This window comes from Asterias rubens, chromosome 2 (assembly GCF_902459465.1).
Source record: "Asterias rubens chromosome 2, eAstRub1.3, whole genome shotgun sequence".
Taxonomy (NCBI): domain Eukaryota; kingdom Metazoa; phylum Echinodermata; class Asteroidea; order Forcipulatida; family Asteriidae; genus Asterias; species Asterias rubens.
Window position 1 is genome coordinate 17,424,761 of NC_047063.1, and position 272,312 is coordinate 17,697,072.

The 272,312-nt window shown below is 39.0% G+C and overlaps 7 protein-coding genes across 12 annotated transcripts; 3 read left to right on the plus strand and 4 right to left on the minus strand.

Moving 5' to 3' along the window:
- Window positions 1-5,642: 5,642 nt before the first annotated feature.
- LOC117306011 (protein LLP homolog) lies at window positions 5,643-10,495 on the minus strand. 2 transcript variants are annotated; one of them, XM_033790872.1, is made up of 4 exons: window positions 10,376-10,495; window positions 9,250-9,413; window positions 7,216-7,383; window positions 5,643-6,470 (listed from the first exon to the last, which is right to left on the minus strand). In XM_033790872.1, the coding sequence occupies exons 2-4, from the start codon at window positions 9,395-9,397 to the stop codon at window positions 6,289-6,291; spliced, it is 498 nt and encodes a 165-aa protein (XP_033646763.1). In that variant the 5' UTR covers window positions 9,398-9,413; window positions 10,376-10,495; the 3' UTR covers window positions 5,643-6,288. The 2 variants fall into 2 exon arrangements, with proteins under 2 accessions (XP_033646763.1, XP_033646758.1); XM_033790867.1 differs by having other exon boundaries at window positions 9,250-9,419; window positions 10,376-10,493.
- Window positions 10,496-10,581: 86 nt separating this feature from the next.
- On the plus strand, window positions 10,582-17,479 carry LOC117306000 (mitochondrial mRNA pseudouridine synthase Rpusd3-like). Its single transcript, XM_033790855.1, has 8 exons — window positions 10,582-11,086; window positions 11,540-11,681; window positions 11,812-11,919; window positions 12,738-12,772; window positions 13,740-13,789; window positions 14,281-14,413; window positions 15,457-15,596; window positions 17,064-17,479. Exons 1-8 carry the CDS (start codon window positions 10,792-10,794, stop codon window positions 17,268-17,270), a joined length of 1,110 nt encoding a protein of 369 aa, XP_033646746.1. The 5' UTR covers window positions 10,582-10,791; the 3' UTR covers window positions 17,271-17,479.
- A 3,323-nt stretch (window positions 17,480-20,802) lies between these two features.
- LOC117306030 (guanine nucleotide-binding protein G(i) subunit alpha) lies at window positions 20,803-68,222 on the minus strand. The gene is made up of 9 exons (XM_033790875.1): window positions 67,785-68,222; window positions 55,662-55,704; window positions 38,232-38,373; window positions 33,779-33,936; window positions 29,664-29,792; window positions 28,974-29,103; window positions 28,365-28,518; window positions 26,350-26,578; window positions 20,803-24,350 (listed from the first exon to the last, which is right to left on the minus strand). Exons 1-8 carry the CDS (start codon window positions 67,900-67,902, stop codon window positions 26,388-26,390), a joined length of 1,065 nt encoding a protein of 354 aa, XP_033646766.1. The 5' UTR covers window positions 67,903-68,222; the 3' UTR covers window positions 20,803-24,350; window positions 26,350-26,387.
- A 1,794-nt stretch (window positions 68,223-70,016) lies between these two features.
- LOC117306587 (E3 ubiquitin-protein ligase HUWE1-like) lies at window positions 70,017-162,417 on the minus strand. Of its 4 annotated transcripts, none has more exons than XM_033791071.1 (78): window positions 162,330-162,417; window positions 153,803-153,895; window positions 148,258-148,464; window positions 147,161-147,234; window positions 141,174-141,315; window positions 140,133-140,213; window positions 139,685-139,732; window positions 138,714-138,782; window positions 137,684-137,783; window positions 136,826-136,926; window positions 136,400-136,461; window positions 135,596-135,684; window positions 135,195-135,275; window positions 134,234-134,322; window positions 133,668-133,769; window positions 131,795-131,996; window positions 130,133-130,234; window positions 129,122-129,202; window positions 128,778-128,884; window positions 127,459-127,636; window positions 126,483-126,574; window positions 125,753-125,967; window positions 125,261-125,318; window positions 124,614-124,790; window positions 123,783-124,028; window positions 122,620-123,275; window positions 121,146-121,268; window positions 120,553-120,626; window positions 119,990-120,150; window positions 119,108-119,455; window positions 118,622-118,732; window positions 117,364-117,456; window positions 116,376-116,569; window positions 115,531-115,612; window positions 114,748-114,927; window positions 114,015-114,133; window positions 113,072-113,150; window positions 112,444-112,611; window positions 111,331-111,472; window positions 110,455-110,563; window positions 109,725-109,965; window positions 108,763-108,949; window positions 107,716-107,880; window positions 106,842-107,053; window positions 106,061-106,288; window positions 105,596-105,824; window positions 104,499-104,837; window positions 103,715-103,789; window positions 99,709-99,791; window positions 98,925-99,066; window positions 98,059-98,175; window positions 97,259-97,341; window positions 95,288-95,468; window positions 94,047-94,139; window positions 93,531-93,753; window positions 92,270-92,550; window positions 91,313-91,542; window positions 90,907-90,991; window positions 90,022-90,238; window positions 89,179-89,426; window positions 87,970-88,042; window positions 87,122-87,171; window positions 86,459-86,739; window positions 85,982-86,270; window positions 82,960-84,095; window positions 82,541-82,688; window positions 81,953-82,065; window positions 81,299-81,447; window positions 80,038-80,375; window positions 79,528-79,646; window positions 78,700-78,987; window positions 77,744-78,113; window positions 76,739-77,072; window positions 75,594-75,806; window positions 75,328-75,433; window positions 74,608-74,907; window positions 73,847-74,037; window positions 70,017-73,293 (listed from the first exon to the last, which is right to left on the minus strand). In XM_033791071.1, the coding sequence occupies exons 1-78, from the start codon at window positions 162,372-162,374 to the stop codon at window positions 73,191-73,193; spliced, it is 13,740 nt and encodes a 4,579-aa protein (XP_033646962.1). In that variant the 5' UTR covers window positions 162,375-162,417; the 3' UTR covers window positions 70,017-73,190. The 4 variants fall into 4 exon arrangements, with proteins under 4 accessions (XP_033646962.1, XP_033646969.1, XP_033646983.1 ...); XM_033791078.1 differs by having other exon boundaries at window positions 99,709-99,776; window positions 122,620-123,278; XM_033791092.1 differs by lacking the exon at window positions 103,715-103,789 and having other exon boundaries at window positions 99,709-99,776; window positions 122,620-123,278.
- A 4,182-nt stretch (window positions 162,418-166,599) lies between these two features.
- On the plus strand, window positions 166,600-197,956 carry LOC117307002. Its single transcript, XM_033791620.1, has 17 exons — window positions 166,600-166,872; window positions 176,845-176,881; window positions 177,318-177,500; window positions 178,983-179,125; window positions 183,562-183,700; window positions 185,229-185,294; window positions 186,584-186,759; window positions 188,105-188,200; window positions 188,955-189,048; window positions 190,690-190,815; window positions 191,295-191,438; window positions 192,007-192,138; window positions 193,666-193,821; window positions 194,275-194,412; window positions 195,633-195,716; window positions 196,265-196,432; window positions 197,321-197,956. The coding sequence occupies exons 1-17, from the start codon at window positions 166,705-166,707 to the stop codon at window positions 197,908-197,910; spliced, it is 2,640 nt and encodes an 879-aa protein (XP_033647511.1). The 5' UTR covers window positions 166,600-166,704; the 3' UTR covers window positions 197,911-197,956.
- Window positions 197,957-201,358: 3,402 nt separating this feature from the next.
- LOC117307390 (ankyrin repeat and SOCS box protein 13-like) lies at window positions 201,359-208,953 on the minus strand. Of its 2 annotated transcripts, XM_033792130.1 has the most exons (7): window positions 208,778-208,953; window positions 206,962-207,014; window positions 206,134-206,327; window positions 204,807-204,957; window positions 204,054-204,188; window positions 203,300-203,491; window positions 201,359-202,329 (listed from the first exon to the last, which is right to left on the minus strand). In XM_033792130.1, the coding sequence occupies exons 2-7, from the start codon at window positions 206,981-206,983 to the stop codon at window positions 202,196-202,198; spliced, it is 828 nt and encodes a 275-aa protein (XP_033648021.1). In that variant the 5' UTR covers window positions 206,984-207,014; window positions 208,778-208,953; the 3' UTR covers window positions 201,359-202,195. The 2 variants fall into 2 exon arrangements, with proteins under 2 accessions (XP_033648021.1, XP_033648022.1); XM_033792131.1 differs by lacking the exons at window positions 206,134-206,327; window positions 208,778-208,953 and adding an exon at window positions 208,659-208,769.
- A 2,207-nt stretch (window positions 208,954-211,160) lies between these two features.
- LOC117305233 lies at window positions 211,161-271,488 on the plus strand. Its single transcript, XM_033790057.1, has 27 exons — window positions 211,161-213,259; window positions 215,119-215,267; window positions 215,537-215,632; window positions 219,096-219,168; window positions 228,297-228,388; window positions 229,114-229,257; window positions 230,638-230,783; window positions 231,655-231,797; window positions 232,902-233,028; window positions 233,837-233,946; window positions 234,693-234,796; window positions 235,804-235,954; window positions 236,612-237,751; window positions 238,120-238,574; window positions 238,966-240,124; window positions 240,914-241,418; window positions 242,029-242,143; window positions 242,991-243,450; window positions 247,104-247,963; window positions 249,186-249,276; window positions 251,478-251,856; window positions 253,293-253,465; window positions 253,905-261,319; window positions 268,615-268,993; window positions 269,602-269,713; window positions 270,549-270,760; window positions 271,238-271,488. Exons 1-27 carry the CDS (start codon window positions 212,263-212,265, stop codon window positions 271,486-271,488), a joined length of 16,038 nt encoding a protein of 5,345 aa, XP_033645948.1. The 5' UTR covers window positions 211,161-212,262.
- Window positions 271,489-272,312: the final 824 nt, after the last annotated feature.

A 272,312-nucleotide genomic window follows, 5' to 3' on the forward strand; every position in this document is an offset into this window, starting at 1 on the left:
TTAAACCAATGATGTGCTATCTCTTGTACAATTAACCAAATATGTGTCTGGGTTTTTGGTCATCTCTTCTGAACTCGTTGTAACCTCCTTACATGAAAATCAGATGTACAGCCGCTTTCAAAATCAGGTTTCTCATTATTTATAATAATGAGACATCAACATTCTACCTATGGCCATGGCCTATGTTGCCCCTGCAAAAGTTCCTACTATTCTGTAAGATTTTCCATTGGAAGTGCCCTTTGAAAAAATGGAATTGGTCTTGTCCGCTCATAGATTAAATTCTAGACCTGATATTCCAGGAGTGGACGAAGGCACACATGATGTGTAAGCTTTTTGCGAACAAGATAGATGAACATCAAATAAAATTCTATCACTAAAAAATTTTGTCGTCCTACAAAACAAAACAGCCAAAATATGTTTCTGTGTAGATAAACTGTTTTATTTATAACAAATAATTTCTTTTTTTATTTGTTAAGCGACACATTGCCTTGGGATTGGGTGCTTTGTGCTATAAAAGCATTTATCATGAAATGAATATGATTGGAAAGATGTTTTAAAAATAGAATATAATGCGTCACAAAAACATGTCTCAAAATTATGTGGTTTTCATTTTACTTTGTGAACTAAAGCTGTGTTCGCATTGGACTTCAAATGGTTAAATGACCGCCTTTGCTAACTTACCGATATTAAGTCCAAGTGCGAACAGTCAATAACTTACCACGCTGATAAGTTACCGCCATGGCTCTGTTAACTTAACAGGCCGATTTGAGCCGTGGTAAACTTAACAATGTTAACTACGGTCCAATGCAAACGCGCCATTCCGGTTACTTAACAATACTGTCACGTGACTTATTTCAAGTCTGCTGATGTTCAAACCACTGTGTGCAATATGCGCTGCTCCAAAAAAATTCATGTTAAAAGCATAGCTGCTTTTCCACTGCGTACACATCGCAGGGAGCCCAAGCCTGAACCGGAGCCACAGCAAGGGTTTGAGAAAGGCCCCCTGTTAAGTAACTGGACACAAATTAATCCATGTGCAAACAGCTGTTATGTTATGGACTGTTATGTTAAATTACTGGGGCCGGTGAGTTACCAGGGGTTGATTTCGCAAAGAGTTAGGACTCGTCTTATCTCGAGTAAGGACAAGTAACTAGTCCTAACGTAAGATTAATCTTAAGGTCTGCATGCTTCAGTGCAGGGCTGGGACTCGCCCTAAGTCCTAAGATTAGTCTTAAGTTAGGAAGAGTTTTGTGAAATCGACGGCAGACCCCAAATTCCAATGCGAACGTGGCTTTACACACTCGGCCATTGTGTAGAACCAAATTTTTGACTCCAGAAAATTTGGGACCAGGTTCACGAAGTAAAGGGAAAGCCACACAGTTTTATTCTACTTTTAAAACATCATTCCAACCATAGTCATTTGATAACTAATGCTTTTTATAGCTCAATTAAGCACCAAATCTAAAAGCAATTGTGTCCATTTATTGAGTGAAATATCAGGCTCGCTAATGCGGGCCAATCTTTGTAATACTGAATCAGGAAGCTTAATGAAATTTAAAATTGCAATTTTGATAACGTCTTTCGATATTGAGTGTTTGTAACTGTACATTTTCCGAACTTTCTTCTTTCTCGAAATAACATGATGATATATGTGAAATAATGTGTATATAATTTGTATAAAATGGATCAATTTTGTGCTGCTGCTTAGTGGAAATATTACACAAATATTGGATGCATATAAGTACAATATTGCTAAATATAATCACTGGTTGAAATCCTGACTGTTCCATTTCACGATTTAATTTCTTAATATAGGACAGTCCAGATTTTTTAAAGTGATTAATTCTGCAAGATTACCTAATATGCATCCTTTATATGTTTCACACCTCACACATAGATTCTTGTTTTTATATTTTGCATATAATTGATAATTTATTTCAACCATATTTCAACAACGTTTTGAACTACTTATAAATTATAGGACACTATTAGTATTTATTGAAAATAATTGTTGGCATAAAAACTTACTCAGTAACAAGCAATGGAGAGCTGTTGATAGTATAAAACATTGCGAGAAACGGCTCCTTTCTGAAGTAACGTAGTTTTCGAGAAAGAAGTAATTTTCCACGAATTTGATTTCAAGACCTCGAAATTTTGAGGTCTCGAAATCAAACATCAGAAAGGACACAACTTCGTGTGACATGGGTGTTTTTTCTTTCATAGTTATCTCGCAACTTTTTCGTGTTTGGCATTTTATGCATATGTTGAGATACACCAAGTGAGAAGACTGGTCTTTGACGATTACCAATAGTGTCCAGTGTCTAGAGCAAGGAATCCTCCTCTTTGCTGAGTCATTGCATCACACATACGCATTTGCTGCGTGCCCTTAATTTTCGCAACTTTAGCTAGCTTATGTGTCTGTGTTTTTTTTCTTAGAACCAAAACCCTTAGAGCAAGGAATCCTCCTCTTTGCTGAGTCATTGCATCACACATACGCATTTGCTGCGTGCCCTTAATTTTCGCAACTTTAGCTAGCTTATGTGTCTGTGTTTTTTTTCTTAGAACCAAAACCCTCCTTTTCCTTGTTCCAAAGCTTTTTTATGCCCGTTCCTAATACACTATTGGTCTGTAAAATTAGAGAACATTGCACAGTTTTGTGTGGGGCTGATTGGATGTGACGCGTAGGCATTTATGCGTCTGACGAGTGCACAACTCTTTAAGCCTTTTTGAGGTATGGCGGACGTAATAGAAGTGTACTGATTGGTTTGGGTGTATAGACACAAATTTACCCAGAACTTCTTTCATGATAAACCATAGCATTGTGTCCGCCATATCTCATAGCCTATTGTATTTGCCGATCAATAGTGTGTTCCATGCATTAATGTGCACGACGTCAGCATTATTCCTTGGGAAACGTTAACTCCTATGGGTTTCTTGACCAGTTTCTTGACCAGCCAATTGTGTGAATTGGGTGTGGCTTACAACGGAATGACATAACTGGATACTAAACAGTTAGCAATATCATTTGTATCATATTTATGTGGATAATATTTGTATAAACAGACAGTTTACACAGTGTGTGTGTGTGTTTTATGTTGAAAGGGGAAGTGGAAAAGTATGAAAAAAACATCTGTATAATATTGTTGCCGTCACATGTTTTTTTCTATTAAACTATTTTTATTTGAATGGATATTTGTTACTTCTAGTCTGGGCTCAATCTCATGGAGCTGACGACAGTGTGGAATCTCTTTAAAAACACGTTTTACATACTAAAATAATTTGTGTGACTTGTTTTACTAATTTCTCAAAAACCACAGCACCTCAGCAGGTAATATTTTAAGGAAAGCTTAATGTAAATCTGTGAACATTGTGTTTTGTATCCAACAAAAAGTACCCAAAACCATTTAAGGGGGATGGAGGGGGGGGGGAGTGGGGTTGCTTTGCCCAAAACGTTCAAAGATATGAGTTGCTTAAGCGGAAAATATTGCTGAACAGTTGTCTACTAAGAAATTAGCAGGACACCAGTTACTTATTGTACACATGACATGACATGACAGTTATAGTTTTGTTGTGCTAAGCTACGTTTTGTGCTTAAGCAGCTCTATGAAACGGAGCCCTGGTTGTGTTAGTTCACAAAGTAAAAAAGAAAGCCACACAAGTTCGAGGGATATTTGTGTGAATCTTTGTATTCTACTTCAAAACATCTTTCCAACCATACTAATTTCATAACATACACTTTTATAGCCCAAAGCGTCCAATTGTCAAACAATGTGTCTCTTTGATAATTTGAGGGTTTTTACATAAATTCATTCTTACTTATAAAGAAAAACAAATATTTAGTTCCGACCAAAAGATAGTGATTTACCCTTTGGTTGTTATTTTCTGCCAATCATTAACAATTATTTATTAAGTTATGTTTATAAAGTGTTTTATACAATGAATAAACAAAATTGCCTGTGTTACTTTTCTTTCCTGAATTGTTGTACTTGTTCATTGTCATGAGTCTGAATGCTTACTGATAATGAAGTTCATACAAGAACCATATGAAGGCATTGAAAAAATAGATTTCTGATACATATGGACAGTGGTAAATCTTTCTGTTCCTTACAATAGCTCTGCTTATTTCACAAGGTTTTTTTAAAACTTCTTTTCATTACATTTTATCAATTCTGGTTGAAAAGCCAGCGATTCTCAGATAAGCGAAAAAGCCAAACATAATCACTGTACTAACCAAGAACCCAATATATGGAGAAGACAAGGAAGGAAGTTTCAGCCTTAAGCTGTGAAAGAAAAAACCCTAGAGAAGTATTCCATGGAAAACCAATGCCATCAGGTAGAGATCGAAACCCCAATCCACATAGTGCCCTGTCAGGTTTGGAACCAGGATCCACAGGTGGAAGGTGAAGAAAGATACTACTACGCCAACCTGGGTTCCAGTTAGGTAGGACTATCCCTAGGGACTAGTCCTAGGAGATATAAGAAACATGGTTGTCCTAAGGTAGGACGAAGTTAGGACGAGGGACGAAGTTAGGACGAGTAACTCGTCCTAACTCACATAAGACTAGTCTTAACTTTGTGAAATCCACCCCATACCCCCTAAAATTTATTGGTTGAAGGGACACATTGCCTTGGCTTGGATCGGTCGAGTTGGTCCATGAAAAGCGTTTGAAATGGCTATGAAACTTATATGGTTAGAAAGATGTTGTTAAAGTAGAATATAATGATCCACACAAATATGCCTCCAAATTGCGTGGTTTTCCTTTTACTTTGCGAACTTACACGGTCGGCCATTTTTTTATGGAGTAAAAAATTTGTCTCCACAAAATGGCGTGTCGTGTTAGTTCACTTCGTACAAGAAAAACCATGCAACTTTGAATCAGTATATTCTACTTTTAAAACGTCTTCCTAACCATAATATGGGAAATTCCATGGTCAGTCGCATTACACTGTTTAGTGTCTTTTCTTGATCTTGGTGATGTTACGTCTATGTGACATATTCTTTCCACCAAGTTTATAGACTGATTTGTACTTGACACCCAAGGCTTTGAAGTGATGTTAGATATGTTGTGGGGTTTGTGCTCTGGATGTTATAACATAAAAAGCGGTCAGTCGCATTACACAAAAAGGACATGGAAAAAGTACACGTCACAATTCAAAGGTTTCCTATAATTAAAAATCTTGCGAAAGTTTTACTACATGTAATAAACAACTCTTATACTGTACATAAGAATCCAACAGGATACTTATAAACGGTCAGCAACTTTAACTTTTAGGTATACATGGCAAAACTATGGTCAGTCGCATAAGTCTATACGGTCAGTAACATTACAGTTGTTCACGTCAATTTAGCCAAGCCTACATGGAGCCCAAGCTGAGTTCTTAGTTGGCAAAATTGGGTTCATACCTTGTCAACAACTTAAATAAATTGATTTTATATGTAAGCTATAACTTCGTGGAACGAAAGTTGTGACACAAATTTAATTTGTTGGTGTCATGTCCATGTCTGCATGGAATTGCCCATAATTATGCATTCTATAACAAATGGTTTCAAACGTTTTCCTAGCCAGCCCAACTCGCCTGATCCAAGGCAATGTGTGCTTTTAAGATGAGTGAGACAAATGAAATCAAAACACAAGACAAACTAATTTTCCATCCTGTTTAGTTTATTGCGCTTCTACAGAGCATAAACAATCAATTATCTGTACAATAAAGATATTAAAGAATGACGTAATCACATTGACTCCAGACCTAGTCTTGATTGGCTCCGAGGGACTATAGGAGGCAACTCTACAAATTTGGTTCACTTTGATCCAGATGATTGTTTGATACTGTTATCTCTTCTTCAATAATTTGTGCTATTGGCAACTATGTAACAAAACTAACATCTGTAATGAAGACCATCCTAAACCATGAACTAGAGTGAAGACCCTTAAATCATTCCATCAACAGTAGTTCTGATCCGACTCCTTTACGAAACTCTGTCTTTTGTTTCACTAAAAGCTGAACAATTGTAATTCATGATATTGAATATTTGCGCAACAATTTACACGTTTTGTTGTGGATCAAGATTGAACCATTTTTCATTTCATTTTATTCGAAAATTGAAACATTCCTCTTCGTATTCCCTTCAGAGGTCTTTAAAACTTTGAGCCACGGTGAGTCGAATGGATCCAAAGGTTTCATCATTTACCAGTGAGTCACATAGAAATGAGCCGCTGGTATTCAATGAGTTAAACAAAAAAATACTCAACAAAAAATGTTTAAATAAAAAAAAAAACATAAAAGTACTCAAAACGTTTTGCCAGATCCGGCTCGTTTGAGTTTGTGCTTGTTCAGTCTTCCTTTCCGTTTGATTTTCTTGATTTTCCGATGGCTCATCCAGATGGGGTAGTTGCCGTGCTCATTCTTGAGACCCTTTCCCTTCTTCTTGTCCTCGCCGTCTGTCTCCATGGATTCTAGCTGCTCAGCATCTGTTGGAGAGAGAGAGTACATCAGTGCACAATTTCATAGCATTGCTTTACGGAAAGCAAATTTTCATGCCAACTGTAGCAGAAAGATTAAATTAAGCATAAGTTTACTTCACAGGTCAGCAAGAAAACTAGGTGGCCATCTTAAGCATTCACCATGGATTTGTATTCTTACGTCATTTGTTTTCACACAGTAAGCCCCAGAAGGTTAGCATGCCCTTTCCTGTGCTTATGGTTAACAGCGCTATGAAATAGAAACAGGGGCATTTCAAACCAAACTCTGTGCAGGTTTTCATTTCAAAGTGCTCCTAACAGTAACTGAAGGCACACAAAAAAGACAGGCAAACCTGCATAAAAATGAATGACTTAACAATGCAAATCCATGGTGAACTGGATGTTTGTCTAAAGCGCAGTGGTCTAAATGAAATGGCGCAATATAAAAACCCATTGTATATTGTATTGTGAACGGGTAAGCTTAGCTGGCTAAATTTCTTGCTAACCAGTAAAATACGCTTACACTGGTCCCCATAATAATAATAATAGTAATAATAATAATAATAATAATAACAATAATTTATTGAACTTATATTGCACTCTCTCCAGGACCAGCCTATTTGAGACCGCATAACAAAAACACAATTCCAGTTAAAAAAAATTAAAATTATGAAAGTTAATCCATCCACAAAACAAATGCGTAAATTACAGCAAAAAATAAAAGGGTAAAAAACAAAATCCAAGGTGAATTTACCCAATTTGTTTTCCTCTTCGTTCTCATTGTTCTCATCAACCATAGCATCTTCGGCTGCTTCACCGGTTCCCTTGATCTTGTCTCTGTCCGGTACGTATCTCAAGTCGTATTTCGTTCCTGATGCTTGATTGACACCTGGTTTGGTGATCAGCTCTCTGAGATCCTCAACTACCATGAAAATAACAGACCAAAGGTGTCATGCTTGTGCTACAATAAAAGTCACTGTTTATTCAATATACAGGGTTCGAATTTAGGAGGAAAACCTACAAGGCCACTGGGCTTGTTGCTAAAAATGTTTACTGTACCAGAATTTCTTTTACAATCTTGTAAAAGAAATTCTGGTCTTGACCAGAATCAAAATGAGAAACAAATTCCAGGACAACCCAGGAGAGTTTAACATGCATTGAACAGTTTCTATTTGAACAAGCACAAAGATAAACAAAGAGAACATTAGTCAGTATTAATATCAATAAAGGGTCTGGGTACTTTTTACACAATGTCCACAGATTTACATTCAACTTAAACAGTTTGAAGGTAACGATAGTACCCTTAAAATATTACTTGCTGAGGTGCTGACAGTTTTTGAGAAAGAGTAAAACAATGTCACAAACATTATTTTAGTCTCAGTTTTAGCATGTAAGAACGTTTTAACCAGTTATGGTATTTCACCATAGCATACCGCAACTGGTTAATTTGTTTTTATATGCAAAATAATTTCCGTCTCACTGACAGACTGAGACTAAAATATCAGACTCAAAAGTCAACATTTGAACATAATTTTACTGGCCCAACACTTTAATCACTGGCCTTGGGCCTACGGTCCTGAATTTACATTAATATCATTATTGTTATTATTATTTCGGCCAAGATTTAAACAGTTAGTACAAGATACAATATTACCGAAAAAATATAACTGTATAAGAAACAACGAATGTAAACTTTAAATACATGTGACATCTAGAACAATTGTAAACCAATGATGGAATTGAAACATAACACTGACAAATCAAAGCAAGACAACTATTCTCTATTTTGTTAGCAAAAGCCAATTCTGTAATGTTCCTTTAAGAAAAACCTATTTGAGTTTAAAAATCGACCTAAAAATAATGTACAAATGAGGAAATGGGTGGCTAATGCATACAGCCCACGGCCTCTCTCTCTCACCACACTCACGACACTGTGGCCCCAGGTTTGATTCCCAGCCAAAGGCCATATGTGAGTAGGGTAATTGTGTGCCTTCGTTCTCTAATGTGCCACACCGACAATGTTTTTTTTCTGCAGGCTCTCTGGGTTTCTTCACTTCAGAATTATCAAACACTTTGATCTCTGGCTGAGCTCCGTTAAAGGCAGTGGACACTATTGGTAATTACTCAAAATAATTATTAGCATTAAAATAGCGAGTAATGGGGAGAGGTTGTTAGTATAAAACATTGTGAGAAATGGCTCTCTCTGATGTAATGAAGTTTTCGAGAAAGAAGTAATTTTCCACGAATTTTATTTTGAGACGTCAGATTTAGAATTTGAAGTTGCGAAATCAAATTTTCACAGGTTTGTTATTTTATGCATACGTTGAGATACTAGCCCTGTGGGCTACCTTGAAAATGTAGTTAATTTTGACCCCTGCACCAACTGGGAAGGCTAGTCTTTGACAATTACCAAAAGTGTCCAGTGTCTTTAATGACCCAAACTGTCAAAGAAACCCTCCAAGGCATGATATTTGTTTCTTGGAAAAAAATAGGAACACTTCATAGAGTACAAGGACTCCTTACATGTACATATTTTTCAGGCTATTTATTCCAAGGGCAAACAAAATCAGGGAAGTCAGATTAAAGTAGGAAGAATGCCATGTCTGGCATGCCTGGGGCTAAAATGCATTGTAGCCGTGTCCTTCGTAGTTCAGCTTCTTAGCTGCGAGTAAGGACGATTAGCCTCCCTAAGAATCATCAATTATATATCATTTTGTATGCAGGAAAAAGATAATATTTGAGAAAAAAAGAAATTGTAGGAAGTCTCCAAATCATAGCAATAACTTACATTTATAGACTTTCTTAATTACGTCTTCTTCCTCTGGTTTTAGGAGACCAAGAATCTTCTTCAAGCGTTTTGTTTCCCTCGGTCCGTTCCTGGCCCTCTTGATGGCCCGGAGCTTCTTCATGCGTTTACTGCGGATACTCTTCGCCATCTTGGTTTAGGTTTTACTGTTCCTTTAAAAAAATTATAAAATTAAGCAATTTGTCACACTGTCTTGTAACACCCCTTTCACAGAATGGTTTAGTCAAACTCGGCCTCGGCAATTCGTCAATCCATTAGGCTGGTACCTGTGGTTCAGCGCTTCGTGACCCAAAAATAGTGTTGAACATATCGAGAAGTCAAAAAACATACTGTGACAGGTTCAAAGATCCACCTGGGAAATTTGTGACTGTTTCGCTCCTGGATCTGGTAAGTTTTTGTCCTTTTTCTTCAAAATATTTTCTCAATGGTGTTATGAAAGGATTTATTAGACATTGAGGATTAAGTTTGTGTTCCTAGAATTTGTGTCATGATTTTAGAAAGTGGTAAAAATGGAGCAAATCTGTTGACTAGCTGTCGAAATTGTACGTGTTGGACCAAATTTGCCGTTCAAGCATGACTCGTAACCCTCCAGCCTTGCGGCCGTCGGGAGGAGGGTTATGTTATCGCAACTACATAATATTAGAAAGTTACATTATTTTAGGCACAACCAGCAGTATAGCCACAAAAGCACAATCTAGACTTGAGGGAGGGGGGGGGGGGCAGGGGGGCATTGTTGTGAATGTTGAAAAGTAAATTACATAATTTTTATTTCTACCTCAATGATCATTTCATAACAGTTGAAAAAGTGATGGCGCCATACGGAAAATGTTCAAACTAATTTACACTGTGTATAAGCAAAAAGAGCAATTCATAAAAACACATACAAAATTTGCAAAACGTATTTACGTTGTGCATGCAAATTGCAATACAAAACCCTTGTCCGGAAATTGGACAACAACACTAAAACTAATTAATAGTTTAAAGTATTTTTATTGAAGTCAATAATACCGTCATTTAAATACACGGTCTGGTTCATGGTAATATTAAGTGCATAAATTCATACCAAATAAAGAAAACTACGGTAATAAAGCTTATTAAAATCACTTACCAAAAACAAAGTCTTGAAAACGGCAAATCTTTACACGTGCAAACCGTACCGTGTGTAAACCCATAGAGTAAGGAAAGCTGAGGTAGAAGCTGAGGTAGAAACCTCGTCCCCGTGATTTACTTTATTTCCAACTCTCCGACCGGCAACCCTCGTACTACTCGACTCACCCTGCAGACGAGGTTGATAAATGGGTACACGTGCACCGATGTTGTTCTCTGGTACCCTGTGTTCTAATACGCAACTAGTATAATAAATAGTGCAATTATTTGCGGTGCCAGACTAAAGTTCAGTAGTTAAATGCCTATATCACTCACTGATTGCATGACAAAGTTCATCTCGCCACAACTTATTAGAAAGTTACATTCTTTTACATAACAATTATATTTTTTGTGCAGTGACTCAAATAGTTGAATAATATGCAAACTTTACGACGCGTTATTTGTAAACTTTGTGCCTCCTCTTCTGTTTCTACACAAAGAATACGTCAGTTGAGCTCTGTGCAAGAAATTACAGAACATTCTTTGGCTGAGGTCGAGGATGAGGAGGAGACAGGCAACCATGGCAACAAGAAGAAGAAGAAAATGCAAAGAAACCGGTTACTGCAGCGACCTGATGAAAGCATCTTTGCCTCTCATGGGTTCCCGCAGTTTGAGAATATGACAAAAGATGAATTTGCAAAACACATTGCAGACAGCCGGGTGTACAATCATGGTAATTTATTTATGGATCTCCCATCCCAGTTTTGATTGGTATTGAATTTTGAAAAAAAGGAATCTAGCGCCTCAGTCACTGGGTCTACATGTACACTAATGTCCAAGTTTTATGTTTATAACTTTATACTGCGCCGTGTGTACTGACAATACTACACGGTTTGTTGTGTTAATCGTGCCGGGATCTGTGATCGTGCATTTTTAAATTGTTTGTCTGGCAGTGACAGCCGTCAGCCAGGTGTTTTGAGCAAAAGTTATGTCATTAGTGTGGGAGTGCTATTTCAACTCGGACATTTTCATAGGGCTATAGACATCAGTAAGACCGTAAAATCTCACCGCAGAACTGTGTGAGCTACATTCTACTTGTATTTTTACAGATAATTTGTACAAAAAAAGGTGACATTTACTTTCAATGTTAATAACCTTGTTCAATATTTCCCTGATTTACAAACAGATGGGGTCATCGGATTAAACAAACCAGCTGGTATCCATGTGACGGGAACCAGTGAGAATCAAATGAACATCGTTGGGGTAATTCCGGAGGTCATGGAAGCTGTTGGTAAACCAGCAGGAGAGATTGCCAAAGCAGCTGACAGGTAGTAAACAAAACAAATATATTTTTGACCTAAATCTTTGTTAAACTCTAAAATGGGATTGATTACTTGTTTCCTTTGAAAATTTCTTGACAACATTGAACTTCTTTTCTTCTTTTTCTCAACTCTGCAGAGAATCTTCAGGTTTGATTCTGCTCGGCGAGACTAAAGAGGTTGCAAGAAAAATCAACGATGCATTCATCAATGCTAGGAAGAGAAACCAGATGGTCAGAAAATATTGGTGAGTAAGGGGAGAAAATATCAATCCTAACCCTCCTACTCTTGGTACCATTTTCAGCGAAGTGACCAAGCGTTTGAAACTATTTAACTATAAATGGGTTATGTAATATGCATTCACCACATTCAAAACCAAAGGGATCATATTGAATGGCCTGACAGTAGGAGGGTTAACTGTGTTCTGTGTTGTTGCAGAAGCCACAGTGGATTTTGCTGAATGATTAAGTAGTAGGAGGGTTGACTGTGTATTAATATGCATTGATATAGCATGTAATACTTTCATTGCTTATTGGTTGATTTTTGTACAGCAGTGTCATGAGCGTCGCTTGCGGCGGATACATGTACCAGCGCTTTAAAAGTTTCCATTTGATAAAGAATCTACCATTCACACCACAGTGGATGAGATTGATTGGTCAGACGGTAGGAGGGTTAATATTTTGTGATGGCCTTGAGGATGGCTGAGACAAAGAGCTTTTATGTAAAATGATGCACAAACATGTACCAAGTTAATAGCAAACACTTTGGACATAAACAACAACTTGGCTCAGTGGTATTCCCTGCCATTCAACGCTGTAGTCCCCGGTTGCAATCCCACCACAGACCAGGGCCTTATATCTGGATTAGGTTTTCAGTCCCTACCTGACTGTTTTCCTTATTAGGTTTTTTTGTACCACTAAAACTGAGCATTTCTTCTTGTTTCCTTTTCGTCCTGTTATTAAACTAATTGTTGGATGTGTACTAAAATAATCAAAAAATTACTTTACCAATCAGAATTAACAAGATGTTTGTAAATAGTATTTACCTTATTGTTTTTCCCCTCAGGACTGTAGCTCTCGGCATACCAACACCTGCAGAAGGTATGTCAGCCTTTATTGTTTGGGTTTCTATATTGAGTACTTGTTTCACCCCGTTCTTTACAGGGCCCTGCACACGAGGCAAATTTTAAAGGAAACTTGGAGGCAACCAACAACAGTGCATACTACAAGACCACTTTTGTAGCACATGAGTAACTTTCAAACAATGTCTTACAATTCCCAAGAAAACTATGTGAACATTCAAACGTGAATGGATTCTCTTCTTTGAGATTGCCTGGAACTGGTTGCCTGTAAATTGCATTGTGTGACTTGGCCCTTGTGGGAAAGCCGTTAGATGTTTGTCGTGCTGACTCTCTCCATACATCTTCCCACACTGGTGACAATTCTGCAAGACTGGGGCTCCTGTGAGACTACTCCTTTGGCCCCATTAAATGTGGCAGTATTTGGGAGCCTCTTGCAATAGCAGTCTCCCCAGACAGTATCGCGATAATTGCAGGATAGCTGTTACCGTATGTCCACATTGTCCAAGTTCCATATGCGGTTGTGTATCCTGGGGTGAGTTTGACTTCATTACCAAAATGGTAACCGAGCTCACAACTCAGTTATCGTTCAGTCTGAACAGCAGAACCGACGACCAGCAACCGAAACAGTTTGTTGGTTACCGCCACCAAAACGCACCCCTGTTGCAGGAGAGGAATTTAATTCCTACCATTAGGCCTTTTCTGAATTGAAAATATGCCTGGTTCGACCACCCTCAATTTCACTCATTATGACCACAGAGGCCATGGCCTTGGCATTGGTGCCCCTTCAAATGTTTTCCATTGAGGTTTGCCGATGGAGGTGCCCCTTGCAAAATGAAAATGGCCTTGCCCTTTTAAAGTTTAAATTCTAGGCCTGGGAAAAGTTATATGGGATAAAAATATTTTCTGTCGAGTGAAGGTTTTTTGAGGTTGGGAACTTTTTTGTTGTTTCACCACACTACATTGTTGTCCCTTTTATCCCATCATAGGAACTATCAATATTCCAATTGGTCCGGAGCAAATTGGCAATCAGACATTGGTGAGTGTGAACCTTTTTTATTTTTTTTGGATCAAATTCCAGAGTCCTATTTCCTAGAGCTGCTTTAGCAGAAAAATATTGCTTAAAAATGTCCTTAAAGGAACATCACAGAATTGGTTTTTGCTAACAAAACAGTTGCTGGCAGTGTAAGCACTTTTTTTGACGTAATCCACCATATACATAAACGGACAAACCTATAGAAAGTTTGAGATCGATCGACCATCTGGGTCACGAGAAAATAGTTTTAAAAAACGATGAAACATCTTGCATGACATCAAAAGAATAAAACGCTCACTGAGCGATTAACTCCAAACGGGAAATAAGTTTTATTTATTTCTCATCAAATGACATTTCAGGCAAAAATATTTCAAGGGATGAGTTGTATGTACTATCATCATCATTAGACCGTGTTAGTTTTATGTAAATCTGTGGTCTTAGACAAGTTTTTTTCTTCAATTCTGTAATAATAAGAGAAACCTTTCCTTTCTCAGATGGTGCCCAAAATGGACCCATCAATGGGTAGCTTTGATCGGAAGGAGACGCTTCGATGTAAGACAGACTATAAAGTGCTATCAGCCAATCATCATCTCAACTGCTCCCTCATTGAACTTCAACCTCTTAAATGTGAGTTTTTTGTTCTTAAAGGCAGTGGACACTATTGGTAATTACTCCAAATAATTATTAGCATAAAAACTTACTTGGTAACAAGCAATGAAGAGCTGTTGATAGTATAAAACATTGTGAGAAATGGCTCCCTCTGAAGTACCGTAGTTTTCCACGAATTTGATTTCGAGACCTCATAATTAGATTTTTAGGTCTTGAAATCAAGCATCAGAAAGCACACAACTTTATGTGACAAGGGTGTATTTTCTTTCATTATTATCTCGCAACTCGACGACCAATTTAGTTCAAATTTTTCAAGCTCGTTATTTTATGCTTATGTTGGGAAACACCAAGTGAGAAGACTGGTCTTTGACAATTACCTACAGTGTCCGGTGTCTTTAAAGCATGCAGACAACACGTGTAACTGTCCAGTATGGACTGAGCAAGTCTTGTGCGAATTGAAAACTAGAAAACTACTCGAATTAAGACTATATTTTCTTTCGAAATCAATATTCGTTTTAAACTCTATTTATACAAAGTTCTTGAAGATAAACATACACAAAGCAAATTGTTTTATAAATACAATGTAAATTTTGTGTACGTTCAATGAGATCTTTTAGTTAACAATGAAATATAGTTCAAACGTGGGATGAAGAAGTTAAATTTGTATAACCTTTTGCCAATCATGCCCGAATATATGAAAGGAGTTTGCCTCAGGTTTTTTGCGCAAGAGCACCTTGTAACCTGTTCATTTAGCTTTATGCATAGGTCTCATTATTCAAAATTAGCTCTTTCTTGTCATGGAAAAATTAGCCCTTTGAAATGCTCCTTGAAGAAGTGCTGTGCAGGGAATTAATTCAGACTAAGCATGGTTTGCCATCAATGAATGCCAATATTGAGTAGCAAATGAAGATTTTTGAGTAGCAAGCGGTACACTTTGTGTGGTATTTTGCAATGATATACAAAGGGAAATTTTTCACCGCTCTGTAAGTGTTATTTGTTGTTACTGCTAAACCATTCATTCAATTGAACAATTCTTTCTGGCTATGTTTCTCTGAGTTTAGTGCAGAAACATCAGTTGCAAGTCCACCTCATCAGCAAACTTTGCAGCATTCTTGGTGATCGGACCTACTCCAATCATATTCAACACGTCCTTGGTGTGCGTCTGCTTGTCGATCCCCATCATGTTACCATGGGAACACAGGTGAGTTGATGGCAACAATCGCAGGCTTATTTAATAGAGCCACTTAACAGCATACACGTTTGTTTTTATACTTGAGCGAAAAATATTACTTAAAGGCAGTGGACACTATTGATAAATAACCAAAATAATTATTAGCATAAAACCTTACTTGGTAACGAGTAATGGGGAGTGGTTGATAGTATAAAACATAGTGAGTAACGGCTCCCTCTGAAGTGACGTAGTTTTCAAGAAAGAAGTAATTTTCCTGGAATTTGATTTTGAGACCTCAGAATTAGATTTTGGGGTCTCGCAATCAAGCATCTGAAAGCACACTACTTCGTGTGACAAGGGTGTTCTTTCTTTCATAGTTATCTGGCAACTTCGACAACCAATTGAGCTCAAATTTTCACAGGTTTGTTGTTTTATGCATATGTTGAGATACATCAAGTGAGAAGACTGGTCTTTGACAATTACCAATAGTGTCCAGTGTCTTTAAAGGGAAGGTAATCTTTCATAAACATTCCACTTCAAAGGAATGTAGTTATGTGAAAAGATATCAGTTTTTATGGCCCAAAATTTAAAACCTAGAGGCGTAACGATCTCTGATTGTGTTTTCCTATTAGGGATTATTCTTTCTGCGTGGACGGACACATTCACTCTAGATTTTGGGTGATATCTCAAAAACCAGAAATCAATGTTTCAATTAGTTTTATTGTATACATCTACATTTCTATAGGATTAAAACAATCAAACGGTTCTAAAAACCTAGGGTATACTTTGCCTTTAAAGGCAGTGGACACTATTGGTAATTACTCAAAACAGTTATTAGCATAACATCTTTTTTTGTACCGGGTAATGGGGTGAGGTTAATAGTATAAAACATTGTGAGAAACGGCTCCCTCTGAAGTGATGTAGTTTTCGAGAAAGAGGACATTTTTCGAGACCTCAGAATTAGATTTTGAGGTCGTGAAATCAAGCATCTGAAAGCACACAACTTCAAGTGACAAGGGTATTTTTTCTTTCATTATTATCTCGCAACTTCGACGACCGATCGAGCTCAGATTTTCACAGGTTTGTTATTTTATGCATATGCTGAGATACACAAAGTGAGAAGACTGGTCTTTGACAGTTACCAATAGTGTACAGTGTCTTTGAGGCCTAAGCCAATTAATACTATGTCATTTGTCTGTTGCTGGGTGTGGCTGGCTCCCAGCTATTTTTTGCTTAGCTGGTAAATTGTTAAGCAACTCTTAATGAAAGTTGATTTGCTAAAATAGCTCTCTGTCATGATACTTCAAGGTCTTCAAGGTCTGTACATGTAAGTGCAGAATTTCGCAGTGAGCAGGATGAGGCACTTTTTTTCACTCATACAAGATTTAGTCTATAGAATTGCGATTATGTCAGTTCAGTTAAATTTTTGTGTGCTTGTTTGGTAAAAAAAAAAATGTTTTCTGTTTTGTTATAAGATAAAATTTTAATTGTTTGCAGGATATACCTGACCCCATCAAGACTGTGCTCCACTTGAGAACGTGGCACATGTCACGGTTACCATTGTTTCTCCACTGGTACCAGGCAACCCTTCCAAAGTGGACTCAAACAAAAGACTTGATCATTACCGCTCCGCCCCCGCCTTATTTCATGGAAGCTTTACAACGTCTGGACTTGTGCAACCAAACATTGGAGGACGGATGTTGATACCTCCGGCGGACGAAACAAAGGAAAACAACCTCAACCTAGGGCCAAGTTCAGGCAAGAACTATCGCTGACTGAAGTTCAACTAAGCTAGCCCAAACTCTGTTTAGTGGACAGTAGTTGGACTTTGCTAGCAGACGATTTTGATTCAGGGGTTCGATTCCCACCCGAGTAATATGCCTGTGATGTTTTTTCACCGGATTCGGGGAAGTACTGAGTATACAGTGCCAACAAAATCGGTGTATAAGTAAAAACCAAAATTAATATTCTTTATCCCTGATGCTAATTTAACATCTATTATAATTGTTGTGGTACCCGCTGCCAAAACATAGGATTCGAACCGCCTCTAGCTGCCGGGCAATCTCGATAGTCTGTAGTTGGTATGACACTGCTCTGGAGTTGCAGAGGTCGTGGGTTCAAATTCCACCCGAGTAATATGCCTGTGATATTTTTTCACAGGATTCCTAGAAAGTACCGAGTATAAACAGTGCAAACACATCAGTGTATGGGTAAAAAATAAAAAAAAGAATATTTTGAACCAGCCTTCATGTACTATGGCCATGGCACCATCGGTGGTTATCAATAGCTGTTTTCATAGCACAGTGCAGAGTGGACCAGTTATCAGAAAATGATAACATACGTTGAGTCGCCGGTTTGCGTTGACATGACATGAGCATGCTCTATGTATGACGCTAAACAACCATTGGTTAACCATCGGTCTCACAAACTTAACTCTAGCCTGTGATTTGTTCTGCGCTTACGATCACCATTCTCCGCTTACTGTGCACGCTTGGAATTTATGCGCTAGCTGTGTTAGTTAACAACGGATGCCTAGTAATGAGGTGTACGCATGAGCACAAGCAAAAATTCCCTGCTAAACCCTTAAATACCCTTGACGAAAGTGCAGAGTTCCCTGCTTCTGTAAGCACCGAATCTACGCAGAGCCATGAAATTGGGCTTAGTTTGTTGCAATTTAGAGGACCTGTATTTCTTCTTAAAGGCAGTGGACACTATTGGCGATTACTCAAAATAATTATTAGCATTAAACCTTACTTGGTAACGAGTAATGGGGAGAGGTTGATAGTATAACACATTGTGAGAAACGGCTCCCTCTGAAGTGCCATAGTTTTCGAGAAAGAAGTAATTTTCCACGAATTTGAGTTCAAGACCTCAAGTTTAGAACTTGAGGTCTCGAAATCAACCATTTAAACGCACACAACTTCGTGTGACAAGGGGGTTTTCTTCTTTCATTGTTATCTCGCAACTTTGATGACTCAAATTTTCACAGGTTAGTTATTTTATGCATATGTTGAGATACACCCACTGTGAAGGCTAGTCTTTGACAATTACCAATAGTGTCCACTGCCTTTAAATGATATCATTCAGAAAGTAAAGGGTTTTATCCAAGATCCCTTCCCGACGGAATACCAGTCACAAATTATACATGTGTCCTTGTTCTGGTGAGCATCATTTTGTTTTGGTTAGAAGCTTAAGAAGCTATACGAAATTTGGCCCTGGTCTGGTTATGAGAGGGGGGGGGGCTGTTATATTATGGTACCAAACTCTAATACATATGTTTAGACTCTGTGTGTCTGAACAGTACTAAAGTTAGACCGAGTTCAACCCACAACAGATAGACCGTCCAGCGAGGGGGTTTATCTTTAGACCGTTTCGGGTTTATCTTTTAACACCGTGTGTGGACAGAATAAAAAAAAGACCACATCCGGTTTAACTCACAACAGACGACCCATTGACCTCCGTAATCATTATGTGAACACACGGTGACCAATGAACAGGACAATAAACGGGATATTAGAGTAATGGGGTCGCGTTTGCTTTGACCTCTTAAAACCAAAGATAAACCGTATCGGGTGTAACTCAACTTTTTACGAACACCTCGAAAGTTGAACCGGTTCGTGTCTAACTTAGTACGCTGTCTGAACATACACTTTAAAGACAACATTAACACACCAAGGTAATAAAAAGACACGGAGAGAGAGAGCAAATGTTTGTATGTGGTACAATTGTATTTTGAAATTGTACTACGGCTACACTGGTTTTGTTCACAAAATTGACAACAATACACTCCCTAAACAGACTATAAAACGGACATTGTATAATGATCATCATCGTATACTATTAAGGTAAGGGTTTCTTTATACAGCGACAATCTTTATAAAGAGATTTTGTTTGTATATAAAGAGGTCTTTTTGTTATAACGAGAGCCACTGTAAAAAAATGATCAAGTACACATGTATGAAGAAGTTAGACAAGCAATAAATCTGGGCTACAAATCCATTGTGTGAGTCTCTAAATCTTAATCAGGACAGCTGATTCAGCCAATGAAAACCTGTCATTTGAGTAACAGGATTAGTCATATGTGTTAACCCTCCTACTATTTGACTCTTTAATATCATCCGACTGGTTTTTGAATGAAGACGGTTGGCCTGTAGTATGATATCATGTGGCGAGTGCTTTGAAAATCCTACCGTCTGACCATCCAATATCACCAATCGCAGTTTAGAATGATAAACTACGCTAGCTTGCATCAACACAACACACAAACAGCTCTGTTTATCTGGGCCCAATTTCATGGCTCCCCTTACCGTAAGCCCAGAATCGGCGCTTTTGGAAGCAGGGAATTCTGTGCTTACAGCAAGTGTATTTCACGCGTTGGCAGAATTTTGGCATGTGCGCGTGCGTACTCCACATTACTAGGTATTCTAAGGTTACAAGGCTAGCGCAGAAATTCGGCGCTGGCATGTCAAGCGGGGAATTGTGATCGTAAGCGCAGAATTCGGCGGTAAGCAGAGCCATGAAATTGGGCCCTGTTCTGTGCACTTCCGGGGGGAGAGTTCTAGGGATAGTTGTGCAGCTCGTAGTTAGTAGGAGGGTTGAACAGTTCTCAGAAATCCACATAGATCAATTTTATACAGTGCTCATTGGAGTACTACAGTTGGACGAATTACTCAGTAGAACGAGTTAACAGCAGTGAGTGGTTTATACACAGGAGTGTCCTAATCAGAAATGCCCAACTTAATGCTAACAAAGCACCACAGTCCTCTTTTATAGGGTGGGGTTTGGTTTTGACTTTTTTTTTGGTCAATGGTTTACTTGTCGGAACAAGGAAAAACTCTCACAAACTTGTTCCCCAGCTTTTTCATTAACTCTTAAAATTAATTTAGTTACGACAAATCTATTTTACTTTTTTTCATGTACTGGAGCTCTTTTACATTTAAAGTCAGAACACAGTTATCGCCTTACACATAAAAACATCTGAAATAAAATGTTAAATTAGCTATAATTATATGTTCTCTTTCGTTTGTGTATCTGTGTGTGTGAATTTCTAAATCTATAATTTATACACTGTAATGATTCAAGCAATGGTGAAAGGTCACAGCTACACAGTGCTCTAGCCCTAAAAAGCTCTGTATCATCATGAACTGTAGAGGGCGCCCTTGAAACACATGGACCAGAACTGTGTATTGAGAGAGTTGCAACATAGAGGGACCAGTTATCTTTGGTCACGTGGTGCTGGATGCCATTTTGTCTCCAAATGCAGCACAAACCAATGGGCAGACTAGTCTGGCACCCTGTGTTAGCCCATGCATTTCTTGGGAACAAAATTGCTTCTAATCGCAAATAGTTGTAACTCCCAATATACAGCTCATGGACCACACACATCCTTCCTTAAAATGACACTCTGTACTGGAGTGTGCATATATTCATTTTTCCCGAAGAATTCAAATTCTTCCTTTTTCAATAAAAGCAAGGGCTGTAATTTCTAACTACCTCTTCTTCGTTAGCCAGTGATGTACACAGAGCAAGTTATGGGGCAGACTTCAACCAGACTTTAGCCAGAAATTGTGCTGAAGAACGAGTGAATATAGCAAAACATACAAGCTAACCAGCAAGGTTCTACTTCTAGGCGCATTGTTTCTTCTTCATCTTCAACAAACCAAAATTCAAAACTGTAGTCTGTTTATACTGACATTTGTAACAACATCAGCTGCCTATTAGAATCGGATATATTCAAGTTCTTACACACAACAACCAACCTGTGCTAAGAACCAAAAATATACGATACACACTCTACTTTGTTTTCTAGCCGTGTCAAATATGGATATATTTTATACACGATACCTTGCATAATACTTTTTTAAGCATGAATTTTTCCTTTTAAAAACAGTTTTTAGCTTGATAATAATATTACAAGTCCTGAATTCTCATCCTATAAAAGAGTAAATTGAGACCACATTTATTTTTAAAAGTCTTATTTGATATTTCACATCGATAGAATGTCATTTAAACGGTGTAATCCTGCAATAAGAGATCAGTGCTGCTGCTTTTCTTTTTATCTTTTTTTTAATCTACTAATTCTTGCACATACATAACGGGTAATAGATTAATAACAACGCTAAGACATAAAGAGAATTGTCTTCAATTATCAATATAAATGACAAAACATTTACATATGAGTGGGATAATTTTTGAATGTACATCTTATTTTTTCTTTAATATTATCTATATTAAAAAAAATTATTTGTTAACCGTCATCTTTTCAACCAGACAGTTCTGGGCCCAATTTCATAAAGCTGCTTAAGCACAAGAAAGATGCTAAGCACAACAAAATTATGCTTACCAAAATGAGATTACCGGAAATGTCACATGTACAAATTATTACTGGTATCCTGCTCATTTCTGCCGAGTAGAAAATTGTTAGGCTACATTTCCTGTTTAAATGTATTCTGTTTTTAGTAAGCTCAATGAAATTGGGCCCCCTTAGGGATCAGACATTATGCAGTAAACGATACACACACAATTTTTTTTTAATACAACGGTTACCGCACACAAATCAAGAGGGGAGTACAATCTATCCATACCATTATGTCAAATAAAGTGTTGCGTTTATAAGAGTGATTGTTGTTTGTTTTCTTATTGTAAACATATTGAATCCACTTTTTGTTTAGCTGTACTCTGTCAATACGACTTGGCAAATTTATGATGAAAAACCCAAAACAAATAATAAGAATAATAATATACAATAATTTTGAAGATGAAATTTCAGCAAGATTTTCCAACCTGAACTACAGTAACAGCTAAATACATTACATTGAAATTGAAGTTCCCTGGTAATATTTTTTTTCAATTTTTGATTTTTTTTTTCCTTCTTTCTTTTCAAAATATTGACATCATCTACTGAGAAATTGGTTCTTGAGTTGGGGTTTCTGTTCCTATGAAGTAAGTGGATATATACATATAGTATACATATATACCTACTATCTCAAAATAGTTTGTTTTGTTTTATTAGTGTGTTTGGGGGGGGGGGGGGATATTTGCTTATCGATACATATACATCGGTACCAGTAAGGGGAGACGATAGGCACTCATACTTAACATTTAATACTTTATATAATAATACACAAATTTCAGGATTTTTTTTTTCTTTTTTTTTTCGTACACAGTGCAAATTTTTTAATATATATATTTTTTCTTTTTAGTCAAAGAAATAATATGTAGGATTAATTTTTGTTCACGATATGCACACACACATTGTGGCTGTCAGTAAAAAAGACTATTGAGAGGGGGGGGGGGTTGCTAAAACACGAGTGTCACGAGCTGTTTGGGACAAAGAATCATCCGAAACAATGTCTATACAAAGCACTGTTCAGAAGAAAAAAAATATATCATAATAATATTAATCATAATTATTTACCAGAAACCACCATTGGAGATTTCCGCAGTCACGGTCACCAGACAAATGCCGGGAGATTTTTAAATGTTTATCCACTATACACTGAAATTTATTTAAAGCAAGAAGTTGCAAAACAGGTAAAACTTTTTTTCTTGGGTATCAATGTGCCTTCAATTCATTTCTTACAACATTTTGTCTCCTTTAGAGTGATTTTTATTTTTTTATTTTTAATCTAAAAGGTGTAGTTTATATTAATAACATAACTTTGTATACATGTTTAGCAAAAAAACCCATATTATTATCCAAATGTCATTGTCTTGTTCCGCTACACAAATAACCCAAACATTTTTGACAAATTCTTTCATAATTTTGACTGCAACAACTGGCCAAAATTTCTATCATACTTGAGATTCAGTTTGTAAAAACTATTGTTCCATTTCGCATATTTCCGACAAACAACCCTCATAGACAAATTGCTCTAAATTGTTTTTGAATTTGGCTCTTACAAACTGCTTCTATAGACGGAAAAAGGCAACAAGATATGGTAACAATTGAATTCTTTTTAATTTAAGAAACTAAAACCAATTCTGGCTTTTTAACCTCGCACTTTCTCTCTCGCACTCGACGATTCTGCCACAGAATCAACAATTTTTAACAATTCAGAAACAACCTTCTTAATTTTTGTTTTAATACCAGCTGACTTAAAAATGCTTAATATACTCTGCTTCTACGACAATATTTTTTTTTTTTTTTTTTTTAATAGGCTAAACATTTTCAACCAAACTAAGAGATCTTCATCACATGTGTCACTTTCTTTTACAATATACAAGAGTAGAAATGCAATTTCCTTTTTTTTTTTTCAAGATGGCATCAGACTTCAGGAATGAAAAAAAAACACCTCTCCGTTATGATTTTGTACATAATTCGTGCAATACAATAGCAATGAGTGAGAGAAGGTAACACCACTTTAAATGCAGTAAAACGGAAATAAAGTCCACAGATACATTATCCACTTTCAGAACTAAGATTGTGCAGTTTGTTTGTTACCATTAATTTACCCCCTTTTAATTTACTTAAAGTAATTACCTCCTTTTTTTTTCCCCTTTTTTTTTGGAGATACAAAAACCGCCAGTCCATAACTTCTCCAAAGGTTGTTCAGGTACAAGTCTACAATCAACACATGTTTTTTTTTACGCATGACAATTAGACTGGTGCCGTGGATATCCTGCAGTGAGTTTGGCTTGATCCAAGGTGGCATACTCGCTACGGCAACCGTCAGTGGCGGATGCTCGACCAAATCCACTGACCATTGAACCCGACGTTTACTTTTCCTGCTATCCAAGTAGTAGTATCTTTCTCTGGCAAGCTAGCCCCAAATGAGTTTCAATCTGGAGATGAAATAATGTAAGAAATCATTACCGAGACTGCTTGGAAAATCACAAGAGACTACCTTCCATGAACCACTGCGTTAAGGCACAAGGCCAACAACATTGGTAATTGCCAAAGACCAGCAACCCCCCTTTGTGTCAGACCAAACATTTGACTGATACAACAAACCTGTGAAATAAGAGATGTTAAATTTGCATCGAGGATAAATAATATTAAACATGTGAAACTATAGTTCAATCGTTCCCCAGAGTCATGGGTCATTCACTGTGTTTTCAAATATCTGATTTTAGACTAATATTGGTCGGCTCATTTCTCAAAAACTAGAGCATTTCAGGCAAAACTATTTCAATGGAAGTTTTCCACCATGACCATCTTTACACCATGTAAACTATGTCTAAATCTGTGAAAATTTGTACTGTCAATCTTACCAATGTGAAGTACTGGGTTGGGGACTATCGGAAAAAACAATCCCCCCCCCCCCCCACACACATGTAAATTTTCAATCTGAAAGCATACAGATTATAAACTTGGAATTTTCCATCCAATCAAATGTTTCTTTCTCTCTTTGAAAAAAACTGAGGATTTTTTAAATTTTTATTTTAAAGTTTTAATTCTGGTCTTTTACACTCATTTCTGGTCCCATAAACATTTGAGTTACAAGCCATGCCGTGTTGTGGATTTTTTTTTTCCCTGCCAAATTTGATCCCTGATAATGTGTAAAGGGATGTACAACTTTAATGGAGTACATTTAGGCCCAATACTTCACGGAGGCAACAGAGGCAATTTCCTGCATGCCCCCTGGTCATTGCCTTGGTGCCCTTGAAATGCTCCAGTAGAATTTTACAATTTCCTAATAGGGGTGCCCTTTACCAAGGAGAATATACCTTGGTGCCCTTGCCCTTTTTAAAAATGAAGCATTCAGGCCTGAGTTTATTGCTATCATCAGGCTGGTTTTAGCACTAAGCCAGTTTCAATTATTCACACCTCAACCCTCTGCATAATAAATTCATCTGTATATTTTAACGAGCAAACTCCCAGGGATAATAGTCGGGACCATTGTTTCCTTGTCTCCATTGAACAATGGATCTCAGGGTCGTCCATTGTTCGGCTAGGGACTTAATCACTCCCAAATCCACCTCGTTTAGAACTCCCGAGGCCTGCGCCCTTAATGAGTGTTGTTTGATTCAGCTTGCCTTATTATACATTCATGGTTGACGTCAAACTGACTAATGAGTCTACGTAAAGGGCAGTTGATGCAGCATCATTGTGGCAACACCCACAGAAAGAGAGAGTCTTTAAGCTTCCTCAGCTTTGGTTTTAAAATAAAATAATTGGGACCTTCTTTAATTTATTACCAGTTTGTTATTATATATACTTTCAAAGAGATTAAAGCAAAACCACTCAGCTTCTGAAATAAGCTTATTTTCAAAGTACTGGCAAAAAAGGAGAATCTCAACCCATGAAAAACTATATTGAACAAACAAAGTGCTGTGTTTTGTTAATTCCGCAGCTGTAAATGTACGTTGGCAGGATTTGTCAACCCACCACCGTTCACTACATTGACTTGGAATTGCTGCGTTAACAATGTCATGAGTTACTCTAACTATTGAAATTCAACCCCAATTATAGGAAACCTCTTACACAGCATGCAATAAGAGCACTGGAGTAGTACTGGAGAAACTTTCTTGCAATCCCAGGCCTGGAATTTCCTGCATGATTTTCCCAATTTGCAAAATAAAAATTGCTTGTCTATTTCAAAAATGAAGCTGCAGATCTAAGAGATTTGTTTCTTTTGGAGATTGCCAAGAACGAGATGACTGTAAACAACCTCTTAAAAGGCCAAGTCACACAAGGCAATTTACAGGCAACTAGTTCAAGGCAGTCCCCAAGAAGAAAATTCTGCCGGTTTTTGTCATTATTTTGTGAGGGGGATACAGAAACCAGCTAGACAAATGGCATAAAAATATTTTTTTTTAAAGGCAAAGGGACGCTACTCACAAGCTTTCATAATTCCAAGTTGAGTTTTGGCGTGATGTTTAGAAGAGACCGCAATCCTTGAGGTTGTTCTTGATGATGACATCAGTGACAGCGTCAAACACAAACTGGATGTTGTTGGTGTCTGTGGCACATGTGAAGTGGGTGTAGATCTCCTTCTGATCCTTGCGTTTGTTCAGATCCTCAAACTGCATCTGGATGTAGGCTGCTGCCTCCTCATATGTGTTGGAGCCTGGTTGGGAGGAGGGGGAGGTGGAGTAAGGGGAACAAAGAAGACAGATTTAAGCATGGCTGTTCATACTTCCTGCGAATGCGAATGCACTAGTAGCACTTGCTATAGACCTTTATCTGAAATTAAATTTGTTGATTACTTACTCAGATTTTTGGTCTTTGCTTTTTTAATTGTTTCTCTGTAAAGTGCCTTGACTGTCTTTTAGGCGGACTTTGGCGCCATATAAGTTTTTATAATTAAAATTATTTACTATTATCACGGTGTGGCCATCTTGATTTTACTCAATTCCAACTCATTGTAACCAAACAGAGGCTGGACGAAATAATAGTCTGGTTCCAGGTTTGTGCAATGAATATTAGCATTCATTACTGTTATTGGAAACAGGGAACATGACCAAGATGATGACGGCGTGATAAAGGTGTATTACGGCTAACTGAATATACATCACCATAGTGATTTCTATTGCGACATCACGTTCTTCTTAGCATTCAAGATTGACCTTAGTTCTTTGAGAAATCAAACCCTTGAGTCTTAAACACAAACGGACAAAATGTCAATATGCTAACAAAAAAATGAACATTTGTACTTATAACATGCAAGATATATAATACCAAACTCAAATAATAACATTGTACATTAAAGAGGTGCACAAGTTGAAACTATGAACAAATCAGACTAAATAGTCCTAGTACATGATTACTAAGTTACAAAAATATCCTATAGTAAATAATGCATTTTAAAAGCAACCCAAATTATCACAGATAAACAGTCGGACTATGAACCCCACATACAAGAATCAGTCCAAAGGTCAGAGTTCACAAGAGACAATACACGGATACAGAATATTGCAGTCAGATTACTGCAGGATCTTTAAAGAAGGGTGTTTGAAACGATTAATCTACAAATGTCAGGGAAATCGAAGTTTTGAATATCGAGTAACAAGTTATTCATTCCAATTACTAAGATAGCAGGTTACATCTGATTGTCAGTACAGTAGAAAATGCAAATAGCAATACAGTGGTGACACCATTCCGACGGGTAAAGTCTTGCAGTCAAGTACGTTTCAAGTGAGGAGTGCATCACTCAAGGGCCAACTCATTTGCACAAATTAAAATTTAACAACTTCATTAAAATTCATTCTCACTCTTCATATACAGTATGCAAATTGTTCCATATGAATGATGTTATAACGTGCACGCGCAACTTCCAGCCAATGAGAGAGCTAACTTTGACCTCAGTGAGGGCGCTATTTAAGCCCTAGATGTCATGTGTAAGGAGTCTTATTTTAAAGAAAACTCGGGCCTGGAATTACACAGAGGCCTTCGATCTCCGTTTCCCCTGGTCTTGCCATTGTTGCCCCTTCAGAAGTTCCTCATAGACTTTAAGATTTTCAAATGGGTGTGCCCTAGGCAAAATTTAAAAAAAGGTCTTGCCCTCTCAAAGATTAAATTTCAGGCCTGAAAACTGACTTGGTAAATAGAAATAAAGCCTTAGATGAACAAAGAGATTTTCTTTTACTCTTTCTTTTCTTTAATGCAAGTTGCCAGACACACGAGGCCTGATAAGTGTGGGTTACAATCAACTATTTTTTTCCAGGCGCCGTTGCCACCTACTCCCGGGGCTGAAACAGGGTTACCCCCTTACGGATGTAGGCTTGGGTATCATCCATCAGAAGCCTGGCAAGTAGAGCAGAAAGCACTACCTCCCAAACTTCCCAGTTGATAAAGAGAGAGAGAGAGATGGGACTTGAACTAGGGGGGGGGGGTTAGGGTGGGGAACAACTTACCAGTGTACTCTGGGAAACAGATGGTGAGTGGTGACTTGGTGATCTTCTCCTCGAAGAGATCTTTCTTGTTCAGAAAAAGGATTATGGAGGTCTCCGTGAACCACTTGTTGTTGCAGATGGAGTCAAATAGCTTCATCGATTCATGCATGCGGTTCTGAAATTATGAGAAACACAAGCAGTGAACACATGGCAGAGAGTCTGTATATGGGTCATAAACCTCAGAAGGACTGGTGTCATTTCCAGTCCCCAACTCACCCAATCACTTCCAGTGGTTTGGTTGTCAATTAAGTTAACCCCGGTTCAGACAGGTGCACCAGAGTCGCGCCAAAACCAAATAAACCAGAAGCGACTCTAGGTGAACCCAAATAAATGTTGGTTACATACAGGCGAACTTAACATACCATTAACATTGGCTCAGCTCATAACAAGATCATCCTCTGAAACCAAGTTGCTCCAGAGTCATTCCAAACGATTTGCAACAGTTGATCTTACGCCTTCAAGCGGGTCCAGTCGCTCCTAACTGTTTCAGACGTACTTAATTCAAAATTTGGTTTGGCGAGACTTTGGAGGGCTGTATGAGACAAATGTTAGCTACCAAAGAACTCTTACCATTTCCTCATCTTCAGCTAGTACCAAGTCGTATGCGCTGAGGGCCACACAGAAGATGATTGCCGTCACACCCTCAAAGCAATGGATCCACTTCTTCCTCTCAGAGCGCTGGCCTCCTACGTCAAACATTCTGTACACAAAACAACCCACATGTATTAATAATATTAACAATAATGTTCTAGTTGTTATCATTTTACAACAACCCTATCAATGCACGTCACATTAGTGCCCTGGTCACTGGGCCAATAACTTTCCTTTAATCTTTTTTTCAGCTCTCTGGGTATACAGCCCTGAGCTGCCGTGGCGCTCTGAAGGCTCTTTTATATACAATATCAATCTCTACCCTCGCAGGTACCCATTTATACCCCTGAGTGAAGAGAAGCAACTATAGGAAAGCATCGTGCTCAAGGACACAGGTTTCATGACCGGGATTCGAACCCACACTCTGATGACTAAACCACCAGAACTTAAATGCTCTAGACCACACTAACCACTTTTCCTCTTTACTTTATTTCCTGTATACCCTGGATATAGACTGCAACTCTGAAGATCAAAACTTTCTTGAAAATTGACATTGGGGAAGTCACCTAGGTCTTATTCTCTTTCATCTCATGCCTCAGTCTGTTTCAAATGATTGAAATTGGTCAGAGGGGGGAAAGTGGCTGACCAATGAAGAGAACCCAGACTTACTTAAAGTGAAGATCTTTAAAAGTGAAGTGAGTTTCCACAATACCAGTGGTCTTGACTCTCGTTCGGAGCACATCTTGTTGTGTTGGGATGTAGCCGGGTGCGGCCAATCGATCAAGCGCATTAAGGTAACTTTGACACACAAAAAGAAAAAAGAAACACAAATAGTTAGCGCTAAAACTGTTAACAGAAAGCGACAGGATGACGAACCATTGATAACCATGAAAGAATATCATTGACCCCTGACCCCGGCAGGAAGGAAGTCCTTGGCTCAGATGACATAAGCCTGTAAGGTTCACTCAGTGATACATCATAGAGCAAGGACGTTGGAGCAATGACCTTGCTCTATGGTTTACACCTTGTTAATTTATAATCAATTACGACAAGATTGAACAGTTATGCACTACCCAAACTAGTGTTTGTTTGACAGAGAGCAATAATATATTGTCTTTATGAAGCAACTCTGTGAAGTTGGGCATCTTGTGAGCATTATAAGTAAGGACCTTGCTCTATGGTTTACACCTTGTTAATTTATAATCAACTACGACAAGATTGAACAATTATGCACTACCCAATCAGTATTTGTTTGACAGAGAGCAATAATATATTGTCTTTATAAAGCAACTCTGTGTCGTTGGGCATCTTGTGAGTATTTTAAGTAGATGAACTTGTGTACGCAAATAGTGCACAGGTACATAAATGTAAATACACTTACATGAAAACATGAAGAACACTGTACTCCTATTAAATCCAATACTTGGGCAAGAATGTTCTTATAAATGTACATGTTTCACCAGTTAGCAGCCAAAGTTTCAAACAGCTTTGTATACTGTGGCTCATCAAGTTTTGGCGCTCACCATGGAATAGCAGCAAATCAGCCTGTCATTGAATTCTCAGGATATATGTACATGTACATTGTACAGGAAAATACACTTGATCTGCATAAAGTACATTCCCCCACACTTCATCCTATTGACTAACCGCTTCAATATAATGTACACAGTGCTATTTTGATTGTTTTGTTTCACATTTTTTTCAAAAATCATCCTTAAGATTAATTGCTACTGACTTTTCCCAATTAATCCATTTGATGATATTCACATTTGTACTTTGCCAATCAGATAAGCATTTAGACAAGACATGTTAAAATGGACGGATTCTGTGAACATGTACACAGTGAACACAACCTGAATCCATGCCCATAAATGTCTCTTCAAATGAATTTTCTCCTTTTATTTAAATTTGTCTTCTCCCTTTCCTCCCCTTCCAAAGGGAGACCTCCGTGTGTAGGCCTCGACACAAAGCAAGTTTCCCCAAAATGACCATAAACAAAATAACTTTTAGAGAATGTACTCAAAATAAATGCCAGAAAGTAATTAAAGGCCTGGCGTTTTGACCCTACATGTAGCAGAGTCTTTCTTGAATTTAAGAAAGAGAAAAACTCTGCTTGGGTCGAAAGGTTTGACCTCTTATTATTAACCTAACATTTGGACCCTAGCAGATTCGAGATAAGTCCTTTTGGTTGATAAGCAAATTGCAACAGCTAATTATTTTTTCTCAAAATAAATGCACACAGCACAGTGGGTGAGACCCAAACAACACACGTCATGTGTACATCCAAAGGACGGAACACACCTTCTGACCATGAACCTTTCTTTATACCCTCACACCTCTAGTCCAAATTTTCATTTTGTTTTTGTAAACTTCATCTATAAAGAAAAAGAGCAGCATGTTTACTCAACGGCTGTCGAGGCCGAATACATTGAGGATTAGAGCAACCTTGCCCGTAGACTTGTTTGCACCTTTTTGCATTTTGGCGAGAGAATTAGCTTAATATGGCCTTGCAATGACTCAAAAAACATGATTGGCTTTTAGAAATAAAATCCAATTTGCATCAAAATTTAGAAATAAAATCCAATTTGCATCAAAATTTACATCGTGTGATGGTATAATTGACCCTTGGAAAATAAATGAGGAAGTTTTTGTTAAGCACGAGGGCTGACCAACATTATGTTATGAGCAGCGAAAATCATAGATTTTGAACTTGTTCTCGAGACCAAACAGTTTCGATGGATCGTGTGTTAAAGGCAGTGGACACTATTGGTAATTATTAAAAATAATTGTTAGCATAAAAACTAACTTGGTAACAAGCAATGGAGAGCTGTTGATAGTATAAAACATTGTGAGAAACGGCTCCGAATTTGATTTCGAGACCTCAGAATTAGATTTTGAGGTTCAGAAATCAAGCATCTGAAAGCAAACAACTTCGTGTGACACTTGAGGGTGTTTTGTCTTCCATTATTATCTCGCAACTTTGACGACCAATTGAGTTAAAATTTTCACAGGTTTGTTATTTTGTGCATATTATGTTGAGATACACCAAGTGAAAAGACTGGTCTTTGACAATTTGAAATACCAATAGTGTCCAGTGTCTTTAAAATGTGCCAAATTGTTTTCAAGATGTTTTTTGTTTCTTCAACACTTAAACATGTTCCAAACTGTGTACATTTAAAATACTGCAAGGAAAGCAAAGGGTCCAAACAAATTACCGAAGTTCAACACCCAATTCATCATCATCCTCCGATTTACAACAGTTGTGAGGATTGGGCCCTGACTGATTACAACTCATTATTCCTCTGTGTTGTACAACACATGTGAGTCACACTGCAAATACGCCACCATTTGTGTCTGCGTTGTGCAACATATTTCACAAACAGATTTGCATAATGCATACTGATTACATACTTCTTGTTTAAAAAAGATTACCTCCATGTATGCCACCTTATTAAAAAGTATGATTTTCACTGAAAAACTTGCCACATTAAAAAAAAGTGATCAAAACAAAACTGATAACACAAATGAACCCTGCACTACAGGGGACCATTCTGCTCGAGTCCATGACGCACAGCACCACAGCCCAACGTTCATCATGGTTACCGGGCAACAAAAAGGACATTTCGCATATTATGCACTCAAGGCAACCTTCCGTTTCGGATACTAGCAAACAACACAATTAATACCATGGAGCAATATTAATACACATACACTTTAGTGTGTAATAGCACCTCATTCAGAGTTGACATAACTCCATTTGGTTTCCAGTAATCTAGGGTGCCATTTCCTGTTTCCACTGGATGGAATCAAGGTGTCAACCACTTTACAAAAATAAAGAATAATGTCTCTTCCTGCTTTTCATTTCAGACAAAGACCATTTCACTTTCCCAGTAGTAGCCAAGATCCACATTCGTTTCTACAAATGATTTCCTTTCCTACATGTGTGCTTCCAATGTTTATTGTATGGACTATGAGTTTTATTTCTGTAGCCAATGCTAAATGCAGTCAATAGCCCACTATGAGGTATTTCAGCTTTTACTCCACAAACCTGCTTAAAGAAACACCCTTACCTAGCCCTATATAGGACTCTTCCTCTGTACACAGATACAGAGTCCTAACTATTAAGGCCCGTTTCTGGGGCAGAAAATTTTCAAAGCTTCATAACTCAAATCTTACCTGCAACAAGCCACTAATTTCAACAGATTCACATTCTATGGCGGCATACATTTTTCTGCGGTGGGTTTTGGTCATCATATATTCTTCACAAATCCATCATTTTCGTGAAATAATGCAGCTCACAACAGATTTTTTTTTTTTTTTTGATTGTTTTCTCACAGTGTTGTCTGCTGCCGTGCGTAGGCGTATATACATTCAACGGAAATGACGTGAGATGCAAGACGCATGAATTATTGGTCACCGACCGTATCTTGACTGCATAGCGTCAACGCAAGATTTGCGCGTCTTGCGTACACACGGCAGACTGTGAGAGTACAACACCCAGCAGGGTGGATATGTGCGCATTACAAGTCTTATTATTATTATTATTTGTTATTTAACAAAAATGGGAATTCCTTAACGTGAGGCACAGTCGTTCAGCTGGTTCTCTCTAGACCTGCTGAACCCCTACCCCAACCTGCCCCTCCCAATCACCGTCCCATCTTGATAAACTAAACTCACTATGAGGCAGAGTCGTTCAGCTGGTACTCCCTAGACCTGCTGAACCCCTACCCCCACCCCACCCCACCCCTCCCAATCACCGTCCCATCTTGATAAACTAAACTCACTATGAGGCAGAGTCGTTCAGCTGGTACTCCCTAGACCTGCTGAAGCATCCTTGGACTCCTCCATCGGCCCATAACCGCTTCATGACGGAGGCCAGCTCTGGGCTCAATTCACCTTCCTCTGCCTGGCCAGCCAGGGCGAACAACTGTCGGGCGTCGTCCTAATAAAGTAAACGGTAAGTAAGTCAAATAGTTAATGAATTTTGCATGGAGTTTGAACAAAGAAGAAATTTACTAAAAAGCGGGATTTAAATTAACAACCTACGGATTAATGTGCTGGCACTCTACCAACTGAGGTATCTAGACTTGTGTCTTAGTCTGTAGACCTTTTTCGAATTGTTACACAAGCATTGCCTTCTTTAGTCTCATTAGACCATAGAGTTATATATAAGAACTAGAGGGCGCACTGGCCTATATACGCGCTCCGGCAAGCGCGCAGGCGGCCATTTTCAAGTTGACAAAACTGGCATCTCACAGCGTGTGTTTGTGCGGCCATTTTGTAAGTTGAACAAACAGCATCGCCTGAGCGTTCAATAAAAAAAAACTCAAACGTGTATTTCATATTCAACGCACGTGCAGAATGACGCGCTTGTCATCTTGCGGTCCCGTGGCGTTTGTGCACGAAGCGCTCGTGCGCACTCTAGTTCTTATATATAACTCTATATATGCACTAGACAGTACAGTCTACTGCATAATAAGGGGATGTTACATGAAGTTGTTGTTAACATCCCGCCTGACAAGTCTGAAGAAGGTACTTTATAATGCATCAACTGCAAGGCCACCTACATGTACATATATTTTTCGCAATGCAGGAATTCTATTCGTAGATTAAAAAGGTGTCAAATTTGATAATAATAATAAAAATGAATACAAGATGTTTGTATGGCATAATGCAGGAGACTCTATGCTCAACACAAAACGTCAGTGAAAAGCAATTGTTACAAAAGAAAGATTCAAACACATGAGGCTTTAAAAGTCCCTTGAAAATCTGAAGAGTCAGCTTACACAGGCATTTAGTCTGGTAAACTGCAGTCTACTGCGTAATAAGGGGACATGTAACTACAGAAGGCACATTATGCATAAGGCAGCAAGGCCACTTATTTTAGGCAGTGCGGGAATAATTTGGACTCGTCAATTATTTTGAGTATTCAAGGTGTAATAGATGCTAAGCTACAGCAATAAAAAGCCATGCATTAATTACAGGCCGTTAACACTGAGAGCCAACCTTGGAATACAAGCAAATAAACAAGTGTCTCATCTCCCACATCGTTCTAGTGTTGTTTTTTTAAGGCAACATTGCGATAGATTGCACATCTGGCTAAGGGTTTCAATTGATGCACAAGTACGTCAACTCCCAAAACTTATGTATGTACATATGGGTGTCTCTCAATGTACGCATAATATTATTTATAAATTCAGCCATTTCTAAGTATATTTAAAAAACAAAAACAAAACTTAAAAATTAAAAAATTAAACAAACATATAGTACATGTATACAGAGAGACTGTTTATTAAGATTGTTTTCATCTTGCATCATGTACACCCACAAAACCATCTCTTTGAATAACGATCCCAGTTTGTTTAATCCATTGTTTGAAGTGAACTCACTGTCCGATATGTTTGTGTCTCTCAATGTACATCTGATGTACATGGATGCAGATGACATCTCGTCGACTTTAATCCAAATTTATTTCAACGTGCATCCAATGTACAGTGTACGCTCCACAGAACACTCTCTTTGTAAAACTATCACTGTTGACTGTTTGTTGTTTGTTTGTTTGTTTGTTTGTTTGTTTGTTTGTTTGTTTGTTTGTTTGGGTTTATAGAAACTTCCAGAAGGCAAACAAACAAACTGAAAGTGTCTGTTCAAAAACCAAACTGACATGGGCTACAGGATAACCTCAATATTTTAACTATTAACTTTTTGGGCCAAATAGACATATGTAGAGAGTCAAAGACTGCTTATAATCTATGATAATGATGCAATGACCCCTTGACATCATAGGCATAGTTTCCCACTAGGGTTTGTGCACAGTTTTCCAGCTTTGGCCAGCTATTTTCCATATCAAATACCCTCCGATGACTTCACGAGTGTTTCGAAGAAAAACAATTTTAACCATGTTTGAATGTGAGGTAAGAGACTTGTTATAATTTTTGTCTGTTTCCTTTGGACTCTATTAGAAAAATGTAATAACTATATATTTACTAACCGTATTTATAACGCGCCTTTTGCCAAAGGATACAAAGCGCCAGGTATTATTACTGCAAGGAGTGGGGCGAATTTTGAGATATAAGACCTAATCCTTAAGCACCATGTAATGGTTTACAAGTGGCTGTGGCGCAATATGCTGCCAATCCAGCCAGGAACACCGGGGCGAACCCCTTCTCTTTTCGATAAGTGCACTGGGTTCTTTTACATGCGTTTACACAACACATGGGACCAACGGCACCAAAGGACGAAGCAATGGTTATGTGTCTTGCTTAAGGACACAAGTGACTCACGGCTGGGGAATCAAACCCACACTCTGCTGATCAGAAACACCAGAGTTTGAATTCGGTGCTCTTAACCGCTCGGCCACGACACTTCCACGACATTTCAGAGCATCCTGTATCCCCTCTCTAATGAGTAACAGTACATGTAGGCTTGTATCCCAAACCCTTCGTGTGTACTTGTTGTCATATAGATGGTACAATGTAATTGTAGTAAGTATCCTACAAATTTATTTCATCTGAAGTGCCCCAGTTCATTATAAATTAGTACCCCGTTGATTACAAATCAGTGCCCAAGTTGAGTAGAAATCAAGAAAAGTATGTCAAAAAAAATACTAATTCGCTAAAGAAAATTTGCCAGCAGGCAATTTTGGGAAATTTCTGTGAGTGTCCATTTGAATCAAGCCTTTGGTAATTGTCAAAGACCAGTCTTCTCACTTGGTGTATCTCAACATATATGCATACAAAAAGATAATAATGGAAGAAAAAACACCCGCATTCACACATAGTTGTGTGCTTTCAAATGCTTGATTTAGGGACTTCAGAATCTAATTCTGAGGTCTTGAAATCAAATTTGTGGAAAATTACTTCTTTCTCGAAAACTACGTTACTTCAGAGGGAGCCGTTTCTCACAATGTTTTATACTATCAACAGCTCTCCAATGCTTGTTACCAAGTAAGTTTATTATTTTGAGTAATTACCATTAGTGTCCAGTGCCTTTAATACATGTACATGTTGTAGTAAGGTTGGTACCCGCTAGTTAACGCGCATGGAATCAACATTCTTGGTGAAAATACAGTGACAGCGCTATGCTTTTTTTTATCAAGTAGACACTGTATTCAACTGACATTTTCACAGGTGACTTTCATTGTCTGTCTTGATAATTTGGACAAAAAAACAGCATTACATTGACAAAAAACAACAATGACCCTACCTAAAAACAATCGCCTGCTTTTTTTAAAGGATTTGGGTACTTTTTCAAAATGTCCATAGATTTACATTAAACTTACAGGGTTTGAAGATAATGATAGTGGAAAGCTTCCCTTCAAATATTACTTACTGAGGTACTGTAGTTTTTGAGAAACGAGTAAAACAATGTAATGAAAATACGTTTGTAATGCTTAAAATAATGAGAACAAAATTATTTTCATGACATTGTTTTACTCATTACCCAAAAACTATAGCACCTCAGCACATAATATTTTCAGGGAAGCTTTCTACTACCATTATCTTCAAACTGTGTAAGTTTAGTGTAAATCTGTGGACATTGTGTTTTTTGTCCTACAAAAAGTACAAACACCCTTTAATTAAGCAGCAAGTTTGAGCAACCTATTCAAAACTCTGGCTCAAGCCCTTGTGCATTGCCACTTTTATTTTTGCTTAAAAAAATAACAAACAAATGGTTTATTTAGAGTTTTGCGGTAACATCAAGTAATGACTATCTCTAAATGAGTTGGGGTGGTTCTGAAAAGAACCACCTGTACCAGGGGTGTGTTTCACAGCTGTAACCAATAACTGTTGCGGACATTGTCCAGTGATCAACCAAATGGCAAGTTTAACCAAGACTGGACCAGTTTCCCTCCAGGTTAACGTTGCCCAGTGACCACTTCAGGTCTTGGATTTCATCTTTCGACATGTGGAAAGGGCAAGGCCATTTCATTTTGCAAAGGGCACTTCAATGGGAGGCTTTTAAAACGCTGGTGGCAGCAGACATGACTGTACTTTTTTGCAGCTCTGAGCATGAACGTACATGCTCAGTATTGCTTGTGTAGGTCTGAGCACGCACACTACTGGCAAAAACTGTGAAAAGGGATCGCTCAAAAGTCTCCCATTAGAAACCTTAAAGTCAAAGGGAGACTTTTGAAGGGCACCAAGGCCAAGATCAGGGGCACCTGAGGCCATGGGCCTCCGTTAGCTGCGTGTAATCCCAGGCCTGGACCATGGGAGGAAGAGGGTTTGAACCTACCGTTCTCTCGCCCTCTCCAAAGTCCACTTTGAGGGATCCCATAGCCCTGATGATAGCGATCATACTCTGTATGGTGTTACTGTACACGACTGGTTTATACTGCTTACAGTCCTCTTCAGAGTAACCTTCTTCATGGATAATCCTATCAAGAGAAGAAACAAAAAAACAAAGAATGTAATTTTACTCGGGGTTAAGGGATGAGATTGGACAAATGCGGACATTTCTGAAAAATTTCCCTAACTTTAAAAATGTTCAAACACGTGTTGAATCCATAGAAATATATCCGGAGAACGCTGAGCTCGGCCGCCCTCTGTGCCGACTGTGGACGCAATGTAGCGATACAAAGCGATACATGCATATGGCAAAATGATCATCGCAGGACACATGTGTATGGCAAAATGGCATCGCCCATAGACCGGATCTACATGTTTTTATTGGTCATAGTCCATGACGTCTACTGTATGGCAAATTTGCCATATACGCGAACAAAGATGGTATACGCACATCCATAAAAATGGTCTCACAGCGAAATCGCACGCAAAGTGACGCACTCGGCCCTCTCTGAGTTTTATTCCTATGGTTGAATCACACTACTAGCAACAGCCATAACTGCAGACAGCTTTTCCATTACGCGTATAAAAGAGCTTATTTCTTTAAAATGTCAATTCTCGATCACAAGGACAGTCTAAGGGATACTTAATATTAAGTAATTTATTTATCTCTAATTTATTTATGATTTTTTCGGTGAGGGGTGGTGATCCCGACCAATTCGAAGGATGCCAGCTATTGGTCAAATAGGACACATTAATGTGATCCTGATGATTCATCCGCCATGATGAATCATTCATGTCTAGAGCTGCTACATCTGCAATGTGACTAACACATTCATGTCAGTGCACAATATTCAACATTCAGCGAAAACAAAAAGTAAAATAACTGTGATTGGAAACCCGAACATGGCTGAAAAAAAAGCAAGTCTACGGGTTATCTTTAGTCTAGTATCCCTGGATGCTAAATACGTCTACAACGGGGGAAGGCATGGCATTACCCTTGCTTGGTAACCCAAGCCTGACAATTTATGCAGATGTTTCAGTGAAAAACACACCCTTTTCACTGCTCAAAGTGTGGGTATGTGCGTGGGCATGACATGCATGTTCTCTACATGCAGTTATTAAGTGAGTAAAATCTACAGAAATGTCACTCATTTCAAGCTCTGACACAAAAAAGGTCAACTTCAAAGACGTTTTAGGCAAAAGATTTTATCATCAGAAGTTGTTTTCAATCAAGGAGGGACAAAAGCTTTGGTCCAAGATTCTGGAAACTTCAGTCCAGAATCTTATTTTAAACAAGTCTCGGCTCACAGCATTACTTGATAATCTTATTTCATTATTTTTTTATTTTTTTAGATCCACCGTTCTGGGGTAGCATACAAAATAAGCACATAAACCAGTTTGAATGAGTCTCTTTACATTTACAAAAGGTCACCTATAAGGATTAGGGCTGTAAGGAATATGGACATTTGTACTAGAACAATTCAAAGGGCACAAAGGCAATGACCAGGGGCTTGTTGCCTCCAATGCCTCTGTGAAACAAGCTTCAAGTCTTCATTAATAAATTCCAACTTTGCATTCAGATAACTACAGTATACATGCATGGTACATGTATATATCTGGTCAGAAACAAAACATAATTTTTGATGGGATGATTCATAAGTTTTCTACCCTATTTCTGGTAGACATCATTCATAAAACTATGAGTTTGTTATAAGTTTTTACTATTTTCGTAACAAAAAAAAAGAGAAAAGGAAAAAGTTCAAAGCCACATTATGGTCCCTGCTATACATAAAGGGAATAGTTTAGCTATTGGTGTTTTTGTTGGTGTTTTTGTTTCATGTAGAACCATTATACTTGGTAATTACTCAAAATAATTATCAGCATAAAAAAACCTCACTTGGTGACGAGTAATGGGGAGAGGTTGATAGTATAAACATTATGAGAAATGAATCCCTCTGAAGTGACGTAGTTTTCAAGAAAGAACTAATTTTCAAGGAATTTGATTTCGAGACCTCAGATTTAGAATTTGACATCCCGAAATCAAGCATCTGAAAGCACACAACTTCCTATAACAAGGGTGTTTTTCTCTTTCATAGTTACTCGCAACTTTGTTGACTGATTTCGCTCAAATTTTCACAGGTTTGTTATTTTATGCATCTGTTCTTGAAAAGATTCGTCTTTGACAATTACCAATAGTGTCCAGTGTCTTTAAGTGGCAACAATGTAGGTAGGTAGGTGGAATGAGCCGATATTTATAACAAGAACACTTACCATTGCTCAGCAGTGCAAGGTTAATAAGGCACAGCAAATTATAAATGCAAGCATTGTACATACACCTGTACATGTAATGTGCCCTCCAAAATATCAAGGTAAGAACTCCATGTACAATTAGTACCTGTCCTCGCCTTTTATAAGGTTAATTATAATTTGAAAGATCCTCTAAATCCAGTTTCGTATTCAATCAATGACAATAGATTCTAGGGCGCTCATGACAAGCGGGCTTCATTCTATTGTGAAAGCAGACCTTGTGACTGCTTTAGAATTCTGCATCGACTGTCTTATAACAGGGGATCGTTGAATTTTTGCGATTGAACCATGAAACCGAAAATGTTCATGGCATGGAGAAAAAAAAAGACAGGGATCATTGATTCAAAGGAAGTGAAGAATATCCTGGTTCAGTTATAGTTTAACACGACCTTCGATGGACCTGGCAATGGTCATGGGTTCGAATCCCAACTGAAGAATATGACTACAGTCGAGTTTTTTCAAATGACTCAGGAAAGCACAGAGCATACAGTGAATTACAAAAATCAAAGTAAAATGGGTAAAATCAAACAGTATAATGTTGGTAATAGTTTTCTAAAAATGAAAGATGATGCTCATTGTAAAATATTATTGGTGGTTTGTGGGAGACAATTAATATTGAAGTACTTTATTGGTGCCATTATATATTTACAAAAAAGAAAAAGGGGGGGGGGCAATTCGCGACATTTCTGTGTGTGCCATTTTTATTTTAAAAATGTGATTTGTTCAGAATCATGCATGGCAAACAAAACCAAAGAAAACCACTAAAATATAACAGAAAATTCCTCTGATTGAACAAATAAAGAGAAACAAATCAAACTACAGTTGGCAAGGCCATTTTCATTTTGCAATTGTCCTAAATTGTATGGGTAACTTTGGAAGGGGCATCAAGGCCAATACTAGGGGCAACAAAGGCCATGGCCTTCGTTGCTTCCATAATTCCACATTGAAATTACATCATGGAAATTTCCTGATGTGTGGCCGGATCGCCGGGGCGACTGCTTCAAGTTGATTCAGCTCTGTGACCTGTCTATGTTATGATAAAAAGGTCTTCAATCCAGGCAAATCATTCACCCTCATCCCTCTCTACTTTACGGCCCTCTAAAAAATAACAGGAAGGGATAAAATGGCTGTTCATAATCAATCATTTTGTAATTGCATTCCCACCATCCAAGAAAAAGAAGAAGGAAAAAAAAACCTCACAGTGGCAGACTTCAGAGTTATTGACAGTGAAAACAGAATAAATATCAAAAGAGATGAGATGAAATCACATCAGTGTCTGAAGGCAGTCCAGGAATTAAGACAAATGGTGTTCAGACTGTTGTCTGGTTGCCACCAAAAGCCAACCATTGAAATATTGTTATGTTTTGTTTCTTCTTTACATCTTTTTAATAAACTCTTTTGAAAAAGGACGTCCAAATTGCCGAGTAAATTGGGATTTGGAATTCACACTCGACCGCAGGCCAGAGTCCAGTTATTTTAGCGTCGGGCTAGTTAACTTATGACCGGACAAGCCTGGTTGATTTCTGTTTTTCACTTGCATTTTAACATGCCAATGTCTTATAGTACCTTCTTGGAAAAATTTGACATAGATGAATCTGGTGAATATTTTTCAATCTGGAGTGTCAAATTATATTCACACTTCCCATTAATAAATGTACAAGCAAGCCAAATGAGGTGCATCTCCTAGTGCTTGTTCAACTCATTTTGCTTCTGGTCTTGTATAATAAATTTTGGTCCAGTAAATATTTTTTTAAGCAAATGAACCCTGCGGTCTTGTGGATTTTCTCATAAAATTTGAGCCATGTAAAATAAGTCCTTCAGAGAGAGATAAACTTAACATAAAGTACATTGTAGGGTGACCAGATTTATACTTCAGTATGTTTTTGATCAATGAACACCTATACACCCCTCTGAAAAAAATAAACCGAGCAAAATAAAATCATTTCTGTTTTAAAGGCAGTGGACACTATTGATAATTACTCAAAATAATTATCATCATAAAACCTTTCTTGATTACAAGTAATGGGGTGAGGTTGATGGTATAAAACATTGTGAGAAACAGCTTTCTCTGAAGTGACGTAGTTTTCGAGAAAGAAGTAATTTTCCACGAATTTGACTTCGAGACCTCAAGTTTAGAATTTGAGGTCAGAAAGCACACAACTTCGTGTGACAAGGGTGTTTTTTCTTTCACTATTATCTCGCAAATTCGACGACCGATTGAGCTCAAATTTCCACAGGTTTGTTATTTTATGCATATGTTGAGATACATCAACTGTGAAGACTAGTTTTTGACAAAGATTATGTGTGCCTTGTAAGTATGATCTGCAGTATCAAAACAATGTCAATGGAGATCTGGTGGCCAGTAATCATACATTACATCCATGTACAACATGATGCATCTAACAATACAATTTCTTACGGTACTCTAAATACCAATGTCACGCGAGGAAATAATTCGGAGGGAAACCAGTATTTCCAGAGCCCCACCGGTAAAACTAAAACTGTCCTTACGTACTCATTCATGTAATGTACACTGTGCACAAATTTATTGATTTTGCTTATTGTCAACAATAAACTAAAAAATTATTGTAAAAACATTTGATGCTTTCCTCTGTCATGTCTGTCCAGCTGTCAGGAAAACAAAATCATGTTACATTTTGATAAAAATCTAGCCTTCCGTTCCTATTCTCCATCACAACTTTTAGTGGTTAAAAAGGACATACAACCCGATTGCGAGATTCACAACAGAAAGGTTCCGCATCTAGTCTTCCTTGTTTGGCAGCGAGCCAGTTACTCCCAACAAAACTTTACCGACAGTTATTTGTATATGATACATAGAAATCTTTGATCACCATTTACACATGTTTGTGACTTGTACAAATTGGGAACAGGTCAAAATAGCAAGTTTTGTAGTTACTTTCTACTTAACACTCCTGATTGAAAATACATGTTTTCTACACCACAAGATGCATTCTATTTAACCTCTGTCAAATTTTCAGTCCCCAAAAATTAGTCATTGTTCTTTGTACTACAATGTTAAAATAGAGGGGGGGGGGGGGGGAATATGCGTGCGTTCTCCAGACTGATGCTTCAATGGGAGACTTTGGGACGCTAGGTGGCAGCAGACTTACCAGGTAAGTTTCCATTGTTTACGTAGTTCTGAGCATGCGCACATGACCGAGAACAATGGATTTTACCTGGTAAGTCTGCTGCCACCAAGCGTCCCAAAGTCTCCCATTGCCTCAGTCTCCCCTGGTCATTGCCATGTTCCCCCTTGCAATGTTCCAATATAAGTTGACAATTTCTTCACACAGATGCCCTTTACTGAGGAAAAAACTCCTTTGTGCGCCCTTGCCCTTTCTAAAGCTGGTCCTAGATCTGGGCCTAATTTGCGGCTGAACGAACAATCACCCCAATCAATGAATACCTCAAACCTAAAAATGCTTTGGATCTATCAAGTTCTTTTTCAAAACAAGGTTGTTCGTATGGATTGGCCGACAAGAATGTACCAACAGAAATGTATGTTTTTTGGAAGGGGGGGGCGAGAACATTGACAACAATATCGCTTTATTTCTATGATTCAGTTGTAGATCGCCAGAGCTGTTTACCATAAATCTAGGGCTTACCCTTCCCTTGAAAAGAAGACAAAGAAAAAATCAAACAGAAAACAGAAAAAGCATAACATCGCCAGAAAAAAAAACTTCAAACACCTGCATATAACACCCAAGCAAGGTCATGAATACACATCCAATCAGTTTCACTATGCTACATGTACAGAGACCTCGTTTCATCTGCATGAAAATCAAAAGTGTGAAGAAAAAAACATGGGCAAGAAATTTTCCATGATTACTAAAATGTCTACTTCCTGTGTAGCTTTTGAGTCTATACTACGTACTTGAACTTTATGCTATACCTGGGGTCGATTTCACAAAGAGTTAGCCTAGGAGATATTAAAAACGTATGTACAGTCCTAAGTTAGAAAGAGTAACTCGTCCTAACCCGAGATAAGACTAGTCTTAACTCTTTGTGAAATCCACCGCAGGTCTCAAATTTAACACTGGACTGCAGTACTTTTAGCATTGGGCCAGAAAACTCACTACTGGACAAGCCCAGTGGTCAGTTAACGGAAAAACAGTAAACCTTCATTGTGTAGTATCTTTGGTCCAGTAAAAATGTTGAGCTACGTGTACAAGCCGCTGCAGTATTGTGGTTAACCCCCTGTAATTCGAGCCCTGTATACCTTCCACTAAATAATTCGGAGGGGAACAGTTCATATTTCCCAAACACAGTTTAATTTGTTGGGTTTTTGGGGGTTTTTTTTAAGGGAAGTTCAACTTCAACTGACGAAGAGTGTACAGGAAATATTCCCAGCTGAAGAATCTGGACCTAAATTTCTACTCAGCCGGATACCAGTCATAGATAGTACAATATGACATGGTTGTATTTTGGCTTGTGGGAACTTTATTCTGGTAAACCTAATTTTATTGAGCCTAGCTACTTTTGGGACTAAGTAGCTCTATCAAATTGGGCCCTGGGTTGTTTGGCAGGGCAACAAAACCTACCGATCAAATTGTTCTGGTGAGGAAAACAATGTGCTCAGTCGATTTTTTTACTCAGCTGGGGCCCAATCTCATAGCACTGCTTACCACTGAATTATACGCTTACGGTGTCCTGTAATAAAGGGCATGATTCTGTTTGCCAAGTGCAGACTGCAGAATTTTATGCTAAGCAGAGTCACAAAATTGGGCCCAGATAGGTCTACTTAACAGAAGAAGGGAGAAGGATAACAGCTTTACAAATTTGCCTAATTAGGAAAAAACATTCACCTGGAACCAGTGGCAAACCACACCCAATTACATTCCATGTTTAGCTGGCAACCTATTTATGCCAAGCAAAAAAATGTGTACCTAGTATTGATCTATGAAATGAACCTCTGCTCTGAAGTGGAATTTCCATTTAAAGCTCCCCCCCCCCACCCAGCAGTGAAGGAGACACGCATGACTACACAGTCAATTAGTATCAAGAGCCAACCTGTGAAGTATGAACATTAAAGAGATTATTGAGCACCACCTGAAACATACATTGCTATTTAAGTATCCTAGAATGTCAGTCATCTCACCACTAAAGCAATGTCGCCCCCTAGAAATTTCCCACCCAGCAAAGTCGCCCCGTGACACAGGGGTTCTCCAACCCTTTTTTGATACAGTACGGGGACCAATTTTGTTTAACAGTTCTGCATAGCACTGAATGCTAATATTGAGTAGCAAATCGTGAATTTAGAGCAGCAACCGACACAATTTATGTAGCATTTTGCTTTGCTATACAAGGGAAATCAATCGCTGTACACAACATAAATGAGTACATAACAAATTGGAGAAAGACAATTGAAACCTCAGCAAATATCAGTATTTTGGTAAACAGAGACACATCCAATGAAAGTACCCTTTGCAACATGAAAATGGCACTGCCCATTCAAAGATGAGCTTCCAGGCCAGGACCACAAAAATCAACAATCCACTTTAACCAAGATACATGTAGTAAACAGCATGTTTTTCAAGTAGAACTGGACTTTCTCCTCAGCAAACACAGAGCCATTAACTTGTACAGCATACATTGTGCATATTTATTCTTTGCATTAACACTCCCTGCATCCCAACTCGGGAGATATAGATCTCAGTGAACTGGAAAGAATTTCTATTTCAGGATTTTGGGTTTTTTTTTTTTTTTATTGCTAGAATGGACACTCGTTTTAGAACGATACATGAGAAACAGGGCCCAATTTCATGACTCTGCTTACCGTAAGCACAAAATCTGCGCTACGGAATTCTGCGCTTACGGCAAGCGTATTTCACAGGTTAGCGGCGAATTTTGGCTTCTGCGCGTGCGTACTCCACACGTTACTAGCCATTAGTAAGCGCAGAATTTGACGGTAAACAGAGCCATGAAATTGGGCCCAGGCTTGATAGTTCATTCTCAAAAGGGCAATTCAGCTTTATTCCCATGGTACGGGGCACCTCTATGTGAAAGTCTGAATTTCTAGTTGGGTGCTTTAAGGGGCACCGCAACATTGCCTCTGTTGCCCAGGTCTTGGCCCGAAAGAATTATGTTCTCAGGCCGATTTAAAATAGGGAGATAATTCCATTACTAGGGACAAATTGCGTCGAGACAAGTTGAAGTTGAGAATTAAATCAATTAAGTTGGTTAAACTGTTTTTCAGGAAACTTGTAATGATGCAGCTACAAAATGTAGGATTGATGAAGCGTAACTCAATATTGATGGCTATTAATGATACAAACTTCCTAGATTTTTTTATACTGCATGCAAAATTTTAATTTTAATTTCTCCCACAAATGAAGTGCAAGGCTCTCCCGAAACCTAGTGAATTGCAGGCTGATATTATGCATGAATTGTAGCCAATATGGAATTGTTTTTAAAATAATAATATAGAATACATTGTGGAAGTGTCGTGGCCGAGCGGTTAAGAGCACCGAATTCAAACTCTGGTGTTTCTGATCAGCAGAGTGTGGGTTCGAATCCCCAGCCGTGACACTGTGTCCTTGAGCAAGACACTTAACCATTGCTTCGTCCTTCGGATGGGACGTAAAGCCGTTGGTCCCATGTGTTGTGTAACGCATGTAAAAGAACCCAGTGCACTTATCGAAAAGAGAAGGGGTTCGCCCCGGTGTTCCTGGTTATGGCTGCTTAATGCGCCTTAGCACCTTGTAAACCCTTATAAGGTGCTAAATAATTGGGTCTCAGAATTCATCACTGCAATTACCTATCTTTCTGAAAGTTTGTATATACTCAGCGCCTTGAGTACCTTGTTTGGTAGATACGTGCGCTATATAAGACTTTGATATAATACATAATATTTTGGTTGTTGACTTGAGATTAAATTCACCAAAATCATGAATATAAAACCATTAAGAATACCCTTGATTAGATAAAAATAAAGTAAAACCAAAATCATTTCGAAGGACCGTGTTTTAATTTTAGCTTCCAAAACTTTGGTCCAGAATTTCTGAAACAAAAATCCTGCAAAAAGCCCTGTTTAGTGACACAATTTGTATTATTTTGTTTTAATACTATAAAAAAATACTATACTATAAATGAAAAAGGTGTGACGATTGAACCCCATTTCAAGAAGTGGACACAAACATCACAACATGTAATACTCATAAACATAAAGACATCATCATGCCAACTACATCCACACGAGCCGGCCATTTATATCCACACACAAACAGTGCGCCATCATTCCTTCTAATTCCCATTACGTTTGCTTGTACGATCATGGCACAGCAATCACTAATGATAATAATAATAATAACCCATCCTCCATGTCTACCCTCCTCTCCTTTGCTACTGATATTACATTATCCACTCCAGGGCTGCAGGCGAGCTTCGAGCTCACAGACGGCCACAGAAATGGCTGAATCTCACCCCCCTTACCTTACCCGCACACACACACAAAAACACGCGTCGCTTATTACATGCAAATTAAGGCATTAAATATTCCCCCTATCAGTGTGTGCAGGTGGCATACTGCACCACAGTGGCAGTGTCTCTCTGCAGGTTTTCTATTTGCACAAATATCCTCTCTGCCCACTGCATGAGGGCTTCATGTACGATGTACAGTATGCTGGGGTATGGCGTGGTGCAGTCAGGCCGTACAAACGATCATGATAACAAGTGATGGTGACGAACCACCCGGAAACAGCGGCATATTATCAAGGGTTACTGTTCATATAGGAACAGGCTTCTGTGTTCACACACACACAGTCACACACAATGTCATGGAATTACATGGAAAAAAAGGAGTAAACTCATTACACATTCGTACTGTTCTTGTGAACAAAAACTAAACATCAAAAATTTTAACAAATGTAAAGATTAAAAAATTACAAAATTACAAAATAATGGTAAACAAATCAATAAAACTAAGTCAATGTTTTCAATAAAACAAATTTTTCATTGTACAATCCAAAATAAGTTTTCCCTGTGGTTTAATACATGTACTTCATAAATTATACAATCCTGTTCTAGCCAAGTTTTTCTTTGTTCTTTGTTAAAAAAAAAAAAACACTATTAAATAAACACTTAACCCACAACAATACAATATGTCTAAATGGAAAAGATAAAAAATGTAACTTTTATATCTTTAGAAAAGTACAGTGCACGTATTGTCTATATAACGTGTAAAGCTTTATGTTTTTTCCATAGATTTACATTCAGTTTTTCACCCCATTCTTTTTCTGAATGTAATTTCCGATAAATATTGACATCGCCTTAGCAACCTACTCCAGGGCAATACTAATGATTTGTTTTAACGGTTAATTTGGAGCTCGCAACAACCTTTGCAGCTCGGCTACGCACAGCCGATCTACCTAATTGAAATTCAAAAGGGTCGTTAACACTTTACCTTTCAGAATATCAATCACTTGGAATCGGTAACAACTCTTTTCTGCCTCAGTAGTGAAATCAAGAAAGTACGTGTAAAGCATCGGCTATGTTGGCAGATTTGATAATGAGCGAGACGTGCCAAGAATCAACACAATTTAGAAACTAAATTAACTGTTTTCTCTTTCAAAAGTTTTCCTTTCTTGCGTGTTCACTTATTATGTCCATTAAAACCAAGAAATGGGAGACAGTAACATGTAATATATTTTTTATTTCAATATGTGAAATTTAACATGTGAGCTCATTTCTAAATTATTTTACTTAGAAAGTTAGCGGTTGAAAATTGCTTTCCAAGCAAAATATTTTACATGTATGAGATTCAAAACATTTTAATGGCCTGACGTTTTTTACTCGAGCAGAGACTTTCTGTGGTGCTTATAATTATTTTTGTCAAATTTGCCCAAAATCTGATTTGACTAAATATTTAGACCTGGTTTTGGGTTCTTCTTTTCTTTAACATTTACATTAACTCAAAGTGTTATCTAAACAAAAACATTGAAAAACAAAAATGCAAGTGATATTGTCATTTTCCATAATACAATAATTTTGGGAGAAACCCTAAGCATGTTTAATGTACATAGTACATGTAATACGTGTACATGTAACATCAAAGTGCAACATTTATTAGGCATAATAATGTGCAAATCTCAGTAAAAATACACTCAACGTTCGTGCAACATAAACATGACTAGAATACATCATCACAGGAACAGCATCTGCTAATAAAATTTGTTTGAATTTTGAGCTATTTTTAGCGCATCTGGCGAATGGCGGCGAGTACAATTCACGAGAAGTCCAAACATCCAAAAATAATCATCATGTTTCCAAAAATACATTCCAAGTGTCAAACTCACTGAGGGTCTGATCAGTGCGCATGGCTAAGTACCTAGCCACGCTCCAATTTAACGAAGCTGCGCAAGCATAGAAAATAGACAAGACGCTAAGCACAAGACAGTTGTGATGCGATCAAGCTAACTGAGTTGTTTGTCGGAAATATCATTATGGAGAAACAGGAGGGGGTGATAACTTCATAAATATTTTGTTTTAATTTTTATTTTAATCCCAAAATATATCTAACTTCATGTTGCCTGGTTTCCTCAGCAGAAATTTATCAAGCCATATTTTCTGCTTAAACAGCTCTAATACAACACAAATTTCTGCTATGCATAATGAGCAGGGTACCAATCACAAGTAATACACATTACATTACTTTGCCTGGAACCACACTGCCTGGAACCCTCTTCTTCCTAGCAAGACTTTTCTGTGCTTAGCAAATTTTAATGCTTTATACTGCTTCATGAAATTTAGCAATGTTTTATTATCTTAGATAGAGGGTTTCTCTAGAACAGACGCAGAGATATCGATTGAGTAACCATAATGTGCGCACCCCCGCCTCTCCGTAACGAGTGCCACGTCTGTGCATGGAGGAAGGTCTCTGCTGTATGTGTGACCCGGCCCAAATTATGAGCAGTGCCTCGCCTTCTGTCGCAGCTAAAAAATTATAAATATCAGCATTACATTCGATATGCACGAAGGTGCATGTACATGCCAAAATGCGTTGTGGGCCCACACCAAAGAAGGGAGAGGGAGGCAAGGGGATTCTTTATTAGCATACTTGACGGCTGGCAAGTCTTGTAGCAATCAATGGCCATGGTATTGGTTCAGAAAGATAGGCATTGAACGCACAGGGAGGCGGGTGAGAGTGGCGTAACCAAAGGCGACAGCTCTCATGCTTAATTTAATCCTAACCTAGGCTGTTGTTCACTGAGTACTGCATGCACCTCGAAGTACCCCCCCCCCCCTTACCACAATGAGTAATGGGAGGAAAATTATAATTTTTTAAACGGCCCCCAGTCTCCAAAGTTCATGCCCATCAATTTTATTTAATATGTGGTTGTTTATTTGTTTTAATTTCATCGTGTGAAGGGGGTTACATGGCGCATTAGGGACAGACACTTCAAATTGATTTAAGTGGACGATGGTCGTTTATAATGCATGGTGTGTAGACCCTATCTCATTGGTTGTCAAATCAACTTCAGTATAATTACATGGAGAGTCCAGTGCGATGAAACAGAACAGCGTTACGGTATGCTGTGCGGGGTTACTGTTTATACCGGATGTATGCAGTCAGCCTAATTAAAAGCAATAGGCATAAAAAGCAATTCACAATGCGTGCGTCATGGGAAGTTATTGACATGCTGAATAGAAGGGGAGATGAGTATAATTAACGCTAAAACCTCACATTCTGTTTGTTTTGGGAAATGTTTTCTTAAAACTTCTTCGCCTTTTATAGGATTCCATTCATGTCCAACACTATTATTTTAAAGTAAAAAGACATTCAATTCAAATAGTCCCAGTCCCTCTCTTGACAAAGTGTAATTAGATTTGTTTGTAATGTTTATTCGAATCTATGGGGGGAATGTTTATTGGCATTCTTGATTTCATGTAAACAGGCTTTTAAAATAATGTAACTGTTTTAACATTTGAGAGAGATTCTGCTCGAGTCGAAGCATAAGAGAAAATAAAATAAAAAACAAACAAATATCATAATCAAATAAACACACTAATAACAACAAACTAATCGAATAAAATAGAACAAATTAATTTAACTTATTTCAATGCAACATAAATTTTCTGATAAATTATTCCCCACCCCAACAAGCTATAATAGTCAAAATTGTCGGAGAAAAAGCCTACATAATCCACAAAACAGGTAACTATGACCAAAACAGAAGCAACAAAATTATAAAATAATAAACCCTAGCTGTAATGAAAAAAAGAGTCTGCTTAAAAATAGACTATGTACATGGATACAAAAATCATAGCTTTGGTATCAGTGAAATTTAACTCTCTCCTGTAAAAGCTATTTAAGTAACAGTGAGACAAGGATTTGATGACTCTGATCAGCTTACAATGTACGTGTGGGCTGCATTTAAGCGAGGTTACAGATAAAAATATGGATGAAGTTGTGTAACTTGCTAACAAAATATCAAAAAATGTTTTTAGGTTAGAACTTTTCTGATGGATAGTCTAAAAGCTTTGTGTCACTAGTCATTAGAATTTAATCCGTCAGAACTACTGTCCTATTTTAGATTTGTTTTTTTGCGATCAGATCTATTTTTTCTTGCCAAGTTGAACAAATAGACAGTATTGGTAAGGCATAAAAAACAAATGTTATGTTGGCATATAACGGGCCCAAAAGTATAGGGTAGGTAGGTAGGGATTTTGTTCCCCCTTCCAGCAACGAAAATGACATATTTTCTAATCGTTTCAGGCGGTAGTATACATGACAACAAATATTTTTAAACTCTTGATGACATTTATTTTATTTTTATATCTTTAATAGATGTTAATCATTAAATTTCTTCCCTTTGAAAAGATAAAAATATCCAGGGTCGGCTGTATTTTTAGGGTAGGTCGGGTTACGCCAACGTAACATGTTTTTTTTTTTTTATGCCTTACAGGTAAAATAGATTCTTGATATTCATAAATAGTCCTGTCACTGTATGTACAAACTGTATTGTCACCTTTTAGAGATGCACATGTCTACATGTTTATTGCAAAGTTCTTGTCATGGAGGCAGCAAAATAATACAGAGGGGAAAAAATCTTCTTCTTCGCAGGCTTTCATTCATGTGTTTTTCAAGCCAGGCAGTCCACATTTATTTGCCCTTTTTTTGGTAGACTCAACACACAGACACACACAAAATACACAAATAAATCAAGGCTAAAAAAGGGGATCGTGTAACATTACGCGTACACATTTTCCTTTTTGTTTTTTATTTTTTAAATGCCAAATGTCATTAGGAAAAGTGACGTGACTGCTGTAGATTATTGCAGCTAAAGTATCAACATCGGATCCAAAATAATACCTATTTTTAAAGACTAGAAACACTTCCTGCTAAAATTCACACAAAGTTTGTACAAAATGTGTGCGTGGAGTGGAATAAAAAGTACAAACTGCTCTTTCCTGTTTGCTTGTTTTTGTTTTGTTTTCTGAAGGAAAAATTACCATTTAATGAGATGAAGCTTTCAGACTGATTTGGATTGATCGACTGGTGTATTTGTTGCCAACGAGACGATTGGAATAAATTATTGTCCAAAAATATCTTCTTCTTTTTTTTAGATTTCAAAAGCTGTAAAGATACCGGTACAATTACATGCACAGTGTAATTATAAAACGGTATCTTATTATGATTTGATGAGAAAATTAATTGATAACCCTTTTAGAAAAAATTGTTTCGGGTTCGTGCTGAGATCCATCTGTAAACAATGCTAACAGCAATTTAATTGATGACCCCCCCAACTGAATTGTGTTTCGGAAGACCCATGATTCGGCTAGTTGGTCAAAAGCTTCTCCATTTCAGCATTGACTCAGCACGCACAAACGTGCATTTCTATTGATTCAAGACCATTATGTTGCCATGACAACTACATCAGGGTTAAACCTTTGGGCTTTGAGGGACTCTGCTCACAATAGACCGACAAAATATTCCTCATATTAATCTGCAGTTAAAACTTCCTTGAATCACAGCGTGGCCGTGATGTAACAAACAAGACAATATTCTGTTTTTCTATGAAATTGGTTTACGTTTCCGTCCCATTCTGCGTCCTCCATTATTTTTTTTATATATTTTTTAAATCACCTTGATTGAAAAATTAATCGTTAATATGCCAACCCTTTTCAAATCTGTGTTATGCCTACGTGTAATTATAAGAGCAGAATTGCGTCCCCATATGATCACATTTCGGAAAAATAGCCAAGCCATTTTTTTTTTCAATGATCGTCAGATCAAATTCACAAAATATCTAAATTATTTAGAATGCTTTGCATTGGTAGGGATTTTAATACCAAGATAAACATCAAGCAGTTTTATATTCAGTGTGCTTTATCCAAACTAAAAATTTGGTTCAAGAACGCCCCATAGTTTCGAAACTACATGGGAAGACACCCTGCAAGGTGTCATGAAAATGCACTTTGGCCGAATGTTGTTGAATGAAGCTCTGCAATCCCACAGAGTTTTCAATGTGCCTTTGGAAGAGCAAAGAATCCAGTTGTGTCTCAACGTTCACTGCATCATAAACATGTACATGTCCATTGCCTCGTGAAATGCCAGGCTTCAATCAAATGTTAATTGTGCACTGAACAATGCAGTTGGTTAGCTAAAAAAGAAATCGGGGCGAGTGCTATCCATGGTTAAATGTCAAAGACCTGAAAAGATGACGTCCGTGGGCGTTCTCAAGTCAGAAGCAGGGTTCATTATAAGCAAATAGGGAGGTTAAGATGCAGAGAACACTAGACAGCTATTTCCTGTCATCCACAGATTTTAAGATTTTTTTTTTTAAAAGGTTATTTATCATCCAACAGAAATTGAAATTTACACTGAAATATTTCCTCTTCTGTGGCTTTGTTTTTTAAGTCCTAAACCAAAAGTGTAAATTTGTTAAATTTAACTGAAGTCAAAGCCATGGTTCATAAAGAACTATAAAGGGACCGAGGTGTTTTCATATTGTTTATGCCATCACTGTTCCAGTTAGAGCTTTAAAAATAATATTCATTTGTTCCAAGGGGATCTGATTTCTGAATAATTATCGCAAATTTCAAAAATCCTTACCCCAAATTTTCAAAATCCATATCCCAATTTTCCTGGTTTTGATCATTGGATCCAGTGCAATAAACAAAAGTTTAGAAAGTTGAACCAGCTAAAGTACGCTCAGCATGAGACCAGGCAATCGTTTTTGTGTAACCAGTTATCCATGGAAATTTCCATCATCACATTTAGTCAGACACCAAGCTCTTTCGAAACATTTTGCACTCACTCTGCAAGGTCCCCATGTTTCTGTCATCGCGTCTTAATCGCTCGAACTTCTTGAACCCCTATGAAGGCCCTACATAACACTGTCTCTTGCCCTCACACTATAATTTCCCCATTGTTTCTTCAACCAAATCGCTATCATATTACCCTTAGGAGAATGTCACTCTAATTCAGAGGCTATTACAGCAACTTTCAAAATCAGTCCATGATTCCATGAGCTTATCTTTTCTGATAGAATCCAGTCAATGTCCGACACTTCAAACCTCTACTTGTCACTTTCCTACATTTTAACTGTAATTGTCATTTGTCAAGTCATGATTGTCATTTTGATTATAAGCATTTTATCAAACATGTCCATACATGAATTTCATGAAAACAGGTCTGGATAATCTTTGAGAGGGCAAGGCCATTTTCATAATGCAAAGGGCACTTCCACTTAATACTAAGGAAACTTTTAAATGGTCCCCCAGGCCAAGACAAGGGCACACAGGCAATGGCCTCTGTGACATCCCTGTAATTCCTTTATTGAAAGAGAACAATTCTTTTCATTGTAAAACATTTTAGAATCTAGCTTCGGTCGCTCGTGCTTTTCAATTCAGTACTTGTTATGCCGTAGTCAATTTAACAAAAACATCTTACATTATGGGGTCGCAAAGTACAAATTAAATGAATTAATCTCCCCAGAGTTTAAATTAACACCACACAATTGATCAAGTTACAACCATTCAGTGACAGAATAATAAAACCTAATCAATATTTAATTTCTTGTTTGATTCATGCTGGAGCCATACTTACTTCATCTGTTTGACAATTGTGCTTTTTCCTGACTCTCCAGCCCCTACAAACAAAGGAAAGAAAACAAAATTATTGTTAGGAATGATACAAAGTAAGGTGCATAAAAACAATTTTCCTAAAATGCTACAGAGCCCCCGCGTGATTCCAGGCCTGGAATTTAATTTATAACTACTGATTAATATCAGTAACAGGTGACAAAAACTGTGTACAGGTTTAAATGAATGCATTTAACTTATTTATTCATTTATTTATTATAAACTAAGTGTGAATCAGTAACAATTTCTGTGTCAATATTTCGGACGCCATGGACATTTTGAAGGACGATGGCAAGCCATCAACAAACAATATAAATTGTATCAGCTCAAAGTTCAGTCAAACCTTAATCTAAATTATATTTTTTTTGTCAATTAGGCAACCATTGGTGAATTACACATCATGTAACCTTTCCATAAAACTGGAACCGGAACTTGGCAAATACTGGGCCCATAGAATTTACAGTGAATGCATGAATTGTCCTTATCTAAGAGCTCTTTCATTCCAACTAGTTTTGTTTTCTAGTGTCTTTTAATATTTATTCTCTCTGTGCTGATGTCCACACTTTTAGAGTAGGTGTTTAAAAACTATCTTCTTATTTCTGAGTGCATACCAATTTTTAATGCATTTTTAAAGTTGTGAATAGGTTTTTAAAAACTGTCTTCTTAGTTCCTGACAGGAATTAAACAAGATTTGTAAAGATAAACAAATCATTGTTTAATTTTAGTCTGAAAGCTTACTTATTATGGAACTATTTTTCTGTGAAGTATTTTAAAATGAAGTCATATTCAAGAACACTATCTCAAAACATTTTTTATCTATTTATATTAAAAAAACAGCTGATTTTTTTAAGGACAGTAAATTTACATGCTGAAAATTGTACTTAGTTTTTCACTATTTCTTCTGACTCCCCCATCAGATTCTCAAGTTTATTTCATTTGTACAATACGTGTATATGGTTGATCACTCAAAACATGCACATTTTCTGTGAATATTTTGTCAGCTCTACCAACCCCTGAATTTATACTTTAAAATTGGGCAAATTCAACCCGCGTTGTTGCCAATAAATTGCCTTATTACCAAAAAGTAAGAGAGCACATTGCATGTATACAATATCCAACTACACAGTCAAGTACAAGTAGGAACTCAAGAGTGTCTCGATCACATACATTAACATGAAGCGCATGTAAATCAATTCTTTTGTTGTCAACAATGCTCTTGATCTGTTGCACACGACGACGACAACAAAACATGCAAAAAGGGTCTCCGGTTGCTAGGCGACCGTCTAGTTACCAAGATATTTGGCCATTGAAGTTGTGCTGATGTATTGCGTTCACTCAGACATACAGTAAACGTCAATTTTTTAGGGTTGTTATTGGATTTCAATGGGTGTTCAAGGCAGTTTTTACTGGCTGCGATAACTAACGCAGCTACACGCTGAACAATGAGCCACTCTTACATGGGTCCACATGGCATTGTGCATTATTGACATTGTTAAATGTTTCACCAAAATTTCCTCCCAAATGTTTGAAGAATTATGAGACAAAATACCATTACATACTTGAGCACATGACGCTGAAACAAATGTCATTTAACTTGAAGCTCTGTACTGATTAACATTGTCAAGTATCTACTCAGTTTCATTACATTAATAGCCATGAATAACATGAGAGGAGGATGTTAGATACATTAATTCACTGGCAATGAGGTAATAAAGACGCTTGAACAAACATAAACATTTTTAAGACAGTTTGAAATATGTATTGATGTATGTAGCACCAAATAACCATGATCACTTGTGTACATGTGTAGTACATATTCCAAGAAGAAAAAAACCGCCATAATCACTTTGTAATTGTACATACATGTAACTCGCAGATATACATAATACTTATAATTTATTTTAAAAACAATACTATACAGTGTACCACACATATATACATGCACATAAACATACATACATGTATTAATATAAGGGTTTCAGGAATAAAATATAAGAATGTGTTTCCAAAATAAACTGACAGAAAAAAAAAATATGATGGTAGGGTGGGTAAATTTTTGTCAATTTTGCTTTTACAATTTGTAGCCAAAATTACTATTACTATAAGCAATTTTATTTGCTCACTCACTTGTAATAGTTAACTACAGATTACCATCCTATGACCGTACCTTTAAAGACACTGGACACTAATTGTCAAAGACAAGTCTTCTCGTTTAGTGTATCTCAACATGCATAAAATAACAAACAGGTCAGTGAGAATTTGAGCTCATTTGGTCGTCGAATTAGCAAGATAACTACATGTAAGAAAGAAAAAACACTCTTTGTCACACGATTTTGTGTGCTTTCAGATGCTTGACTTCGAGACCTCAAAAATCTAACTTTGAAGTCTCGAAATCAAATTTGTGGAAAATTACTTCTTTCTCGAAAACTATGTCACTTCAGAGGGAGCCATTTCTAACAATGTTTTATACTATCAACCTCTCCCTTTTACCCGTTACCAAGTAAGGTTTTATGCTAATAATTGTTTTGAGTAATAGCCAATAGTGTCCACTGCCTTTAGAGAATCGGTTTCACAACTATTAACATTTTTTTAAGTAATAGTTCTATTTCAGTGTAGGTTCTGCATGATTTTCTAAGTTGGGTGGGGTAACAGGAAACACAACTTTTGTTTGGTTAGGCCTTAATTTAAGACAAACTATTATCATTTCCTCTTTCCTCTTTCAAGGTGACATACATGTAATGTGCAAACTAGTCAAGTTACAACTTTCTAAATGTATTATAGTGCATTGTCTCCTAGGGGCTAATCTACATGCAATTACAGCCACACATCAATTATGCATGCAGGCCTTTTCCTTTTCCTTTCGGCTAATAAAAGGGACACGGTCAGCCTGTTCCTAAGGGTTTTGCCAATTGAAAAGTTTTTGCCATGGGTATCCAAAGGTGACTATTTATAAGCAGACAACAATTTGTCATCAGCCTGAACAGTAAACATGTACGTGTGTCTCCACAAGCTGCTAATTTTGTTTTTATCAATACATGTAGTAAAATTGTTCACAGAAAAAGCTCAATGACATCTGTGCCAATTTCATAGAGCTGCTTTAACGCAGTAGACATTTTCTGCTATGCAAAAAGTGAGCAGGATAACAGTCATAGATGATGTATATAAATAGGAATTAATTGTTTCTAAGATTTCCGAGGGTTGGTGTCTATTCACAAACTCTGTGGCCAGTGATGTGGTTGGTACCCACTACTGTAACCTTGCTAAACACGGTTCCGGTGGATTCCACATTTGTGTAAAATACTGTAACAGCATTTTTAGCGGTTTTTATAAAACAAGTAGACAATGATTCAGCTGAATTTTTTACAGGTGACTTTTCTTATCTTTTATTATAATCTTGTCTATAAATAAGCATTAATATGTTGACAAAAACAAAGACCTAACCTTTGAATGATTATGAAGGCCCTATTTAAAACAGCTCAACAATTAATACAACATGTAGTATCATAATTTACATAATTATGTGCTCGTAATGGTACATGGTTTGATAACACGTCCAAAGTATATGTACCTTGCGATACCATAAAATACATATAGCACAGAAGACTCTTGGTTTTATTGTCAAACTCTTTTTGTGATGGGAAGTGAATAACAACTTTCACAGCATCTTTACGATACACAGTACAATCTGATATTATAACCTTCATCCATGATGTATTGTGAGGATGTGCTTGTAAACAATGCCAATTTTGATCAGCTGGTTGCGACTAATTTTAAATTCCCAAGATGCATTGCAACATAATGTTTGCCAGAGACGCAATAGTAAAGTTCACGTTGAAAAGATTGAAGGATTGAGTCACTGATGTCCGATTGTGTTTTTCGTAAGTAAATTATGTTGTCTTTTAAAGTTGTTAGCAACACAATTGGTTCTATTTTTGCAGTAGTCGCGACTATTTTTGCAGTAGTTGTGGCGGCACCATTGACCGAGTAGATGCGACTTGACTAAGCAATCAATGGTCGCAACTACGACACTAGTCGCCCAGGCCTAATTTCAACAAAATATAAACCTGCTGGAACAATGAGTTGCAAACAAATGAGCTCATTAAATTTGTTGAATAACAATAAAAACTTTATGCATAATCCTTTTTGCAAGGCTTTAACTAATCACATCGGCGATTCTGTACTTTCAGAAACACTGATCATTAATTTGACAAAACCCAGCAGTTGGCCGCGGCTTGGTGGGAGCCATCTGTGAAATGCATTACCCATTGAAATTAGCACCACCCAAATTATAAAATGGTTTCACTGAACAGACTCTAATTGTAAAAAAAAGGCAGGGGAAATTCCCCCTGGAAAAAAAATCCTGCGCAAAGTTCACATGAAATGAATGGGGAGGTTTACACGTACATGTAGCTAAGAATAGATCCTTGCATGTCATTCTGACGTCATTAATAATGGATGCATTTTTAACATACACAATGCAAATTCACTGTGGGTGGAGAGTGAGGAGGGCTGTGTATTTAAGGTTGGTTGACAATGTGCTACGGGGCTTTTTTTTTGCATGCTAACTGACTCGTCGAGTACACCAAACCATTTCTAACAAAACAGCTGGCCGCACAATTTGTTATTAATATTTTCACACAAGGATTTTCATTTTAAGCCAGATCAGTCTGAGCCAGATGCACGGATAAGAATAGTTTTCTGAAGCAACATTATGAACATCCATTTGAACTTTTCTACAAGCAAAATTCAACCACAAACTCAGTTGATAACTGTATACATTTTGTAAGGGAAGGAAATATACATGTACCCTCAATCCACAATGCATTTTAGACTTTCTAAATCACTGGCAATTGTACTGTAGCTATGCATACTGTATCTTAATTTTTTTCTTTAGCAAAATTCCATACTCAGAAAAATGTTCATACTCTTCAGTAAATTGGTTCCTACTACCATAAACGCATCTTTACACAAAATTTGTTCGTTCAGCTTTCGGGAAAAAACTTTGTATTAATGTACATATGTTATGTATGGTCGGTGTACACTGTACACCTGTACGTTGAAAAACCTCATGAATTACTTGAAATATTATGTTTTAATCTGCGTGCAGTTTTAAAGACTACATACATGTATAAATTGAAAAGCCGCTTTTTAAGTCGTCACTGTCTGATATAAAACAGTTTTTATCTAACACAAACATGTACTGTACAACCTTCTAAAGGACTTATCAATCTATATCAGAGTTCAATCTTGAAACGTTCATGGTGCCAAAATTTTACAAGATAAAAAGAATCCTTATTTTGCATAAGCTGAGCTGGATTTTTCTAACTCCATGGTAGAACATGCAGTAAAGTGTCAAAGTCTGGTGTGCGGATTGCGCTGTGCATAAGACAGGGCTTTTCCACTTAAACAGGACAAGCACTTGTCTGTGCGATCCAATTAACATGAGGCAGATGCCAGATAGAGGATTAGAGTAAAGCCAACACTGGAACCTGCGCTGTGCAATGGGACAGGTCGGGAGGAATGTTGTCAACATTAGAGATAATTACATCTGGATTATTACAATACAGATGCACTACACTGATACAGAGAGATGATCTATCCTCACTGTGCATTATTCATGACTTTCAGAAAGATTAATGTCCAGTATAACACTGACATCAAACCCTGCAAGGTTTTTACATTTTGTGAGTGAATGAAGCACATGTGAATGATTTCCCTTGCGTAGCAGATCAAAGGCTGCATAATATTGTAGATTGCACTACTCAAAAATCACTATTTGCAACTCAATATTGGCATTCAGCATGTGCAAAGTAATATCAACCTTAACATTTTGCTGTGCAATATATGCTTGACAAAATCGTTCCCTGCATAACATGTGATTCATGTGACTCTCATTTAGAGTCTAACTGGATATTCACGCAAGCTGATTATATGTAGGCCTATGTGTATCTGCCAAGTGCAGCTCAGTAGCTGCCCACATGTACAATGGCACGTTATACTACCGTCTTAACAACTTCAAAGCACCCTCAATTTTTTGCTGGTACTGGCACCTGAGTTGAATATTCACCCGGATATTCCATTTTGTAGCATAGTGCACAGGCATGGATGCACAAACGGTAATAGGCGCTGGTTCGCCCATACAAAGAGGGCAGAAGGCTAGCAATCATGCTCAATACAGTATATCGTAATTTTTTATTCTCTAATTTTTTTTTTTAGGGAGTGGGTGTGTGTAATCCAAGATTTCAGGCCTCTGTCCTATTGTAGCACAACCATGGCAGTTTATGAGAAAACCTATGATGTTTTTCCCTTTTCTTTTCTTGCAAAAAATATACGTAGCACTTCTAGTTAATATCTGTAAGTGTTGTATACTATGCTACTTTTACAAGTACTGCAATAAATTCCAATACCAAAACAGTCCATATGCTTTGAAACGTTCCAGTGACCTGCAATAGTTACTATATATCTGTCCGTGCAGCAGGTGATGAATGAAGACACCAGATTAAACCCACAAACCTACAGGCTCCATTACAGCATTTAGAGGGACCTTGCTATATTACTGTCCATAAAACTTACAAAATCAAAATTGGTAAGAAGCGCTGCAGCTGTTGATAATGTATATTGAAAACATTGGAACAATTCCTTCCTCAGGAATGTTGTTTTAGAGAAAGGGTCTCAAATAAACTGTCAATCTGAGAAACATTTCTGCATGAAAAATTTCTTAATTACTGATATATATTAAATGAAGTGTTAAATGAGTAGTACAACAATGCCTGTACAATTTGACTACTGTGTAGCAATTTTTTTAATTAAAACAAATTGCATTGTGTACTTGCGCATGTAAAACTCCAATATTGGATTGCTCTGAACATATTTTGGTTCACACCCCGAATTCACAGTGTAACAGACAGTACGAGATCCAATACCTACAGTGTACACATAGGTGTGTTTATATGCCAATAAACTGCAGGCAAAAATATAGGCCCCCATCTGTCTGCAGGCATTTACATGGCTCAATAATTGGTCCTGACAGCATCATACTGTCTATTAATAGACACCATAGAGAGTGAAGTGATGAGGAATATAAGCAGAGGTGATGGCATGGAGGGTGTGCATACAAAGTATGCATTATAACTGACATCTACCAGTGGGCATGTTTGGAGGTGGAAGACTCAATACCAATAAATAAATACCAAGATCATGTATAGTATTGGTAGTGGACTGGAATCTATACATACATATACCAGTATCAGTAATTAAAATCCACAGAGCTTAAAGGCAGTGGACACTATTGGTAATTATTCAAAATAATTATCAGCATAAAACCTTACTTGGTGATGAGTAATGGGAAGAGGTTGATAGTATAAAATATTGTGAGAAACGGCTCCCTCTGGAGTGACATAGTTTTCGAAAAAGAAGTAATTTTCCACGATTTTGATTTCCCGAGGTCTCGAAATCAAGCATCTAAAAGCACACAAATTTGTGTGACAAGGGAGTTTTTTCTTTCATAGTTATCTTGCAACTCAGATGACCAATCAAGCTCAAATTTACACAGGTTTGTTATTTTATGATTTACACCAAGTGAGAAGACTGGTCTTTGACAATTACCAATAGTGTCCACTGTCTTTAACATAAATCCAGACATTTAGGGGAAAAAAGAAAGAAAAAAATACGATTTGCAATAAAACATGTCAGATTGTCAGCAACAACAACGAGTTACATGTATTAATCTTTAAAGATGAACTGTTTTATAATAATAATAACATTAAAGTCTTATATAGCACACGTATCTACCAAACAAGGTACTTAAGGCGCTGAGTATAACTATATAATACAAACTTTCCGAAAGATAGGTAATTGCAGTGATGAATTTTGAGACCCAATTATTTATAAAGACACTGGACACTTTTGATACTTTTCGAAGACCAGTCTGCTCACTTGGTGTATCTCAACATATGCACAAAATAACAAACCTGTGAAAATTTGAGCTCAATTGGTCTTCGAAGTTGCAAGATAAGAATGGAAGAAAAAACACCATTGTCACACAAAGTTGTGTGCTTTCAGATGCTTGATTTCTGAGGCCTCGAAATATAATTCGTGGAAAATTACTTCTTTCTTGAAAACTACGTTTTATTCAGAGGGAGTCGTTTTATACTGTCAACAGCTCACCATTGCTCGTTAGTTTTTATGCTACACACATAACAATTATTTTGAGTAATTACCAATATCAACTGATTATGTGTCTGTAGTCATCCAAACAAAACGGCGTACTCCTTTCCTTTTACAGTCCACCGTCTACCTATCCAATGTTCAGGGTTTGCCATTTCCGGTGACTGGCTAACAGGACCAGTTTAGAGAAGTTTTTAATAGTTCTTATGGATTTTAACAAGATAATTTCAATATGTTCCCCTGGCAACAAAAAGGGAGAATGCTGGTTTTGAGGACTAAATTTTGACTGAATATTTTCCCTTGTTTTCAATCAAAAGGTAGTTTAGATAAAATCTTTAAGGAAAAGTCAGAAACAATATGTTAGATTTTTGAATTGTGAATTAAAAAGAAACAAAAAACATACAAATTTAGTAGTACATTTAGTAGTACATTTAGTTACCTATTTAATTATTTGCACATCAATACTACTGCTTCATGTCTCTTAGTCTTAGAGGTACCAGCAAAATTTGTAAAACTAAGAAGAAGTAAAACAACAAACAAGGATTGACAATAAAATTGCCTACAAGATTTGACAGGCCTTAATTGCTCAACAAGTGTATTGTGTGCGCAGAATCATTAAAATTTCAAGTGCTGCATATATTCAGAGATACTGGTAGGTAGACATAAAACAAAGAATATTTCATTTACCTGTCTGTTATGTATACTTGACCGTTCAAATAGAACATGTGTTAAGTAAAGTTGCCAATACAGAATGCAAAACACACACAATCTTTTAAAGGAAACCTTGTTTGAAAATCTAAATATAACATGCATATATTGTTGATGGTTGAGAACATCCAACATTTGAACAATACATTTTTATTAGATTCCAACTCTGTCTAAATAACAAACATTAACGGTTTCAATATTGTACGTATACCACTACTTTTTACATTACAAATAAAAAACAGATAATACTGAGTGTCACAATATTTAAAGTCTTTAAATTACACAATTTCTTACATGATTATTTGAAAAGCATCCTTACTGCAACTGTATTGAGTCTTGTATTGTAATTGTAAGTTGAAGGCCTAATGTAAAACTAGCCCAGGTTGGACTCCTCCGTTGCATACAGAATACAATTGTTGCACGCTGAGACTGGGGTCCATGGCGTTTTGTACACTCGAGGGGGTAAATGGAACCCAAGGCAAAGCCGAAGGTGCCATTTCCCCTCGAGGGTGTACAAAACCCATGGACCCAGTCACAGCATGCAACAATTGTTTTGTTATACCTTTGTATATAATTGTTATTCCTCTTCTCAAAGTTCTGTTGTCATCTACAAACAATATTACGACGGACTATTCATTGTTTAATTAGCAGACGAGCAGGAAACAATTCCCTCGTACCCGCGGTTGTTTCGTACACAGCGCTGGAAACCGACCAACGCTGGGAACGATCAAGGTAATAGTGTACACCGGTGTACATCACTTTTCATGTTACCCGGCCTGTCGCGCCATGTAACATGCGTTTTTGTTGCGCGTCACATGATTGGTTCTCGACCAATCAAACTTCACAGTTTGTTACCGAGGTATAACAATGCAATATGGTCAATGGTATCAGCAATGGCCAAAAAAGGTTTTTTGTTTTATATTCATACCTGAGGGACAAGGGTTTTAGCAAGGTGCCAGTTGCTAGGTGTTCATCTACAAATTACAACATGTAAATGACAGATAATGCAGAGTGTCCAAATTTAAAACAGTAGGGTGCTCAAATTTAACGACACCCAGACACCACTCATGGCCAACACTATGTATGGAGAAAGCTAGAGAATTCCTATACTGCTGGGTTCAGAAATTGTTTTATTAGTCCTTAGACTAGAGTAGAGGACACTAGTTTTGGTAGAAAATATAACAGACATTTACGTCTCCTGTGTAGCTTTTTGTACTTGACTGTGTGTGAAAACATGTTCGCACATCCCAAAAGAATATTCCTAACCACAAGAGCGGGTGTGATGAATATCGCAGTTGTTTAAGCCCTATGTTTTAGCTCATATTATATAACACCCAAGCAGATCCTTGCCATTTGATTGGAGGATTGTCCGTCACGTGATAGCAAATAAAAGTACCATTGCACACTGAGTCACTCACCGTGCTTTTACGTTCCATCCGAAAAGTACCATTGCACGCTGGCAGCGTGCAATGGTACTTTTCGGATGGAACGAAAAAGCTGAGTAAAAACATCACTGCGTGCGCGTGTCTTTGGTAACGCAGCAGGTGTTACTGCAAGAAGGCATAGTAAAATTACTAGCATTCAGCTTCTACAGTTGAAATTGTTTGTTTTGAAAGTTGTATCTTTCAATCAAAATGACAAAGATCTACTTGGATGTTATATAAAACAAATAATGAATGTTTATGAGTGCAATGGTGCGAATATGTTGAAAGCTGGAATGTTCCATTCAACTCGGCTCCGCCTCGTTGAATAGAACATTCCATCTTTCAACTCATGAACATATTCGCACCATTGCACTCATAAACATTCATTATGTGTATATTATTTGAATTCAAGGAAAAGTTTCCGTATGGCGCCACCACTTTTTCATTTGATATGAAATAATATAGTAATGTACCTGATTTACCACAATAATGATATATCCCTTTTGGTAAAAATTAGTGAAAAAGTGGTGGCGCCATACGGAAAGATATCCAAATTCAAAATCACCCAGTACAGGATCGACATTCGACAACCTCACTTCAAGTTCACATAAAATAATATAGTACCAATATCGTACTATTAATCAAATGTTTTGCTTACATACAGTTAACATCCGACAAATCGACATTGCTGCACATTTGTGCGCATCTGTATGTACACATGGTACATGATGTTCACATGCATGAATCTACAATTTGTTTTCTAGATAATTGATTTTCTAGAGGCCCAAAAAAATCAATTAAAAACTATGATATGAACAAACGTTACACTTTTCTCTCGCATTTGGGAAGCTTAGAACTAGAAGTTCTACCCAGCCAGCATTGCAGTTGCCGCCATTGCAGAGCAACAGAGACTAGTGTCAAACCAGTTCTTCAAAGTCATTGTTGTAATTACTGGTGTGTACACTATACATATTTTAGCCTCATATAATTTGGTCCAATCATGTGGATTGGAGTTGGACCAATTTAAGTGGCTCACCTTCATTAAATATTTGGATTATAAACGTATTCAACGTCATAATTGGAATAGTGCGTTTTGGATATAGGAAAAGTTTCCGTATGGCGCCACCACTTTTTCATTCGATATGAAATAATATAGTATCTAATTTACCTCAATGAGATATCCCTTTTTGTAAAAATGAGTGAAAAAGTGGTGGCGCCATACGGAAGTTATCCTGGATATATGATGATTGCCATTTCTTTCCGAAAATTACTTTCAACATGTACTTACTAATACTAGCTACTACTATACTTAATTACTAGTAGTACGTATAATACTAACATTAAAATTATTTTCTGTACAAAATATGTGACACATAATTTGCAAACACGATTTATTTTATTTTAATTTTAAACTACAATTTACAATCTAAAAACGATGGTGGTGGTAGAGGAGAATTATTATTTTTTGTATAAATTGCTGTCCGTCATAATTAATTAACTGACATGACAAAATGGTTTTCAACTTATTGCTTCAGACAATTCTCATCCCGTTTGTAGTGTAATAATACCGCCAGAGAACAAGGTCATGTTCATGTTGGATTCGTTTTGTATGCAATAATCTACTGCCTACCGCTGGAAAAATGACTACTTAATCCAAACATGAAAGAACACCCGACAAGCCAGCATGAAAATGGGGCAACCCACTTCCGCATTAGGGGTTTTCCATTGTTATAATATTCCAACATGGCCACCCCTGGTTGCAAATAAACACTTGAATTATGACAACTCACCTAAAAGTAGCAATTTGACTTCTCTTGCAGCCTTTTCGCCATCCAACCGGAGATTTCTGTCGATTTGTTTTGACCGCTCAGCGGCTGCTTTATCTTCCGCGCTCGTTGCGCACCCCATTTTGAAATGGTACAACCGTTCGTTTCGGCCTCAATCCGTAGCCGCTTTATGTACGGCCAGTCCTCTGAAAAAATATCAACGTGGAAATATAAACACTCCTTCCAGTCTGTCTCGTATCCTGTACCCTGAGATATGTCCAAGAGTCTAATAAAAGAGATGTCCTCGGTTTGGGTAAAAATTTCCAGTGGAAAATTGCAGAAATTTCAAGTTGAATCTAGGCACCACACCCCAACGGAACAACAGAATATCGGCACATATCATATAGGATGGGGATCGCACTTCACACAAAAAATGAATACGCTGGCACCCTTCCAAACTACTGTATTCAACTGCTTATTGTGTCGCGTGTCTGCGGAGCACCAGGCATTTCATTTCGCATTGCATTATGGTCTGAAACCCGGATGCGCAAAAAACACTATCATGAAAAATTAAGATAGAACTCGACTTGACTTGAAGAAGACACAAACAGTTCTGTCGTTGTGTCCCTTCCCTTGCATCAGCAAGAAATGATAAAACACTGGGGCTTTGCATAAAAGATGACGCGCAAACACAGTTCATTGGACCCCTGCACATAATGCAAGGAAAGCATGTATTTTCTCCTAGTAAATTATATGAGAGTTATGTGGTTAGTCCACTGGTTTAGCTGGAGGGCCGCTGGGGGTTGTGATGGGAGGGGCTTCAAAATTTTAGGGAGGAGAAGGCTGGGCCGCATTTTGGGAGATAACATCTGTTTTGACAGTTCTTTTTACATGACAATGAATGTAAATCTACATACTTCGAAGTTCGATCTGCCTCCTTTATCCAGCTGCCGCATGGGGCTTTTTTGGAAGGAGGTGGGCCGGGCGGGGGAACAACGGACAACCAATTTCATGAATTGCTCTATTTGTTTTTCTTTTAGGCCTACTTGCTAAGAACCTGTTTCAAGGGGGCATACGCCACACAGTTACATTCTATCACTCCACAGTTTTCTTTTGTTCATTGACCCTCCCTCGACTCTACACTAGATTTGAATAGCGCCCTCTTGTGACGTGAAACAACGCAATTCTTATCCAATTATAGACTTGTGGACAAGTCGTTAAATCTTCGACTCCTCATTATTATCGGGGAGCCATCAGTTCGCGCGAGAGCAGTGATCTCGCGAGATCTCAGCGCGTGGGGCCGATTTAACGACTTGTCCACAAGTCTAATCCATTTATGAAAAAAAAATTGCACTTTGCTTCTTGGCAGATGGCCACCACTCAAAATATGTGGTATTTCCACTTGTATTATTTTATATTTTTGCTGTGGTGACTTAAGTTATTACATCACAATTGAATAAAACACAGATAATAACATCTATAAAAATAATTGATATTGTAGACCTATCAGCTAAGCTTTTAAACTGTATTGACTAGACTTGCATAATTTGTACATTTTATTTGTTTGTGGCTTCAAAGGGTTCCTTTTGTTAATAATGTTCTTCGGTTTCGTTTATTTACATGAATAGGCCTATATAATTTTGTACAAACTTTTTTTAAATGTCTTGGATATAGCTTAAACTAGCAATAGCCGCAGTGCAAAGTTCTCACCAAGCAAGTTTTTATTATAATTAATTGTTGGAGTATTTACAAATCTATAACCCAACAACGGCCCCAAGCTCCATAAAAAAACTTTTTCTACGCCACTGCTCTAACAAATCTTGTACAATAATGCAAATTACATTAAAGGATTTGGGTACTTTTTGTAACACAAAACACAATGTCCACAGATTTACATTAAACTTACACCGTTTGAAGATAATGATAGTAGAAAGCTTCCCTGAAAATATTAGTTGCTGAGGTGCTGTAGTTTTTGAGAAACGAGTAAAACAATGTAATGAAAATACGTTTTTACAAGCTAAAATAATTTTCGTCTCATGATATGATCACTAAGACAAAAATTATTTTCATGACATTTTTTACTCATTTTTTCAAAAACTACAGCACCTCAGCATTCAGCAAGTAATATTTGCAGGGAAACTTTCTACTATCATTATCTTCAAACTGTGTAAGTTATCTGTGGACAGTGTTTTTTTTTGTCCTACAAAAAGTACATATACCCTTTAAAAACAAATAAACAAACAAGACAAAATGAACTTCCAGAACTTGTTTTGTTTTATTCACAGGTTCCATAGTTAATACAGATAGGATTTTAATTAAGTTCAAACAAATTCTTGGAACTTAAGAGAACATACAATTTACACTTTCCAGCAGTTATCAATTTAGTTGGTTTTAAAAGTCAATGTCACCTTTTTTACTTGTGTACCACTTCAGAAAGGTAAACACAGTATTCTGAAAATTTGACTGAACTTTGTTTATTTTGTTGTTCTTGTTTGTTTGCCTGGGGGCCAGTTTACCATCTTTAGGACATTGAATAGGAAAGTTCCTTACAACCGTAGCAAAAACAAAAACACAGTCACAGCTCACTCAGCCCAAATTTTCCGGAAGAGATTTAAAGCACTAAAGCTAAAGTTGCAACCAAGTTCCCATTATGGAAAATCTGATATAAGTCATCCAATCTGAAAGTCATCCATTATCAAATTCTTGCAACTGTTTTAATTAGTGTTTATTGTTCTTCTTATTTTTAGACTAGGCTGGGAGCATTTATGAAATCCACATTAAGAAAGTATGATGCTCCAATCCACCACATCGTTAAATTTGATGGTTTGCCTGCAATTGCTATAATAATAATTGCTAAAACACCCATCAACATCTGCTTATTTCCAGCACTCAGAAAGTAATAATTGTTTGTTTTTGTTGTTTATAATTTAAAAGTTGAAGCAACTAATGAAAACCCTTTTCAGGTTTATCTCACAAAGCTGGATCAATATGTCGAAAGAATAGCATAACGTATTTTACAAAGAACAAGTTGTAATTCACAAAGTAGCTTTATCACAAAGTGCTATTTATAAGCATCCCATCTTAACATATAACGATATAATTTCTACAGTTGTATTACAATACTCTACGACACTCCAGACAAGTGACCTACTCTTTTAATACCCAAACTCTGATTTAAACAAACCAACAAATGCCATTGTACAATATTTTCTTTACTTCCCACAAGTAACATTATTTTTTTTTTTTTAAGATGCACCTTTTTTTTCCTCTTTTAATTTAATCGTTTTTCCCCTTTACGCAAATTTCATGGGGAAGTATAAAACAAATATTTGCAACTAGCAAAAAACGTAATGGAACATAACATACTTCAGTTCCTCATACATGCACACTTAAGCTTCCTCTTCCAATTTGAATATCTCCTACACTGTAAACTACTCTATCACTTTAAGGCATTCAATGTTATTTGGTACAGATAGAAAAATCATTATAAAGACATTTTTCTTATCTATTTACGCAAATATGAAATACAGAAATGAATCGTTTTTTTTGCAACAATCCGTTGTTTAAATGTTTCAGAGGAATATTAATTTGAAGCGGATCTATATGGATCTTTATAAAACACTATTGAAGATACCTATTTTCCTCTATAAACAAAACAAACAAATAAACATAAAAAAGTTTAAATATAGCAAAGACATTTTTTGGTATTTGCTTTCCGACCTTTGGGCTGGTATACAGGGCTGCAAATCTGCACAGCCCGAACGCCCAATTAACTAAATTTCAAAATACGAAATAAACAAATGAAAACAAAGAAGCACAATTTGATTGAGTTGGAACCTTGACGCACTCTCTCCAGTTTGTACTTGATAAAGTTTCCAAGTCGATCAAAACCTTCTCCATCCAAAGTCATGTGTTCTGAACCAAAAACCATCAGAATTCCCAAGGTCACTATAATAATAATAATAATAAACTCTCCCCTCACACAACCACCTTCCAACCAAGTTAGAAAAAGGCCTGAAATAACACGCAGGCCACAGTCTCCGTTGCCCTCAGTCTTGGCCTCGGTGCCCTTTCAAAAGTTCCCACAAACACTTTAAGATTTTCCAATGGAAGTGCCCTTAAGAAAATGGCCTTGCCCTCTCAAAGATGAAATTCCAGGCCTGACTGCCACTATGCACCCATTCATGCAGGCAGTGCTTAAGAAGCAACTACATGATAACTTAACACTTGTAGAGACCTTTTGTTTCTGTAAAATCATCACCACACACCCAGACATGGCTAAACATTGTTTAGTTTTGACACAATATATTCTTGTAAAAGTGTCTGAAAATAATATGAAACAAAAATTTGGTGTTGTTTTAGAAAGGTAGATACTAAGTTAACATGGAAAACATAGTCTGATATCTTTTATGCCTCTGAGCTTTTAATCATTCACACGCACAGGGTAGGGCCTACCAGTCAAAGATGGTTCATCGAGTGATACAAAGGTCTCTATTGAAACTTCACTACATGCTCAGATTAAAACTATCTGCCATGCGAGGGCGCTCTTGACACAAAATGCTACTCAAGGTCAAAGCAACACCTTCAGCTTGAGTGTCCACGGTTGGGACCATTTCCTGTGCCTGTTTTCTTAAAAGCGATAAGACTGTAGACAACTAGAATGTCTGTATTGGCGGCTATAGCAACTAGTAAGTACTGCTATATTGATGATCAAGCCATCTTTAAATGTCCCATCAGTATCAGACAGACCGGGGCCCACTTTCATAAAGCCTGTCAGCACAAAAAAACTTGCTAAGCACACACAAGTATTGCTTAGCAGAAACAAGTTACCAGCCAAAAACCTCCAGAAAGTTTATATTGTAGTGACTGGTGCTCCGCTCAATTTATGCTTGGCAAAGATTCTGCCGAGCACTATTTTCTGCCGAACAGTTTTATGAAATTGGGCCCCGGTCACAATAAAAATCACTGCAACATTTCACTCATGTTGTATCATAGGGGAATACTTGAACCAAGTGGGCAACCATGTTAGCATAAGGCCATGACATATCAAACTCATATCCTAACATGACACTCTGACCTTATCCATCGATGGGACAAAGTCAACATTCTCTTTAATTTTTTGTCATTAACTTTTACACAGGGTTGTCGATGAGTGTCTTTGGTGTGTTGCAAACAGGGCCCAATTTCAAGTCTCTGCTTACCGCCAAATTCTGCTCTGCTTACCGCCAAATTCTGCACTTGCAACAACCATACTTTGCTTACAGGGCAGGCTCTGTATTTCTAGCTAGCTGTGTAAGCAGACAATGCCTTGTAACGTGGACTACGCACCAAACAAGCAAACTTTCCCAGCAGACCTGTATAGGCTTGACATAAGCATGGAATTCTTTGCTTATGGTAAGCAGAGCCATCGGGCCCAGGTGGTTGGCTAGATCAAGCCAAGCCAAATCCTTCGGTACATTCTTCGATGGCCAGTAGTAGCATCTTTCGCAGCTTGTCGTATGTCTCATACGCCGGTAAATCCAGCTGGTTGAAGCTGAAACGATGAAGAAAAAGGAATTAGTGACGGGTTGGGTTGTTTAAGCACAGAGTGTGTATGATAACGTAAATCCTGCTCCCTGAAAAAAAAAAACAATGGTGGCCACAAACTAGCTTTTGCCAAAAAATCTCTTGGTGGTCACCGGTGTACCCAAAATACACTGGATCTGGTGGTTCCCACACACAGTGAGAGAGTTCTGGATCCCAGCCAACTATAACACTCAAGTTGGGACCCAGTTCAAACTACAGTCCAGCCAATTATTAAGTTTGGCCAGAACAGTTACACAGAAACACACAGACTCCTGAGGGTATTACCATAAATAATAACACAAGATGTTTATATAGCACATAATCAGGCCTCAAAATAACCCACGGCACCCACAGCAATTGCAGTGGTGCCCTGTGCTTTTGCTGTGGTGCACTTTGCAAAGTACCAATTTAAATTGGAATACTAGAGTGAAGTTCAAGGCCTGCATAGCGCAGGAGCCTCTTTGCGCAACACAAAACATAAAACAATGATATGAAATACATAAAACCATAAAGGGACTTACCAGGTATGAGCGGTTGGAAGTCTGTCTGTGGACCGATCATCCCTGTGAATCTGGAACTTCTGGGGTCCATTCATTCCCTCCAACGAGGCAAAGCCCTGGAGGGGAACCTTTGATGTGCCCGTCACAAACTGCAAGAACTTGGCTCGGATGGCCTGGTCAAAGGAACGCAGACCACGCCAAAACCACTGGATCTAAAGAACGGGAGTGAGCACAGAGATTGAAAACTTTATGAATTCCGGTGTACTCTCCTGCCCAACTGGCTCTTGCGATCAAATTCTACAGGAGACTGTAGAGATTAAGTCCACAGTACATAAACCATAGGTTTAAACATAATACCAGCCACAAACAGAAGAAACCCCATACACCCAATGCTAGCCTAGAAGGTAGAGTACTCTGTGGCAGTCTGTGGTACCTCTGTATAGAGAAGGTACAATGGAAAGCTCATTCATAGCATAAACATTTTAACTTGGAGCATGATTTGCCTTGTCTTTAGTCTTGCTTTCTGGCATCCCAAACTGAATTGAAAGTGTTATTTAAAACAGGGAACAACAGTGGGCTGATCAAACAGGCGCAAAAAGGTTTGTGCGTTAAAACAACTGGATGTGCTTTTAAATTTGCAAAAATGTTCTTACTCTTTTGACACACTTTAAAAACACTGACACAAATTTTTGACTAACTTTTCCATTTAGGGTAAAGAGATTCCATTGTGGGAGAGGGAGGTGCTATTGAAGGAGGAGGTAGGTTCCACATAATTCATTTACCTGTAGTGAGTTGGCCTGGTATTTATGGTACTCTGTGTTGGCCTTGAGGTCGTCCACATCGATGGTCGGCAACCCAGAGATGAGCAACTCCAGCTCCTGCTCGTTGAAGATGGAGATAAGCCTCTTGGGGATGATGTCATAGAAGCCTTCCAAGAAGCTGTCCAGCTGCTTACGGATGGCCCCGGTCATCTTCATCTGGCATACCAGGTGGACGTACTCCAACTTGTTCTCCGCTGTGACGGGGATGTTGCGACCGTTGGGTTTCAGGTCTCGCACTTCGGTCACCCCAAACTCCTCAATCTAAGAAAACAAAAAGACAAACAAGTAAGAGATAGATCATGATAATGACATTGGACATTGTTCGTGTTGGGACCCAATTTTTTTTTAGTAGCTTTAAAAGGGGGGTCATAGATTGGTTTAAGTCAATGCTATGCTGAGTTATTGGTAAAATTATATAAAAAAATATACAACAAAATTCACATGTGAAATACAATGCTACTTGCTGAGAAACAGCCATCAAACTGTAAAAAAAAAAAGAGGTATTTTCACATGGAAATCAACTCTAAAACATCAGAGAAATTATTTAATACAAGAATTGTTCTTAGATTCAAATGTTTTTGTGTAAAAGGTTAACCAAACAATGCAACTTAAAATTTCTCATCCGTGTAGATTCAGAGAGTATCCTTGTAGTTTAATGTTGAGAATAATTGAAGAAATTACCTCTGTGCTGAACATGAGCTCATAGCCCAGCTCTGAGACGGCGTGCTCTAACAAGAAGACGAGACCTTGGTAGAATGAATAGTCCTCACTCTCCATGTCTGTATACCTGAAGAAAGTAATGTTATAAACCACAAGATGAAATGAAAGTCTGGATGCCGCAAACTGTGATAAATAGAGTGGGGAGTGTTCAACAGATGATTGGTAAGGATAACAAAACATCATCGTTTAGTTTTAGACAGAGGAACTCAATTTAATACATGACTTACTTGACTGGCTTGCCCAAGATGTGCTTGTAGTAGCTACGAGAGAAGTAACAATCCAGGAGTTTGTTGTCGTAGATGGCCTTAGCGATGATCCGACCGACAAACTTGAAATAGCTGAGATGGTTGGAGTTGCAGTGGGAGGCGGGGTTAGGGAGGTAGGTCACACGGTCCCCGGGGGACACCTTGAACAGGGCGTACATGGGGTTGAAAATCTCCCTGAAAGTCAGACGCAACAAAAACAAAATAAGTTCCGGGGAAAAAAATTCAGTTTTTAAATAGTAGGTTAAAGGTATGAGCACTATTGTTAGTTACTCAAAATAATTGTCAGCATAAAATCTTACTTGGTAACGAGCAATGGAGAGCAGTTGATAGTCTAAAACATTGTGAGAAACGGCTCTCTCTGAGGTAACATAGTTTTCGAGAAAGAAGTAATTTTCCACTAAAATATTTGAATTTGATTTTAAGCATCTGTAACCACACAACTTTGTATGACAAGGGTATTCTTTCTTCCATTATTATCTCGCAACTTTGACGACCAATTGAGTTCAAATTTTGACAGGTTTGTTAATTTGTGCATATGTTGAGATACATGTACACCAAGTGAGGATAATTGTCGAAATTATCAAGTGTCTTTAACCCACTTACAGTCGGACGATGTCTGTAGACACAAATTGGTAAACACGTACAGAGAGCGAAAACAAGTTCTTGAAAACCTTGCCCTTTCTAAAGGTTATTTTCTAACACCCCCCCTGGATTCTAAACCTTTGTCATGTTGTTACAAAAGTATGGCATACAAGATTGGACAGGCTGACACGATTACTCATTATTTGGCTTAATGGCAGTTTGAGAATTCTAAGATAGAACTGAGCATACCATGATAGATTTTCGGCCAAGGCTATGCGAATCCTAATCTTTAAGTTCCTACTAAATGTTCTCACATTACATCAAATCCCGGAACTAATAATGAGATTCGTTGTTCTTTTTCATTTGTCAAGCCAGAGTTTCATTGTTGCAACAATATCTTCTGAGAAAAATTATAAAAAAATATTCCCCCCAAAATAAAACCGCAGTTAGGCACAGATTTTAAACAAAACAAAACACCAATGCGAAGTGGTTAAAGCTCGCCCTTGACAGATGTCTTGACTTACTTTGAGATGATGAGATACCACTCTCTAAGGAGACCTCCTGCATCTTGCCCTTCCTCTCCTTCAAACACCACGTAGAAGCGATTCTTCCACTCCTCCGGTGACCTCCGATGGAGCTCCCTGTACGAGTCCTCAAAGACGTGCTCTCGTCGTACATGGATGGCCATGTCCTCACGCCGCGTCCCCTCGTCCATTCGCTCCAGCTCCTGGCGGAAGTAGCGACGCTTCACGTCAAAGTCCAGGATGCGGACGTGGTTGACCAAGACGGAAAAGGGTCCCTCGGAGAGGTGGACTGTGGACTGACGGAGGATCTGGTTCAACACATTGCGATGCATCTCTGGAAGAATAAAGAGGTTTGAAAACATTCATAAATACCCAGGACAGTTTAGCCCTTACAATCAGCTGAGAGGAGATCACGTGGCCATGCGATGTAAACACGGTGATAAGTGTATTAACATTACCCATGATGCACATGTTTAAGCATGGTGCTAATCTCAATGAAAAATCTGTTAGTATGCATATTTGCACTTAAGCACTCGCAGCAGTCAATATCTGTGTATAGTACAAAAGTTTCAAAGCACTCTCAATTGTCTTCAACTGTCTTCAACTGAGTCTTGAATAAGTTGAAGGGCGAGTCATAGACAAGCAGAAAGACCATTAACATGAGTGCTTGTGCAGTTACTGCAAATGCTCCTTGACAAAGGGGATGGTTGTGCGTGGACCAAGTAAGGTATCTAGCTGTACAAACGTTGTATCTGTCTAACAGTTTCCACTTTCCCTCTACTATTTGATGCTTTAAATGTGACATGGTGTAACCCCGCCCCCCCCCCCCCTCACATTTTGTGTCCTCATTGTGTTCTGGGAAACTCAGGAATTCTAAAGAGGATTTAAGGAGGGGGTACTTCTGTGCAGTGGAAAATAGTGTGTTAAAGTAGAGGAACATCTGAGAGGGGCGGGGCACCCTCTGCCACATATCAGGCATGTCTTCTACTTGTACATGCTTCCCACCTGCAAAACTGAGGAATTTCTGTGTGTCCAGAGGCATGGCGGCCGTAACGATGGACGTGACGGAGCTTTCCCTCGCGAAGAATCCTCCAGAGAGGTTTCCGGTGGCCGTCACAGGCATCGGTGACAATGGAGCCATCTCAGTCACATGAGAGATGCTGCTGTCTCGCGTCAGGGAGGGCTTGGATTCGGTCGCTTTGGTGACTTCCTTCTCCGATGCGTGGACAAGGAAGAAGGCCTCTACGGCAGGCTGTAGGACCAGGACTGAGTGGTGATCTGGGGTCTGGGAGAGATCTGTTAGGCAACCGCTCAGGGTATCCCAGAGCTCTTCTAGAGAGAGCTGGAGACTTAGACGAGGCTCATCATCCTCAACCTGTAAATGCAACATTCAAATCAAAACTATACTTATCAAATATACTCATAAAATATAGGATTCTCACTGTCAGCCCAAATCACACATTGGCTAGCTCGATGGTCTAAAACGCACAAAAACAATAGTAAATCACACATACATCATCAACGCTTATGATTCACAAACATATTACTTACTGCAATTTGAAAATGAAGAATTACAAGCATTATTAACAAGTAGGTTGCACAGTTTTTAGTTGCCCATTGGCAAACTTAAAGGTTGTGTTTATTAGTCCATAGCAGTTTGTATAAAATGATGTACACCAGGCTTGTGTTTACTGTGAAGCCAGTTTATACAACTGAAACATCTTCTGAAAACAATTTAATACCCCCTTTATAATGGTGCGCCCATTTTTATTTTCTCACATTCAAATCAATGCAACCAAATCAGGCTGGGAAGAGAAACAGTCTGGTTACTTTTTGTACAACAAATATTAGCCTTCAGCACTGCTATTGAATACAGGAATTATGACCAAGATGGTGGCAGCAAAGGTCTATTAGAACCCATTTGAAATGATAAAGATTTTGTGATTTGTGTTTTGTCTGACCTCATCAGCCTTGCTGGTGCTAGCCCCTTGGGCGTCCAGAGATGCCTGCTTGAGCAGTGCAGCTCCCTGCCCGGCCGGTAGATCCACCTCCATGGGGGTCTCTGATGACGACCCACTGCTTGGAGTCACCGTGGTGCTGGTTGTTGAGCTACTAGACCTTGCCATTAGGCTGGTCGGCACCTCGGGCTGGGTAGGGTGCTCGGTGCTGGGGGTAGTGGTGGCTGTGACTGGAGGTGTAGCTGGGGTTGTGGCTGGGGTCGTTGAGGAGCTGGGAGCACCCACTGAGGTCTGGGGGAAAAGTGGGGTAGAATAACAAACAAAGTTGTAATTTCTTTCACCGTATTTATAGCCAATACACTGTTTCCATGCCACATGCTAAAAAAATCAAAACAATATATACAAATTGTTTTCCTTCTTCTTTTCTTTTTGATTGTTTGACCTTTTTGTTTAACCTTTTTGTTTACTTTTAATGTTTTTAAAATTGTAAATTCAAAATGCAGTTCGGTCGTTGGACTGAAATTTGGGAATGTATTGGAATACACCATAAACCTGCTTGGTTGATTATGCTCTTTTGAGAAGTTGTCTTGAAGATGTATGATACAGCGACGAAGTGGATTTTGTTTAATTCAAGAGACTTCTCTACTACCACAGAGTAGATTTTTGGACATTCGGAAGACTTCTCAATTCTGAAAAGAACTGTCGAAAGGTAGAAAATCAGCCGGGACTACTTCTTTTGCTTAGTGGATAGAGGGAACTCCTAATTATTAACTTCACTGCCGCAGAGTGAGTTTTTAATACCCTACACATGTACATCGGGCACATACTTACCCCTCTGCCTATAAGTGCTCTGTGCGCATCGAGTGAAGAAGGCTGCCCTCGTCTGTGCATAATTTCCATGAGTTCACTTGCATCCGCTTCCAGAGCTGCTACAGCTGCTGCCAAGTTGGCTGAGAGAAGAACCAAAAAAAGTACACGGCCATTTGTTAAATGATAAAATAAAAAGAATACTGTAAAAAACAAATAGTAATAACCATTTATAAATAGACTGTGCAGGTCTCCCATATATTATTGGTAAGTTGGTAGAGCACCGGCACATTAAACCGGCGGTCGTTGGTTCAAATCTCGCTCAACTAAATTTGTCTTTGTTCGAAATCATTTAAAGATGTAACCAGTCAGTGTCCCTTGTGGTTTATTATTTGATATCTTATTATTATTTGTTAGTGGGCTTAAATTGGGAAATATACTCCAAGTGTTTGTTATCTTAACGCTGTTCATTTTGCTGTGAAGCGCTTTTGAGGAATGTTTTATTCAAAGGGAAGAAGTACAAGTACAACTCACAATTCCTGCTGAGAGTGGATGCTTTCTTCGCTGCCTTCTTAGCTGCCTCCTTCAGCTGGACCACCACCTTCAGCATCCTTAGGAACAGATTCTGATTGGACATCTTGCTTGTAAACAGCGCCATCGACGGCAGTCGCAGCTCAAAACCGCTCCGCTTGGTGTTGTTGGAGCGGGCATTGACGACCACATTGAGACCCATGTTAAAGCGGTCTCGGATGGTCCCTCCTAGCCCGGATGGACCGGCCACTGAGACTGTCGATGAAGATGGGTCATCTTCTTGGATGTAGTCTGCCATTTCTTTGTATTGTCTGACTTCTGACAGAAGTTTCTGAATATCACTGCAAAATAAGAACATACCAGAATTTACAAAGCCACTGCTCTAGAATTGCAAAGGTTGGAGTTCGAATCCCACCCGATAATATGCCTGTGATTTTTTTCCACAGAATTCAGGAAAGTACCGAGTATACAGTGGTAACACACATTGGTGTATAGGGTTGGTTAAACCCATAATTAATAAACATACCACACATAGAGATTGTCAGTTAACCCCCAAATGTTGGCAAAACTTCCAGGAGTGTAACACTTGGTACAGTGACCAATTTCTATGTAAACCAAAATGGAAATTACAAAAACTTCAAAAGGAAGCAAGAAGACAATAAGAAACAACTGTGGACTCTATGGGGGTTTGAGGCATTGCATGGTGAGATACCAATGTATATTTGGTTTGCAGTAACACCATGTGTATATCTACTTGCTGGGTAGATTATGATCTTTTGAAAACTTGTCTCGCTAAATATTCTACTACGGCGGACTACCAAATGTAGACTACTGGAATAAATGGATTATCAGCAAGAATTTGAGCTGATCTTCATATCTTTAAAGTTTTTAGGTGATATGGCAGAGAGTTCCAGAGTACAGGTGATGAGTGTGAGAAAGAGCGATGACCTTTCCTTGGAGATGTGTTTGTAGTTGTGATGAAGAGGCAGAGGGAAGATTGCTAGATGGTTCATGTGAGTGAATAATTCTTGAAAGCCAGCTCTCTATTTCCAACAAGTGCCTAATTTGGGCATGGGGTGTCACATATGGAAATATACATATACATAAATATCAAATTTGTAGGGTAGCTTTTGATCCAAACCGGACCTTCTTCCCATAGTATGCTTGTTGCTGCTTGCGTTAATTTTTACACATTACACACAATGCATTGATCTTCCTGCACAACACAAGGTTTCCTTGCTGAACGGTAAAGGTGATGTTTTACCTGCATAGTGCTAGGCCTATCTCCTTGGCTCCATCTAATAATAGTGCTAAGACGGTCTGTCTTGTGAAGGCATGACCTCTCGATAGCTGCATAAGTAATGTAGTGGCGTCTTCAAGTCCATCTTCTGAACAACTGTGAGCCGTTAGAACCTGCAAAGAAAATCGTAACCTCGGTAAGAATAAATTGTTTACCACTTCAAGTTTGTATCGCAGAGCTGCCAACAGTTGCACCCTGCAATCAGGGAGATTTTGTAAAACAACCAGGGAGATATTTAGAATTACTTTCAACATAGTAGGGAAAACATTGGTTTATTTTCAGAGAACTTTCCGCAGAATCAGGGAGAGTCGGCAGCTCTGGTATTCTGTTTTTTTTTTTGAGCCAACCTGTGGAACTGTTATCAGAAATTTCTAAAAGCTTTTAAAGTCATAAAGTTCCTTTAAAAAAAAATCATTGCCAGAAAAACTTTGACTTGATAATATTATATTTAAAAAGTCACAGTGCATACAGGTTTTTTTCTTCAGAACTTTAAATTGTTCCTAAAAACACATTTCTTCAATTAGTTTCAAGAAACAGCCACTTCCAAGGAAAAATAATTTTACTGAATCTGGGTCGACGATATCCCGCTAAGAGTTTTGAAGAAGTTGTGTTACTTACCTCCACTGCTAGTTTGAGTAAGCATTCCTCGACAATCGTCTTCTCTGTACGTGTCTCAGCTTGCTTCTCTTCAGATGTCTTGTCTCCCTCCGACTCTTGAGTCTCATTTACATCTATCAAGGACAATCAATAAAGTCTCTTAAACTTCTTACTACATTAAAAGATTTAGAAATCTCAAGAGGTATGTTTGTTTGTTAAGAGGATCTCGGCAAACTCCCACAAGGGGATATAAACGATGGCAACGGCAAATCTCTCTCAGACAAACATTGGTCCAACGTCTATGATTATGAATCGATTAGGGGAAAAAAAAAAAAATCGACAGACAAAAGAAACGACGCCACCAGGGAAATAGACAGATCCATTAAGCTCCGCCCCATTGCGTATTGACCAATCACAACGCAACGAAGGTCCGACAAATAAGGTCCGACAAATAAGGTCCGACATGCGTGCGCGTATCTTGGCGCGCGCGGTAGAGTTGTGCAGAAAGGCATTGGAGAACCCCGAGTGTTCTTGCTCACACGTGCGTCGAGGGCGGAGCCTACTGGATCGGTCTAATCTAATCTAACCTAATACTTCCACGATACTTACCAGGTATAGATGCAGTCTCCATTGGACTGCCAGCACTGCTAGTTGTGGACAATGTATGTTGTCTTTCTCCAGATGCCGAATCCGTTGTCCCTGGGGTCGATGTCATTTCACCAGGAAGCTCCCGGCTCGGTTGAGTAGGAGTGCATGACTGCAAAAGAAGAAACAACAAAACAGTCTTAGGGCCTTGTCACATAAAGCAAATTGTACGACAAATTTGAGGCACTGCCAACTGCAGTGCATGCTACAGTACCACTTTGGTAGCACATGGGTCATTTTGTTAACATCGTTGTTTGATCTACAAGAAAAATAGGCGAACATTGAAATGTGAAAGGCTTTCCTTTTTGGAGATCTTCAATCTAGTGCCGACAACTTCATAGAAATAGGGATGGACGGTTTCAATTAATGAGCTTTTTTCTCACCTGCGCAGGTTCGGCCATTCTCCGTCCCAATCTCGCTAAGCTCTTGACAGTTGCTAGGTCATGTTTATCTTTCTTGTCCGTCTCCGGTAACGAGGCGGACACCAGGGAGAGCAAGTGGAGCATCTTGTCCGTTAGCGCCGTGCTGCGTCGTATCACAGGGTGGGCCAACATGCCCATCAGCAAGGCCATCGGAGACGGTGCCGTGTCCGACCTCTTCCCATCACGGTCCAGTGACGAACTGGACGATTTGGAAATCATCTTACCCTTCCTGCCTAGTGTCGTATTGTCCAGCCTCACCAGCAGGTCCCAGAACTCTGCGTCCTGCTTTGAGGCGGTAGAGGGCTTGCCGCTTCCCGTGGAGCCCTGACTGAGGTTGGACGTCATGCTCTCAGATGAGGTTAGCGGTCCCCCGTCCATGAGTTTTAAACTACTACTACTGCTGCTGCTGTCCGCAGCATTCTTAGCAGAGTCTTTGGGTCTCTGCGGGACAAACTGGTGGGGAAACACCTTGGCTAGTGATACTAGTGTTTCAAGAACGTGTCTACAGACAAGGGGCGCAGCCTGAGGGTGGATACAGACCAGAGCACCTTGCCGATCGCTGCTCTTCTTGGTCCCACTTCGTTGTACCTGGAAGACACTTGCTCTACACCCTAAGGCAGCGTCCATACTGATCGACAGCCACGACGGCTGCTGGCTGCTTTTACTACTCTGAACCACCGTCACCGTCTCCATATCGCACTGAGAGTTCGCACCGCCGACTTTACCGTCGTGAACGGTACTCGGAGCACCACCCTTGAGGAGCCCACTGGTCCTCTCCAAGATGCTGAGAAGCGCCTGAAGGATCCACTGCCTGGTGGACGGGTGGTAACTCAGGTTGCGTAGCACACGGTGTAGCCTCGCTGTGTTCAGCTTCGGCTCGTTAACAAACAATAGCACCAGAAGACATGTCAGTGCTTCCAGGTCCACCAGCTGCCGACCCTGGAACTGAGTCAGTGCACTGGTGGTCGTGGTGGTGGCCGCTCTCGCCGTGTTCAAGCCACGTGAGCCTCCGCCCCAACTCCATGAATACCCGCTGGTTGATCGAGGCACGGAGAGCCGATAGTAGTTTACCCCTTGGCCCAACCTGCTCGAAAGACCTGGATGATCATCGGAGGGAAGACACGATTCAATACAGTACATTAGGTTGAAAATATTTGGTAAAAAAATAAACTCGAGAAAAACTCTATAATCTTCTCATTCAAACCTTTCCCATGGTGCAACAGATCTTCCATTCAATTCAACGCAACCTCAAGAAAAGAAATAAATGTTGAGTCCCTTTTAAAAAGGACACATTGAATAATCAATGTTATTTGAAACACAGGAAACCAGACCAAGATGCCCATGGCATGAAAAGGTCTATAAGGGGGGTTAGAAATTCTGAGAGAAATAGCATCTTATGATCAAAGCTTCAGAAGAAATAAAACAGGAAGTTTTCAATAAAATTAAAAAAAGATTAACCAGAAACGTTGCAAAAGGTGCAAGGGTGCAAAAAGAGTGGTGGTTGAGATACATTTAAGGACATCTACATTATTGACTCTAACCAGCCATACAAAAAAAGATTGATTGTAATTCAAAGAAATGTTAATGTGATTTGACCAAAATGAAATATTCCAGAAAATTGGAGACTTGGACATTCCTTGATCCAGGGAGGGAAACTTGTGAGCTCAAAGAAAAATTAGGAAAGAACCAGCAAACAAAATCTACTGTAATAAAAAAACATGGCTTCAGCTGGGAAATGAACCAGGGCCTTATTAGGATTTGAAACTTTGCATGGTGGAAGTTGGATATGGAAAGGTTTGCGGTAACCCCATGCAATGACTATCTCTAAATGAGTTGGGGTGGTTCTGAAAAGAACTGTTGGTTTCAACTCAACGTTTCAATCAGTATGCTCTGATCGTCTTCTGGAGAAAGCAGAAGACGATCAGAGCATACTGATCGAAATGTCGAGTTGAAACCAACGGTTCTTTTCAGAACCACCCCAACTCATTTAGAGATAGTCATTGCATGGGGTTACCGCAAACCTTTCCATATCAGGGCCATATTGGTAAGAGGATATTGCTTGACGTACTCGCCACCCTGATGCTTGTGTCAGAGGTCTTAAGACTTCACTGGTCTTTTGTCCGATCTTGAAACACATTTCACCCCCCCCCCCCCCCCCCGTCTTGGATTTGGTCTCTGTCAAACAACTTCAGGGCCCAATTTCCCAGAACTGGTTGAGCACAAAAAGTAGCTTAGCATAACAAAACTTTGCTTACCAGAACAAGGTTACCAGCCAATTTATCATGTCACATGTACAACTTGTAACTGGTATCTTGCTAATTTCGGCTTAGCAGACAATTTTTAAGTAGCAATGTTCTTCTAAACCTACTTTATAGATATAGCCCAATAAAACCTCCCGAATCTCCCCATTTGGTCTTGGAGATGAAGCCCCCTCGATCTCTAAGATCACTCACTTGGTCTGTGGATCAAATCCTCTCGCTCATTCTCTCTCTAATACTTAATCTAAGTCAAAGACCCAAGTTGAAATCTGATCAATGCAGAAACTCAAAGGGGATTAGGTTTAATCTAAGAAGAGTGTCAAACAGTTTTTATCCCAACCCCGAATAAAAAAAAAAAAAACCTCAAAGCAAACTCAAAGGGAAGGATAAAAAACAAGAAAGAAGAAACTTAAAAAGAAGAAAATAGAAGTTTAGAATAGTCTACTGCACTATTTCAGGGCTGCACTCAACAGTAACGTCAAGATATTGTCACACCCACAGTAAGTAGTTAAGGCACTTTTAAAAACCTTAACTACTTCTCACTGTCTTGGCTTTCATCTGTTATTTTCTCTGGCCTCTTGTTATTTTATTTATTTTATTTATTTCAAAAATTGTTTTATGTCACTTTATCGTGGATTCTGAAGACTTTTTTCTTCTCCCGTTTTTTTGGTTTTTTTTGGGCAGCCACGGATAACTGTGGAGAGACATCCCTTCTTAGAATGCACCTGAATTCTGAAGTATAGCACCCAGCATACCCGTCTCCCTCAGCAAGCGTTCCTGCATCAGCTGCCGGTGTCGAAGCACCCGATCAATCCGCAGCGCCTGGGCCTCCGCGGCGATCTCGTTGGGCAGGAGGGCCAGCACAGAGTCGTCCATGTCGGCCAGGACAGTCTGACGGAGCCCTGGGGGTAGGTTTTGAATGAAGGCGGCCGGGTCAACGGGCTCTGCTGTGGTGGTTGTTGGCTGCTGGCTGGCTAAGAGACGCTGCTGTTCGGCTCGCTCTTGTGCTAGGACCTGGTGAAAAAAATGAGGTCAATATTATTAGAAAGGACGTAGGAGAATTTATGATTGTTTGCGTTAATCGTCCTAACTTGGGACTAGCCTTAAGTTTTAAATATCTCCTAGGACTAGTCTTAAGCTAACTCTTTGTCAAATATACCCCATGAGGTAGTTCTTATCTACACACACACACACACACTCACCTCATCCTGTATATGTAGGGGTAGAGCAGCCAGGAACTCTGGGTTAACCTGGCTGATGGAGCTGTTAGGATCCAAGGCGCTGGTGGACGGTGTGCTGCTCCCAACCACCAGGGGGGCTGCTGTCGTTACTGGGGCAGACGGTCCAGCGGTGGTGACCCCAGAGGGAGGAGGAGGGTGTCGAGAGTGTCGGATACCGAGATGCTCCCTCAGGACTTCTTGCCGGATGCCTTCGGGAAGAGCAGCTAAGAAGGAAGGATCCACTCCTTCAGGAAGTTGAATACCTGAGCATGAAAGTATGTAAGAAGTGATTGGAATTGACTCCATCGGCAGCTTCTCATGGGTTTAAGAAACTGAAGCCGTATTTTGATTGTTTTAAATATCAAGTATTATACCACAAGGGGAACCGACAGTGTAAGTTTTAAATAGCCTTTGGGTTTGAACGAGACAAATTGACCGCAATGGGACTTGTTGACACAACCTCCTGATTAACGTACCAGCACTCTACCAACTGACTATTTTAAGTCCAGTGCAAACAGCCCAGGAAAAGTTCACCAAGATTAAGCCATCGGCATGCTACTTATGGTCTCGGTAAAAATCTTTTATCCAATTCAAACTTGGCTTCATAGGATAAACAAAATTCCTGATCAAATTATTGCTACTTACCACCGAGGGTGATTCCAGTTCCTGATGGACCAGGGGGTTCACTTGCAGCACTACAAAGGAGAGAAATATTACAACGGGAATTTCATCAAAGACTTCTTACAAAAACTTTCTCTCTCTCTCTCCATGTATTTCCACTTCGCTGCTTACACTTAGTAACCTGTTCATGGTTGCTGTGTTGTCGTTTAGCCTTTGAGAAAGACGCTGCTCGGGTCAAAACGTCAGACCATCAACTATTCTTTGCATTTATACCATTGGTCATTTGGGTTGGTAAGCAGTTGGCAACAGCTAATTCTATTTTCTTAAAAACTGTATTTATCCACTTTCAATGGAAAATTTTCAACAGGGTGAAATATTACAAGAATTTCAACTATTTCAATAAAACTGGCCTCTTGCACCGGGCATGGTTGGTGGTCTAGTGTTTACGAAATCTGCTCTAGAATGCAGGGGTTGTGGGTTAGAATTCCTACAGGAGTAGTATGCATGTGGATAGTTTGTTCTCGTAAAGCAAAGAGTTTATGACCCCTGCCACAACGCACAGTGCACTTAAAGGTGCCTATTGTTTCCGCCATTTTGGTGGTCAAAATTTGCAGAAAGGAATTGACTCCCCAAAAAGATGGAAATGGTGCAATCTTAGGATGTGCGTTCCTCGTTGTGAAAGGGGTCTTTACAAAGATTATCAGACATCAGTGCACGCTGTTGAGTAATGTTATAGCTTCATTTGTTTTCCCTCTGTTGGATTTTGATTCAAATAGACTGTCATATTCATTCCTGTTTTCTTTGGGGCATTTGAAGCATAGTCACTATACATTTATACATATTTATTTGGAGAATAAAGCAAGTTGACTGACCTCACACTGGTAGTGCTCTGTATAGGTGTTGAGGTGGATGAAGACGAAACTGGATTTGCTGTGGTTGGAGAACCTGTAGGATTACAAAATGAAAAATTATTCAGCATAGATGAGAACAAAATTAATTATGAAGATATAAAACAGCAAATACAAAACAAATGCAGAAGTCTTTACAAGAAGGACAACAAATCAGGTAGTCTTGAACACACGAAAGAGGAAGTTGTGGATCGAAGCGCCTAATAATCAAAACAACACTGTGATGTAACATTATGGCTCGATCCCAAAAAAAACAATGGGAAAATGCATAGCAGTGAAGATAAACAACCTTCATCCAGTCAGTGTTGTATGTCGCAACAAGGACTGGCTTTATGCTGTTTTTTTTTTTGTTTTTTTTTTTGAGGTACTAGTATTGATTTCACTTTTCATTTGTGTGGGTCAATGCTGGGAATCAAAAAGGGTGCCACCAACAACGGGGAAAAACGCAAGATCAAAAATCGTTTTCCCTGTCAAGTTTTGACAATATTAAAACGGGAAAACTTTACACTTAGGACCAAATAATAACTAGGACAAAAAAAAGAGTTTTTTGTTATTGTTTTTTTAAAGTCACCTGGAAGTGGTATTTTTTCCAAATAAAGCTTTTGTCACTAATATATGTGTTTTGATGAGTGGAATGTGAATAAACAGTTAACTAAGGTTTTAAAAAATTAAGTTCTTATATTATTTACAAATTTAAGAGTAGACCCCGACCCGAGAGGGCGCTGTTCGTGACGTCAATCGAGGCAGACTTTGCCTGTAATATGAGAGTAAACACAATTGCAAAGTACATGTACGGACCAAGTCGTGAGTTTGTACGTTTCAAAAAAAAAAAAAAAATTGTTCTTTTCCGGCAATGCCGACAAGGTGTATTGCTGCTGAATGCAGAAAAACACTTTTTGAAATGTACCAACTCACGACTTGGATGTACATGTACTTTGCACGTGTGTTTACTATACGCATTGCAGGCAAAGTCTGCCTCGATTGACGTCACAAAAGGGGTAGGCGGAGTCAGCCCCCCAAACAACTTTATATATTTTTTAAACATATAAATCGTGACAAACAATTACTAAAAAAAATTGTTTTATTGTTCGTAAGCATATACTCTTATGTTTGAAAGAAAAAAAAATTATATTTCCAGGTGACTTTAAAGACCAAAAAGCCCCTTTTTCCAACCTGCTAGGGTGGTGGAGATTCCAGGCACTGGGTAATCCTGTGCCAAGAGGGAAGCAAACGTTGGCTCAGCCGATAGAATAGTGGATGGCGTTGGCACTCCTCCTTCAGCCTGGGATGAGATGCTGCTAGAGATTGGAAGAGTAGAAGAGGTAGACACCGAGGTGCTTGGGGTGGTGGAGGCAATGACGGTCACCAACTGAGGGTTGGCGACGGAGGGAATGGTGCAGGTTACTACCTCACCGGTGGACCTGGAGAGAGAATGTGATATAGGATTGGAACTCGGTCATGAGGGTGTCCGTCAGTTCTACAATCTGTCTCAAACTAACAGGAGCAAGCATGAACTGTTAACATGAATTTGGAAATGGGAAACTAAACTTCATCTGGACTGTGTCCTACAGTTCTGTAATATGTGTCAAACAAACAGGAGCAAGCATGAAATGTAAACATGAACTTGTCTCCTTTTGACCTCTTTTTTCCCGCCTAATGTTTATTGTCTTTATTCCACCTCTTTCAAATGTAAATTGCTAATGTTTGTAAAATATTACTTTTTTGTTATTTAGCTGTCTAGCCTAATTAAGAAAATGCAGAGCTGCATTTTGTTATGAGGGGGATTTTGTAACAACAATCAGTGAGATAATAGGGACAAAGGTTCCCTAATCAGGGAGATTTTCAAAGTTGCTCATCAGAACATGGGAAGATTGGTTTTATTTTCAGGGTACTTTCTGCAGAAGCGGGGATGCCAGTTTAACCATTTACTTTTAAGACTGGTAAGCATTGACAACGGTAAGCAGTGTAAACCAGCCGATTACTCAACAAAATCAACCTAGAAGTTGGTTAACGTACCGGTCAGTTGTGGCGACCGGTGCAGACGGCAGATTCCCCAAGACCCCTAGAGATGGATTGATCGTCAATGGCGAGTTGAGAGATGCTGCTGCGACCGACGGGAAAGCCGACACCAAGGGGGCAGTAGTGGAGGGGTTCTGACTGTTTGATACCAGCGAGTAGGATCGAAGGCCAACTGCGGCTGCCGCTATGGAGGACGCTAACTCGTTGATACCGACTGGAGATGGGGAGGCAAGTAAAATACAAATTAATGCTCAGGCCTTAAACTTTACTCTTGAAGGGGCTCAGCAGTGTTGCTCTGGTAAGAGGATTCTCTATCATGTCAATTTGCATTAGATCTTTTCAAAGTGCACTACACAGCAACAGCACAGGGCACCACAACAATGAGCCATATTGTTGACCGTGTGATGGCGCTCTCAAACATATTAATATCACTTCCGCCAGGATTTCCATTCATACCCGATACAGTTATTTAAGACTGGAACACATTAGAACCACAGACATCATATCCAACACAGACAAAAAGACTTTTAAAGGAGCCGTTATAATCTACCTCTCAAAGGTGACAGAACGCCTAATAAAACTTTGCAGAACGAAACGCGTATATCCCGAAAGTGATAGCAACACTACTGAGAGCGCCTTCATTTGGTCAAAAATACCACGGATTGCCGTGAGTTAAATCCAGGCATGTTTACTATAAAAGGGAAAGAATTTATCCACCTTATGTTACACCACATACACATTTAAAAAAAAAAAAACAAGACTGCGAAAGTATCAACTCAAACAATCATCAGAATCACAAGAAAATAATGGGGGAAAAACATTACACGTGTGTTTTAATCATCAAAGTGTAAACTGGAATAAATCAGGGTGCAATGTCAATACCTGTCAACTCAGAGGGTATAGGTGTACTTGATGTAGCAGCTCGGCCTGAGGCTGTTTCTTCACTTCTTGCTCCCCCCTCTGTAACCTAATCAAAGGGCAAAAAAGGAAAACATTAAAAACATAAAAACAAAAAAAAACACACACAATGCATAGACACTGGATGAAGCATTTCAGAAAAAAATGCAAGTTATCTTCTTTCGTTCCTCCGCATTTGCCTCTAGCCAATGGGCTAGCCCGGTGGTCTAGTGGTAAGACATCTGCTCTAGCGATGCATGGGTATTGAGTTCCAATCCCACCCAAGTGATTTGCCTGTGGAATTTTTTTTCTCACAAAAATTGAGAAAGCTCCGAATATAAAGTGCTCAATACACATCGGTGTAAGGGTTAAAACAAATAAATTCACCTACCTCCATTTTTTCTTCCTTCTCTTTGTCCGTTTCCGTTGACGCTTTGGCGTCCCCGTTTCCTTTCTTCTTCTCTAGCTCAGCCTTCTTGGCAGCCTCAGCTTTCTTCTTGGCATCTTCTTCTGCCTTCTTGACCGCTTCCTCCTCAGCCTGTTTGCGTCGTTTCTCTCTCCTCTCAGCGAGCTCCTCGTCGCGGTGTTTCTCAAGTAGCTCGATCAGACTCGGCTTCAGGGCTGGTCAAAATAAAAATCAATTTAGAAACAGAGTTAAAGACTGGTTTCTGTCAACGAAATGACTTATAGGCACAATTATAAACACAGATTCAATAAGAGTCACAAGTAAAGGTACATTTACAGCTAAATGCATTCTCCTTGTTTTGAAAAAAAAAATGTTTTTATTACAAGAACATTGAAACAATCCATGTTTAGCAAATAGCAATCAAGGTGTTTTCACAAGATTGTTGGATCCATCCGAGAGGACAGTGGGTACCAACCCCATCTCTGGCTGCTGCATTTGCAAACGGACACCAACCCTCAGATATCTGAGAATCGATTAATGTATATATCGTTTCACAGATTCAAATGTTTTGGGTGAACATTTTCCCAAACCATATCACTTTGAAGGAAAATCCTTTCTAAAAGCTTTTATGGTCAAAACATTTTGGAGAATTTACCAATATAGGACCCTACTTTTAAATAATGTGATAACAAATCTTAGTGTTATTACAGTGATATCTGTTACAGACCACTTTTAAAACAAAACTGTAGAATGATACTTTATTTTTGTTACAAAATAAAAACCAAAAGATTTTGCCCCTTTTGGCCATGCCTAAATAAAAACTTTTATAGACCCATACTTTGGCACTCGCTACTGTGAATCGCTAAAAGACCCACCGACGCTAAGCTGCTTCCGTAAGCGACTGCATGACGTCAGTAGTCCCGTATGACATTGGTCACTCACCTTGTATACAATCATGCATGCTGGCACCATCCAACAACCTTGCCTCTTCATCCCACCTCTGGTAGGTTGTAGGGACGCTGGAGATGGGATCCGAACTGGACAAGTACCCGTCGTTGTAGTTATCTTGGTACAGGTCTTCGTAGATTCCGTCGTAGTTATGACCGATCATCTGTTCGTCGGCCGAGTCAGCGAGGTATATTCTGGTCTGGTTGCTGGCGTTGGATGTGGTCGCCCCGGACGTGAGTTGGACGATATCGGCCGCTGAGGATAGGCCTAGTAGCCTGTGTAATACAGATAGGTGAAACATTGGTATTTTCAAAAGTTTTTTTATACAAATTCCAGTTGGTGCCGAGTTCCTTTTGTCCATACAACGTTGTGTGGCCAGCCGTCGATTTCACAAAACTCTTCCTAATCCTTAAGACAACCCTGCACTGTAGCATGCGGACCTTAAGATTAATCCTAAGTTAAGACGAGTTACTTGTCTTAACGATAAGACGAGTCCTAACTCTTTGTGAAATCGACCCCAGGTGCTTTTGCCAACATTAGGTCTACATAGCTCAGTTGGTACAGTGCCGGCACGTTAATCCAGAGGTAATTGGTTCAAGTCCTGCTCTACTAAATGTTTCTTTGTTCGACCAAAATTAATTTAAAAAATTACTTCCCCTTGTGGTTTTGTACTTCATAAAGGAAAATATTCTGAAATTGGTTGATTGGTCAAAACAATTTGTTGTACCAGCACTCTCTCTTCTTTCACAAACAGTCTTTATGCTGCACTTCTTTATCATGCCATTGTTTCCTCTCTAACAGATCACGTTGTTATTATTGTTTTTTTTTTTAAGTATTTCGGGAGAAGAAAAAGTAACAATATTGTACAAATATTGAATGCATTTGCGTGCATTGTTACAGAATATATTTATGGGGTGAAAGCTGGACTATTCCATTTCATGAGGCCAGAGGCAGCAACTGATAATCGATGAAGAAATGATGACTGGTCACAACATGCTTGTTTCTACTTGCAAGGTAGAGATTGTTCTTTAAAGAACTTTGGATGTTTATTATCAACTCTTTTTTCTCTATTCTCTCTAATGGCTTTTTTTAATAGAGTGGCTTTTTCTATGTACTTGTAACAATTTTTATCATATATTAATTCATGATTTATCAGCCTTCAAGCAGTTTTCATCAGGTGTTTCAAAATAAACCATTTCAGTCCAGAACAAATTCTTGCAATTTATATTCTAGTACCATGAAGTAGATGACTTACCTAAGAATAGTAGGTACACTTGGTGGCCTAGCGTTGCCCGAGTGGTAAATGTGCACAGTCTGCGTTGGGTTGGTACCGTGTCGTTGAATACGCTGCCCTCTGTGGCGATGACTGCGGCTGGTAGTGTTCCCGAAGCCGTGGGTCAGGTTGGTGTGGTCAGCATGACGGATCAACAGGGGGTGGTTGGTGGTCACCGCACTTGGGGCCGCCGGTATGCTCGGACCTGTCCAAACAAAAATTGTGAAATTTCATTAAGAAAGAGAATAGAAATGTTTGCCAGAAGTGGAGATGCTTTTCTTTTAAGAGGTTTCCAGTGTAGAACAAGCCAAACTTTCAAGCTCGTTTTCCAGTTCAGTGCTCAAAGGTTATAAACAGTTTTTTTACACACACAAAAAAATCATATAATGCAACATAGAAGCCCCTGGCCATTGGGGAAAAATAAACAAGAACAGAAAAAAAAGGGGGAAGCCGTGACTTTTGAGATTGCTTAAACGATGAACTTCGACTGAAACTAACCGTTTGCATTGTCATCATGGACGGCTACAGGTAGCTGGTAAGTACGGATGGAAGCAGGGACGCCTAGAATAGACCCATGGTGGTAAGACTCTCCTGAGGTACAAATATGGACAGAAAACCCAAAACAAATCTTTTTAAGAATGTCTTCTTCCACACGTACAAAAGGGTACTGCTAAAAATGGTTACTTAATCTCTTTCTTAATTAAACAGATATGAACTTCAGTGCATGAAGTGCCAATAGACAATTTGTGAACCCAAACTCTTTAAATTATTCTGGCCAGGAGCTGTCCAAACACTTACCTCTCAATTTTTGTTTTTCATCAGGAGTTGTCCCAAAACACTAACACCTTAAAATTGTTCACTCAAATGCCTGTACTCTTATGAAATGATATAGTCCCCCCCCCTTTTTTTCATGAGGTCTCTCTCTATTGGAAATGAGTGAACTGCAGCACTAAGTTTGCTCATCTTCAACACAATACTTTACAGGTTGCAATTAAATCGAGGGGGGCAAGAAAGGTAGTGGTAGCACTTGAAGGAAAGGTACACGTTTGGTAATTACTCAAAACAAATATTACCTTATAAACTGACTTGGTAACGAGAGCTGTTGATAGTATAAAACATTGTGAGAAACGGCTACCTCTGAAGTAGCATAGATTTTGAGAAAGAGGTTATTTCTCACTAAAATAATAAAAGACTTCTAGCCAGAAGTCTTTTATTCCGATCTGAAAGCACACAAATTCGTCCAACAAGGGTGTTTTTTTTCCCCCATAATTTTCTCGCAACTTTGATGACCGATTGAGATCACATTTTCACAGGTTTGTTATTTAATGCATATGTTGAGATACACTGGTCTTTGACAATTACCAATAGTGTCCAGCGTCAAATTACATAAAAACCTGCATGAGCTTTTGTAGCAACAACTACTTCATCAGATGCAACCAACAAAAGCTCATGTATTTTTTCTATATATAATCAGTCAGTCTATACGTGCTACCACTACCCTCCTTGTTTTATCTATCAAACACTTTCCATCTCTGGCTGGGCTCCATGGTCATAATGGGTTGATGTGGCTGCCTGCCAAAGGTCGCCCTTGCATGCTTGCTTCTAAAAAAACGTTGTAGCAGCATCCTTCGCAATTCAGCTCTAAGCTGCGAGTAAGGATGATCAGCCCTCCCAAATTATTATAATTATTAATATTACACTAACACAGCGATTTTTTAGTATATGAGGTCAAGACATACCTGGGAAGACGTCTTCCAGTTGTATGAATAGATCTTCATCTCTATCAGCGACACCAAAGTAAGATTCCTCTAGATCGTCGTAGTAATCATACTCCATATCCATGTCGGATCCTTCATGCTCCTCTTCCTCTTCCTCCTCCTCTTCTTCCTCTTCGCAATCCTCGTCTTCATCTTCACCCTCCTGAAACCACAACCCACAAATAACATTGTTTATCCCTAATGCAAATTTGACATCTATTAACCCTCAAGCACGCACGCAACATTAAACATAATGTCACACGCTCCTTAGTGACTAGGAAAATTCAATCGATTTCCGGCCCTATCCAAAAAAACGTTGGGAATAACTGTCGGTGTGATTATTTTCTTGTGTTACAAGTTGAGTTTATTTTGTAGATGATGAAATTATCTTTTGGATGATTGTCACAGTTCCTTTGTTTGACTCACCAAATTCAAGCTTTCAGGTTGGAAACATAAGAGAGAGCAACAAAAAAATGAAAACATTGTTTGCGTATCAAGTGAAGGTTTGTTTACGTGGAAAGTTGTGCACACAAGTTTTCAAAACTTTTGTTGTCCTACAGGAAAACAAAGCTACGAAAAGTGGTTGAAAATAATCACAACATACCTTGAGAAATGAAAAAGAATGCCTCTATTATCAACAGATACCTTCTGTACCTAAAATCTTTTGTAAAATCCTTTCAAATCGAGGTATTCCGTGTGTAAAAACACCAGAAAGTTTGACGCGAAACAAGCTGGAGACTGTCATTACTGTGTACATGCGCGCGTAGTACGTGGTACATCCCCTATACGGTCCGGCTACACAGAGAAAACGTACGGCTCCACACAGAGAAAAAGCACCCACTAATACCTGCGTTGTTTGATTGTGAAATGACTTTCGACCTTTGAACCTTACGTCATTTTATCTTATGTGGACCATGTGCTATTTTTAGACTGTTGTCATCTTGAGATCATGCTCTATCTACGGCTGTTTGCTGCGTTATAATCGCATGTGTATAACTCAAATTACACCATGTCAAACTGAGTGGGCGCGTGCGGGCGGTATGCGTGCTCATACACAGGGCGCCTCCGGGCGTTATGCGGGCTAAAGGGTTAAAGACACTGGACATTATTGGTAATTGTCAAAGACCAATCTTCTCACTTGGTGTATCTCAACATATGCACAAAATAACAAACCTGTGAAAATTTGAGCTCAATTTGTCATCGAAGTGGTGAGATAATAAGGAAAGAAAAAACACCCTTGTCACACGAAGTTGTGTGCTTTCAGATGTTTGATTTCGAGACCTCATAATCTAATTCTGAGGTCTCGAAATCAAATTTGTGGAAAAATACGTCACTTCAAAACAGCCGTTTCTCACAATGTTTTATACTATCAACCTCTCCCCATTACTCGTTACCAAGTAAGGTTATATACTAATAATTATTTTTAGTAATTACCAATAGTGTCCACTGCCATCTTGCGGTACGTGCTGCTAAAATATAGCATTCGAACAGCCTATACATGTAGCTACCAGGCAATCTCAGTGGTCTAGTTGGTAACATACCTGGGGTTTTTTCCACAGAGCTCAGGAAAGTCTTGAAAATGTATTTATTACACTCATCAGTGAAAAGGTAAGTCTTAAAAAAAAAAAAAATGGTTATCCTGATGCAAATTTTTAATCTATTTAATTGTTGTGGTACCTGCTGCTAAAATGCAGGATTCAAACTGCCTCCAACTACCGGGCAATCTCGGTAATATTCCTGTGATTTTTTTTCCACAGAACTCAGAAAGTATACAGTGCTGACACACATCGGTGTAAGGGTAACACCAAATAAGAAATGCATGATACCCCACGTGTGAGAGCTGTACCTAGGAAGTTACTTGTGTGTTTAGGCGTTTAAGAGGTGGGTGGGGAAGTATTGATCTAACAGAGACACTAATTCATGAATATTCATGATATTATTATGACATCATACCCGTTGATCTTCACTGTCATCATCTGAATCACTCTCAGCGGCCGAGTCCCCGTCATGGACGCTATCATCGTCCCCATCAATATCTGCAGGCAATAATAACATAAGTATTAAGAAACAAAATACTAGACCCCTTGCAGGCACGTCACACACGGCGACTGTGCCACGTTCACTCTTTTGGTGGGCAGTAGGTTTACGTGTAAACGCCACGTCGCCTAAAATGCGCACTTTACTGAATAATGCACAGAATATGACGCATCCAAGATTATCATGATGATGTTGAAAGGTGAATTGGGTCAATTGATATGTCCTAAGCTGGTGTTTTTCTGTCGTTGCAAAGACACTTTAAAGCTTGTGTACTCATTGGGCACATTCTTTACTCTGGTACTTCGTATGTTTGAATCGTTAACCGTGGTCTAATAACAGTAAGCAGAGCCATGAAATGGGCCTTGTTTTGATTGTTTTGAAATCATACAAATTTGGCACATGAAATGCCGTTTCTTGTGAAAAAAAGACAGAATCTAGACAGAAAAGAATCGCTCACACTAAAAGCTAACTTTCCCATGTACATGTACATATTCAAAAGATTTTTTATTATATTCACAAGTCACTTTTATCTAGTCCTAGTCCTATATTCTAAAAGAACTTAGTAGAGATACTGTGTCATAGCAGTTTGAGAACTAAATCAAATAACTCTCTTTACTCCTTTCGGAATTGCTAGGTAGAAAAACAAGTGAACCTAGATGAGACGAAAAGAAAAAACATAAATTGGAACTACAAAGGTAATTCTTATTGATACTGACCAGCTGTGCCTTCTTGGTTGCTATGGTGATTATTCAAGTCGGCATCTTCCATAGCTTGGTCCATCTCCTCTCCTTCATCGGTCATCGTTATCACCATCTCATCTTGCGAAGCATCACCTACGAGAAGATAAGACCAATAAAGCTTGCACTCAACCATTTTTATTTTATTTTGTTGTTTTGTTTCAATCAACATACATTTTAAATATATGAATACATACAAGGCTAAATGGAAACATCTATGGAAACAACAGAGGCCGGCTACAGACCTACGCTGGGAAAGAGACTGTAACAAAACAACAACTGCCTGTTGAAAAAAAAGAGGAAATTTTTTGAAGGCACAACGTAAGTGCAGAGCGAAGGCAGTCGAAATGCCACGGGACATGAGACCCACAATGTTACCCTAGAAAATGTTGAGGTTTATTATGCGTTAAGGTGCATTGTTAGCATGTACTAGGCTCATTTTACATTATTGTAGTTGCACATTGTTGTTGCCAGGCATATACTAGGCTATTATTTTAGCACCGATCATTTTTTCTAAAACGCGGAATTCGGCAAAAGAGTTGCATGCCTGTGTAACGTTGATCCCAACCCTTCATCAACAATAACAAACAAAAGGCCTCGAATTACATGGAGGCCACAGCATCTGCTGCCTTGGTGCCCCTCCAAAACTTTCCCATTGACTTTAAGATTTTCCAATCAAAGTGCCCTTTGAAAAATTTAAAGGCGAAATTCCAGGCCTGTAAATATAAAGCCCGTGACATTTGTATTATTGTCGTGTTCTGTATTGTACGATTGTCATGTGTGGATGCTGAAAAAGTAATAATAATAAGAAGAAGAAGAAGAGGACGAAGAAGAAGATGTTTTACCAGCTTGGTCTAGGAATCCAGAGCCGAGGGATCCAAGCCTCTCAGGGCCAGTAGCTATGAGGGTCTCTCCTAGGAGTGAGTGTGAATCATTGTTCCTTCTCTCCATCAGCTCATCCATAATGTCATCAAGCTCCGTACGACTCTAATAAAATACGAGATGCAAGAATGAAGAGGATTTGAGTCTCCCGTATTCCGAGAAAATCTACTCTGTGGTAGTAGAATATATATCACGTTCTCAAAGACTTGAAATTGTTTTGTCCATTTTCAAAAGGCCTTTTGAGAATGAGTGGATCACTAAACTGAAAACAATGTTTATTTGTTTGCGGTAACACCATGTTCATATCTAATTGCTTGATAGATTATGTTATTTTAAGAGATTGTCTCGCTATACACTCAAGCCTGCTCTCCTAATGATGACTACAGAAAACTAGTCGTAACATTGAGACAGTTAAGAATTCACTTCTTGGCAGTGAAGATAATAATAAGATAAGAAGTCCCCTTGATTCACCAAGCAAAATAAGTAGTCTCGGCCAAAGTCCTACCTTCCGCCAAGGTAGTAGTTAATAAGTGGGACAGTTCTTTTCAGAACTGAGAAGTCTCCCGAATTCCAATAAAAAATCTACTCTGTGGTGTATAACATAGCACGTTCTCAGAGACTTGAAATGTTTTTTTCCATTTTCATAAGGCCTTTTGAGAATGAGTGGATCACAAAACTGAATTTGACCTTCAACCTCAGAATGATCTTAGAAATTTCTTTTGGAACAGATTAAAAAATAATACTAACTTCCATGGCAGCTGCGGATCTAGCTGACGCTTCACCGGCAAGCGCATCTGACGAATGTCCAAGAATATCTGCCAACGACAATACTAGAATATTTATAATAATTGAAAAAAAGATAAATTTCTTTTCAAAACAATGCAAATCAAAACATACATATTGATGGAAACTTTATTTGACACGCCATGCAATAACCAGGCACAAAATCTCAAAACTGGGATTATTTTCAAGTCAAAGAGATGAGAATAAGAGCTTTCAAAAAGCATCTTTAGCTAAGTATTTCTCAACATGTATGACATTTAAAGGTAGGGTCATAGATTTTTTTTTTTTTTTCAACGTAAATTATCAAAATAGGTACGATCGAAAACACATGTGAAAGTTTTAGCTAAAAACAGTGTCAACCTGTTAAGGAAACAGCAACAAAACTAACTGCCATGATATTTTCAGGAAGAACGTTGAATGCATCCACATTTAGAGAGGTACCAACAGCATCCCCGAATAAACAAAAATTTGGCTTTCAGTCAACCCTCAAAAATCCGAGAAACTTTCATGCATGAATTGTTTCTCAGATTCGAACATTAATGGGTGAAAAATTATTCAAACTGTAACACTTCGAAGGGAATCTTTTCTGAAAATGATTTCTCCTTTCAAAAGCTGCAGTGCTCTTTTACCAAGTATTTACCAATCTTTCCGAGTATTTACCAATCTCTGACCGTATCTTTAAAACATCACAACGATATCATGTCAAAGTTTCTGGTCAAGTCAAGTCGATCACTACAACTTGCTCATTGCTCAAGATTAAGTGATCTCCACTTTAAATGCCATTTTACTATCCCCTTCCAATAAGTGCCTGGCTTTAGCATGGGGCGTCAAACTGAATTTACTCGTACACAAAATAAAATCTACAAAATACTATCTGAATTCTTTCTAACCGAAAGGCGTAAAACACAGGATACAAATAAATTCAAAGAGGATTAAAGCAATGCCATGCAATAGAAATACTAGTCTACTATTCTAGGGCTTAATGTTCAATCCAAAGGAAAAAGCAATTATGGTTAAGTATCTTGCTCGAATGACTCAAGTGCAATTCAAACCCAAACTCTGCTGATCAGAAACAGCACAGCTCGAGTCAGATACTCTTAAAGGAACATGTTGCCTTGGATCGGTCGAGTTGGTCTTTGAAAAGCGTATGTAACCGTTTGTTATAAAATGCAGATGGTTAGAAAGATGTTTCAAAAGTAGAACACAATGATCCACACACATTTGCCTTGAAATTGCGTGGTTTTCCTTTTACTTTGCGAACTAACCCAGTCGGTCATTTATGGGAGTTAAAAATTTGACTCCCATAAATGGCCGACCGTGTTTGTCGACGATGTAAAAGGAAAACCACGCAATTTCGAGTGATACTTGTGTGGATCATTATATTCTACTTTTAAAATATCTTTCTAATCATATGCATTTTATAACAAACGGTTACAAACGTTTTTCAAAGACCAACTCGACCGATCCAAGGCAACGTGTTCCTTTAAAAGCTTGGCCATGGTGAGCCACACTTAGATTTACCTGAATTTTTATGCAATTCGCATGCCGTAATAGAGCACACCATATCTTTATATGCAATTTGACCCCCAGAAGGTCAGACAATGGACAGACATTTGCTGCATGTGTGCCAGTGCAAGAAGTCAATCCAGGCTCATTTCGTATGGCAAATCATAAATTAAAAAAAAAAAAAAATTAAGCATTTTTCCAAACGGCACTTTCTTCTCAAAAGGGAAATTATAAAAGTAAAACTTCTGTTCATGACTTTACATAAATAAATACATATGCATGGCCCCACTTTTTCTGTCTAGAAAATATATATATAATAATTGTTTTTCCCAGAACAAATTTTGACAGATGCTGATTTTTCAAACTGAAACATCATAACATACTTTTGCTTACGCCACGCACAACACCAGTCAAAATCAAACTCGCGTAAGAAACATGTTGTAAGCAATGTGCAAAAGAATGACAAAGCTATTCAACCAGTTTATTTTTTTCCCCTTAAAGAAATCTTTTCATAGAGAGTTTAGCAGCAGAATATCTTTCTTGATCAAGTAAAACAAACAATTAAAGGCAGTGGACACTTCTTGTAATTACTCAAAATACTTATTAGCATAAAACCTTACTTGGTAACAAGTAATGGGGAGAGGTTGGTAGTATATAAAATATTGTGAGAAACGGCTCCCTCTGAAATGGAGTAGTTTTTCGAGAAAAGAAAAGAAGTAATTTTCGTGTGACAAGGGTGTTTTTCTTTCATTATTATCTCGAAACTTCGACAACTGATTGAGCTCAAATTTTCCACAAATTTGATTTTAAGACCTCAGATTTAGAATTTAAGGTCTGGAAATCAAGCATCTGAACGCACACAACTTCGTGTGACAAGGGTGTTTTTCTTTCATTATTATCTCGAAACTTTGACAACCGATTGAGCTCAAATTTTCACAGGTTTGTTATTTTACGCATATGTTGAGTTGCAGCAAGTGAGAAGACTGGTCTTTGACAATTACCATTCGTGTCCACTATCTTTAAACGAAGCTCAGGAAATTCCAAACCAATGATACAGCAGCTTTGGTTCTCACTGGACACACAAAGATGTGCAACACAGACTGATTTACTGCAGAATTCTAGCGTAATTTGACAGGTTTGAAGAATGTGCAAAGGTTGGAATAAGGTGTATTTGCAGCGAGTATGAAGTGCAACAGTTAGGTGAGTGGGGAACTAAGGGGGCACTTGCAGTTAAATTATAAAGTGCAAAAGGTAGAGGAGGGGGAGAAGAAGGGGTGGGGAAGGAGGGGGAGGATTGGAGTAGGTTTGGGGTGAAACTACTATATTATCAAATGACTAAGCTTTGTAATTATACTTATATTTGAAATCTAAATCAATTATACTGGACATTTCCATTTAAAACAGTTTTTTTTTTTTTTTTTTTTTTTGGGGGGGGGGGGGCAACTATTTCCATTGGGGGTGTTTCTTCAAGGCACAGGAAAATCTTGTGAGACGAGTAGCTTAAGAAATCCATAAACATAGGTGTCGAAGGTCATGCATCAAACACTACACTATAGAAACGGGCCTGATACTCTAGTTATGAGAATGCAACTTTTTTTTTTACTTGGTATAGACCCCTTGCATATGACACCCACAAGCACAAACAGCGCCCTCACTAATGTCAGAGGAAGACCAATCATTGGCTGAGAGTTGTGCGCGGAGTGTACATGCTTCCATAAGCCTTTTTGAGGTATGGCGGACGTGATACGCACGCGTCACATGCCGCGACTGATGCCACGCTCACCATGTTGGTGGTCATTAGGTTTACGTGTAAATGCCGCGTCGCCTAAAATGTGCACTTCACTGAATAACAAACGTTCTATTTCTTTGGTCAATACGCACAAATTTACCACAACTTTACAGTGTTGTAGCATTGTGTCCGCCATACCTCAAAAAGGCTTATTGTTTGACCTCAGCAATGACGGCCTATGCAAGGGGTCTATAAACCCTTTAGAGACCATTCAATTCTGTATAATCACCACCACACGCCCAGACAATGCTGTTCTTAATGACCTTTCGCACCATTATTTTCAGGTAAAATGTCAGAAAAAATTAATAAGAACTACAAAGTTTTGTTGTAGAGTTGTAGACTTTATGTTAACATTTGAAACATGGGAAATGTCCATTCAGTCCAAAACCTTTTGTTGGCCCAATTGTTTGAGAAAAAGTTGGTCAAATATTATGGTCATATGTGGCCGCTCTTGGCATTTTGGTCCAAGGCACTTGCGGTCGCTATGGTCTCTAAATGGTTAAAGAATTCCTCTATGGGGAAAAGGATTGGACATTTTCGACAGGAACAGTTGGAGGGGCACCAAGGCAACAACCAGGGGCAACTGCATTGGTTGCCTCTTCTTAGGCAGTATCAGGCCTGGGAACAAAAACACTATAGGAAGGCAGGCAGGCACAGGTCTTGGCATGGACCCACCTGTATCCACATGAGTACCCCCACCGAGGAGTTCATTCATTGAAGCCAGACTACTCGCACTTTGCAGTGTGTTGCCTGTATATGTAATGTGTATAGAGATCCATAGAAAACAACTATTACAAACACCAGGGCCCAATTTCAAAGAGGTGCTCAAGCATAAAAAGGTGCTAAGCACAGCAAAATCCAGATTATGGTAACCAGCTAAACACCATTTGATACGTGGAAAATACAACTGAGATCCTGCTTAGTTGTGCTTAGCAGGAACATTTTAAGCAATATTTTTTGCTTAAGCAGCTGTAAGACATTGGGCCTGGACATTAGGCAATCTTCATGCGTTTCCACCAATGCCTTAGGCACGCACAGAATTTCAAAGATATGGTGAAGAAATGTTGAAAGGTAAAAAGTGCAAGGACCCTTCAAGGAGCCAGATGACCCCCAAAAACACTTCAATTTAAATTTTATAGTTTCATCAAAAGACCAATCATCTTTAGCAAATTCAGTGAAGGAGGATTCACGCTTGTATGCTTAGGTTTTGAAAGGGCAGAGGCACCAAGGCATTTTCTCCTTAGTAAAGGGCCCCGCCCACTATGAGGAAACTGTACATTTTCTACTGGAATATTTCAAGGGCACGAAGGCATTGACCATAGGGCATAAAGGCAATTGCCTTCGTTGCCTCTGTGAAGTATCAGGCCTGCAGTATTGATTTGACCCAATGTCATAATTGGTCATGAGAATGGCAGTACTAATGAGAAATTGTGTAAACAAAAAAACGACAAAGACTTACCAGCGACGTTTCTAGACAAGCCAGAGCTCTGCAACGCCGTCCTCCCACCAGCTCTCGGTTTGATCACCGTCTTACCAAGGGCGCTGGTGCTCGGCTGATTCACCACTCTCGAGAGAGTCTCTAACGGCTTGAGGGCTGAGTTGACCGTAGCGGCCATGTTCGGACTGGACAGATCCAGGCTATGGGGTATGCGAGCCAGGTCGACGACCAGACCCTTGCGCAGCAGGATGCGTATGACGTTGTTCATGGTGTTTGGATGGTGTTTGTTGTAGGAGTTGCTGGGTTGCTGCTGGGCGGAGCCGGGTGGGGGACACGCCTCGATCATCACGCTAATCAACACTGGGAATTAATTAAGCAACGGTTTCAGTACAGATACAGTTGGATGAGAGAGGATGCATCAATGTTTTTTAAAACCCTTATGAAATGTGTTGATAACATGTTATGTTAGTAAACATTCTCTGCTTTTAAGTTGAAAGAAAACCAAATTTAATTTGATATCCGTTCATGATAACCTCTACTTCTTTGCTATAGTGCAAGTTTAAAATGTTGTTATTGTTGTAACCCTTATTTTTGGGAGGGGGGTGGGTGGGTAAAGGTCAAGATTTGTTCAACAACTGAAAAATTTCTTCTCTTCTACTAGTACCACATTCTGTGCATGAGAATAATGCAAGGGTCCTTGGTTTGTCACAGTAATCAGTTCTTTTTTCTTTTTCTTTTATTATTATTATTATTATTGGTTCTTTAAACAAACATCGCAACTACAAGATGAATTGAGTTTAAAATACAGAGATTTATAAATAAAAAAAAATAGAAATGTTAAAAACTACCCAAAAAAACAAGTTAAAAATTACAAAAAATTACAAAAAACCAAGTTCACACTACTTATTGTGGTGATTTTAACATGGATGCTTTTTTTTTAGGTCTGGATCTCTGTTAACAATAAAAAGGGTCCTTGGTTATAATTAAACAAAGGATATCTTCACATGACTACAAATTGCTATTTTTTTAACATCAATGTGGTTTTAGTCCTGGTGTCTTGTTAAAAATAGTCTCAAGCAAAAGGGCCAGAAGACAAAACAAGCGTTGCTTAGACTCACATGTGAGCGACTGGACCCGTGTGTGTTTCTCAGAGCTCTCGGGGAGGCACAATGCTCTACTCAGAGCGGCTTTGGTCTCGGTCACCAAGATGGACTGGGCCTCCGGGCTATGGTTGCTGGACGCGATGCTGGCCAGAAGGACCTGGGCGAGGGCTGGGCAATCCTTGTCCCCGGCGGTCTGGCACTGGGGGAGCAGATGGTCCAGGATGTAGGCGAGAACAGAGCCATGCTGTGTGAAAGAAGAATATATATGAGGGAAGAACGCAACTTGTGGTTAGCCTCAAAGTGTTTTGAGGTTTTCCGTGTTTTCCAGACTTCAACCTTGATTTACCTCCAGTTTTATTTGTTAAGGACTGAGGAAGCTGATGATCAAAGTAAAAAAAAGTAGGCGATATATTTAATGGGCAGCCAGTGCATTTTTCTGTTTCAAAAGTCTGTGGAACTGGGCAAATAAATTTTAATTACCTCTTTGACCAGTGGAGTATGGGAACCGGTGTACTGGTACTGTGCAATCGCAAGAGCAAAACCAGCGTAGGAGCGGACCAGCTCAGCTAGGAGTCGTAAGATGGCCGACTTGGGCATCAGGGGCTTGCTCTTGACGACAACGGGGTCTTCCTTGCCTCCTGGGGCCTTGGGCGTCTTCTTGGGCAAGGAGTCCGACTGGGAGGAGCCTGATGGGGTTGACTCGGAAAGCTGAAAGAATTCAATCAGGAAAAAGAAAACGTAGTTTCAATCGGAAGGGTAAAAATATTTGATACGTTCCAACAAACTTATTTTAGGGTTAAATGTAAATCCTTACAAGCCAAGGTTAAAGCCATTATACACTTTCGGTAAACAGTATTGTCCAAGTCCAACACTTCGTGTATCACAACTTATATATAAAATAACAAACCTGTACAAATTTAGGCTCAATCGGTCATCGGAGTCGGGAGAAAATAACGGGATAACCCATTCTTGTTTCCGTGCGTTTCGCCGTGTCATGACATGTGTTTAAAATAAATCCGTATTTCTCGCTATCGAGAATTGATATTGTTTTAATGTTTTCTCAAAAAGTAAAGCATTTCATGGAACAATATTTCAAGAGAAGTCTTTCACCATTACCTTCTGTAAACCCTGTAAATTATTTGTAAATCTGTGAACTTTTTTTTCTTCTTTTTTTTCTGTACCGAAAGTGTATAATGGCTTTAATGACATGATATTATATTCTTATTTTTCTCAAAGCGAAATCACCAGCATAAAGCCTGACCTCTTCATCGGCAGTAGTTGCTGCATCAGTGCCGCTATCCAGTCGCTGTGTGGTGAAGCGGTTGCCCTGCTGATTCCTGCTGCCGCTGTTGCCGCCACTGCTGCTGCTGCCGTAGAACTGCAGCAGCTCGTCTCCGATCTCTCTCAGCCCTAGTCCTGTCTCCACCGTCTGAGCCAGGTCAGCTGCAGTTGATTTCTTGTCGTCTGTGGCACCTGGGCACGAACAAACAGAGAGGGGATTAATTATCAAGGATAAAGGTGAAATTTAAACCAAGTTGTTTTAAACCAAGCTGTCTGATGTTTAAAAGAATCTGCATAATTCAAATACTAACATTGGAGTCTTAGGGCCTCGTCATTTACAGGCAACTTGGAGGCAACCAACTACAGTGCACGCTATCAAGCTACTTTACGATCCCCAAGAAAAATATGTGAACATTCAAACGTGGCTGCCTTCTCTTCTTGGAGATTGCCTTGTGTGACATGTGCCTAAGGCCGTGTCCGAAACGACGACTTCGGCTACAGCTACGTCTAGATCAGCGCGTCTACCAGTGTTGAAGAATAGGCAGACGCGCGCGATCTAGCCGTAGCTGTAGCCGAAGTCGCCGTTTCGGACACGGCCTAAGGGTCATGTCACATGAGGCAATTCACAGGCAACCAGTTTCAGGCAATCTATCACAAGAAAAGGCAGCAACATTTGAATCGTATAGAAATCATATGGTGATAATGCGGACATTTTTTGAAAAATTACTCCTTTGCTACCAAAGTTGTCCTGTGGCATGCACTGCGTGCAGTTGGTTGCCTCTAAGTTGCCTGTTGTCCCACATATATAAACACATCACTTGTTTACTCAGGGTCCACTTGAATGCGATTCTTACCTTCAGTCGGCGGTGGTTCAGTCTGCGCAGCCAGCGCATTGAGTAGATCACAGAGCACATGTTTCATTAGGGCAGCTATACTCGGTGGACTGTATGGCTTTAGGGGTAATGCTTTGAGTAGCTGCAGGGCGTTGGGACCAGTGTAACGAGACTCATCGTCTTCACCTGTCAAGTCAAAATAGAAAATTGATCCAGGGTTTGAAATTAGTGAAGGTTATCTCTTAGTCTGGAAATCAAACCCTCCAGGGTTTAAATATAGATGTTGGGTTGAAATCTGTGATCTAGTGGTAAGTCATCTGCGAATGTCGTGGGTCCGAATCCCACACAAGTGATTAAGATCACCGGGTTCAAGCTCCGGGTTCCAATCTCAGTCGTGACACTTGCTCCGTAAAATTGGGGAGGTAGTGCTTTCTGCTCTGCCGTCCAGGCTTCGGACTGATGATACCAAAGCCCACATCCGTATGTACTGTAAAAGGGGTAACCCTGTTTCAGCCCTAGGAGTAGGTGGCAAAGGGCTCTGGAAAAAAAGTAATTGTAGCCCACACCTTGAAGTGGCCATCAGGCCTTGTGTGTCTGGCGGCTTGCATAAACATAAAAAAAACCAAAAAAAGTGATATGCCTGTGGATCATTACACAAGGCTCGGGGAAAGTAATGAGCAAACAGTGTACAGGTAAAACACAAAAAAAGCCTATAGGGTGCTAAAGTAACGGATTTATAAACTCTGTTGTGGTTGAACATCAGGCCAACAACTATTTGTTTGTCTGCAACAGCTAATTCTATTTTCGGTTTGATTAACTTGGACACAAGTTAACAACTTCAAGAAAGTCTGTAGACAAAGGAATATCTGCCCCAAAATAAGGAAATACTTTTGACAAATCTAGGGCCAGTAAAACTCTTTTTCACGTAATTTGATCAGAATTCATTTTTTTACATCCCAAAATTTCAAATTCAAATTTTGATAAATTCATTTGAATAACATCATAGAATAAAGAAATACTGTGAACAAGATTGTTTTAAAACGTCCATCACTGTACGTGAAAGCCAACCTCTTTTTGTCATGGGTAGAGCGATTCTCAGGATGGATCTTACAGCGTCGTCAAAGACCGCTTCCTCCCTACATGCCAGCGGGCCGAGCTTCCTCAAGACGTAGTGTAGCTCCCTGGATCCTATACTCCCCAGGAGGACGCCACATACAGGGCAGCCGATACCACGGTTGCCAATACTCGACATCAGCTATGGAAGATAATAACAAATTAGAGTCAAGGAAAAGTTTCCAATTGTGTAAAGGACTTTATCTACCTTATATTTGGAATTATAGAGATGCCAACATTTGCACCGTGAAATCGGGGAAATTTTGTACAACAATCAGGCAGATATTTAAAATTACATAAAGGGCAGCCAATACTGAGTTAGCCGATACCACGATTGCCAATACTCGACATCAACCATGGGAGATAACAATAAAATCAAATTTAAGCAAACATTTTCACATTGACTTGGAATTATGGAGATGTCAATATTTGCACCATGCAATCAGGGAGATTTTGTACAACGATCAGGCAGATATTCAAAATTACTTTCTACATATTAGGGGAAAAGTTACAATAATCAGGGAGAGTTTCAAATCTGTTTATCAATACATGAAAAAATTTGTTTATTTTCAGGGAAATTTTCTGCAAAATAAAGGGAAAGTTGGCAGCTCTGGAATTCTATAAGACCATAGGAGAGACATGCCCTGTATTATTACTCGTTTGAACCACCCTATGAAGAAAATAGTTCATTCCTTCATTCTTAAAAATTAGCTCTAGTCCCGAAGGTATAAAAAACACCATAAAACCAAGAATGTATTTGTTCTTGTGGAACGGTTCAGCACACATGCGTGTATTACTTTAGTTTTACTTAAGTGGCTACAGTGCATGATGTTCATCGTTTTAATACATTGCCTTTCCATTCAGCACTTTAAAAATATCCTCATTATTATCATTGCTTGCCGCAAAGTTCTGGTTACCTTATCCATGGCGTGACGTAACACATGCGTCTCCTCAAACACGTGTCTGATGAGAATCGTCGCTAAATACGAGAATCCATTGAAGGACGAGGACGTATTGAGTGTGAGCAGCATGCGTGGTCCGCCAAGCTCCGCAAAGAGTAACGCCATTTTGTGGTCGCGCGTGAAGCGTAGACAGACGCGCATGACGGCGTGGAGAGTGTCTGGCTCTACTGGTAGGCTGATCAAACCCACACAAGATCTGGAAAAAAAAGGAAAAGAAAAGGAAAACATGTCTATATAGTAAGGTTTGCGGTAACACCATGTAATGATAATCTCTAAATGAGTTGGAGTGGTTCTGAAAAGAACCAGAGGTTTCAACTTGACGTTTTGATCAGTATGCTCTGATCGTCTTCTGGAGAAAAGGTGAAAAAGTGACTCTCCATGTACCAAACTATCAGAGGTGTACACTACACTACATATAGTCAAATTTAAAAATTGTCAAGACCCTTTTAATGCTATCCTTAACAAAATAACAACGTACCAGATTAATGCAGGCAAGTACAGTTATACCCACTCACACTTTATGTTATTTTTGTTTCTTCAAATTAAGTACAAAATATTACAATATTTTGCTTAGCAGAAATGAGCAGGATACCAGTCACAAATTACACATGTAACATGGTAGTTTGGCTGTTAACCTTATCCTGGTAAGCATAATTTTGTTGTGCTCAGCTACTTTTTTTTTTACCTGACAACTGTTGTGATCCGCTCAGCTTCCAGTCCTCGGATTGGGACAATGTCAGGTTCCTTGGCCGTGACCGGTTTCTCCTCGGCTCCAATCGAAACAGAACTGGCACCTGAAACATCAAAAGCAAAATGGTACTTCTTTGACACAGGTTTCAATCAGGCAGGTTCAATTTTGAAGACGATACTCATTCAGAGGTATTATTTGTTTGCAAAATTTCAATCTCAATTTTGATATTGAGAAAAGATATCTGCTTGAGGCAAGTTTGGGCAAGGACCAGGATTGACTTTCTTTCACTAACTTGATTCGAACACTGTCTAGTCACCATTGGTTAATCTTCTCTAATCGACTATTTAGACCAGCCTACTGAACTCGGTTGATTACAAAATGGCGGAATCTTTCTCGACGCCCTCTGGTCACTGAACTTGAGACACCCAAATACACACCATTGTTTAGCGAGCATGCACAGCACAGTTATTGACCAATGGTCCACCAGGTTTCCTGTTCTTAACTTCCTCTTAATAGTCCCTCTACGAAACCACGGCCTGGGCTTGGGCTTATGCTCCAGCTTGGATCTGTCCGCTCAGTAAGGAATACCTACGTCTTCTACATACATGACAGAGCCTCAGCCCAAGCCATGGTCTCAAAAAGGGCCTTGGTTAAACACTTCGAACTCAGCACAAGAAAGGGTATAAGAGGCAGTTCAGTATTGGACATGGTCACCAGTCTGACAAAGCTCCTAGCTTAGGAGTGAACCGTAACTACTAAATTATATGTAAGTAACATCATGCATAGTTTTGAATTTTGTAAAAACGAATCTTTTAATTCAGCACAATCTTGTTTCCGCAACTCTGTGACTTAAGTTTGTCTGGACCCTACCTTCAGTGGATCTGTTAGTCTTGAACTTCTTGGCAGAGTCTCTTCTCTTGTCTTCTTTGGTTTCTTTGTCTGCTTCCTTGGGTGGCTCCTTGCTGGGTAAGGTCTGCATCACTGGTCGGCGATTCAACGTCTCTTCATTCAGCTGAGAGGGGTGAAGATTTTAATGTATTTAGAGGTATTGCTACAAGAACAGAATTCAAACTGTCTGAAACAGTTTTGTAAACCAACAATTTCTGTGCCAGAAATGGATGACATGTGCACCCGCTTTTGTATACATTGGGAATTAGTTTTATTTGTTATCTTATGTAATTTGTAACGAACTGTTTTTGTAAATAAACTTGAATAATATTTTAGTGCACACATGGAAATTTTTTGTTTTCACTTTTTACTTGTAAACTACGATGAAATAAATAAAATTGAATTGAATTGAACACCAGATTATGAACACGGTACATTCCATTGTGTCCGAAACATTAACATGTCCCAACATTCCATTGTGAAACATGCACAGTGTATCTCCATTTTCACAGAGGTAATTGTGTAATCTTCAATTCCAGACCTTCATACATTTGTTGTGCAAACGAGGATCACAAGAGAATTATAGGCTGCCACTATTGTTTATGAAAATAATAATAATGTTAGCAACAATTGTTGGTTATACAGCGCTTTACCCACCCAAAGGGCGTCTCAAAGCTCTTCCAACGTTACAACCCTTGGTCACTGGGTTATTTAATAAATTCCTTGAACCACATCAGCTCCCTGGGGAGTATACAACCTGTGCCACAAATATGTGCTACATTGTACTCGGCTGAATGCGAGGCAAGTCCCAGTGGTCCAAAGACCCAGCATACACCGGCTAATTATCGGCCGTCGCTTACGGCTACGATTTTGCGAGTCACAGCGAATGCACCTCTAATTTCTCAAAAGGGAACAACAAATCTAGCCAGGAATCGCACCAGGGCCATTGTAGTGAGAGACTGGTGCTTTACGCTCTAGCCACCAATGCTAGTTATAAGCAAATGCTTACAACACTATGCAGAAACTGCAATAAAAGAGTTGTCCTGAAAATCAGAGAGATCTCTGTTCCTGCCTTGAAGGCTCGAATAAACTCACCTGTACCATGGTACTGAAGTGCACCATATACCTCCTCCTTGCTGCAGTGAAGCGAACACTGGGTTTGCCCGCCCAGTATGCATCATCAATCGTCTTGTTATTAGCGCTGCTGTAGGTGCACCAGCGCCCCGTCGAGTCATCAAACCATTTCCAGATGTGAGTGGCCCCCTAAAAAACATAAATAATTAATGGTTAACTTGGGGTTGGAGACAACAAAAGTTCTAGAGCAGGAATGCGACCTCCAGGTTAACATACCAGTGCTCTTCCAACTGGGCTATCTGGCCCTATGTTGCCAGTCTTATATTGTCAATTTCTTTGTTGGTGAGTGCCAGAAGTCATTCATCTTGTAACTGCCATATAGCCAGGGATCATACCAAAGCTATGATATAAACTGGAAAGTGGCAGCAGGGGGATCACCTTAAGGGACGCAAATTTGTAATATTAATACTTGAAGACGTTACCTCGACTTACTTTTAGTCAAATCTGCCAAAAGATCACAGGAAATATGTAAAATAATTGTAGTTAAAGATCTTACATTTGATTTTGAGAAGGCAAAATGACAGAGAAAAATATATAACCATGGATATATGTTGTTTAGTATTCAAGTATATTTTCTTCTTTTACATACCTTTTGAGCCAATTTCCTGCGTGCCGTTACTGCCGCCTTTTCAAACTGGTCGATTAACAGCAACAGAGGGCCTAACCACCTGCGAATATTAAATACAATAAACTCGTTCAGTCAATGAACATTAACCATCCTATGTGACTGGTGACCGTCAGATAGGATCTCAATCTGAAATTTTCTTGGTATTTTTTTCAGCCGAGTTATGTGGCATTACAAGATTGGAGATGGGAGAAATATAAACAGCGACCACATTTCTGAATCTTGAGACGGTGGCTACAGAGATCTTGCTTTGACATATACCTGCTTCCACTGTGAACGTTGAGGCTTTTCAGGTAGCTGGTTAATCTGCCCATAAGACCAGGGCCCAATTTCATAGAGCTGCTTAAGCAAAAAATTCGCTTAAGCACGAAAATAGCTCGCTTATTTTACACATGTTACTGGCCAAAATTTCATGCGATACACATTTGCTTGTGACTGGTATTTAGCTGTTGTTTACTTAGCATAACAATTGAGTGCAGTTTTGGCCGGTAAATTAATTTTACTAGGCAAGGATTTTTTTGCTTAAGCAACATTTTGTGCTTAAGCAGTTCTATGAAATTGGGCCCAGGGCCCAATTCTAGGGCTCTGCTTACATGCAAATTCTGCGCTTGTGATCACCGTTCTTGACTTACAGTGCTAGCACAAAATTTCTGCGCTAGCTGTGTAAGCGAAGAATGCCTAGTAACAGGGAGTACACAAGTGCACAAGCAAAAAATTCCCCGCTATCCTGCTATGCCACTCACTTGAGATACCATCATAACCATAAGCTGTTATTAGAGTTTCTCCAGTTGCTACAAACAAAAAGAACTGATAGTATTTTTGGTCAGGGATGGACAGTCAAGGGTGAACAAATAGGAAATCAAAACAGTTGTGAAAGGCAGGTGGGTTGTTAAAACAGTTATCTTACTTTGGCGTGGCGGTGTCCTTGACACAACACATGCATTTCTGAGACTCCTCAAGAAGCTGAACTAGAACTTGAAGCACCCCGGATTCATCCACTGCATTAGCACATACTCCCTTCATCTCCTGTTGGGAAGATAAAGATAACGGACATCAAGATTACTGATCAACAACTCCTGACAGGCCGGCGAGAACTCCTTTCTCTTCTTCTTCCTCTTCTTCTTGTGTATAAAGTTTCTTTTGCGGTAACACCATTTGTGTATCTACTTGCCAGGTTGATTATGTTCATGTGAGAACTTGTCTTAATTTATATTCTACCGACGTTTATTAGATATTTTCAGAATTTCTGAGACTTCTCAGTTCTGAAAAGAGCTGTCCTGCTTACTAAATACTACCTGGGCGGAAGATAGAAATCCTCACCACGCGCCTCACTCCCCTATGTGAATTAAGTTGTTCATAATTTGGCCCCAGTTTCACTCCAAGGTCTGTTGTCCGCTTGAAAAACTATCAAAACCATATTACATCAAAGGTAATCCTTTCTCAAAATAGTTTTTTTTACTATCAGCAGCTGTGGTGCTTTCTCACCAAGTAAGTACTTGTGGCCATTAATTGTTGGAGCATTCACCAATCTACATTTGTTTTAACGGTGCTGAAACAGGAAAGGTTCAAAACCATCTGACCCAACAAAGAACCTTTCAAAGGCAGGAAGAAAATACAAATCTTATAGTCAGTCAACTCACCTCAAACAGAAGGCACAACAGATGGAGTCTGGGTGCAAGTCTTGATGCCTCAGCACTTGTTGCAAGTTTATTAGCACGCTCTGCTGCAGTCACTGTCGCTGTGGACGTACCATCCATAGCGAACGCCGTGGGCTGGGCGGGGCATGCTATCTCAAGAAGCAGTTTGCCGTTTTCTGCAATCTGAAGAAAAAGATTAAGTTCTTCGGTTATTTTTGCAAATTTCAAATATATTATCTTATTTTTTAACAATGATTTGTGTCAATCGGAAAAGAAAGTTGTGTAACAAAGCTTTGGACAACTAAGACACCTTTTTTTAGAATCATGAAATTTATTATTTGGATATTGCCTTTCAAATCGAGTGAAATGTGTGTAGATTTATTTTCACAGGACTCAGAAAAGTAGGAGCTCAGGATTATGGACAATAACCCGCTATAGACCGTATTGAATACGACGTCAACATTCAAATATCTGCCCTACAACATGGCGTCTGTGCGCGTGTGCGTGTGTGTGCTGTAGAAATCAAACCGGGAATGATGCATGCTTCTTTGATGGACGCGTTTGGACGCACATACGGTTTGCCCTACAAGATGGCGACTTTCATAGCAAAAAAGGGGCTATTAAATACGGTTTATTCACAGTGAGTCGTCTTCCTTTTGTCCAGTCAGGGTTTCATTGTGTCAATGATATTTTTAAGAAAAACAAGTACTGAAGAAGTTCAATTTCTTTTAAATTTTTTGTTTGTTTAACATCAACTCAAAGTGGTTAAAATTTGTTTGATCTTACCTCACTGACGAGGGAACTCAGCATACGTTTCCTCCACGGCTCACCATCACGGTTATTAGCAACAACTAATAAATCACATATTCTGAAAATCAAACAAAGCCACCCAAAAAAAAAAATATTTTAAAAAGGCAGAAGCTTTGGCGCAAATGTGATATTAGGTTAAAAAGATTTGCAAGATTTGACGCTTTGCATGGTGTGGGAACTAAGAAATGAATAGATTTATGAGTAACAAACCTGCCAGTTAAATAGGAAGTAAGAAGTGTGTGCCCAACCAACAACAGCAACCATCATGGTGTGCTGATTTTGAAGCAATGGGGGAGACACCTATCAAACCAGGCATAGCACCACGTAAACCACAACTCAGCATCCATCTTGGCAGCATGCTTTATTTTTCCAAGATGCATTGTGGCAGCTGATTGTGGTATAGTTTTAAAATGGTGCTTGTGCATATGGGCTAGAGCCTCTTTTTGAGAGGAGTCCCAAGTGGCAACACTTGTGTTCTTAAACAAGACACTCAACCATGATTGCTTCGGTCATTCGGTTGGGACGTACAGCCGTTGGTCCTGTGTGTTGAGTTACACACAGAAAGAACCCAGTGCACTTATCGTGTAAAGAGAAGGGGTTCGCCCTGGTTCTCCTGATTTGATTGGCTGCATATTGCGCCACAGCACCTTGTAAACCATTACATGGTGCTATGTAAAAAGTAGTAGTTCTTATTATTCAATCAAGGTCCCATATACAAAGTGTGGATATACGCGCTATATAAGAAGCCACTATTATTATTGTAAAGTTTCTTATGTCTTCTAATATCTTATGCCCTGAATTCCGACAATACAAGCACATACCTGTATACGGTATCAGAGAGTTCATCCAAGAGCTTGAAGCACCCAGGCAGCATGTTATTAACAAACTCATCTAGATGGTGTTTCTCCAGAGGAGGTTCATCTGGGATGCGATCACTTGCTGCTTGCTCCTTTTCTTTAGCCTCTTGCTCTTTCTTGGCTTTCTCTTCATCTTCTTTCTTCTTTCTCTCTTCCTCCTAACAAAGAAAATTGTAAGACATGTACATTTCATCATCAATATTCACTCATTGAAATCAATTAGTAAAAATCAAATGAGAAACTATTATTAAAAGACCATCTCTTGCATTGAAAAGATCGCATATTATTGAGGCAGGGACTTGATGTCTTAACCCAGGGGTATAAATGGGTACCTTTGAGGGTAGAGGTTGATATAGTGTTTGAAAAAGCCACTGGAGCGCCACAACAGCTTGGCTGCATACTCCCCCAGGTAGCTGAGACAGACTAAACGAATTGGTTATTGGCCCAATGACCACGGCACGTAAGTAAGTGCATTGATATTTATTGTAAAATGTGCTATATAACAACTAGCTTTTATTGTTACTTGGTTACGTTGTAGCTTCATTGTTAAATACACTGGACACCTTTGGTAATTGTCAAAGACTAGTCTTCTCACTTGGTGTATCTCAACATATGCATAAAATAACAAACCTGTGAAAATTTGAGCTCAATTGGTCGTCGAAGTTGCGAGAGAATAATGAAAGAAAAAAAAGAGACTTGCAAAATCAAGTGCATCCGGCTTAGCACAATAGTAAGCCCAGAATTTTTATCGGCAGGGGTCTCACTAGGCTTGATATTTGGTCCTTTGAAAAGAAGTAGGAATACTTTACGGAGTACAAGGGCTGACCTACATGTCATGGTGAAGGCTTTTATGGACCTTTCAGGCTGTTTAAACACTATTTGCCAGGTTTTTCCCCAGGTAAAAGAAATCTGAAATCAGACTTCAGTAGGAAGAATATCATGCCGGTCTTACCTCCTGATCTGTTGGCATCTGAACGGATTCTCCTAGAGACATAGCAATAGCTCGCATCATCTCTTCCTCTTCAGATAAACCCGTACCAAAACCCTGCAATGGAGAAAGATGATGTCATCATCAAAATGGTGGAATGGAAAAATCTGCAAACGGTCAGTTTATGATAATCAACAACTTGTCACATTGCAATTGCTCTTGTTGTGTCAGTTCCACCTTCAAGCGCTCCCCTTTATTTTTTTTAACAGAGAGATGGGTGGTTTGTAACTGTGGAGTTGGTATTAGGGGACATTCTTTGTGGCAGGACGGCTTTGTAGAGGTGCTGGTCACCTGTTCCTCCTCTCAACTCACTGGCTCTGTATTTGTTGTTAGCTATTTCGCATCTTTGTATCTTTATGTATCAATTTGTATACTTATATTTGTATGCCAGTGTTAAGTCGAATAAAACTAAACTAAACTAAACTTGCATCTTGAGCCCTTTTTAAACTACTCTGTACCCCCTGGTTTGCCCCAATGGAATAACGGCCGGCCTTTTCACCCCGGTCTGCCCTGGGGAATAGCCACCCCTGCTCTAGAGTAGGTGTAAGCGGTGAAACGTGCAACCAGAACCCCTTAGAATACGGACACAGTGTGAAAGTGTGCAGGGGTAACCGTGGGGTAAAACAAACCCGCGGCCTCCCCAGGGCTGTATTCCATAATAAACAATAATAAAAACCAGTTCTTTTATGGCGCATTAGTAAAAAAAAAAATGATCAATGCACTTCTTACACAAAAACCAAAGCAAATATAGTTCATTAGAATAAATAAGTTTTGAGGTTGCATTTGAAAGCTAAAAGTGTTGGAGAGGATCTTATGGTTTGTGATATTTTGTTCTGGAGAGTTGGCCCAAAAACACTGAACGATCCATCGCCTATCCGCCTGCTACTCTTTGGGATGGAAAGACGAGTAATGTCCCGGCTCGATCATGGGCCTTCCCTAGATGGTATATGGGTGGCAATGCAGCCTTTCAGGTAGACAGGTGACAAATGGGGATATGGGAAGCAGTGTGAAAAGGGGCTTAAACCTCATGGATGCATTTCTACAGTCTCTCTAGAGCTGAGTAAACGTGTCCCGACAGATTGGGTTTGTGGGGTCCTCCTGCATTGTTCAGCCCATTGGCCCTTTCAAAAAGAACTTCCTTGCCAATTCAGCACCACAACACAAACAGCTTCCTCGATCCAATATAAGCCATGTTGTGACTTTGTTTTTAGGGGGTACTTACTGCAGACATCGATGGTGGATGTGTCAGAGCCCACTCTGCTGCCTGCTCCAGGGACCCAGTGTGCTGTAATGCCTCCCTCGCATGGTTGCGGGAAAAGCCCATGTCGAGCAGCTGAAATCATTTTTTTAAAAAAAGGTTCAGCTTTAAGATTTCAGATAGAAAGTAAAAACAGCAAGAGATGCGATAGAATAAAACTGAGAAAAGGGGGTTTAATGTCAAGTTGTTTATTAAAATTGCACAGGCAATTTTTCCTTCTTTAACCCTGTTTTATTATGAAGAAAGCCAATGCTGTTAAATAAGATATATTTTGCATTTAAATAAAAATATAAAAATATTGTGAAAATTCATCCTGTTTCTGTTTTTTTCATTCACTGTTCTTGTTTGTTTTGTTGACAATCAACTCATATAGCTTGATCTCATTACACATGTATTTTTTCCCACTTTGCATATAATTCACGGCTCTGTGATTTCCATCCTTGGTCTCACCTGTTGTACATGCTCCTCGTTAGGTTCAGGTCTGGGTCGACTCCTCCCAAGTAATCCTGCCGCGTCAAACAGTCCAGAGTCACCGAGCAATCTGGATGAACCGAGAGCACTGCTTACAGAGGCTGACGTGGGTCCGCTGGCAGGTACGGATGCTATGGCTGAAGTGGTAGCCTCCGAGGTTGTCGCTGCAGCTGCCTCTTCTGCTTTCTCCTTCTCTAGTCGTTCTTTGACCACTGCCTCGCCGCGTAGGATGTGACACAGGATGGCCAGGAGGGACTCTGACATCCGGCTGCCGTAGACCTTTAATGGTTTGCATTCCCACAAGCCCATGATTGCTTTGAAGGCGGCCTGGGGAATGGAGAATCAAAACCATTGAAGTTAGTGGATGTTTGAAGTTTAAAGCCCGGTTCATACTTTATGCGAATGTCGATGTGAAGCAAATTTGACGTGAATTTGACGTCACAACTTTCCTTTCGCAGCGATATTCGCAAGTGAGTTGCCCAGAGTTGAACCATTGCCAATTTGTAACGGCAACATCCGCTTCGCATTCGCAGGAAGTATGAACCAGGCCAGGCTTAAGACTAATATCTTTTTAAATAACCATATTACTTCGAAGTAAAATCAAGTGATTACCATACCTTCCCTTTAAGCCTAATCCTTCTAAATCCTTCAATATCCTATGCAGGAAGTTACCTTGTTTTATGGTTGTTAATCACTGTACCAGGCATACAAATTTTATCCAAGTCCAACCGAATTTGGTTTTGAGATACTCGAGTGGCAATTTGAGGCTACAATCTCGAGTAACCTCCAGTTACAGCTTGCTTCATTCTGCATTTTTCTTTTACCCCTCAAGTTCGGGCTGTGGCAGTAAATGAAGCTTACCTTATGAGTGCTGATGAGGAACTGTGAAGGGCTGAATGGCGCATAGGCAGAGTTAGTTGAAGACCTTGCTGGTAGGGAATGAGGCGAGTCCAGCACGGTCTCTGGGTTGACTAGCTTCTCAATCAGTACCAGCCACACATCAAGGAATTCACCAGTTCCCTCTGTCAGGTCATCAGAAAATAAAAAAATTTTTAATAACCACCCAAAACAAGCATTTTTATATCTCTAAGAAAAAAACACGATTCGAGACTGTAGTAAGAACATTAGTGGAATTTGTAAGGATTTCAATAACCTCCATTAACCAAAAGCTTCAAAAATATGCAAAAGCAATTTTAATGAAATCCATACATATTGCACTAATGTTCTTAAATAGTAGGAATATTTCATCCAGTACAAGGGCTTACATTTCAGGCTACTTAGTCACAATTATTTTTATGTTTCCTCTGTGGTGTTCATTTGTTTTGTTGTTGCGCTTTTCGCCCACCGGAAAAGGCGCTTTACGAAACACAGTTATTAATATCTTATTTTTATATTTTCCTCCGTGAATAATCTGGATGTCTTACCTGGTAGTTCAGCGTGTTCCAGGCCTTCTTTGGTTGGGACCTTGCCACCCATTGACAATGCCCAGTTGAATGCGCTAAAATAAAACAAATCAAATCAACACATATAAATTGTTATCCGTAAAACTGCACTGCTGAAAACAACATTTTGTTCACGTTCACAAGGCTTTGTTCACAAATGCTTTGTTTACAATTGCTACAATCCCAGGCCATGACAGGAATTGTGGTGGAAGTAAGTCGTTGATTTTACATTGACCAAAAAGCACTTAATATCCCTTACACCTGCTACAATCCCAGGCCATGACAGGAATTGTGGTGGTAGTAAGTCGTTGATTTTACATTGACCAAAAAGCACTTAATATCCCTTTAACACTTCTATCTTCAGGCGATTGCCGAACCCCCCCCCCACCCCCCCCCCCCCCCCCCCCCCCCCCCCAATAAATATATTAACCATCCCAGTTGGAGCGCAGACCAGGCAATGAGAGACAACATGAAAAGGTCAGCTGTCACCTCCTCCGCATTGAGTAAATAAAAATAACTTGAGAAAAGGTTTTTCAAGATAATTTTTAGAAATCTTTGGAGTCGATGAGACTTACTCGAAAACGGCAGCATGAGCGCCTGAGGTCATGAACTTCTGCAACATGAGATGATACGGGTTCTTCTTCTCATCAAACAGCATGGACGAGGCAAAGCTGACTGCACAGATGTAGAAAGTCAGCCTAAGGGAGGAAGACAAAAACATCCCAAAGAACATCTTGAAAATTAACCAGTAATACTGAATAGCAATATTGAATGGTGCTTAGTAATATTGAATGGTGCTTAGTAATATTGAATGGTGCTTAGCATGGACGAGACAAAGCTGCCTGCACATATGCAGAAAGTCAGCCTGAGGGAGAAAGACAACAAACCAAATAAACATCTTGAAAAAACAGCAAATGCAATATTGAATGGTGCTAAGCAATATTGAATGGTGCTTAGCATGGACGAGGCAAAGCTGACTGCACAGATGTAGAAAGTCAGCCTGAGGGAGGAAGACAACAAACAAACCAAATAAACATCTTGAAAAACAGCAAATGCAATATTGAATGATGCTAAGCAATATTGAATGGTGCTAAGCAATATTGAATGGTGCTAAGCAATATTAAATGGTGCTTAGCATGGACGAGGCAAAGCTGACTGCACATATGTAGAAAGTCAGCCTGAGGGAGGAAGACCAAACCAAATAAACATCTTGAAAAACAGCAAATGCAATATTGAATGGTGCTAAGCAATATTGAATGGTGCTAAGCAATATTAAATGGTGCTTAGCATGGACGAGGCAAAGCTGACTGCACAGAAAGTCAGCCTAAGAAGAAAGACAAAAACCAACCCAAACAACATCTTGAAAAATCCCCAGCAATATTGAATGGTGCGAAGCAATATCTAAAGGTGCTAAGCAATATTGAAAGGTGCTTAGGGTTCTAAGAAATATTGAATGGTTCTTCACAGTGTTGAATGGTACTAAGAATTATTGAATGGCACTAGGATAGGATTCAAATTCTTCATATCACCAGGACCCAATTTCATAGAGTTGCTTTATCAAAAAAAGAAACTTAGCACAACAAATGTATGCATACCATAATAAGGTTACCAGCTGCAATACCTTATGACACAAACCATTTGTGACTAGTATCCAACAAGAGGGGCCAAGCTCATAGAGCTGCATTATCAGAAAATATTGCTATTTAATTACTGCTCAGCAAAAATGAGCAGGAAACCAGTCAAAAAAGGTAAATGTCACATGGCATTTTATTTGGTAACCTTAAGGAAGCAGAATTGTTTTTATTTTCCGTGCTTAAGCAACTCTATGAAAATGGGCCTAGCTCCTCAGTGGCATATCAAGTCCAAACATCTGCTAAAAAATGGGGAAACTTGTGGGTTCGAATCCCTCCTGTGTTGTTTGTTAAAACAAAATTATTCTAAAGTTTCGGTGTTTTTTTTTTCTTCTTCTAACTTCCGTCTTTAATTCTATTCTTAAAAAAAATTAAAAATTAAGACATAGAGCCTTGTTTGAAAGGTTAGATTACACACCTGAACTTGGGCAGAGGGCAAGCTGGTGGAGGGGTCCATGACAAGCTGCTTGCCAAGAGATCAGTCAGTGCTTTGGCAGTGTTCCTTGCTGCTTCAGACGGCGAAGTCATGTTAGGCTGAAGCTGCTGTCTACTCCTCTGCCGTCCCGCCGAGCCGACACACAGCTTCACCAACAACCCAAAGAGTTCAGAGAGCCCCTTGCCAAGGCGTGACGGCGCGTAGAGCACCGGCATGGCCTGCCGTAGCTGTCTCAGCATCTGCGGGGTCATCTTGGGTTTGGACTTCCCTTCCGACTTGGAGTCTTCAACCTCCATCGGGGATAGAGCATCACCGACCTCCATCAAGGAGACGGCACTTCCAGAGCTCAGATCTAAGTCACTAGTCCTTAGAGCACTACCGCTGCTCTCAGTGTCTTCGGCCTTGCGGCTGCCAGACTTGGAGGTGTCCTCCACGAGGACTTGAATCTCCTTGGCAAGTAACTTCTCCTTCTCCGCTTTGCCGAGATCACATCCTTCGGGAAGGGCACCGGGGGTGAAGAGGGCCAGCAGGACGATACTCTCCCACACAAGGGAAGTGTAGAGTTTACTCAAGCCACGCAGAACGGACTGGCCGAGGTCTGAACCCCACTGGTTGACTGATATCGTACGCACATCGCTCTGCTTTCAAATTGTAATAAGAACATGGTTTTATAAAAATCCAACTTAAAATAAAGCTTTTCTGGTTTTAACAGCACAAACTCCACGATAAAAAGATACTGACATTTCCTTCAAAACAAAAATTCTGCTAAGCTAAGTCTTGCAGACACTGTCCCCTTCTTTGTTTGTCCGACTTAAATGGCACTTCCTCAGATAATCTCAAAGTTTTAAGAAAACTTTCACAGGAGCACCAAGGACATGACCAGGGCAACAGAGACCAAGGCATCCATGAAATTACAGCCCTGGTGGTGTTACATGTCTCAAAATGTTCTTCTTGATCTTAAAAATAACAAGTTTATCTCGCATAAGTGAGACTCCATGAACAAAACATTAAATCTCCTCAAAGGTTTGTGTGTACATCTGGGTCAGTTTCATCTAGAAACATTTGCCTTTTTTTTTGGGGGGGGGGGATATACCTTTGCAATGACCCATCAAAATAATATTACAATAGAACATAGACCCACTCACCTGACCAACTCTGCATACATGAACGAACATGGTGACATAAGCGTGAGCCGATGCCATGGCATGGAGTAATGGTGTGGCCTGTGCAGACTGCGGGGCTTCGGATATGTTGGGTGCGTTGACGAGCTCTCTGAGGAGGACTGAGCCCCCCGGAGTACCAAGTGGGTGATGGAGGGGCTCCAGAGACTTGAGGACCCCGTCGAGGTACATCAGGCCTCGTTCTAGCACCGAGGTCTCGTGGGCCAAGGACTGAATCAACATTAAGAAAATTTGAAGTCAACATCATGGAATTTTTTTTGGGGGGGGGAAAATAAGAATTAGCTGTTGCAAATAGTTTACCAACCAAATGAAACTATGGTATAAAAAGCAAAAAGTCTTTCTCTTTTTTTTCAGCAGGCAGACAGAAAAAAAATTTTTTTTTAGTTTAGAGTCCCAAATTTCTCATCCCTGATTTTGCTTGTTTCATAGAAACAAACTATTTCTCTTAGTTCTTAAAGCAATTCTGATTATTCTTACGATGGACTTGCAGACTCCAAAACTGGTCCAATAAAAAACAAGAACAACACCATACCTAGGCCCATTTAATTTCATAGAGCTGCTTACGCACAAAAAGTAGCTTTAAGCACAACAAAATTATGCTTACCAGAATGAGGTTACCAACCAAACTAACATGTACAAACTGCGACTGGTATTCTGCTCATTTCTGCTTAACAGAAATATTTTAAGTGACATTTTCTGTTATTGGGTTTAACCCTTACACCGATGTGATATCAATATTTTCTGCTTAAGCAGCTCTATGAAATTGGGCCCAAACAGTCCGTTTGAGTCACTCACCAAGACCGACTTGCAGACTCCGGCCACCGCCTGGCAGGCAGGGTGAGAGGGGAAGTCAATTGGCATGTTAGGCAGCCCCAGTATACCCATCAGCGGAATCAGACCCTTCTGGTTTACAAACTCCCTGCAGTGGTCGTCGGTTGCATTGTTGCTCAGTATCGCCTCCACAAACTTCATCTAGACAACCACAAAATAATAACAATGATAATAATAGTAATAATGACAATAATAATAAACTTTTAAAGCGCTGGTTTCTAGAAAAACTATTCACTGCGTTATAGGACCAAGGGAATAATTAATGGTAGGCTTGACTGAAGAGGTAGGTTTTGAGATTAGATTTGAATGAAGAAACATTAGGTTGTGATCTAAGGGTGAGAGGCAAGCCACTCCACAGCCGTCCCTTCATGAGAATTAAATATTAAGTAATAAACAACCTGGGAAACTGACTGGGTCAATTTGTAATGATTTGGGTTTGAACAACGCAAAATTGACTTGAGGGGGGACTTGAACCATCGACATGGTTGGCAGTCTCCCTACATAGGGGTGGATAGCTCAATCGGTAGAGCGGCAGCGTGTTTATCCGAGGCCCAATTTTTTAGTATGTTCCAGGCTCAAGTTTCACCCCCAGAACCTAAACACAAACTTACCACGTTCAAGATGTAATCCAGTAAAGGAATCGGTGTTTTTACTTCTGGTCCTGAGGATCTGTGAAAAAAAAAAATTGTTTAACTTAGAGGCACTGGACTTGTTTGGTAATTACTCAAAATATATAACATCACAAAAACCTATTTGGTAACGAGCAATGGAGAGCTGTTATTAGTATAAAACATCGTGAGAAATGGCTCCGTCTAAAGTAACATAGTTTTTGAGAAGAGATAACTTCTCACTAACATATTTGAATCTGAGAAAGACTTCAGGCCAGAGGCCTGGAACATTATTAAATGTGGAAATAACTTGGAGAGCTGAAGGTAGGAATTGACATTCCTCTTTAATCGGTGTAGATTGAAGGATGTAATCAATGAATGGAGTTCAAGAATTGGGTTGCAGGACGGAACTGAAGCTCAAAAAAGTTCCATGGGCACCACAGAAATTTTTCAGAATAACGACGTTAAGTAGTTAAGAGCAAAGAGACGTCTTACTGTTGGATTTCAGCCTCTGATTTCAGCGTGCTGGTCTGGCTCATCGTGCTGGCAATCTCATCCTCATCTTCCTCATCATCACTTGAGGTATCGTTGTCCGCATCCACGTTCCCTGCCGGAGCGCTGCCACCGGGCTCCTGGATCTTAGCCTTGGATGGGGTACGACTACAGGTGTACTTAGGGTCCTTGCCGAGAACGCAGATCTCTTCAAGCAACTGAAAGAAGAAACACATAATTTTAAACACTTAGGATCGGAGAACAATTTCTTAGAGCTGCTTGAAGGTAGGGTCTAAGATCGGTAAAGTTTGAGTCTGGTGATTTTAACACCTCGGACACAAGTCACCACAAAATGAACAGGAGCAAATTGGAAAGAGTGAAAATTCTTTGCAATCTTTCAAAGGACACTTAAATCACACTTATTTTTGGGCCTATAGCAAGGGTCAATTATTTGCTTACACTTAGTAAACCATGATATTGCACCAGGCGTCTGATCACATTTAAGAATACTTCAGAAGTTTGAATTAGTTGTTGCAAACTGCTTACCAACCAAAATTACCTGTAGTGCAAATGCCAAAAGCGAAAGTGTTAACGTCCTCATGTTTCTACTGTAGACTTTCTTGAGAGATGAGTGAAAAGAAAGAGGCAGAATGGATTCAGTAGAAAAAAGAGATGAACAATGAAATAGGAGACAAAGAGGGCTAAAGAATATTTCTTCAGGATCTTCCATTACCTTAATGATCGCTTTCATTGCGTCAGCTTTGAGAAGTGGTTGGTGTCTCATCAGTTCATCCATCGCACTGCCTAGAGAAGACGCAGTATCACCTGCAAGTACAGAGAGAGCCAAATTGATAGAAGATTACTGAGGGAACAAATGTTCGGCAAAGAGGTGTTAAACAACCATTTAAAACCAGCTAGGTCATGGCCAGGCGATAAACGAGAGGTCCCTAATTGCATGGCCATGACCCTCAATGGCTGTTTAATAACAACATCCCAAAAAACTTTAAGAGTTGTGAACAAATCTGACATTTGACAATCTCAATTTGAGTGCTAAGCAGCCCTTTGCACAAGCTTTGAACTTCGGCACTTATGATCCAAACTATAGCAAGCACAACGATTAAGGTTGAAGGCATTAGGTTGATGTTGGTGCACAGAAAAATGTGCTTTCCAGGAACTTCCGCACTTATGATCCAAACTATCGCAAGCACAACGAATAAGGTTGAACGCATTAGGTTGATGTTGGTGCACAGAAGTGTGCTTTCTAGGAACTGGTTACCAGCCAAAATACCATGCAACAAATTTTGAGCACAATGTTCTCCTGAACAGCCTTTAAAGACACTGGACACTATTGGTCATTGTCAAAGACTAGTCTTCACAGTTGGTGTATCTCAACATATGCATTGAATAACAAAGCTGTGAAAATTTGAGCTCAATCAGTTGTCGAGGTTGCAAGATATTAATGAAAGGAAAAAAAAACCTTGTCACACAAAGTTGTGTGTTTTCAGATGCTTGATTTCGAGACCTCAAATTCTAAATCTGAGGTCTCAAAATCAAATTCTTGCCAAATTACTTCTTTTTCAAAAACTACATTACTTCAGAGGGAGCCGTTTCTCACAATGTTTTATACCATCAACTTTTCCCCATTACTTGTTACCAAGAAAGGTTTTTATGTTAATAATTATTTTGACCCTATAACAATTTTTAATTACCTAGGGCGTCATTACTACGTCTCCTTCTCATCGCTGGCAGGTAAGTTGGTGAGAGCAACACCTTGAAGAGTTTATCAAACGGTTTGCACTGAACGAAGGCGTTAAGACCCCGGGCATTTAGGCACAAGGCACTGAAGATGTTAGGCAGGGAGCCGAGGACCTCCTTGGTAGCTGGGACCTACATTGATCATAAATTGACATAAGGGGTTGGGTGGTAAATGGGTGGGTTAATGAAAGGATACAATAGTAGTCACAACCAGGGTTCAATTTCACAACAAAATGCACTTGAAGGATACCAAACACAAAGACATTTTAGAAAATTGAAATATTTCCGCCACTTTCCTGAGGACTAACTCTATTGGAAAACGTGTGGACCTTTAAAATGAATTTTTACCTTGGACCCAATCTTTAATTTGTGAACCCTTACCGTACGCTAGAAAGGAATAAGTAAATGAGGTCTACATTGAACATTCATTTACTTTTGTCTCCTGTAGTTGTTTGAATGACTTCTGACTGGCACCCCCAAACAAAGATAATGACAACATAGGAAGATTCTAAACATTAGTGCTAGATAGCTCAGTTGATAGAGCACCGGCACAGTAATCCAGAGGTCATTTCTCTTTGATCAGCCAAACATTTTTGAAGATTTTACCCAGTCAGTTTCCCTCGTGTTTTATTTCCTGATATAATGGATTCCATCACACAATTTGTGCAATCATTTGTACAAGAGGACGCATCTGTACCTGCGTATTTAGTACACAGTGACAGTTTGTTTGAGTCCTCATGAGTTGATATTGCATTAATATTTATCCACAAAGCCTGGGTATACTGGCAGCATGGGGAACAAAAATGCATTGTTGAAATATTTTAAATGGAGCTGGTTGAGCGGATAATTAAGCAAAGCAACTAAAAAACATTTTAAAAACTAGTGGCCTAGTATAGTGGACATAAGCTCTGTAGTCGATTTAACCAAACTCTTCCCAACTAAGAATTAATCTCAGGACTGAGGATGAGTTAAGTTCTGTACTCGAAGACAGAAGCAAGCATTGAACCCATCCTAAGTTACGACGGGTTACTTGTCCTAACTCGAGATAGGATTAATCCTAGCGTTTTGTGAAATCGTCTGCAGGTGTTTCTGTTTAGCAGAGTGAAGGTTTGAGTCCCAGTCTTGACACTTGCAAGACACCTAACCATTGTTGCTTGAAATAGGTTCCCAGGTTTAAGTTAAAAAAATTTGATGACTGAATCCCACTCCTGCCAAACAATTTGGCCCAGATAATGGAGACAGATTTATAATGAGATTCAACAAGATATATTACGTCTTTGATGAGTAAAGCGTGGAGCATGACATCAGTGAGACCAGTGTCTTGAAGAGACGACAGTAAAGATGGTTCTTGGAATACGTACACCGTCACCAGTTCACATGCTGGTCAAAGAGAACAAAAACACAAGTAAGCACAGTGACTGACACAATGATATCATCAACGGGCGACTTTGTCAAGTTACTTATCAGTCAGTTAAGTATTCGGCACAACTTGCATGCGGAATTCCAAATAGTTTAAATCAGGATTATATATATAATCAGGATTATAAACTATAAATATAACCCCAAAATAAATATAAATATGACCCCAATTGACCTTTAAAGAGACATTTCACTTACCTAAGAGGAAAAGAGACGGCCCATAATACTCAGCGTTACTGATGACATGCTTTAATGAACTAGGCAGGCTACCGTCCATCACTGAAAGTTGAGAGAAAGCGGAAACACATAACTTACAAATAATGAATCAGTGCAATGGTGAAAATACTAATGGTGCAAGTCATTGCACCAGACATCAATTAAAGGCAGTGGACACTATTGGTAATTACTCAAAATAATTATTAGCATAAAACCATTCTTGGTAATGAATAATAGGGAGCTGTTGGTAGTATAAAACATTGTGAGAAAACGGCTCCCTCTGAAGTAACATAGTTTTTGAGAAAGAAGTAATTTTCCACGAATTTGATTTCTTGACCTCAGAATTTGATTTTGAGGTCTCAAAATCAAGCATCTGAAAGCACACAACTTTGTGTGACAAGGGATTGTTTGTCTTTCATTATTATCTTGTAACTTTTACGGCCAGTTGAGTAAAAATTGTCACATGTTTGTTATTTTATGCATATGTTGAGATACGCCAAGTGAGAAGACTACTATTAAACAATTACCAATAGTGTCCAGTGTCTTTAAATCTACCTTGCAAATTACTCCTGATTCAACAACAACCCTGTGGTCACATGTACAAATAGGACACATCTGCATCTGTGTATTTACTACACAGTGAGAGTTTGTTTGAGTCCTATTGAGTTGATATTGCATTTAGTATTTATCCACACAGCCTGGGCACACTGGCAGCATGGGGAACAATAATGCATTTCAAATCTAACCACATGGGGCCCACTTTCATTCAGCTGGCACAAACAGTAACTAAGCACAAAACTATTTTGCTTACCAGAATAAGCTCACCTGGCACAATGCTGTGTCACTTGTACCATTATTTATTTTCTCGGCAGAAAATTGTTTAGCACCACTGTCTGTTTTAGTAGCTCGATGAAATGTGTTCTTGCTAACCTATGAAATGGACTTGCGCATTTTATACTGAACTAAGTAGACAATTATTGTGCATACAATTACCGTGTCTGATACTATCCGAGAACGCTGGGTCTGGAATCGCCTTCTTCAAGAAGTTCAGCATGGACTTGAGCAATGCTGCCCTCTGTGGGAAACACTGCGCACCTGTGCAAACGATCAAATCATCAAGTTACAGTGGAGCAGATTACAAAGAACAAAGGAAAAAATTACCAGAGCAGGACTCGAACCTGTGACCTCCAGATTATTGTGCCCTACACTACCCACTGAGCTTTCTAGCCCTTATGCTGGCGGTCTCCCTATTTTGTTTATATCTTTGTTCAGGGGTGCCCGTCAGAAGTCATTCAACCTGTAACTGCCGTGTAGCCAGGGTGACACCCAAGTTTACAATACAACCAGGGAAGCAGCAGCCAGGGGATCACCTTGAGGGATATGGCAGTTACAGTTTTTATGGCTTCTGATAGCCCTATATAGGACTTTAACTATCCTAACTATTAAGGCCCTTTTCTGGGGCCGAAAATTTCCAAAGCTTCATAACTCAAATCTTACCAGCAACAAGCCACTAATTTCAACAGATTCACATTCCATGGCGGCATACATTTTTCTGCGGTGGATTTTTGTCCTCATATATTCCTCACAGTTCCGTCATTTTCGTGAAATAATGCAGCTCCCAACGTTAAAAAATTCCCGTTTTGATCGTATCCTCACAGTCTTGTCTGTTGCCGTGCATTCGTGTGCAAGGTGCAAGATGCAAGTCGCATGAACTCTTGGTCACCGTATCTCTTGACTGCACAGCGTTAACACGCAAACGCAACGCAAGATTTGCGCGTAGTGGGTCTTGCGTACACACGGCAGACTGTGAGAGTACGAACAAAAATGGGAATTCCTTAACGTTGGGAGCTGCATTATTTCATGCAAATGACGAATTTGTGAAGAATATATGACGATCAAAACCAACAACAGATAAAAAATATATGCTGCCATGGAATGTGAATCTGTTGAAATTAGTGCTTTCTTGCAGGTAAGATTCGAGTTATGAAGCTTTGAAAATTTTCCGCCCCAGAAATGGACCCTGATATCCAGGACGTGACTGAAGTATAATACGAAAGTGTAAGGCCGCAAGGGCTAAGCTCCTGACTGCCATCCTCAAATAAAGATGTTGACAAAATATCAAATATAAGGTAATAAACCACATGGGGAACTGACTAGGTTAAGTGTCAAATTTATAACATAAGGCAAGTAGCAACAAAAATGTTTTGTTCTACAAGCAGAGTTGAAAAAGTCTGAATTCAGAAGGAAAAAAACCTGAAATTTCTCAACTTGATTTAAAGCCATTGGACACTGTCGGTAAACAGTATTGTCCAAAGGCCCACACTTCGTGTATCACAACTTATATATAAAATAACACACCTGTGAAAATTTAGGCTCAATCGGCCATCAGAGTCGGGAGAAAATAACGGGAAACCCACCCTTGTTTCCGCACGTTTCAAAAATATCTGTCATTCTCGATATCGAGAATGATAATTGTTTTAATGTTTTCTCAAAAAGTTAAGCATTTCATGGAATAATATTTCAAGAGAAGTCTTTCACCATTACCTTCTTTAAACCATGTAAGTAATTTGTAAATCTGTGACTTTTTATTTTCCAAAAGTGTATTTAGGCTGTAATTATTTAAAAATTAAATAATATTTTAATCTTTCTACAAACCATCCATCTTCCTCTTCTTATCCCTTGGAGCGCTACCTCCTGCCACGTCCTCCTTACTGGTGCTGGCCCCTCCCGCATCCACAGCGTCTAACTCCATGGAGTCATCGGAGTAGTGAGACGGGGAATAAGACCCTTCCTGGTAGGTGCTGAAACTGGGTCTCAAGACGAACGGCGCCTGACGCCGACAGATTGCTACTTCATGCTGTGAGTGGCAAGAAAGTAAATCGTCAGGCGACAGTTGTATGATTTGTCAATCTCAAAGGCACTTGACAAGTTTGATAATTGTTAAAGAGTAGTATTCTCACTTGGAATATCTCAACATAAAAAAATCTGTAAACATTTGACTAAATTTGGACTCAATTATTGTAGAGAAAAATTAAAGAAAAAAACACTCCTGTTGCACAAATGTGTGTGCTTTCAGATGCATAGTAAAAGGCTTCAGGCCTGAAATATACCTCTTTCTCAAAAACTATGATACTTCAGAGGGAGCAGTTGCTCACAGTTCCTCAAAATGTTTCATACTATCAACATCACTCTGTTACTTGTTACCAAGAAGTTTTATATAAAAAAGTTTGCGGTAACACCATGTAATAACAATCTCTAAATGAGTTGGGGTGGTTCTGAAAAGAACCGTTGGATTAACTCAACGTTTCGATCAGTATGCTCTGATCGTCTTCTGGAGAAAGTTCTCATTCTCCAGAAGACGATCAGAGCATACTGATCGAAACGTCGAGTTAATCCAACGGTTCTTTTCAGAACCACCCCAACTCATTGAGAGATTGTTATTACATGGTGTTACCGCAAACTTTTCTATATCTTACTTCCACCATGCAAAGTTTCAAATCCTAAGAAGTTTTTTGCTAACAATTTTTTGAATAATTACCAATAGTGTTCACCGCCTTCAACATGGCTCAAAATTTGCTGTATTTTGTGGACTAATTTCATGTGATGCAAAACAAGTAAATGAACAGGGTTTTTTTTCTCATTGTTATTATTATGTTGATGTAAGAAAACTACATACAGTGTACAAGAGGACACATCTGTGTCTGTGTATTTAGTACACAGTGACAGTTTGTTTGAGTCCTCATGAGTTGATATTGCATTAGTATTTATCCACAAGGCCTGGGTATACTGGCAGCATGGGGAACAAAAATGCATTGTAGAAATATTTTAAATCTAACCATAATTATGTATGGGGCCCATTTTCATAGAGCTGCTTGAGCTAAGTAGCAAAGCAACAACAAAAAATGCTTACTAGACTAAGGTCAACAGCCGAAATATCATGTCGCATGTACAATTTGTGACTGGTAACCTTCTCATATCCGCTTAGCAGCAAATTGTTGAGCAATATTTTCTGTAAGCAGCACTGTAATATCGGGCCAAGGTCAATTAAGGTCAGGGTCTCTGTGTAACTCCAGGGCCCCAAAAGTAGCTAAGCACAACAAATTTATGCTTAGGTAGGATTTGAAACTTTGCATGGTGGAAATACGATATGGAAAGGTTTGCGGTAACACCATGTAATGACTATCTCTAATGAGTTGGGGTGGTTCTGAAAAGAACCGTAGGATTCAATTAAATGTTTCGATCAGTATGCTCTGATAGTCTTCTGGAGAAAGCTGGACTCTGATGCTGCATGCTGCTTAAGGATTAGCTTGGTGATGCACGAATTTGTGCTTACCAGAATAACGTAACCAGCCAAATTACTGTACCACATGAACAATATGTTGAGTAGTATCCGGCTTATTTTTAACGGTAAACTGTTAATCAATAATGGCTATTTAAGCAGCTCTATGAAATCGGGCCCTTGCCAGCCAGCACATACTCGAGGGAGATTCCTAACGAGGCACTCCTATAAACATTTACTTCTAGTTACCTCTAATCTATTGATGAATATTGATAGACCTTGATGGGTCTGGAATGCCGCCATATCCAGATTGGTGATCAAGTCCACTACACGCACTGCTCTGGTTACAAACTGCAATTAAGAAGGGAGGATCGGGTTCTTCTTATGTACAAGCTAGCATACATGTACGTGGCCAATATGTGAAAATTGTGTGCCACAGGCATATTTGGTTCTTGGAAAAAAGTAGGGACATTTTATTATTATTATTGAGTACAAAGGCTGATCTACATGTACACATGGAGTAGGCTAAAGTCGACTCTCGCTATAACAAAGGGACTTGGACAGGTCAAATGACCTCTTTACAAAAAATAACGTTGTTATTAGAGTACAGCAAAACAAAGAAACACAACGCAGAAATGAGATTTCAGTAAAAAATAATAATAATAAAAAAATTAAAAACAAAAAACAAAACCTAAATTTTATGTTTCATGTTTAGTAAAAAATACATTCAATTAAATGGCTTCGGCCAAACGGAACGAAACATGATTACTATGAAGTGAATGGGCTATATTACAGAGCCAAAGAACTACACTAACCGTTGTGTGGATTTGTTCATCTTCTCCGGGCCATTTGATGACTTTCAGTAGTGATTCCATCATCCCACAGGAAACCAGGGCCTCACCTCCTTGGTACAAAGAAAATCGACAAGTGATAGAAACAGGACTCAATTTCATATCATTACTTTCATTTTAAGCAGCTAGTGCATTTAATGTTAGTTTTTACATCGGAGATAAAGAGAATAATTTGTATATTCAGTTGTATATTCCTGGGTTGTGTGATAACAACCCACAGGCAAATCACTCAGATGGGATTCGAACTCACGACCTATACATTGCTAGAGCTGGGGTGGAGTTCACAAACAGTTACGACCAGTCTTTTCTCAATTTAGGACGAGTGACTCGTCCTAACTTAGGACTAGCCATACGTTTTTAATATCTCCTACGTAGGAATAGTCTTACGTTGGTGTCTTACCACACGACCACCAAGCTAGCCTGATGGCTAGAGGCAGTTTGAATAATATGTGTAGGCAGTGGGTACCGCAATGATACAAAGACACTGCACACCTTCGGGTAATTGTCATATACCAGTCTTCTCACTTGATGTATCTCAACATATGCACAAAATAACAAACCTGTGGAAATTTGAACTAAATTGGTTATCAAAGTTGCGAGATAATAATGAAAGAAAAAACACCCTTCCTTGTCACAGGAAGTTGTTGCTTTCAGATGCTTGATTTGGAGACCTCCACATGAAATTTTGAGGTCTCGAAATCAAACTCAAATATTTTAGTGAGACATAACTTCTTTCTCGAAAATGACGTTAATTCAGAGGGAGCCGTTTATTACAATGTTTTAAACTATCAACATCTCTCCATTGACATCTCTCCATTACCCAGTTACATTTTATGCTCACAATTATTTTGAGCAATTACCAATAGTATCCAGTGCCTTTAGTAGATGTTAGTTAGGAATGGACATGTTATCTGAGTATACTCACCTGTTTCATAGCTGGCTAGATGATAGAGAAATGAGAAGAGAGCAGTCGCTAAGGCATGAGGAAATGCCTCCAGGGCAGGATCTAAGAAAAATACCACAAACATATTTACATTGTTAAAACAACAATAGTTCAAATAACTGTCATCCATGCATCTTTTGAGGAAAAACATTCGGCAGGGTTTAGAACTGCGGGGCATTCTGGAGCATTGTAAGTGGTTTTATCTTTAAGATTTTCTGTTACCCCATGTCTTGGCCTCGGTGCCCCTTCCAAAGTAGACTTTGTGATTTTCAAATGTGCCTTTTGCAAAGTGAAACTGGCTTTTCCCTATACAAAATGAAAATTCTAGGCATTAATTATTAGTAGTCTTCTCTACAAGCCCCTCTTCCTATTTTCATTCTTACCTATCATTGCTTGAATACATCTCCTGACTAATACTGGCAGGAAACCATGGTAGGACGAAGCACCAGTTGCATCAATGATGTTCACCAACCTAGGAAAAAAAGGAACCAGTCATCTAGTTAACCCTTATATTCTTATCTATGTTTGGTTTGCGGTAACACCATGTGTGTATCTACTTGCCAGGTAGGGTTTGTTCTTAGAGAACTGTCTTGCTTTATTCTACTACCGCGGAGCAGATTGTTTGGGTGTTTGGGAGACTTCTCAGTTCTGAAAAGAACTGTCCTGCTTATTAACTATTACCTGGGCGGATGGTAAAGAAATAGGCTGGGACTACTAATTTAGCTTATAGGATCATAATTAACTGTACTAACGCGGAGTCAGTTCTTGGGTTGGTCTCAACGTTTCGATTAGCTTGCTCTAGTCATCGTCAGGAGACTGAAGAGGTAAGAGATGAGTGGTAACAGTGTCAGCGTTGGCATGTCTGCGAAGTGGTATCTTTCCTCGCCTATCACCTCTGGGACCCTGATTTGACTCTTGCTGGGAGCACTATGTGGATTGGGTTTTTAGTCCCTACCTGATTGTATGGAGTTTCTCTGGTACCTCCAATCCTGGTACCTTTGTGCCATGCTTATTCAGAATTGTGAATGGGTATTCGCAGTGTCTTACGTAAATACGTAAAAACTGTTTCTACAGTCCGAGGAATTCATGTTTAAGCGGTAACTTGTGATCAAGCAATGTTCAAATTTAACATGCAAATGGCTTAATGTTCTTGATTTTCAAAGGATGCGCTTAAGGGTTGGACTTACTTTGGATTACGGTCCAGATGAATAATAGAGGTCAGAGTTCGTAATGATGCCGCCTTTATGTCCTGGATTGAGAGAAGCAATATAACCTTGTTTAAATTTTTTTTTTCAAAACTCCAATCACCGATAACAAAAACAACGACATAAAACAATAACATATGATTTTAGATGTGCCCTTTAACTTGAACCACCCCCAACCTATCACAATCCAAAAATATATTTTGTTTAAAAATCATGACAAAAAACAAGCACATGATTTCAGTTGTGCCGTTTAACTAAAAACAACCCCAATCCTATTTTAGTTCTTAAAATAAAAATTTGGTAACCAATCGTTCACCCTCCTTCATGACTGCTCATTCACATTTGATAATTTTTGGCAATAAATGTCTATAGACGATGAAACAAAATGAGAAAATAAATGCAACTCACTACAAGTTTAATGTCTTCTAACTGCAGAACGTCAACTAATTCTTCCACCAGCCCGGTGTACAGTAATGAATTGGACACCTCCTGTACTGCACTTGAGTAAACTGTACACAAGGGAAAGAATAATAATCAATTGCAAGTCAATTGCAATATTAATAATAATAACAATACTTTATCACACCCTAGCAAGAGTATCAAAGTGCTTTTAATTTATTTCACAATAAAACAAGTGAAATAATATTTTTAATTTTGAGACATTTTTACAAGGTGCTGCAAGCCAGGGCCCAGTTAAACACAAAAAGTAGCCAAGTACAACAAAAATTACGCTTACTAGAATAAGGTTACCAGTTTAAATAGAATTTCATATGTACAATTTGTGACTGGTATCCTGCTCATATTTGCTAAGCAGATATTTTTAAGCGCTTTTTCTGCTTAAGCAGCTCCGAGAAAAAAAAAGGCATTGGCCAGAAATACCGGCGCAAACCCCTTCTGTGACTGATAAGTGCACTGGGTTCTGGGTTCTTTGACATGCATTTCACAACACACAGGCCCAACAGCTTAAGTGTTACGACCATGACTTGAACCCACACTCTACTGATCAGAAATGACAGAGCTCCTGGGTTGTGTGGCTGGTGCAAAAGTGATTTTGCCTCGATGTAGGATCGCCGCAGTTAGTTCAGCCACGCTGACGCCACATCACCTGGTGAGTCCGTCGATCCAGCAAAGTTTTGGTCTTCCAACCCCTTGCGACGGTGTCCAAGTGGGGTTCCATCAAGCACTGTTGCTGCAAGACCACCCTGCATCGACAGTTATTTTTGTCTAAGTAAAAACAAAATATGAAGCTTAACAAGAGAAACTTACCTAGAACAGAGAGAGCTTGTAGTCTAGATTGTACACACTGCATACGTTTATCATGTGAAGAGAAACAATGTGCCAGTCGTATATGAGTGTACAGCAACATCTGTAAAGAAAGAGAGCAAGTGATGACACTATTATACCAGGTCAAACTTTCTAAACCAAGACACAGTTAAAACACTTTTTGTAATTACTCAAAATAGATTATCATAAAATTTACTTGGTAATGAGCAACAGAGAGCTGTTGATGAAGTTATATGGTTTGTTGAGAAGGAGATAATTTTTCACTAAAATACTTGCATTTGAAAAAGACTTCAGGCCTGAAGCCGTTTTTCAGGAACCTGAAAGCACACAAATTAGGGCAACAAGGTTTTTTTTTCTTCTTTTTTTTTCTTGCAACTTCAATGACCAATTGAGCCCAAATTCCGTATTTCTTTCATACATGTATGTACACCAAGTGAGAATACTGGTCTTTGACAATTACCAAACGTGGCCAGTGCCTTTAACAAGTGCCCCAATGTTGGGGTAATCAATGAAAAACAAACAAAAATGTAATACACACACGAACTGACTCAGTGCAAAAGAATTAAACTTTTAAACAACCACTTTTAATGCTCTTCACAGCTCTTTCTTCGTCAAGATATTAAACAAACTTTAACTTTTAGCAAAAATTGCAAACTGCAATAAAACTCTAACAGCTGTATACTAACTATTGGCCAATAATAATAAACAATCTCAAAACACTAGGATCCTAGATTATATCAGTTCACGAGTTCAATTCCGCGATTAATATCCGATTTATCAGTTCACGAGTTCAATTCCGCGATTAATATCAAGGATACGGGCACTGTAATTCCTCCTCCACTCGACACCTTGCAGCTACATGTACAGATGTAGGTACGCAGTAGGTCAAATAGATCAGAAGTCCCGAGGAAACTACAAAGTCATTAATAAGCCTTTTCTGCATCCATATTCAAAACCCCACATTAGTCAAGACACTCTGGCCGTTTCTGAAAGACATGGTTTATCAACTCACTAGCTTTGCCTTTGGTACGCTGTAATTCTTTATCAAATCCTCCATGATCTCGGCTGGACTTGGGGCAATCTGTTGAAGACAAAAAAATATCAAAAGTTTGATTAAAAACATTTTAAAATATCTGAGTTCACTCTTCGATAGGTGCATACTGCATAGGTGCATTCTCCCAAATGCACGAAGCAGTCATGGTCTTTGTATAATAATACAAGCATGACATTTCACCCTGTGGAAAAAAAAGTAGGAACATTTTATTGAGTACAAGGGATGACCTATGTACTTGTTCATATGGTGAAGACTCTGATAGACTTTTCAGGCTATTAAATCACAATTTGCAAAAACAAAATTGGATATCAGACTAAACTGGGAAGAATATCATGCCTATTATACACAATTGTTCAGGCTATTTAAAGCAATCGCACAACATCGGTAAATAGTAATGTCCAAAGGCCCACACTATCACAACTTATATCTAAAATAACAAACCTGTAAAAATCAGGCTCGATTGTTCATCGGAGTCGGGAGAAAATAACGCGAAAACCCACCCTTGTTTCCGCACGTTTCGCTGTGTCATGACATGTGTGTAAAATAAATCCGTTATTCTCGATATCGAAATTTGATAATTGATTTAATGTTTTCTCAAAAAGTAAAGCATTTCATGGAACAATATTTGAAGGGAACTCTTTCGCCATTACCTTCTGTTAACCCTGTAAGTTATTTGTAAATCTGTGAAATTTATATTTTTGTTCTGTTCAGAAAGTGTCCAATGGCTTTAATCAAAATTGTTCTGGTTTTGTTTAGCATGCAATCCAGTGTGAATTTAAAGCCCTGGTGCACCTTACAATGCCACTGTTTGGACATAGTGATGTATGGGTCTGTTGTCCTAAGAACAAATGCTGATAGTAGGAGGGGGGTGTTAGAGCTGTTTCAGAGAGGAAAGGGTGGGTGGGGCCTTGGCTTTAATGTTCGCTTACTTTGTCCACATTTTCTAGATGGATCACCGTGACTGCATGAGGAGTATGCTGCAAGGAAATAAAACAGAATTAAGATGAAGATAAGCTCACTAATGTGTTCAGGCATACTTTGGTTCGATTTCAAAACTTGGGAAAATACCGAGTAGACAGTGCTCAAAGACAAAGTACACCTTTGGTTTTTGGAACAGTTCAATGGTTATAATCCTACATAAAATGTAGATGTATACAATAAAACTAACTTGTGAAAATTTCATTTCAAAAGATGGACTTGTTTTTGAGATATGGCTGAAAATCCAGAGTGGATATGTCCAGGCAGGAAGAATGATCCATCACTGGAATACACAGTCTGAGAAGCGTTCATATTCAAATTTTGGAGAATAAAATTGTGCATCTTTTTACATAACCATTACTCAAAAGAAAATTGTTTCTTAAGCTCTTCTAGACTCACCTTCTTGGCCGGCTTGTCCTCTGCTACAGTGATCTCAGAGTAGAACTCAAAATGAAGCGTAGTTGCACTGGTTGGTACTCTCTGTCAAAACACATCACAGCAATACATAAGTCAGAAGCCATTCAACCTGTAAACTGTCATATCCCATTAAAGATGATCCCTCTGCTGCCGCTTCCCAGGTTGCAGTCCTCAAAATAACCCACGGCACCCACAGCAAAAGACAGATCCAGTAGGCTCCGCCCACGACGCACATGTGAGCAAGAACACGTGGGGCTCTCCAATGCCTTTCTGCACAACTCTGCCGCGCACGCCAAGCATACGCGCACACATGTCGGACCTTAGTGTCAGACCTTCATTGCGTTGTGACAGGTCAATGCGCAATGGGTGGAGCTTAATGGATTTGTCTATTGCCGTGGTGCCCTGTGCTTTTGCTGTGGTGCACTTAAAATAAATTCACATTTTCCTCATAGAGGAAAACTGCCGTGCCCCTTCTAGAGCGATGTTCAAGGCCTGAGGTTGTATCATAAACTTTGGTGTGACTCTTGGCTGTAAGGCAGCTACAGGTTGTATGTTGTATGACTGGCACCCCGAACAAAGACATTAACAGAATAGGAAGGCCATGGGAAGGCCGCCAACATTAGGGCTGAAGGCTCAGTTAGTAGTCACAGGTTCAAGTCTAACTCTCTTCACTTTATCTTTGTTCAACACAAAACTATTTAAAATCAACCCGGTTAGTTTCCATTGTGGTTTCTTAATCAAATTCAAATGCTAACAAGGCCAAGCTTATCCACTGCAGGCCTGGATTTTCACGAAAGACACGGATGCCATGGCTCCTTTTGCCCTGGTCTTGGCCTTGGTGCCCCTTTAAAGTTTCCCATAGACATCATGAGTTCCCAATGGCAGTGCCCTTTGCAAAATGGCCTTGCCCTCTTAAAGATGAAATTGCAGACCTGCACTGATTTCTTGTTCAATGAAATAACAAAATAATTTGTACATATTTTGACATAAAGGTTTAACTTGAAATGTGTCATTTTGACTTACAGGTTTAGGGCCATTCTGACAGCACTCTGCGAGGCCGAAGCCATTGTCTTTTCCACCCCAGCTCTCGGCAAGATATGTCAGACGATTAAATAGCTTCTGCCGTTTCTCAGCGGCGAGCTTTATCAGGAAGTTTGATCGCTTACTATAAAAACAAAATAAGAGACATTTCAATAAATGATATTACACAACGCACACACAGCTACTTGTCATTTGATTGGTGGAACCTGCGTCATATGTTACCCATTATTTTGCCATGTGTTTACTTTTGCTGAACTGAAACTGTTTAAATTGTATAGACACTTGTCCAATATTGATAATTATTGGCACTTGGCACACTCGTTCCCAAAATATCCAATATTGATAACCATTTGCCTTCCACACTCATTCACAAAATGTCCAATATTGATAATTATTTAGCCCTTCGCACTTTCGTTTCTAAAACATCCAATATTGATAATTATTGGCACTTTGCACACTCGGTCCCAAAATGAACGATATAGATAACTATTGGATGCTTCGCACATTTGTTCCCAAAATGTCCAATATAGAAAAAACAGGGCTGGATTTCACAAGGAGTTAAGACTAGTCTTATCTCGAGTTGGGACGAGTTACTTATCATTACTTAGGACTGGCTTTAAGTTTTTAATAACTCCTAGGACTAGTCCTACTAAGCTAAGACTAGTCCAAACTCTTTGTGAAATCGACCCCCGGATTGGCTGTTAAAAACGGAGAAATCACATCCCTGTGTAACTGGGCGAGAGTTCATAGTTCCCTAAAGAGCCACAGGCCTACTACGATCATCACAACAGTCCCCCTTTAAGAGTTGCAGACCAGCGGAAGCGACAATGGAAAGCAATTCCTTTTAACACCTGCCAACCCCAAAGCCTTCCAGGACTCTGTTTACAATTATTACTTGGTTTCTTTTTCTTTTTTTAAGATTTCTTTTCCTGACAGTGGTACATCCCACAGGGCAAACTACTTCTTTTTGACTTCTTGTTTTGTAGACCCACGCTCTAATGAATGGGGTGGGGGATTCTCTTTTCAGAAGACAGAGATTCTAATTTCTTGAGTCTCACTTGGGGTAATACCATCGTCAGGAAGTATATTTGGTTCAAGCCTGGCAATGGAGACCACTCTTGATCAATAAACTCCATATGTTTTACCAGAAGCTCAAAAAGGATCATAAGTGATTTAACGAAATGTATACAAACTGCTATTAACATTTATATGGTCCTAGGCCAGTGCTATATGACAATAGTCTATTTGAAACCTCCAATCTTTCTTGAAATGAAATATCTTTTTTTGTTCTCCCCCTCTCTCTCTTTTCTATTTTCTTCTTCTTCTTAATTTGTTTGTGTTTTTTATTTTTTATTTTATTTTTATTTTTTGGAGGGGGGGGGGAGGCTTCAAATTCACAAGAATTATAAAGGAACCGTTTAGAATGCCCCAGTTTGCACAGTAGGGCTTTTTAAACCCAAGACAAAAACCAAGTGAAGATCAATCTGAGAACCTTGTTTATATTCAGTGTACTTCAGCAAAAATTTCCCAAAATTTGGTTCAAGAATATCGCCCAGTTCTAAAAAAAAAAAAACCTGGAGAGAAGAACCCTGACAATAACAGTTGAAACAAGAATCTTGCAAAATGCAGGAAAAATGCAGCGGGGGATTCTGTTGCATTGCAATGTGAACTGAATTGTAAACAACGATCTGGGCACTTAACCCTGTTTAATGCACCAGTATGTGTTGAAGTTTGCCAGAGACTTACATTGCACATGGACATGTTAACGCCATAGTGTATAACCCTGCTAAATGCAGCACAGTGCAAGATTGAGTGCTAAAACGTATCAAAGTACACCAACTTTTACAATTTGTTGCATTATGTTGTGTTAGCTAGGGTATGGTTAAGTGGGATTTTTCCGAGCACGATAGGTTCTTCTTTTGAAACATAAATTGTATGCCTTCCTCCCACATATCTTTTGAGTTGACACCGGGCTGGATAACTGATTTATACACTTAAAGTATCGTACTTTTGCAATTTGGATTGTTTTTCCTGGGTACGGGCTAAGTGGGGTTTTTTTTCTGCTATCATTAAAGGTCCTTCTTTTGAAACATAAATTCTATGCCTTCCTCCCACATACATGTATCTTTTGAGTAGATACCGGTCTGGATAACCGAGTTAAGAAGTTCCTACATGTACTCTTGCCAATAGATTAACCTTTATCGACATGTAGTCACTCCTGGCAAGAACAAAAATAATAACTCCCCAGCAGTTTCATGCAAAATGCACCAGATAAACTTGAAATGAAAAAATAAATATTTCATTCCAAGTATCGTGATCATAGTTTACGGTCTGTCAGTAGATGGATGGGGTGGCTTTTCTATTTTACACAGGAAGAAAGGAAATAAAAAAACACAACTTAAGCATCATGTAAAACTGAATACAATGGCTTCGCTTGTACAAGAGAGATTTGAAGGAGCTTAGAAATAAAGAAAAGGAGGGAGGACAAATCCAAGTTACTTATAGATCATAGTGATACACGTTTTGGTATTTTTTTTATCAACAATTTTACAGCATAACAAAACTGTCATAACAAAAACCTGACTCCAGATCATAAATGGGAAGGAGGAAAAAAATTGAAGAATATCTTACTTCAAAATAACAAATTCTGTGTATTTTTAGAACGAAGTTTTAAAATAACACAATAGAAAATGTCAGAAAAACATTTGCAGAAAAAGATGTTGTGATCTAAAAGGGTGGAGTTTTTGAACTCCCGTGTAGGAAGTTCTATTGCTTGCAATATGTGTTCAAGTATTAAAACAGGGATTGATCATGTACATGTAGTTTTATGTCCAACTGGGACTAGTAGATGTCTTGTTACTCAGCAGTTTATTTTTAGATGTAAACGTGTGGGGGCAGTCACAAGTACAAAAGGGGAAAAGACCTGAATGGCAGTGTTAGTGTGGAGTCAGGAGAAAAAAACAACACAACACCAAATATAGATCTGTCCGGAATGCACTCTATGTACATGAGAGGTTTTGGGCCAATCTGATTTTGAGATTTAGTGTTGAGGTCTTTTTCCACGGATTAGTAAAAAAAACAGGGCATTCTGGACCCAAATTGTGCTGACAAATGAGAGGTTTTTGCCATTCTAATTGTAAGATTTAATGTTGTCTTGTCTCAAAGATTTTGTCAAAACTGTGGGGTATTCTGGACCCACATTTTGCAAATAAATGAGAGGTTTTTGCCATTTTTATTGTGGGATTTAGTGTTGGGGGTATTCCCCCAAAATAATTGTCAAAACTGTGAGGCATTCTGGACGCAAATTTTTCAGATAATGTTTTGCCATATTTGAGAAAACTGTATCTGAAAATCTGTAATACCCTTTGTTTACAAAAAGAGTGAACTTGTACATACCGGGGGGCCTTTTTATGACCTTTTATTGTATCTGAAATGGAGACCTAACATCTCCCCCCCCCCCCCCCCCCCCCAAAAAAAAAAAAAAAAAAAGAAACGCAACAACTGATTTCGGTTGTTACAAACAAAATTTAGAAAAATGTGCGTTCATGCTGAAAACTGTTGATGTTTTTTCACCTTTTCTCCAGACTCACACATTGAACTAAGCCCATATTTTCACAGGTTCCCTTCATGTGGATGGTTGATCATATATAACATGAACACTGTCTGATGCAATTTTGCCAGCTCTTCCAATCCTGTCGATTACATTTTAATTTCAGACATGGTTTAGCATGATGGTGATGAGGCCACAGCCTATTCCCATGGGCAGTGGCATCTTCTAATTCACCACGTTTTGCATCTAACAACCTATAATCGCTCTAAAGCTGTTATTACACCGTGCCCTGTACTTGGCTTATCCAGGTGACAATTGGGGGAAATGTAACTAGATATCGCTGACGGATATGAATTACCCTACAACGCGACATTCAAGACTGTTTGAGAATCTTAATTCTAATTCAGACCACCCTCTACTTTATCATTTCCAGCCCCACCTTTATTAATTATAATACTGATATGTTAATTACATCGCATACTTAAACACCCTCACTCATTAACTGAACAAGTCAGGCTTGATACCTTACAGAGGCGATTGCCCCAAACAATGCCCCTTGGTCATTGCCTTGGTGCCCTTTGGAATGTTCTAGTAGAAGTGCCCTTATCAATGGAACATGCGAGGGCTTATTTTCATAATGCTGCTTCAAAGGTTTTGGTACCTTTTGTAGATCAAGTTATTTGCCATGACATGAATCCCTACTCACTGTGAATGAAGACGAAAACAAAATTTACCTGTAGAAATTTCAGTTTCTATAGTCCTCAAGTTTTTTAGAAAAAAAAGTGAAAATCACAGAGCAATTTTTTCATGAGAGTCTTGTAAATCCATTGTAATGCTAAAATAATTTTTCGTCTCATCGAGACAAAAATTGTTTTTGTGAAATTGTTTTACTCGTTGCTCAAAAACTACAGCACCTCAGAATGTAATATTTTAAGGGAAGCTTTCTACTACCACTATCAAAAAACGTGTAAGTTTAATGTAAAATTCTTTTGATGTTTGTCTTATGTGTCGTACAAAAATTACCCAAACACTTCAACAGAAAACATTTCATAGCAGTTTAAAGACCGCATCACGCATCAAGCCTGAACAAGCCTGTGCATGCATGGGCATTAACTAGGTATAGGAATGTGACCTCTGACGTCAATCAAAAACCATAACATGATTCGCGCGCATACCGCCGGACAAAACCTTTGTGTTTTGGCACCAGGTAGAAAGTACACGCAATCTTACCATGACTACGCGCCTTTTAGCCCAGCGAAACATGACGTGTACAGTGTTTTGTCAACAGAGGGCAGTTTGAATGTAAACACAGTTCACATCGTCTATAGATACATCAATTGCAGCTAAAATTCATGTATGTGAGCATTCAGTGGGTGGGAAATGTCAACAAAAATTATTTAAAGATGATGGGTACTTTTTATACAGATGAGAGAAAAAACTTCCACAAGACTCGGATGGCTTTTAATGTACTACAGATTTCATCATGTTGGGCCAAAAAAATAGTACAATGTTCTTCCTCCAAACACAAGTTCAAAATTAGACTAAACCAACTTGCAAAGACGGTCCCTAAATTCCGTCATTTTGTGATCAGGCACCTTGTGAAAACGGGGTCAGAGGTCATTTAAGACAGCTGTTAAGCCCGTCTTACTTCCTGCACATGCGAATTTTGACGTCACAAATTTGTAACAAATAATTCGCGACAGTTGCACTATGTTCAACTCCTGCAAAAAAAATCACTGCAAAAAAAGCCATGTGTCATAAAAATTGCATCGCATTCGCATTTGCAGGAAGTATGAACTGGGCTTTAAGTATCCTGCTCATTTCGACTAAGCAGAAAATTGTTGAGCAATATTTGCTGCTTAAGCTTTGTGAAATTGGGCCTGGAGGTCTTTACTATAATCAGACTGTATCACATTGCATAAATCCGTTGTCGCATACCGTTCACTAACCTCATATAAGCCTTTGCATGATAAATTATTGACTTGGTTTCTTTACTTTTTCTGGTCATCAACGTTAACATGACATTTAAGCGCACCTATCAAATGGCCACCTTTTTTCAACTTGACATTTCCGTCTTCTTACATCTCCTAAACTAATGTGCTTCGATGCACTGTGCAGACTTTAAAGGTGATGTACAGCATTGTGTTTCGAAGAGTACTTTCAGTTTAGAGAAACAGGCCTTATGCCTTGTTTTTTTTTAAAGAGCAAGGCACCAAGGCCTTTTCTCCTTGGTTAAAGGCACCACCTTGAGGACAATTCCTCTTAGAACATTTCAGATGCATTTTCAACGGCTTACGCAGTTCGCAATACATCGAAGTAAGCTTGATGCCTGATGTACAATTTCTACGCACAGTGCATCACATACAGCAAACAAATGGATTTTCAGACAACGACATTTCTTTTCGTTTATTTTTTTTACCTGAAGACGTAGACAAGATTGAGTACGGCGAGCACTGTGCTTAGATCCGATGACGACAGTAACGTTGTCAGATGCTGGGATTGAAACAAGAAAACACGACATTATTACAAATGATTTATATAAAAAGTTTTCTTTGAAATAATCAAATAAGATCAAACAATTTATAGTTGTGGTATAACAAAATTCTCCGGTAATAAACCACAAGGAAAACTGACATGAGTAAATTTTCAAAATCTTGAGGTTGAGCAGACAAAAAAACTACTGGAGTGGGATTTGAACCAATTTGAACGTGGACCCTCAAGATTAATGTGGTGGCCCTCTACCGACTGAGCTGTCTATCCCTATAATGATGGGGGTGTTCCTTAGTTTGTAAAATATCTTTGTTCAGGGCTTCTAACCGTATTTGTTGTAATATGTTTCATCTTTTAAACATGTTTGGGTTCCACCAAGTACTAAATGAATTTTGGAATGGAATCAGACAATAAAACAAACAAACAAACAAACAAACAAACCATTTTAAGTTCATATAACTATGCAAAAACAAATCTGCAGCTCATAAACTTTGTTTTAGGAATTTGAGCCATTATTTTACATCGGTCAGAGTTACACCCAAAAAACGAAGAATTCCTCAAAGCCCCATCCCATACACATGTGCCCCTGACATACAAGGATGAACTGGCCTTGTTAAAGACACTGGATACCTTTGGTAATTGTCAAAGACCAGTCTTCTCATTTGGTGTATCCCAAAATAACAAACCTGTGAAATTTTGAACTCAATTGGTTGTGGAAGTTGTGAGATAATTATAGAACAAAAAACACCCTTTTCACACGGAGTTGTGTACTTTCAGATGCTTGATTTCAGGACCTCACATCTAATTCTGAGGTCTCGAAATCAAATTCAAATCTTTTGGTTGAAAATTACTTCTTTCTCAAAAACTACATTACTTCAGAGGGAATTGTTTGTAACAATATTTTATACTACCAACAGCTCTCCATTGATTGCTAACAAGTAACATTTTATGCTAAACATTATTTTGAGCAATTACCAATAGTGTCCAGTGCCTTTAAATATACATCAACCTTCCTCAAAACCCTACCTCAATGGAATTGTAGAGATGTCTGGAGAAGCTGTGTTCAATGAGCAGGGAAGTGAAGTTAAGGATGCTGTGGACAAGCTGTCGGAGGGGTGCATTAGTGGGCAGGTCAAGGGCAAGATGCCAGGATTGCTCGACTGTCGTCTTGCATCCCTCCTCCAAGACGGAGTCAAAACGGTCCAAGACATCTACCCAGTGGAATAGTTCACACTGTGAAAAGAGAGAGAGAAGAGGAACAGAACATTTTGACAAATTAAACCACTGAAGTAAATACTGATAAATTAACTAGTTCTTACATGTATAGCACAGTAGGACTAGGAGTAAGCAATATTTATTTAATTATCCGTCAAGGCCTCAATCCAAACATAAATGTGATCTGTCAGCATATAACTGCTTAATTTACTAGGACCCCTTCCTCTTGCTCTAATAAAATCTTACACCATAATATCTCATCATCCAAACTGATGGACTTACAACTGCAGGACTTCCTCAGTCATGTCAGTCTAACTGAATCAAATAAACATGATGGATTTTGAAGTGCTGGGCGGCAAGGGTTTTATCATGTTCCATCATTTATGATATTTTTTACTTTTTGTTGGTCTGAATATAGCAGTTTCACACAAAATATGATGTACCATCATCCCTTTATGATAAGTGTAAATGAAAGTTTCTTGGAAATTACAGGATTTCAAATAATCTTAACTGCAATCTTCCACATCAATGATGAATGACCCCTTTACAAAATATCCAGGTACCTGGCTGCTTCTGTAATCAATGGTGAAGTCACTGTGCACAGAGCGTTGTGGACAGTCGGAGCAGCTCAACAATATGCTGCAATGTGTACGCTAGGCCTATGTAGCAAGCTGCCAAGAGTACATTTGCTATTCTAATATTATTTATTTTGAATGATCAATAGGAGACTTTCCAACACTAGGTGGCAGCAGACATACCGGGTAAATTTCCATTGTTTATGTAGTTCTGAACATGCGCATAATTCTGAGAACAATGGATTTACCCGGTAAGTCTGCTGCCCTCTATCGTCCCAGAAAGTCTCCCATTAACCGAACTGTAACTATTTAAATAATTTTTTGTAAGTAAGCGTCAAAGGAGAATATTAATATGTTTACATTAATCATACAGAATGTCTTCAAATTTATATTCACTGCCCAAACTGTAAATTTCAAAATGTCACTGTAAGTAACGAAGAGTGTTACAGATTGGTGCAATGGCATGAATGGAGTGAGTTACTTTTGATTATTGTACACACTGAAGCTTGACACATACACACCTGTAGACACTGCCTCAAATCAAATTATGTATTATAATATGTAGGTTCTTATGATTTTGTCTTTCTCCAATCATAACAAGTCGTGGGATATATTCAAAGAAAACACTGCGTGTGGATGTTTGCACAAAAGCTTTTGCCGTACAAAGACAGGCTTGTCGAAGATGTAGACATACCGAAGCAACAGGAATATTGTCACACTAGGTGCATGTTTACATATGGGCCCACTCTCTGTGTGCGATGCCATAATTTAAAGATAGCATCATTTCACTTGCTCAGACAAATTCGTTTATTGATGTAATCATTGCACAGGGATAAACTTTTTTTATTACACCCTTACAACAATGTTATATAAGTACTGTGTGAGGCTTGTAGGCTAGATAAGCAAAACAGGGTGTGTGACAAACAAAATCAGGGTGTGTTAGTTAGTAAAATTTGAAATTGAAGCCACATCATTAGTAATTTTTTATTTTGAAGAGCACAGCTTGCAATAAAAAGATGGAAGCAGCGGGTCTGAACACAGACTGCGATTTCTTTCAGTTGGCCAAGCCACTCACGGCTGATTGGCTGGCTGCCTAAACGCTTGCACCGTGTACTCGGTGCCTTGAGATTTCCGCCAGAAAAACAAAATCCACATACTTGAGTGGTCATCTCTATTGGATGCAATGATAACGACAAGGTCAAAAATATTGTTTGGGTTTTAAATACCCTTACTTACTTTTGAGTAACCCTGCCACATAGTTTAATCACCAAGAAGGCATCAATTTCAGAATCATGTCTGTAATATGGTTATACTGACATCTTGGCAATTAAAAATAATGAAGCATGAGAATTTCCCCTACATTGTTGCATCATTAACACGAGGCCATGTATTGGCACGAAATTTGTGATCCTTTTAGTGGCCTTGATTCAACATGCACGCTACATATACCCATCCCCAGGACTGCATGACACTGTGCAGGTACTTTCATTTGAATATTTGACAATTTTAAATGAATATTGATATTTATCAATGGCTAATCACAGCCTGCTGACGGTTGGTTAGCTTGGACTCTGCACCTACTCTACAAACATAAACAATGTAGTGTGTACTCGGCCATGGCTCGACCAACGTGGCTGTGTTTGCCTGTTCATGAATGTTGGTAAAGCTAGTTTTGTTGTACATGTTCCGCCAAATTCAAGACTAGTTAATCATTTTAGTTAAAGTTTTTGACCCACCTGCTGCAATGTGAAGTGTACATTAAGCATGCAAGTCAGTTTATTATTTACACTGGAAAATGCTTCTTTTTTTTTCATTGCTAGACCTTTATCCTGTTGTGGCCATCTTCATTTTCTCACGTTTAAATCAATGTAGCCAAACTAATTGTAAGGCTGGATGGAGAAATGGTCTGATTCCTTTTTCTCACAATGAATATTGATCAGCATTCAATACTTTTATTGGATACAGGATACGTGACTACATTGTAAGATTGTGGCACCATTGACCAGAGAGCTGTGTACTGACAGAGCTGTGTATTGAGAGAGTTGCAATAACTTGCGAATAGAAGAAATTTTCTCACGTGTACATGTAGGAAACAAACAAAATCTCCACAGGCCTGATTGGTAAGAGACTTTTTTCTTTTCTTTTTCATTAGCTTTAAATAGACCTTATGCATTGACGTCATCCAGCCGCCATCTTAGAGGAAAAACTGTGACGAAACAATCGAGACGCATAGATTTGTACGCGCGGCGCATAGTATTGGCCAATGAACAACCTCCTTTTGACCTCTAGGTGAGGGCGCCCTACTGAAATGACGTCATGTGCATAAGGTCCAACGTGTTAGCTAGCGAGCCGTGCACGCCGTGTTAGCACGGCCAGTTGGGCTGAAAACACAGGCAAATTTTTTTTTTTTATGCACGGCTTGGGTGAAGCCGTGCTGTCTAATAATTTCAGTGAAAATTACTGAACTTCTTTTATTATTTTTTTGTTGTTGAACAGTTTAAACAGCAGTGAGTAAAATTAGATTTGGTTTTACCAGATTTCCTTCTTCCTTTTGAATCAAAATTTCAACTACGCAACCATAAAACAATCACTCGAAGTTGCCTCGAAAACGCAGACCACATTGCGACCACACAAAACACAACGCACAAACCACACATTACACAACGCACGTGCAAATTACACAACGCAAGCGAGACACGCAGACTTCGTTTTAACAGTCAGTTGTCGTCATCGACCGTCATCAGCAGGCAGCATGAACTCCATGCACGCGTGGTATGATAGAGGCGAATTCACACGCGTTTTCGTTCAGATTATTTTAGGTATCAATCTCATCTCCATGATCCTACAAACCATCGCGCTCTGGATTTTTCTACTATGACGTCAGTATCGGTAACTGAGTAACACGCGGCGCAGTGCACCTTTTACAGCATACATTCTGCAGTTGCTTTGTAGATTGGTTCCGCAGTTTTTCCCAACTCGACGGCGGCAAACATGACAATCTTTTTTCCTTCTAGAAATTCAAGGGCACATCGTTTGTTCGTTGTAGAGTTTGGTTGAAACATCAAGACTTTTTGGGATTTCAATGTTTGCATCTCTTGGGTGTTAATGCAGTTGACAAAACGATGTTTATTTTCCGCTCGAAAGGTTCAAAAACTGGTTCATGTTTCTTTTCAAATCTCAAGTCGGTTTTGCTGTAGGGGGGGATAGACCTCCCAAATTTATTTTTCAATGCATGGTACGTTTTTTTGCCCAGTGGAACTACTTAAATGGCACTGTCTTTCGTAACTGTGTTCGTTCTTTATTCTCCGCAGACTGTTTACAAATTGCCTTTGCCCCAGTTTCAACAATTAAACAACCTATAAGACTTAAACGTTATGAAACCTAAACACATACAAAGGAAAATATTAATTACCATGATCAGTCAGTTTACATTAAGCAAACAATTATGGTACATGTAAATCACTCTTGGCATTTTGATTGGTTGCAAATACTTAATTAATTGATTGATTTGTTTAAATTAAATACAAAAACTATTATCAGCTTCACGACCTTAGGCCTATAGTTCTGAAATCGAATGGACAAGAATGGATAGAAAATTAACATTAGTACATGATAACTCTTAATTTCTTCAATACCTCTTCCTTTTTTTTTTTTTAGTCTTTAAGCAAAATTTTGTATCAAGAGTAACACATGCCAAAAAATATTTTGTTGACAGCAAACTTGTACTGCATTATTTGATCGCTTTTGAACCATTTCAGGCTAAATGGGTCCAGGCGCAGCTCCATGGTCCAAGTAACTGCTTTGAACTGGCCTATTGACCCAGACACATTTTATAGAGTTTAACAATGTATTGTGGACGTCGATCACCTTTATAATATCTGTGCTTTAAAGCCTCTCATTTTCGAGTTGAAAACAAAACAAAAATGTAATCAAAATAGTTTACTTGTAACAGAAATAGGTACCAGAAATGCTTCCAGGGCCCTTAAGGGGGGGGGGGGGGGGGGTGAGACAGACTTGGCGCTGCACGCTCGTGTTGTGTGCTACGCACACGTTTCTATTTTTTTGTAGTGATTTTAGGTTACACTCCCACTTTTTCAGTATGCACTCCCACTTTCCAAATTCCTGGCTAAGACACTGATAAGGTCTACTAACTATAACTTCTCATTGGTGTTCTTACAATTTTATTAAAATCTTTAAAACTAGCTATTTAAAATTGGGATAAAGTTGGCAAAAAGATTAACCTAGCATCTCAAACAGATTCTTATAATTGAGTACACCCAACAATAAGGGCTCTCCCAAGAATTTTTCTTTGGAGAGCATTCAGAGCATTCTGTAACCAAGCTGAACTGAAACAAGGTCCTCAGATTGTTTATCTTTGGTTTCAAAAGCCCTACTGTGTAATCTGGGGCAATTAGCAAATTAGACCCAATACGCTAACTTGTGCATGGGGAAAACCCTGATACTGGCACAGTCTATCAACATGGTCAACATCATTATCAAGACGACTCTCGTCTGACTTAACACATGCGTCAGCCTCTCCCCTCCCATAAGGGTTTGAAGAGCGGCATCATAATGGCTGTTAGGACTTGTAACGAGTCCCGCAGCTGTGCTCCTCCTCAATCCCGAGCTGGCAGCCGTTTACGATTTGTGTTGTTTAGTTGTGCCATCATTGTTGTCTTTCATTAGCTAGGTAAGACAGGGGTTCGCCAAGCCACTCCGTCTCTCTACTGGCTGTTGGGGTGGACAGTCCCACCCTCATGATTAAAATAAAACAGACTTACCTTGCCATGGTTCCAAGTGCTGATATGTGCAAGTTCCACACTGAGATCGCTGCATGACTTCAACTTCTCAATGAGCAATTTACAGTCACCAGGCTGCAATACAATGAGAGGCAAATCAAAACTTGTTAAAAACATAGGAAGAGATTTGTAAAAACGTGGAAATTCCTGAAAAATTGCTCATGAGACTACATGTAGCTACTCACTTACGTTACATTAAAGGAACACGTTGCCTTGGATCAGACGAGTTGCTCTATAAAAAGTGTTTGTAACCGTTTTTTATAAAATGCATATGGTTGGAAGATGTTTTAAAAGTAGAATACAATGATCCACACAAGTTTGCCTCGAAATTGCGTGGTTTTTCTTTTACTGTGCGAACTAACACGGTCGGCCATTTATGGGAGTCAAAAATTTGACTCCCATAAATGGCCGACCATGTTAGTTGACGAGGTAAAAGAAAAAGAAAAACCAATTTTGAGGCATGTTTGTGTGGATCATTGTATTCTACTTTTAAAACATCTTCCAACCATATATGCATACTTTCATAACGCTTGAATTTATGTCAGGCATGATATTTGGTCCTTGGACAAAGTGTAGGAACGTTTTATTGAGTACCTGGGCTGACCTACATGTACATGTACACATGGTGTAGGCTTTAGTTAACTTTTCAGGCCTTACTAATAAAAAAAATTCCTATTTATCCAAGGGTAAACAAATTGGAAAACAGACTAAAGTAGGAAGAATATCATGCCTGTTAAGTGTGAATTATGACACAAAATCTAAAATTTCTCATCACCCCTGCCTGCCTGGAAATGCACCGGAACGTACAAGGACAAGGTCTTCTTCTTTTTTTAAACAAAGGTTACTTCATATCTACACAACACTATTTTAAGTAATTTAAAGGCTCATGAATACTTAAAATCAATGACCTTGATGCATATTAACGACATCATTAACATCATCATCATACTTAGACAATATGACCCTGATCAATATTACTACCCAAGCGAGTTCTGCAAAACTCTTACGAACCATCTGCTACTTTATCCCTTACTGTAGCAACAAGATCAATCTTAACACCAATAAGGTGATGACACGTTTTCATCTTTGAAAGGGCAAAAGCATCAATGTCATTTTCCAATGTACTAGGGCGCTTCCATTGGAAAATCTTAAACACGAGTAAGTCGATGAAACTTTTTTTCATCTTTGAAAGGGCAAGGCCATTATCATTTTGCAAAGGGCACTTCCATTAGAAAATCTGAAAGTCTATTTGAAACTTTTGAAGGGGCACCAAGGCCAAGACCAGGACAACAGAGGCAAAGATGGCCTCCGTGAAGTTCAAGGCCTGAAACAATCATCATTACAAAGATAAGATGTCCCTATGAAAATAAATTTGTTAACATTGTTATTATGTCAATTTAAATTACCATGGTAATGTGAGAACTGTAACTATTTCAAGCCAATCAAGTTTGTGTGATAGACTTGTAGGAATGTTTCACTTCCTAAAAAATACATAAATACTCAAGTTAGTTCTTAACTGGGATCAAATGGCCACACCCAGTTGATAATTTGTACCCTTACTGTGTGAGTAACTAATCTGTCATTAGCTTGTCAAAGTTACTGGATGTAATAAACTTAAATTTTGAATTTTAAGCCAACTAAGACACCCTAAATATACATACTGTAGTATGCCTAGGGGTCAATTTCATTTATTATTCAAGCAAAAGAATTTGCTTAAGCGCAATTCTTAGAAAGCCATGTCCACTCCTCACAGTTAGCAGCACTATGAAATTGAAATTGCACAGGAAGCACAAATCGCAGCTCTATAAAACTGGACCAAGTGCTCAATTTCATAAGGCTGATAGTGCTAAGCAAAAGAGTAAGCATGAAACCAGCCACACGAGACATGATATTTTGGAGGGTAACCAAATTCCAGGCAGCAACATTATTCTGTGTCTTAATTAGTTTTTGCAGCTACATGTGAAATTTGGCCAAGATCCTGGCCAACACCTTATAAATTCTCTCGATCAAGCCTCTCACAAACTCTCAACATGTATTCATCTCAACAATAACATCAAACATCTCCCATATCATTATCCAACTGAGTGATAGGCCATTCATCAAATACATGTATGCCAAGGGACTTTCACAATAAACTACATGATGTAACCTCTGAATAACACTGTGCACACTGTAACGTTACTACTGAAGGCTGACGGACATGTCCCATGGCATTCACATGCACTAAATCCATGCACTGAATGTTCTATAATGAGGTACTAAAGGTACGTACAGCATTTGTGAGCAAAATTGCAAAAAATAGGTTTTACTAATATACTTTAATTTGATTTCATAACACAGGCATGATATATGGTGGCTGGAAAAAAAGTAGGAACATTTGATTAGGTACAAGGGCTGTACATTTGGGCTCTGCGTGGGAGTGTCGTGGCCGAGCGCTTAAGAGCACCGAATTCAAACTCTGGTGTTTCGGATCAGCAGAGTGTGGGTTCTAATCCCCATCCGTGACACTTGTCATTCAGCAAGACACATAACCATTGCTTCGTCCTTCGGATGGGACGTAAAGCCGTTGGTCCCATGTGTTGTGTAAACGCATGTAAAAGAACCCAGTGCACTTATCGAAAAGAGAAGGGGTTCGCCCCGGTGTTCCTGGCTGGATTGGCAGCATATTGCGCCACAGCACCTTGTAAACCATTACATGGTGCTTAAAAGGATTAGGTCTTATATCTCAAAAATTCGCCCCACTTCTTGCAGTAATAATACCTGGCGCTTTGTATCCTTTGGCAAAAGGCGCGTTATAAATACGGTTATTATTATTATTACTATTATTATTATTATTGCACAACTGATAATGTATGTTACATGTACAATGTACATGTCTGTGCATACGGCATGCAATTACTTTGTAAACAATTTGATATACTATCTACTAACTACGCATTTCACCCGGAAATTCAAAATGTCAAAAGAGACTAAACATATGACAACGACAACACTTTTTAAACATTCCACCCCTTACCCGATCACCGCATAATTAACATGTCCAACAGCACTAGTAGTATTATTTTAGTAGACGCAAGTAACATGGACATTTACGTGCACGTATGTTAGTGAAATTTGATTTGTTTGTCTGTGATCTTGGTATTTAGCCCTATTTTAAGCATCAGTGCTGAGTACTATTGAAATGTTTATTTGGACTCTTTGAATACATGCAAGTACCAGGCAGATTGAGAGTGCTCAAGATTTATAACAATTGCTTGGATATTTGATAACACAATATTACAATTACAGTCTGGCTGTATACATTGTACCTGAATGTCGTCTTGTCATTTTAGGCTTCGGGAAAGACTCTGCTTTACTAAAAACATAAGGCCACCAACTATTTTTTTCTGCAATTACAATTTGATAGTCCTACATGTAATGTTAAGATAAACAGCAAACGATGTGGTTCAAAAAATAGATACTTACTTACATGTAGCTATCCATCAAAATCAGTTGACTGTGTATGTACGGTACGGTTCAGTATGACCATTGATTTGATTTTTTTTTTTTTCAGAATTCTCTATAACAAAATTAGGCCCCAATCTAAAGCTTTCTAAAACTAGCAACACTTTGACGTCTTTAGTGCAATGTTTTTGCTTTGTTATTGCAACAACGAGGCTTTAAAAAACAGTTCCCACAAATTACTTTAAGGCACTAATCACGTTTGGTATTGTCAAAGACCAGTATTCTCACTTGGTGTATCCCAACATATGCATAAAATAACAAGCCTGTGAAATTTTGACTCAATTGGTCATTGAAGTTGCAAGAAAATGATGAAAGAAAAAAACACCCTTGTTGTACAAAATAGTGTGCTTTCAGATAGGAATAAATTATTTCAGTGAGAAATTTCTAAAAAACTCAAAAACTACGTTACATGTACTTCAGTAGGAGTCGTTTCTCACGTTTTTAAAAAATACTTTCAACAGCTCTCTGTTGCTCGTTACCAAGTAAGGTTTTATGCTAATAATTATTTTGAGTAATTACCAAATGTGTACAGTGCCTTTAACATGACTGATGACAACACAGGTCTTTTTGCAAATCTTTCTGAAACGCATACTGAGAAGAGTATCCAAAATAAATGTTTTTGAACGAAGAAATTCTCATGTTAACTCAATTTCCTTACTGGTAAAAAAAAAACATTTGTAAATGACTTTCAGCAAAGATCAATTGTTGCTATTTTTGTTCAAACTGTTCTTTAAGAAATACCGCACGATCTTGTTGATCACTGTTAATGTAAATATTTAAACAGACTTCATCAGTATGGAGTAATTCAAGTACTTGACGTTTAAAACAAGTTGTACGTTGTTGAGACTAGAGTAAGCCCAGTCAGTAAGCTCAGTAAAGCTTAGTGACAAATGAACAGCCACTTTTTATTTTCATGATAGGAGTTTCATAATAAGTCAATTTAAAGGGAAGGTACACAGACCAGTGTCCTCACTTACTGTATCCCATCATAAGCATAAAATAACAAGCCTGTGAAAATTTGAGCTCAATTGGTCATCGGAGTTGCGGAAAAATAATGAAAGAAAAAACACCCATGTTGGACGAACTTGTGTGCTTTCAGATAGGAATAAAAGACTTCTGGCTAGAAGTCTTTTAATATTTTAGTGAGAAATTACTTCTTTTTCAAAAACAAAGTTACTTCAGAGGGAGTCGTTTCCCACAATGTGTTATACTACCAACAGCTCCCCAATGCTCGTTACCAAGTCAGTTTTTAAGTTAATATTTGTTTTGAGTAATTACCAAACATGTACCTTCCCTTTAACTACATGTAGGAAACTTGTTTTTGTTTTTCATAAACAAGATTTAACATGCATCTCATGATCTCGATCCAATAAGCAAACATGAGCAATGATACCAGTCACAAATGGTACAAGGGAAATGGTGTTTTGGCCGGTTACCTTTTTCTGCTAAGCACAATTTTGATGTGCTTAGCTACTTTTTATGCTTCAGCAGCCGAGAGCTCTAAAAAGTGGGCCCAATTAAAAAAAAATGCTTTTAAGCACAAAACTTCCCATTTCATGTGACGGCTTTTGCCCACACTTTTCTGCATATGTTTGCTTAGTGGCAATATTCTGCTTTTTAAAAAGTAGCTCAATAAAATTTGGGCTCTGCTTCTTACAGAGCGGATGATGTGAATCAAATTTAGTCATCCCAAAACAAGAAATCTACATTGCCTTTATGTGATGTCAATGTCTTTTGGACACATATAATAGAAAAACTGAAAGAAAGGCCCACTTGGAATCAAACTGAGAGCTGATCTGTCCTTGTCTGTCTAGTGTGTAATGAGCTAACATTGGTAAGTGTGCATCGTGCCAAAGAACAGTCTCCACCTTCAACAATCCTGTAGGACATAAACCTAATCCTCTAGGATTGGGTAACTTAAGACATCTCAAGGGGTTAGTCAGTCTACAGGAGACGCGAGCACGGGTTGGACCGATCGCGAACGGCTAAGAAATAGAGACAATGAACACAACACGAGCGGACGAAATACAAGATTGACAGACGGCAATAAAGATAGAACATAGAATTCAGTTTTTTATTTTAATATCGTTTTTTCCTTTTCTTGTGATAAGTGTGGCATGGAAATTAGAGTATGAAGTTCAGGATGTAATAACTGATTTAGATTTGGGACAAACATCTGTTTACTTGGATTTCAATATCAAATAAATAATTCAGATTGTTTTTTTGTTAATCACATGTGAATTTTCCCTGTACAGTGTCATGTGCATGTAGAATGTTGTACAATGTACAAATGTATGTGAAAGGTATTAAAATGTCAACAACAGAGGGATGGGATTATTTGCAATAAGTTGGCTTAATGAAAACAAACTAGGCCTTTAGGTTCTTATTTAGTTAATGTATTGAATACTTAAGATTCATTGTTTATCTTTTTTTTCACTCACTAACAGTAAAGTACTGCCTTCTCCTCTAAAATTCTGCATTTGTTTACGTGTTTAACATGTATTTTCATAGAGCATGAAAACAACAAATGCTGGTTGGTCTGCAATGGACACTTGCTCTGGTATTTTTTGATCGACACAGTTTGGGTTAAAAAATACTTGTAGATCACTCAAGGGAAGTTAGGGTTAAGCGTATAGAATCTGAGAAAACAACTCCATTGAAGAACTTGTTTTTCTAGTACATTAAAAAATCAAACCTGCTGAAAATCATACTCTTAATAACAAAATCCCCAGCAACTTGTTCTTTTCAATTTTTACAAATACAAATAATTTTTTCAAATTGACATTGACACAAAATTAAAACCTAAGCCGAGGATTCTTATTTTTTAGAAGCCCCTTTTGCCAACCATGCCCCCCATTTTGTGCGACCATTACATAAAATGATAACATGAAATGACAGTTGGGGAAATTCTGCCTTTTTACAAATACAAGTAAACTGGAAACAGAGGCTGGTTCTCGTAGTTTGTTTGTCAGTTATCTTGTTTCCTTTTCTATATTTTATAAGTCTATTATAAACATGATGTAATTTTTATTTAAATTTTCAGTATTATGAACTTGTGAATAATTATAAAGGTTTTAGATTTAAACTAATAATTTTGTTGTTTTATTTGATTGTCTCACCTCGTACTTCAGGATGCGAAATTAACGGTTGCCCGGTTGCCCGGGGCAACCAAAAAATCATCCGGGCAACCTGTGATTGTGTCGCCGTTGCCCGACGGGCAACCTTATGAAAAACAACAATTTAGGCCTAACCTGCTTATATTGTGCGAGCTCCAAAGATCGTTTGAATTTTCCACACAAAAAAAATATTTATGATGTTCAACCATTTTTGTATATTCCACGACGTCAACCGGACCGCGAGCCATGTGAGAACTTTCCAGCATCATCATTCACGTATTAAATAATATGCGATGGCACAGCGCGGTTAAAATTGCAGTGCTGTGTAATAGCGGGACAGTAATGCACGTGCGTAGGGTACACGTACAGCATTTACAATTGGAATTCACGTCCTTGTTCTGTCCCAACTATAGAATCAGCCTAACTGCAGATATATGGGCCTTTACTTACCATCTTTGCTGTGTAGCAAAACACATAGTTGGGTCATTTCTATAGTTGGGACTGAACGTTTGCACCGCTGATCCTGGTCGCACACGCGCTTTCCAGCAACCGCTGGTGCCGCGCAGTTGTCATGCTGCACCAGTGTGCCGCGCGCGGGACCAGCTTGCAAATGATAAACACGATGAATGGAGGCTGCGGGCACACGCGCTTTCTAGAAATTGCGCTTTTCCGGGGATCACTGGTGCCACGCGTGTTATGCTGCACGCGCACATAACAAGCGTGTGGGAACAGCTAGCGAGCATGTGTGAGCGCAGATCCACTCGCTACTTTAATTTGCGTGGTTGACACTGACAGTTCTAATATTTACGAAAGTTGCATGACACAAAGAATAACAATGAGCTTCCTAAAGTTTGGTTTCACGTTGGGTAGAGTAAAAGGCAGAGCAGACACTGACTTATGATGACAACATTTAGGTAAGTCAAGAGTTAGAGTAAGACTTACCTTTATCTCTTTTTTTTTCGGGCAACCTATTTTTCTTGTGGGCAACCTATTTTCAGTTGCTGGTTGCCCTAGGGGCAACCAGCAAATTTTCTTAATTTCGTACCCTGTACTTTGTCTACAATTTTTTTAAGTAAGATGTCAAAACCTGGTGTAATTAGGGAAAGTAACACATACAGGTTTCCAATTTATAATACTCAATTAAAAGCTTTGAAGAGGGTGGAGACTTAGATGTCTTTGCATTGCTTGTAATCGGCATTATTCACCCAAAAATATGTACAGCATCAAAATATAAAGATGTTTGAAAAAGAATGAAAAACAGTGGAGCAGGATTTAAGATGGATTTGCACAAAATAATAAAATGGGTGCATCTTCTTTTGATAAGCATTAGAGCCTAAAGCCTGGTTCATACGTCTTGCAACTGCAGGGCTGTTTTCGCAGCGAATTATGTTATCAAAATACATATGGCATACGCAGGAAGCATGAACCGGGCTTCACTTGACAGTTTGGTTAGCTTGTGGCCCAAATTCCTCCAATATCCTTTTCCACTATGTTGCTACACACTACGCCTAAGATACCAAATTTTTGGCACTTAAATAAGACTGGTATGTCTGACCCAGTGGTAAGCGTTTTTGGACCTACTTGCCCCTGTCCTTAGAAGTAGGACTTGGGTGTGTAACGCTCAGTTCATACTTCCTACGAATGCAAATGCAATACGAGTGTTGACGCCACAAATTCGCAGGTGTTGAGTTGTGCCCAACTCTCTTGCGAATATCGCAGCAAACAGAGTTGTGACATCGAATTCACGTCAAATTTGCATCACGTTCGCATTCGCAGGAAGTATGAACTGGGTCTAAACTAGGGCCAACTAGAGTAACTCTTTGTTTTTTTTAGATGACTTTCACATTCCCTCAAACCATAACAGGGATTTAATCGCTAAAGCAACTTACCACTTCAGAAGCACTTTTCTTGAGCTTGCTTCGATCGACTTTCATGTTTGACCTTTAATTAATCATCAACCGTGTAGAATACCTGAAAATAAATGAAAGAAATTCCACATTTTAATACAGTTTTCAAAACAAGACAATGCCCAACAATAAGTGGAAAAACTCCCTGCTTCTCCTCTCTGGTAGACTCATGGCAGAGTCGATAGATGTTTAATGTCTACATCTTTCAGTGTATCATGTCATAGTGCTCCATTTTTTTGTAATTTGATGCGTTCACAACAAGACAAGACGCATTATTTTTAGAGGCATTTGAGTCCCGTCGTCTCCCTTAACATTGCACACCTGCCTTACAAAGGCAAAATAGGCGATTGCCTCGGAGCCCTTGAAACGCTACATTAGAAATGTACAGTTTCCTCAGAGGGAGCCTTTTACCAAGGAGAAAATGCCTTGTTGCCCTCGCCCTTTCTAAAATGAAGCATGCAAGCATGGCAGTAAGCTTGGGCGATATCATGATATTATAGAATATCGCGATATTAATTTGGAAACGATTTCGCTATCGGATCGATTTGGTTTTAATCGAAATATCGATATATCGCGACAAACCAATTTTGTAATGCCAAGCTATACTGGTCCTGGTGGCTTGAAAAAGTTGAGGAGAAACCCTGGAGCCTGGTGGCTTGAAAAAGTTAAGGAGAAACCCTGGAGCCAATTTCCTCCATGCATTGCCTTGATGCCGATTTTAATGTTCCAATAATTTTTTCCCTTTGTTTCACAGAGGAAAAATTTTCCTTGCCCTAACTAAGTATCATTCAGTCTCTGTGAAAAAAAAAGTCACCAAGTGAAGCAATTTTATTCAGTTATGGCCACCATTTAACAAAATGAGCCAGTGAAACATTGTAGGCACAAATTTGGCCCAAAAAAACCTGTTTTTATTTGTATTTGAAAACACTGGAAGGGGGGGGGGGCACAAATTTATTTGGTTGTGAGTCCAGAGAGAACCATGCTAATCATTTTGTCACTATTTATTTTGGGAGTAAGGAACATTTTGAGCTAGACCCAGTAACTGGGACGCTGTATTCCTATTTCGAAATTTTGACAATGTCAAAATTTCGAAAAAGGAATATATTTCGAAAAAGGACTACAGCACCCCAGTTACTGGGTCCAATTTTGAGCGAAAGTTACATATTGAAAAAAGTTTTTAATTTAAAACTTAATTGGTAGCCCTGGGCAAATTGTTCAACAATTTGTTGTCATAATCAGTGAGTGAAGTCTTTTGCATTTAAGTGCACTCAAGACTAGATGTATTTTCTTCCTCCATGAGATACAAATTACCTTTGACTTGAATGAAAGAGCGGATAACCGTATGGCGCCACCACTTTTTCACTCATTTTTAAATCAAAGGGATATATCAATCAGGTAAATATTCATATCGAATGAAAAAGTGGTGGCGCCATACGGAAACCTTTCCAAAAGAGCAAACCGCCGCAAGGGCATTTTATGATATTTTCACTTTCCCCCTTCGCAAATTTTATGTTTTTATCCAAAAATCGTCAAAAATTATATAATTATAAAGAAACTTTTGAAGGGGCACCAAGGCCAAGACCAGGGGCACAGGCCTTGGTCAAGGAGCCCTCAATTAAACTAATTACAGGCCTGCCGCCATCATAATGAGTCAAACCGAAGGACCGAACAACTAAAAAAAAAAAAAATCACCAACAATATATTAATTTGACTCGAATGTTCCAATCCAACTTTCATTCCATTAATCATGCTCACAAAATCGTTCATTAAAATCATCAATTTCCATGCAAAACAAAAACATATATGTCATTTGAGAAAGTTATTAATGTTACCAAACAGTTTATATTTTATATTTTAAATTCAAATCAGCCAAAATATCAGTAATTATACATAAAATAATACACAATTTGCAGAAAGAACCACTCACATGTAACACGAATCGTCGCCATTTTGCCCGTGTTGTCTCTCGATCAAAAAGTCCCGGATGAGGTCTGCAATCTCTCCTGACGTCATCACTTGGAGGCGCACGATAAAGGCGCCAGATACCGGCCTTCAAATCATACCACTATCTTGAGAGATAAATCTTTTAAACAGTTTTTCGTGGTTTCAAGCCAAAAGAGGACCATAATTTATCTCAAAAATCATGCATTTTTGTGTGCATGTATTCACAGCACGTAGTTAGCACTGTGATGGAATAGGGACGTGACTTGCGACCTATGTGTGCCGTACGCATGCGCACGTGCAACTCAATTTACATTCATTTGTCCAATGAAATCATTGAATTTCTTAAGCCAGTACCTCTTTTTATCGTGGCTGAAGCCAGAACCAGTCTACTCTCTCAAGCTTGTTTGCCTCAAGAGGGCGCACTTCTATCCAACACGCCTGGAACTTTTTAGATGCTAGATGCAGTTTCTACAAAATAAATGTTTGGTAAAAATTATGTCGCATTTTTTGTATACTTCCAGCATAATCTTAATGTTTCAACAACTGAGTCGTCTTGTTTATTCATTTTCCATAACATGAAATTTAAATTTTAGATACTGGATCACCGTTGGGGGCGCTATATTTATGATTATCCCAGTCTGGATTATCCCATTTTGGGGTTGTATTTTTTCAGAATTTCTACAAAAAGTTGATAATTATTCACACCAACAGGTCGGGGTACCCGTGCAATGATGAGGACAAACTAAAGACTCTTTAGTATTTCTTGCGATGGAAATTTGGAAATTGTTAGAAATGTAAGAAAATACTCCAGGGGTCGGTCAAGGCCAAAGAAAAGAAGAAGAGTCCAGCATTATAATGGATGAACTACATTAAGAATTGGAGTGGGGATGGACGGGGTATGGCAGCAGTATCAAGATCAGCAGCAGATCGAGAGAGATGGTTGGCGTAGACTTGAAATGACCACCGGACGCAGTTTGCTTTTACGTACCACACGCTGGCCACGGGGTCAATAGTGAAGTGAGGGAAGCGGCCATACCTTATTGCGTTATGCTATGGCCGGCGCGTGATAAAAAACACACCAACCCCACCCCCCCCCCCCCCCAATAAAAAAAAATTAAAAAACCGGACTGCAGAGAGAGAGAGAGAGAGAGAGAGAGAGAGAGAGAGAGAGAGAGAGAGAAGGAAAGATAGGAAAGTCAATAAATAACAGGTTAAACAAAACAAGGGGTAAAGAAGGTTTTAAACTCCGTCAAACGATTTCAAAATCGTTTGACGGGAGGTCAAACAAACGGTTAGCATGTCAACAGCCGACCCCTGATAGCAACTTATTTTAAACCAATGGACCTTTCTTTTGTTGATAAACAAACCGCCTTGGTTGGCATGGTCGGCCGACCGATTGATAGTAAAACACTAAATTGTAAAAACAGATGTTTCAACAAAACTCAACATTTTCTGCAAATTTTCTATTCAATAAAATACCTCTCATGATAAGTTGCTTTGTTTTAAACAAAATCAAAAAATTTTGTTACATTGTTACCAAAAAACCCGATCCATTCTTGATTTGCACTTATGGCTTTCTAGAGTTGTCCAATCTGGGTTGGCAAAAACTCGGGCTGTGACGTTGCAAAAGAAAGGTCTATTATTGGGAAAAGTAAACACATAATATTGGTCGTGATGCAGCATACTCTTTTTGTAGGGTTTCATGTAATTCATACGTTTGTTTGTCGTTTGTTTTATTTGTTATCATTATTTGCAGACCTAACCCCTATGTAGTTGCGCAATCATGCCAAACAGTTTCTTAGGCCGTGTCCGAAACGACGACTTCGGCTACAGCTACGGCTAGATCGCGGGCGTCTGCCTATTCTTCAACACTGGTAGACGCGCTGATCTAGACGTAGCTGTAGCCGAAGTCGTCGTTTCGGACACGGCCTTACTTCCGTGATTTTGTGTCAGGAGACACAATGTCATTGGTCAAAAGTGAATGTCTTGCAGACTTTGCAAACTTTCAGTCATCGAACACGCTGTGATTGGCTCGTCGATATCGTTAATTTGCATACGACGTTGACTGCGCGGTTTTCTGAAGCCCTGTGTGTACGGATTACGCCGATGAGTGCAGTTTCCTGGTGCGGTTTGTTTTCCACACACGTACGTGCATTGGGTTGGACTTTGAACGAATCGTCCCGCCGTATCGATTGCATGTACACATGAAACCATATCTAATATAGTAGTAGTACATTGTATTGATGTGTGTTTTTGCGTGGAAACAGTTGAGTTGTTCAACTTTTATGCAACATAAGCCGTCCTTCAACTTAGCTTTTGTCATGTTTAACTCCATTGTCACCCATGAAGGGTCTGTTATTAATTGCAAATGTTTAACAACTCAACCATAGAACACTGAGTGTATCAGTTCGCGATGGAACAACACCAGAAATGGATGAGATTTGCGGGGTTTATTCCGAAAGCAGTTTTCCCGTGGATCGCCATCGTGTTGTTGGTATGGACGCTGCCGGTGGCTGTGATGTCAACGGGGCAGCCGTACTGGTACGAACCGCCGTGCCGCAAGCAAGATTTCACATGGACGGTAAGAACATGCCATCAACTTATCATTTCATAAAAATGTACACATCCAGTTATTATTTAAAATAACTAGTCTTTATCAGGATGTCTCGTACGTTTCTTTCTTCACCTCTTTAGACCCCGTTTCGAATACCACCTCAGACCCGGAGCATTTCATGTGGATTGGGCTTTCGTAAATAGTTCTAGGAGAGGAGTAGGGTTTTCAGTGTTGGTTTTCCCCCGTTGGTGTTTGACTGTTTGACACAGCTAAAAACTGAACAAAATAATTTCTTTTCACGCTTTCTTGTTCATCCTGTATTAATTAGCGCTTTTGTGCTGTTTTGAATCAAAATGAAATTGTTATAAATGATGAATCGTCTTTATAGGTTTTGTTCTTTTGCTCTCAAACTATGTTTGAAACAAACTGTGTTTGTTTCAATCGCAAATGACTATTTTATTTGTTTATTTAGACAGGGTAGCCTCATCAGTTTTAGAAGTTTCTTTTTTTTAACAATTGATATCCATAAAGAGCGCTGTGTAAAAACAATACAAATTTTAATTGTAAAAGAGTAACTTACTGAGCAATTAGAAAGTACATGAAAAGTACTAAAAAAGAGGCAAATGTACATAATAGAGTTGAGACTGCTTTAAAACTAAAGAACGTCAAACTAGCAAGATTCACTCACTACAAATTGGACTAGTAGTACTTTACACTCCTGCAGAGCACAAAATCAGACAGAAAATCATTCCTATGATTTTACCATGTGTCTATAATAATATTACCTGGAAGATTAACAGGAGTGTAGTCTTATCATTAATGGTTCAACAAACCTCTTGGTCTTAGATTGATTTTTATTAACAATTACAGGCAAAATAATCTATGTTGTTTTTGCTTGTTTTTTAAAAAACACAAAGTAGGAACTATTCAGCTGAAACTTTCAATGGTGTTTGTTATAATTGTATCTCCCTTCATAATTTTGCCTAAAAATCAGCATTTCATCAACAAAAAAGAGCATATTTGCCACGAGGCTTTTGTAACTCTCATCACAGTTCAGTCTTAAATTCTGCCTGTGAATAAAATTATGTTGTGGTTTGACAGCCATGTGTAGAGCTTTGTACCAGGACACTGGTTTTCAACTTTCCCACATTACCATGCATGCTTGCTTCCTAAAGGCAACATGCATGAGTGAGTAAAGAAATCGTGACTCGGCAGCAGCCAAAAATGTCCAATATGTAATTAAAGGAGATTAACACAGAAATGTTTTATTCATTGGCTCGTCAGTGCTACAAGGTCGTTACTTTTTAATTTCATACCCTATTTGTAGAAGGCTGCATATAAATTTGATACAAATAAACCAAGTAACCGTTTTCAAAAAAAAATGGTTTATTTTAAACCAAAGCATTTTATGTTGGCTCATCAGTGCTATCAGGTTGTTAATTGCAATTTCTAAATACCCGAAGCTATTATGAGTAAATGTTTTTCTTAGAAACTGAATATTTTGAAATTGTATGTTGGTACATCAGTGCTATTAGGTTGTTAACTGCAATTTCTAAGCCTACTCAAAGCTATGAGTAATTGTTTTTCTAAGAAACTGGTTAATTTGAAAGGGAGAGGACAACAAGTCGTTTATTTGGTGGCTCATCAGTGCTACTTGTAATTTTATACCATAAATATATTTAAATAGATACTATAAATATATTTAAAAGGCTGTTAAGTGAAAAATGCTTAAACTTGAAAAACAAAATCAAAAATCTACAAGTAAATGTTTTTCTAAGAAAAAACGTTTGTGGGAAGGCATTAATAAAAATTTAACAACAATAATATTTAACATATTTGGCAGGGCTTTAAATACTAAATTTGGGAACAACAATACCACAGGGCTTGTAGCTTAAAGGACCGGAACAAATTCTGGAGCGGAAAACAACCGGAAATAAATGAATTTAAAAGCTATTTTGTTATACTCAAAAACTCAACCAGTCAAATTTAACATAATAGTACAAAAACAGTGAGATATTATTATTCAACTGAAAAAAACAAAACCCAGCAAGACTGCCGTCGTGAGTTTGATGGCCCGACTCATAATTGTTGGGGTTGTGATCGACTGTAAATTTTAAGCCTTGACCCAATTTCATTAAGCCTGTAAGTAGTAGACCTAATAAGTAGGCTTACCTGTAAGCACAAAAACTTGCTAAGTGCAGAACAAACTTGCTTAGCAGAAACAGATAACCAGCCAATGTTCAATAACCTTGCATTATTGCAACTGGCACCCCACTCATTTTTTGCTTTTAGTTTTAGCGAGAAATTGTTATTATAAACAGTAGTTGGGAACATTTTATAAATACTTTACTCTTGAAGAAGAGAATAACAACACACTTTCCCTTTAAGATACAGTCTTTTCCAACTGTACATCATAACCTTGGCATTGTGCACACACCGTGAAATGCAGCAATCCAATCAAGAAATAAAATGAAAACTAAGCTTTTAAAATAGCTGTGGCATTAAACAAACCATTCACCATTCTCAGTCATTTTAATGGTGGATGATTACAGCACAATACTTAGTGGATGGTATGTAGTGTATTGAATCTGCGGTTATGACTTGTCACAATGAAATATTGTACAATACTTGTCCTGTTCAGGGTACAAGCATGGCACACACATCCAGAGTTCACTGGAATGAAACTATGAAAATACAAAAGGCCTTCGCCTTTTCACTATAAAAACAATCCTGCAAAATTTATTGTTACATTTTTCTGAGAACAAAAAATCAGTGGTTGTAAATTGCTTACCAAGCAGAAGGACCTGTGGTATAAATGCAATAAATAGTCAAAGGCCGGAGTTTCAACCCTAGAAGAGAGTTTTTCTCGAAGAATAAGTAGAGAGAAAATCTTGACCAAAGATTTTCCAATGGAATTGCCACTTGCCAGTTGCAAAAATAATGAAAAAGGTCTCGGCTCATCAATGATAAAATCCAGGCCTCTGGCTTTACTTTCAATAACACAATGTTGTTTGTGCACTGCCTGCATTGAGTAATTCAGAGACTTATTCCCATTTTTCTCCAAATCTAGAAGTTACACGGGCCCCTTATCAGCCTAAAAGCAATGGATGATATTTGCAAGAGTAATCCCCTATCGGTTTCTCTTTAGATTTAGTGGAATATTGTTTGTCAAGACTTCTGAACAAATCTTCCACTGTTTCCCTGAGGCAAGCCCATTTTATTTAGGGAAGGATTTCTTTTTAAGAGTGAAACAAATCCACTTCCTGCCCGCGTGATCCCCAAGAGAACTAGCACAATTTTGCTTTTTGAAATTCAAGCATTCAATCTTGTGTTTTTTTATGGCACTCCGAATGTTTTTGCCAAAGAATTCCTACCTGAGAAATGAATGAGAGTAAAGTTGCTTGAGGATTTTTGGAGAGAAAAATACTTTTTCTTTTCTCGCCAAAAAAAATCCTACTTGAAAAATGAAAGAAAGCTTGTGAAAAGTTGCTGGAGGATGTTCAGAATTGGGGGGGGGGGGGGGGAACAAATGTTGCAGATATTCTTGTTCAAAACATTACCAGAGGATAAAAGCCACGGTTGAACTGAAACTAGTTCAGATTAGGTGACTTCAAGTCACTTTTCTTTGACTTATTTGAAAATTGAAAATAAGGAGACTCTCTAATACTTTTTGAGCTGGAAACCAAATAGCACTATTTTCACCTTCCCCTTGAGTGGCAAGTATGTGTTTGCTACTTCTCACTTCTTTTCTACTAAAACAATGAATGTTTTCTTTAAATCGTTATTGGTCTTCTAGAAAGGAAATTCATAGAGCTGCTTAATAGCCAATTTTGTGCTTTCTGGGCTCAATTTCATAAAGCTGATAAGCAGAAAATACTGCCAGACAAGTTTCTTTGCAAAGCAAAAACAATTAGTGGGGCACCAGCCACAACAATGCAAATAATAATATCATGTAAATTTGGCCGGTAATGTGTTTCTGCTAGACGATACTGTTCTGTGCTCAGCAAGTTTTTGTGCCTGTACAGGTTTTATGAAATTGGGCCATGAAGTGGAATTAGCTCAGGGCCGCCCTGTGTGAATTCTACTTCTTATCAGCTAACCATAAGCACATGAAAAGGCATGCTAACCTCCTCGTGCTTACTGCATAAAAATGAAGGACGTCACAATGCAAATCTATGGTGAACGCTCAAGCTGGCCGGCTACTTTTGTTGCTGATGGTAAAATGTGCTTTCACTTAAGCAAATTTTTATGTTACAGTATGTACTTTAGAATTTGCTTACCGTTAAGCATTGCTATTGAATTGGTCCCTCTTATGACCATCAAAGTAAAATTTGTTTTTTATGGACCACCAATCAGTCAGACAAAAAACAACAACAGTGAATTAAACTGAAACCATGCACCTGCCCTCTAGTCATCATTTTGACCTTCAACAAGATTTTCGGTTTCGCTATTATACATTGTTATAAAGAAGAGAAAACTCCACAATAAACATTCGGACTCGGAGAGAAAACACACAATTATTCACGTGAGTTCAATAAGGCAGGACCATTGCCAAATTATTATATTTTTGTTTTCACCCAAAAGACAATAGAAGTCCAAAACTAAAATACTTGTATTCAAGTCTAATATTGCTATTGAGGAGTGTGCTTTGAAAACGGTTTATTTCTTCCAAAACAGACCTAGAAAGTTTATTGCGAGTAAAACTAAACTTACTAAAAAATCTCTTTGGGAAGGAGTGTTGAAAAGAGCTTTTGTGGTCTTGACGTGTCAAACAGTATGTAATTCTGCTCGGCTTCACGAATTCATTTACCAGGATAAAAGAATTGGTAGGAAAAAAACTTCAAGATCACAGATTTTGACATAAAACTTACACGGTCTAATGATGATGATGATGAACGTAGAAAACATACCTTGCAATATTTCCGTCTGAAATGTCATATTTGATGAGAAACAAATAAAACTGATTCTCGGTTGGAGTAAACTGGTCAGTGAGTGTTTTATTCATTTTTTGTTTAATCGATGTCATGCAAAATGTGTATGAATCGGTTTTTCACTATTTTCTTGTGACCCAGATGGCCGATCGGTCTCAAACCTCTACAGGTGTGTTAGTTCATGTATATGGTAGATTATATGAAGTGCTTACACTGCCAGCAACTGTTTTGTTAGCAAAAACATGTTCCTTTAATTTTCAAGAAAATCATATTCATGTACCTACTTCATATTTCTGGCTACAGACCCATTTCCAGATTACGAGTCCCCAATGCTGTCTGACAGACACCTCATGGAGGGACATACAATCCCATGCTGCGATTTGGTTTGATTTTTGGCCCTTTATGCTTGTTGTCAGGGTAACATGACATCGGAAGGGTACCACCAGCTGTTTCAATTAATAATATGATACATAAAAAAATGCATTATTTCATTTGCCTATATTCCCAAACATTATTAACATTTGTAAATTCAACTCGGCCTACTTACCCAAGCCCAAAAGGGAGGCCCACCCCCCCCCCATTAAACAAAATATTTGCACATATCGAACGTCGAATGTTGGAGGTCTCCCTTCTTTGAATTAAAAAGTTACATCCCCTTTAAGTTGATCTCTCTCCTGCTGCTTCCAAGGCTGTATCGTAAACTTAATAATAAGAGTATATAGGGCTTAACTCAGGGCTTCGAATCCTTTAAACATAATACAGATGATGTTACAGAATTGTAAGTGTACAACAAAATTACATAATTTTAAGTGAGATGTAAGTGGGTTTTGAGTTCAGTCTTTAATGAGTTCAGTGTAGTGGAGGCACGGATGTGGTCGGGCAGGGTTGTTCCAGAGAGTGGTTGTATTCCCTGAATGGCTTCTGACTGGCACCCTCGGAACCATGCCCAAACAAAGATATTGACAAAATAGGGAGCTACCACTATCAGGCAAGATTGCTCAGTTGGTCTCCTTCTTCTTTCAAGTCCATCTCTTAAAATGTTTGGCCAGGATTGGTCGCATCTCACAGTCTTCTCGTTTGGGTCTTCAAGGCCGCACTGCTCCTCAAGGGCTGGGCATCGTAGAAGGTGTGGCATATATTGGGGGTGATGTGCCACAATCGCATCTGGTTGTGGTATCATCAGCTCAGTCAGTAGAGCTCTTGTACATTAATCCGGAGGTTGTTGGTTCAAGTGCTCTATTAAATTTGTCCTTGTTCATCCCAATTCATTTGTGGTTTATTGCTTGATGATTATTTAAGCTTAGTTATAACTGTCATATTATTTGAAGAATCTGCAATCATATCCTGATTTATTTGGACAGAAGTAAGCGGTTTAAATTGTTGACACAGTGGGGAGCAGAGTGTTTTGAACTTTGGACAGGGTTTTCAGAACAAGTGATATTTGTTTGTCATAATATTGATAATACTTGGTTCTTGGTTCTCATACTTTACTGGCAAAGATGCTTCTGATGAGCTTTATTCACCAATTACGGTTTCTTCACAATTTCCCTGGCGAGGAGCTAGAAAAATCTGGATACACAATAGCTCATTGACACGATGTATTACTTAATTGTTGCCTATTCTGAGACACGTTCCATCAGGCCACTTCAATCATTCCTGACACTTTCTCAAATTCTCATTTTAAGCTCTATGCAAAATGTACAGCTATTCCAACACTGTGCATATATATGTTGCGTTAAAGACAGTGGAAAACTTTGGTAATTGTCAAATACCAGTCTTCTCACTTTGTATAATCTCAACAATGCATAAAATAACAAATCTGTGAAAATTTGAGCTCAATTGGTCGTCAAAGTTGCAAAATAATTATGCAAAGAAAAAACACCCTTGTCACACAAATGTTCCCTACTGACTCAATGACTTCAAATTCAATTCCAACAGTCTCATTTCAGAAGTCTGCAATCTACAATCTGGTGGCATGTTGCGGTCGAGCACTGGACTCGAGCTCTGTGTGGGGTTGAGTCCTGGTCTTGTTTTCTGATAGATATACTGTACACATACCATTCGGGGTTACCCCAGTGTTTCTGGTTCACTTGCAAGTACCATTGTTTATACAGGTTTTCTCATAGTTTTGCGCGAGAAACAGTGCTTAAGTTCACTTGTGTGGCATCCTTGGTTTTATTATCAGAAATATGTAATAATAAATAATAATTGTATCCTGTTTGGAGAGTTAAGCAGTTTAAATTGTTGACACGATTGGGAGGCGGCAGGGCAGCGGTTTGAACTTTGGACAGGATTCCCCAGAATAAGTGATATTTTGTGTAATTTGGTTCTGACACAGCCCACATCCAATGAGGCAATTTTAAATATTTTGATCCCCTTTCCATTTTCGGGCAAAGATGATCCGAATGCGGGCTTGATTGCTTGTCCAGCATGTGAGAGATGTGGAGCTCAATGACATGTGAAGAGTCTGTTCCAGGAGCTAGAAACTTGAACACACAACAACAGAAACTTGTAAAACCCTTGAAAAGTGAGGAAGTGTTATTATTTTTTACAAGTAGTAAAAACTAAAAAAAAACTGGAGAGCCAAAAAAAAAAAAAAAATACTGAAGTAGTTGCTCATGTTTGTTCACTGAGTGTTCCACCTCTTGATGTTTCACAGTGGTTTTTGTTTTGAAAAATACTAGCTGCCCACATCACCAGTGACTGCATTACTTTGTCACGTTTGCTCTGGCAAGCAGTCCCTTTACAGTGATAGCACACAAAACAAAATTTGTGACACCCTTGAAAAGTGAGGAAGTGTTATTATTTTTACAAAAATAGTAAAAACCGAATCAACTTGGAGAGCCATCAGCATGAGTTGCTGAAGTATTTGCTCATGCTTACCAAGTGTTTTTTTTTCCCCTGATGTTTTAACAAAAGTTATTGTATTGAGTGTGCCAACCCACTGTAATCATCTGGTACTTGTTAACCTGTTAAGGGCAATAGATATTTGATCATCCGTTTGCAAGTTCAGTTACTCGGTTTGTAGTTTGTTTTGGTTTTAAGCTTAAAGTCACCTGGAAATAATTTGTTTTTCCTTCAAACAATAGAGTATATGTTTATGAACAATAAAATAATTTTTTGAGTAATTTATATGTAAAAAAAATAGATACAGTTACTTGAGGGGGTGACTCCGCCTACCCCTTTTGTGACGTCAATCGAGGCAGACTTTGCCTCGATCGAACATCGAACACACGTACGTGCAAATACATGCAAGTCCTGTCATGGTTCCGTGGTCTTATGTTTCATTGTCCATAGGTTATAGTACAAAAGCGTCCTGCTTCACCTTACACCTAAATGTTGTCATTCTGCCGATTATTATTGATTCATTGTGCACCAATTTATTATCTCATGCTACTGTGTTACTTGGGTAAATTCAACTTTATGTGCTTTTTGTAATGAATTACAGCATTGAAATAAATGTTCCTGAATTGAATTGAATTGAATTGAATTGAAGTCCTAGTCGTGAGTTTTTACGTTTCGTTAAAAAGTTTTTTTCTTGCATTTTTCAAGCATATCGACCAGGTGTATTGCTGCTGGATATAGGTCCGACGTCTTTTCCAGTGCTGTGCAGCAAACACTTTGAGCCGTCGTGCTTCGACATTGAGAAATTTGATTCTAGGAAATTCAGATCAGAGTTACATCATGGAGTGAATGATTTGCTACCAATCCCTAACCCAGCATGTCAATGTATTATAAACACGTACCCCTGGACTGACATGCACCCAATTTGCTCTGAACCCTTATACCTGACATTAAAAACATATTTTTATGAAATAATATACAAAAAGTTAAATGGATGTTTCATGTGCAATCAAAAATATTCATAAATACCTCAGACAGTTTCGCTATTCCTATTGGTGGGGAGCGCGTCATGTGGGTGTGTATAAACCTTTGTTTTTGACCAGTAAAAAGTGTTAAAAACATGGGCGTGACAGTGAGCTTGCACCTGTGCTTATAAGACAGATTCTTCATTCCTATTGGTTGAGAGCAACGGCCGGGACAGTTGTGCCACATCATGCGATATGCGCGACGCTCATAGCATTTCCTTATAAGGAGTTGTTTATCCGAGAGCCTTACAATTTCATAGCTGGTGAAAAAAAGTGTTGATGTTTTTTGACCGAAAAGGTATTTAAACCGCTATCTGAAAACCTCTTCACCACACATTGATTCCCTTATTAAAGGTTTTGTACAGGAATGGTGACAAGAAAAAAACAATTTGTTTTCAATTTCACTCTAAAAACTTACTGATTATGGAGTTTATACTAGAATTTTTGTGTGAAAATTTTTTTTCCTCTTAAAATTAAGTCATATTTTAGAAAACTTTATAAGGGAAAACTGTCGGACAAAACCTTTGTGTTTTGGCACCCAGCTAGAAAGTACATGCAATCTTACCATCACTACGCGTCTTTTTGCCCGGTGAAACATGACGTGTACAGTGTTTTGTCAATAGAGGGCGGTTTGAATGTAAACATCTATAGGTCACATATATCGTCTACTTTTTTGTAATTGTCACAGACCAACATCCTCACTTGGTGTATCAAACATATGCATAAAATAACCAACCTAATGCCAATTTGGGCTCATTGGTCATCAAAGTTGCAAGACGTAATGAAAAAGAAAAACATCCTTGTTGCATAGAATTGTGTGCTTTCAGATGCCGGGGAAAGGCTTCATGCCTGAACTGAAGCCTTTCTGACAGATTCAAATTGTTTGGTGAACAACTACTTCAAAGCTCATTGCTTACAATGTTTTATAGTACATATACCCAGTGCTCTGTATTGTGTCAATAAAATTTAGGGTCGTTATTTTTTTGAGTAATTACCAAATCTACCATCGAAAAAAAGTGTTGCTACACCCACAGCATGCCCACCTGTACTAGCTCTCATATGTCGGGAGTTCCCTCTAGAACAAGTGGCATTATAGAATAATAGAAATGGCCACTTTTAAAATTAATACTAACCGTTTTCCAATCACCACAAACCAATATATTACTATTAGGAAATACTTGTTTTCTGTTATTTTTTAGACCCAAAGTGGACGGACTCCAGTTTGCAGCTACGTTGGTAAGTAAATAATGATACTTGTTTCCTATTTTAAAAGTATGGTATCATAATGGCCTTTTGTTGTTGTCGCCAAAAGAGCAAGTTTGGACAATTATGCTATTTCAAAACTTTTGATACTGGTAATCATAATTCAATACATAAATCTTTATTAGTGCTCAGATTGAAATAAAAACAGTTTACATGTTAAACTTTGTAGAAAGTACCTTCTCATTAATTTAGACTCGTAACAAGATCATGATCATGTTAAACAAATTTTGGTGTGCTAATAAATTTACAGCTACAAGCCCTGCAGTCTTGTAAATATCCCCCCTCCCCCCAAAAAAAAAATTAAAAAAATCAAACCCTATTTTTGACAAAGTCTACCAATCCAGGAAGAGTCATGAAGTATGTACTGGTAGGATCAAAACCTACTGAAATTTCTCCACTTTCCTTGTAGAAATCCCTGATGGTTGCAGCAACCCTCTCCCCCCTCTCACAGACGAGTCCCTCAGGCCTCCTCCGGTAAGCAACGTCCAGATGGAGTACTACACCACCGAGTTCATCTCAGCAGTTGAGCAGTATAGACAGTGGGAAGGCATTTGGAGTTGTCTGAATTTCACATTTCAGATCGGACCAGAAGGTAATGATTATTCTCAAATAGAGCGCTCATATCCGTCACTTCGTGAAGCTCAAGGCGCTTCCAACATAAAGTATTTTCCTGTAGGCCTAAGACGTTGTGGAGCTTGAGGTAATGAGATAATTCCTTAACATAGCACTGTGTAATGGTTTACAAGGTGCTGTGGTGCACGATGCTGCCAATCAAATCAGGAGAACCAGGGCGAACCCCTTCCCTTTTAGATCAGGACTCAAGTCCACTCTGATGAAAAGACACATCAGAGCTTGAGTCCGGTGCCCTTATCCGCTGAGCCACAACACACCGGGTAATACTGTAGTAGCCCGGTGCTCCTTTTTTCCAGTTCTGATTTCGGGTTGATGAAATAGGGACACCACCAACCTAGGGCTAGGTGTAGAATGTCGGCTTATTGATCCGGAGGTCGTTGGTTCAAATCCCGCTCTTGTAAATATTTCGTTGTTCAACCCCAAATCATTTAAAATTTACCTGGTCAGTTTTGAATGAAAATACTTGCTGTTTGTCCAATCACTCTCAGTTCCAGTTTCGATAGCAAACTGCGAGGAGTGGTTTGTACCGATACACCTAGACTTATGGGGCCAAGGCTCTTAATACTGTGATGTGCTGGTATGGCACATTTAAAGGAACATTACACTAATTGTTTTTTTTTCTAACAAAACAGCTGCTGGCAGTGTAAGCACTTTATGTTATCCACCATATACATAAACTGACAAACCTGCAGAAGTTTGAGATCGATTGGCCATCTGGGTCACAAGAAAATAAGGAAAAACCATTATTTTTACACATTTTGCATGACATCGGTTAAAAATAAAATGAACAAAATTCTCACCGAGCGATAAACTCCAAAAATGGGAAATTAGTTTTATATATTTCTCATCAAGTATGACATTTCAGAGAGAAATATTTCAAAGGATGTTTTCTACGATCATCATCTCTAGACCAGATCAAATTCACAAAAATCGCCAAGATAAAACCCACTTAGAATGCCCCAAATTGCCAAGCAGGGCTTTTTAAAACCAAATGTGCGCCAAGTAAAAACCTTTCTGAGGACTTTGTATCAATTCAGTGTGCTTTGGCTAAGCATGCAAAACTGGGCCCAGAATGCTCCACAGTATTGACAAATCACGGGAGACTCCCGCAGATCCTACCAGGACCCAATTTCATAGATGTGCTTAAACACAGCAAAATCATGCTTAGCAGAATGAGGGTAATCATCCAAATCCCATGTCACGTTTACCATTTGTTGCTGGATCCTGCAAATTGTTGCTCATCAGAAAGTTTTCAAGCAACATTTTCTGCATGATATAAAGCTGTATGAAATCTGGCCCTGAATTATTCCAGTTGTAATGTATTCCATTAATTAATTAAATTTAAATCTACAAAGGCGGAAGGGGGGAAAATTGCTGAGAAGATAAGCTTAATAAAAGGATTGTTCTCATTGTTTCGGGTTTTCAATGTTTTCAATTTAAGCTGCGGGAAAAATTCAAGGGATCCTATTTTCAATGAGGAGTTTGAACATAGACTCGGATGACTACGGTGAGCTTATCTGTCGAGCTTTTGACTTTGGCGGTCCTCTGAATGCAGATGCATTGATCAGTGAGGACGGTACTCCGGTAAGAATTATAAACTTCACTTTATATTTAATTTTTTTTATATTAGTCAACAAAGCAGTGACATTACGCCTCTCTTAATATTTATGCGTGACGTCATAATTCTAACCCAAAATGAGGTTATGGGCGCACGTTCCCCATCACTTGCAGTGGCTGCGCCCATCGCCTCGTTTTGAGTTAGCATTGTGACATACCTCATGCATAAAAATTAAAAGAGGCGTATAAACCTTTATCATGCTGTCACCATCTTGGTCATGTTCCCTGTTTCCAGTAACAGTTTGGTTACAATGAGTTGGAATGAAGTAAAATCAAAATGGCCCACACCAGGGTCCAATTTCGTAGAGCTGCTAAGCTAAACTAAAACCTATTATTTATATATAAAGGGTCCAGGCTCTGTACAAGCCTAGGCTTTTTCCTGGTGCCCTCCTCTTATCACTCGTTGTTCTTATTTCGTGTATGTTTCATGATTATTTATTGTGATATTTGGAAATAAAAAACAAACAAACAAACAAACAAAGATTTGCTTAGCATGAAATTCCTTCCTTGATAAAACAACACTACGAACCAAATTTCCATGTGATTTTCAGGATAAGCAAACAACCGCTGAATGCCAATAACTAGCACAATGCAAAAAGTGGAAATTTGGTTGGTAATCCTGTTTTAATCAAGGAAGAAATTTCGTGCTAAGCAAACTTTTGTGCTTAGCAGTTCTATGAAATTGGGCCCTGGATAAAGGTATGTTTACATAAGAATTAGTTACAGTTTACAAAATAAACAGTCCATAGTAATTGTGAGATACATGTATAACAAAAAGTGAAGGATTGTATCAAACCAATGAAAAGGAAAAAAAAAACAGCCAAAAATGAGTGGAGCACCGGCCGCAACATGTGAACGTTTGGGAATGTCGGCTGATAACCAGTTTCTGCCAACAAGATTTCTTGTGTGCCTACTGCTTAGCAATTTTGTTGTCCGACCCTTAACTTTAAGTGTGTCAAATTCACACTAAATTCTTACTGGGAGAAGGTAAAACACACCAACTGCTACACCTGTGATGGTTGACTCATAAAACTTCTGCAGTTATCAACCTACTCTTGGGAGATTTGGAAACACTTTTTTACGACATACTTTCGTTTATGTAAACAGATCAATCTTCCATCGGGGCCCATTTTATACAGCTGCTTCAGCACAAAAAAGTTGCTGAGCACTAAGCAATGTTGCTTACCAGAATACATTGGCTGTTTACTCTATTTAGGGTAACCAGCCAAAATACCAACCACATTGTCTGTGTGTTCTGCTAAGTTTTGCTCAGCAGAAGATTGTTAGGCAACACTTTTCTGCTCAAGCAACTTTATAAAATTTGGCATGTGCCTCTTGGGGAATAAAACAACCTCTTAAGAGAAATTTAATTTATTTCAATGTGACTCTCTTTTGACTGGTTTCTTCTTGGGGGAGACTATTTGCCACAGTTAAGATTAGATTAAGTTCCGAGGTAAGAATCAGTCCCATGGCGATCATTAACTTTTTTGATTTTATGGGTTCGACGAACTTTGCCAGGATGGAAATTATAAACTTTTCCCTATAATTGCCACTATAAAACACTTCATACGCATAACACAAACAATCAATCAGGATAGTTACTTGTTGAACTGAAAATGTAAACTTCATGTCCTTAAATTTGGGGTTAAACAAATACAAATTCACTACAGCGGGACTTGAACCTGTGACCTCCGGATAAAAGCATCAACGCTCTACCAACTGAGTTTCGGGGTGCCAGTCACAAGTCATACATTATGTGTTGCCATGGAGCCAGAGATCACGATATTACCTGGGAAGCGGCAGCAGAGGGATTACCTCAAGGGATGCGACTTTTTATAGCAAATGAGCACAATGGTCTTTAGTTTTCAACCAGTTTTCTTTGAGAATTTGTGATATGCGCTTTTTAGCAACAGATCAGATTTATAAATAAAAAACAGCCAGTACTCTTTAAATGTAAGAGAGTGAAAAACACCACTCTTTACTTTTCGAGCTGTCCCTTGTATGACTCTTCAAAAAGAGTGGTGGTTATTTCACTCTTTTAGAGGGGTTTCACTCCAGGACAGAGTGAAAAATCACTCAAAAAGATGCAAACTTCAATCTAAAAGAGTGGAAGACCACTCGAAAAAGAGTTGTCCTTCATAATTCAACAGATCAGATTGAAAAAAAAAAAAACAGCCAGTACTCTCTTAATGTAAAAGAGTGAAAAACACCACTCTTTACTTTTCGAGCTGTCCCTTATATGGCTCATCAAAAAGAGTGGTGGTTATTTCATTCTTTTAGAGGGGTTTCACTCCAGGACAGAGTGAAAAATCACTCAAAAAGATGCAAACTTCAATCTAAGAGAGTGGAAGACCACTCGAAGAAGAGTTGTCCTTCATATGGCTCTTGAAAGAGTGCTTTTTCACTGTTTTACATTAAGAGAGTAGTGTTCTTTTTCAAATATGAATATGTTTGTATGTTTAATGCAAACTGAGTTCACCACTAACAAGGCTCAAAGCCACTCTTGGTAAGTGGCTTCAAGAAGAAAACATTATAGATGAAAATATAGTGGGGGAGCTGAAGGTAGATACTGCTAGTTCCTTATATATAACAGTCTAGAATGCGGGATGGAGGGAAACATGCACCAGGCAAGGAGTTCTATGTCATAGAAAACGAGAGTGTATGGTGCAAGCAGAAAGCTGTTACACACTCTGTATTCAAATGATTTGTGTGAAGCTCGATTCCGTGAGACCGCAACATTATAAAAGTGCACCCCGTCATGTCACCATGGTGGTTTTTGACCTTGAACCTGTACGGAATATTTAGATGAAATCAATACCATTCAATAGCCAACCTTTGTGCCCTTTGTCATTTTAATGACCTGTTTCAACAAAAATGTAATACAGCATTTTTGTAAAAACATCTCGGAATCCAGGGCTTGATTTCATAGAGTTGCTGAACCTGGAAATAGTGCTAAGAAAAAAAATTGTTTTAACGAGCAAAATAAGCAGGACAACAGTCTGAAATGGGGTATAAATTGTGGTATTTCGGAGGGTAATAATAATAATAATAATACAAATTCATACCACGCTTAATACTACGTTTCTAAGCGCATGGTGATGGTGTCCTGGTGAAGACTATTGTAAACCAGGGCAACAGCACCAAAAACAAAGAACAATATCATGTATAAACAAAATAAGCAAACAAAAGCAGAAATAAACATGAGAAATAAACACAATTTAAACAGAAAATAACAAGCTGCAGAAAGGGGTAACTACAAAGATTTGAACAAGTGAGTTTTCAACATAGTTTTAAATGTCTGTAAATCTACTTTAATTAAGTTGTTTCATTTTAGTACACGCTGCAATGGCAGAACAATGAATGAGTCAATAAAAGATCGAATACACAAAATGAAACTATTCTTGTCCAGTTCCTGTATTATGATATCATTCTTGGGGATATAGATGACTCTGTGGTTTCTTTCCCTGCCTGGATTGGGTTTTCAGTCCCAGTTTTTATTTTATTTGTTCAACCAAATATTTTAGTTTAATTTCCCAAGTCGGGTTCCTTGTGATTTATACAAGCTCTTGCTTACCAAAATGGCCCCATACTCTATTTATTTGTTTATTTATTTATGTTTACTCTTACTTATGTTTTGCTTTACTCCGTAATACATGTAGCTTTCGTTATTCTTGTATGAGAGTATGGAAATAAATGTACTCTTGAATTGAATTGAATTGAATTGAATTGAATACTGGATAGCTGAAATAAAAGTTGCATTTCCTTAAGGTGATCCCTCTGCTGCTGCTTCCCATGTTGTTTGGGTGTGCATGACTCTACATGTATTATAGTTACTATTGGAATGGCTTCGAATAACACCCTGAACAAAGATATCAACAAAACTGAGCGACTGCCAACATAAGGGCTAGGAAGCTCAAATGGTAGAGCGCTGGCACTATAATAAAATCGTGCATATTTAAAATCATGCTTGGTTTTGTACACACCAGGAAGAGTCGGCTTGCGGTCATCAAACACACTACCCGTCTTGTCGAACACAAAATAACCCACAGATCTCTTGCTTCAGCTGCTGAAATATCCTTCTCTTTTGCCGCCCCTAAACTTTGGAATAGTCTCCCCCCATCTCTGCGCTCTGCTGATTCACTTCATATTTTCAAGAAGCATCTGAAATCACACCTGTTCCCACAATGATTGTTTTGCTGTTTGGTTTAACTTGCATTTTGTCTCATCGTTTATTTGTTTCTCTGTTTCATCACAAACCGCTGTGGTCTTGATGAAATGGCGGTATATAAAACATTTTTGTGTGTATGTATGTATGTATAATCCTGAGCTTACAGGTTCAAGTCCCACTCTTTTTTCTTTGCTCAACTCCAAATTATTCAAACAACTTTTGTTTTTCACTACAGTTGAAGTTATTTTTTGACTGTTTTCGGGGTCAGAAGCCCGGCATGGAATATGAGTATACAATAAGAACTCTGCCAGTGATTGATATAAATGGTGACTATCCAAGAGATACTGCAGTGACAATGAGATACAGAACACAATGTGAGTATGAGAGTAGTTCAAACTCTCTGGAGTTGTGCAAGTAAAGGCACTGGACACTATTGGCAATTACTTGAAATAATTGTTAGCATAAAAACTTACATGGCAACAAGGAATGGAGAGCTGTCGATAGTATAAAATATTGTGAGAAACGGCTCCCTCTGAAGTAAAGTAGTTTTTGAGAAAAAGGTAATTTCCCACTCAAATTTTGAAAGACTTCAGGCTTAAGCCATTTGTTATGCATCTGAGAGCACACATAAGTTGTGCAACAAGGATGTTTTTTTCTGTCATCATTCTCTTGTAACTTTGATGACCAATTGAGCTCATACTTTCACGGGTTTGTTATTTGATGTATATGTTTGGGATACAGCAAGTGAGAATGCTGGTAAAAGTAGGATTTGAAACTTTGCATGGTGGAAATACGATATGGAAAGGTTTGTGGTAACACCGTGTAATGACTATCTCTAATGGGTTGGGTTCTGAAAAGAAGCGTCGGTCTGGTCTTTGACAATTTGAACTGGTCTTTGACAATTACTAATCGTGCAGCAGTGCTTTTTAGTCATGTTTCCTAAACAGTGAAATGGGACTTGTGACTTCTGTTTAACCATTTATGCCGATTCAACTTAGAACTATGAGCCCATCTGTAAAAGGAGCAAACGTTAACACACCTTCAAGGATGAAAAATAGAACACTTTTCCCAGTCTTTATTAGTCACAAAACCAAAAAATTTATAACAGTTTTTAGTGAACAATATGCATTCAATTTGAAGAGGGGATTAAAGTCACCTGGAAGTGGTATTTTTTCAAAATAAAGCTTTTGTCACTAATATAATGTGTTTTGATGAGTGGAATGTGAATAAACAGTTAACTAAGGTTTTAAAAAATCAGTTCTTATGTTATTTACAAATTTAAGAGTAGACCCCGACCCGAGAGGGCGCTGTTCGTGACGTCAATCGAGGCAGACTTTGCCTGTAATGCGTAGAGTAAACACAATTGCAAAGTACATGTACGGACCAAGTCGTGAGTTTGTAAGTTTCAAACAAATTTTTTTTGTTTTTTTCCGGCAATGCCGACCAGGGGTATTGCAGCTGAATGCAGAAAAAAACTTTTTGAAATGTACCAACTCACGACTTGGACGTACATGTACTTTGCACGTGTGTTTACTATACGCATTGCAGGCAAAGTCTGCCTCGATTGACGTCACAAAAGGGGTAGGCGGAGTCAGCCCCCCAAACAACTTCATATTTTTTAAACATATAAATCGTTACAAACAATTACTAAAAAAATTGTTTTATTGTTCTTAAGCATAATATACTCTTATGTTTGAAAGAAAAAAAAATCTATTTCCAGGTGACTTTAAGGTAAGAATCATTCCACCAATAAAATGGATGTCAAGATGTCAATCATTCTTTTTAGATCATGTCTGTGGCTAAATTTATTTTAAAAAGGAAGGTTTTTATATTGTCAAATCACTTAAATCATGTACATTGATGTGAAATGATTTTAAATTGATTTGTTCTGTCTCTTCACAGCATGCTATTACATTCCAAACGACTATCTGTGCATCGACAAATCTGAAGGTGTTCTACAAGACAATGGTAAGGACAAAAAGATCAAAGGATTAAACAATTTATTTATACGTATTTGATTGCTCTTTGTAAATGATTTAAATTCTTTGAAAAATGCATTAAAGGCAGTGGACACTATTGGCTCCCTCTGAAGTGAAGTAGTTTTCGAGAAAGAAGTTGTTTTCCACGAATTTGATTTCGTGACCTCAGAAGTAGATTTTGAGGTCTCGAAATCAAGCATCTGAAAGCACACAACTCCGTGTGACAAGGGTGTTTGTTCTTTCATTATTATCTTGCAACTTTGACAACCAATTGAGCTCAAACTTCACAGGTCTGTTATTTTATGCATATGTTGAGATACACCAAGTGAGGAGACTGGTCTTTGATAAGTACCAATAGTGTCCAGTGTCTTTAATGACATTATCCATTGAAAAATAAAATGACTACTGAATGTTGTGAGCAACAGAAATTTAGTTTACCTTTGTCGTCCCCCGCTCTGTGGTAGTGTAGGTGTTTTAGCTGGGTAGTTTTCTTTTTTTCTTTTCCAGATTTAATTCTCATTATTGCATGTTTTCCTTCCTACGCAAACTTTTCATTTTCCCCATGATAATAATTCTGCTGTTTTCTATGCTCATCTAGTTGGCCTCTCACATCATCCTTGTTGTTTATCCTTGTTATGTTTATTGGGCTAAGCCTTGTTTTGTTGATTCTGTTTTGGTTTTGGAGTGCTTCAATTTGCCTCGAGTTTCTTTCTTTCTTTTAAAAATGTCTTGTTTTCAAATAAATAATCATTTTGAGTTGAACAAAGACAAATTTACTATAACGGGATTGGATCTAGTGAGCTTTCCAGTGTGGTTTATTATTTGACAAATAAATGATAGTAATATAGGTTTTCTCGGTCAATTTCGGAAAATGAGCAGCCAATTTAACCTCCAAGCTATTCTATTTCACACGAAATCGAATGCAACTGAAAAGGGTCATTCGATTTCGTTTTATGATTAGTCAAATGTAATGTTGCGTCATTTAACTTTACAAAATAGCCATTCAATTTAACAATTCACCAAAGCAGCATTCAAATTCGCAGACGCTTCTTGAGGCGTGTGTGTCACGAAAAAGAATGACGATAGGCTAAATTGAGTGCTAAAGGAGTTTGACTCGACTCCAAACGAAATTGAATGGCAGAATTCTGAATTTGAAACGAAGTAACAACTGGAGAGGCAAAACAGCTTTAATTCGAACGCACGAAAATTGACTGCTGATTTGCCGAATTTGACCGAGAAAACCTATAGTAACTTTATCCTTTTTTTCACATTCTTTAGAGTTGTGTGCTCACTGGAGGCCACAGTATCTGCTTGTATCTAGCGAGTATCTTGACCTATCTGTTGAAGTGGAGCTGGGACCTGAAGAGTGTGAATTTAACACATTCCGTATATCAGTCCCTACTGTTACTGATCACAACAGCGGCCATTCAAGCGGTTTCACAGATTTTGATGTTGTAAGTGTTTTATGTACACTGGGACTCGGGGCACTGTTGCTACTCTGTTCTTGTTTTCCAAACTTTTAAAAAGTTTTACAAATTTTACAGTTTGATCCCAGATTGACTCCTTGTTTTTATGAACACTGTACAAAGGGACGTACAAAGGGACTCAGTGACACTGTTGTTACTCTTTTGATATTGGCTTCAGCCATTTTTTGGAACTTTTACAAAGTTTTACAAATTTTACAGTTTGATCCCAGATTGACACCTTGTTTTTATGTACACTGTACAGATGGACTCAGTGACACTGTTGTTACTCTTTTCTTATTGGCTTCAGCCATTTTTAGAATTATTACAAAGTTTTCTAAACTTTTAAAAAGTTTTACAAATTTTACAGTTTGATCCCAAATTGACTCCTTGTTTTTATGTACACTGTACAGATGGACTCTGTGACCCTTTTGCTACTCTCGTCTTATTGGCTTCAGCCATTTTTTAGAACTTTTACAAAGTTGTCCAAACTTTTACAGTTTGATCCCAGATTGACACCTCGTTTTTATGTACACTGTACAGAGGGACTTAGTGACACTATTGCTACTCTTTTCTTGTTTTCCAAACTTTTAAAAAGTTTTACAAAATTTTCCAAACTTTTACAGTTTGATCCCAGATTGACACCTTGTTTTTATGTACACTGTACAGAGGGACTCTGTGACACTTTTGCTACTCTTGTCTTATTGGCTTTAGCCAGTTTTAGAACTTTTACAAAGTTTTCTAAACTTTTAAAGGTTTTACAAAGTTTTACAAACTTTTACAGTTTGATCCCAGATTGACACCTTGTTTTTGTGTAAACTGTACAGAGGGACTTAGTGACACTCACTGTTGCTGTTTTCTTCTTACAGCTTCAGCAATTTTAAGAACTTTGACAAAATCTTAGAAACTTTTACACAGTTTTGCAAACTTGTACAGTTTAATGTCCGGAGTAAGGTTTTCTTAATTACTAATAAGCAAAGTGTGATGTCAAAATACAAATCACTATGGTAATATTCACTCAAAATAAAACAAATCTTACTCTCTAAATGCAAAAAAAGTGAAATAGCACTCTTTGGAGAGGCATATGAGGGACTCTTTTTCGAGTGGTCTTCCACTCTTTTAGATTGAAGTTTGCATCTTTTTTGAGTGATTTTTCACTCTGTCCTGGAGTGAAACCCCTTTAAAAGGGTGGAATAACCACCACTCTTTTAAAAGAGTCATACAAGGGACAACTCGAAATGTAAAGTGTGGTGTTTTTCACTCTTTTACATTTAGAGAGTAGTGCTTTGTGAAATCAAGCTCTAAAACTAACTTTTCTCTTCTCTTTTTTTCCCAGAAAAACATGTCTTACTACCAGACTTTCAAGTATGGAAGACAAATCACTTTTATCAGGGTGAACTTAAACACAGGACCTGGTCAGAGATTAGTAAAGGTAAGTAGTCAAGGGTTTGATTTCACAAAGAGTTAGGACTATTCCTAACTTAAGACTAGTCCTAGGAGATATACAAAACTTAAGGCCAGTCCTAAGTTAGGACGGCCTGAAACTCTTGGTGAAATCCACCCCAGGTTCTTTCTACCTTGGCCCAGATAGCAACACAACATAGAACCAACGTTGGAACACTTTCATTCGATCAACATTGGCTGTCCGCATTGGCCCAACGGACATTTACTCATTAACCTTATGTTGGGTCATGCTTTCCTCCATGGTTGGGTCAATGTAAAAGTTGACTCAATATTGGTCCAATGTCTGGCCCAAGTATGTTAAAACATTAAACCAATAATGGGCCAACACAGTCAATAATTGGGCCAATGTTGAGCCTAACATTCTGCCAACAAAATAGTTTTGATGGACCAACGTAAGCTGTCAACATTGGGACATACATACTTTTGCTCAGTGGAGTTACGCTGGGCCATGGCTTAAGAAGACCACTTGGTTCAGGCCTTATAGTTTAATGCCGCCCGATTGCTACAGGCTTAACATAAGGTCTGTGTAGGTCTGTTATAAGGATGATGTCTGTTGAATAAATTATCTCTTTTATTGAGGTGCCGGCACTAAAATGAAAGGTGAAAGTTATCCTCTACATTTTGACTAACATGCAAAATCGCTGTCAGGGAATAGATATTGTAACAATCAGGATTGTTTTAAGCACAACTTTTTTGATTTACTGATTTTCTTATGCACAAAGATCACTCCACAACCGGACATCAATACATGTTTCACTAAAGATGGTCAAGATAGAACGTGCAGCATTACCTTGTCTGCTGAATTCAAAATTATTGGTAAGTTTTTTAAAACAATGCATATCTTTAACCAAATTTAAATCTCGTAAATTAAGGGAATCAATGTGTGGTGAAGAGGTTTTCAACTAGTGGTTTAATCCCAACGAGGCTTGGTTCTTGATAATTTTACCTAGACGAAGCCTCGGCAGGTTTAGACCACTAGTTGAAAACCGATTCAACACACTTTGATTCCCATTCATAAATACCTTTTCGGTCAAAAACATCAACACTTTTTGGTCAAAATGTAAAATAAATGCAAAAATTATAATTGTTCAATGTATTCTTTCAACACAACACCCCTCCAGCTATGAAATGGTAAAGCCCTCCGCCACCCTCGGGCAAACAACTCCTTATAAGGGAATGCTGTGTGCGTCGCGCGTATCGCGTGATGTGGCCCAACTGTTTCAGCCGTTGCTTTCGACCAATAGGAATGAAGAAACTGTCTTATAAGAACAGGTGCAAGGTCGCGTGTCACGCAAATGTTTCAACACTTTTTACTGGTCATAAACAAAGGTTTATACACACCCACGTGACGCGCTCTCCACCAATAGGAATAGTGAAACTGTCGTGAGGTAATTATGAATATTTGTTTATGCATGTTTGCCCTGACTAAAAGCCACTCTTGATGGATTTCAAGAAGAAAAATTTAAGATGAGAACAACTCTGGGATGATGGTTCTTGTGATTGATTTAGCTTTTTGCGCTACTTATTTAGCTATACTCCCAATTGGGAGCTGAGGTGGATGGCCTAGTACACAGGGTTAGAGATCTGGGAGTGCCATTAGTGTCGTCACTAAGTGATGGGTTTGAGCTCTATATGAGAGGCTATGTGCTCAAACTTTTTAATAGTAGTTGTTAAACTTGCATCGGGAATAAAGAAGATTAATTTTGGTTTTACTCGTACACCGATGTAAGCACCGTATACTCAGTACTTTCCCCCGAGTTCTGTGGAAAAAAAAATCACAGGCAAATTACTCACGTGTGATTCGAACCCACAACCTTTGCAATTCTAGAGCAGTGTCTCTACCTACTGGGCAATTTCCGTGGTCTAGTCGGTAAGACACTGCGCTAGAACTGCAGTAAGTTGCGTGTGATTTTTTTTTCCACATTCAGGAAATTTCTCTACTACTGCAGAGTAAATAGTGTTCTTCAAACAACATCTACAAAATTCCAATTTAGTGTAAACAAGGTAAAGGCACTGGACACTATCGGTAATCACTAAAATAATTGTTATCATAAAAACTTACTTATTAATGATCAATGGAGAGCTGCTGATACTTTAAAATGTTGTAAGAAACGGCTCTCTCTGAAGTAACATAGTTTTTGAGAAAGAAATATAACTTCTCTCTAAAATATTTGAATTTGATTTCGAGACCTCAGAATTAGATTTCAAGGTCCCAAAATCAAGCATCTGAAAGCACATAACTTGTGCAACAAGAGAGTTTTTTCTTCCATTATTCTCTCGCAATTTCGACGACCAATTGAGCTCAAATTTTCACAGGTTTGTTATTTTATGCATATGTTGAGATACACACCAAGTGAGAAGACTGGTCTTTGACAATTACCAATAGTGTCCAGTGTCTTTAATCAGCATGAAAAACTGTATTTTATAATTGTTAGAGATTTCTTTGTGGTTCATCAGAGAATCCTTGTTTGAGTGGTCCGACGCACTGCTCTGATACAGTGCACGATTGCAAGCCAGTTGGAAGTGAGGCTATCTGTGTATGTAAGCCAGGCTACATGGAAGATGACAATGGCCGTTGCATCAGTAAGTCCAGTTGTAGTCGATTTGCGAAGTCTGTTAAAATTCCTTAAAGATCAAAGACAAACTTTTAGGCCTATAAGTCTACCTGTAGCACATTTACAAACACTGATAAACTCCTCAAAGATCAGCAAAAGAAAGAGATTTATAAGCACTAAGCAATTGCAATTGAATCAAAGCACAGTTACAACGTCTAATAAAGTTCCTTAAAAATCAGCAAAAGAAAGCAATTGTAGAACTTTAAAGTGATTGCAATTAAGTCCAATTGTAGCATATCTCTTAATCACAGATTCGGATAAAATTCCTAAAAGATCAGCAAAAGTAAGAGACTCTTAAGCACAAGTGCACAACATTGAGATTGAAAACCCATATGCTTAATATCAGAACAACACATAACTTTAAATTACCAAACAATCTGATAATTAAAAGAAATTGTTACTTGGATGTTTTCAGATCAGAGACAAATCTTGTGTTTTTCTTTCCAGAAAACCCATGCAGCCCATTGGACAGTGCTACTCAAAAACCCTATAACCCATGCGGCGTAGGGACTTGCATCATAAAACCCACCCAAGATGGCTACTTCTGTAACTGTAGCTATGGATACAAAGATATGGATGGAACTTGCAAAGGTATCCAGGAAAGACAAGCATTTCAACCAATGAAAGTCTTTGTTCTACTTGTCTGGCGGTGTTTACAATTGTTTCTGTTTGTGTTATGTTTGTCTGTCCATCAGGCATCTCGCCACAAGCTGCGACTTCTAGATGATGCCTCCATACTTAATTATGTTCATGACTTGTAAAAAGAGTCTTTCGTGAAAAAAAAAAAATTATTGTTTGGCTTTGGAGTGTTTTTAAATTTTCATGAAGTATGGAACTATATGTGAGTTTGAATTGAATTGAACGTTCATGAACCTTAAAGTACACATTGGTGTAACTAGACATTTTCATACTGGGGTAGGGCGGGGCAAGTTGGGGCAACAAAGACATTACTTTGTTTTGATTGTTTGATTGTTGTGGTGTTTCGGTATTTATTTGTTTGTTTGTTTGTTTGTTTTTGTTTTGGAGTTGTTCTTATTATTATTTATACTCATCCATACAAGTTAAATCACAAGAATTTAGTACAGAGAACAACAAAACTTATTGTATATTGACTTTTGTCACTTAACATTAAACAAATTAATGTTCAACTCTTTTTCAGTTGATCCGTGTGTTCTTAACCCCTGTGGTAATGGAACATGCCGTCTTCAGAACTCATCGTCCCCCCTTATTGAAATGGACTTTTCCTGCGAGTGTCGGCAGGGCTATATGGAAGACAGACAGACTTGTCAAGGTCTCCTTTGCGTGCATGCTTCAAAAATCTTCAAATTTTAAAGGAACACGTTGCCTAGGATCGGTCGAGTTGGTCTTTAAAAGTGCGTTTTTAACCGTTTGTTATAAAATGCATATGGTTAGAAAGATGTTGTAAAAGTAGAATAAAATGATCCACACAAATATGCTTTGAAATTACGTGTTTTTCTTTTTACCTCGTCGACTAACATGGTTGGCCATTTATGGGAGTCCAAATTTTGACTCCCATAAATGGCCGACCGTGTTAGTTCGCAACAATTTCGAGGCAAATTTGTGTGGATCATTGTATTCTACTTTTAAAAAATCTTTCCAATCATGTGCATTTTATAACAAGAGTGGTTACAAATGCTTTGTATAGTCCAACTCGTCCAATCCAAGGCAACGTGTTCCTTTAACTACAGTTAATATCAGAATTTGTTTAGCATAATTTAAAAAGAATATCGATGTTGTATGGATTACAGACATAGTGGGGCTATTTATAACTTGGACTCTAGCTACTAACCTCATTTGGTCCTGCAGTGATGAAGTCTCAGCTGACACCCCAACCCCAACCCATCTTTCTATTCCTCTCGATTCCTCTACCAACCTCCAATTTTCCTTTTAAATGGCTTACTTAGTCACTACATGTTTGTGTATCATAAATGATATAAAAATAATAATAACTTCTAATACTTTGCATGCACTGTTACTAATTAACTCCCTACAACTTTAAAGTGATAAACCTCCACCGTGCGAGTCTACCGTAAATTTCTTTGTTTACCTTTTGACACTCATAATGGAAGACAGGATAGGCATGTTTTACACAATGAAAGTGGCAATGTGCATAATAGGGTTAAAAGGGGCACATCTTACACTTGTACGGGCTGGCAAGGAGTCAATAAGGGACATGCATGGACTTAATTGTGTGATTATCTTTGTATAACTTGATTTGTGACCATCCTTCTCCCATCATCTTTATTAAAGAAGGACTCCAAAGTCAAATTAAGTTTTGTTACTAATTTACAAGAGTTAGAGTCCCTATGAAAAGGGGTAAAATTTGTGTTTCTAACCTAATGTTAAAAAGGTGTAAAATGTCAGTGTTTATTGAAACCCTTCAAATGCAAGTTTTGTCAAAATCCAAAAACCATTCAATGCCGTACATTTCAAATACATGTATATTGTCTGTACATTTACCTACAAATAATGTTCAATTCATTCCTGAATTTTGCTGATATTCATTCAATATAGCAATGAATTTGAAGTTTTGACTGGTGCAAGATTCCCTCTTTGAAATGTACAGACCCATTTGTTTTTGCTGTCTAATGACATCATGTTAAACATTTTGGGCTGAAAGAGTATCATACAAAATGACATTTTACTCCATTTTAACGTGAGGTTAGTGTTTTGTATTTTCTCACATTTATATAAAGAGTATTTTTATTGGAAATTGGACGAATCACAAAACTTAGTTTGTTCCTGGAACCCCTCTTCAACATCTTCTTAGCAACTCTATTTTCATTTGTGTTTTTAGAGGATCCGTGCTACCAGAACTCGGGGAGTGAAAATAATGTATGCGGTTACCACGGCGAATGCCAATACGCAGCCAATGGCGATAGCGTTAGTGTCAAATACATCTGCACCTGCGACACAGGCTACGAGTATAATATCTCAGAACAAACGTGCCAAGGTAAAAAACTTATCCAAATACCAATGATAGAGCGGTCGAGTTGGCATAGTATCTTTCCTCGCCTACCACTTCTATTAGCCTAGTTTGAACCAATTCGTGGATTGGGTTTTCAGTCCCTACCTGACTGTGTGGTTTCCCTGGAAAAAATTATCTGGGGTTTTCTTACAATATTCATTTGGTTGAGTTTTTGAATCCCGTTCTAGTTGATTGTTTATGTTTACCTCCAAATTTTAACTAGGCCTGATATTTTTTCTACTATCTGTTATCAGCAAGTTTTATATTGAAAAGTGCTCAAGAAATGTCTATAAAGCCTCTAGAACTCAAATTAAATTGTCCTCCTTTTCCTAAGGAATAAACACCATGCCCGATTAAATTTACCCTGTCTGCTTCCCTTATCGTTTTATACCCTATATATATATATATATTTTTTTTTTTTTTATCATTTGAATGCAGTGTCAACAAAAACCTTAGTGGTCGTGATTTTCATGAGCCTTCTGGTGGTGGTGATTTTGATCCAGGTGTTAGTGGTATGGAAATGTTATAGAGAACCAGGGAGCCTGGTCTATCAAGCTTTACACAATTGCAGAAAAGGTTTGTTATTATCGGATATTTTCTCCCGACAATCCCTGGACTTTCCCCAGGCCTCTTGGCTGCTTTACCCGAGGATTTTTAAAGAATATGTTTCAACCAATAAGTACCAGGCTTTTGTTTCTTCTTTTTCCTAAGGGAATCAATGTGTGGTGAAGAGATTTTCAAAAAGTGGTTTAATCCCAACGAGGCCTGGTTCTTGATAATTTGACCAAGAGGAAGTCGACGTAAATTATCAAGAACCAGGCCTTAAACCACTAGTTGAAAACCGATTCAACACACTTTGATTCCCATTCATAAATACCTTTTCGGTCAAAAAGCATCAACACTTTTGGTCAAAAAGTAAAATAAATGCAAACATTTTAATTGTTTAATGGTTTCTTTCAACACAACACCCCTCCAGCTATGAAATGGTAAGGCCCTCTGCCGCCCTCGGGTAAACAACTCCTTATAAGGGAATGCTGTGCGCGTCGGGCATATCGCGTGTCGGGCACAACTGTCCCAGCCGTTGCTCTCGACCAATAAGAATGAAGAAACTGTCTTATAATCACAGGTGCAAGCTCGCGTGTCACGCCCATGTTTTAACACTTTTTACTGGTCATAAACAAAGGTTTATACACACCCACGTAACGCGCTCTCCACCAATAGGAATAGCGAAACTGTCTGAGGTATTTATGAATACATGTTAATGTCAAACTGTTTTCCATTTATTGTTCATTAACTGGATTAAGTTTTAGTACAAATTATTATATGTTTTCTGAACAATGTTATCACAATAATAATAATAATAATAATACAAGGTCTTTATAAAGCGCTCTAACTAACAGGGGAAAGTACCACAGCGCTGTACACACAAAATAAACAAAGAGCAAAGAATAAACAATGTATTGATTGTGTTGACATGAACTAAATGTAAACAAATATATTTTTAAATAAATGTATATTCTTCCTACTTTAGTCCGATTACTGATTTTGTTTTTGCCCTTGAACAAATTAAGAACAATTGTGATTAAATAACCTGAAATGTATATGTGTGTTAGGTCAGCCCTTGTACTTAAATGTTCTTACTTTTCCACAAGGAACCAAAAAAGAGATTTACACATGGTACTACCACAGCCTCACCTAAATATACTCCCACCATGCAAAGTTTCAAAAGCTCCATTGTTGCTTCTCCCTTTAACTTCAAGACAACTTCTCTCAATCTTTCTGTTCTTTCTTTTTAGGTGAAGAAGGCATAATGGTACAAGACATTTCTCCGACCCAAAGCGTGGATAACGTTCCAATTGGCACGCCAAATAACTCACGAGGTAAAAGTAGTGGCTAGTCAACATTTCTTATTTACTTTATATTCCTCTTACAAAGCTCCTTTTCATTTAATATTTGTCATAATTCTTAATTTATTTCAATAAAAAAGTAATGCAAAGTTTTGAACAGTGTTTAATGTATTTCGACAGTGAGGTTATAAGATGTACAGCAAAGTCTACACTTTTCAAAAGTGGGGGGCAACCCCCCCCCATACGTGTGTTGGCGCACACACGCGGGTGCTAATAACATTTAATGCAACTGACAGTACTCAATGTAAAATCAATTAATGTATTTCGACAGTGAGGTGGGGGACACCCCCCCACCCTAGTTCCGCCGCTGTCGGAGGTGTTCAAAGCCATACGTGTGCGGGTGCTAATAACACTTAATGCAACTGACGGTACTCTATGTAAAATCAATTAGTATGCACAAAGTGTAACTGCAAAGCAGACAACGACTGATGTTGGATCCTTGATTTAACTTGAGGCATTACTTTGTACTTTTTTTAACATCGACTTTTCTGAATGGCCTTTGACTCATCTTTTATATCCAGAGAGAATTGAAATAATTCATCCATCAAAGCGAGTCAAGACGCTGCTGTTATACTCCAACGATGACCCACTGCATGAACACGCCGTGCAGACGTTTGTCAAGTTCCTGGAGGCAGAATGTATGTGTGATGTGGAAACTCCCTCGTCATGCGAGAATGACATTGCAATGGGTAAAGTCAGCCATCTTGGTTTTTTTTCCCTTCTACCCCAAAGTCTTAAATTTTGTTCACTAAAGTTTTTGTACTTTCCTGGGGGTCCCTAATAGACCAGCAATGCTTTTTGAGGGCCTCATACTCTTTCTTTTTTAAACTTCATTTATTGTATTGCTCTATAAAGGTGACTGCGTGCTTGCTTATGATTATGTATAATTTGCATAGTGTGGAGAAAAAAAAAAAAAAAAAAGAAAAAAAAGAATTGAACAGAAGTCAAAGTCACTAAAATAAGGCCGAGTCTCAATTGTCGACTGTGGCTGTTGCTATGGGCATCCAATAGGCTTTACTGCATGTCACCATGGTGACCAAGCCATAGTCACAGATGCCAATTAGAACACAGCCCGAGATAAAGAAGTAATTTTTCCTCTTTTGGGATTATAAGTAAACCTAGATTGTGGATGCAAGGGAAGGGGGGTGGGGATTGTGCGTTTGAATATTGAATACCACTCGACTACCCTGTAGTTTTTTGGGACATACATTTAAAAAAAATAAAAAAATTACATCTTACAGTTTAATGTTAAAATTTTGATCACAACACCAAAAATCTGGTCTTCCTCAGCAATGTAAAGAATCCATAACACTTATTGTGGAAGAGAAGTGGATAGCCCCATACAGTGTTCAAGTTCATTTATGAGGCATCCTTGGTTTCGTTAAACAAATAAAGATGAACAGTAGACTCAAAATTTAGAGTCAAATTTGATCAACAGGGAATCTAAGTGTGATCTTTGTACACTCACAAGCAACAGTTGGGTCTTTCCAGGCAAGAACAAAACAAACATGTAAAGACAAGATTTTTCATGATATATGAAAGATCTCAGTAAAACTGTTCAAACTTTCTGCTTGTAGGTAAGTGCCATTGGATCAGTCGCACCTTGCAGTGGGCAGACAAAGTCATCCTCTTGTGCTCAAGGGGCACCTACATCAACTGGGGCTCCAATTGTAAAACGGCCATCCCTCCGGACATCTTCACCCAAGCCTTGGCTTACATCCTCAACAGTCTAACCTCAGTGAGCTTACCAGATAAATTCTGCGTAGCTTATTTTGATTATTCTCATCGGAACGACATCCCGGGACCTTTGTCGGTTGGCGCCGTGTTCTGCCTCATGAAACACATGGACTCTTTGTTCTTCAGGCTTCACGACATGACCCCAGGGTCACCGAGGTCGACAAAATACGCCCCGAATCTTGAAGAGAAGAATTACGCTGCGTTGAGCGCGCACGGTAAAGCGTTGCATAGCGCCATCAAGTCTGCGCATGAGCTCCAGAGAGAAGCGGCAGATTGGAACGAGAGATTGAGTAATGATTTGCTACGGGGTCGTCATCAGGATTTGCCGTCGATCCCCCCTCATCTTTTAGACAACATGAGTCAAGTTGACGACGAGGATTTTGAAGAATCGCTCAGGAAGTTGGAAAACATTAATTCATCCTGTGTTTAATTGATTCCTTTTGTACATGTTAATAAGTAGGATTTGAAACTTTGCATGGTGGAAGTAAGATATAGAAAAGTTTGCGGTAACACCATGGTGTTACCGCAAACTTTTCTATACATGTTAATAATACTCATGACAGGTCGAATGTTCGCACATGACGATCTAAGAAAAGTTGGGAGGGTAGGGTCATAGATTGGTTTTAATGTAACGCTGATTTATTGGCAAAGTTATCGATTCCAAAAAAGTTACATATCAAAGTTGCAGCTGAATACAGTATCTAGCTATTTAGAACACAGCAACAAAAAATCACAATATTTTTACACAAATGTAAAATCCATCCCTGTTTAGCGTGGTGACAGTATCTCTGGCCACACAGCATACACGAATGGACACCAACACTCAGAAATCTGAGAATTCATTTGATTTCTCAGACTTGGATGTTTTTTTATTGGTTTCTAGTCAGCTGGGGACATTATTAAATACGCTCTTCCTTGTAAAGTCTCCTACAGGTGCCCTTAGTGGTATTCACTTATCCTAGAACTTGGCATAATGATCAAGATGTGTCATGATGAGATGTAGTTTGGAAAAAATTATGTCAGATTGCTTGAATTGTGCACAAATTATATGACAGCAGTCGAATATAATTTTTTTTGCGAGAGATCAAAGACAAAATTATTAGAAAGGAATCTGAACCTGTGACATCCAGATTGACGTGCCAGTGCTCTATCAACTGAGCTATTTAGCCCTAATGTTGGTGGTCACCCTATTTTGTCAATATCTTTGTTCTGGGATGCCAATCGGATGCCATTCAACCTGTAACTGCCATAAAGCCAGGGATCATGCACTCAAATGTTTTGACGATACAACCTGGGAAGTGGTAGAAAAAGAATCACCTCAAGGGGATGAAACTTTTTATTTCAAGCATAGAGTACATGTTATCAACCAAAGGGGAAACTGACTTGGTAAATTTTACTTTTTGGCATGAACAAAGACAAATTGGCAGTAGTTGAAGTTTGAATGGCTTCTGACTGGCACCTCGGTCAAAGAAATTGACAAAACAGGGAGACCGCCAATATTTAGGGCTAGATAATTCAGTTGGCGGAGCATCGGCACGTTACTCCAGAGTACAGGAAGTCAATATATTTTGCACTCAAAATTTGTTTTCAAATTTAACCCAGTAATTTTTCCTTGTTTTTGTGTATGAGCTGACAAAAAAGGTCTAAAGACACATCACAGCAGCTTGTGGTTTAGTACTTGATAAATTTTAAAACCAATTGTACCAGAGAAAGTTTCAAACACCAGCTCAAGTCTCTTTTGTAAACTGGACATGACTTTCTTGTAACTAGCAAGTTTTTATATTTATTAGAGGGTAAAGAAAACAGATCATGTATATTTTCATTTTGTATTTTTAACAAATGTTCCTGTCACAATCTTTTCAAAACAATACCGGTAGACACAATGTGTGCTAGATGTTAATGTAGTAAGAGGTCAGATATATATGATATTTGTGGAAAATGCATTCCATTTTATGTATTTTTTTTACTCTGCCAGTGAGGATATGCAGGACTTGAATTTATCTTTGAGATGGCAAGGTCATTTTGTGAGAGGGCAAGGCCATTTTGTAAAAAGGCAATCCCATTGGAAAGTCTTATGGGAAACTAGACAAGGCCAAGACTAGGGCACCAACAACCGTGGCATATAACTCCAGGCCTGATTAGGGTTAGTGAATCGTTAAAGTATTTAATCATGTGCTTATTACAAAAAAGGTCTGATTATGCTAAGCGAATTGTTACAGTATTTAATCATGTGCTTATTACAAAAAAAAAGGAGTAAGTTTAATTCTTCAGGGGTTTCCCCATATCATTTCTCAAAATTGTTTCATAAGGATATAACAATTTCATTTTAGGGAAAGGTTACCACTCAAAACTTTAGATTTCAAGAAAGAAGTAATTTTCTACCAAAATAACTGAATTTGATTTTGAGACCTCAGAATTAGATTTTGAGGTCCTGAAATTAAGCATCTGAAAGCACACAACTTCGTGTAACCATGGAGGAAGGAAGAGAAGGAGCTCGAACGACCCGCAAAACCGCAGAGTAACAAAAGAATACCCTGACAATGCCCCTGTCTGACCAGTGGAAAAAGATAGCAGACCTCCAGCAGGATTAGATCTCTTTGTACAGAACGTGTAGTACCGCTGCTCTGCACCATTGCCTTCGTGTAAAGTTGAATCATTGGAGACAAGAATTGTGAATATACACGTTTTCCTTTACCGTTTGTGGTGTTTCACTGAAACATCATGGCATATTTTTACATTTTTTGTGACTTTCCGGTTACTAGCGGTGGTTCAAAATTTGGGTATTAGCACACGAGGGGGGTTGGTATTCAATTGTGTTTTTCAATTTGGTGGGCACAAGTGTACACAAATTGTATCAAAAAGTTGTTTTTCTGTTTTATATCCATACGACATACGACACCATAGTTAAATGAAGAACCAAGTGCGCACGCGCCAACTCACATACGCCAGGTCGCCCATTGTCTGTATAAGGTACGTGGGTGATTACGAGGTGTCGTTAAACGACCGCGGTACCACGGGTTCGACTTTTGAAGTCCTTCATTTCGAGCTCCTTCTCTTCCTTCCTCCATGGTGTAACAAGAATGTTTTGTCTTCCATTATTATTCAAATATTCACAGGTTTCTTATTTTGTGCATTTGTTGAGATACACCAAGTGAGAAGACTAGTTTTTGTAGAGGATGCAACAAATATTTACCCCCCCCCCCCCTCCAAAGAAAAAAATCCCAACATTTTCCTAGTCTGTTTTTCTTGTTACAATATTCTAAATAAAATGGGTGGTTGCAAATGATGTAATTTGAACAAGTGCAACTCTGTCAGAATACTGGGTAAAAAGTTTAAACCATATACACCTCACTGAATGCTTTTAAAAGTCGGTCTAAAGGTATTAAAATAAATGTAGTTTTTAATAAAGTATAACACAAAAGGCGATAAATGTTTTATCATACAATTGTTGTTTAATATTTTTTTTAAATAAAAAACAGTATCAGGTGCTGAATTCTATGTCAAACAGTAGCCCTTTGTAGTTTCAATAAATTAATAGTTTTTGATACAGTAATATATCAAATATATTTGCTCAATAAAATATACATGTTGATTAGTTAATAAATATATAGATTTTCGGTGTTAAAACTGTTTATTTTAAATTACAATGTGTTGGCCTATCCTTTCAAAAGTTTCATAAAGCTAATTATTGGTAGGCACACATTTTTGTGCCGACTATAGCAGAAAAATGTCTGGAAGCAAATTTGTATTCACAACATGGCAATATTTCACAAAACATGCTAAGCACAGGGAAATCTTGCTTAGCAAAAACAGGTTACCAGCCAACATTCCATAAATTTTACACTGTTGCGACTGGTGCCCTACTCATTTTGTGCTTAGTTGAGAAACTTGTCAAGCAGAATTTTCTGCTAAACAGCTTTAAGAAACAGGGCCCTGATTGAAAATATTTTCAAGTGTTTGTGCGCATTCAAAATGGATTTGCATTGTTATGTTATACTTATCCGCTTATGAGAACTGTCGACAAGCTAGCAGTAGGGTAAGCAGTGTTTATGAAATAGAAGCTGTGCTTATAGGGTCACTCTGTAAGCCAAAAACATCTGCTTACCATAACACTGGATACCACAGTTATCTGCACTTGGTAGAGTTGTGCAACTACAGTTATTTTCATAAATGGTTAATCGTAACTTGCGACTTCCAGTTAACCATTCCTACCAATTCCAATCCGAAGGGCGAGATGAAATGTAAAAGAAGCAAATGTCAACACACTTTCCAGAATCGATCAGGCTTAGAAAGTAGAGCGCATAGCCAGTCGTCACAAGCTACAAACCACAGGTGTGGCAAAAATATTTTCCGCTTAAGCAGCTATATGAAATAGGGCTCCCATACTTGAAAAGGTAAAGACAATGGACCATATTTTTGACCATGTGAGGGCGCTCTCTCAATCACTTCATTCATCCCCCAAACAGTTATTAAAGACTGGACCACATAAACAACACAGTCATCTAATCCATCACGGACCATAAGACATTTAAAGGAGCCGATACAACCCACCTCTAAAGCAAATTGAATCTACGGCGCAACAAAAGTGACAGAACGCCTATTGAAACTGTGCACCACAAATTGCGTATACCCTCGGAAGTGATAAATATACTCCTGAGCAAGCCCTCACACAGCCAAAAATACGGTGCATTAAGTCCACCTTCGACCTCTTCCTGTTACCTCCTCGTGAAACAAATATAATTCTGAAGCATCGTAGGTAATCCTAAGGCGTGTATGGAGACCGTAATCTGATGTCCGAGATGTCTTCGTATCAAGAGACGGCACTGCTGTGTGAGGGGTAACACTGTCTCTGTAGGGCAAAACATTATTGGATCATTCAATGACAAAACAACACATTGGGGTGCGCATCACCTAAAAGGCCCTAAAGAGGGCGTGGCTACCTCCCTTTCAGTGAATGCAATTTGTGACAATGAATATTTTGTGTTTTGTAATAAACTCAAATAATAACTCAAATCTGAAAAGAAAACAAGGAAATATGATCACCGACAGGTGAACCATACGAATTTTCATAATAATAATAATAATAATAATAATAATAATAATAATAATAATAATAATAATAATAATAATAATAATAATAATAATAATAATAATAATAATAATAATAATAATAATAATAATAATAATAATAATAATAATAATAATAATAATAATAATAATAATAATAATAATAATAATAATAATAATAATAATAATAATAATAATAATAATAATAATAATAATAAAATGTTCAAAAGCACATTACAAAAATCTACAGCAGCATAAAAATCAGCACAATCGAGAAAAACAGCAGAGAGTTAAAAATAACAATGTTACACATAAAATAATAAATTAGCCAAAAGGTTGTTAAAAAAGAAAAGTCTTAAGCTTAGCCTTAGAAACCACAAGAGACTGTAGTAATTGAATGTCATGATGGTAAACCATTCCAAAGTGTCGATGCAGCTTGAGTAAGCTTGAGAATATTGGTTGATTTGACACGAAATGACCCATTCCTGCCAGCAATTAGAATCCTACGACCTCTGGTTGGCTCCAAGATGCTGTAAACCCAGTGCACAAACTCTTCATTTTTCTTTTGTTTCTCTTCGCACCTTGCAAAGTCGACCAATGGCGTCACCAACGCACCATCCCAGTTTAGCTTCCAACGTAAGCTGTATAGGGATTATTCTAGAGGAGAACAGGGGGCAATTGTCTTGGCCCTGCTTACCAAAGAATTTAGCGCTTACGGCGCCCTATAAAACAAACCAGTGTTTTCGACCAACCTGCATGAGACCTTAGTATTCCTGCCACCACACTGCCACCGACTGCTATGTCAATTGGCCGTCTCCCTCTGTTGTCTGTGTAGTGGACATTTGCACCAAAGTCAAGTAGTAGGGTGGTCAGGTCAGGATTGTCTGTTGATGCCGCAACGTGGAGGGGCGTTGCGTGAATTTTGAGGGCATTGACATTAGCTCCTGGATATACAGAAGAAAAAGCACAGATAAGTATAAAATCCTTTTTTCTGGGGCAGCATATTGCGCCACAGCACCTTGTAAACATTACATGGTGCTATAAAGGAATAGATGTCATACTTCAAGAAACCAAGCTCCACAAACCTTCAGGACAAAATACAGAGCACTTTGATTTGCCCTAGGGTAGTGATAAAGCACTATATAAGGCCGTGTCCAAAATGGTGACTTAGGCTACAGCTACAGCTGGGCTAGATCATGCGGGCCTGACTTTTCTACAACACTGGCAGACATGCTGATCTAGCTGTAACTTTAGCCGAAGTCGCCAGTTCAGACACGGCCTTAGAACCTAGTATTATCTGGGCCCAATTTGATGGCTCTACTTACCGTAAGCAAAGATTCTGTGCTTACAACAAGCGTATTTCACAGGTAAGTGGAAAATGTTGGCTTCTGTACACGTTACTAGGCATTCTAGGCTTACAAGGCTAGCACAGAAATTCGGCGTATGCACGTATAAGCACAGAATTCGGCGGTAAGCAGAGCCATGAAATTGGGCCCTGTACTGTACCTGCTTTCAGTAGCACCTTGGCGCATTGGATGCTCTCTCTGAAGCAGGCAGCGTGAAGGGGAGTCCCAAAGTGTAAATCCATGGCCTCCAATTTGCCTCCAGCTGTAACCAGCTCCTGTAGGCAATCTACATGGCCTGTGACAGTTAGTAAGAATATTTTTAACAAAAGTAGCAAGAGAGATATGGGAAAACTTTGAAGAGCAGAGGAGTAAGGCCCTATGGCAAAACTGGAAAAAAAAAATGACATTTCAAGCAGAGTGAATACAGAGAGATATTGCTGTTTTGCCATAAACTGTGATGAAAGTGTAACAAGAATACTGCATCCATACATAGTATGCCTTTGAAATTTTGAAATGAAAAAATTGCCCTCAATTGACCCAGTTAAATCTTGTATAGAAATAAAAAATATTTGAGTCACACATGCAGGCTGTTTTTACTATGGAAGGGTCAAGTATTGAAAAACTGTTGGGGGCAGTCAGGTTGGCTCATTGGTTTCTTCTGTCGTTCACCTCAGTGGACCCCCGGCTTGATTCTATGGACTGAAGCCTTGCATGTGGTTTAGGTTTTCAGTTCCTACCTGACTGCTTGGGGTGTTACATCGTCGCCCCTTTCATCTCATGGCCGCCTCATATAGAGCAGTTGACCAATTCAACGATCAATCTTGGTGCTTTGTGAAATCAAGCCCCCTGGCTACTTGAGTAATGACCTTGGAGAGTAAAAAAATGACAGCTACATCATCGCCCTCTTTTTTACCTCTCATGGCCGCCTCATGAAGAGCAGTTGAAAGATTCAATGGTGGATTAGTGAGTGCTCCAAACCTCAGTAGAAGTCTCACACACTCAACGTTACCATAACTTGATGCATCACATAGTGGCGTAGAGCTGTCTATAGTCATGGCGTTCACCTTTTAAGATGGACAAGAACGAAAAACAGAGAGTAAGACGACATTGCAACTCTATACATTTATTTATTAATTCTGGCTGTATTAATTCTGGCTGCGCCAATAGACTGTGCAAGTCTCGCGTGCATCGTAGCGAGAAAACACGGCAAACAAAAACAATTTTTTTTTTATCAAATCAAATCTTTGCTTTAAATCATTCTAAATACCGAATTTTAACAACAAAAATACTCATTAGAACTTGTTTAATTTAGTTTTTAATTTTTTTTTGCGATTAATCGGTTATATTTTATGTATAGACAAAAGGAAAATTCAAAGACAAGGATGTTTATTTGATCTTAAATTTGTTGAAACCCCTGTTGCAAATCTACGCCCGATTGTGAAATTATAAAAAGCTGGGTTTTACGCGGACGCACAATGGTCGCGAGGGCGTAAGATTAACACGTGACGCAGTTTAAACAGGGTATGTATGGTCATAAGGTATATGTTATGATTATAAGGTACGTTAAACTAAAATAATGGACGAAACAAAATCTCCCCAGCGTAAAACTCCATAAGGTTGGGACCACAATGGTCCCGGAAGTTCAAATGCTTGGGCTCCATCGTAAATTTTAGAGCAGTGCACATTTTGCACAGTGTTTGCAACATCCAGACAGAACCCGGAGCCAGAGAACCAGAAGCGTTCAATCATACAGATATTAAATTACTCATGCCCAAAACCTGCAATTTTACTGGTGACAAAAGCAATCATTCTCCTGCCCCAAAACTCTGGAACAATTTACTCTGCAGTTATCCGCCTCTCTAACTCACTAAACTCATCATCGGAATAAATGTAAGCAGAGGGCCCGACCTCTCCAGACTGGCCACTGGATGGTCTGTGGAGGAGGCAGAAGCAGCTCAAGATCGCTCTATTTGGAAACCTCTCACCAGTCAGGTAGCTGTTGCAGAAATGCATGATGCTAACTGATGATGATGAACTCACTAGTAACTTCCACAAAAAATCTCTCAAAACTCACTTGTTTTATAAATCACTCATGTGCTTTACTTATTCTTTATAAACCTTTTTGCATGTTGTTTACTTTTTTTTAGTTTAAAAGCGCAGTGTTACCTTCTCTGGTTGGTAACAGCGAGACAGAGCCTAAGCTGAGGATTGGAAAAAGATTTTGAAAAACTTGTACATACCTCCGCTCCAGCTTCCAGTAGCAGCTTGACACAGCCAATATGGCCCTGGCTACATGCCTCGTGTAATGCTGTGGTTCCTTCTATAGTAGAAACGTTGACTGCAACTCCTTGTTGAACCATTAATCTTAAAGATGCTACATCGTTGTTAAATGCTGCATCATGGAGCCGTGTACGCAGACCTGATGCAAAATCACCTGAGTTTAAAGTTTATACAAATTTAAGTATGCATTATAAATTTTCAGAACTTTGGAATGAGCAAAGACAAATTTACCAGATCACATCAAACTTAGCCGGACTTTGAAAACCGCTTACCAGATAAAACAACCTGCGGTGTTAAATAATGCCCCACGTTTTAAACGTATATCTCTTTCTTAAAGACTATATTATAACAATGATCAAAGCATTTATACAGTATTCTTACAAAAAAAATGTTTTTATCGGCAGACTGAACCTTTAGGTTATGAACAATTTACATTTTCCTCCTCAGTCTTGCCTATCTTTTGTATTTCTTTTGTGTGTAATTTTGATAAACTTGTAGAGAGAAATGATTTACAACAAATAATACAACAATCAACATTGCAAAAGGAATGACAAACAAATAAATAGCCTTAGCAATATATTTGTTTCTCATTCCTTTTGCAATGTTGATTGTTGTATTATTTGACAGAAGGTTTGAATTCAATGGCATGATATATTTGATGGAAGATTGTTCCAAAGGTTTGGAGCAGCTGCAATTAGCTCACCATTGAAGAGTATCTGATGAGATTTTGTGAGAATACTTGTATCGGAGCTTGAGATGACACTGTATAACACACAATCCTTGCTTACCATGTACAATATCGTATGACATTTTGTTTTCTTCACTTCTTTACAGTTGTTTTCTGTGAATAAAAAAAAAAGACAAAGAAAAAAGCAATGAAACTTCATGAAAGGAAGTAGGAATGGAAATAGAATTGACAAGTCTGTCATAAAAAACAAAGAGGAAGGGAGGGGGGAGGGGGAAGGGGGGCATGATCATGTCATCTAATAAATGAATGGAGATACAAAAACCAAGACTGCACATTTGAAATGTTAGGCACTCTGGGCCCAATTGAGAGCTGCTTACAAGAAAAAAGAGAGTATTTTTTAATAATCATAGCCAAAAAAAACATTTTGAAAAATAGCCCAGCCCTTATTGGGCGTACTTTTAAAAAGGGAGGACGCCATTACATGTTTTTTAAACTTGGCCTTAGAGAAAAAAAAGAAGAAAAACAAATCCCAAAACAGTTTACCTTAAGCAAAGAGCGAAATAAAGAATCATGGAAAACAAAGCAGAAGATTACAAAATAAATAACATATTATGAGAGATCAGTAAAACGATAATAAAAACACAAAAAAACGCAAAAAGAAAACAAAACATTTAGCGTCTCCGCCTCCTCCTCTCCACTAGTCTTGGAGTGGTCAGTATGTGAAATGGTCACCGTGTGAACACAATGTGATCTCAGTGTGTTTTCTGTGGGGACCAACTATATTCAAATCACACACCATTCACACAGTTTTCATAGTCTGGGAGTGGTCACAATGTGAAATGGTCACATCAATAAATAAATAAATAAATAAAATAAATAAATAGTCTGGGAGTGGTCCTAATGTGAAATGGTCACCTGGTGAACACAGTGAGATCTCAGTGTGTTTTCCGTGTGTACCAACTATATTCAAATCACACACCATTCACAGAGTTTTCACAGTCTAGGAGTGGTCACAATGTGAAATGGTCACTGTGTGAATACGTGCGATCTCAACGTGTTATTTGGGTGGACCAACCATATTCAAATCACACACCATTCACACAGTTTTCATAGAATGGGAGTGGTCACAATGTGAAATGGTCACCGTGTGAACACAGTGTGATTTCAGTGTGTTTTCTCTATGGACCAACTACTTTCAAATCACACACCATTCACACAGTTTTCGTAGTCCGGGAGTGGTCACAATGTGAAATGTTCACCGTGTGAATACGTGTGATCTCAACGTGTTATTTGTGTGGACCAAACATATTCAAATCACACACCATTCACACAGTTTTCATAGTCTGGGAATGGTCACAATGTGAAATGGTCACATCAATAAATAACTAAATAAATAAAATAAATAAATAGTTTCGGAGTGGTCACAATGTGAAATGGTCACCGTGTAAAAACAGTGTGATAAGGTTTATTGCGAATAGCAAAATATCAATAGAGGGCGCTGTTCAACCCACACAAAGGTATAGGGGTTGCGTGCGCGAGTCCTAGAAACTGCATAGAAACCGCCCCATATTCCTTCCCACAATGCATTGCGTTTCTGAATCGCGAAAAAACCTTTTCTCATTGTGTTACAATCTACTATGTGGTCCAACCATCTTCAATTCACACACCATTCACACAATTATCATATATAGTCAGGGAGTGGTCACAAAGTGACAATGTGAAACTGAAATGGTCACCGTGTCATAAGCACAGTGTGATCTCAGGTATGTGTTCTGTGTGGAGGAAATCACACTTCACCCATCATATCACCAAAATCACCAACACTCCATTCCAATCAATGTCATTGTCAATGTTGACACGCTTGACAGTTTGGGATCATGATGTCGAAAAGTTCGACTCCCTCGTTTAATGTTTACCTCCATTAGCATTTAATTCCAAACACACAATTCTTCACGTGGGAGTACGAGTGGGTCAAAACGGAAAATCATCACCGTTCAACTTCAAGACTAGTCTTTAGCATGTTTATAATAGACCCCGAGCCTGACTGCTGCAGCATCTTCCCGATCCCCCCACACTGCAGGATCGAAGACCAACTTGTTCATGTACGGAGCGGAGGAGGAGGTAGAATTTTGGATCTGTCATGTTTTGAGCAGCCAAAGTACAGACTTATTTCAAGTCTGATATCGAGGTTATTTCTCTGCATTAGCTATATCATGAAGAAACAAACCAGGATCACCGACTTGCAACCAAGTATAGCCCGAAGAGGACGTCATTCAGTTATACAAACTCATACGTACGTCGAATGGGCTGCATGCGCGTGTAATAACTTTTCGGATATGTTTTGCTGTAAAACTTTTGTTGAAGGATTTAAAATAGATGTGCAGGAGAAGGGCGCGGAATTAGAAGCAGCCGGGCTCAGTCCCCCGGCCGGAGAAAGGAGAGAACTATAGCCTTTTAAAAATTATTTTAATAAACTTTTGCTTCAACCAACTTCCTTTGACTTTCCAAGGAGAGAGAAAGAGACTGTAGTATTTTCTTTCACATTGTACGGATTGACCCTTGAGGAGCCGTGATGTTTACCCAGAAAAGGGGGGTGTCTGTCGGGCCGGGGGGTGGGGGGGGGGGGGGGCAATGCAGCAAAACTTTTGTCTGTCGGTTGATACTTGTATTAAGAAAAGTGTTATTGGTCATTTTCAACTCGGTTTTAGGTGGTTCCTCCGATGTTAACCCTGAAAGGGGGGGGGGGGGGGTGTCTGGCGGGCCCAATGCGGCAAAACTTTTGTCTGGCGGTTGATATTTGTATTAAGAAAAGTGTTATTGGTCATTCTAACTCGGTTTCAGGTGGTTCCTCCGATGTTAACCCAGAAGGGGCGGGAGGGGGGGGGGGGGTGTCTGCCGGGCCCAATGCATCAAATTTGTCTGGCGGTTAATACTAGTATTAAGAAAAGTGTTATTGGTCTGGCAGGCCCAATGCAGCCAAATTATGAATCTAGGGCCACAAATTAAATAGCATACACATTTTCAGCCCTACAGCTGGAGTCGTTATTATTGTATGGGCTCTTAAAGTTTGAAAAAATACCACAACGACGCGCGGCTGTCATCCAGGGGCGGAGCTCCAAAAGAGAGAGGTTTTGGCATATTTTTATCTCGGAGACGATTTGGAGGATGGATTTAATTTTTGGTGTGTGTTCATTTTAGCCATAGTGGAACAGTTAGACGAAGTTTCATGTAAATCTGAGCAGGATGATTTGACAACTGGGTAATTTCAACCCATAGGTTTGTACAGTAAACATTTTGGGGAGGGGGTGTCTGGCAGGCCTAAATTTAAAATGCAGCAGAATTTTTTTCTGGCGGTTGTAATTTTACTTAGTATCGTGTTACTGACCGTTTCCACTTGGTTTCATGTGGTACCTAGAATCTTTGATTCAGCCCATTATTTTGCCTCTTTGTTGGGGGTCCATGCGCCACACGCAGCGGGGTTTCCCGGCAGACATCCATATCTGACTACGTCAGGTAATCCACTAAATGTTCCTATACTCAAATATTGGTTCCTCGTTCCTTTAACCAAAGTGCTGTGGGCTGCCGGTCTAAATGTATAATGACATTTTGTTTACGTATAATTACCCATTTTTTTTTTCAACAATCTCCTTAACCACGCCTTTCCATTTTTTTTAAAGAAAGTTTTTATGGCCAAAAAAACTTTGAACTTGTTACAAAATCGACCGTTGGTCAGGTCGTCGCTACATCAGTGGAAAGTGCTCCCCACAGTGAAAGGCCCATTTTCATAGAGCAGCTTCTGGCTCAAGGAAACAGAAAAAAAATGCTGTGAAAATAATCATGCTTAGCAAAAATAAGCAAGATCAGTTATAGGTCATAATAGTACTATATAGACCCAGGGGACGCTGTGGTCTACTCCTCATACAACGCCTCGTATACGACCGATAGGCCTAATGGAAAATTTTGAAAAAATAGTACAGTGCCCCAGTTACTGGGTCGAATATGTAGGGGATTTGGCCGTTAAACATGGCTAGCTATGTACCGTTTCATAAAGCTGTTTAGCAGAAAATAAATTCTACTGAGCGAATTCCTTTGAAAGAAAGATATTAGTCGAGTACCGAGTCACATGTTAGGCAAGAGTTTTATGTGCTAGCAAGCTTTTGTGCTGAAACATGCTTCATGAAATTTGGCCCGCCCGGTAGCTTTAACCCTTCAACTGTGATACGACGTCAAACGTATCCGTTCTTTGTAACGCGCGCCGATAATGTAATGTACAGAACGGCAATGTACGTGACACTTGACTTGTGTGGTTGTGTAGGGTTAAATGTGTATGGATGTACGTCCGGTCCGATTACGTGTGCAAATATTATTATACATGATTGCAATAACAACTAGTAGAAGACTTAGCTCTGCACACGCTGCGAACATGAACGGGATTTTGAGCCAAGTTTTGTTTATGGAAAATATTTCCAGAAGATGTTTATTACCATGAGAGATATTATTTCTTCACATGATCTGGGTTGCTTGGTTAGCTAAGGATAGCGTATGCCATGTGTTGTGTGAAGTTGAATTTGAAGTGATGTTTTGGACTCTCGACCTCAGCTCATGTCCAGTGACTGATTGAGTGTGTTACTGTAGTGTTGGTGACTTGTGTGTTGAAGTTCAGCGCACGGCGGAACGGTTGTCCTCTTTTGATGAGGTCATTTGTTTGGCTGACGTCGTTGTTTTATCAATCAATTAGTCTTGTCGTTGTCAAGTTTTGAATATTGGTTGGACAAGGTTTCCAGGATTTGTCACCTACATGTAGGGTTCTAGATTTGTGATGTAAAACTGATGGATTTCTACCTCCATGGATGGTTGTAGTTCCTTACTCTATGGTCTTAGAGGGTTGACTTCTTACCTTATTGATGTGTGTGGTTGCTCCAGTACTACTACGAGTACTAGGCCTACCAGTACATGCACTGTACCCCCTGTAGGCGACCAAGCAATAAGGCAAGCCTATGCATATATATGCATGCGCTAGCCTTTTGCACAAGCTGTGCCAATAATTCAAGTCAACCTTAATTTACTTTAACAGAACTATTCAGCATGTTCAGTCTCTGCCTTGAAACATGACTGGTGTGTGGCATTCTTTTTGCTCTTTTGATTGTAGTACAGGGCTAGCAGGTCCCTCATTTTCAACAGCGATACAAATTCATGAATGAAGTCTGTTTTTCACTTGCTGTCATTAATTTAGGTGCAGCAGTCCAGTATACTTTCTGACGCCTTTCCGTTTATGTTTTTTCCAAAAGGGCATGACACAATAGGCAAAACTGCTGTGATAAATTGATGAGTTGTAGTAGTAGAGTAGAGGGTGCTTTTGTTGATCGCCTCTGTGCATGTCTTGGATGTATCAGCTTTTGAGATGGCCAATTTGTTTGAGAAGCTAAGTTTTTCTGTGCCGAGGCCTGCGACACCAGAGGAAAAAATTGTTTCAAACGGAGTGGCTGATTCTACGGAGAGCAATGCTTGGTCAAGTAGTCAAGTTGATGAGTTTCGTAAAGGGAAGAATTTCTTGAGTCCGCTAGCGATTAGCGGAAAATCTTTGCTGCTCTCTAAACCTGGTGATGAGCAGCTTGTGTGTAAACCTGCAACGCAGGAACAAACAGATGTTGTTATTCCAGCTGTAAATAGTGCTGCTGGAAACGATATTTGCCAAAATGACATTACAACAAACTGCTTGACTTGTGAGTCGGACTCAAAACATTCGGCAAATGACCCACCGGAGTTGACAGCTGAACGCCAAATATCTCCTGTGGAGAAAGAACCATCGTGTGAGCAGCCTTTATCAGATGAGAACTCTGAAACGATACAAGATCCTGAATCTCCGTCGATCATATCAGAACAAATAACTGATACAGATAGTACGAAAGAAGAGGCTTCTGTTTTTCAGCTGGCAGCACCATGTACTACTCCAATGGAACCAAAGTCTGCAAACCCTCTGAGCAATAGTATTCCACCACAAGACGATTCATTACCTCTTTCATGTGATTCAGAAAATGTTAGTGAACAGTTGTTCCCGGTGACGTTGAAAAAGCCGTCCACATCTGGTGTAAAATTACAAGTTAAAAAGCAATCAAAATGCAAGAAGACTGAGTCGTTGACACCGGTGACTGATGAACAAAGTGCCAAAGAACCCAAAAAGAAACATGCAGCTAAAAAGAAGGAAAAGAAACTTTCGGAAGGTGGAACTGAAAAGACTAGCAAGAGTGAGGCGAGCAGTGGTGTCACCTCTAAGAAGAGCTCAAAGTCAAAGACAAAGTCTGGCAAACGGGAGAGAAATTCTGGTTCTACGGATGCCAAAGCAGCTCATTTACCGCTGAGCAAACCATTCGTCATCCCCAGAAAGAAATCTAAGCAGGGTATAACATCACTTTGTTCTCTCGACAAATCCTAGCAACTATTTAAATGTCGTCATTGATAGTGGGTGGCACAATTCCATACACCATACCCGGTGTTCATTTCTCAATGAAATACACTGAGGCTACGTACAGGGGCCACGGCCTCTGCCGGTTGGCTGGTGGTGCCCATTTTAGATGAATGTGCCCTTTGCAAAATGGAAACGGCATTGCCCTCATGAACAAGAAATACGTGCAACACAAGAAATTCGGGCAGTTTTAAGCCTTAGTAAGAAATGAGTTGAAGCCAGCATGATGTGCCACCCAGTGTAGCAGCAAGAGAATGGTTGCTCGGATTAATTTTTTAATTTGTTTTTAAAAAAAATAACAAAGAGTTACTCTAGATGGATAATTATATTTAAAGTAGCCTTTTGTCAATGCGTTGCTGGCTTCATAGACGAAGTGTCTGGAAACTGAGACCACATGTGCACGTGCGAGTTGCGAAGCGACGACATATTTTCCAATTTTGGTGCTCCTTGTTGTTGCATTATTCATAAAGATTTGAAAATAATTCAATTCACAATTTTCTATGTCAACTTTTAAGGAAAGTTTTGAAAGGTTATCCAATCACATTTGTAATGGTTTAATGAAAAACTGTTGAAATGTCATTTATTTTAACAATAATTTTGGGTTGCTTGAAGAAAAAATTGAGTCGACCGGAGGTTGAACTTGCAACCTCTTGATAAACTTGCCAGCTCTCTACCTACTGAGCTATCTAGCCCTAGTATTGTCGGTCTCCCGAATTTGTCAATTATCTTTGTTATGGGGTAGCTAGTCAGGGTGCGATCCCTATTATAATATTGCAATCACTGGTTAAATTGCTTACTGATTGGCACCCAATAACAAAGATATTGACAAAATAGCGAGACCCCCATCATTTAGGCACATTAATTTGGAGATTGCAAGTTCAAGTCCCGTTCCGGTCAATATTCTTTGCTCCATCCAAACTTATTAAAAGTTTGTCCAGTCAGAATCCCTTATTATTTGTTTTTGTTTATCAAACTCGTAAGGTTTATGTTCCTGAAATATAGGCCTCAAATTAACCCCGGGCACCCACAGCAATTGTCGTGGTGCCCTTGGCCTTTGCTGTGGTGCACATATTAAGTTTTATATTAACACCCAAGCAGATCCTTGCCATTTGATTGGAGGATTGTCCGTCACGTGATAGCAAATATAAGTACCATTGCACGCTGAGTCACTCACCATGTTTTTTCGTTCCATCCGAAAAGTGCTATTGCACGCTGCAGCATGCAATGGTACTTTTCGGATGGAACGAAAAAGCTGAATAAAAACATAACTGCGTGCGCGGTAACGCAGTGTTACTGCAAGGCATATTAGTAAAATTACTAGCATTCGGCTTTTGCGTGTCTCAAAATAGCTAGATTTGTGACTGTTGAATCCAACAGGCCGACCCATAGAGAAACGGGTGTAATTTCACAATTAAAAATTGTAGGCCTACGCTTTGTTTGTTTTGAAAAATGTATCTTCTAATCAAAATGACAAAGATCTACTTGGATGTTACATAAAACAAATAATGAATGTTTTTCATTCATGCAATAGTGCAAATATTTTCATTCGTTGAAAGATGGAATTTTCCACTCAACTCGACTCCGCCTCGTTGAATAGAACGTTCCATCTTTCAACTCATGAACATATTCGCACCATTGCACTCGTAAACATTCATTATGTGTATACTATTTGATACAAATTTACAATCTGCCCATTGATGTGGCTCTTACCAGAGGAAAATTAGTATGACCCTTCAAGAGTGAAGTTCAAGGCCTGGAAATTTATCAAACTTTCTTTTCTATTTTTACACACAGGTTTATTTCAGGAGGTGACCTTGGACTCCAGGGAGTTTCTGAAAGACATTTTGCCGATCCTCACCACGCAATATCGCAGCAAGGATTCCTCCACCCGCTTCACCTTCACTAAAGCGCAGCTGGTCCACAACGAGGAACTCGCTAAATCGGTTTGATTCCTTTTCATTGAATTTTGATTTTTATCTTTTCAGGGAGGTGATTTCTTCAGGAAATCCGTTTGTTGTTTTGTCTTTTATATTTAAGATAAGTAGGGCTTTTTAAACCACAGATAAATGTGTTTAAGCAGGCCCCGCGCCTGCAAGCTTTCAATGTAGCTGTGTCCTTCACATTTCAGCTGCAAGTTAAGATGATTAGCCTCCCAAGTTATTTTTTATTTTTACATGTATATTGACTGTTTGTTTCTTTTTCCAATTTATAGTTTTTTGAGTGGCGTAAAGAGATGAAAGATGACGGTCGCACAGATAAGGAGCTGACAGAATCCTTTGCATTTATCTCCACAGACAGCGAAAAAGAAGTAAGAAAGTTTGTATATTTAATAAGAAGGGGGTCACATTAACAAGTTTTTATGAGTGCTGGCCATATTTCTCTGAGTTGAAAGATGGACTTAATTCACAGACATGATTTCTCCCTATTTGAGTCTGATTTTCGATTGTTTTGGCCTTCGGACAAATGAATTTTTTTTTTTATTAAATAGCCTGAAATGTCTGTTAAACCTACACCACATGAAGAAGTAAGCCCTTACCCTAAAAAAACATATCCTACATTTTTCCAAGTACCAAATATCTTGCATGATTCAGGCTGGCAAAGTGAGTTGAGGTCTGGCGTGCAATATTGATGGGACATGGATGGGACATATTTCAAACACACAATACGTGTAGCGTTTCTGGATTTCGTAAGGCCAGCAGCATGCGCAACAGAGGCCATGACCTCTGTCTACTTCTAGGCCAGTACAAGTATGGCCAGTACTCAAACCATGATTCTTATCAAACAGGAGATGCAACAACATAAAATTAATTATGAAGCCTGGTCCATACTTCCTGCAAATACAAATGCGAAGGGAATGTTCACGTCACATGGCTGTTTTCGCAGCGAATGTTTCGCTGGAGTTGAGCACAAGTCAACTGATGCGAATCGTTTGTTGCAAATTTGTGGCGCTGAAATTCTTATCGCATTTGCAATTCGCAGGAAGTATGAACTTACTACAGTGTTTTTTCCTGTAGCTATTTTTTTTATCAAGTCGTTTTAAACAACAGGTGCAGATCAATCATGGCAAATAATCACTGTTAATAATATTGACTTATGGTTGATTTTGTCAATTTGGGTTTTTGAATAATACAGAGAGACAAAAAAGGATGGGACAGACATGCGCTGCGAATAGTACCAAAACGCACATTAATAGGTGGTTGATATTTATAATGATTGTTGGCATTCCCTTTAAAATACTTGTTAAAAGTAATATATAGCAGTTTATGGTTTTTAATAATAATAAAAAAATGTATTTGGTGTTATTTCCTTTTTTTTTAATCACTCAATTCAGCCATTTGGTTGCAATATCATTTTTAATAAGCCTAAAAATGAATAAACTTAACATCCTCTTTTATACACTAAACACAAGTCCATGTAAAAACATCCCATCTGTAGTATTCCCCCGCAGCTGTGGTGAATCGTTGTTTTTATTGTCTTCAGACTCCATTTAGTGAATATTACAACATGTTCACCAACCAATGTTAGTTCTCTTTGTTCACCATTTGTGTGGATTATCTTTTTTTTACCAACAGCTCCTTTTTGTTTCAAATAAAATTAAAGCGGGTAGACACGACCACACAGACAAGCTTGTATAATGTATGCCTGCAACCGTGGACCTCCTATTGTCCCCTTTTTGTTGATCTTTTCAAAAGTACAATAAGTACAATAAAGTACATACTTTTTTTGCAAAAGCTCCCATTGGTTTTGTACACGTTTTCCCAACTGTGGACCTTTCCAGAACCATGGACTCTATTGTCCTCTTTTGTTATAGGTCCCTGGTTTGAATGTGTATACCTAATCACCCACACAGCTCTGTGTTGCAGTCACTGTGTCCTTTTTTTATAGAAAGAACTGGCGTTCAACACTGTTGGGAAAAAAATGGGAAAAGTGTGGATGTTTGTAGTCCACATAGTGTTTCAAGTCCCTACATTGGTCTAGGGCGGAGGACTTGAGTTCTGTAGCTTACAGAAGGTCAGTTATATGCTGGTCTAGTCATTCGTGACACTTGAGCAAGGACATAATTGCTTATCTCCACCAAGGAGTACAAATGGGTACTGGCGAGAGCTTGGGAGCAACCTGCGATGGACTGGCATTCTGTCGGGGGGAATACAAATTTGTTCAGTCTTTTTAATGCCAAGTAAAGTCGGATAGAAAAATTGGTTAGATGAGCTATTGGCTCACGGCAGACTTTAGTTTATTATCTGGATCTCTCTTGTTCTCTCTTTTGGTTTTGGCCCAATTTCATAAAGCCTGTAAACCCTAAACTTGCTTAGCATAAAAAACTTGTGCTTGGCAAATATGTGACCATCCACCACCAATGGGCTGTAAAGTTGACACTTTTACTGTTATGGGCTCAATGCATTTTTGGAGAGAGTGTGTAATCAGCTTCAAAATGATACCATCCACATTTAAATCAGACTTTTCTTGACGAAGTTATGATTTCTCAAAGCCACCTACTTTTTTATTCAGATTTCTCAAAGATTTCTTGAAAACCCAAACAATTTAATAGGCTCTGCAATGTACAAGTGCGACTTTACAGCCCATTGGTGGTGGATGGTCACATATAGGTTACCATCAAGAAAACCATACAGTTACCATTGGTGTGACTGGTACCAAGGTCATCTTCTGCTGAGCCAAGGAATTTGCTCAGCAGAATTATCTGCTTCACAGCTTTATGAAATTAGGCCCATAGCCGCACTTAGTATATATGTAGAGTTAAAACGGTGTACATCGACCCGGTAATTCAAGGACTTCTCTTTGTTTCCTAGGGCGTTCTCGCTCTGTCAAAACACCAGGATTCCTTTTGTTGAAGTCCTTGGTTTTTTAACTGATAGACACTCTGGCACACACAGTGAAAAATACATTGTGTTTAAAGGCACTGGACATCTTTGATATGACCAGTATTCTCACTTGGTGTACATGTATCCCAACATATGTTTAAAATAAAAAATCTGTGAAAATGTTGACTCAATTGTTCATTGAAGTTGCAAGAGAATATTTAAAGAAAAACCACCCCTGTTGCAAAATTTGTGTGCTTTCAGATCCCTAGTAAAATATGTTTTTTTAACGGACAGACACTCTGGCACAGACAGTGAAAATAACAACCTCTTGCAGATTCTTGCAGTTACAAACACCACACCTTTACATTATGAAATGCAAACCTTTGACAAAAGATTAGCCACTTTGTTGGTTGTCTTTGAAATGTGTCACATCATTTAATGAAACTTTCATCATTTTTTTCCCCTGGTATCTTTGGTGATTTATCAGGGTTTTTGCCGGATTGTTTCAGGTCTTTTTTATTTGTCTCCCTACAATTTAAATAAAATGAGACTTTTGCAAAATTTACGCAGTGTCTTTTGGTTACTTTTACTCGATATTCAAAGCTGGATGTATTCTGTGCCGAATTTGAAAATAAGGCTTGGGTATGAATTAAGTAGATTTTCACGCAAGTCTGTTAACCTCTTTAATTTAAAATCTTACAATTTAGAGAAAGACTCTTAGGTCTACATGTTTGGCCATTAACTTTTTTGTGCATTTCTACCACGGGTCCTTTTGGTTGGTGTGCAGTTTGCAACAGCTAATTCTATTTTCTCATCTTGCAATTCAATTAGCTTTATCTGAACATGAAAGAGAACATTTATCAAATTTTCAGGATAATTTACCTATTTGTAATCTCATCCCTGATAAAAAAACCCAGAGAGATTAATTTTTTTGTTTTTTTTGTTTCATAGGCTCGGAAAATGTGTCAAGAAGGTCTATCAGCCGATGGTTCCCATTCCGCTGTGCTGGGTAATCCTACCATGGGTAAGTCTGACTTTGTATAATTCTAAACACATTTCAGTGTTGTAACAACCAACATCAGATGTTATGTTTTTTGAGGTTTTCCATTCTGAACAGTTTTCTAGGATATTGACCCAATTCACCTGACGACAACATCAGAATATGGGTAAAAACCAAAATTAATATTCTTTATCCCGATGCAAATTTGACATCTAAATCGTTTGCAGTACCCACTGCTAAAACATATGATTCGAACTGCCTCTAGCTACCGGGCAATCTCATTTGTCTTGTTGGTATGACACTGCTCTAGAATTGCAAAGGTTGTGGGTTTGAATCCCATCCGAGTAGCATGCCTGTGATTTATTTTTAACAGAACTTGGGTAAGTTCCGAGTATACAGTGCTAACACACATCGGTGAAAAACCAAAATAAATAACATTATAGCTGTGAAGAAAGAATTCTCAAACCTTACTCATGATAAGTCATAGACAGCCAGTTACGATAAGGAAATCAACCAACTAAAGTGAAAAAAGCCAGTGGATGTGACATCATTGATGTTTTCAACTAGCAAGGAAAACAAATTCTTGATGTGTTGCCATGGTAATGCGCTGCGTAAGTAATGGGGCTCCCTTGCCTATACAGCTCCATGTGCTCTCAAGGACATTTTGATTCTAATTGGTAGAAAAAGCCCACCCAGACCTTTTGCCTTATCTTTTTTTGTAAAGTAGCCAACAGACTAGACAGTTCTTTGTGTAGTCATTGAGCAATTCTGGTAAAATTACCCCAGTAACATACAGGCACATTGAATCAGCAAAACCTTTCAAGGCCAGGCTAGAAAGCTCTTTGTGTAGTCAGTAAGCAATTCTGGTAAAATACCCCCAATAAAATTAACATCAGCAAAACCTTTTAAGGTAGTTTATCGTACATTATATATTATTATACGGGTAACATCGGAACAGATTATACTAGTCAATTAATAATTTATTGTTGTTTTCTTTTGTACAACACAAACAACTCAGAGTTGAGAACAATTGATGCTCTCTACATGCGTCATCACAACAACCCATGCAGGGATCTTCTGCGAGTAAAACAACTTTGAATAAATGTGGACCACGAAAATAAATTTTCATGAGAACATCTCTTAACACGTGAGGTTGTTTGAAATTATTATGGCACGACACAAACCAAAAAGTTCACAATGACCACAACGCTCGTTTAGTGTGTGTCTTTTCCATTTTGGTTTGTCTGTTATGCGGAGTCACAGAAGGAGATTTTCTCCAACCCGCTCTCTTGTCTGGATTCTTGTTACATTTCAGTGGTTTAAAATTTCTGTTTAAGTTTGAAGTGAATGAGTAATAATATACTTTTCACATGCGTCTTCACAACAACCCATGCAGATCTCTTCAATGGGTAAATTTTTTTTTGAAATGTTGACTACAGGAATCAATTTTCATGAAAACATCTGAAAACATGTGATTTTTTTTTCAAAATTATCATGTCATGACTTTGCGCAGCATTTTACCCTGTCCTCTCTGCCAGGCTATTGTTGTGGCCATGTGAAGTGTATGTGCCTTGTCGCTCATACCTTTTGCAGCCATGAGTCATGTGCCATTAGAGGAGTGACACATCATCATTGAGATAGAGCTACGTCATGCAAAGATTTTGAATTTATCTCCATAGCTTTTTATTTATTTATATTTTAATTTTTTAAGTTATACAGAACGGAAAAGACCAAGTTGAGTACATCTGTATAAATAATAAATACAATTTATTCTGAAAGGGTTTTTTATTTGTAAAAAAAAAAAAAACACAACCAGAATAAAATCTCCCCTCAGGAATATATAAAAAAAAGTATTGTTGGGCTCGAGTAATTTACGATATTATTTTTATCATATTCTAACCTTTATTTCAATTGTTTCTACATATTTTGAAATCCCCCCCCCAAAAGAAATTAATAAAATAAAATAAAATATGTTAGTTTTTTTCACATTGATTGTTCTGAATGGCCCATTATCAATAGTTAATCTGGAATAAGAGTAAAATATCTGTGTCATAATATTCATCAGGATTGACTTTTTTCTCTCTCGGTATCTTCCATTCTATTGATACAAAGACGACGGGTAAAAATACATGCACCAGTGTCTTTGTTGCTATTATTACCTCCTCTTACTTGACGGTGGCGTACCAAACAGCAAAAGCATCCACTCCTTTTGTTACCCGATAACAATAAACTCGATTGAAAAGCCAATCCAGCGTGCATACGTGTAAGTGGTTCCTCATATTGTATACTTAATCATCCAAATTGACGCCAGGCACGCACTGGGGAGGGAATGAAACTAACAATTAGTTCCAATATTTAATTTATGTTTTTTCCTTCTCTCCACTGGCTTAATGGAATTGCCGTACTTTGTTTGGGGGTTTTAATGTCCAAGCTGTACAAACTAGAGTTTGCAGTTCCACTGGAATCTTACTAAAAATAATTCGGGTTCAAGGACGCTTTTGAATTTTCTTGAATTACAGATATTTAAAATTTTTTTAACAAGGCTAACACAATTATGAAGGTATCTCTTCATCACCATGGTGATCACTAAAGTGAAGAGCAACAAATGTTTGTCCTTCTCATTACTTCTTAAATTTTAATTTTTACAATGTAAATTGTGAATAATATTCGCATCCCCTTGAGGTTACCTCTGCTGCTTTCCAGGCTGTATGTTAAACTTAGATGTGATCCCTGGCTTTACGACAGTTACAGGTTTAATGGATTCTGATTGGCATCCACCAAACAAAGAAATTGACAAAATAGGGAGACCGCCAATATTAAGGTTACATACATAGCTCAGTTGGTAGAGCGCCGGCGCGTTAATCGGTTGGTCGCAGGTTCAATCCCACTTTAGTCAGTTTATCTTTGTTGAACCCAAAATTATAAATATTTGTTATAAAATTCCGCTAAACCAAAACTGCAAACCCTTAATAGAATAAAAATGTTGTTCTCGTTTCCCCCCTCCCCCCCCCCCCCTCCCACGATTTAATTAAGATTACCTTGTTTGGCAATAACTGATTTTCAAAAATGTTGTTTGAAAATTTACCTGTAAAACTGATCTAAAAAATAGATAAACCCTTCAATAATAGATCAACGCTTCAATAAACTTGTTAAGGTAGCATGCTTGAGTAATTACAAACAAAGCAATCAAACAAACTATAAAAACCCTTTTTTATAAAGAATGTTATGAAATGGTACAAAAACAAATTTTCACAATTTTTTAACTATTCTCGCATATCATCCTGACACGCTACCTTGTGATTCTCTGATAAACCTCATCAGACAGAATGAAATTAACATAATTGGCAAGTCTTTACATTTACGTAAAAATTAGCGTCAACCATGTCGTCCCCAGCTTGGATGATCTTAAGGTGTTGGTAACAATGACCTACATTGGGACTCGCTAATTGGTTTCTTTTTGCATGTAGCATTTAGGATGATTAAGTGGCGATTTACACAGTTACGGATGCATGAGATCTGTGATTAGTCTGGCATGTCAGATTTGTCATAAAGATTTACGCGGAAAAGCAAAAAAGACAATTTCCCGTTGCACTCGTCTGGAATTCCATTTTTTTATTGGTTTGTTGCCCACTCAACAGTCACTTGAGGGCAACGTCACTTGAGGGTTAAGTGAGGGTTAATGTGGGGTGACGGTGGTATTCGGAGGATCAGAGATAATAGTCATTATGTAGAATTGGATTTGAAATTATGTTTGAAATCAGTATGGAATATTACACATCAGCGTTTACTAGATTATGTTGCATGAGTTGCAAAACGTCACTCTCTCTTTCATAGGCTCCAACTACACGGAGCATAGTATTTGGTTTTTGTTCCCGGATCTTTTCTATTTGTGAAGGATTTGGCATTGATGGTACTAATTGGCATGTCTGTAGGTTTTTTTGTATGTCATAGTGTTGATTTGTGAAGGCACACCATTTCAGCAAAATGATGAACCTCTAATGGGCCAATGCTGGTTTTGTTGCGATGCACCATTTTGGCAAAATGGTAGAGAACCTGCACTGGTCCAATACTGGTTTTGCAGCATACCATTTTGGCAAACAGGCAGAAAACATCTATTTGGCCAGTACTTGTTTTTGTAGCTGCACACCATTTTGTCAAAATGGTGGAAAACATGTAATTAGCCAATAATGGTTTTGTAGCAGCTGCACCATTTTGTCGAAATGGTTAAAAACCTGCACTTGTCCAATAGGCCCCCTACTGGTTTTGCGGGGCACTTATTTTTTTCAATATTAAGGAAAACCTGCATTGGCCAATAGGCTACATGTACTGGTTTTGTAGCGGCACATCATTTTTGGCAAAATGGTAGAAAGCCTTTTCTGGGCAAATACAGCCTTCGATTTCACAAAGAGTTAGGACTCGTCTTTTATCTCGAGTTAGGACGAGTAACTCGTCCTAACTTAACTTAGGATAAATCTAAAAGTCTGCATGCTACAGTGCAGGGTTGGGACTCGTCCTACGTCCTAAGATTAGTCTTAAGTTAGGAAGAGTTTTGTGAAATCGACGGCTGGTTTTGTAGCTGCAAACCATTTCGGCTAACGGTGGAAAACCTTTAATAAGCAAATACTGGTTTTGTAGCGATGCACCATTTTGGCAAAATGGTAGAAAACTTTCCCTAGGCCAATACTAGTTTTGTGGCGGTGTGGCCGGCGATTCAATCCCCCCATATGGCAAACTGTGTATACAATTTTGTGGTAGCGCCCTCTTTTGAATCATCCTCCTCAAGTCCACGTTAATTTCCCGTATGGTGACCACAATACCTCTTAGTTTATTACAATGTACAAGTAAACAAAACAGCTTTCAGATGAAAATATCAGGGTTCTGAAATTCAGACTTATAAATGGTCCATATAATAAAGAGTATGCCTTGATAATGGAATTATACATGCAAGTTATTGAACCTGATGGTACCGTCATTTTGAGAAAAGAATACTATTAATTTATTTTATTGTTGTGCTTGAATGTATGCCTCTTATTTTTGTATTCGATTTTAAATTTTGTTTTAATTTATGTAATAATTACTGTTGTACATGTATTCTTAATTTATGTCTTGTTTTTATGGACAACTACATTTTATTCTATTGTACTTTTTTATTGAACAGTAATTTCGTTTAAATTTAATTTATATGATATATTTTGAACATTTTTATTGTGTTAATCAAAACTGACGAGTTAAAATGCTGGTTGAGTTTTCGTCTGATAATGAAAGGTTTTCTTAACTGCTGCAAATGAAATATGGGCTAAGTGGGTAAATGGACAATTAGATAACCCTTTTTTGTTAAATTGGCTTTGTAATTGGCTTTAGAATTGCCTTTGCTATGGGTGTTGAAATCGCTGGGCTATTTAAAAAAAGAAAAGCGTTTGTTATTGAGATGAATTTGGTTGGAAAGATGTTTTAAAAGTAGAATATATTGATCCATAAAAATATGCCTTAAAATTTAAGGTTTTCCTTACGCTTCATGAACTAAACATGGTCCATGGACAGTGTTTATCAGAGTTTCACCACGAGAGCTCAGAAACTTACATCCTTTCCACCATTGGGTGTGTTAACACTGAGAAACTTGGATCATTAATGGATGAGCAGTTAGTCTGCCTGAGGCGGTCAGTGCCCTACTGGTTTATGCATGATCTTTACATTAAGTCCACTGTTTAGAAAAGGAATTACATAGAGATAACAGGCGTTAGTTGTCAGATGTAAAGGATGTTTTATTCTAGCCTCTGTCTTTAATGGAGCTTTATTATTTTTATTTTTTTACCCATACACCGATGTGTGTTAGCACTGTATACTCTGAAAAAAATCACAGGCATATTACTCGGGTGGGATTCGAACCCACGACCCATGCAATTCTAATGTCTTACCAACTAGACTACCGTAATTTTCGGATTATAAACCGCGGTTTATATGTTGATTTTGACATTTTTTTGAACTCCTGCGGTTTATTCTCCGGGCGGCTTGTAAGCCGACGTATAAATATTTAAGAGAAAAAACGGCATTTTTTTAAAGAAAGATCGTTTGTAAAATATTCTAATTAATGTTTTTTTTTCTTAAACGAGAACAAAAACCTGCCTGTGTGATGACAAAATCCTGTTGAAAATCTCACCACAATTGTATTCCATGTTTCCTTTGTAAAACGTTTATCAACCGCCCTCAGCTCCCCCTCCCTCTAGCTCTCAGCGCAACTCGGGTTAGACTAGACTGGTGCCCGTCTATTTATCCTAGCGATCTCTACATGCTGACGTCAGACATTCAAGCTATACTCGTGTCTCAGCGAAATAGACTCGTCCACTGTCTATTTATCCCACGATCTTTATATACTGACGTCAGACATCCAGGCTACACTCGTGTCGGCCAGCGGTTTCTTCAGCTCAACCACGCACAACGCAACGGCAGAATGGTGAATGGACGTACGCAAAGAACTAGCCGCTTCGGGGGATCAAACAAAACGTGTTCAACCTGCCCTGATTGTTGAGTCCAGTAACATTGGGAATTTTATTTCCAGGCGGCGCAAATGCGAGGGCGTAGCGCAACCCGTCCGCGAACATCGCTCAATACGGTGCCACCAACATCTGTTGTGCAATCTCGAGATTGAGCAGCGCATTTAACATATTGCTAGCTTTACGAACTCGCATGTGTGTACATGTGTTTAATGTGCACGCTGCAGGATACATTACTCCACACACACGCTACGTCCGTCCGCCGTTGCAATATCTGTTGTGGATCCTCGTTGTGGGACTACAATAATAAAAGGGAGGGAGAAACACCGGCCAACCACTTTTCTTTAATTCCCTTATTGAAAGACCCATTTCAACCTTATTTCCCGTCTACTCCGATGTTTAATAAAAGTGAATCCCCTGTCCTTGTGATTACGCAAACAATAAGGTAGCGCATTTTTTTTCATTACCACTGCTATACAATAAAAGTGAGGGAAAACTTTAGCCGTCCCCATTATTATTTCTTTTATATTTTATAAAGGCATTGTGCATGTTTAAAAAATGTTCCTATATACATTGTAAACAGAAACAACACTCATAGACAATACTCTCGTTTGTGTTGTGGTAGCCCTAAAAAGGACTGTTTTGTCTATTTTCTATTTAAACAAAACGGAAGGCAAAGGATTCCTTGGATATAAATCTTCGCACTGTTTCTTTATCACTCACTGCACGTTTTTATGGTTTATAAACCATGATTTGTGAGTGCACACTTTTATGGTTTGTAAACCATGATTTCTGAGTGCACATTTTTTATGGTTTGTAAACCATGATTTGTGAGTGCACGTTTTCATGGTTTATAAACCATGATTTCTGAGTGCACATTTTTTATGGTTTGTAAACCATGATTTATGAGTGCACATTTTTATGGTTTGTAAACCATGATTTGTAAGTGCACATTTTTTTATGGTTTACAAACAACGTTTTTGAGATGTGTAAATTTTCATGGTTTATAAACCATGTTTTTTAAGAAGTCTCGATTTTCATGGTTTATAAACCATGTTTTTTAAGAAGTCTCGATTTTCATGGTTTATAAACCATGTATTTTAAGAAGTCTCGATTTTCATGGTTTATAAACCATGGTCACAAACCATGATTTTATGGTTCATTTGTTATGGTTTACAAACCATGATTTGTAAACCACGATTTTTATTCTTCAATTTTCATGGTTTATAAACCATGTTTTTTAGATGTCTCAATTTTCATGGTTTATAAACCATGATTTGTAAACCATGAATTTGATGCTTCAGTTTTTATGGATTATTAACCATGTTTTTAAGATGCGTAAATTTTCTTGGTTTATGAACCACGATATGTAAATGTTTTTTGTATGTTCATGGTTTGTAAACCATAAACTTATACACAACAAATACTTTACTGGTATGTAAACCATAAAAGGATTTGGCAACAGTTTCTATGGTTTACATCTAATTGCTGTAAACCATGGTAAAAACATGCCTTAAAAGTGTCAAACAATTAATGGACAAACGGCGCCCCCTAGGGGCCCAGTCTAATCAAACGTGAACAACTTTTGTCAACAGAGGGCGATGCGATGCAGGGCAAAGTTCAACTGTTTCTCGGCGTGCGTTGTCGGCCGATCTTTGATTTACGGAGAGTTTGTTGCCAAAGAAGTTTTCAAACATATGGTCAACAAATTCTTGAAAAGGGTTGTTGATGGAAAAAAATATAACTCAGGACTGATAGTGTGAGATAAAAAATCCACCCGTAACGCGGCAGGTTTGCGTACTTTACTTCCGTGTTTTGAGGTTATTTTTTTCATGTTTTTATTTTTTATTTTGATCGCGGTTTATACGCCGCGCGGCATATACGCCGACACCTAAATATTTGTTTGTATATTTTGAGGAAGTGCGGTTTATACGCCGCGCGGTTTATAATCCGAAAATTACGGTACTGAGATTGCCCGGTAGCTAGAGGCAGTTCAAATCCTCAGGACTCCGGAAAGTACTGAGTGATCAGGACTTGGGAAAGTACTGAGTGCTAACACACAACGGTGTACGGGTAAAAAAACAAAATTAATATTCTTCATCCCCGATGCAAATTTAACATCTATCATAATCGTAGTGTTAGATGAAGCTGCCAATCCTCCCATTTTTTAATGCTTGGGGGCCCTCTCAAAATTATTGTTATCACTTACGGTGGTATACACGATTATTGTCTGCACCATTTTTTTAACATCTGCGTTCTGTCCTTTCTGTGTGCAATATTGTTTGAGGTGGGTTAATGTGGGTGATGGATGATGTCTTGTGGTAATGTGTTTCTGCCTGTTTGGGGTATGAATGAACATTTGAACCAGTCTTTGTCTTTCAGAGAACAGTTGGTATGTCACAATACAAATCATTTTGTGCAGACGATAATTGTGTATACCCCGGAAGCGATAAATAATAATTGTTAGAACACGCCAACCTCAAGCGGTAAATAAATACAGCAGATTCGGAATCTGACACAGGTTTACACAACATAACCCATCGCTTCCCTGGACAGCCTCCGTTTGTATAATTGTATTGTCCAAAGAATCAAAATCAAGATAAATAAATAAACAGATGTTTGATTGACTAATCATTGCATAAATTTCTTGTGGTTATGCAGGTGTGTATTTATCTCGCTACTCTGACATCCTCAAAAGAGATGGACTAGAATCGAGTCACAAGGGAATACTGCTTATCTTGAAGATACTAAAGGTAAGCTTACCATAATAACCGGTGCAAATTTCTTAGAGATGCTTGAAGCAAAAAAAAGTTGCTTACAAATTTTCTGCGAAGCCAGTGATACCAGTCAAATTGTACATGTCGCATGGTAGCTTGGCTGGTAACCTTATTCTGGTGAGCATATTTTTGTTGTGCTGAGCTATTTTTTTCGTAAGCACCTTGGGCCCAGGACATTAAATCTGACATTTGAAAAGTTGGTTAACACTCTTAAAATTAATGGCAAAAAAACCTACTAGGTATAGGAGTACAGCTGCTTTCCATAGTATAAAGCATTTTGAGAATCGATTCTTTGAAGGAATGTGGTATGAACAAATATATCAGTTTCTTTCCCCCAAAAATTGAACCTGAGAAGCATTGCTGACAGTATTGTATCTCAGATTATTGTATTCAAATTAGTAAGGGAGGTTTGCAGTAACACCATTTGAATATCTCTTTCTGAGTAGTGTTGGTTCTGAAAAGAACCAATGGTTAACGACTCAACGTTTTGATCAGTATGCTCTTTCTCCTGAAGACCACCAGAGCGAAGTTTGCAATTTTTACTCCAAAAGTGAAATAAGTTAATAATACGACTTTCATTAAAAGTCCCAGAGATGTCTTGTAAAATTTATCCATCAAACAAATTTTTCCGTTCACTCAAAAAAAAACGTTGTTTGAGAATGGTACTAAACAGTTTTACTTTTTTTTTTTTTTTTTCACAGGGTAAAGTGAAGGCAGTACCGTTAAACTATAGCAGCGTGCTTGACCCAATGCCAAACTATGACAGTCATGTGGCAAAGTCTAATGCTGCGGACATGAACAGACTGACCTCTCTGCAGACACTAGCTGTGTATGATGCTACCAGGGTAAGACAGGAATTTTTTGTTGTAATTATTTTTGTGTTTAACCCTTTGAGAAAGACCCTGCTTGGAATGAAAGGTGAGGCTATAGACCATATTGAATATGACGTCACCATTCAAAAACCTGCCATACAACATGGCATCTGTGAGCTCGTGCGTGGGGGTGTGCGTGCATGTGCATGTACCGGGAATGCGCAGGTTCTTTGATGTTTGCATTAAGATGCGCATCTGGTTTTCCCTTCAAGATGGCTACTTTCATAGCAACAAATGGGTTTTTCAATACGGTCTATAGGCTGTGTGTGTGGTGGTGTGCGTGCGTGTACCGTAGAAATCAAACCGGGATTGCGCAGGTTCTTTGATGTTTGCATTAAGAGCATACGGTTTTCCCTACAAAATGGCTACTTTCATAGCAACAAATGGGTTATTCAATACGGTCTATAGGCCATGCAGACAAAGGCTAGATAAAACATAAAAAGACTGAATTCTGTACGCAACTAGTCCAGCTGGGTAGTTGATTGCTTGCTACTGCCACATGTACACAACTGATTGTTCATCATAATGATTACAAATCACTCAGTCCCATGCTATAATATGGAATAGAAACTACAAATAGAGACCAGCAAAAAAACTTGCGGACCACCGAAATGAAACGCTTACTTGGTGCTAGTCACTGAAAAACTTATTAGCAAACCATGCCATGAAGTCTATCGCATATTCAATCATTTTTGAGACCACTTTGGTCGCACGCACGTCACTCTAACTCATGAAACCAAAAAACTTACGTCAAAAGCTTTTTATTCCCGTGAGACTTTCACAATCCTTTGAGACTTAAATTTTTTGTTTTAAGTAAACCAGTCGGCAAAAGAAGAAAGAAATTATCCATATTGGGTTCCTGTAGTTTTTAGTATCTAAACCTCCTGAATTGTAACTTCTCAGAGATTCAGGGTCTAGATTAATGGGGTACCGGTGACATTGAGCCACTTTACAGGAATTTTTACAGTTGTTAAAAGCACTGGACACTGTACTCAAAATAATTGTTAGCATACAAACTTTCTTGTTAACGAACAATAAAGAGCTGTTGATAGTGTAAAACATTGTGAAAAACGGCTCCGTCTGAAGTAACATACTTTTTCGAGAAAGAAGTAATTTTCCACTCAAATATTTGAATTTGATTTTGAGACCTCAGGATTGGATTTTGAGGTCCCGAAATCAAGCATTTGAAAACACACAACTTCATGTGACAAGGGTGTTTTTTCCTTCCATTATTATCTCGCAAATTTGACGACCAATTTGACAATTAAAATTTCACAGAATTGTTATTTTGTGCATACCCAAGGTGTCCAGTGGCTTTAAATCTCATCCCTGCCTATTTCTCTTGATATCCAGATTTATTTGTATGAGTTTGGTGACTTGGACATGGTGACTCGGCCGAGGCAGATATGTCCCTATGCCATGGTGCATTTCACATACCAGGAGACGGCCAAATCTGCTCAACCTGTACAACCAGTAATGTCATCACCACATGAAACAAGGTTAGTCTAAACCACTGGGCACAAAGTATTTTCTCAAATTGATCAATTTTGAAAATTTTTAAATATGTTGGTGGTTTGGTCGAAGAAAACAATTGAAAATAAATTGTATTTAAGAATATTGGGAAAAAAAGTATTTAGAAAAAGGGGGGTTGGAGAGACATACAAAATTTGAAAACTTGGGCTGAAAAAAACCAAAAAAAAACACACAAATAATATGAATGATAAAATAAACAAGCTGGTAAAAGTAACATTTGTGATTTTACCAAAATTGAATTCCAACTCGGGTGCAAAACAAAATATTTATCAAGTCAAATTTGAAGATATACGTTGTGTGGATAATAGGAAAATATTGCGTTACTAGTAAACTAATAAATAAGGATTTAAAGGATTTACTTTGTCAGATGAAAAGGAAGTTTGTTTTGTCCAGGCTCAAAGCCATTTGGACACTGAACAGTATTGTCCAAAGGCCCACACTTCGTGTATCACAACTTATATATAAAATACCAAACCTGTGAAAATTTAGGCTCAATCGGTCACTGGAGTCGGGAGAAAATAACGGGAAAACCCACTCTTGTTTCCGCATGTTTCGCCGTGTCATGACATGTGTTAAAAATAAATCCGTAATTCTCGCTATCGAGAATTGATATTTTTTCAATGTTTTCTCAAAAATTAAAGCATTTCATAGAATAATATTTCAAGAGAAGTCTTTCACCATTACCTTCTGTAAACCCTGTAAATTATTTGTAAATCTTTTTTTCTGTTCCGAAAGTGTATAATGGCTTTAAAGAATGACTTAAAAATTAGTTCAAAATTTCTGACAGTTTTTCCTTCGTTTTGCTCTTCTGCACGTACCCCGACGATTGTCACGCAGAAACCCAGTGGCCCAGAGCTCACCCCAGGCACCCCATCACAGCACGCTCCCACAAGCACTTCCCGTCAACACCCCTGCTCAATCTAGCACAACTCAAGGTGACACCCACGCTGCTGCACCACACAAGACAGTGACGGCACCAAGTGAGTACTCTAGCGTTGTTTCGTTTTGTTTGTTTAGATGATGTAAATGGGTACCTGCGGGGACAAAGATGGTTCTTGTGATTGATTAGCTTAGTGCGCTACATTTTTGACAGCACAGGCTGTGTACTCCCCAGAGAGCCAAGAGCTGAGATGGTTTAAGGAATAATTTAAGGCCCAGTGACTAGGGGTTATAAAAATATTGCAGTCTTATATAGTGCGTGTATCTACCAAACAAGGTACTCAAGGCGCTGAGTATATACAAATTTTCAGAAAGATAGGTTATTGCAGTGATGAATTCTGAGACCAAATTATGTAGGGCGAACTCCTTAGGCGAATGATATAGGATTTGAGACATTGCATGGTGAGGTATCAATATATATTTGGTTTGCGGTTTGTTTGGTGAAGAGGTTTTCAACTAGTGGTTTAAACTCAACGAGGCCTGGTTCTTGATAATTTTACCGAGACAAAGTCGGGGTAAATTATCAAGAACCAGACCTCGGCGGGTTTAAACCACTAGTTGAAAACCGATTCAACACACTTTGATTCCCATTCATAAATACCTTTTCGGTAAAAAAACATCAACACTTTTTGTCAAAAAGTAAATTAAATGCAAAAGTTATAATTGTTCAATGATTTCTTTCAACACAACACCCCTCCAGCTAAGAATTGGTAAAGCCCTCCGCCTCCGTAAACAACTCCTTATAAGGGAATGCTGTGCGCGTATCATGTGATGTGGCACAACTGTATCAGCTGTTGCTCTCGACCAATAAGAGTGAATAAACTGTCTTATAAGAACAGGTGCAAGCTCGCGTGTCACGCCCATGTTTCAACACTTTTTACTGGTCATAAACAAAGGTTTATACACACCCACGTGACGCGCTCTCCACCAATATGAATAGCAAAACTGGTGAACGACCATGATTGTTTCAAGTTTAAAAAGTTTATTCTGAGAAAGGATTCCCTTTGTAGTAAATATTTAAATTTAGAAAAAACCCATGCATGAATCATTTTTTTGATTTCTGTAAATCTGCGACCACATAGCATCATTTTGCTTCCTACTGTCTCAAACAGTTTGATTTATTTACTTTGTCTTTTGTCTTTAAGAATGTAAATACAACGTCTTGAGAGAGCGGCACTTTGTGGTCTGGAAGGGTGTGCTGACTGCTAAGGAAGAACCACTCTGTATTGGCAAGATGGTGTCTTACACATCCCCTGTGCTTCCTCATACACTGTAAGTAAATAGCAAAGAGCATTTCGGCAATGTTTGTTCTGCCGCCTCATCTGGGCCCAATTTCATGGCTCTGCTTACCGTAAGCAAAAATCGGCGGTTACGGAAGCAGAGAATTCAGTGCTCACGGCAAGCGTATTTTACGAGTTAGCGGGGAATTTTGGCGTCTGCGCATGCATACTCCATGTTACTGGGCAATCTACGCCTACAAGGCTAGCACAGAAATTCGGCGCTTGCACGTAAGCGGAAAATGGTGATTGCCACCGCAGAATTCGCCGGTAAGCAAAGCCATGAAATTGGACCCTGCTCTTCATAGAAATGACTCCATCAGACATTATCTGGATATGAAATCTACCGAGACATTGGTTCATTCTCTGGTCATAGATACCTGCAACAGTCTACTTTAAAGACAACTCAAACTGTTAGATTGCAGCGTGTACAAAAATTCCGCTGCTAGACTTGTCACCAGAAGTTAAACTTTAGAATTCTAACACCCATTCTAAATGATTTACATTGGCTGCCAATATGGGCTAGAATAGATTTTAAAGTTGTTCTCATTTAGTGGTGTATCCATTACATTGCCCCTGTTTATCTTCAAAGCTAGTTCAGGAGTATAAAACAGCTAGAAATCTGCGATCTTCACATGAATCCCTTCTGACTCGCCCAGCTATCAAAACAATTGTACCATTGTGACACAAACGTTCATTCAGAAGATTTTGAAAACCAGTTATGAAATAAGACAGTCGTCTATTAGCTTAGCCCTTTTACTTATCGATGTTGAAATAATTGTATTTGTCTGTCTTCTCCGCAGCCCTTCGTCTTTAAACTTCAAGAACAAGATCTCCTTTGCCAAGATGCTGAGCTATTTCCCATCTGGGATCTTTGCCAGTGGAATACCTCTGACCTCTGACATCAGGGAAGGTTGGTTTAAAGATTAAGCTGTTCTTTAAGACAAAGTGTAGGCCAATATTATAGATAAGATTGAGAGCTCACTGACTTGTCTTGTGTTTTATATATCTGGTAATGAAACCAAGGATGCCTCACAAGTGAACTTAATGACTAGCTCACAAGCATGAAGAAACCTATAGGCAAGGGTGCTTGCTATGTGAACCAGAAACATCGGAGTTAACCCCTACTCTTCAACAATAAGTGTTCTTGGTTCTTTTACATTCACTGCCAATTCCAGTACAGGGACCTTGGGCTTATAGTCCCATCTTAAGGGCAAAGCAATCATATCTTGCTCAAGGACACAAGTGTTACGACCTGGACTCGAAACCCACACTCTGAGGATCAGACACACCAGAGCTAGAGCCAGAGTGCTTGAATTACGCTCAGCCACTTCACACCACTTTAAAGTTCATACCAGCACTTACTCTTCCCCCTAGAGAAAACAGCATCTGAAGACACCCCCACCCCAAACTTCTCAAATTGTGTATTTTTGGCTTCTGTGTGAATGTGCCACCTCCTGGGTATGCATATTTACCATGTTTACACACAAAATTATCACCTGACAATTAGTTCTCAATCAGTATACAGCACCAAATACTGATGGGGAAAAAAAATTACATGTCCTTCAACGAATGATGTAATCTAGCTTACAGTTGTTTATCATGATATGCATAAGCACTTTAGAATCTGACTGTTAACTGTACTTTTATTTCTGATAGTCTGTCGGAGAAACAAGTACGTCGTTTACTGTGAGCTACAACAGATCAAGGAATCCCACAAGAGATTTGAGCATCTCTTACATTTCTTGACACGTGAACAAGTGGTATGTATCTATCATAACAAAAAGGATATGGTCCAGTAACCCTTCCTTTCATTCTAAACATCCTTTGTCCTCGCCACTTCACTCCTATTGGTTCATAGCCACCAATATTGTTTCTGAAATAGAAACTTTGATTGGCTGTTATTTTCCCGCTTCTTTCTGGATCCTTTCCTTAATCCCTTTCCCCCTCTCTTTTTCTATAAATGGATATGTTTGTACTTGTTTTATGCCTCTGAAGAAGGTCCGGATTGGATCGAAAGCTAAGGCCATCTACCCTATTCATTATCCTAACAAAAAGTAATATCTGACCGTCTGTATTCATAAATTTCAGACTTTGATCTGATTCCAGACGTTTTTATTTAGGGATCATTTATTTGATAGTTTACAGAGCCAGTCTTTATTAGATATTACATTTAATACACCCCCACATGACCAGTCTTCGACTAATAATAATGATAATAATAATAGTACGAAGCATTTATAAAGCGCCCTACGGAGAACAGAGCGCTTTACATGAGACTATGACAAAAGAAAAACAAACAAACTAGGATGGGTGGGGAAACAGAAATGTCTTGAGGAGGCTTTTGAAAACAGGCAACGAGATCGCCTCTCGCAGACCCGCTTAAACTCTCTGAGGTATTTATTAATTGAAGAATTTTTGTTCATGAAATCACAACGCCAGCTGGCAACTTCAAGGTGAGGGCTTGTTTGATTTGGTCCATTGAACCAAATTAACTGTCACCAGGGGCATGTTGCGACCTACCACTGGGTCTGACACCAGGGTTATCCCCCTTTGCAGCCTCTTAGCATGTAGGCATGGGCATCATCCACTTGGAGCCTGGCTGGTAGAGCAGAATGCACCACTGTCCGACTTTTGTACAGTTATGGTCAAATTCCTTGCTAATCAAGGACACAAGTATCATGACCGAGTATTGAACGCACACTCTGTTGCTGACAGCACAAGCGCTTGGGTCTGGTGGACTAATTATTATTGCTTGACTCTCTCGTAGGTCTTGAAGTGCAATCTTGGGGGTGGCGTCATGGTGTTCGTTCTACCCACCTCCCCGCTGTCCCAAAAGCTTGGCTTGACCAAAGTGGATTACCCGGACACTCTGCACGTTCTCTTCACATCCCACCTGCCCATGATTGGTCACATCACAGGTAAAAATTGCGATACGGAGCACTGCAGCTGTCGATAATGTTGAGAAATGATTCCCTTCCAAGGAGTGCAGTTTTAGATAAAGGGACTCGACAATGTAACCCTGAGGAATGTTTCATGCATGAAACGTTTCTCATATTGTGTATTCCTATTATGGATTATTCTTCCTGGGCTGACATAACCGCTCCTGATTTCAGTGATATCTCAAAAATGGCACCACAGTTTGAAACAAAGTTTTCACAAGTTAGTTTTATTGTATATACCTACATTTATTTTTGATTGAACCGCTCCAAAGATGTATCATTCAAATCTGTGTCATTTGATCTGTTAATATATTATAATAATACTAATAATAATAATAATAATAACAATAACGAAGTCTTAACGTATCTACCAACAAGGTACTCGAGGTGCTTAGTATATAAGTATTATAATTTTATTTTATATATTTGGGTTGTGGTAACACCATGTTAATCTAATTGCTGGATAAATTATGTTCTGTGGAGAGCTTGTCTTGCCATATTGTCTACTGCCGCAGAGTACATTTTTCGGTAATCCTAAAACTACTCTACTGCCGCTGATTAGATTTTGTTAATATTATTTTTTTTTCCATGGAGAAGTATTAACATGACTGACTGGTTTGTTTGTATCCTTTACAGAGAAGGGCATCTGCATGCCTCCTGGCTCAAAGATACAAAGACCAATCTCAGAAAACCAACTCCTGGAGAAGAGCAGCAATAAACAGCTGATGCTTCGCATCGGCCTCCTATCCATGTTCACAAGACAGACCCATGACCTCAAACGGCGAGAGTCTACTGAGATTTCGCCCCTGCAACCACAGCCGGAGGTATCGGCGAGCCTTTCAGCTTCTATGACTCTGCCCAGCAGCTTGACTGCGGAGCCTCAGAATGTCACGGTTATTGATTACAAACATGGGATTACAGCCAAGAAGGACCTGGTCTCGACGTATAAGCCGAAACAAGACCTCGCCGACGTCAGTGTGCAACCACCTAAGAAAACACCTGTACCAGCTACAAGCCAATTGACTGCAAGTGTTCATAGCGTACATCCCATGTACGGTAGTCCATCAACCGGCTTGGAGCTGAAATCTGACGTCAATCCGGAAGCATCCTTCCACCCCATGTATAATGTGTCTGAGACGCCACCGTTGAAAGGTGCACCCCACCCGATGCATACTCCCCAGAAGCTTCACAAGACTGCCGAAACCTTAACTCTTACACCCAAGGAGGGTACCCCAAAAGCTGCATCGCACCCAATGTACACCCCGCAGCCAGAGTTGGATCGTACAACCCCTGGAACCTTAGCGGGGACCCCGAAGGAAAAAATGCCTCAAGTTTCCCCTCACCCAATGTACTCGTCGTCGTTCAAGGAGGCCGCACCAAAAGAAAAAGTTCATCCTATGTACAGTCATCACATTGAGGTGACTCCTCGAGGGATACCTGGAACTCCTCGCGTGGGCCCTGGGTTCCCACAAGTGGTCCCTGGGACTCCTCGCGTGGGCCCTGGAACCCCACAAGGGGTCCTTGGAACTCCTCTCGTGGGCCCTGGAACTCCTCGCGTGGACCCTAGAATTCCCAGAGGGGACCCTGGAACTCCCCGAGGGGTACCTGGAACCCCTCGTGTGGGACCTACAACTCCTCAAGGGGACCCCGGAACCCCTCTAAGGGACGAGGCCATTAGCCCAAGATCAGCGATGAGAGACCCTCGCCTCGCTAATGGCCACCCACACTCACATTATCTGACCCCATTCGGGACAAATGACTACCAAAGAAGAGCAGGTTAGTGAAACATCAAGATTAATTAGTTATCTTATTTCAACACTCCACCTCATGTATAATGTTTTCTTTCAGTACATCAAATTGTACATCACCCAAAATAGCTTTAAAGAAGAGCTTCAAGGTCAAGTTCAGTTTTGTGATGCACTCATTTGCTAAAAAATATTACAGCGCTCTATCAACTCAGCTATTTAGCCCTAACTTTGGCTCCCTCAACTTCGGGGTCAGAAAACATTAGACCATCAGTATAGCTGAAGATCAAACCCAAGTTTTTGACACAACCTGGGATGCGGCAGAAGAGGGGTCACCCTACAAAGAGTAGTAAAGGAATATCTGAATCAGTGGTAATCATAACTTAACTTATGTTGCAGATATTTCCGGAGTCCAAACAGAACCTCCAAAGGTCTCCCGCTCTAGTAACATGGAGCTCGGAAGCATCTTAGACAAACAACAGGAAATCAAGAAGCTGAAAGAAGAGATGAAGGTACTCCGCCAGCTCAAGGAAAACACGGTCGGGGATCAGGGCCTGGAGCAGCTCTACAACACCAAGGTGACGAAGCTTCAAGACATCCTGGCCGCCCTGCGTCAGGAGCGTGATCGTCTTAATCAACCTCAGGCCGAGGGAGAGAGAGCAGAGAGACAGCCTCTTGGCTCTCATCCGCGTCTCGGTGTGGAGAAGAGGCAGCTTGAGTCACATCCTCAGGCGGGCGAGGAGCACCAGGGACAAGAGCAGAGTCTTGAAGGCAGTGGAAAGAAGAGCTTGGGGTACATCGGGTTGGAGGAGCGAGGAAGAGATCTATCTGATCAGGCGCCAGAAACGGAGCGGGTGAGCAAAGTTAACATTGTCTCGAACCTCCTAGCATTAAGCCAGTAAAGTCATGACTGGATGGACAAGTCTGATGGTCTGATAATATTACTTCACTGTGTACCAAAATGTTCAACAACAAAACTTGTTGTTCACATATTGACTTCTGATAAACATCAAATAAATATCTTTAAATTCGTTTGAGCTTCAAAAGTTATGTACCATTGCTCACTACCTCTGTGCATAGTTGTGTACGAAATAGTTATTTCTTATTTTGCACATTTTCAAACCATGTAGGCACGTCACAGTTCTTAAGAAGAAAAAAGCGAAATTTGAATCTTTCATGATGAGGATTGTCTATCTCGGATGTTGTATGTTCTTAAAACTAAACCTCTGTTTTATTTTAATAAAGGAATTGGGAAGACAGACCGTGCCTACAACTCCTGAGATGAGCGAGAATCCTTCTCTATTGCAGACCCCAACCTTGTCGACCAGACTGGCGGCAGACTCGACAGTCATTCCAGCTCTCTCCAAAAAAGTTAATGTGTCCATCGAAACGCTCAAAGCTGTGATTGAGAAGGTTTTGAACGATCCAAATCAGCCGACCAATGAAAAGGCGTCAGCGGAGGAGATCGAGGGCTCCAAAGATACCCCATCGTCATTCCCAGTTTCTATCCCACTCAATATGCTCTCTGCAGAGAAAGCATTGGAGGCAAAGAGTAGAACCAGAAATCGTAGCGGGTCCTCTCTTGACGGAAAGAAAAATTCAGGGCCTGAAGCCACCGTCAAAGCTGCACATTCTGAGATTGAGAATAGAAGCGGTTCCTCCAAACGATCTTTTGTTGCGTTTGAAGATGTACTTGCTTCCATGGACAACTATATTCATACTGCAGCCACCGTCAAAACTGCGCATTCTGAGAGTGAGAACAAAGACAGAAGCGGTTCCTCCAAACGATCTTTTGTTGCGTTTGAAGATGCACTGGGTTCCATGGACAACTATACTCATGCGTCCAAAAAACAGAAAAGATCTCATAGTCGTGATTCAGAGGTACCAGCTGCATCTGCTTTGCCGAGGACGCTGTCCAAGTCGGGCGGAACGCAAGACGTCGAGGAAGAGAAAAACGCTGAATCGGACGGCGGTGGAACTCTTGACGATAGTGAGACCCAGAACCCTGAAGGAATGGAAAGCTTCATTGAGAAATTCAACAAAGATGGCCTGCTGTTGGACATCAACTCCGCCAAGAGAATACTGTCAAACCAGGAGGGCGGACTCGGCTCTCCAATCCATGGCGCCTCAGAGATGAAAGCCTTCCTGAATGTTGGAGTGAAGAGTGCAAGCAATCGCATCATCAGCGCAACCGAGATGAAGAGCTACCTCAATAAGAAACTCGTGGAGGTTGAGCGTGAGAAACTCAACCGAGGGAAGAAGGGAGCAACCTCTACTCGACGTGGGAAAGGCGGCAACAGTACAGAGCGGACAATTTCTGAAATTGATGCCGAAATTAAGAGACTTAATAAAGAGAAAGAACGCCTGAAAATGCACTGCTCTAGGAAAAGACACAGCAGTGGAGGTATGTATAAATAAATTTTAAAAAGTATTTGTTTAACTTTTTATTTATAACTGGCTACATGGTAGTTGAACAAGTTAAAAGGCTATGACTGCAGTTAAAAGGCTATGACTGGCACCCCTACCAACAGTTTTGACAAAATAGCATCAACATTATTTATTTTAAAGTAATAAACCACAAAAGACAAAGATATTGACAAAAAGGGAGATCGCCAACATAACGGCTAGATTAGTTGGTAGAGCAACAGCATATAAATCAGGAGTTTGCAGGTTCGAATTCCGTTTTAGTAAATTATGTTTGTGTTTAACCCAATCACATTAAAATTTACACAGTCACTTTCCCTTGTGGTTTATTAATTGACATTTCATTTTTATATACAGTTATTCAATTTTTTTCTTTTTAAAGCTTTAAGGCACTAGACATTGTTGGTAATTACTCAAAATAACGGTTAGCATAAAAAACTTACTTGGGAGCAAGCAATGGAGAGCTGTTGATAGTATTGAACATTGTGAGAAGCGGCTCCCTCTGAAGTAAAAGTAATTTTCGAGAAAGAAGTAATTTTCCACCAAAATATTTGAATTTGATTTCAAGACCTCAGAATTAGAATTTGAGGTCCCGAAATCAAGCATCTGAAAGCACACAACTTTGTGTGAGAAGGATGTTTTTTATTCCATTATTTTGCAAAGTTCAAATTTTCACAGGTTTGTTATTTTGTGAATATGTTGAGATACACCAATTGAGAAGACTGGTCCAGTGCTTTTAATCTCTAAGTGGTTGCTTTTTGTTGTTCAGGGAGTCATTCTGATAAGCCTGGCAAGCTGCCTTTCATCCATTCTGTTAACCTGAGCGGCCTCGGCCGAATACCCAAGAAGAAAACACCCTCCCCGGAGACTGTCCAGGGTGCCCAGAGTCAGAATGCCCCAGTTCAGGGTGCCCCAGGTCCAACACAAACCCAAGAAGTTGTCAAAACCAAACCTAGTCCAGCAGACACGTTGCAGGAGGAAACTGTCGAGAGTTCTGTTGGCTTAGCGAAGGTCGTTCCGGATGACATTGCCTTGATGGTCAGCAACTCTCACCGAAAGAGCCCCAAACCCTGCTTCCTCATCTGCTCCAAGGAGATCCAGCTGAGAGGGGGTAAGGAGAAGGCGTTGCTGGAGACAGGGTTGAAGAAGGACAACAAACCGTTGGCTGTCATGGTTCTGACCAGGAAGTACCTCCAGGCTGGGATGAAGGAGTGTGACTGGTCTGGTCACAGCCTCCAGGATTGTGTTGCAGATATACTGCATGTCAAATCCAGGTAAGATGAACTCTTATTTATGAAGGGAATAAAAGAGTTGTGGTTAGGTTTTCAACGGCCATTTAAAACAGGCAGGGTCTTGTTATGCTTGGCTTTAACAGCTCTATGAAATGTGGCATAGGACTTGAGCCCACACTCTGCTGATCTGAAACACCAGTGCTTTACTTGACTGTGCTTGACCGCTAGACCCTCGCACACCTCTGTAACTCGACCACCGTCTTTCTTGTTTTAAAGGGTAGGACAAAAACACAATGTCCACAGATTTACACTAAACTTACAAAGTTCGAAGATAATGATAGTATAAAGCTTCCCTAAAAAATATTACGTGCTGAGGTGCTCTAGTTTTCGGGAAATGAATAAAACAATGTCATGCAAATAATTTTTGTCTCATTAGCATTTACAAACGTATTTTCATGACATTGTTTGACTCATTTATTAATCACTACAGCACCTCAGTAAGTAATATTTGAAGGGAAGCTTTCCACTATCATTATCTTCAAAACCTGAAGTTTAATGTAAATCTATGGACATTTTGGAAAAGTACCCAAATCCTTTAAGCAACAACTTGCAAGCTTTAAAACTTTCAAAACTTGAAAACCTTTTATTACAGGAACAGTGAAAGAAGTGAGAGTGAACAGGAGATTCATTTCAGTCGGAATGCTCAGGCTGCCGTCAGGATTGTCTTTAGGAGGCAGAAAGTGACGGCTGAACCCATAGGCAGACAGGTTTGTTACCCCCTGAAGACCTTCCTCTAAAGCTCGGTTCATTATTGATGCGAAAGCAAAAGCGAAGCAAATTTCCTTCGGTCACATTTGGGGAAATGGCGTGGACCAATTATTGAGTCACCAACAAATTGTCTTCACATATGCATTCGGTATGAACCGGGCTTCTTAGTTGATGTATTTTACCCTCTCCAAACCAAAATTCTTTTAACATAAACAACCACCAGTGCACACACTGTTTTACTCATCAAGCACGAAGCACACCTTTTCATACAACAGAAAGCTTGTGATCAAAGGTCAATTTTACAAACTCTATTCCTTTTTGCGCATAAAATGTATAAATAAATGTCTTGCCTATTGAATTTTCTCTCATTTTATTTTAAATCGGCCAATTAATGTTTAGTTCTTGGTCTTTGTTTCTTCATTGTAGTAGCCCTTTATATTATTCTACCATGAATAGAAATATCTGATATTTCTCTTTCAAACAAAAAGAGGTTTGAATTAGGATGGATATACTGTATATTTTTAAACAAGTTACCTTTGTGCTCAGGCTTGAGTGCTTTCTTTGTGTTATCTTGGTCGACTAAAGGCGCCATTGGGGGCTGAAAGGGTTCATACGACACCACCACCCCAACCTGATTAGTCTCCAATGGGCTGCCAGGACTCGTCCAGATTCATAGGCCATAGCTATTTTTTTGGGGGGGAACAGCGGCATACGGGTTAAGTTTTATAATAAATTTGCGTGAGGAAAAAAACTATTTTCGGGTTGTAATGGTATAGAAATTATCATATTTAAAGTAGGATGATTCTGACTGCTTTAACTTAAGATTCTTGGCTTTACATTTAACAGGTCACTGAAAACAATCAGACAGTGATGTTTAGCTCGTCTACTGGTGGAAAATCAGAAGCACCCTCCGGCTCCATCGACCAGGACCAAGATCTCATAAAAACAGACCAAATTTTGAAAATACCTTCTAGGGAGATTAAGAACAGTCAGGACCTGGTCCTGGAGGGTGAAGACAAATCAATGGCTCCCAAGAAGCAAGAATCTGCTGAGGAATCGGGTCATGTCGAAGACAGATCCCAAGAAGTTCAGTCTACAAACTTGGAGACCACGTCGAGTTCATTGGGACAGGGTGCAAAAGGGTCAGGTTCCCTGTTTGTTGACTGTGAGCAGGAACTTGATAAGGCCGTGGAGAGAGCACTAAAGGATGCACTCATCATCAACGATGGGGCGTGCTTCTTTGGGGACCTGGAGAGTGAAGAAGGGGTTTCTGTCGAGATGAAACTGGACGAGGAGGCAGCATCAGGTAAGGCTCTTTTCTGTCAAAATATGTCTGTACCTTTTGTGTGTGTTTTTAGGGGGGTTGTTTCCGGTCATCATATTTTTTTTAACTACGTCTTGGTACACTTTCTGCTGTGTATTTCTCACTTTGTTTTGTTTCATTTGGGAGTCATCTTTCATAAGGAAATCATCCCTGATTCTTCAGGATTATGAAACAACTTGTAAGTGAAATGGTGTCATTTTTTTAAGAGTTGACAGGACTCTGAGCTGCTGGCTAAAGGCCAGTGGTTTTAGTGTCGGGGTCAATCAACAAATAACCGGACAAGTTCAGCGATCCTGTGTTGTTCAATTTAATAACAATACCTCGTTGTGACATATTTTAAACGGAAAAATGTTAAAGTTTATGATACTGGTAAGCTTTGTTGCATGCTTGAGCAGCTTGGACATTTCAGGGTGCTATTGCAGTTAACGCAAATAACAATGAAAAGAATAACTTACAAAGCACACATGTTTGCTAAAAAGTAGGTGCTAACTCGCAACAAGCAAAAGGGTATGCTCGCTTGCAACAGGCAAAAAGTAGGTGCTACCTTGCAACAAGCAATCGCAAATGAGAACACCTTTAGCTATGCATTTGTCTTAAAGGGAACAACCCAGAAAACTTATCATGAAAGAGTAGGGGTTAATTAAGCTTGGTGTTTTGGGTTCATATACAGTAGCAAGCACTCTTGTTTACAGGTTTCCTCAGGCTTGAGAGCAACATTGATCAAATTCACTTGTAAGGCATCCTTGGTTTCATTTCCAAAAATATATGTCAATAATGATAGCAATAATTAATTTTATCACATTTGCGATCAAAATGCTTTTACACTGTGCTATTCACATTATGGGCGGTGTCCTCACGTGAAGTGATCTTAGAGGGTGTGATGGCTCCTCGGGGATTGACTGGTGCAACGGTGCACCATGCCAAAAAATCCACAGCGAAGCGGCAGAGTCGGCATCCTGTACAAATCTTGGAACTACAAAGCTGTGTTCTGACCGTAGAATCTGGTGGTCTTGGACGAGGAGGAGGTGCATAGGGAAAGGGTCGCCAGCCCTTCAGCAGACAACACGTGACACCCATGGCAAACACTGGCCTTAATGGGTACTGCAGTCGGGGGCCATCTGCAGAGACAACTCGTCCTGCTTGTGCATTTGACGTTGGGTAGCATCCATGTCGACTAGTGTGATGGGGGGAGATTGTGGATGAATCTGGCAGTGTGCTTCAAATTGTTCTTGTCAGACGATTGGCAACCTGCAATGGCATCACGAGAACGGGTGATAGTAGTCGAGCTAGTGTTTATGATGTTAGTATTGATATTGGTGATAATAGTGCTTGGCCTCACAATACAATGTTAAAGTTTCTTGACCGTTTTAACAGTGTCTCTCTTTTTTCGGCACAGCATTTGGTACTTTTTGCTGTTCACTGATGCCAATGCCCATTTCTGATAACAGCGCTGTAGTTCCATCTAATCCTCCCGCTGCTATCAGATTATGCAATTAGAACGCAATTACGTGTGTCAATGTCTGATGCACAATATTGTGTTTAAGACGTGCCGAGGGGGTCCATAATGAAAATGCCGATTGTCCCGCTTTCAGATGCAGTGGTTCAGGTCCCCGGGGTTGAATTGCACCATGACACCGATATCGGAGCACCGGCTCCTCCTGTATTAACAGGTGAGATGCAATGCCTTTTGGGTGTAGCGTTTGCTCATACATAGGCCTTCGATTTTGAAAGAGAAAGGGCACCAAGGCATTTTCTCCTTGGTAAAGGGCACCCTTTGAGAAAATTGTAAATTTGAAGGGCACCAAGGCAAAGACCAGGGGGCATTAGGGCAATTGCCCCAAATGCACTTAAAGCTTACTGAGTGGGTTGGAGGGCTGTTTTCTCAAATTTGTTACCTGCGATTGGAATTTATTGCGTGGCTGCCATCAAACATTTAGCACCAGCTACAGTTGCCAATTATGTATCAGGGTTGGGCTTACATCATAAGATTTCAGGGTTAGATGATTCGACTCAAGATTTTTTGGTAGTTTGTTTATTGGGTGTCGTTGAAACAAACCTTCCAGGGATAGTCATTAACCTATTACAATACATGTTTTATTCCAATTTTAGAGCTTTGTCCGTTGGCGTTCAGATGCAGGTCAAACTTATAATTGCGCCAAACCAAGATGTATTTCACGAGGGCTGTAATGAGTCATTTTCATATATGTTCTTGGGCAGGAGATGTTTGGATCATCGGCGATTCAATTGTTCGCCAGGCTGAGTCCAGTCTACAGTGTACACCACAAGTTCGTTGGAATTGTAAAGACAGGGCTCTTCTTCTAGACATCAATAGTTTGTTGTCGTCTCTGGCTGTTTCTGGGCCTCCCCAGCGCTCATAATCATACATGTTGGCGCTAACGATCTCGTTCCATTAGATGTGTTTGGCATCCGCCAAAGTATACGTATTTTCATGGAAGATAGCCGAAGTCGGTTCCCGGGGGCTCAGATTGTGTGGTCTGATATCCTCCCTCGTCCGTGTTTTGTCGGTGCAATTTCGCAACCTAAAATGGAGAGGAAGCGTCGTTCTACTAATAGATGGGCGCGGTCTCTTAGCTGTGGCATGACGATGGTTAAGGTTTTGCATCATCCCCAATTCATGTGGTCTCATTTTCATTTGTTCGACTATGATGGGGTTCATCTTTCATGTGAGGGATTAGGTTTGCTCCGACAAAATCTACAGGCTTGCATTGAAAGTTATTACTCTTAAGTTACCATGATAGAGGCGTGTTGGGGGGATATCTGCCTGTGTTTGGTTATATTTACAGTGCCAGTGTTGGGCATGTTTGCTCAAATTTGTGGCAGCTTGGTTTTGGACAGAGTTTTGTCCCATGATTTTTATTGGAAATAAATATAGCTTTTTTTTTAAGCTTTTACAAAAATGTTTATACTGTTTACAGTTGTGTATCATTTGTGTACTGTCTGAACACAATCTTTGAGTTGCCAACATCACCATAGAAACTTGTATTGTATTGATAGTAGGGTTTTCTGAGCTTAATTCTGAACATTTTTGCTGTGTCACACCTGTATTCAGCAGTAGATTTTCGCTATGCACACCTTTGAAAATTTGTGTTTGTGATTTGCTGTAGAAATTATTTTCTTTTCATTTTAGAATTGCATGAAAAATATGTCTCTTAATTATCATTATTTTTGTTTCTTAGATAAGCAGAGGCACTTCTGCAATTTTCTTTCATTGTCCATCTGGACTTTAATTCCATTTTCATGTTTCATCTCTTTAAAATTTCTCTGAACTACTCTTGCAGGGTGTAGCCCATCTTCAGTTTAACACGCCTGTCTGAAAAAGACTTTAAACAAAAATTCAAGAAATTCACAAGAATGTTTTTATTCTTTAGATCCAATCAGTCAAAACAATTTTGAAAAAAAGATCAAAATTATTATACATTGGTTTATTTTAATCGCCCCTTTCTGCTATCTTGAATTTCACAGTCATGTAATCGCTAAAAAGCGCTAAAGACAGGTTAGTAATTCAGCTTCATGAAAGAAGCTTCATGAGAAAAAGATGATCTTGAATTTAAATAAACTCGCCCAATCAAAAAATAGACCTTTTCATTTGAAATGATATCCCCTTCTGTCTCCAGGAGAAAAAAGTCCCACTGAAGGTCCCCACACTGATGAGAGGAAGAGCAGAGAATCCCATAAAATACCGGTTGTTGGTTCTCAAGAAACTGAGGTTGTTGATGATACCAAAATAGGGGAGAAATTGCTGTCCGACGGTAGCCCTCAAACCAATCCCACTCCCAATGTGACAGAGTTCCTGAATATGACGCTAGACGACTTTCTATCATCACAAGCTTCCTCATCTACCTCTTCCAAGAATCCGAAGGACAACAATGCAGTCCAGGTGAAAGGTTTGGAGCCCAAAGTCAAAGAGCCGAAGAGTACAAAATCTGACTCAAACGCTGCGGCGGTGGGGACTAAGAAGCCAACAGATGCAAGTGATGGCAATGTTAAAGAAGTCATCCAGAGTACTTCGTATAAATCTGCTGCTAATATGAAGGGGTCTCGAGCGTCTCGTCGCCATCATCCTTATGAGAGACGGAAGGAGATGGAGGCGGTGGACACGAGCTTCAGCAAAAGGCTGGCCGTCCCGGAACTCAGAAAGCTGATGCAAAACTACACCATCGCTGCGTACAAGGATCGCAAAAGAAACCGACACCACCACGATAACGAGCCAGACTTCTTCAATAGTCCTCGAAACGATCCAGCCCGATTCAAGAATGTCGCGAAACAGTTCAGTCGTGGCAGCAGCCAGGAAAAGACCAAGGAGGAAGAGCAACGGGGTGACGTGAAGAGTCTGGCCTGGAGGCAGGAGAAGAAGAAAGAGAAGCTGAATGCGATGGAGAGAGAGATGAATCAGGGAGGGGCCAAGAAAGAGGAAGTCACTCCCGAGAATACCGAGGAGGCGTTTCAAGCGGAACAGCTTTATTATGAAGATAAGGTGAGAAGGAGAGGCTGGAATAGGCTGAGTCCTCTGTCCTGACCAATATGTCCCTCGGGGTTAACCCTAAGTCGCCGTGGTCCAGTGGTTAGGCTGCAGGACCTGCAATCGCAAGGTTGTGGGTTCGAATCGTACCAGGCTATCCACTGACTTCACAATGACTACAATAAGAATTGCCGTCTAGTTTCTGAATCACAACTTTTTGATTTGTGCAATTCATAACTTTAGATGTTGAAACCAATGTTTGTATGAGAGAGATTGGCTGTTGCCAGCTTGGTGTTTATATCTCCTCGTGGGAGACTGCCGAGTTCCGAAGATCATCTAAACAAACAAAACACACTCCTCCGGATTCCTGTTCATCTGTTTTGCTTGAGTTTGATTGACCATGAAGAAAAGGAATCATAGAACCAGACTCGGGTGACCAGTCTCAGTACATTTACAGGGGTCGATTTCACAAAGAGTTAGGACTAGTCCTAACCTAGGTCTAGTCCTAGGAGATATACAAATTGTGCATGGATAGTCCTAACTTAGGACGAGTAACTAGTCCTAACTCGAGATAAGACTAGTCCTAACTCGAGATAAGACTAGTCCTGACTCTTTGTGAAATCCAACCCTGATCTTGTAAAGTCCAAACTATTGGTAATTAAAATAAGTGGGAAGTTTCCCAAATAAAGCATTGGGTGCTGGGGGTCAACAGTGGTGACTTTTGCCAGGTAATTTGCAATTTTTTAAATCTGGGCTCAATTTGTAGTAATTTCGACCCTGTGGGGGCAACTGTGAACCAAGTTTACATGAATCAAAACAAATTAAAACAAACTGGTCCAATTTCAAGCAGCTGCTTAACCACAAACCAGCCAATAAGGTTCCCTGCCAACAGTACATGTCACACGTACAGATTCTGACTGGTTCCCTGCTTACTTTTGCTTAGCATACTAAGTTTTAGGTTATGCTTTTTAGCATCTCTATGACATGGTCAGTACAGCTCTTTGGCTCTTTGGATTCATATCCTTAGTCATGGTGGTATCACCCATATTATTGAATTAAACCCAAATAAATGAACTCTCTAACGTGATACAGTATAAATTTTTGCGAAGAGATAGGCAATCCAATGCTTTGTGTTCATAGTTCTTTTTTATACTTTTTCTCTTGCCAAATTATTCTATAACCCCCTACCCCTCCTGTTCCTGGTCCTTTCATCCTTTTCCCACCCCCTCGGCCCCAGGTTGATCCCAGTCCTGCATGCAAGACAGAGAGTCAAGGCCAGCCAGCAACTCCTATCAACCAAGCATCGGGGAAATCGCAACAACCAACAGGCAATACACTTAGGCATGCAGCCATTTTATGTTTAATTTCCACCATCATACCCCACTTTAGATATATAGGATCACCCTAATATTTTGTTGGTTTTATTCAATGTTTGGTTTTTAAAATGTATTTACCCTTTTTTCTACTTGGTTATTGCATGACTTCATTCTGTAATTTTGCAAGTTGTATTGTTGCAGTTCATTGTTCAACTCGGGGCCTAATAGCACTCCGCACAAATGACGTCACTTTTACCCCAAAATACCAGGCTATCAGCCAAATATTCTACCACTTGCGCGATCACCACATCATCAACGAGCCAAACAGCACTAGAAGTACGGTCGGTACACGCAAGTTAACATCAAATTTTGACATGTGCGTGCCCGTATGTGAAATTTGACGCGTTAGGCTTTTATTTTTAGCCTTAGTGCAGAGTGCTTTTTCATGGTACAGCTTAACAAAGAATTGTGCACTTATGGTGCCCTGCGAAGCGCACAATTTTGTAGGCATGAGTGAGCGGGAAAAAGCATCAGCACCACAAAATTTGACACTGAGCCCAATCCTGTTGAGTTTTTCATCAGAAACTTTTACTTATCTGCTTATCAAACTAAGCAGGGAATCATTCATGAAATGTAGGTGTTGTTTTGGTATGTGGTATCCAGTAACTGCTTTAAACCAGATTTGTATGCACTAAGGAAATTTGCACTAAAAAGTCTTGGACATGTATTATTACTGGTGCCTTATATTGCTTATGGACCTCTATTCATCATTTTGTGTTTATACCCCCATCACATCAAAATCGTAGGCTTATAGTGCAGGACACTAATAATGTGCGCGGCGAGGAGGGAGTGTGGCTGGGTATTGCGATAGTGTGAATAACAACGTCTTGCACCAAGATTACGTTTTTCAGAGCGTAGTTAGAACGAGTTCGGTGTGACTGATGGGGGTATTAAAGACACTAGTCACTATTGGTTATTGTGAAAGACCAGTCTTCTCACTTGGTGTATCTCAACATATGCATAAAGTTACAAACCTGTGAAAATTTGGGCTCAATCGGTCGTCAAAGTTGCCAGATAATAACGAAAGAAAAAAACACCCTTGTCACACGAAGTTGTGTGCTTTCAAGAGCTTGATTTCAAAACCTCAAAATCTAATTGTGAGGTCCCGAAATCAAGCTTGTGGATAATTACTTCTTTCTTAAAAACTGTGTTACTTCAGAGGGAGCCGTTTCTCACAATGTTTTATACTATCAACATCTCCCCATTACTCGTTACCAAGTAAGATTTATGCTAATAATTATTTTGAGTAATTACCAATAGTGTCCCCAACTTCATGAAACCGGGTCCAGCTTGTCAGATACCAGTTACAAATACATGTAGTCCATTGGTGTTTTCATTCAGATAATTTATTGATTGTCCTTTCATTCTTTCAACAATTTTTGTTAACAATTGTTTGTAAATACATTATATATATTTTGTATTATTGTTCTGTATGAGGTGGACAGCCTCTTGGGCGCACACATTGCAAGAGTTAACAACCTCTTCTATTTGTTGGGGTTTTATACTTCATTTTGTACTTTACTTGCTTAAAAAGTCTCCTCCAGTCAATCTCTTATACCTATTTCCACCGTTGAAATCTATTTTGACATGTACTAACAAATTGAAAGCTTTGTACAGTTGTACGGAGCAAAATGTTTTATGCTCTTCCATTTCAACTAACAAATATTTTGATTAACCAACCTAGCCTATACATTCCATCTCTTCAATGCATTAACCAGGGCTTGCCCTTAACGCTAGCCCAACATACACTGTCTTGTAATAACTGCTATTGCCTTGTTAACACCACTTCTCCATTTGCCCTGTTGGCTACTGACATATGTCCCACCTTGTTTATAATGTGCATGTTTCTTCTGTGGTATCAAATGTGAATAACACCTTTCAAAAAGTATTCATTTGTTGGAGTTAATTGGCTTACTTTACTGTTTACTTTACTGCTTACTTCACTGTTAATGTTTTATGCACCATAAACTTTTCACAAAGGTTAGGTGATGGTTGTTCCCCATTGCGGATTACTCTGCTTAATACATGTACTTGTTGAATGTTACTAACATTGATCCATTTGAAAAACACAGATGCACATCATCTTAAACATCGATGACAGAAATGTCTCCAAAATCCTTGAAAATGTATTTCCATTTTACTTCTGTCCACAGCTCAAAGAAAGAAAATGGCAACAACAACAACAACAGCCACAGGCGCGTGCCAAGGTGGAATAGGCCTAGGGATAACACCAGACCCAACAATCAGTTCAACAATCAGCAAGCCCAGTTTGAGCAGCAGCGTAGACGACAACAACAGCAGCTCAACCAACAGCAACAGCAACAGCAGCAGCAGCAACAACAACTGCAAGAGGCCCTTTACCGACAAATACAGCAACAGCAACAGCAGTTCTCATATCAGCTACAGAGACAGCAGCAGCAGCAACAACAGCAACAGCAACAGCAACAGCAGCAGTGGTTCCAGCAGCAACAGCAGCGAAGTGCTGGCTGGGGCTGGAGGAGGTAGCTCAGCTAGCCTGAGCATGGGTGGGGGGTAAGTAATCAATTAACAAGCTTCTTAAAAAAAGCTTCTTCTTTAAAAGCTTCTTTTAAAAAAGGGTTTGTCTTTTTTGTACGATCCAAAACACAAACCTCCACAGATTTAAATTAATTTTAATTAATTTAAAACAGGGTTTGAAGAAAATGACGGTAGACAGCTTTCCTTCAAATATTACTTGTTGAGGTGCTACAGGCTCTTGAGAAATGAGTAAAACAAGTAACAAAATAATTTTCATCCAAGTGAGACGTAAATTGTTTTAGCAGGTAAAAAATCATAAACCAGTTGTATTTTTATACCATTACATACCATAACTGGTTAATACGTTTTTACCTGCTAAAACTGAGACGAAAATTATTTTTATGTCTTTGTTTTACTCATTTCTCGCCTCAGTAACAAATATTTTAAGGGAAGCATTCTACTATCATTACCTTCAAACTGTGTAAGCTTAATGTGAATCTGTGGACATTGCGTTGTGTGTGGGGAAAAGTACATAGACACTTTAACGGTGATATTGCTAGAAATTTCTTTGAAATAATTGCTGAGGAGCTGTAATTTTTGAGAAATAAGTAAAACAATTTCACTGAAAATATTTTAGCGTATACAACGGATTTACGCGACTCTCTTGAAAACATTGCACTTTTTTCCTCAAAAACTTGTCGACTGATGAACCTGAAACTTCTACACGTAAATTATATTACATTCACAGTGAGTAGGGATTCATGTCATAGCCAAAAACTTGATCTACAAGAGATACCAAGATCCTTTAAATTTTATCTCCTTTCGGCTAAATATTATGAGTTTTAGCTATTCCGCTGCAGCATGCTGGAACAGCTGTTATTTGCGTTAAGGTTTGATAACATCTACAATTTGAGCTCACATGATTTCACTTGAATGGTGCCTTTTTACAAGATCATGTAAACTTGGGTGTGATCCATATGGCAAGTACAGGTTGATTGGCTTCGGACTAGCACCTGAATAAAAATATTGTCAAAATTGGGAGACTGCCAACATGAGGGCTAGGTTAGTCGAGCTCCAGAATGTTAATCGCTTTTTGGTATATTGTTGGTACCCCTACATGTGTTCGTCTGTCCTTGTTGTCCCTTGTCTTTGTGAGTCTTATATGCAGTGTTATAGTGTGTCAGTCGCTTAGGGTACAAAGGCCAAACTTCACCCAATCCATAAGTTTTGCCCTTCTGATTAATAATATTGGCTACTGTTTATAACTGCCACTGTTAATATTATGAAACACCAATTATGTATTTTATCATCTGAAGGCAATACCCAAGTAAATGTTTTATTGAATTTAATTGGATTGAATCAAATCCGGAGGCTGCAGGTTTTAGTCCTGCTGTTGTAAATTTATCTTCTTTAAACTCCAATTTAAGTTTCAAAAATACTTGACCCTTTTTCTATTTTATTATGTTCACTAGGGATCATCAGCCACAGCATATCAACACAATACCAGCATATCCGTTTTCGTCGCAGCTTGCATTAAACACCGTCCCTACAGCAGCCACTACGCCTATCAACAGAGTCAACACACCGGGGAGTTCACCTGTCCTCAACCAACATTACATCCCAGCCCAGCCAGCCACGTCCAAAGGTATGTTCAGAATATTATAGCTCATGAAATAGATGAGGTATGTTGTTTCACCAAGAAAAGGAATTGTTCGCAATTATTGCATATGACGCCTTTTCATGTATTCTTAAATCTCTTGAAGTACTTCTCCTCTTGGCATGGCGTGAATTTTGAAAATCAAAATTGGAAAATGAATCATAGGGCAGAATGTGTTTTTCATTGCAGCTATGATCTAGGGTAAAATTTATACTCAAGCCACAAATGTAAAAAGATACCTAAAAGTTGTTCTGGCTGTTCATAATCATTCTCTCTAATTTAATAGTTCGGCAAAGTTTGGCTTAAAAAGACATCAGCCATGAGAATGGATGAGTTTACCTTTCAAAAAAATCAATGATATATCATTTTAGTTGCAACTTGATCAGACAGCAATTAACCATAATTATTTGTCGCTGTCATCTTACAGATTCCTGTTTGGTGTCTTGCTCCATCAACGTATCACGTGACCCAAGAATTATGCGGAAGCACTCCCAAAGTGATCCCAGCAAGGCACCCCAGCAATCTGAATCGACAGCTTCCGCTACCCCATCGACGTCAACAATGCAAAAACAGTCTCAGTCCAGTCCCGCAGTGCATGCCACCAGCAGTGCGCCTGCACCGCCCAAGGAGAAGAGAACCAAGTCCATTCTCAAAGGGAGCCAAAGGCATTCAATAGACTCGTCAACTGAGAAGGAAAACTGCCAGAGTGGTCCCGCCGCCGAACAGGACAGTGCAACTGATGCATCCAAGAAGGTGAAGATAAGTCTGTTGGAGTATAAAGGCAAAGGAAGACAGCCTGATACGCCTGGAACACAGGAGGTAGACCCTACCTTGGATGTCAGACAGATAGCTCTATCACCTTCATGTCCCAACATTCAGGTAACTGTCACCGGAGATACAAAGCGGACACTTTTGCTTGAGGAAGTCGACTGCGTTAAACCGAAGGAGGACGAAGAAACTCTTAAAAAAAAAAAACATGATGTCACAGTAAGCGACGAGGTAAGAAATCCTCCTCAGCGGGAAGAGAAGCTCCTCACAGTGCAGATCAGTAACGAGGGTGATTCAAGAGTGGTCGTCGACCGGAGTATCTCTCCACCACTTCAACCAAGCATGCTTCATAGAGACGTCAATGCCTTCTTGAGAGAACAACCGAACCTTGTGATTACCATGACCAGAGAAGACTCAGATGACGAAACAAACACTCTCTTAAAGCCCATTGAGAACTTTCCGAAGTTTGTAAATCATGAGTCGAATGGTGACGTGAACAGTTCTGTTCACCTCACAGGGACAAATGCTCCAGAGGTCAGCAAGAAACTCCAGATGAGTGTTGAAAACTCAGTCACTATTGCTCTTCTCGAGCTGGAGGACGCCATCTTCAATATTTCTGCAGACACCATCGCAGGCATCAAGACAAGGCAGAGTTTCCTCGGGGAGCATCTCGCCAAACTGTCGCCAACCTCAGTCAGTCGGAGACTGCAAGATATCAAGTTTGAACTCGATGCATTCTGGTCCGAGCTGCGCACACTGGATCTGCCAGAGTCTCTGCAAGTCACCGAGGCAGTGCCTTGCGATCCACGCTGTCTGTCCATCAAAAGAAAACCCTCTCAGAATGGAGAGGTCAACGGGGTTGATTTGACATCTCATACCATCAATGATATCATGATGGATGTTACATCCAAGATGATGTCTTGTTTAGAATCTGATACAGTTTCTAGAAAGAAACAAGAAAGGATGACGACTTGTTTCTCGACGCACCTTCCCAAGCTGGTCAAGCTAACTGGTGTTCTCGCAAGTCCTCGAAATTCACCGGAAAACCCGTATGCATGCTCAGATCAAATGGATGTGATGATATCTGGAATGAAACAAGACATCGAGAGAAAAGTTGATGATCTTTACTTCAGTGTGACTGACCAATGTAGTCCCATAGAAAAGGTCCAAAAGATGTCAGAAATGCCAGACTTTTCATCAAAACCCGATATCCCTTTGATTGTCCAACATTTATTAGCAGCAGCACGAGCTCAGTCCTGTAAAACCCAGGACACCTCAGGTGATATGACGTCCACTTTTTTCCCTGTTGAGGCTTGTGATACCAAAGTCACACACCCATCTACAGTAGATGAGACTACAGTTTCCCCTGTTGAGGCACGTGGTACCGAAGTCACATACCCATCTACAGTAGACGACAGTACAGTTTCCCCTGCTGAATTGCGTGATAACATATTCACATTTCCATCTAGAGTAGACTACAGTACAATTTTCCCTGTTGAGGCGCGTGATATCAAAGTCACACATGCATCTACAGAAAACTACAGTACAGTTATCCCTGTTGAGGCGCATGATACCAAGGTCAAACACTCGTCTACAGTTAACTACAATACAGTTTCACCTGCTGAGGCGCGTGGTACCAAAGTCACATACCCATCTACATCAAACTACAGTACAGGTTTCTCTGTTGAGGTGCATGATACCAAGGTCAAACATTTGTCTACAGTTAACTACAATACAGTTTCACCTGTTGAGGAGCGTGGTACCAAAGTCACATACCCATCTACAGCAAACTACAGTACAGGTTTCTCTGTTGAGGCGCATGATACCAAGGTCAAACACTCGCCTACAGTTAACTACAATACAGTTTCACCTGTTGAGGCGCGTGGTACCAAAGTCACATACCCATCTACAGCAAACTACAGTACAGGTTTCTCTGTTGAGGCGCATGATACCAAGGTCAAACACTCGTCTACAGTTAACTACAATACAGTTTCACCTGTTGAGGCGCGTGGTACCAAAGTCACATACCCATCTACAGCAAACTACAGTACAGGTTTCTCTGTTGAGGCGCATGATACCAAGGTCAAACACCCATCTACAGTAAACTCCAACCAAAACGACAGTCTTCCTCCGGAACCACCAACAAAAGAACCTGACACAAATACGAACAGCTGGAAACTTGTGGATAACAGGCCATTGACAAACCCCAAAAAGAACACTGAATTTCAACCTTCAAAAGTAGAAATTAGACTCAGTCCAGAGCGATCACCTGTAAGACATATCACTTCTTCGACAAAGATGAAGCGAAAAAATGCTGTCACCCCGTCGACCCCCGATAGCTGTAAATGGGGCAAGTTCACAATGAAGCTCTGGGGCAAGCGACCAAAGAAACCAGACAGGCCTGAGAAGGTGAAGACTTCAAACACAAACTCCCCCGAACTGTCGCCTGATACACCAGACACAAACCCATCAACCGATGCTCCTTTAGAAGACACCCAAGACACTACTGAGGCAATGACGAAAGAAGAACCAAGCGACACACAGACAGCTACGGAGAAGAAACTCAGCAGTGACGATGAAAAAGCAGTTGAAGACATGTGTGCAAAACTACTCGGAGAGGATAAGAAGAAAGAAAAGCCAGTCACTGGAACGGGAATTCCCACCCTTCTGAATCGAAGTACCAGTCATACTGCATCAGCTCCTAAGCGCCCGTATTCTAGTACACCAGCAACTGCGAGCAAAGAGAGCATTCCTCAAACGCAAACCACATGGCCAACAACAGTTCAGGCAAGCTCCCATAACACTGGAATCACTCAGCAGCAAGCCTACAACCCTGTTGCTGCGAATCAGAACACGACCAACCAGACATATCCGTACAGCCATCAAACTATGACACAACAGCAACCCTGTGTACCTCAGACCCAAAACACTGCGGGTTACATGCAGCATCAAACCCCAACTTACCAGTACAATAATGGCAGCCAAGGTTGTGTACCGTACCAGGGGTACCCCCAACAAACTCAAGGGATTTCAAACATGATGGCACAGCACGGGCAAGCAAGTCAAGGGTTTATGCAACAGGCATCGAACGCTGTACCCTTCGGCCCTCAGCAAAATGCAAATTGTGTCCAACAGCAGTATACCAAGGGATATGGTTACAGCGGTAATCCCATGCAATCGGGTATGGGACCTGGACAGTATAACATAGGATATGGAGCTCAAAACTGTGGAACCGGAATGACTGGAAATAACATGGGATATGGGTCTTCAGGGCAAATGACCAGCAACATGGGACCTGGACCTACCAACATGGGACCTGGACCTAACAACATGGGACCTGGACCTAACATGGGACCTGGACCTAACAACATGGGACCTGGACCTAACAACATGGGACCTGGACCTAACAACATGGGATCTGGACCTAACAACATGGGACCTGGACCTAACAACATGGGACCTGTACCTAACATGGGACCTGGACCTAACAACATGGGACCTGGACCTAACAACATAGGACCTGGACCTAACAACATGGGACCTGGACCAAACAACATGGGACCTGGACCTAACAACATGGGACCTGGACCTAATAATATGGGACCTGGACCTATCAACATGGGACCTAGCTCAGCCAACATGGGACCTGGACCTAACAACATGGGATCTGGACCAAACAATATGGGACCCGGACCAAACAACATGGGACCCAGACCAAACAACATGGGACCTTGCCAAACCAACATGGGACCTTGCCAACCCAACATGGGACCTAGACCTTACACTCAAGGACCTATGAGACAGCAGCCTCCAGTACCAGGGATAGATAGTGAAGGTATAGTAAACTCTGGGATGCATGACAGTGCTGGACAGTATTCCAATTACATGTATAACATGAATTTGTATGCATGCTACTCGCAGGTATATTATGCAAACCCATTTGAATACATGACAGCAGAACAGCCGGGCAGCATTGAAATTGGCAAAGAATCCCAAGCTGACCCAGAAGTGGAGACCAAACCAAATGATAATGAACAGAAAGATGAGTCAAAAATAATTAACAGTGACATTAAAGAAGTCAAGACCAGAATGAAATTACAAGAATCTTTCACTTCCAAGGTAGAGATAGACAACGTCGACATAAAAGCTTGTTCAATCATGGCCACCGAAACTTCCTCAGAGTGTAGTGTAGAAAGTTTAAAGGTAACACATTGTCAGAAGAACTTGGACAAAACTGTGGTAGAAGTAGTGGCTGTAGGCTCCAAAAATACTTCCTGTAGCTTAACATTATTAGAACCAGTGAGACATGAACCAGAGGACTCTCCAGATTTTATGATAGAACAATTTAATGTGGATGGTAAATGCAGCTGCAAGAATTCTGCAGTTGAAGGATCTAACCTGGATGTCAAGATGATTGCTCCTCCAGCGTCATCAAGAAAAGAAAACGGAAGCTCTGAGTGGGCCATTTCTAGAGAACAGAACGATGATCGAGTTGATAATATGTCAGTATTGAATATGGTCTTCAGTTCTGAGGGAGAAGCTCTTACCGATGACTGCAACGATGTTGAGAAGATTGCCTCCCCAGTATATTCCAGAAAAGAAAGTGGAAGCGTTGAGTTGGCCGTTCTTAGAGAACAGACTGATGATTGTGTTGATGATGATTTGTCGGTTGTAAGCATGGTCTTCAGTTCCGATGAACAGACAGTTACTGATGACTGGAGTGAGACCATTCTAGACAGTCAACAGGACGAGGAGGTAAATGTTACACCATCTCTTGATGAGTCCATCTCCTTCCTTCCGCAAGGGGTTGAACACGGAGTTATGACTAGCTTTCTTATTGAGGAGTTTTACAAGCCCAGATCAAGCTCCTGTGTTCTAGACAAACAAAACAATACATTATATGCCAATGGAGATGACGGAAATGCAACTGGAGTTTTAAGTTCATCAAAAGAAACTGCTGATGGAGCTTTGCCAGTTGATATGACACCGTCGGATTCATTCACACACTTGAAAAGTCCAGAAGAAAATGAAAGTTTTTGTAAATCTTCAGTTGATTATTTTCCAGGTAATCGCAGAATGGAATTCGTGAGTTTCTATGGTAGTAATGATAAAGACTACTCAAAGCTAGATGCTCATGTGGATGAACAGAATGTCAAGTCGATTACTTCACCGGCATTATCTCGAGAGAACAAAGCAACCAGCACATTGACCTCTCCTGGAGAGCAGAAAGTTTTGGGTGTAGAGGATTCACCTTTAGTGAAGATGGTTTGCAGTCTCGAGGATGAAACTCTTACCAACGACTGCAACGGTGTCAAGACGATTGCCTCCGAAGCATCTTCCAGAGAAGAAAATGGAAGCACTGAGATTACTGTTCCTAGAGAGCAGAACGACGATTGTGTCGACAATATGTCAGTACTGAGCATGGTGTTCAGTTCCGAGGAACAAACTCTTACGGATGGTTGCAATGATGTCAAGATGATGCCTTTCCCGGCATTTTCAAGAAAAGAGTCTTCCGTTCGTAGAGAGCAGAATGAAAATTGTGTTGATGATATGTCTGTATTGAACATGGTCTTCAGTTCTGAGGGAGAAGTTCTTACTGACGACTGCAACGATGTCAAGAAGATTGCCTCCCCAGCATCTTCAAAAAAAGAAAACGTAAGTCCCAAGTCTGCTGTTCCTAGAGAGCAGAACGATGATTGTGTTGATGATATGTCAGTATTGAGCATGGTTTTTAGTTCTGAAGAACAGACCCTATCAGATGACTGCAACGATGTCGGGTTGATTGCCTCTCCAGCATCTTCAAGAAATGAAAATGGAAGCACCAAGTCTGCCATTCCTAGAGAGCAGAACGAAGATTGTGTTGATGATATACCAGTGTTGAGCATGTCTTTCAGTTCAGAGAAACATTTAGTTACTGATGACTGCAACGATATCGAAATGACGCCTCTCCCTGGACTTTCAAGAAAAGAAAATGGAAGCACGAAGTCTGCTGTTCCTAGAGGGCAGAACGGTGATTTTTTTGGTGATATGCCAGTATTGAGTATGGCTTTCAGTTCCGATGAACAAACAGTCACTTATGACCGCAACGATATCGAGATGACTCCTCCCTCGGGATTTTCAAGAAAAGAAAATGAAAGCAACAAGTCTGCTGTTTTTAGAGGACTTAACGATAATTGTTTTGATGATATGCCAGTATTGAGTATGGCTTTCAGTTCTGATGAACAAACACTCACTGATGACCGCAACGATATCGATATGACTCCTCCCTCTGGATTTTCAAGAAAAGAAAATGGAAGCAATAAGTCTGCCGTTTTTAGAGGACTAAACGATAATTGTTTTGATGATATGTCAGTATTGAGTATGGCTTTCAGTTCCGATGAACAAACATTCACTGATGACCGCAACGATATCGAGATGACTCCTCCCCCAGGATTTCCAAGAAAAGAAAATAGAAGCACCAAGTCGGCCGTTCCTAGAGGGCAGAATGACGATTGTTTTGATCATATGCCAGTATTGAGCATGGCTTTCAGTTCAGGGGAACAAACACTCACTGATGACCGCAACGATATCGAGATGACTCCTCCCCCAGGATTTCCAAGAAAAGAAATTGGAAGCAACAAGTCGGCCATTCCTAGAGGGCAGAACAATGATTGTTTTGATTATATGCAAGTATTGAGCATGGCTTTCAGTTCCGATGAACAAACACTCACTGATGACTGCAACGATATCGAGATGACTCCTCCCCCCGGATTTTCAAGAAAAGAAAAGAAAAGCACCAAGGCTACTGTTCCTAGAGGGCAGAACGATGACTATGTTGATGATATGTCAGTACAGAGCATGGTCTTTAGTTCCGAGGAACAAACTCTTACCGATGACTGCAATGATGTCAAGATGATTCCTTTCCCAGCATCTTCAAAAAAAGAAAATGGAAGCGACAAGACGGCCGTTTCTAGAGAGGACAACGATGATTGTGTTGATGATATGTCAGTATTGAGCATGGTCGTCAGTTCCGAGGGAGAAGCTCTTACTGATGACTCAAGTGAGACCATTCAAGACAGTCAACAGAATGAGGAGGTGAGTGTTACACCATCGCTTAAAAAGTATGTGTCTTTACTTCCTAGTGGGGTCGAACATGGAGTTATGACCAGCTTTCTTGATGACGAGGTTAAAACAAACAAGCCCAGATTACTATCTTCTGATTTTGACAAGCAAACAAGCACATCGGGTGTCAATAAAGAAGAGGAAACTGGGAAAGAATGTGTAAGCTCAGAAAAAGGTAAAGAAACTAGTACGGTATCAACAGCGCCTTTGTCACGATTAACTACTCAAAATTATTCCAGCAAGGAAAAGACTGACACTGGCAATACGAAGGCAAGTATTCCAAAAAGTAGGTTAGTTGATCATTGTTCAAGTAGTGGCAGAATGAATGCGGTGAGTACTTTCAGTAGAGACAAATGGAACGCCAAGGTACCTTTCCAAGTAAAACAGAGTAGAAGTCTTCCTATGAGAAGAGATGGAGCTGGCTCAAGACAAAAACCAAGACTTACTTTAGCAGAAGTATTTGGAGATGGAGATTCTGATTCGGAGGAATCTCCAAGCACTGCCGAGCTTCCTAAGAGCAATAAGAGATTCACTGCAGGCAAACGTCGGATTGAAATAGTTTTAAATAAAGGACAGAACAAGAGTAGGCAAGGACAATCCAGGTCTGCTATCCCTTCCGTTCAGGAGATTCCCGAAAGAAGCAATTGTGTGAAAAAAGGTGTATCAGAGACTTTGCGGCCATCAAAGTTGGCCGAAGAGAAGATATTCCAGACTCCAGCTTCTGAAGTGAACTGTGATGTCGTTGATGCAGATGAACGATCTAAGAAGCTTGTCAAGCAAGTGGTTACTTTTGTTCCCACACAAGATTTGCTCGTATGGAGATCCCCATTAATGCCTTCTGGTGATGAGTCTGGAGCAAAGTCTAATGAAGCATCTACCAGGGATAGTGCTTTATCTGATGTCAAACAGGCAAACAAGGAAACCTCAGAAAGTTCTTTTGAAACGTCTTCTCAATTTGGAAAACGAGCTGACACAACATTCCTGGCAGGAAATATGATTGATTTGGGATCGCCAACTTTGTGGTCAACAGAATCCAGCCATCACTCTGTCAAGAATTGTTCAAGATCCAAGTCTAGAGATTCTCCCTACCGCCGAGTCCGCCCTTCCATTGTATCTTCAACAGTTACAGCTGTTAAATCTTCAAGTGTGTATTCCGACCAAGAACCATCTCCTGGACACTATATGAATCAACGGATTGTTCAAATTGTCCGGAAAAATGGGAATGGACCCCCTTGTTCTGTAGATAGCCAAGGAAGTTACGGGGCAACCCCTAAAGATTCCAACAAAGCATATTCGCCTTCCTATCCAAGCGAGGTTGCGCTGGTCTCTCCGAGGTCGATGCAAACTGGAAGTAAGGACAGCCCCAAAGAAGGAAGACCTCTATCTGCAAAACAGAAGCAGTCAACTAGTAGCCCCTATGGAGGGAAAAGTACTCCAACGCACCAGTTGGACGACCCCTCTCCTTCTCTACAAGATGCTGCATCTTCCTCCCGCCTTTCAGACAAGATGGAAAGCTCGATACTATACGAGAGAGATGGCGCAGTGTTACATAAGGAAACTGAAGTAGCAGTGAGACCCAAAACAAACATCGCCACAAGGAAAATATTCACTGTCTCTAAATCTGAGCAGAGTTGTATTTCTGAAAGACCTGCCGGTTATTTGGGTGAGAAGCTCCTTGACAAGAGAACCAGTTGTCCTTCCAAAGAGAAGAACATGTTTTTTTACGCAAGCCCAGACACCCGTCCAACAGCTTCAGCACAACGCCCCTCATCTGGTTTGGATAGCATTCCGTCGTTATTTCAAGAAGACACTTCAAGTGGACAGCCTTGTGATCATCTGTTCTCGACAGCTCAGGGAGCCTCCCTTTATCATCTTCTCCGAAAGAGGAAGTTGGTTTTTGGGACGCCAGGTACAAGCTGCCATGATAAGTCAGCAACAACAAGTCCTCAGAGTGTAGGTTTGGAACCCACAGCAGCAGCAGACCTATCTGTAGAAGGCAGCGCCACTACCACAGCACCACCCAGAACTCTAGCCATTCCCAAGCACTTCCAAATATATGAGATACAAGGAAGGTCTGGTACTTCTTGTAACACCAAGGTACACCATTGAATCTCTGTTGACAACACTTTAACCAAAGCAGTGCATGTTAGCACAATTAACCTTGTTGTTTTGGTAAAAGAAAATGTTTGTGATTAAACCACTGTTACGTTCTTATTGATAGACACTAATAATGAACATTATCAGGCCTGGAATTCCATATCTTAAAGCTGACAGTTTGTTAACTGAGCTCAACTTTGTTCTTTGTGCGAAACAGAAAAAACAATGTTGAAATGTTTGTGTCAGTTAACATTTTGGATTTGAGCCGGCCTTCTGCCACTGGGCAAGCTTGGTGGTCTAGCAGATGGCAAAGGTCATGGGTTCTAATCCAACCCAGGACATATGCCCCAGGGACTCATGGGGGGGAGTACAGAATACAGTGCTTTGAAAATATGTGTCGTGTAGGATAAAACATAATCTTTTGTGGGATTGGACCAAGAGTGGCTTTATAGATCCTATGTAAAGTTGTAATTCCAGGCCCATCATGGTACTTTCATAAACATCTCCGTAATGAAGGGTATGTGAAGTTGGTACTATCCATTGGTGGTTGGCGGATCAACCCGAATCAACTTGTTGTACTCGGCTGTTCGCAACCATTCGTTGAGTTTAATTCCATTTGAATAATACAGTTGCTTCAAAGTTTGGAGCAGTTTCTGTTTCATTTTGAGCGGTTGCTTCAACATTTTGAGCTTTTTGAAATTGCACTGACTAACCACAAATAAATGTTATCATTTCTACGTTCTTTAACCAACTCATGTTTAAACAGAGGGATATGTGGAGCAGTTGAAAGCAGTCGCCCTTGTCAGACTGACACCCGTCATTCTGAAATATCCGGGACAGTTGAGCCATAGGATCACGTGGTCACAATTAAACTTGCAATACAAACAGTATTAGCCAAGATTTAAACTTGAGCTGACCTTATTGAGAGGAAAGAGGGCGCTATTGGATGACTGCTAGAAAGTAGAAAGCTTTCCTGAAAATATTCTGTGCTGAGGTGCTGTAGTTTTTGGGAAATGAGTAAAACAATGTCATAAAAATAATTTTCGTCTCATGAGATAAAAATTATTTTAATCATTTACAAACATATTTTCATGACATTGTTTTACTCATTTCTCAAAAACTACAGCACCTCAGTAAGTAATATTTAAAGGGAAGCTTTCAACTATCATTATTTTCAAACCCTGTAAGTTTAATGTAAATCTATGGATATTTTGAAAAAGTACCCAAATCCTTTAAACCTCCGTTTGTAACCTTGCAGGGTTATGGCTGTGCAAGAAAGGACCAAGCCTTTCATCATTGTTTGACCATCACCATGCCAGCTTTTCACGAATGTTTAAAATCTCGTCACTGGTCTCTTATTCCCTTAATCCATCATCTCATGTCTCGGGTTTCCATTTTGCACTCATGTAGATGTTATAGCTCATTGTTTAATGTTGACCATTCACATTGACTCATTTGCCATGTTTTTTCTGTTCACTTGTTCAAAGAGTTGAAACATTGGTGAGTGCATTGTAAACAGTGCAAGCAATGTTACTCCAACATTCAAGTCCAAAGTTGTTGTAGGATGTTGAAAAACAAACAGCCAGGAACTGTTCAAATCGGGTATTATTCCAGGGGGTCGATTTCACAAAGAGAATGCAGTTGGGTCCACCCAGGTGTGCTAATCTGGGTGAGCCCCTGACAAGAGCTAACTGAACGCCATTTTGGATTTTGTTTTCGTTTTAAGACAAAAAACTCAATGGTTTTGTGTTTTAATGTCTTTAGAGGTCATATTTGAGCAATAGGCCTAAAAAAGATTTTAGACTCCGCAGAATTTACTTAGTGATTTGTTTAACGGAACCATGGTTCAAGTCCCATCTAGAACCGGAACCTTGCATCTGGATTGGGTTTTCAGTCCCTACCTTGGACTTCACAGGTTTTCCAATTTGGGGCTTTTCTCCTACATCTTAAAACTGAACATTTCTTCTTGTTTTTACTATTCCTACTGTCATTTGGCATTAATTGTGCTGTTGGATGTGTAATCAAATAAATACATACATAATTGCAATTTAAATTTGACACAAACGCGCATGAATTTCAAAAGCGGAAATCATTAAATGTGGCATTTCTTGTATTCTGTGCTTATCTCTAAACAGAAGACTCTCCTAGCAGTAAGTAAACATTTTAAAAAGCAACAATTGCGTTGATACTACTCTTCCCCCTGCCTCCCCAAACTCCTGGCTTTGATGTATTTTTCTTTTAAAAACCCTGCTGTTTTCCTGTCTATAATTTCTTTAACCGACTCGGATTTCTGAATTTTCCGACCGTACTTAAAGACCCTCACCAATGTGAAAGATGATATTTGAACAGAACAAGTTTATGATACGATGACGCTCGAGAGTATCATGTTTTCAAGCTTCAAACTGCTTCATAACAACATTACAACAATTGGCATTAATCATTTGATGTTGATAAAGTAGTGAAGACACCCCCCCCCCCTTCCCCACACCTATCAATATTGAAACAATAAAAATTGGGATGGGAAGTTTCTCAAAATCAATTGATTTAGAAAAATCCTAAATCTGAGAATTATAGATGGGCATGTATTAATATGTTGTTGACTGGTTTTCCATCATAAAGCATGACCAGCAGTGTGTTGTAGCATAGCTTTGAGAAATGGCCGAATGTTTTGGTATTACTTCCAGTCAATTCGTTGCTTCATTTATTATTTGACTTTTTAACTCTCTTGATTAAAACAAATCTTGTTTGGTCAAAATGTGTTCATGAACTTATGGCGTATTGTGCGTTTGTCATTCGGAGCAATACAAGGAATGTTTGCAACATTAGTAATGACCTTTTAAATGCATCCACGTTGATCTACAATTCTGGGAAACAGTTGTTTGGATCCGATCGGCAGCAAATTGCGCCACAGCACCTTGTACAACATTACATGGTGCTATCAGATTTAGGACTCATAATTCAAACTTAGTCCAACATCTTGCAGGAAATACTGTATGTTACAGCGCCAGTGGCTTCACTGCGCTATATAAGAAGCCACAATTATTGTTATCAAACTAACTGTGGTCGTCAATAACCAGCTTCGTACATCACTCTTTCCTAGTTGTGGCCATTACTTTTCTTTTCTTTTCTTTTGCTGAAGATTTTATTTCATTAAAATTGAGCACTCCTATTTCTGTTTTCCCTTCCTGAACTTGCAGCTAGCCGTTGGCAAAACGCAGGTTTGAAAATTTATTTGGCTTTTTTTGTGAAATTTTGTTTTTTAGAGTTTGGGAAAATATTGTCGGTTTGTATTTGATGTGGTTGAGTGTCAGTTACAGTTTTAAGTATGGGTAGTAAAAAAAAAATAGAATAAAGGTTTACGGCCTTTTTTCCAGGGGTGTCTGGGTGTCTTTTTATTGCTAGCTTTGTTTTTATGGGTACTATTGTTAATATGTAAAATCCTGTTTGACAACATTTTGTCTGGTTACTTTTTTCATTTATAACATGTTGGTTTTTTCTTCTTTTTTTGTTTGCAAGCAAGAATATTCTCTTAAAGTTATTATACAGGATTGGTAGAGCCGACTGAATAATAACAGACGGTGTTAATGTTTTGTGTGATCAACCATAATATACATAAATGAAACAAACCTGTGAACAATTGGGCTTAATCCATTTTGTGAGTCCGGAGAATAGTATAACAAAATAATGCACAATTTTCATTATGTAAACACATTGTCCTACATTTAGGTGTTGCATAAGACTATTAAAGGAACATTACAGAATTGGTAAGAAACAAAAAGCATGAAGATCACAGACTAACTTAAAACTAACACGGTCTACTGATGATGATAGAAAACATCTCTTGAAATATTTCTGTCTGAAAAGTCATATTTGATGAGAAATAAATAATCTAATTTCGCCTTCGCCTTCATTTTTGTTTTGGCATCGACGCAATGCAAAATTTGTAATGCGTTTTACGCAATTCTCTCGTGACCCAGATGGCCGATAGATCTCAACCTTCGACAGGTTTGTCAGTTTATGTGTATGATGGGTTACGTCAAGTGCTAACACTGCCAGCAACTGTTTTGTTAGCAAAAAACAATACTGTAATGTTCCTTTAAAGGGTGTATGTACTTTTTGTAGGACAAAAAACACGTTGTCCACAGATTTACACTAAACTTGCACAGTTTGAAGATAATGATAGTAGAAAGCTTCCCTGGAAATACTACGTGCTGAGGTGCTGTAGTTTTTGGGTAATGAGTAAAACAATGTCATGAAAATAATTTTCGTCTCATGAGACTAAACTTATTTTAAGCATTTACAAACGTATTTTCATTACATTGTTTTACTTGTTTCTCAAAAACTACAGCACCTCAGTAAGTAATATTTGAAGGGAAGCTTTCCACTATCATTATCTTCAAACCCTGGAAGTTTAATGTAAATTTATGGACATTTTGAAAAAGTACCCAAATCCTTTAGAGGGAAATGTTTTACAGAAAAAAGTGGTTCTGCATGTAGTATGAACTTCATAGTCAGTAAGCCTGACGACTAAAATTCTACGTTGATCTTTTTAATTCTCACCAATCCTGTGTAATACCTCATTGTTCTGCAACCAAGAGTTTGTCTCCCATTATCTTACATTTAATAATTACACTAAAAATTCAATATTTTTTATTAAGTGATCAAAAAAGCGCTGACATTTTTCAGATGATCAATATTGTCAAAGCATTTTCAAGTGAAGTGAATTAGAGCAAATTACCAGGTTTTGCAGTCATGTCATTCCACCTATTCATAGATTATATATGCACGCCTGTCTGTTGCATTTTTTCTCAATTCTTGTTATTCCATCTTGGGTTTGTACTTTGCAGTACTAAAAGCTGTTTTTTAATATAACCATCAAAAGGTGACTATTGTACTGTTTTGTACTTTGAGGGTGCACTATCGGTTTTCTGCATGCAAAAAGTTTCATTCATGAAATAGTTGTCTGAAATGATCTTTCCATACAGCATTAAAAAAAAATTGCGTATAAATTATTTACAGCAATAGTTTGTACAGCCTAATGACAATAAATTGAGAAATTTATTTGTTACTAGTGTTGATAATCATTCATAAAGACATTCAAAAGTGTATCATGAGTTTATCACAAATAATGACAACTGATTTTTTATTATTTTTCACCTCCCCACTACCAGGTCCAGCAAGCAGTTGGGCACCAGTATTCTAGATCAGGCAATCGAACAACAGACGATGCCGGCCCTTCCACTGCTGGCTCTTTCACGGACACACCACCTTCCCATTCAATCCGAGGGTCACTTCAAGTGAGCATCGAAGCGGGCTCGGTAACCAAGGGGAACTCTTCTTTTCCAGGCTGCCTGGGAAGAGAGTGGGTTAAGGGTGATTGGGAGACGGGAGAGTGTCGGGAAGAGCCGGCGGTGGACAAGCAGGGGAAGGCCTGGCTGGAGAAGGCCTCTCTGGAGGGAGCCTTGCCGGAGGCAGGGCAGGGCGGGAATGACGCTGAGTCCATGGGGATTGTGGTTCCGGATGTGACACTGCTGATGACCTGCTGTCCAGGTATCACTTTAAGTGATTTAAGAGATGTTAAATTTGCAGCGGGGATAAAGAATATTAATTTTGGTTTTAACCCATACATCGATGTGTGTTAGCACTGTATACTCAGTACTTTCCTGAGTCCTGTGAACAAATATCACAGGCATGTTACTCGGGTGGGATTCGAACCCACGTCCCTTGCAATTCTAGAGCAGTGTCTTGCCAACTAGACTACCGAGGTTGCCCGGTAGCTAGAGGCAGTTCGAATCCTATGTTTTGGCAGTGGATACCGCAACGATAAAAGAGATACTAAATTAAGTGATTTGTTTTATTTGCTCCCCACTTCAATTCAATTTCAAGAAGAAAAAAATTCCATACTCTCATCACAGAAAAAATAAGTTTACAGATTTTTGTTTTAAATATTTAATTGATTAAATACATGCGAACTTTCTCACTAAGAGAAACTCTTTGTTGGGGTTGAGTGTTAATTAACATTCAGTTCAATCAATGAAAGGTATTTGAAATTTATTAACATTAATTTAATTCCATTTAATTGTATTTGTTCTTTGATTTTGTCTTTGTTTTTGATGGCCTTTATCTTCGTTATTAATGGGTAATTTGTTTGTTAACAGATGACTTTGATACACTCTGTTCAAGGCTACTGCTAAGGTCCACCTCAAACGGGGACAAACGATGGAAGTTGTTGCTCGGATCTGAAGTTGTAGTAAAGTTGGATCAAGTTAGGTGAGTTTTCCACCCAGGGGTGAATGGGTACCTGAGAGGGCAGGAGATGGTTTTTGTGATTGATTTAGCCGAGTAGCGCACATTTGTTGCCCAGGTTGTATTACTCCCCAGGGAGCTAAGATGGTTTTAGGAATGAATCAAGGCCCATTGACCAGGGGTAATAATGTTGGAAGTGCTTTAAGACGCCCTTCGGGTGTAAAAAGCGTTTTTTTTTTTGTTTTTTTTTTTAATGGGTTATTACTATTATTATTTTAAGAAATGTGACGAGTTAAACAAGTCATATTACTTTGAAGAGAATCCTCTTAAACAATTTCATACTATCAACAGCTGCAGTGCTTCTCACAAAGTAAGTTTTTGCTGCTCTTAAACATTTGGACCCTTCCTTTAACCTTTGTTGAGGATTGTTGTTAGTAAACAACAAACCTTCCCAACCTTTTAAGAGATGTTGAATTTGCATCGGGGATGAAGAATATTAATTTTGGTTTTACCCTTACGCCGATGTGTGTTAGCACTGTCCTGAGTTCTGTGAACAAAATCACAGACATTACGCGGGTGGGATTCAAACCCACGACCTTTGCAATTCTAGAGCAGTGTCTTACAAACTAGACTACCGAGATTGCCCTGCAGCTAGAGGCATTTCGAATCCTATGTTTTGGCAGCGGTTACCACAACGATATTAAGAGATGTATAATTTGCATCGGGAATAAAGAATATTGGTGTTTGTTTCACTCTTTACATCGATGTGTATTAGCAATGTATACTTGTCCGAGTTCTCCCCAACCTGTTGTTTATTTAGCACCAACGAACATGCATTTGCCTCTTATGTAATTTACAGGCAGCTCTTACCCACGGAATCCCAGCTTGGTCAGCAGGCGTACCAAATCCTCAAGGTGTGTAGCACATACCATGGTCTCGGCATTGTGCAACTCTTACCGTGCCAAAACACGTACCACGGAGCTGTGACGGTTCAGAGTCAGATTGACTACATTCTTGAGTTGAGACGGGGTGTGATAAGCGCACAGCAGCGCCACTGTGTCTTCCTTTCTGGTAAGTACTCACGAGGTCTCCACAAGCTTCCTAAGAAGAAGTTGTGTGGAAAGAGATGGTATGTTTTTTGTTTAACCACATCATGACGGTATTTTCTTAAGAGATAACAGGTAAGGGTAACGATTACAAATCCGGGTAGTAATGGCAACAGCAGCAGCAGTATACTTCATGGAGGCAACGAATGTGATTGCCTCCATGCCCCCTGGTCGCCTTGGCGCCCTTAAAATGCTCCAGTTAAAGTTTATAACTTCTTCATAGTGTGCCTTTCCTAGGAGTAAATGGTTGGTGCCCTTGCCCTTTCAGAAACAAGGTATATAGGCCTGTACTGGGGTGTGTTTTCGTGGCTAATAACTGTTTCGGTCACTTGCCAGTGATCAACCAATGGCAAGTTCAATAGTTATTGGTTATGACCGCGAAAAAACGCACCCCTAGTGTAGAGAGTCACTTCAAGATAAATCATGTTTTCCTTTCCTGCAGATGGGAACCCTGAGAGTGCAGATGCGATCCTATTCAGAGAGAGGAACATTGACGTCTGCAACATGAAGATCCTTCTAGACAGATTGGCCGCTAGTACGCCCACTGATCAACCCCAAGGAAGGAGAAACACCCAACATGGGTACACCACCAGCCTGGGCGTAGAGGGGCGGTTGATGGCTCCTACAACCGAGCATCCCTTGGGTGTCTCCGGTACCCCGACAAGACAACTATGCAAGCCGAGATGGGAGTAATCTCTAGAGGGTAATCGCTAGTCACAACAACCTCCAATGGCCTCATCTGTAGGGTCATTGGATTAATACTGATGAGGTCAAGTGGGGTCATTTGTAGCAGTTACCTTTAAGAATCCGACTTATGATGCTGTAATTGGAAGCCGAGATGGGAGTAATCTCTATAGGAACATCGCTAGACACGACCTCAAATGACCTCATCTGTAGAGTCAATGGATTAATACTGATGGGGTCAAGTGGGGTCATTAGTAGCAGTTACCCTTTAGAATCCGACCCAAGCCTATTATTATGATGCTGTAATTGCGAGTTGAGATGGGAGTAATCTCTAAAGGGTAATTGCTATAGGCGACCTCCAATGACCTCATCTGTAGAGTCGTTGGATTAATACTGATGGGGTCAAGTGCCCTCTAGAATCTGAACCAAGCTCATTATCATGATTCTGTACGTATGAAGAAAACACATCCCAACGAATTAGAGTTACAAGTGGATGATACATCTAAGGTCTTGGTGAGTGCCTGTTTTATTCAAGCACAGAATCAGGAAATTCCTGCATAATCAGTTTACACATTCCTCACTTTTGTTCAGGCTGCAAGTTTGTTCGTCCTTGTTTGTTGGTGCTCTTATTGAGTTTGGGGTACTAAACATTTCCTCAAATGAAGAAGCAATAATCATCCAATACATGCGATCAGATATTTCAAGATTAAATGAAAACTCTGTGGTACTAGTCTGAATACTCTGTGTGACTTTTGGTTTGAGGCAATAATTTAAAACTGAGACCAAGTTATCTTGATTTTAAGTTTAAAGTAACTTTTCTTTACAAAAACTAG

Coding starts and splice junctions, on each gene's coding strand:
- LOC117306011 (XM_033790872.1), bottom strand. CDS start 9,397: ATGGCGAAGAGTATCCGCAGTAAACGCATGAAGAAGCTCCGGGCCATC. Junction 7,384..9,249: donor AATTAAGAAAGTCTATAAAT/GTAAGTTATTGC, acceptor TTTTCATGGTAG/TTGAGGATCTCAGAGAGCTG. Junction 6,471..7,215: donor CGAAGAGGAAAACAAATTGG/GTAAATTCACCT, acceptor TCTCTCCAACAG/ATGCTGAGCAGCTAGAATCC.
- LOC117306000 (XM_033790855.1), top strand. CDS start 10,792: ATGCAAACTTTACGACGCGTTATTTGTAAACTTTGTGCCTCCTCTTCT. Junction 11,087..11,539: donor CAGCCGGGTGTACAATCATG/GTAATTTATTTA, acceptor ATTTACAAACAG/ATGGGGTCATCGGATTAAAC. Junction 12,773..13,739: donor CATACCAACACCTGCAGAAG/GTATGTCAGCCT, acceptor ATCCCATCATAG/GAACTATCAATATTCCAATT.
- LOC117306030 (XM_033790875.1), bottom strand. CDS start 67,902: ATGGGGTGCGCAACGAGCGCGGAAGATAAAGCAGCCGCTGAGCGGTCA. Junction 33,937..38,231: donor TTGGAGAGGGCGAGAGAACG/GTAGGTTCAAAC, acceptor TTACTTTATTAG/GACGACGCCCGACAGTTGTT. Junction 29,104..29,663: donor TTTAAAGATCTTCACTTTAA/GTAAGTCTGGGT, acceptor TTTTGTGTACAG/AATGTTTGACGTAGGAGGCC.
- LOC117306587 (XM_033791071.1), bottom strand. CDS start 162,374: ATGAAAGTCGATCGAAGCAAGCTCAAGAAAAGTGCTTCTGAAGTG. Junction 105,825..106,060: donor ATACTCCACTGGTCAAAGAG/GTAATTAAAATT, acceptor TCTTTCACACAG/CATGGCTCTGTTCTCGCCTA. Junction 87,172..87,969: donor CAGAGCACTACCAGTGTGAG/GTCAGTCAACTT, acceptor TCTCCTTTGTAG/TGCTGCAAGTGAACCCCCTG.
- LOC117307002 (XM_033791620.1), top strand. CDS start 166,705: ATGGAACAACACCAGAAATGGATGAGATTTGCGGGGTTTATTCCGAAA. Junction 183,701..185,228: donor AATGAGATACAGAACACAAT/GTGAGTATGAGA, acceptor GTCTCTTCACAG/CATGCTATTACATTCCAAAC. Junction 185,295..186,583: donor AGGTGTTCTACAAGACAATG/GTAAGGACAAAA, acceptor CACATTCTTTAG/AGTTGTGTGCTCACTGGAGG.
- LOC117307390 (XM_033792130.1), bottom strand. CDS start 206,983: ATGTCATACGATATTGTACATG. Junction 204,189..204,806: donor TCATGAGGCGGCCATGAGAG/GTAAAAAAGAGG, acceptor TAACTGTCACAG/GCCATGTAGATTGCCTACAG. Junction 203,492..204,053: donor CAAGGTGCTACTGAAAGCAG/GTACAGTACAGG, acceptor CTGTATATCCAG/GAGCTAATGTCAATGCCCTC.
- LOC117305233 (XM_033790057.1), top strand. CDS start 212,263: ATGGCCAATTTGTTTGAGAAGCTAAGTTTTTCTGTGCCGAGGCCTGCG. Junction 219,169..228,296: donor GCTGGGTAATCCTACCATGG/GTAAGTCTGACT, acceptor GTGGTTATGCAG/GTGTGTATTTATCTCGCTAC. Junction 242,144..242,990: donor CTGAACCCATAGGCAGACAG/GTTTGTTACCCC, acceptor TACATTTAACAG/GTCACTGAAAACAATCAGAC.